Genomic DNA, 225,978 nt, shown 5'->3' on the forward strand with positions numbered 1-225,978 from the left:
TGAGATTCCAGCTTGTCCTTGCTCTCTCCCAGTTTTACATCCAGCTTCCTTTCCACCCCGCCTGCCCTGTGGGCTTCAAGCTCCAGCTACAGATGCAAAGGCAACAGCCTTATAAAGCACGTTTAACCAGCTCCCACAGTGTGTAAAGTCAAAGCCCTGTAACAGATCCCTAGAGAGAGAGGTAGACAGACAATAGATGAATGGATAGGTAGCTGACGGAGGGATGGATGGGTACGTAGGTAGGCAGGTAGGTAGGTAGATGGATAGATAAATAGATAATAGGTGGATAGACAGAAAGAAAACTTTCCTTCTAGTGCCATAGGCTTCCAATTGAACCTCAACTCATACAAAAGGCATCAGAGACATAACTAAAATTACAGGAGGAAAATTATTATAGAGGTGTGTCATATGGTTTAAATGTTAGGCTAACATCCTGGATTTTGTGATGTTTGTGGCATTTGCTGCCATTTTCAAAAATGCAATTTGTTGTGATTTCTTTTTTCACTTCAAGTAGGTATCTTCTGTCATTGTCATTCTGTAAAATTGTATATTTTAAGCTTCACAAAACCAGAATCCTCTCCTGCTTCTCTAGAGAATGTGCTCCACCAAAAAGAGGCAGTAAACGAAGAAGAGGAAGAGAGAGGATCCAGGAAACAGGAGGTCCAACATCAGACGGGGCAAAGGTAATTTGGAGGATGATGGTTCAGGGAAGTCCCAGGGTGGGACCAAGCAGCAGGCCCAGCGAGCAGGCAGCCTGCATGGGAGCAGAAGGAAGGACGGCATCAGAGGCGTGTCTCTAAGGAAAGAAAAAACTGATCAAATATCCCAGTTTTAAGAATAAGCTGAGACAAAATGCATATTTCTGCAGTAAGGTTTGCAATACAGTAATAGAAACAAAGAAAATAAACAAATGAAAAAATAAAAAACTAAGGTAATTATCATCTCCAGGGAGAACAAAAGGTTCTACAAGAAAAGAAATAAAAGCATAATTAATTACAAGAACCAGCTGTGAATAATGTTTGGGTAATTATCATAATGTAAACACTGAACGTTGATTTAAGCAAAAATTATAATTTAATCACACTGGAAGGATAGAGGGAGGAGGGTAAAAGAGAGAGAGTGTGAGAGCTAATTCTTCAACTTCCATAGAAAGTCAATAAGTAATATATAAAATTGAAAAAATAACAGAAAAGCATGTTTTTTTTAATATAATGAGAAATATTGGAAGGAATAGCTGAAAAAGGTGAAAGGTTTTGCCTTAGGGAACTGAAATCAAGAGTAAAAACAGGACTTTTTTTCATTATAAGCCTTAGAGAATTATTTTATTAAAATAATAAATAATTTTTAATCATAGAAAAAGATACATTAGATGTATACTTTTTAAAAAGTAGGAGTTGCAATATTAACATCAAAAAATAAATTCAAAGCAATCCACATAACAAAAACCAAGGAGACCGTTTCGTAGTAATAGATGGTATAATCCATCAAGAAGATGTAGTAGGCATAAACACAAATCTACTAATACAGCTTTGACAGAGTAAAAGGAACACACAAGTCTTAAATCAAAGTGGGAGATTTCTGACTCATCTCTCAGGAAAGCAGATCAGATAGACAGAAGTAAGGATATGGATAGTTTGATAATAATTAAGTAGCTGATGTGAAAAGTTACCTAAAATATTTTACTCAATAATTGGAAAGTACATATTTTCTTCAAGAACATATTAAGTTTTCTGCCAAATTAAAAATATTTATGTATAGCACAGGGAAATATACACAAAATGTTATGATAAATCACAGAGAAAAAAATGTGACAATGAGTGTGTATATGTCCATGAATGACTGAAAAGTTGTGCTGAACACTGGAATTTGACACAACATTGTAAAATGATTATAAATCAATAAAAAATGTTAAAAAAATTATAAGATAAAGCAAAAAAAAAAATATTTACGCCACAGAAGAAATCAATAAACCTCCAAAAACCAGAAACCATACATGATACCTTCACAAACTACAAAAATGAAACTAGGATTTAAAATAAAAAAGTCAAATGAAACAACAGCAGCAACTACCACAAAACCATCTGCCTGACAAATTTTTAAAAATACACAGGAGAGCTCTCGTAGTAAAGGGGAAATTCAAATTGGAATTACAAACTTATTTTTTACCATGGTCAAATATACATAACATAAAATTTCAACCAATTTTAAGTGTACAATTCAGTGGCATTAAGTTCATTCACACTGTTGTAAACCATCACCACTGTCCACCTCCAGAAGCTTTTTTCATAAGCCCATACTGAAACACAAACTTTTTATAAGAACAAAAACATGACATAGAAAACTCATGGGATTTATCTAAAACAATGTGCAGAGGATCTATAACCTTCAGTGAATTTATTCAAAAGCAAAAAGGTTTCTAAAAATTAATCTTTAATTCAAGGAGCTAGAAAAAAACCAATAAACGTAGAAAAAATTGGTGAAAATAAAAACCAGAAATTAGTGAACTAGACAAAAAAAGTAGCAGAGATGATTAACAGAAACAAAAGTTTTTTTTTTTTTAAGTTTATAGCTTGGGAATCTAATTTGTAAAAAGGAGACATAAATGAACAACATTAGGAGCAAAAATGAAGACATGATCATGTGGATAAATAAATATAAGAATTGGCTATAAAAATAACATTAAAAATATCTACCTAGAAAATCCCAAGGAATCTACAAACAATTCTTAGAATAATAAATGAGTTCAACAAATTGCAGAATATAAGACTGACACATAGATAATCACATTTTTATATACTAATAATGAACAAGTGCAAAACAAAATTAAAAACATAATACCTTTTACCCCAGAGAAAATGAAATACCTATGTATACATTTAGTAAAATATGTACAGAATCTGCATGCTTACAATTTCAAAATGCTCACGTAAGAATAAGAAAAGATAACCTAAATAAATGAAGAGACATATTATGTTCATGGATTAAAAGACTTGACATAGTGAAGATGTCTATAAGTTTAACACAATTCCTATAAAAATTCCAGCAAGGCTTTTTTTTTTTTAACACAGACAAGCTTATTCTAAAAATTTTATGGAAAGGAACAGCCCCTTAGAATAGCTAAAACAATCTTGACAAGGGAAAGTAAAATGGGAGAAATCATGCTACTTGATATTAAGTCCTACTGTACAGCTACACTAATCAGTAGGGTATCAGTCACTGGAGGGATAGACACATAGATCAATAGATGAGAACAGAGAACCTCGAAATAGACCCTTTCCAACATGCCCAGCTGGTTTTTAACAAAGGTGCAAAAGAAATTCACTGGAGGAGGGGTAGCCTTTTCAACAAAGGGTGTTGGAGCAATTGGATAGTCACAGGCAATGGGTTCTCTACCTAATCCTCACAATTTATACAAAAATTAACTTAAAAAGGATCATAGATGTAAATGTAAAACCTATCATTGTAAAACTTTCGGAAAAAAATTAAAATCTTCAGGATCTAGGGCTAGGCAGAGTTCTTCAACTTGAGAGCAAAAGCATGTTTCATAAAAAGGAAAAATTGCTAAATTTGAACTCCTCAAACTTAAAAATGTTTGCTGTATGAAAAGCTCTGTTAAGAGGGTGAAAGAAACAAGCTACAGTATGGGAGAAAATATTTGCAGACCGCATATCCAACAGAGGACTAGTATCTGTACTGTATAAAGAACTTTCAAAATTCAACAGTAAAACCCCCTGAACTATCCAGTTAGAAGATGGGCACAAGACATGAACAGACATTTCACTGAAAAGAATATGCACATGGCATGTAAACACATAAAAAATGTTCAACATCATTAGCCACTAGGGAAACGCAAACTAAAGCCACACAATGCGGTATCACCACACACACATCAGAATGACTGAAGCAGAAAACAGTGACGACACCAAATGCCAGTCAGGATGCAGGAAAACTGGACCGCTCGCTGCAGCAGGAAGAATAACGGCCTTCCAAGGACATATACACGCTAATCCCCCAAACCTGTGCATATGTTAGGTTACATGGCAAAGGGGAATTAAGGCTGCAGATAGAATTAAAATAGCTAATCAGCTGACTTTAAAATGGGGAGATTATCCTGGATTATCTGGGTGGACTCAATGTGATCACAAGGATCCTGAAAAGTAGAAGAAGGACACAGAAAAAAGACCCAGAAAGAGGTATGGGTGACAGAGGTAGGAGCAGAGAATCAGAAAAACCATATATGACCCACATATATGGTCACCTAACCAAGGACAAAGGTGCCAAGGCCCTACAGTGGGGGAAAGATCATCTTTTCCATACAAGATATAGGGCCAACTGGCTATCCACATAGAAAAGTATGAATCTTGAACCCACCTTACTCCATACACAAAAAGAATTTCCAGATGGCTTGTAGATCTAAATGCAAAAGGCAAAAAATAATGCTTTTTGAAGAAAACACAGGAGAATATTTTCATGATCTTGGGACAGGCAAAGATTTTTTAAACATGGTCCCCAAAAGTTCTAATCATAGAAAAAAATCACTAAACTGGAATACATTAAAAGTCAGAGCAGCTTTTCATTTTAAAAAAAAAAAGTGAAGAGTGAAAAGAGAAGCCCCAGAGAAGAAGACATTTTAAGTACAAAGGATTTCTATCCGGAATATATAAAGAGCTCTATGAATCCATAAGAAAAGGATAAACCAGCCAACAGAAGAATGAGTAAAAGACACTTTACATCAGAGAATATCCAAATGGACAATAAACAGCAGTGTTCAACTTATTAATCATCAGCAAGATGCCAATTGTCACCACAGTGCAATGTTGCTACACACCCAACAGAATGTCTAAAACTGAAAGCAGACAGTGCTGAGTGTTGATAACTCATTGCTGGGTTCAGCTGGTTCAAGGGTCAGTTGGTACCTACTGGAAACTATTTAGCAGTATCTTACCAAAGCTAAGCATAAGCACACTCTATTGCCTTACAGTGCCACTCCTACAAAAATGTATTAATTCCCCCCAAAAATATACAGGAATATTTACAACACCATTATTTCTAATAGCCCCAAGCTGGACACAGCATCCATCAACAGTAGTATGAATAAATAAATTGTGCATGCTATACGTCAGTAAAAATCTAACTGAGAAAGAGTACAACTTAACGACATTGATTCAAATATACACAATGTGAAATAAGCAAAATACAAGGAAAATTGGATAAATCCACAATTATAAAAGGAGATTTTAATACACCTTTTCCAGAAATTAATAGAGCAAGCTGATCAAAAATTGATGAGGAAATAGAAGATGTAAACAGTAAAATGAACAAATGTGATGTAATGAACGTATAATCATGAACCCAACAATTCAATGATAAACATTCTTTTACAAAAATTAACTACATACTATTCCTCAGAGCAAGTTGTAATAATCAAATAACCAACATCGTACAGTCTATAGTCTCTGAATATAATACAACTGAATAAGTATCAAAAACAAAGCAAAAGTGGCAGGAAAAAAATACATACATTTGGAAATTTAAAAGCACATGACTAAATAATTCATGAGTCAAAGAACAAATCTCATGGAAATAAAATATTTAAAACTAAATGACAATGCAAACACTATCAAAACTTGGAAGATGTTAAAGTGGCACTTAGGGGGACCTTAATAGCTATAAACACATATATTAAAATGGAGAAAGTTTAAAAATTAATGAATTAAGAATGGAACTCAAAAGGTAAACACCAAGAGTTGTACTGGTCTGAGTCAGAGGGAACCTGTGCCATGAGTCCCTGCAGCGCTGCTCAGGGAGAAGATTATGATGTTAGTACCAACAGGATCCTGGGCAGCTTCACAAAAGAGTTCGGTACTCCACTGTCGTGAGAAAGCAGCAAAAGACCTTTGTGAGAGGCCCCAGTGGGAGCTGAGCCCTGCCTGCGGACCTCCCAGACTTCACCCTAGCAACCACCACCGTCAGCCAGGCTGGCCCTGGACCACGAGCCAGCTCTCCATACAGTGAGTATGGAGTAAGACTGCCTGATTTACAGTCAGCTCCTTGCCCTGGGAGCACCCAGTTGGAGTAGCACAGTGTGCTCCCCTGTCTGACTTGCCCCAGGTGACATTTGTTCTTACAATATCCTGGGACAGCGTAGCTCAAGGTGAGGGGGAGTAGAGCTCTAGACCCCTGGTGGGGTGTGGATGGTGGAGATAATAACACCCTTCACATGCACTGGGGAAGACTGGACTGAGCCAGATGGAAGCTCCCTGAGCTGGGGTGGGGTTAATGACACTGCTTGTATTTCCATACAGATACGTGCTGTTTACAAATGAATGCAAAAATGGTCTGAAAGGATACATGCTACCCCAGCTAGAGTGGTTATCACCAGGGAGAGCTCTGGGATTGCAGGGGGTGGTCAAGGGGAGTTTGGGTTAATCAGTATTTAATTATTTTAGGACAAGAATGCATTCATAGGTCACTCATGTAATGTCATAAAAATTCTTTTAGAAAGAGACTGGAAGGAATATAAAATGTTAATTATGGTTTTCATTGGATGGGGGTATTATAAGTGATAAGTTATTTTTCCATATACTTTTGTATTTTTCAAATTTCTATTGAAGCCACCAGTAGAACATCCTGTGTTGATGGAAATGTTCTGTCTTTGCTGCCCAAAACACGGTAGCCACGAGCAGTGTTTGGCTATTGAGCACTTGAAATGTGGCTGAGGAACTGAATTTTTCATTTAATTTAATCTTAATTCATTAAAATTTAAATCTAAATAACCGCATGTGTCTAGCAGCTGCTGTATTGGACAGTGCAGTTCTGTAATGAATACATATTACTTTGTTGCTTTATTGCTAAGGGTTATGTCCCCATTTTTAAAACTCGAGGTATAACAAATACAATAAAGTGTACACATCTTGAGTTTATAGCTTGATGAAATTCAACATATGCACACACCCATGAAACCACCGCCCACATCCAGATATGGAACATTTCTCAGAACACTCTTTTGATCACTCCCACTCCTAGTCAGTGCCTTCCAACACTGTTCTGTCTTCTTCCACCAAGAATTAGTTCGGCCTGTACTTGAGCTTCATGTAAATGAAATCAAGCATTATATATTCTTCTTTCACTCAACGTCGTGACATCTGTGCTGTTGTATGTCGTTGCAGCTTTGTTCTTTCTCGTGGTGTGTGGTATTCCACTGTGTGAATATGACACAGTTTCTGCTCCCCTACCTCATTCTGCTCTTGGTGGAATTTTGAGTTGTTTCCAATTTGGGGCTATTACAAATAAAGCCACTATGAACATTTTTGCACTTGCGTGCACCATAAGACTCATTTGTCTTTTGATGGATGTAAGTGTTTGTTTATACTGGGTATATGCCCAAGAGTGAAATTGCTGAATCACAAGCTACATGTATCTTTACCTTCTTTAGTGTATTGTCAAAGATTTTCCCAAAGTGGCTATAACTATTCACATTTAATCCTGCATAACTCTTATCATGGGGGGATGTTATTTTGAGAAATAAGAGAGACAGCAAGTGAAATCCTTTTTCTAGATAAATTCCATAGTTAGCAGCAAATTTAGCAATACTATATAAAATATATCATCCCTCACTTAAACTGATTTTTATAGAGGCATGGGAGGAAGTTTGGCTTGGTGGCTAAGAGCTCTAGGAATCAGATAACTGAAGTTCAGACTTCAACCCTGCAAATCACAGTGGTGTGACCTTCAGCAAATGACTAACCCCTTCTGTTCTTTGGTCTCTTTGCTGTAAATGGGAATAATATCACCTCACAGGATAATTAAAAGGGTTAAGAAAATAATGTGTTTAAATTCCATAGCATGTGCTTCAAATATGGTAAGAGTTCAATAAATGTTAGCTACTACAGGTATTGTTAATATTTTTGTTAACCTGAGGTGACCAGTAGCATTTTTAGCCAGTCTAAATATATGATAAGCCACTTTTATTACAAAGTATTGATAATTAATTCACCATTCCCATTCTTGCCCCATTTCAACACTGATCAATTCTTATGAAGTTCCTCTCTGATCTCTATGATTGTGGCAGTTTTTCTCTCAAATGGTTGGATGCCTTGAATGGCTTTTAGACTCAATTTAAGGACCAGTTGCTAGAGTGTTGCTAAGAGAAAATGCATCTAATTTGCCAAAACCAAATTAACTCGTAATCCACAGGGGGAAATGTTTAAGCAGTAAACAGTTGATAAAAATATAAACACTTTTATTCTCCTCATTCCATGTGGACTTAAATTTAATTATTAAACCTACATTCACATGTCCAGACAAAGGATAGGCAATTAGCACAATTTAAAAAAATCATACCATCTTCAAATTACCTAAATTACTTATTCAACCAAGGGATGATACAAAGTCTTTCCAACTAATTTAACACAACAAGTCTACCCATCATGGGGTCTTTGGGTGGCTTTTTTTTTTTTTAATCCATATCAAGTCTCATTAGGAACACTAGTCATATTTTGAACTAAACGCTACTATTGTAAGACATTTTATAATTCAATCTCTTTTATATGCCAGTCACAGCAGATCTTTAATTTTCAATATAATGTTATTCTCCATTGAGTCCTAAGGCAAAATCTTGTCATTGAACACATATGCACAGGTGGGTGTGTTGCAAATACAATCAATTAATTGACTTATTACAACTGAAATGGCTCTGCCTGCCTGCTCCAATCTCCAGTTTTCCAGAACTGCTCTTGTCAATATCTTTATGTTGGAGTTTTTACAAGATAAAGGTATTTGTTAGATCAGACTTGACAATTTAAGGCCTCTACATAAGGCCTTTCTTATATCCTAGTATCTAGGCTTGGCTTTTTCAGCAGAGAATGAACCAAATCCCTGAAAAGACAAGGTCTCCCAGTTTCTCTTGCTCAGTGCTCTTGCAGTCATGGTTCGTTCTCTGCGGATGATGCCTCCTGGTGTGCAGACAGAAGGTCCCTCTTTCCCTGGGGTGTCTCATAACTGGGGCTCTGATATTAACAAATCTGGGGCAAGGCAGTCACAGCAAGAGACCCCCCTTTCCTTTATGTACCAAAATGCATCACCCTGAGAACCTGGAAGGAAAACCAAGATTAGCATCACCACCAGGGAATAGCAGTCCAAACATTTACTGACTCAAGTCATCTTTAGAGACGTTAGCTTTAGTTGTGGTTGTAATTTAGATGCCACGGGTGGAGGGCTGCATTCCAGACACAAGATCAGGGAGCAGAGGACGCCACACCAGCTGCTTCTTCCTCACAGAAGCCCTGTCTTCCTTTGTCCTTTGATATTAATGGACTTTCTCTAATGATCTTCAAGATGGTTCTCATTCCAGCTGGATCTTTAGGAGATACTAGGGAGCAGGTGGAGGCACTCCTTTCAAATCACCTTTCTGCAGACAGTTTTCTGATCTGATTCAAGGCCACATCCTGGGCATCTGGTTTCTGTAGCTCAAAGAATTACTGTCCTTGATAAATTGCTCTGAGTTCCAAGGCTGTTGCTGTCATATTGCATTCTCTGACCATTTTCCAGGTCCCCCCAGTGCACATTTAGACACACACACACTCCTCAACCCATCAGACTCCATTCTCATCCAAATAAGTTTTATGATAAAATACACTAGAGAGAGCTAGCTAGCCCAGCACCTGGAGCATACAGTAGAACCTCAAAAAATGCACATTGAATGAAAAGCTTTGGAATCCTGGAGTGAGGAATGCAAGTAGGGCTCAAACCTCCACACTTCCACAGGGTCTCACAGAGCACATGTCAATGGCAGTCAGGCCTGAGGGTGGACTGAGGGGGAGACACATTTGAAACTGCTCCACAGCTGGGTCCTTGGTGGGAGGGAGGGAATAGTGGGTCCCCGTCTCACACAGCCATCTGATGGGGACAGTCTAGAAAAGAATTAAACCTCAAACTGGTGGAGTTGAATTAGCAAGTCTTCAGGGTCTCTTGCAACGCTGGGATTTTATGAGATTTCTTGAGCAAGAAATAAGAGGCAGAAAGAAAAAGAGAACAGAGAGGAGAGAGGAGGAGGGAATGAAAGAAACAGGAAGGAAGGACGGAGGCTGGGGACCATGTCCCAGACATTCAGACAGGAGCTGGAGAGATCCTGAGGGGGCTGCTATCTCAGTGGGCAGTCTGCAGAGGGTCACCACATCCTGGTCCTCCACCTCCAGCACCACCCATTCCTCTCCCTTTGGGCTAAGACTTTGGACCTGGGCTTGTCCAGGGAGCATGAGGCCTAGCTGAGCGGTGTGTGTTCATCTATTAGGAAGCTTGGCCCAGGACAAAGAAGGGGCCATGCTCTCAGTAACTCTGCACATTCCCCTGCGGGCAGTCAGGATCCTAGGGGTCTCCAGGAGGGTTCACCATCCTTGGCAAGGATGGGGGTGGGGGACAAGAAGGAACCCTTCTCCCCAGCCCCTCCCATGGTGAGAGTATTGGGTGGGACCAACACTGATACGCACTCACAGGCCCAGCCAGACCTGTGCTCAAAGCAATCATGTGGGTGGATTCCTGAACCAATCACAGACACTGGGCCGGCCCCAGCCCCTGCTCAAAGGCAGCATTTGCGGATAGAATAACGCAGTCTTCTTCCTGAAAGAGTGTATTTCTGAGCTATGGCCCTGATGATGGTGGGGTGGGTTGCAGTGGCAAGGTTTGGGCTGTGGCCCTCAGGCGGGAATTTTTCTCAGAGACAGTTTTGCTGGTCTGGGAAGAGAACCTGAGCTCCGGCCCTGGGAAGTGTCCCAGCCAACACTTCTGCCAGGAGACAGACTAGGGTAGGATGCTGGCTGTCTGGACTTGGCCTGGTCCGCAGGCTGGCCTGGTTCAATTAGGAAGACCTGAAATCCACAGAGAAAGTGAAGGATGAGAAGAGATTGGAAGCAGGAAGAAGGGAGAGTAGGGATAGAATCTTCAGCTGCCCCCTCATTTCTATTCCTTTCCTCTTCTGCTTCCCTTCCTGGCCACACCCTATCCCATGGGGGGACTCAGCTGAAACACAACCAGCCCAGACTGAGCACTTTGGGCTGGACAGGAGCATCCACTCCCATCCCTCTGTCTCTCCAGTTCCCCACTCAAGAAGCTTCATTTCTAGGACTATTAGATGAGTGTGCTTCCAACCCCGATTGTACATGTGCACCCACCTCAGCCCACGCCAAGTCTCACATACCTTGCCGGTTGTCCATGCCTCAGTCACTGAGCGTCACCCCCAGCACAAGCGTGCGCGCGCGCACACACACACACACACTCACACACACGGCTCCTGGGATTAAGATGCCAGCTTGTTCTGTAGAATCAACCTTGCCAGGTTTCCCCCTTTGCTGCCCTCCATCATTTGCTTGCTCTGCTTGCTCTGTAGTTTGTTGCTTGTGATTTCTCTTGTGCAAGCCGCAGCAGTCTTGCGCCTATGAATTCCCCCACTGGCTTCTTAGAGGGCCAAGGTTGGTATTGCGACTCAGAAACTAGGCAGTCCTCACACACAGAGCCACACCCCATCATAGCCTCAACCCAAGGAGGATTGTGCACACACAACACACACACACAACACACTCATGCACTCAGGAGCTCCCCCCAGTTCAGTCTGCCCCCTTGCAAGTCCTCCTCACTCACTTCCAGCCTCCCCCATCCCACTTGGTTTCCCTCCTCCATCCAGGGTTAAAGGCACCAAGAGCAGTCACCAGGTGTAAACACCTGGCAAAATCACAGGACAAACACGAAATCACACAAAGGATCTCAACAGGGGGATCCGAGGGCCTCCTGCCTTCCGCGGTTTCTTCCTGCATCCCCCAGGCTTCCTCCCTCTGTCCCCTGACAAAGAGTCACCAAGCCCAGTTCAAATTGATTGTTTTATTGACTGTTTACATACAGACGCCTTTAGAAAAGGGCGCGGGCTCCAGGGGGCTATTCCGCCCCGGGCCGCACTTGTGCTGCGCTTCGCGGACAGGGCTGGTCCCAGCGCCCCCACCCCACCCCACCCCCACCCCCGACGGTTTTCTGCAAGAACAAAAAAAGACCCCCGCCCGAGTGGCCGCGCCGCGTCCCTCTCCCTCCCTCCTTCCCCGCCCTCCCCGCCCTCCTCCCCATACTACACTTGACACACTTTTACGGGACACAGATTTTTCTCCTACAGAGCACGCTCGTCTAGGACTACAGCTGGGCAAATACTACTCTCGCGGAAGGAGGGGCCGGGCGGGGAGGCGCGAGGACCCAGGGCCTTTCTCCATACGGATCCTGCCGCTCGGTCACGGGCAGGCTTTGTGCGAACCAGGGCCCAAGCCCTCACGAGACACCAGGTCTGGGAGGCCACAGCTGGCTTCCTGCGCCCCCGGCGCTTCTCGAGCTGAGGTCTGGGCCCGTGCACCCCCGGGAGCGGAGCTGTCGAGTGCACCGATCTCCAGAAACTCCGACCCACCCACCACGAAACTGGCCTGGGACTGAGGCTGCGCCCTCCGCGGGAGAGGCCCGCGGTTCCGCAGCGCTTAAAGTTAGGAGAGGGGGCGAGAGAAGACGGATTCCCGCCCCCATTCACACACACACGCGCGCGCGCACACACACACACACACACGTTTTCCCAGAGGCTAGGAAGGGAGTGTTAGCACCAGACCCAGAGTGTGCTGTCTTTGAAAACAACGAAAATATGAAAATCAGAGCGCGGAGCTGAAAGGCGCTGCAAGCATCCGGCTCGGCTCCAGCTGTTTAGAAGCAGAGTGCGGATGGGGGGACAGAAGTGTTTGGTTCCCAATCAGAAGGGGGCTTTGAATCTAAAAACTGGGGAGTTGCCACTGAATCCTGGCTTCTGGGACGCGCACCCCGGAAAGGGCTGAATAAGGTGTCGAGGCAGGACCCCACAGCGCTCCACGCTAGAGACATCTGCTGGGGGTCCCGGGCTGATCCTCGAGCCACAGCGCTACCATCAGATGTTTCCAACGTCTTCTCTCATTTTCTCTGCTCTCGAGACCACGATGGGGCGGGCAGCGGGGCGATTGCGCAGATAATTGCGGTAGGAATGGAGAGGCTTGGGTTTAGCCTCACGGTCAGCGGGTGGTGTCTTACATAGGGAGGGAGGAGCGGGGAAGCTGTGCTTGCCGTGGAGGCGAATTCAACCCACAAAGTCAATGACCATTGTGGGTGGGACTGATGAAATCATCCCACTCCCCACTAGAAGTCCCCAGTAGTCAAGATTAGAGGGTGGTAGAGGGCGGAGTAAGTGAAGAGAGGGGTGCATAAATCCTGCCAGCAGTAGGCTTCTGCTCCCAGGCGCCCGAGGTGGGGATGGGAATGGGCGGCCGGGCAGATTGGGAGTTCAGCCCGCTGTCTGCCTATAGTTGCCGTTAATCTCCTGGGCGATGTCGACAGCTTCGGCACCCAGGGGCAGCCGATCACTGTACTCGGAGCCCGCCTCGAACTCCTCTTGGTTGGCCTTAGACTGGGACTCCACCAGCGAGCAGGCCGCCAGGCTCTCCTCTCTCTGCAGGTCCCCACCTGGGTCCCCCTGCTCCACGTCTTCGTCAAGGCCCTCCCCGGGGACCTCCTCTGGCTCCTCGCCGCCCGCCTCGCCGCCTGCCTGGTAGCTTTTCTCGGACTCGAGGTAGGAGGCACGCGGGTCGAAGTCGGCGGCGATGCGCTTCTCCATGGGATCCGGGGCCTGCGGCCTCAGGATAAGACGGTAGGGCTTGCCCGGGTGTTTGGCCAGCAGATGGCAGCAGGCGGCGCCCAGCAGGGGCACGGTGGCCAGCACCAGGAGGAACACGCTCACCGCCACGATAACTAGCAATGAGGGCAACTCCTTCTTGGTGGCGAACACCACTTGCACGTGGCAAGCCTCGCCTGCCAGCGCCAGGCACACGGAGTAGTTAGTGCCGGGCCGCAGGCCGCGGAACCAGTAGGCGTTGACGCCCTCCTCTACGCGCGACCACTGCACGGCTGCGCCGCCCCCGGCCGGGCACAGATAGAGCAGGCGCACTGGCCGCCGCCCTGGCCGCCCGGCTTCTGCAGCCCCGCCGGGCCCGGGGCCCCAGCGCGCCGCCAGCGGCGTCAGCTGCACCCGCGCCTCGCGCTCCGCCACGTCCAGCGCGATGACGCCCAGCTCGAAGACGTGCGGCTTGAGCTCCGCGCTCTGGTTGAACGCGTGATTGGACACGTACCGCGAGGGGTCCCCGTGGCCACAGCGTTGCTCCTCCACCCCGTCCGCAGAGACCTGGTCTTCGGCCTCCTCTCCCTCACCTGCCTCCTCCTCGTCTTCTGGCCCCGCCTCAGCCTCTCCGAGGGCACTAACCCGGGCCAGGCCTTGGCCTTTGATTTTGCCCTCAGGCTTGGAAGGTAGGACACTGTTGCCTCGGCCTTTGGCTGTGGACTTACGTTCAGAAGTTGGGGCCTGCCCGTTAGGGTCTCCCCCTGCGCCAGAAGCGTGTTTTGGGGGCCCGGCAGCTGCCACTGCCACACGTAGTGAAGTGGAGTTGGCACCCAGCTCGTTGTGGGCACGGCATGTGTAGACACCTGCCTCCTTGGAGCTCAGGAGGGGCACCAACAAGGAGCCGTTTGTGAGGGCCAGGAAGCGCGGGGTGGCTGGGGGCGCGGGCCAAGCCGGTGCTGGAGTCGGGGTTGGGGCCTCTGTCTGCGTGGGCCCGTCCCCTTCTCCTTCCTCCCCCCTGTCTTCTGCCCCGTCCCCGTCATCCTCCCCGCTCAGGACCGGCGGCACTAAGACTATGGTGCCACCCGGGATCTGAAGTTGCCACTGCAGGCGGGGTGTGGGGTGTCCTTCGGCGACGCAGTGTAGCATGAGCGCCAGGCCGGCGCGAAGGGGGCTGCCTGGCGCCTCAGGCGGCGGCTCGACACTCAGATGCACACTGGGCGGTGCACAGGATAGGGCGGGCAGGCGGTGCACCGGCACCCCCTGCAGCGCGGGAGGCGAGGCGCACGCGATGGAGTCGGGCTCGGGTAACGAGACCCGGGTGCTCGCGGCCCAGGCCTGCAGCCACACAAGGCTGCAACTGCAGTGGAAGGGGTTGTGATAGAGTTGAAGATGTGACAGCGCGCTCAGCGCGTCGAAGGTGCCGGGAGCCAATGTACGAAGCCGGTTGTTGTTGATGCGCAGGGAGCGCAGGTCGGGCAGCGCACCGAGTGCGTCTCGGGGCAACGACCCCAAGCGGTTGTGGTTCATCTTGAGTAGCTGTAGTGCGCTCAGGTTACGCAGATCGCTCCATGGGAAGCTGGATATGAGGTTGTGGCTTAGGTCGAGGTTCTTGAGCTGGCTCAGCACAGCCAGCGAGCCTGGCTCCACAGTGCGCACTTCATTGTGCGCCAGCCACAGCGACGTGACCTGCGTGACGTCGGCGAAGGCCCCGCGCCGCAGCACAGTGATTTTGTTCGCCGACAGGCTAAGCGTGGTCACGTTGGCCGGCAGTCCTTCGGGCACCTCTCGCAGCTCCTTGTAGGCGCAGTCGGCGAACTGATGCGCGTACTTGTCCACGCAGGCGCACGGCTCTGGGCACGCTCCGGCCACTCCTAGCAGCGCCCAGGCCAGCCACAGTGCTCGCAAGGGCACCATCGTGGATCCTGCAGGTGGAAGCCAGGGGAAGAGGGAAGAAGGTGACTCACCGAGCCCCATCCCTCCCCTATCAAGCTCTGCCTCCGTAAACCCGTCTAGGGCAGGTCCCAGGGCTCCGGCAGCTTTCTCCTTTGTGCCCAGGAGGTCTCTGAGGCACGAGTTGGAGCTCAGTAAAAGTCTCGGGATTCAATGTGTGCTCCCTCTTACGTCCCTGACTTCTTTTTCCAGCCGCCTCCTACCTCCTGTTTTTTTCTTTACCTGTCGGGTCACCCTGAGGCTGGCCCCTCCGCAGGCTGGGCTGCTCGCGGGTCTGCCTTGGGCTTTGCACTGACCCCTGCCTATGTTTCTAAGCTTTCGTTTAACTCAGTGAAAGGAATAAACAGAAAGGGCATTTTTGTCCATGACCGCCTGTCCTCCTTTGAACTCTTTGTCCCACACACAGCACTTGCACACACGCCCATATAGGCGCACAATACAAACACACACCCAGGCACCGCCATCAAACTGCCAACTTCTGCAGGCATTTAGAGGTTCACAACACATTTCGTAGACAAACAAACACAAAGACACCGTGACAGACCCAAGGACGCAATGTATCCTGGAGACCTCATTGTTCTCTCAATCGAACACAGCATTTGTACAGCGATCTCCATCATGGGGCAAAGCGCTTTTCTGTTCATTGTGAGAAATGACAGACACCAGGACACAAGTCCTCACACAGACCAACCCACATACAGGGACACTTGAGTATACACTTGAGTATCCTCCAAAACTGAAATCTCAGAGGATCAGCAAATGCTGAGAACTTGGGGCAGGTGCTAAGAGGCTTGGGATGGGAAACGAACTTGTCAGGCCCCCTCTGGCTTCAGCTCCTGGGAGGGGAAAACTGACGGCTTGCTCGCTTAACCTTCCATCTGAGGAAGGAGGTCCTCCTCCAAGCAGGGGCCAGGAGCAATGGAGGGAGCTCACTCAAGATTCTCCCTCCCCTTCCTACCTTTGCAGGCTCCCATGGGGGCAGGGGAAGTTCCCAGCCGTGGTTCAAGGGGGCTGCCACTAGCTAATCAAGCAGGAGAAGATTCAAGATCTTGCCCCTTTTCAGCAGCACACAATGCTTGAGCTCCCCACCCCTCCCCCAAAAGCTTCAAATCCCAAGCCACACAAATGCACTTACACACAGATTCCCTGCTCCCACCTAGGGCTTATGGCAAGTTTGCCACAGCACCTCCCACACTCTGGTCCTTAGGAACCCACGTTCCTCACTCCTCCGTGCTCTGGAGGGAGACCCGCCTCCTCTTCTCTCCCCTGTCTCAGGGCCGGAGGTGTCTGGCACCCTAGGCAGGACCTACCCTTACCTGGGTCAGGGTTGTGAGGTGGTCTCTGCGCCTTACCCACTGCTCGCCGACTCCGTGCGCTGCCCTGGGGCTGCAACCTTTTCTCCAGACCTGATGTTGCGGAGCCAGGACGACAGCCCAAGGGCGCTTTCCACATCTGTTGCTGCGACTGTGGGGAAGACAGAGGGAGGGACAGAGAAAGGGACAGGTAAGTTTTGGACTTTCCTGGCCCTGAGGTCCCACTTCAGTTTTTTGTTTCTCGTCTATTCCTCCCACCTCTCACTGGCTGCCGATTGAAGAGTCCTTTCGCGCGCTCCCGGGCTCGGCAGGGACGCGCACAGCCTCTCCCACCACCCGCACCATCTACATTTGTTAAAGCCATAGAGACTCTCCCAGTGGCCGAGAGACGTTGGTCACAAAGGGATGCCCCCACACCCACCGCCCTTGGCTCGGCTCTTCCCAGTTCACCACACTCCTATAATCCATGCCCCCCCCACATTTACACATCCGTAGACCTTGTCACTATCTCTAATCACACCGCCCCCCACTCAAACACGTTGGCACAGACACAGACCCTCACACCCTCCACACAGTCCACATGTTAGAATGACCCATCATCATGTAACAATGTGTTCACACACATTTTCAAATGCACACCTTCACCCGGAACACTCACCATTCCCCCCCTCCTAAACGCAAGCACATTCATGCGCACTCACCCTCACGCGCGGGTCCCGCCAGGGCCCGTGAGCTTTGCTGTTAATTGAATGCGAACCGCTTTTACACCCCGCAACACGTGAGACAAACCATCTTTGAGGAATTTGGGGGGAAGGAAAGGCGCACGATGAAGGGGGGAAGGCGTGCCTTTGCCTTTAAACTCTTTTTGCAAAGGCAGGCGGTGGCGCAGACAGACCTCGAGCGGGACCGGCGGAGCTGCGCGCAGCCGGGCTCGCGCGGACCCTTCCTTCCCGCACCACCCACCCCCTGCTAGCCGCCTCCTCCCCGAAGCCACATTCAACACTATGCATAATTGATAGTGTTAGCAAAGAGCCTCACCCTCCCTGCTATTTTTGCCTGGATCTGGGCAGCTAGGAGCCCTGATCTCCCCCGCACCCCCCCCCCCCGTCCAACCCGAAGACGAGAAAGCACCGCCCTGCAGGGTGCGCGGGGAATCAACGCTCCCCTCCCCAGCCCACCATCGACCCTGCCAAGTCTCTTCAGCTTTACTCTGTACGTCTCGTCTTTTGTGGCTAAACCAGCGCTTGAAGCCCACCGCCCAGCGCGCCGGCCGGTGCGTACTGCCGGATGGGGCCGGGAGAGTGGTTACCAGCCTCCGCTCCCAGGAAGCCGTCCTGATCTTGCTCTCAGGTCTTGCCAGCTAAGAGGCGAGTGGGGCTCCGGGGCTGCAGGAGACAGCGGCACGGAAAGGAATGGTTACAAAACGTCTGCTCCTTTTGAGCACTGTGGGCTGGGGACTTAAGGCTTGAGCATCTCTACCCGCCACCCCCGCCTCCGCCTCCGCCAACATCTTTACAGCCTAACAAGCAAACACACCGTCAATCCCACACCCTACCCCTCAAAGTCTCCGAGGCCCGGTGTCGCCCCGCTGTCTCACACCCTCACACAACAGCCGGCCCCAGCAGACTCGACTGTCTGCTGTTCCCAACTCTTGTTCCCTGTCTAGGAGAAATCCCAATATTTCTTTCAGCAACAAGGAGGTGGAGGCGCGGGAATGTTGAGGCATTTGTATAAAACTCGATTTCTGTCCCCCCACGGTGCCCATGGCAGCCCTGGAGACAGAGTTGCTGACCAGAGTCGGGAAAGGGGTGCAGGCTCCGGGAAATACGCACAGTCCCTGCCTTCCCCGGTTTTTCCGTGCACACTGAGTTCTCCGGGAGCACGTGGCCCCCCTGCCCTCACCCTGGACTAAGCGGTCTCTGAAGGTGGGTCGGTGGCTCGGGTTTGGGGCCTCTGAGATCAATCTTCCAATTTGAGCGTTGAGCATTTTAATGAGCTGGGAAGGTTTGGGGGGGGGAGACGGGTGAGGAGCGCTGCATCTAAAGAGACCACCCGACTACGGGTTCCGAGGATCCTTTGTAAATTAAATATGAAAAGATGCGCGCGTGCACTTGACATCCTTCCCTCTCTCCTATTCCTGCGGTTGCTTAGCGGTCTGGGACCTGCGCATCTCTCTCAACTCAGAATTCAGAACCCAGAACTTCACTCCGCCTGCCTGGGCCTATAGTCCCCACAGAAGCCCCGGGGAAAGGGCGCGGGGACTCCGGAGACGGAAGACATCTTTGAGCAGGGAGGAGGAGTGAGAGGACCTTTACCCTGCAGTGGGGGCAGCGGGAGCAGGTCCCTAGTCCAGGAGTGAGTCCGGGTGGTTTCGGTCTGGCTGGGCCGGGCTATGGCGCGGCCGGCTGGCCTGGCACAGCCTCTTTGTCTGCGGAGCAAGGGGGCGTTCTGGGCGTGTTGTCTGCGTCCTGGGAATCCTGAGGGGCGGTTCCAGGAGGCTTGTCGAGGAAGAGGGGCCTGGGGAGGCGGGGGCCCAGCAACGAGGTTGGAGGGTGGGTCCTGGGTTGGGGGTGGGGGGTCCTGGAGACTCCCTGGCGCAGGGAGGGGCTCCCGGCATAAAGGCAGGGACCGAGGTTCCAGCTTTGAGGCGCGTGCTTGAGGACCCTCCACCCAAGTTTCACCTCTTTTTTGGTTCTTTTTGCCTTCTGCTAGAAGGTGGACGGAGAGGCAGGGGATAACTTGGAAGGGTTGAGGGACTGGAAGACAGAGGCTGGGGAACAGAAGGAAAAATGAGCTTGCTCACTCTTCGCAGAGGAACTTCCCTGGACCGTAGGGACCCTCCCTACCCGCGTCCTGGGAACCTCCGGGGCCCACGGGCCAAGAAAGACCCCTTTCCCTCGCTCTTTTGCTGAGGGTGCAGAAGCCGGGGGGATTCTGCAGGGAGACAGGGCTCCAGGAGCCTGGAGGGCGCTAAGGGCGCAGTGACCACCTAAGCGAGGGCGCCGACTCCCGCGGACCCCCGCGGCTCCCCCCACTGTCCAGCAAGTGCTTTTGTTCCCCGAGCTTGCCCTGGGGGAAAGACAAGCCTTACCACCGCCTTGGACCTTGAAGAGGTCAGTGCCCGCCCTGGCAGGGCTGGAGCCCGCGTCGCCCTAGGCAGAGTCCTCCGAGGCCTGAGATGGGAACTAGGACTCCAGGATCAGCCTCCGAGCTCAACTAGAAGACTGAGCGCATCTAGACCGGCGCCACCAGGCGCGCAGGAGCCGCTCTAATGTCTGTGATGTTAATAACGATACAGTTACTGAAGGGCTGGGGAATCGGGAGCGAAGGTACCACCCCGCCGCCGCCCACGTCTTTGATGGTTAAAGAAACAGACATCTTATCAGGTGTGTGGAAGTAGATGTGGGGAGAGGAGGGATGCAAGGTTCCAAGACGCCAACGTGGAGAGCCCAGATTTGAAATCTGCAGAATATATGCCGAGGCTCAATGACTAGGCTTGTGGGGGTGGGGGGCGATCCTAGACAGACCCAGGGCGAAGAGCTAGAGTTCCGGGCACCTTTTTGTGGCTCGACCTCTAACTTCGACCTAGCTGACCCGGACGGTCGCGAGCGTAGAGCGGGTTGAAACCCACTGGATCCCCACACTAGCTCTCCGCGTTCTGTGCGTTCAAGTCTCGGGCCCAGGCCTGGTCCGCGCGCGCCCCCTGCTGGAAATCGGCTGCCCGGCTCAGAGGCCCGGGGTAACGGCTGGGTTACACTCGGCCAGCCAGGGCGGAGGCATGCGCTGCCCACAGCTCTGTATCCCGCGGCGCAACGTTCCCAAGTGGGGGACGCTAAACCAAGGTTCCGAAGCTTTCCTTCCCATGCCCACCCAGCGTACGTACCAGGAATCTGCAACCTCCTCACCCCTGCCCAACACAGGCACAGTCCCCGCTTCTCACCCCATTGTGTTTTCAACGCCCAGGGCACAACAGCCACCCTCCGGATGCTCCTTGAGCTAATAGTCCCTGACATGAATCAATGAGTTTGGTTCTGCTGGGAAGAAACCGTCCTGTACTCCTCTTCCACCCTCCTTCAACCTTCCCCTGTGCTGCGTGAGCGCTGTCTGTTTGAGTCCTGCACCCCAGCCGTAGAAAGCAATCCTTAAGTCCAACTTTGCCAGGGACCTATAAAATGTTCTTCAGGCTTTAAGAACGAAAATAGAAAACTGCGAAGTTGGAAGTAATAGACGTTTGACTAAACGTTTAGGACATGTAACATTGCTTTGTGCAATGTTCAGTTGGAACTGCATTCAGAGCTGTACATGTGCTTGTATTTAATGTGAGAGGTAGGTGATTTAATGAATGAGGGAGGGCCTCTGAGAGTAAGAAAGCCAGGGCCTAGAAGGACATCACATATCCCCAGCATAGCAGCTGGCTCAGGAGACCCTCCCCACCTGTCCTCTAGCCAGAATCTCCTAAACATACAGCTTCCCACCTTTCAGCTTCCGCAGTCCCTGTTTATAACCCCCATCGCCCAATTTCCATCTCTCTTTTCCCTCATACACACTCTACGTAGTGGTTAGGAGGAAATGTTCTAGCATCAGACTCCACCATGTATTCTCTGTATGACCTTGGCTAAGTTACTTAACTTCTGTGCCTGGGGTGGGGGAGGGGAAGGGTATAAATAAGAATACTTATTTTATTGGGTTGCTGTGAGGCTTATGTGAGTCAATGCATGCAAAGCATCTAGTAACTGGCACTTGGGTAGGTAGTGCTCAGGAAAGAGCTTTATTTTTTTCAACGATAGCTAGAACTAGCCACCATCATTACCTTGCAGCATTGGGTACAGGAATGATGAGCTGTTTGCTCTCCCTACATGCTTGTGTCCTGCTCTCCAGCAGGGGAAAGACCTTGGCACTTCCCCCAAATGTCTCTCTTCACGCCCCCCTGCACCCCTCCCCCACCGCGGCATGGGTGACAACCAGAATTACTACGATTATTTGTAAAGACTTCTAGTCTCAGATACGTAAGCCCGGATTCTGATGTTTGTGGCTGTCACCAGTTCGCCTGTGTGGAAAGAGACCTGCAGCTGCAGGCTTGGAGGAAGGTTTTTAATTAAAATCACAATCTGTTTAAGTATTTATTGGGCTCTGTGACTTTAATTATTTTCTAGGGAAAAACAGAAAAATCCACATTTGCATATGGGGCGACTGTTGATTTCAGAGGAAAGTAGCAACCTGTGGCAGTTGGCTGGAGGCAACTGGGAGGAATTTCCTGAATGGTTCAAATGAAGCTCGACATTATTAATAAGATGGGATCCAGTCCACGACCTTCCTCCCAGGGCTTTCATGAAATTAGCTTAACTTGCTGGCAAGGCGCTTTATTGCCATCAAAATTAACGACAGCACTTCCAGTGGCATTTCACGTAATTATCTGGGTCTGTGTTTTACTGAAGATGGGGAACTCCGCCTCAAGGAGGCGACATTCCTACCTGGGAGGAGCACCCTGCTTAGGTGCTCTACCCAGCCCTGGCAGAGCTGGTTCCCCTAGAGGGGGAGTTCTGGGCAGCTGTGGCAGGGGGAAGCAGGGGAGGGGAGGGCAGGGAATCATTCATGATGCTTCCATCCACAGATAACAAAATTCCATCTCAAAGTGTTTTAAACTATTAAGTGTATCAGCTCACATGGTCACAGGCCGGAAGCTGGTCTGGCTTCAGGGCTGGTTGATTCAGTAGCTCAATAACATCAGCAGGCCCAGGTTTTTTCTGTTTCTCTCCTCTGCCATCCCTAACAGGGCTTCAGCTTGAGACTCATTTCTGTCAGTGTCATTAGAGGGCTTTGGCAGCAGCTGGGGTAACATGCATATCAGTAACAGAGTAGTGGAATAGAGAGACTGGATTCCCTTTCCAGAAGCCATTGCCTCTCCTTAGGTCTTATTGACACATATTGGCTTAGGACTCCCCATCTTTGAGTGAATCACTGGCAAAGGGGATGGAATTGATTGGCTTAGAGTAATTTTCTAGCCCGGAAATGGATGTTGAGAAGTCAATCCCAAGATCCGCTCCAAGCAAGAAATCCCCTTTTTAAAAATGTGTATGTATGTATTTATTTATTTATTTATTTATTTATTTATTTATTTATTTATTTATTTATTTATTTTTCGGTATATATGTACAGAAAAATAGTACACAGTCGAATTATAATATCTGGTGTACAGCACAGTGATTCATTTATACATATATATTTCTATACATCTATATATATTCCTTCTTTTTTAAAAATTGAAGTATATTTGATTTACAATGTTGTGTTAGTTTCTGGCATACAGCAAAGCAATTTAGTTATACATATATATTCTTTTTCATATTCCTTTCCATTATGTTTATTACAGGACATTGAGTATAGTTAGTTCCCTGCGCTCCACAGTAAGGCCTTGTTGCCTGTCTATTTTATATATAATAGTTCTTTGCTAATCCCAAATGCCTAATTTATAAGAAAACCCCTTTAAATAGAAGTTGGGGAATTTCATGATCAGAGTAATCTAACATTGTGTCCAAATGAATTGAGAGTGACATAATTATAATGAGCCATTGCAGATATCCCTTACCTGGAAACTAGACCAGTCTAGGTCCACGGTCTGTGACCAGGGTAACGGCTCAGTCTGTGACCAGGATCAGGGAGCTCTCTTGGGTAGGTGTACAAACCAGAGGATTCTCTGCTTTCATAGAATTCTTAAAAGGATAAAAATCTGTTCTTGGAAATGCCTGTGCTGGGACCCAGAGCTATTTTGGGAGCAGTGGAAGTTTCAGTTGTTAGCTGGATATTTATGAACAGGAGATGTTTCTGAATTCAAAGATGTTCCTACAAGACTTCACATCCTGAACATGTCATCCAGTCCCATGGCAGAGGGGAGATGCACTTTACTGGCAAGTTGGAAAGGAGGAGGAAGAATTCTACTGGTCTTAAGAATGTGGAGGCAGCACAAAGGTGCCAACTTCACAGATTTTCTGTGTGATTTTCAGCAATTCCTTGTCCTCTCTCACTCTAAGTCTCCACTCTTGTGAAGGTAGAAGAAGGGCTAGGTGTGCTCTGAGGCCCTTCCAGGGCCACGGTCCTGGGCTGCTGTGGCTTGAGAAGCAGTTTTGCAGGTTGAATTGTGCCCTCTAGGGGGCGTCTGCCAGAGCTTCCTGCAAGAGGATGTCTTCAGAGAGTCTGGGAACCACTGCTTGCCTTCCTCCACATGCCCCCTGGGCAGTTTCTTTGTTTTCCCTCCCACCACACTGCCCCCAGCAGAGTCCACAAGGGCGGGGCCCGGGGGAATCTCCAACTTCTTCTCCATCCCTCAGACTCAAAACCCCTGGAGGGGCACCCAGGGTCTTTGCATCCATGGTCCCCATCAAGGCCCATGGGGCACAGCGCAGCACAGACTAAACTGAGTTTCCTCCCAGGAATCTTCAGTCTCTCGCTATCAACAGGCTCTTCATTTGTTTTTGGTTATGGTTTCCCAGAAGCAGAGCTCAGACAAGGATTCACGCACCAGTGATCCATTAAGGAAACGCCTCAGCAGAAATCAGCAAGGGAGAGGGAGGGGAGGAAGCCAAGCCAGGGTGGGCTGTCAGGCAGTCTCAGCCTGATCCCAGGACGCTCCAGGCATAATCATACCTCAAAGTTTGTCCCGATTTAGGGAGAGGATCTTGGCTTCCAAAGACGAAAGGGAGTCAGACATTCGCTAGGGGCTGCCCCTGGGGTTGGAAACTTCCAGGCACTTCCCTCTCTGTGCCTACAGACAACCAGCTCCCGTGGCCGCAAGGCAGGCCTGGGAAGAGTTGCAGGTGTGAGCTGTCAGAGGTAAAGCACACGGAAGCAGAGGGATGGGCATGCAGAAACAGGCTGCTATCTCATTCATTCCACACATAGTGACTGAGTCTCCCCCATGTTGCCAGGTGCCCTGCTTGGCCTGGGTGCAGCTGTGAACCAGGCAGATGCTATCTCCGCTCTAAGATAGCTTACAGGCTCCTGCACCTCCCAGCGTGTTCAGAGCTCCTGTGTACATGAACCCTGGGGCTTCTGGAAGGCTAGTGTCCCTCGGACAGGCTCCATCTGCTCCATCAGGTCATCTGGGGCCAAAGCTGGAAAGATTCTTTAAGGCCTGCACCTGCTGTAGACGAAGGCCCGACAGGGAGCTGTCCAGAGTCACAGAGCATCAGAGCTGAGGACTGGAGGTCCTCTCTCCCTTCCCCTTAGCTTTACTGGAGAGAAGATAGGCCAAGAGAGAGGCCACAGAGCAATGGGGCTGGGAAATGCCCTCAGCATGCAGCTTCTGTGAGACACCCTTCCAGGGCCGTCTGGTCAAGGACAGGCCCAGCCTGGTGGCCATCGCTGACCTCACTGGTTAGGAAACTGTTGAGACTCTCAGGAGATGAGGCCTCTCTGATGGCAGAGGGCAGCTGTTTCTGGGTAGGACATCTGTCCCCACTTCAGGTCTCTTGTATTAGCCCCCTGGAGTCCCCCTCCAGGGCTCATGGACATCAGAAGCAGAGCCGCGCCTGTATCTGGAAGAGACTGAGGTTATGCCCTGGACTGGAGTAGCCTTGATAGCAGCATGCTGACACCCAGCCAGGCGGCTGGCTGGGGCAGAGGTTTCGGGGAAGGAGAGCCCTCCTGTCAGGTGGGTCTTGGCCCGATGCAGAGGCGCCTCCAATCTGCACCCAGGCAAGTGCAGTTCCAATGGCCACATCTTGGTGACAACCAGATAGAGTTCAGTGTGAGGGAGTCGGGAGCAGAAGGTCAGGGGCTGGGGTGGGGGCTGTATCTGCTATTCTGCTGACTTTCTGTGGGACTTCTGGAAAAGCCTCTCTCCCTTCGTGGTTCCAGTTTCCGCTCCTGTGCCTCGGGGCTGGTCATCCCCCCCCCCCAACCTGCCTCAGCTGGGACAGTAGTCCTCATTTGTCACATTTTCACTTCTCAGACTTGTCTCTACCAAATCCAAATTGAGGGTAAGCCCTCTGCCCAGCCCCCTCCCAGGAGAGACAGCACCCATCCCCCGCCATGTGCATTTCTCTGAAACGTTCTCTTTGAAGTTCCCCAAACAGGCTTTCCTGCTGCTGGTGCAGCCAGTGTGGGCAGGCTGGGAAGGGTGAACCGGCACAGCGCCTGCGACGCCTCAGCCTGTCTCCCTGAGCCCTTATCTCCAGACCCAGCTGGAAACTTGATGTATTTATTTGCTTCTCCCAGGACCTCCTCTGTCCAACCCACATCTTTGTTGGCACTGTGAGAAAGAGACCTTCCTGCAGATGACCGTGTTGGAGCCAGGCGGGGGCCGAGGGGGAGGGGACCATAGTGAACCCCTCCAGCCTGCAGCCTGCAAGGTGACCCTGCTGGGGTAGGGGAGACAGTGGAGGAGGCTTGGAGAGATGGGGACAGAGGTACTGGGAGAAGGAACTGGGGATGGCAGAGTTGCCCACATCCTAAATAGATTGGAACCAGAAGCGAGAGGAAGGGAGGGAGGGGGAATGGGGAGAGAGGAGACAAGGCAGAGAGGAGGGGAGTAGCTGCAGTGCTTTCTGGGAGTTAGCACAGCGCCTTATCCTCTGCAGTGTCGAGGTATAGAGTTATTTTTTATTGAGGGTTGCCAATTCACAAACTCTAGTGCTTTATGTATCTCATTTAATCCTTACAATTTTCTATGTAGGAATTCTCACCCCCAATTTGCATATGAGGCCACAGAGGCCAAGTAGTTAGTTCGAGGTCACACAGCAAAGCTGGGATTTGAAACAGGTTCCTCCAAAGCCCATGTCTTAACCGCCACACAGCACCCTTACCCCCACCCAAGCACGCTGGACAAGTGCACCACCATGGGCCCAGCCTCCCCCACCCTCTCCTCCTCCTTGGTTGGTCTGATTTACCCTAGAATCAGTGCACCGTGGAGTCAGCTGCAGCTTTATGGCCGTGGACCTCCAGGAGACAGTCTGCCCTCGGATAAATCTGCCCCAGGCCCTCTGCCGTCTGCACAAAGAACTCAGCTTTAGACAATCGGACAAGCAGTGTTAGATTTTGCAATATCTCGTATCACACTTGTTTGGCTGCAGAGCTTTGTGGAAAATTTCTGTGGTTAGCTAGCTAGCTTTTGCAATCTGCTTGGCTATCAAGTTTGGGATATTTATAATATTTATAAACTGACTTTAGCACAGTCCAGGCAGTTGGTCTTTAAAGAATTCTTCTGGGCTGAGTTTGAGGAAGTTCCCTGAGCCAAGAATGAAGGAATTTTGTCCTCAGTTGGCACCAAATGCATTTTGTAAGGGGTGGTGGGGTAGGGACTTTCAAACTTTCTGTTTTATTTGTTTGTTGAGGAGGGAGTCAGTTGAAATTCTAGACCCTTCTCTCAGTAGAGTCTCCACAGGCATCTGCTTTATTAAGGTCCAAAAGGTTTGGGGCTGACACCTCGACTCTGAGACAAAAGTGAATGGTGGTGCTGTCCCTGCGCCTCCCTAGCCTCAGGCTCAGCCCCAGGGAGGCGTGACCCCTCAGCCTGTCCCCACCGCACCCCACCTGTGAACTGAGCCACTGGAGGGGCTAACACCCGCCATGACACTTCTTCCTTGCAATGTGACAGGGGATGGGGCCTCACCCCAAATCATGCTTTCTCAACAGAGACAGTATTGCCCCACAGAGCATGAAAATTGGCTCAGGGTGGATGGAGCGCTAACAGTCTGAGTTATTCCAATGGTTTCTGACCCTCCAAAGAGCCACAGTACATAAATAGATACACAGTACACCTGTGTAAGTAAGAAGTAAAACCATCTCTATCTGCAGATGACATGAGCTTGTTTGTACATGGAAAATCCTAAGAAATCACAGTATTAAAATTTCATTGGTGGAGTCATGACTAGGAAAAAATTTGTCTATAAAGGCTCCCTAGGAGGGCAATAATGGACAAAAAATTTCAAGAAGCACTGCCCTAAAAGAAAGAAGGAGGATAAGTTCAAGCTCTGGGACCAGAAGGCTGGGGTGTGAGTTTTCTGGGCCTGCATTTTGCATTATGTGAGGTCAAGAGACCAGGAGGGCACAGGAAGGAGAGAGTAGAACCCCGCCCCCAACCCCTGCCCCAAATACATGGCAACGCACCCAGCGGTGTGGGCCACAGAGGGCTCCAGTGCAGACACAGGCTCCCTGTGGGGCAAATCCGCACTTTGCCACATTCAAGTTTAATGACCTGGAGCAAGTACTCAACCTTCCTGCCCGCCCCCCAGCCGGAGTCCACCGTGGAATGAGGATGAAGGTGTAACCACATAGGGTGGTTGGGGAGATTAAATGAGGTTAACTGTGCTGAATGAGGAAAGACTGTCCAGCATGTGGTTATCTTCAGTCATGTTAGCTGGGAGCTTTATTTGTTCTGGAGGCTCTTACTCCTGGATGGGATGGGTCATTGTGCCCCCATGCCCCCGGGCTCCGGAGGGGTGAACCCCGTGAGCTTCCCATGAGCTCTGGCTGAACCACTGCTGGGTGATTCTGGAAGAGTATGCTCGGGATGGTGAGACGGCTGCACTTGGGGTTCCATATTAGGGGGTCCTCCTCAGAAGTTCCTGTCCATCTGTCCACAGTTTTATGGAGTTTTCTGTTGCTAAAGTGACACTTGTAGCCTGAAGTGTGATTAACTCCATTCCTAATTAAATTTCTAACTCAATTCCTACCCTCAGTCACCAAATGTGACCCTAAATTTGATATAACCCCAGATCTAACCTTAAGCCTCACCCAGACTCCTAACCTCCCCCGCCCCGCCCCATCTTACTCCAGTTCTAACCTGGGCCCTAACCTTAGCTCTAACCCTCACTAGTGACCCTCAATCGAATGCCACTGGTAACCCAGTGTTTTCCAAAATTAAGTCACCCACTTCCAAAGTCACAAGTTTTGTCATACTTGTGTTCCTTCTGAGCTTGTAGTTACTTCGTATTTGTCCTTAAATTAGACCTTTAAAGAATCCCGTTTTAGCATCATTCTGAGCAACGAAATTCCAGAAATCACGGTGTTGATATGCAGCCTGTATTTTCTTTAAAATAAATACAAAACGGTTAATATGTTAAAAATGTTTCAACGTGCACCATCTACCTAAAGATACCTCCCATAGCGCCAGAAGGATGCGTGGCACTTTGGAAAAGAGTGCCGCTACCGAGTCTTAACCCCACACACCGCCATTCCCCACCCACTGTTGGAGCCCCTTCACCGCCAGGCCCGGTGGGCTGCAGCGCCCTCTGCTGGCGAACCTGGGAGCCGCTCCAGCTCAACCGCCCTTCCTTCTGGGCGGGGTCCTCAAGGTGCACCTCTCTCTGACCGGACGTTTGATGTCTGTAGCTGTGTAGTTCCCTTAATTGTGACGAGTGAAGAAAGGTGAGAAAGGACCCCTTACCCTGGGTATAGGGGCCGGGCCCCCCGGGGTGTGGGGTGGAGACAAGCCTGAGGTCGGAGGAGGTGGGAACAGGGCGGGGGCGGGGCCTGCGGGGAAGTGCGGGGCGAGGGGGCCAGCCTTGAGTTCACGAGTTGTCAGGGTTGGGACTGCGGGTCAGAGTGAGGGTGGGAGTAAGGGTGGAGGCGGGGGCGGCCAGGGCTGGATGAGGGGAGGGCACTGGGCAGGGGAACAGCAGGGCCAGGCGCTGGAGCAGCAGCTGGGTGTTGTGCAGGCAGAAGGAAGAGCAAGGTTGAGGTTAAAGCATATTCTCAAGTTACCTTCCTGGAGGTGTCAGTGAGCTCTTGGGCCTCAGAAGGGGGCCCCAGAGTCACCTGAGGGCTGGCAGGGCTGAGCTGGGCTGCCACTGGATGGCTGTTCTCTGCTCCAGGCCTGTGTGGCTGAAACTTCCCACCTGGGTGTTTCGGGGACACAGCCTCCTACTGCTCAGCCGCTCCAAGGTAGACTCCCAGCTCTCCTCCCTGGCTCCCTGGGACCCAGGAACCCCCCCCCCCACACACACACAGTTGACATCTTGTTCCTTATTCCCCTGAAGATAAGCCCAACTCCTTTGTTTGCTAAGATCCAACATCTGTTTATTTTCCTGTAAGTTATAAAGCACTAACACTGTCATCTTCATTGTCTGTAAAATAAGGTCTCACATTTGTGTGGTTCTTCATACATTAAAAGGCTATTTTCACAAACATTTCTCATTGGTTCACATAAGATCCTAAGAGGTAAAAATGATCCATATTAACCCCCTTTTCAGTCGAAGCCTGAGCGTTAGTGATTTTGATCCATCAGACCAGAGTCAGAGGTTACTAAGTGAGGACTGAAACTCAGTGTCCTGACTTCTGGCCCAGCAAGCTTGTGGTTAATTGACATGGATAAACCTGAGACAGAATTCAAAGATGAAGCACAGGAGACATATATGGGTTTGTCATTAGAGACTAAAACTCCAGGACTGGGACTTGGGCATCTGGGACATGCAGCGGGGGCTAAGGGTGGTGGCACTGATCAAATCACATTACCTGGCTCTCCACCCAGGCCAGGGTTCAAGAGGGGAACTTATTCCCACACTGCCCGTGCCAAGGGAACCTCTGCAGGTACCAATGAGAATTCCATCTGTGACACCCAGGGTACAAGATTACCCAGCCGGGGTTAGAGGTAAGGTTCCTACAGACCCTGGTCTCTGGTCCCTGACTCCCTCTAGGAGGTAATTCTTGAAGCTGTGCTTCTTTCCCTTTGGGGATGATCCCAGGCAGGCCCACCTTGTTCTCCCCACTCAGAGTTGGGGTTCACATCCTTGAGGCCCTCAGCACTGAGCAACGAGGGGCTCTCAGCTCTGCCAAGTCCTGAAGACTCCCACAGAGAACAGCTGTGCCAGCAGGTGCCCGCTGTCCAAGAGGCCGCTCCGTGGCGCCTGGGGTGGGCCAAGCCGAGTTTGTGATTGGCGCATCAAGCTTTGAAGATTCACATCTTTATTAAAGGCTGCGACAGTGAAGAGAGGGCAGAACAGCCCTTTGCTGTACAGCCTGGGATCAACTCCATATGAAGATAGCAAGCATTGTGGGGCTGGGCTTGGAGCTGGAAGTCAGCGGGCACTGCTCATTCCTGGGGCGGGGGTGCTGAGGGGAAGATGCTGTGAGGAGAAGCCCAAGCGCTGCCCTGCTGCTGCCTAGATGGTCATCACATCCAAGCTGGGGCTCCAGACTCTTCCTCCCCTCGCCCTCCAGCCTGCTTTTGACGAACTTCAGCACCAGCGCCTGCTTTAAATCAGAATCTTATTTTAAATGCGTCAGAGTTCACTGTGAGAGCCAGCACTCCCCCGTCCCATCGAGTGTCTCCAGGGCACCCACTGGAGGGGCAGACTTCACCCGCGTCCATGCCGAGGCCATGGAGGCGGGAGGCCTGGGAGGCGTCTGGGAAGCATCCCAGGATCAGGGAGCCACGGGAGAGCGATGCGAGGGGGAGAGGGAAAGGGACACTGGTTCGGCCAGTCAGATGAGACCCGCCTGCCCTGCCTGAGTTCTGCTGCTGACCTCTAGTGTGGCCACAGAGTTGGAGACCTTAGCTTAGGGCTGGGACCAGGGGTTCAAGGATGAAAACCTCCATGACCACGGCCTCAGAGGCCTGCTGTTCTTCCTAAAACCCCAGAATGTCAAAGCTGGGCGACAGTGCTGGGACCAACCAGCCCATTTTACAGGTGGGGATGTGGAGGCTCAGGAAGGGGCCCTTTCCTAGATTCCACTCAGTGCACAGTCAGGGCCAGGGCCAGAACTCTCTCTGCTGCTCCTCGGAGGAGAAGCGGTCTATCAGAGCAATGGTTCTGAAATTTGGTGGGCATCAGTCATCTGGGGAACCTGATAAAACAGCTTGCTGGGCCCTGCCCCCGAGACTCTGATGCTGTGGGTCTGGACTCCAGAGAAAGCAGCGCTGGGTTTGAGGACACTCCTCAGCGGGGCTGGGGAGGGGGAGCGGGGCCGTGCTGAGAGGGGTTGGTGCCTGAGGACCAAAGGCAAAGTCTTGACTAAGGGGAGGCGTCTTTGCGGCCAGGAGGGAGGCAGGCTTGGAAGGGTCAGAAAGTGGAAGCAGGGACAGGAAATGGAGCAGCAGCCCCTGTCTCCAATGACAGGAGGCCCTTTGGGGATGAAAATGCTCCAAAGGGGAGGTGAACAGAGCCGGTCTCCAGGCAAGCAGAGGCTGGGAGAACCCAAATCCACAAGGGACGGTTTGGTTTGAAAGGCACTTTGATACCCATAGGGCTGCAGTCATTGCAGGCAGTGTCTGTGAGAGCTGTCAGCAGGTCCCCTGGGGCCGTGGCGGGGGTGGGGGTTGTCGGGGAAGAGCAGCAAGGACTTGGGTGGGAGTGGTGAGTCAGGCGGCTGGGGCACAATGGGGGCAACTTCAAGAACTCAGCGCCATGCCGCCTTCACTGGGGGCCTCCCTAGTTCTGGCTCCTGGAGGCGAGGGGCCTGGGGTCTGGTGAGCTCACTCATAGGCGCTCCCAGGGTCTGTATGGGGATCTGGTGGCCCCTGGCAGGTGGCTGCTTGGCCTTGAACTTTCTCTGTGGGATTTTTAGAGAAGGGGAATTTGGTCCCAGAGAAGAACTAATCCTGGACCAAACGACAAAGCACTGGGGACCTAGACCTGGGAATGCTGTGATGGGCAGGGCCTGGCCCAGGGACCCTGATCCTTCTCTGTCCCAACAGAGGCCAAGCCAGTCGTCCCCTCCTCTCAGCTCTCCTGGGGGGCCCTTTCTGCCAAGCTGCGGCCAGCAAGAAGGGTAGCGATGCCTTCTGACTGTGCCAAGGCCGGCTCCTCCAGCAGGCCTTCAAAGTAGGTGCCCAGAGCCTGCACATTGAGAACAGACTGGGTGAGGGGCAACGAGGGGGTCTGTGGGCTCAGGAAGTGGTTGTACTTCTTCAAGCCCCCCTGCGGGTCATGGCGGTGTGCGGTCAGCAGCTCCATGAAGCTGACCTTGTGGAGAGCCAGCAGGCGGGCCTGGGCCCGGGGCAGGAGGGCCGCCCGCACCAGGGGCTGCAGCGACGCGAAGCACTGCAGGCTGCTGAAGGGGTAGATGTGCGGGGCCAGCCGGGGGCCCGGAGACACCTCGAGGAGGCGGCACAGGTCACGCATGGCCAGCACGGCGGCCAGGGCACTGCGCTCATTCACGTTTCTCGCCAGGTAGGTCCTGGCCAGACTCTTGAGTTTGAAGCTGCTGGCCCCGGGCACGCACTCCTGGATGAGGGGCAGGGCGGCCAGGAAGCCCGAGATGGCCTTCTGAAACTCCGACAGCCTGTTCATGTCCTCCAGGGCCTGGAAGAAGCTGGGGAGGCTGGGCCCCCACAGCTGATAGCAGGCCAGTACGGGGCGGCGCAGGCCATCCAGGAAGCGCAGGAAGTGCTGCAGGCCCACCTCCAGGGAGACGGCCTTGGAGTAGATGCCGAAGGCCTCGGGCTGGATCAGCGCCCGGAACTGGCTTTCCTGGTTCACAGCCGCCAGCTGGCTAATCTTCTGGGCTGGGCGGGAGAGAAGGGCAACGTGAGGCCCCAGAGGCACTGGCAGGGGACACTGTCCAGGTGCAGGGGGTCATCTAGGGTTCCCGACCCACTGCCCAGAGGCCCCACCTTGGGGCCCGCTGGCAGGAACCCAGCATTAGCCTCAGGTGCGGCTCTGACCCTGGCTCTGATGGGGACAGGGTCAGAAGGGAGGGGGCTGCCCTCCAAGCGCCCCTTGCTCCCCTTTTGCTCTGCCACCTGCCCCAGTTCGCCGAACTCTTTCGCTCCAGGTCCCTCCTGTCTTCTGCCAGCCTCCACCCACCCACACTCGAGCTCCCTCACTGTTTCTGCCTAGGCCCCCTGGCCTCCAACCCCATCAGTCACTTAACTAAGCCATCAGCGCCCTGGGTCAGACAGCACACCTGCTCAGTCCACTCCACTCAGAGCGCGGCCCCGAATCGCCCAGCAAGGTCTGCAGATTGCTTCCCTGTCCACTGTAAACACCTGCTGCTCTGTCTGCCTGGGCTGGCCCCATGCTGCGTCCAGGCCACAGGGCAGGACCTGCCTTCTGCAGGACCAGGGCAACCACCGTGGAGCTGAGGGAGAAGGGGTCATATCTCTCTGTGGCCTGGGCTCTGTTGGCCTCCCTGTGGAACAAACAGGCTCTGTACTCAGCAGTGTGCAGTCCCAGCCTAAGACCATGCTTGGATTGTTGGTCTCATAGCAGCGAGTTTCACATTGCGTTTCGGCTTAGAAATGTGCTCCCTAAGAGAAGCGCTGGTCAGGAGGAACTCAGGGAGGCTCTCGTCCCACACCTCAGGCACTGATCAAAGCAAACATCCTCATTCAAACAACCAAGTTCAGACAGCTGGGAGGCCAGTGCTCGGCCGCACCCTCTGGCTGCAGCCACCGGCCAGAGCCCTAGGCTCTCCTGGGCTTGCAGGTGGCTCTGCCTGTGCTTATCTTGGGGACACAGGGACTAAGCTAGAAAGGGGTGGGGTGGCCACTGGAGAACCCACTTTCACTGTCAATCTTGAGGTCGAAGAAAACCAGGGGCCTGTCTTCTGCTTGAGACTCAGCAAGGCTTTTGTCCAGGACCCCGAGGGAGCTGGGCCCCTCCAGCTGGAGGTCACCAGACTCACTGCTGCTGTCGTCCAGCTCTTGGGAGGGCTGAAACACAGAAAACCAACAGGTCAGGGGTCTGGAGGGTGGGAGGGAGCTCAGTGGCCACGTGAGCACATGCCTGTGAGCAGGTGTGTGTGCACGAGTGTAAGTGTGCATGGGAACACAAGCACGTGGGTATGGTGGGGGCATCTGTGTGCACATGAGGGAGGACATGTTACTGGGAAAGGGAAGGTGGGCTTCCGAGCCAGTGCATGGACGGACGTGAGTGTGCACACGCAGGTGTGAGGGTGGTGCGTGTGAACCAGGGCATGTGCCTTAGTGAGTGAGTCGGATGAGATCACATGGGCAAGTGTGAGTGTGGGTGAAAGCACATGCGGAAATGAATGCAGGTGTATGTGTGTGTGTGCATCTGGGTGTACATGAGGGGCTGTGGACTTGGGGACCTGTGTTGGCACAGTGGGTGTGAAAGTGTGAGGCCACAGGGTGAGTGTGCGCACGGGCGAGCAGGGCTAGGTGTGGAGGTGCAGGGCCGGAGGTGTCTGCTCCTCGCTTCATCTCTCTGGGCAGACTCAAAAGAAACATGAACCTGGGACAGGGGGAAGCAGCCTCATCTAGAACCCCAGGTGTTCCCCTGGAAGATGTCAGATGCCTGGCTTTTCTTGTTCACCAAGCCAGCCGAGATCCCAGTGTCCTGCACAAAGGGGAGGGGTGGGCTGCTTGGCCTCAGAGGCCACATCTGGGGGACACACAGAACTTGGCTGTGAGAGCAGTGGCGAGAAGCCTCAGAACCTGGGGGCCCTCCATCATTTGGCATCCAGGAGCTGGCCGCTTAGGGAAGTCTGAGGCCAGGGCTCTTCTAGGCTGGACCCCTGAGGCTGTGTTCTCTCCAGCACCAAGGCAAGAACACAGTTTGAAAGACCTCCGAGGTGGGGGAAGGGCTCTGGCTCAGAGTTTCACCAGGAGCTGGGGCTGCAGTGGGAGGTGGAGCCTTTCATAATATACTGTTAATTGGTCATCATTTGTACACCTGCCAAAGCCAGATGTTCAGTCTTTGGTGGCCTGCTCAGAAGCTCCTGTGAATGCCACTGAGGACACTAACCAGATACCCGGAGGAAGGGCCATGGCCAGTGTCATGGGGCCGGCTGGGGGCACTGCTGGGACAAAGTCCAGAGCAGGCCTCGGGCCTTTCCCCCTTACGGCTGCCCCTGCTGGCTGATGGAGTCAGCCTCGGGGCCGACTGAGGCCTCGCTTAACTGCGGCCTCTGGCTGATGCCCCTGGCCTGGGACAGAATTAGCAAACTCTCTTGGGCACTCCCACTCTCCAGGTGAAACATTTGACCAAAACTTCAGCCAAGAGTAAAGTTTTACTAACCACAAATAAAAAGTGCTGGATTTTCCTGGGAGTGGCTGATTTTCACCTTATTTGCATTCTGTAGCCTCCTCCAGGCTCACCAACTTCCTCCTAGTCACTGATAGAGAAACAGACATTTGCTGTGAATCCATCTAGAGCTGCTTTTGCTGAGAGAAACCCGTGAGTTCTGGGACGTTATCCCTGAGGCTCTAATTTGTCAGAAGACTTTGTCAAAGGCCTTGCATCCTCGGTTGGGCCACGCATCAAAGCCTGCTTTGGCGTGTCGTGCTCTGAATCTGTCTCGCTGTCACTGCTCCTCTGCCTCCCTGGAAGGAGCCTTCTCCAGGTGTCTTCCTTGAAGTTGGCAGCAGGTGGATGGGAGGATCCAGCTGTGTTCTATCTCCAGTCTTCCAGGGCTGTTCTGTTCATGAGGCCGGGGTGCTCTCACACTGGGGCTGGTGGAAAGAGCTGGGCTCTCCTTGCTATGTCCTCCCCTGGGCCTCGGCTGAAGAGCCGTCCCCTCAGCCGAGTCCTCTTTGCCGCCCACCGACATGGCACCCTGGGCTTTCCCTTCTTCTGTCTCCTCTTCACTCCAAACGCAGCTGCAGAGGCGCCGGCAGCGGCCCCAAGCGCTTCCACCTGTCTTCCTTCTGGCAGCGTCCCTTTGGGCTGTAGGGCCAGAGTCTTCTCTTTGGACATTCTCTTCCAAGAGCTGAGCTCCCTGGAGGGGGGCACAGCTGCATCCTTGGGCCAACGCCCCCACCTTCATAGCAGAATCACTTATGAATGGTCATGAGAACTCATTTTTTAGAGCCCCCCATGGTCCCTGGGGTCATTTTCATGATAGTGATGGAATTGTCCTTGTCCTGAGTGTACTGGAGGCCCTGCTGACTCCCTCAGGTAAACGACGGCCCTTTTGGCTGAGCTTGCCAGGGGAGGGAAGGCTGGATCTTCCAGCCCTGACTCCCCTTCCTCCCAGATTCCTCTTCCCTTTGGAGATTTCCATAAAGAACAGCTACCCCTGGGGCTGGTCTTACTGGAATGCCTTCCACTGAACTCCACCCAGCAGTAAACGAAATTCCCCTTCGCTGCCTTAAATCCCAGCAACACAGCTGGGAAGTACTGACACGTTTCCGAAAGACTTTCCTAAGACCCAGAGTTAACAGAAGCAGCACACAGATGCCTTTCTGGCCCTGCTCACTAAGGGAAACCCTCATGTTCCACCCCCGACACCACCCTCTCTGACCTTACTCCACACTCAGGATGACGGAGGGGGCATCGAGAGGAATAGTGGTAGAAACCAGGAGCCAAGCTTCCAGGAGAGGGCCTTTTACTGGAAAAGGCTGTGATGTGCTGAGAAGGGAAAAGAATGGCGGCAGCGGGAGCAGGAGTGGGGACGAGACCAGAGCCCACGTGCGAGGACTGGAAAGTGAGAAGTCAGAAAACGCTCGGAGGGCCAGGGAATGGAAGATGACGAGGGCTGGAGGGACGGGCGGAGGATGTAGGGAGTGCGGCTCTGAGGTATGAGCTGGAGCCCCGTAATAGCCTTTGAAAGATGTGAGTAAATACCGGATACTTGGCTAGTGGACTGCTTCTTTGACCGCAAAGCTGTGCTCAGACTCAGCCACGGGGGACCCAGGGCTCTTTCAGGACACCCAGGCAACCAGGACACACACGCAGCTGGGCTCACGAGCGGTATTTCACCTATTTTCATCATAGTCAACTTAACAGATCAGCCGCATCCCAACTCAACAAGGCCGGTGCGGCAGCTGTATCAAGGGTGCTCGTAGGAAGCATGGGGGTGACATCCTATCACCTTCCAAAAGCCTAGGAAGTTCATCTGGGAAGATCCGGCGCCTCCTCTCCCCACTTGGATCATGTCCCGGCATGTCCACGTCACCTCTGTTCAAGGCTGATACACACACGAATGGGCATTTCTCTGACACAGATAAGCAACTGAATCCCCCAATTTAGTGCTTCTCTACTTTGGTTGTGCATGAGCAGCTGAAAAGAATCTTGCTGTCCAGGCTGCACCTCAGACCAAGTCAGTTAGAATCTCAGGGGGTGGGACTCAGGAATCTGTCCTTGGTAACCCACCCCCCTCCAACCAGTGATTCCAGTGTGCAGCCAGGGTTGAGAACGACTGCCCTAATTATGGATTCATTTCACGTTCGGGCATCAGCAAATCAGAGGGGCCAGACTCTTTGATATGCAGCATCATCACCCGAAGGTACCTATCCAGCGTCCGACGTAAATGCTATCAATGCAATCAAGAGTCCCCAGCTCCCGAGGAACTTTCTGATCACCTGAGCTTAAGCAACAGCTGGGATCAGTTTGGCAAGACACAAGCATGGCTGTATTTTGCAGACGCAGAACCCCAGCTCTTGCAACGTCTGAAGGCGCCAGAGATGCCTCACGTGTTATCTGTGAACTGAACCATCTCGTTAGCCAGCCTGTGGCCCCTCGGCAGGCTGCTGCCGCCCATCGCAGGGCACAGCTCCCAGCTTCTCAGCCGAGCAGCTGCTTCTTTTTCTGATACACACACTCACCAGTATCACGGCCCCTCCCCTGGATCAGCTGCTCTCACAGGCCTCCTTTCCACTGCCAGTCACCATGGCCACTTCTGCCAGGAGCTGTCCCCTCCCCCGGCTAGGCCCCCTCCTGCTTCCACTTGGTCCTGTTGCTGCCGGACACTGGGGCGAGTCATCTGTCGCAAGAGCAGGTGAGAACATCTACCTTTTCCTGCTCCAGGGCTACCACAGGGCACGAAGTGTTTTTTCAGGCACAGTCTGCAGCCCAGGTCTCCACTGTCAGACCTGGGCCTCGCCCCTCCACATGACTACTGTCCCACTGGCTCTCCAGCAGGGGCCAGCTCTCCTACAGAGCACCCCTGCTGCTCAAGCAGCCTCTCCCCGAGCCCTGCCCACCAGGCCAGGTCTGTGCCAGAGCCCCCACGTCTGGCTTCCAGCCACTGCACCCTGAGCGGGGGTCCTACACGGCCTGGGACACGCGGAAAACGTGGTGTCTTAGCAGGCCAGTATTCCACAAGTCTCACGCGCTGGCAGCTTGTGTAAAGGCCACAGAGGGGAGGACATGGTTGCCTCGGGCGCCCTGCAAATGTCACCCTGCGCCCTCCCTCTAAGGGACTCTGGGAACACCAGAGGTCTGGAAGGGGGCGTGGAAGGTGGGTGAGAGATGTACCTAATTAGGGAGGGTCTAACTTTCTTTTTAAATCTTTATTCCAGTAAGTATTGCACTCCTGAAATGGTTAATTTTAAAAACGTGGGTCTGAAGAACCCCTGCACAAAGGCAGTGACCCTCTGGCTCCTTCGCCTCCAGGCCTGGTCTCTAAAGGTGAGCAGCTGCTTCTAATCGTTTAACTCTTTGTAACCTGCAATGCGCTTCTCCCTCCTGAGTTGATCGACCTCCGAGGTCACCTAGTGGCTCCCTGACGCCCCTCCCCCAACACTGCCGATTTCCGTGCCTCCACCTGACTATCCTGATGTCCGGGCGGGACCAGTGACAGCCCAGTCCTGTCCTTCCCAGGCTTCTATTTCTACCCAGGGCCAATTTGTTTTATTTTTCTCAAGATCATGGGAGTGAAAGAAGTGCCCAGATTTCAGAGGAATTTAGAACATGGAAAGAAAAGACTCAAAAATTGATTGGCTGTGAAGAATAATAAAAAAGAGGGGGGCGTCCCAGGCAGCTCTCGGGTCTTGGCTCCTATAACTGGGCAGACTGCGGTTTACCAAGAAGGGAGAGAGCGGAGTTGATTCTATGGGGCATCCGAGTGGGCAAGTCGGGAGGCCACTGGCTGTGCTGGCCTGGCGGGCAGGAGGGAGCCCATGGTGAAGCCATGGGCTTGGCTAGATCACAGAGAGAATGTCCAGACTAAAGAGAAGAGGGCCCAGAACCTGAGCTGGACGAACAACACTTAAAAGAACAAAGAGACTTGAAGGGAGAGTGAGGAGGAGCAGCGAGTGAAGGAGGAGCCGTCCCGAAGCCGAGGGCCGCAGTCTTTCAGGGAGTCAGGACTGAAGGTGACCGCTGCACTTGGAGGCATGGGGGTGTCCCCTGGTGCTGGTGGCAGGGCTCACTGGCCTGGCGGGGAAGGGCAGGGGGGTGGGGTGAGGCAGGAGCGCCGAGGGGGTGAAGGCTGAAGGGTAAATGCGGGGCGGGAGTTGGCAAGATGGGAAAGACTTTCTTCAGGGTGCTGAGCTGCAGCTCAGAGGAAGCACCTGAAGATGCGGATGAGGACGGGGAGGTGGAGGGAGGCCCCCAAGGAGGCAGGAGGGCTGGGCCAGGAGGAGGGAGAGTGAATCCTCCAGGGAGGTGGCTGTCTTCATCACCCTAACAGAAGGGATGAGGGGGAAGGAGGAAGGATGTGATGGGGTCAGGTCAGTCTGTCATCAGAGTGAGATGTGGGCCACTCCACAGCACCTGTCCTACTGTCCTTCTAGGGCAGAAGGTGAAGTCACCTGCTGTGAGCGAGGGTAGGGATGAGGGACCAGCGCTAGGGAAGTGGAGGTGTGGGGAGCCGCTGTGGAGGAGGGGCATGCTGAGGCAGGAGTGCCAAGGAGCCCTAGACCGTCAGTTGAAGCTCTCTTCCTCCCCTTGACTTTTCTCCCACAGAAGCTGGCCTCCAGGTGGCAGTGCAGAGGAGCGACGCTACCAAATCTTCCAGAGCTGTCTTTGGAGGGTAGCTTACCCGAGGCCAGGGGCGGAGGGGAGGGGGTGAGGGGTGGGTGCTGAGACCCTCGTGGCTGAAATGGTGGACTCTGCTGGCTGCTGGGTGGAGGTTTAGGCAGGAGGAGCTGGAAGGGAGAGAGTGGAGGTCCTGAAAGTAAGTGACTGAGAGCTTGAGGAACAGGAGGAGGCTGTGGTCAAAGTGGAGTGGGCCAGCTGAGAGATGGAAAGTTCCCAGTGATGGTGAGGTCCAGGGGAGGGGGTGGAGGTGGGGTTGGTAGCTGCAGGGGAACAGGCTGAAGATCCCTGAAAGGTCAAGGAGAGGAGAGGCCAGGGTGGTGGATGCTGAAGTCACCCAGGAAGGCGGCCAGACTTGGGTGGGGAGAGGAACCCTAGAGGCAGGTGCCTGAGTCTCCCACAGCAGGGGGGTTGGGAGGATGTCTGACACGAGCTGGGTAAAGCAGGTTCAGCTGGAGAGCTGGAACCTCAAAGGCACAGAGGGCCTGGACCCCACCACTGATACTCACAAGATGGGGGAAAGAGGGATATGTTGTTCCACAAGTGAGCCAAGTGTTAGCGCAGGGAGGAGACAAAAACCACCTGCAGGGAAGGGCTAAGCCCAGCGGGGAATCTGATGGTTACGGAAGGAGGTTTGCAAGGGCGATCGTTCAACAAGTGTTTATTGAGCAGCCCACAACTGCCAGGGCCTGGGGTCGACACAGGCCCTGCCCTCGTCGGCTTACATCCTGGCAGAGACCCAGTGGAAAGGCATGGGGTCGGGACGGAGGCAGTGGGAGGTGCAAAGCATGAGAGAAGCTTCCTTTTCTTGGGCAAAGAGGCCCGAGGATGTGAGGAACGATGGCCTGAGTCTCAGCCACGCCCTCCTGGCTGGGGAGGATCTCAGTCTCTCTGCCCAGAGTTCCACGATGCCGTTCATCGCCTGGCTCACTCCCTGACCAGATGGACTGGACGCCTACTGTGTGCAGGGCCTTCAGGTGTGCGAGCTGGGCTGGGCTGGGCAGCAGGACGGAGGGGGCTTGGGGAGCAGGGAGCGGGTGCTGGCCTAGGAAGGTGACCAGGCTCAGGGTTCAGTGTGTGAGCCGGGTTGGGGCTGTAGAGGAGGGAGGCAGCTGGGGCTCTCAGAGGCTTGTCTCGGGGAGCCTGAGCTGGTGGGAGGCCTCTGCGGGGCGTGCGGCGCTGGGAGTGCGTTTGGAGGGACTTCCAGTGGCAGCTGGACTGGGGGTTTCTCCCTGGGAGCTCTGCCAGAATCCCCAGGGGAGATTCCTGCCCCAAGAGTTGGGGTTGTGCCTCTCCCTACACCCCGGCTGAGAGAGGCATCGAGCTGGGGAGTCAGAGAGGAGAAAGGAAGGGCGAAGAAGTTGTTGAGCCACTGGGTTACTTGGGGTAAGCCCCGGAGGGAGCGGCTGCGGGATCGCGCTGGCCCTCGCGCCCGGTGGGGCTGGCTGTTGGCCCTTTGGAGGCGGGCAGGAGACTCCTGGAGACTGGCAGGATGGCTGGCAGGCGCTGTGGCGGCAGGGGCGGAGGCTTGGACCGTGGTGGTGGGCGGACAAGTCCACATCGGGGTACAACACACTTTGGGGGGCTGGCGGAAGGCATGGTGAAGGCGCGTGGTTCTTTGTGCTCCGCGTGACAGCAGGTTGATCCCGCGGTGGACGGCAGCTGGCTCCTGGTGACCGGCGGGCTGGCTGGGATACTCGGCTTCGGGCTCGGCACCTTGCTGGGCGGGATGGTGGGGAGGCCAAGCCGGGGGGCGGCATGTGCCGTAGGGCAGGCGGGAGGCCCGGCAGGGGCGGGACAGTCGGCGAGCTCTCGGTGGGGGGTGCACTGGCGAGGAGGGTGGTGGCACCATGGTCTCCGTGCGCTTTCCAACACAGAACCTCAGACTGAGCGCTGGAAGGGACCTCAGGGGCCACCCAGTCCAACCTTCCACTCTATTCCGATCCCTTTTTCCCCTGAATGAGTGACAGCCCAGCCTCCATTAACAAACCTCCAGGGACAGGAGGGCCACAACCTATAAGGCCACTTGGTCCATGGTGGGATGGCTTTAGAGTCACAGCTTGCATGTCTGGACCCTGTCAGTGCTGCTCTGCGCCCTCACACCCCTGCACTGGCCCTCCCTAGCTGCAAGTAACCAAGGAGTGGGTTCTTGTCCACCCTCTTCTTTGAGGACTTAGGAGGGTGGAAAATGCATGAGGAAGCTCCAGACAGGGGCATTGGCTAGTCCAGAAAGGAGACAGGGCTCTAGAAGGAAGCCCTCTCTCCGCTTTTCAGAAGAGCACATATGGTCACTGAAGGCCCCTGCCCTGGGACGGAGGGAGGGCTGGTATCCTCTGGACAGCCTACAACTCATGCCTTGCTGGTAAATGCCCCTGCTGCAAGGGAAGTCTGAGAGTCACTTGCTGTGGCTGTGACCCCTGGGACCTGGAATGGGGGCAGGCAGGAGTCCTGGGCCAAATTTCCGGGCCACTCACCGAGTTTTCAGCATCTGAGTCTTCCGAGCTGCTGATCACCACGATGCGTTCCTCTGAAAGGGGGCAGGGGATTCAGTGTTAGGCCCTGACAGGGGTGCTCACCCAGGGGGCCCGGGGTGTTCTTCAGTGGGAATCCCTGAAGGCCGGTGGACTGGGCAGGTGGCATGTGCCCTGCAAGGGGGGCAGCGTGGACCTGCTTGTGTAGAGGGCCTATTCCAGGTGGCTTTCCATCACCGCCTGCTGTCCCTTGCCTGTGAGCACTTAATTCAGCTGTTGGCCCTGGATTCAGAGTCTGTTACCTGTAGGAGGGCGTGACAAGCACCACTTGGTTTGGAATCTTTCGCCATCCTAATGCAGTACACTGGTTTGTTCCAATTCTCAGCCTCATGAGATGAGATGTTTGAGTTAAAAGGTGCTTTATCTAGGTTAATCAAAACCTTTTGATTACCAACAGCATTTGTGAGTAAAGACTATCAGGGCTGAGTATGTAAGCAGGGTCAGGGCTCCGTCTGAGACCTAGAATGAAAATAAAGCTGGACCCTGGGTATAACAGATCCAGGAAGAACTGTCTTGAACATTCCAGAATTCTGTAGGTTGACCTCAACTCATGTAAAAGGACTCCCTGTAGCCATAAAAGGTATCCTGGACAAATGAGGTACCTTAGGTGGTTGGCCTTTGCAGAAAAATCTGGGAACTGCTGGGTGTGGACTTTACCCACATCCTCTCTGGGTACGTGCTAGGCACCTCACAGCAAACATTTCTTTGGGAGACCCGCCCTGTGCAGGGGCTGGGTTCTGTGAGTGTGTTAGGGGACGGAGCTAAGGAACTGGGGTCTTCAGCCCCTCATGCTCCCTCCCCACACTGGCATCCCAGCAAAGCACTTGGTAGACTATCCACTCTCACCCCCAGACAAACCTTGGGCTTTCCCTTTCCCATTTGGTGGGAGCTGAGGGCAAGACACACTAGGAATGCTACTGGCTTTGGGCTTCCTGAGTGGGGCCAGGATGCAGAAGAGGGCCCCACCCAGCCCCGAAGGACAGCCTATAGGCCTCAGCCCCTGCTGCCTACCCACCTCCCTACCTGCCTCCCCAGGGTCGCTGGTCGCATGGTTGCTGTCAGGCAGGAAGGTCTCATTTCTTATGACGGGGCTCTCGGGGGTGGGGGGCCCATCCAGGTGGGGCGGCGAGACGGCTGCGGAGGTGCTGGGCCTGGGCTGCTCGGGGGAGCTCCGAGCCAACCTTGCCTCCTTCTCCTCCTCAGACTCCATCTTGATAACCTTCCTGGGGTACTCGGTCTGGCAGGACTTCCTCTTCTGTGGTGTGGCTGTGTTGGAGACCTCCTGCGCAGTAGGGAGTCACAGGGTAGGGTCAGGGGCCTCCAAGGCACTGGGGTGGTGGGCGGCAGGGACCAGTGCACCCCCGTGCCCTTTGCTCCTGCCCTGCCCTCTGCTATCTGCCGTGCAGGTCATGCCTCTCTCTACACAGGATGCCCTCGCAGGTCGCCATGCACACTGGCCCTGCCTGCTGACCTCAGGCCTCTGCTAGCCTCTGCCTGCCCTGGGAGTGGCTCGTGCTCGGAGAGGGGCTTCGTGACGGGGAACCAGGAGCCGGGAGGGTGTAGAGTAGGTGCTGGTTGAGGACTGGATTCTTACTCCAGCTCCACCTCTCTCTGCCTGGTGGGATGTGGGCCCTCAGGAGGGGAGGTGGGGGCGGTGAGAGCCTTACCTCTCTGCAGGAGGGGTCCTTCATGGAGTAGGCGTACACTGGCACTGGGTGTGCCCCTGGCACCGGCTGTACTGCAGCCAATCCCGAGGCCTGCACCTGGGCCCTCTGCGCCTCCTCTGGCTGTGAAGTCAGGAAACAAGGGTAGTCAGAAATGATGGGCTACAGCAGGATGAGGGCCGGGACCTCAGCCTGGGGTCAGCCCAATCCCCAGGGCCTCACCCAGACACAGGTGCAGGCTGGCCGGCCCGAAGCTCAGAGCCCCTAGGGACCAGGAGTCCTCCCCACGGCCCCCATGACTTCACCCCTCTGTGAGCCTGAGGTGCTGGTGTCCAGGGACCACTTCAGTTCCTGTGCATCCTAACGGGGCTGGAAGGTGACCTCAGGGACCACACCACCCAATGACCCCTCCAGGCTCGCTTGATAATCAGGCCCGCCTAGACAAGTCCAGGGACAAAACAGTCGCTCCTAATGGAAGCAGCTCCTCTGCGGCTGCAGAGCTGTAGCAGGGAGGAAGTCTTCCCTGAGCTGATGCTGGCCTCCCTGCCACCTTCACTCTGCCTGGGGACTTAATTCCCCCTGGGTCAGAAGAGCAACTGCACACATAGGACAAATCACTCAGAACTCCCCGGGCCTCAGTCCCCTCTGTGAAATGGGAATAATAGTAACATCCCCGTCACAGGGTAATGTGGATGAAATGTGACTACAGGCAAAGTGTTTAGAAGAGCACCTGGCGCTTGGTGAGTGCCACTGATGATGCTGTCCTCTGTGCCAGGCAGTGCTAAGTGCCTGTCCCATAATGAAATGCAGGCGGATCCTCAGAAAGATCAACACAGAACTTCCATATGATCCAACAGTTTGAATTCTAGGTATATACCCAAAGGAACTGAAAACAGATGTTCCAACAAAACCTGGCATGTGAATATTCCAGCAGCACTCCTCACCAGAGCCAAAAGGTGGGAACCACCCAAAGGTCCACCCACTGATGAATGGATAAACTCAATGTGGGACTGCCACCCAGGGGACCGTTATTCAGCCATAAAAAGGAATGAAGTTTGGCACACACGACATGGAAGGACTTTGAACACATGAAAAGCAACCAGCCGTGAAAGGATACATACTGTATGATTCCATCTATGTGAAATATCCAGTTTCTAAACGCACAGAGAGCAGGTGGGTGGTTGCCAGGGGGTAGGAGAGACAGAAATGAGTGACTGCTTCTTGGGTATGGGGTTTCCTTTTGGGGTAATGAAAATATTCTGTCTCAGGGAAGGAAACTGAGGCACAGAGAGGGGAAGTGATGTCCTCAGGTCACGGACCCAATAAGGGCCTGGACTAGGGTGTGAATCCAGCAATATCAAAATGGAACTTCCTTTCCTGTCCCCATGGGCGCTCCCCTTTCTTTACTCACTGTCTCCTTCATGTCCCTCCACACCATCTTTCTCTATCCTGTGAAACTGAAGAGTAAGCCGGACCTCTTGCTGAAACCAAGTGGGTGATGCGGGAAGCGTCCCTCTGAAATGGGTGGCACAGACTCGGGGGCTCAGTCCAGAGGCCCTGGCCTGCCACTCCTGCCTCCCGTCCTGACCCCCTGGTGCCCCACACTCCGCACGCGCTCAGGGGATGACCATTCGTCAGGAGCCTATAGTCTGTCCACCCAGTGACGGAAAGGGATTCCGACACAGCTGGAGGAGGCACTTCGTCAAGCAGAGCTGCATCGGGAAAGCCAGGCACCGGGCAGGGAGAGGACGGGGCCAGGGACACGCTCTGTCCCTCCTGTGTGGTGGGAGCTGTGGGCAAGCTCTCTCTCACAGGGGGGACACCAGGGATTACCTGGCCAAGCCCGGGCTGGGAAGGGAGCAGAAGCCCAGCAAGATGGGGCACGTGCTGGAAATCGGGACCCCGAGGTGGGGCTCTTCTTGGTTTCAAGGGCTTTCATGTGAAATGTGGGCTCCCAAATCACTTGCTATGGTGGACTGACTTCTTTTTCTCCTCCCTCCTGGGCGGGAGGAGAGCTGTCTCTCTGGATGAGGGTGGACATGGTGTAGGGGGAAGGGATGGTCTCCCAGGGTCATCTTCTCCCAGGCTTCCAGAAGAAGCACACAATCTCCACTGCCAGTGTTTTTGAAACCACAGCCTGTGACCCATTAGTGGATCATGAAAGCAACGTCATGACTGGCATTTTTTGGTACGACATAGACTAGGATAGAATAGAAAGTATCAGAGTACCTCCCACGTTTATAAGCGTAATTTGTTTTGCAAAATTGTCTTAGCTACAGGTATGTGCGTGTGTGTATGCTGTAGGTTAGATGTAAAATATTTTTTATAGCGGGTGGTTGTCAAAAAAGTTCCAACCACCTCACACTCATTAAGATGGTCACGTTATTTTAAAAAAGCGTGAATTAGAATGTGGAGAAATTGGAGCCGCTGTGCACCGTCGCGGGGAGTGCAAATTGGTGCAGCCATTATGGATACTTGAATGGTAGTCCCTTAAAAACTAAAAACAGAATTACCATATGATCCAGCAATTCCAATTCTAGGCAAATTTTATATGTATTTGATCACCATTAAAAATTAAGGGGAAAAAAAAGGTTTAAAAAGATCCTAGTCTATTCTTCCTTGTGTGGCTCTGCAACTGCTGGTATGTAAGGGAACCTCTTCCCAAGTGGGCTGGGAACTCCCCGAAGGCAGGGTTGAGCTCTTCTCCACTTCTGTCCCATCCTCTCTGACCCCCACACCATGTTAATGAAGCGGGGAACACACATGAGGGCTCAGAAAAGAAAAAAAAACAATGATGACTGATTTATAGTTGTTCTACGACTTTAAATTTTTTTCATTTAAGTATTGTGATGTCATTGCAAAAAGAGCCTATGAGAAATAGAGGAGGGAAAATGCCCCAGCTGCTGTCCCACCCAAACACTCCCAGTTAAGCCTGGTGGTGTGTTTCTCACCCTCTTCGCCTAGGCACACAGTGGTGAGGGAAGTGAACTAGCAGTTTCAGGAGGGATGAGTGCTGGCCAGCTCCTAGCTCCAAAGGCAGGAACGTGGGTCTAAGAGTTGCCTTTCTCCTGGCACAGCTGATGGCCCGGACTTTCTCCTGGGACAGCCAGACCATGCCTGCCTCCCTCAAGTGGCCACACCTGTCCTTTGCGCTCACAGTGTGTGACCACTTCCATCCCCCAGTTCTATCTACCCCTGCCCCCAAGCCTACTACCAAAGTGAAAGCAAGAGACAGAGAGCAGTCTTCTGATGCTTCAAGTTCAAACTGCCTAGTACCTCGGGAGTGAGAGGTCACAAGGCAGAGACCTGGCAAAATGCCTTGAACTCATTCACACAAGCCAGTACAGGCTCTCTTGCTGTTCATTAAACAGCAACGAGCACCTGGAAGACAGCCAAGCTCTGTGGACCCAGGGCACTTTCCACTATCAGTCACATGATTTCTTTGGGGACATCATTCATTCTACAATATCAAAACACCTAAATATGCATCAACAAGGAATTGGCTATTAAAGCATGCTACATCCATTCAAGGTACCACTATGCAGATGCAAAAAGGTATTAGGAAGCTCCCAGCCTACTGATAGGGTAAGAATTCCTGAACACTATTGTGTATATTTGGTACTGTACCAAAAGAAAAAAAAAAAGGAAAGGAAAGCAAACATATATAATCATATTTGCTTGTAGTTACATAAAGAAGTTCTAGAAGGATATGTAAGAAATTAAGACAGATAGATATATGGGCATAAGAACTGGACACAGAGAGGACGAAGTGGGAGTGAGACATTATCACTTTTTTTGTTTTTACTTCCGACCATGTGATTGTATCACGTATCACCAGATTTTTACTTTTGTATATGTGTACAAGGTAATGCAGTACCCAAGGCAGTTAGAATTGGCTTCGAGTTCTGCCCCTAGCTTGCTGTATGGCCTCGGGTTAAGTCACACCCCTCTCTCTTCATCCTCCATGAGAGGAGGTGAGATTCCAAGCTCTCTCCTAGCTCTAAAACTCCCAGATCCTAAGTTCAGCCTCCTCCAAGAAGCCTCTCCTGATTGCCTCAGCCTGTAGCAATCTCTGTCTCCTACAGACCAGAGCAAAGCTGGGAAGGCTGACCGCCCTCACCATAAGACCTGCTTTCCATGGGGGACTAGTCAGTCCTGGGCCCAGATCCTTGACAGGCAGGCACACCTGGATGACCAGGATGGGGAGGAGCCCAGAGGCCACGTCCAGGAAGGAACTGAAGCAGCTTATCCTGGCGGAGAGCAGCCATGCATGCAAGCACTAAGGGGGCAAGTTAAAGGGATGCCAGTGCACTTGCACCTGGGAAGCACTCTACGGCAGAGCAGTCCAGAGATGGGGTGGCTGCCTCCAGAGTACGCAAGCTCCCTGTCCCTGGAGGTGTGTGCATGGAGCTGGACAGCCACGGGTCATGGTGCGGCAGAGGGAATGCCGACATTAGAGGGAGTGTGGGTTCCTCACAACCCTGAAAACTATGGTTCTTGGAGCTATGCTGGCCCTGAAATCACACTGATGGAAGAAGCCAGGCTGCTGTGATCAAGGTCTGACTCTTAGACCCATTCTGCATTCCTCTCCAAGAACCACATGTTGGGGAAGACGATGAGAACGTCCACATGTTGCCCCAGGGAAAGGCTCACATATCTGGAGTGGGGCACATGGAGAGGAGAGTCATCTGCCTCATCCATCAGGGCTGCTTAGCAATGACCACCTCCTTCCCCACCCGTCCATCCCTGGGTCTGACCTCTCCTGAACCTGTCAAGAGCTTACTTTGGCATTTAGGAGCCCGGAGCTAGCTGGCCAGCCCTTCCTTTGCTCCCTCCCACTGAAGGCTCCAGTCCAGCTCCACTGCCCTTCCCTCATGTGCCCTCTCTCTTCTGCTGCCTGCAGACACACAGACAGCAAGATTCAGTTTCCTTCCTGACATGGGGGAACTCCTAACTGCCTGACCTGCTGGACATACCGCCTCCCCTTCAGACCTCAAGCCCATCTCACCAGGTCAATGTCAAGAGGGTCTCTGGGAGAGCTGGCAGCTGCTGGGCTGGCTTTCTTCGATGGAGCTGCATCTGGAGAACACAGAGAAGGTCACAGGCAGGTCAAGGACATCCCTGGTGAGAAGCATCCTGGCTTGGGACAGTGACAGAGGGAAAATCCCTGTTGCTTTTCCTAGAGACCCATTCTCCCTGGGGCAGCTCCAGAGGAGCTATAGTTGGAAAGAAAGGTCCCTGACTGCAATGGGCATAAACTCGACCAGAAGGAAGAGAGGGGTGGCATTAGAGAGTGCTTGCCTTTGGCTCCACACCCCAAGCCCAGCTCTCTCCATCCCTGGGCTACTATCAAGGCGGACAATCCTAATGGCGTTACTGCTCAGACTTCTCTGCACGCAGTGAGAGCCCATGATATTCTTCTGACCTGCAGCTTGTTTTTATTAAGATTCAGATTGCAGAGCCAGGCATTGACTCATTCTCCAGCTGCGTCATGTGCCACAACCTTGTCTCCCAGTTGGACTGGACAACTCCAGGTCAGAAACTGGTCTGGTGTCTCCCCACTTCCCAAGAGCCCAATACCAGGCAGGACCCGCAAAGGTTGGCAGCTGGTCCAGATGGCAGGCCATCCTAGAGGCAAAAGATCTCTTCCACTGAGCCCTAGCATGGTTTTGGGTAAGCACCCCACCACCCCAGGGGTTCTTTTCATCCCCACCGTAACCTCATGTTCCAGCTGACTTCTCTGCTGTTGGACACAGGTGGTTTAAGAGAGCCTCCTGGAGTGGTTGGTCTCTCAGGGGCTAAAATGATATGGGGTCTGGTTTTCAGCTTTGTAGTTTCTTAAACTTCCCCAAAAGTTACAAGATTGCATCTAATCCATAGGGTCTTGTAAATCAGTCAAACGTGACCCTTCCAGGTGGCTGCCACCTTGTGTCAGTGCCTCCTCTCCCCCAGATTTATCCTGAGCCCTAAAACAGGATGTGATCAAACCTAAGAGACGTATAAAACACCCGTTTCCTTTTCTGTCACACCGAACTGATCTTTTCGACCCCGCCTTCCTCAAGGGACACAAGCCCTTAAATGGTAAACAGACCAGCCATGAGGGTGGCTTACCTGTGCCTTGGGTGATGCAAGAGACGAGGTCCTGTAGGCGCATCTTGAATTCGTCGAAGCTGTCGGTGCGCGTGGCGGCTTGCAGGTTCTGGGGCTCCTCCTGGCGCAGATGGTGGAGTGCCTTGCATAGGAAGCCATGCATGTCCAGCACCTCCTGGTCGGAGGCGTAGCGCTTCATCCTCTGCACCAGCACGCTGCCCGTGCGGATGCGCTGCAGCACAGCGTCCAGGCGGCCCAGCTGGCCTGCTATCTCCTCGTAGTTGCGCTGGTACCGCGCATTCACCCCGGCCAGCAGCTCCTGCTCCTGCGCCAGCACGTGCGCGACCACCTGCTGCACCCGCTGCCGGATCAGCTCCTCCGTGCAGCTGCGCACGCGGCCCAGCTGGCTGATTGCCGAGCGCATCTGCGCCTGCGCCGCGCCGAAGACGCTGTCCTGCTCCTGCAGCGCCTGCGTCATGGCGTCCAGCTCCTGCTGCCGCTGCTGGATCTCCGCGCTGATGTCGCACTTGAGCTCGCTGTGGCCCCGATCCAGGAGCGCGCAGGAGCAGCACAGCGGCTTGGAGCAGCCTCGGCAGTAGATGCTGTGGACACGCAAGGCGGGCCTGATTTAGGGCTCTCCCGCTTTTTTTCCCCTTTAAATGTTCGTTATTAAATTCCTCTTCAAAAATTACAAAACTCTGAATCATGGTATGTTTCTATGTTCGTGCTTTTCCCAGTTCAGTTTGTGGTTATGGTAATAATATCCAAACTACCAATAAAACATTGTAACATAAAAAGTTTCTTAAGTAACAACAGCCAGCCTCCACCCGTGAAACAATGCAAAGATGTACAAAAAGAAAGTTAATCATCTCTTCCCACGGCTTCTGAATTTCCTTTCACCGCTTCAAGGTGACCAGGTGAGCACCCTGGGTGCATCCTTCACACCTTCCTCTACTCAGACCACTACAGAAATACCCAGACTATGCAGCTGCTTGTGGGATTCTAAGGACTTGATACATTTCATCCCATTTAAGCTAGCAAGAGTTTCTTAGGCGAGAATTATTGTTATCCTCATTTCACAGATGAAGAAACTGAGGCATTCAGAGGTTAAATGATTGGCTCAAATATCTACAACAGTTTTGGGGGGGTTGATGCTCTATAAAAAAAAAAAAAAGAACATCGTGCTAAACCATTAGTTTGTAACGTCTTCCTCTAATTCAACTTCTCTTCAGGACACTCCTCTAGGTCTATCAGCATGGACTTAGGTATTCTATTTAATAGCTCCATTCCATTCCATAAGGACCACACTGATTCAGTTATTCTGTTAATGGACATTCCAGCAATGGACAATGCTTTATGTAACCTAATGCATGGACCCTTTTGTTTCTGTGAAATAGGTGACAAAATAATGGGATTGCTATTGCTAGATCAAAGAGTGTGTATATTTTTATTTACTTAATGTATTTTAGCCGGCAGACACTTCCATAGCGTTTACTCTGTGTCACTATTATAAGCATTTGAGAAGTATCAACTCATTTAACCCTCCTAATAATCCTATGGAGTAGGAATTATTATTATCCCCATTTTAAGGATGGGGAAACTGAATATGAGGTACAATAATTTGTCCAGGGTCACACACAATTAGTAAATGGTAGAGTTCCGATGTAAATTGTAGTAGGTGGAATAATGGCCCCCATCCAAGCCCTAATGCCGGGAACCTCAGTGTGTTACCTATACGGCAAAAAAGACTTTGTTGGTGTGATAAAATTAAGGATCTTGAGATGGGAAGATTATCCTGAATTATCTGGGTGGAGCCAGTGTAATCACAAGAGACCTTATAAAAGAAAGTGGGGGAGGTAGGAGAGTGAGAGAAGGAAGATGTGATGCTGGAAGCAGAGGTCAGAGTGACACTATCCTACAAGGAGGCTTTGAAGATGGAAGGGGATCATGGAACCCGCAATGCATGCAGCCTCTTGAAGCTGGAAAAGGCAAGGAGATGGATTCTCCTCAAGAGCCTGCAGAAGGAACAGAGCCCTCCTGACATCTTGATTTTATCTCAGTGAGACACATATCAGACTTCCGACCTCCAGAGCTACATAACAATAAATCTGTAATGGTTTAGGCCCCTAAATTTGTGGTAATTTGTTACAGCAGCCATAGGAAACTCATACAGAAACCTAAGCAGTCTGGCTTAGAGTCCATGCTCTGAAACGTGGCAGTGAAGCCTCTTCAAATGTTACCTGGAAAAGCATTAGTTACTTCCCTAGAAATTTGGCTGTAATTTACTCTTATCAGCCGTGATGATAAGTCAGCCCATCTGAGGCCAGGAGAAAGCATCTTAGCTGGGGTCACTTTGGCCTCAATTACTGAGATCAACGTGTCCCACAACTGCCAACAGAGAGCCTGCTGGCCAACGTAGTTCCAAAATCTTGGCACCAGGTACTGGTCCTCAGCTTTGCGGGCTTTCAACCTTTCCAAGTCACCCAAGGTGGTCAGGTCCCAGGTCTTAATCCTCCCACTCAAACACAGGAGACTTATTCCACGCTAGCAAAAGTTTTCTGCAGAGCCCAGCATGCGGGAAAGGGAAATGGGGGTTGCCACTCAGTCATGAGCCTTCAGCTCCTCCAGCCTTGGGAAATCTGACCTAAGTAACAGAGACCTATCCCCCAGAGGCTGGGCCAGTGCCTGAGGTAAGTGGCAGGTAGAGCAGAGGAAAAAGCTGGGCAGATGTGGGTCTGACCTCAGCTCTGTGCCTTTCCTTGGCAGGCCACTTAACCTCCCTGCACCTCAGTTTTCTTGTCTGTAAAACAGGGATAATTCCCATCTCATATGGGAATGCTGCAGAGGATCAAATGAGATTAAGTCTACATAAATGTTTTTAACAAAGAGTGATTATAATTGACAGAAATATTAGTGCTCACCAATGACATTATTAATGAGAAGTGCTAAGCAATTACGAAAAGAATGAGTAACTCTACAGAGGGCAATTTGGCAGTAGTCATCAAAATTTAAATATACTTATCCTTTGGCACAACACTCCCCCTTCTGGGTATCTATTCTGCAGCTCTAGCTCCACATACAAAGTAACATCTTCAATGTAACACAGTCCATCACAGCAAAGAATAGAAACAACCTTAGGGCCCATCACTAGGCAATGAGTTACATAAATGATGATGCACCTGTACAATGGAGTATTATGCAGCTGTGAAAATGGGAGGAAGTTCAGTATATGGAAAAATCTCCCTGGTAAAATAAGGATAATAGGAGTATTAGGAGGATTAAATGAATTTACATACATATATATGTATGTATATATATATATTTAGAATAATGACTAGTGTATAATAAGTGTTCATATTTATATTACAACATATATTTTAAGTAAAAAAATCAAAGTGCAGAAATATAGGCACAGGATGCTACCTTCTATGTCAGGATGGAGAAAAATAAGAACATATTCATATTAGACTGCATTTGAATAAAGAAACTGGAAAAGGGCACAAATTACTAAAAGCAGTTATGGGATGGGGCAGGGCAAAGTTGGAGCAAGACATTTCACTGTATGCCTTTTAGGTTGCTTTCATCTTTGAACCTTGTGAATGTGTTCCCTACGTTTTTAATTAAAGAACAGAATTCTATTAGATGTGGGCAGCTAGACAGTGTAAGAAATAAAGGGAGAAGCAGAACCAGTTGTCATTTTCCCTGCTTTGGATCCATAGGAGAGGGGCTGAGTCCGAAGTGGGCTTCCCTTCCTTAGAAAGTGCTCCACGCCTGGGAAGGGGGCTCCTTGGGCAGCCTGCCTGGAGGGACAGCAAGACTTGCTGGGTGGACCACAGTCTTTGCTGGGTCCTATTCTTAAGCGCCTTCTGCCCTAAATGGAGTCTCCCCAGGGAAACCAGCCCCCACTCCCCCTCTAGATGGAAGCAGACAATTGGCAGCAGGTCTCTGTGAGCTGGCTGGCCTGAATGAGACCCCCTGGGTCTCAAAGCCCCCAACTTTCTGTTAGACTGAGGGGCAGACCCTGAATCAGAATGACCCATCATGGGGCTGCCACCCAAGACCAGGAATGACATCCTTGGCCTAGGGTTCTGTCACCCTCACTGAGCACCCACTGTGTGCACTTGTGGGGGAGGCAGAGGTGAGGTGGACACCTGTCTACAAGGAGCTCCATGACAAGGACCCAGACTTAACAGAGACAGAGGGGTGCGGCTCTGGAAAGGAGCTCCTGGAACACTCAAAGGGATGAACTAAAACACCACAGAATCAATTAGAAGTTGCTTAGAAAAGTGGCTGGATTACATCAGAATTAAGAAAGTAGCTCAATTCTATCCCAGCAAAACAAGTGAAAAGAAATATGGAAAACTTTTCCATGTTTTCATTCACTACAGCAATTTTTTAAATGCTAAAAAAAAAAAAAAAACCCTAACCATAATCCTAATAAGACAATGTAGAACTTATATGGAGAAACGGATAAAAATCCACTGAAAAAGTCTAAAAAACAGAAAAGTGTAGCAAGGTCCTGACTGGAGAGACAAAATATTATAATAATAATTTTCCTCAACTTAATATAAAGGTTTAAAGCAACTTGAGTTGAATTACAAAATGAGATTTTGAAACTTAACCAACTGATTCTAAATTTCACATGAAGCGGTAAATACATCAAATAGCTAAGGAATTTTTTGAAAAATCAGTGTAAGGAAGGGGATTTTCTCTACCAGATAATAACATTATAGAACTACCATTATTAAAAGTGTGACACTAGTCTAACAGTCAAGAGAAAGATCAGCATAACAAACCACATAGTCCTAAAAGAGGCCCTGGCATCTATCAGAATGTAATATTTTATGTAATAAATCATCCCAGACTAATGGACCTTAAAGGAATTTTCAACAATTGGATCAGGAAAACTGGCTACAGGGGAAAAAAAAATCAGGTTAGAGCTTTGCTTCATACACTACACCAAGATAAACTTTTGATGAATCAGAGTTAAATGTGAAAAATACTACCATGGAGATATAATAGTTGAGTATTTACTCTCATGACAGTTAAGACCTTATAACCACTGAAGAAATGGAAAAAACCATACAATCAACAGATGCAGTGGCCTAAAAATTCAAAACTATCTGTTTTTTAAGAAAGACACTCATGACCTCCCAGTATAAGAAAAGCACACTTTGCAGCATTAAATATTGTCCATTCTGCTTTAGATGATTATCGGGGCAGCAGGAAGGAAAGGCAAAAGTCTATACTGATAGTAGTTACAGCTTCTCGTCCTCCCTCCCCCCGTTTTACTCATTTAGATTTTCCAAAAGTTTCCATAATCAATTCCAAACAAAGGAGTTGGACTTTAAATGGGGAGCAATGGGGCATCCTCAAAGAACATCTCATCTGGGAATTGCGACAAAGCTCTCGTCTCCCTTGTGTATTGTTTGGCTCATCCCTGTCCCTTATCTTGGTTCCCAAATCTGTCACATCAGTTCCCACTGCTGCTGCCTTTGTTCTTGCCTCACTGTTGGCTTCTCTCCTTTAGCACAGTCTCCTAACAGGCCTCCTTGCCTCTGGTCTCTCCAATCAGCCCTTCGCAGTGCCACTACATGGTATTTCTAAAACGTGATTATTGTCATATGCTGACGTGATTGCAACGATGCCCCTTGGAAGCACAGTCAGAATACTATCAAGTTCAAGAAATATTTCAAGTATCACTTAAGTTATATGTTAATGAAGCAGAGTCAAATTTTGGAACAAAGTTAGATCACTTGGCAAATTCCTTGAGGTTTATAATAATGAACTATAATTATATAATGTTGTATATTCATGACTATGAACACAATTTGGATTTACAAGCCAGTAAATGTTGCAAGACAATAAGACAAAGTTTATCTCATCAATAAGTACAGTGATTATCAAGGTATTTTATTTAAATCCAACCTAATTTCAAGAAATGAAATGGCAAAAGTGATGGAAATAGCCGAAAAAATCAATTAATTAAAGCCATGAATAAGAAAAATATTTGATCATCAAGGCAACAATAAATTAACGCCATAATTAGTTAAATATATGGTATAAAGAGGCAGCTCTTCTATTTAGTCGTACCAATCTCAAAACATCTCACCAACGCTAACAGCTTCGGCAGAACAAATCCAAATTGTAAAATACTCCAGAGCAGGAATTTGTTACAAAATTCAATGACTACAAAGTTAATCATTAAATGTTAATCGAATCTATAGACATAGAAAACAAGCAGTAACTCCTTATATGACACAATTTTGATATGCTCAAATACTTTTATAAAAATGTGTATAAAATGATTTTCAATGCAGCCTTGAGTGTATACTGTGGTTCTGTTGTTACTCATTCAATACTCGTTAAATACATAAGGTCCCCCCAAACGGTAGTAGTACTGTTAAGATTACTAATCAGAAAAAAATTAAATCATGAATTAAAAGTTGTAATAATAATGGTAATAGAGCAAGAGAAAACGAGGAGGGAAAGGCAGAGGAAGAAAGGAGAGAAGGAGTAATGTAAGAGCATTTCATTGAAATAAACAGAACTTTCAGGCTGAAGGAGCTCGCCAGGTTCCAGAATAATTTGGTATGAAATGCTCAACACCAAGACAACTTGGTTAAATTAATAAACTTCAAGAAAAATATCTTCAGGCATTAAGACAGAAAAAGCAAATAAATTTGGCCTCAGACCTCTCCTGGTGAACATCTGATGCTGGAAAGCAATGCAGCAAAGTCTACAAAGCTCCGAGGAAAGGGTGTGACCAAGTATATTATACCCAGCCAAGATGTCACACAAGTATAAGAGCAACTGATGGACATTCTTGACACCAAGAGAATCCAGGAATTCAGAACACAGAAGTCCTTCTTGAGAACAACTGCTGATTGACAACATCCATCCAACTAAGAGCTGAATCAAAACAAAGAGTCTGTGAAATGTGGCAACAGAATGAAAGGACCAGTGCTGTGCATTAGAGCCATTATGACTTGGAACCAAGGGAGTGGACCAGCCTGATCTTTCACAGCAAAGAGTTACTACTGTCCAAAACGGAGGTGTTTCCTTAAAAAGAAACTATAATGACTCCAGTCTCTGAATATCTTAGTAACATTTTTGCTCACTCCTAGAGAGGTCTTTTAGGAACTATTTTAAGATGAAGAAATATTTCTCTGAAGTTTAGCAAGTCCAATTTTACTTCAGTATCTTTTCTTCTGTCAAAGTCAAGGAAAATTAAATTTAACATTGCTTAAATAGCAAGCTTCCTTTGAATAATCTAATTCTAAGGGAAAATACACTCTTAAGTTCCAAATAAGCAACTTGTAGAATCCTTTTTTGCAACTCACTCAGTTGTTAATGAAGACTGCCTGCATGTGGAGGTTGGCAGACCAGGAAAGGTGACCAGACCGGTGTGCAGTCAGGAAACCCTGCATCCTGTTCTGGCCCTGGCTCGGACAAGGTCTCCTATTTGGGGATGAGCTCCCATTAACACTCTGGCCTCTCACCTCCTTCACACCATGGGAACAGCTCTCTCTTCCTCAATAATCTTATAGGAGGGTTTGGGAACTAAGATAACAGCACAGGAAACACATCTCAAAAAACCGTAAAGTGTTTTATTGTGTTAAGAAGAGGTTAAATGCAACCAGAAGACCCCATTCTCTGACCCATATTGAAAAAGGGAAAGTGTCCTATTGAAGGAGGCTGCCCAGGTGCCAGGGGGTCGGGGAGCTTCACTTGAGGCTGGCTTCAAACCTGTCCTCTGCACTCTGGTTTCTGCTCCAAGCATTCCACACACCTGGAAACTTTCCCCTTCTCTGCTTCTACTTGTAGTGGTTGCTGGACATTTTTCTCCCCAGCACACACAATGAAAAGGCTGGCAGCCACTGTGACCTCCAGGTCAGGCAGGCCATGGCAGTGTGAGACTCTGGCCTTCTCCCCACCCCTCCACCTCTGCATTCTTGCAGACCTCAACCCACCGGCCCCATGGCCTCAGCCTCCTAATGACGCTCCCTTTTCCCGGGTTCAGATTCTTTGCTTCAGTTTCCATTGGGTCATATACAGTATGGTGATAAATCTCAAATTCCTTATGGAATAGGGTGAAATATAAATAAGCATGCAGCCAAAAGAAAAAAACCTGGTCCCCCTGCTCCCAAACTCACCGACTGCAATCAAAGTGCCAGAGTGCAGAGAGAGAATCTGATTGTCCCACTCTCTGCCTTAACACCATCAGTCGGTTTCCACCAGAGCCCCCCATAGGTCCATTCACATTGTGTTCTGCAGGATATATTCACTGGTTAAACAGAGTAAACTGCATGAAAAATGGACAAGCTGAAAACGTTCTGTCCTGGAAATCGTGGGATAGAATCCTAACTCCTCCAACTCCCCTGTGTGTGACCCTCGCTCACCCTTCCAGCCCCTGCCCTCCTGTACAGCCTCTACTCCCAGTCCCGGAAATGCAGCACACTTGCTAGTGCCTCTGCCTTTGCGTGTGCGCCCCCCTTTCTGCTTCCTTCCACATCAGGCTAAGTGCGACACCCTCATGGAAGCCGCCTTCCCCAGCCAATCCAGGCTGGGCAGGTGGCCTTTTCTAGATCGCCTTTGTGCCTGCCTTTCTTCTTCCTTCTGCCCTTAAATAACTGACTGAGCATACACCAGATGCCAGCCCTGTGCCGGATGGGGATACTGGCAAGGGAAAACATGAGGGGACAAACGTAAGGGCAACTATTGGCACAGAGCGACACCAGTGAGCAGGCTTCCTCGAAGCACTTTGCAGCCTTGATTGGTTTTCTCAGGTATTTTTTTTTTAACCCATCCAAGCATAGTTGATTCAGCCTTGACTGTTAATTGCAGATCTGGCTCCTCCACCAGACTATGACTTCACGGAGGGCCAGGGTTGTACTGTTCATATTTATACCCTAGCACCTAGCACCATGGTCCCAGGGAGGACACTCCCAGGCTGAGTCCTAGGTTTCAAGCCACTGCTGATGCTGCTCCCAGTGTGAGCCCTAAGTCAGCTCACCGACAAAGGATGGAATGGTCATTACTGACTTGTAACTGAAGGAAGTCGTGGGTTGTTTATGACACTGAGATTTTGTGCAGAAGAAACGAGTTGAGTTTTTCTAGTAACCAGTTGTGACTGGTAAATTGTGAAACAATGTGAATTGTGACTGTGTGCATACGATTTTTAAGCAACATGGTTGGGTTTTTAAAGCCATCCATCATGCTCAAGGAAAAAGAATCCTGTCCTCTTGCTGGCTGGACCACCACGTCCATTGTACCTGGGGAGAAATCCACCCCGACCCCTACACTACAAGTGATCCCCTCTGTAAGCTACCAACATCGGGGGCTCTGGGAGGGGGGCCCTGTCCTCACCGCAGGGAGGGATTAGCCAATGGCGGTTTCTACAGTGGCTGCCAGCCCGTATCAGCTGCTAGAACTGTGCAGCCTAGATGTCCACATTTACATGTGTGCAGCCACCCAGAACCACAGGCCCTAAAAAGAGAATCAGCAGCCAAAATGGGGACCCACTGATTCTCAGCCCACACTGAAAAAAGGGTAATATAATACAAATCTTCTGAAAATTCTAAGTTTGTTTTTCAGGGAGCTTGAAGAACATACTTAGAGAAAATAAGAAGAGGCTGACAAATAGAGCATCCTGAGAAGACTGACCGTGTTTGGCAATTAGAAAAACATGATTGCTAGAGGGAAAAAAAAAAACCAAAACCCAAACTCAACATAGGTGATAAATAGTGGAAAGAAGCGTCTTACAAAACTGAGTTGGTGAATTAGAAAACCAATTCAAATATCTCTGAGGATCTGAAAGAAAAAACGCAAAGTAACAGAATTTATGAAAGAAAGATAAAAGATAGGTTTGGAGTTCCAATCGCCATATAACAATAGCTGTAAAAAGAAAAAATAAGCAAATGAATGGAAATCAATATACAAAAAAGTAGAAGACAATTTCTTACAGCTAAAGAAAGACTTGAATTTTTAGTTCAACAATGTCAGAATTATTGAAAAAAGAAAAGATATATAGCTTGATCATTTTCATGATAAAAACAAAACGATTAATTAGTAAAAAGGAAAACATTGGTATCAGTATGCTGTAAGACACCAAGAAGCTAGTGCTTTGAAAAGATCACTAAAATAACCACAAATATACAGCATTAGCAAGAAGAAAGGGAATACAGTGGTAAGTATAGAGGTTTTTTAATTATGAAAGATAATTCAGGGTGAACTAGAAAACTCTCCAGAAATCTGATTCAAGATCCAAAAACAAAGAAAAACAAAAACAAAAAAAACTACTTCCAAAAAATGCACCTGTCTCAAATAGTTTCTCAAGAAATTTCTGTAAGCTTGAACTGCTTCTATTCTTTAAACTGTTCCACAGCTAAGATAATAGAATTTTAATATTTATGGAGTGCTTAATATGCGCCAGACACTGCTAAGCAATTTATATATATTCTCATGTTCAAAAATGCTTACAAACTCATTGAAAGAGGTTAGTGTAAAATGGATAATAAAACTTGACAAGGAAATCATACATATTCATAAAAATTGATCACGTGTATAAATATAGATAATCATCTAAATAAAACAGTGCTAAGTGGAATCTAGCTATAAAGTAAAATACTAGTATATTATGACCAAAGTTTTTCCTCCTGGGAATAAAAAGATGGTTCAACATTAAGAAATCTATTGATACAATTCATCATAAGGGACACCCTTATGGTCCAAAAGAACACCTATTCCTGAGTTAAAAATAACAAAGTAACAGCAATGACAAAACTCTTAGTAAACCAGAAGTGGGAGGCAACTTTCTTAATGTGATTCTTAAGTTACCTAAGGAAGTCAATAATAAACATCATACTAAACAAGAAAACATAAGCTTTCTCATGAAAGATAGGTACAAGATAAAGCTGCCTTTTCTAGCCAGTTCTTCACATTATTCAATATTGTCCTGCTAGTCCTGGCCAATGAAACAAAGTTACAGAGAGGTAATATGTACAAATACTAGAGAGAGAAAAGTTTTTATTATTTGTAGGCGATATCACTGTTTACCTAGAAAATCCTGAAAATCAACTGAAAAGAATAAAAGGGCTCAATCAGTTGGATAGATATAATATAAAGATACATAAATTAAGAGCATTTGAATGTTAATGATAACCAGTTAGAAATTATAATGGAAAAAGATTCCAGTCACAATATTATTACATAGTATACATTTAACTATAATTTAAAAGTTCAAGATGTTTGTGAATAAAACTGTAAATTCCAAAAAATATAACCAGAGATGAGGCCAATTCTTCCAAGGTTAAATGCAATTTCAATCAAAATCTCAATGAGTATGTAAGTTCTGAAATGCACAAAATTGTAAGAGCAAAAGAAACTGCACAAATTGTAAAAGCAAAATTATTTTTGAAGAATGGGAATTTGTCCTTTCAAATATAAAGCTTAGAGAATTCCTTACAGCAGTAAGGATTGGTGTAGGAATAGTCAGATCATTGGTGCAGAACAGAGACTTACAAACATAATCGTAACTACCTGGACATTTAGTACAAGATTAAAAGGGCATTTCAGATCAAAGCAAGAGTGAATTATTCATAAACTACAAGGATATATTGTACAACACTGGGAATACAGCCAGTATTTTATAATAACTATAAAGGAGATATAACCTTTAAAAATTGTGAATCACTATACTGTATACCTGTAACATATAATATCGTACAGCAACTATTCTTCAATTTAAAAAATGGGAAAAACAAACAAACAAACAAAAAGTGGATTATTCAATAAAAGTTATTGAGAATTGGCTTTCCATTTGGAGAGAAATGTGAAGTGAGGGTTCCTACCTTATACCAGGCACAAAATTAAATCCATGGGATTAAAGATTTAACTATAAAAATAAATTATTAGAAGAGAATATAAGTAAATATTTTCAACATTGGCATGGGATAAAAATCTTTCCTAAGATGATCAAAGCCAGACACCATAAAGGAAGAGACTGACGGACTGAACTAAAGAAAACTAAAAACTTAAACACAACACCTCAATTAAAGGAAATGACAAAGGTGAACATAGGAAAAAATATCTGCACTATAACAAGCTCTTACAATTAAAGACTAATTCCTCAAAGCAAATAAACAAGCAAAGGACCTCAGCAGGCAGTTCACAAATGAAGAAGCACAACGACCAATAAACATATGAAAAGCCACCGAACCTCAACTTTAAAAAATCCAAATTCAAACAATAATAGCAGATGTCAAGGAACCTGGTAGCACAGGTGGTAAATCTCCAAGCAAGAAGCAAGCCACAGTCAGTTTAGCATGAAGGGAGCTCTGTCTGAGTGTGTCCCCAGTGGGCAAAGAATACATTCATTTTGCAAGCAGATCCTCAAGAATCGTATACAAGCAATCTACTTGGCGGGTTTCTTAGAGCTAAAGAAAGACTTGAATTTTTAGTTCATGTAGCTGGGGAGGGTATAGCTCAAGTGGTAAAGCACGTGCTTAGCATGCATGAGGTCCTGGGCATCCCCAGTCCCTCCTCTACAGCAAACAAATAAACCTAATTACCTCCTACCCCTCAAAAAAAGTAATAAAAAATAAAATAATTTTTTTTTAAAGTTCACATAGGTATGCTACCTCTTTGGTTGAAAGGGGGTAAAATAAGACCTTGTAAGATTATATACTCCTATCTGTGTATCTATTCACAAAGAAACTCTGGAAACATTCAAAACTAGTAACAATGGTTAACTGTGGATGGGGGGGTTGGGAGAAGTGGTGGGTATTAGACAGATTGAGGCAGAGTGGAATGGAGACTTTACCCTCTATAAATTGTCTGCAATTTTTGAACCATATAAATGTATTGTCTATCCAAAAAAAAGTAATTAAAATCCTATGCTGTTTAGTAAAAATAATTATAATTGGACTTCATTTTTTTAATAGACACTCCCAGATAGCATGGTGTTCTGGTTTTGACTTTTCAGATATAAACTAACCACCTGCATGTTATCCTAGAATCCAGCTTTACCAAGACTCCACATTAGTACTCATAGAAAATTCCACTGTAAGACTTTCTAAAGGGTAGTTTGGTAACATGTAACAAACTTTCATACCCCTTCTCCTAGCAAAGGCATTTCTAAAAATGTATCCTGAAGAAATGACTGGATATGGGTGCAAAGATGATTCTGCAGCATTATTTCTTGTAAGGGAAAATTGGAAACTTTGTCCATTCGCATGGGACAGCGGTCATCACTACTGATCCTGCTGATCTGTGGTCCACACTTTGTTACAAGACATTAGAAGATCCTCGTCCCACGTTCCTAGCTGTTGGACTTTGGATCTCTGCTCCCCACACCCTCTACCTCTCTCTTGGCTGCGCCACCCCACCCTGGGCCAGCCTGCTCACCTAGTCAGCGTGGGGCTGCGGTGATTCGGGTTGGAGCAGAAGATGTTGTTGGACTTGCGCGTGGCATCCAGGAACTCGCTCACCGACTGGCTGCGGAGCTCCGCCAGCGGCCGGGCCTCGTGCTTGAGGAACCACTGGTGCGCCTCGACGCACTTGACGCAGAGGAGCTGCTCGCACTCGAAGCACCAGAAGTCCGCCGGCTCCTTGCAGCGGGTGCAAAGTGCCTGCGCGTCCACGATCTGCCGGTACACCGACAGGCGCCGCTGCAGGCTCTCGAAGAAGACGTTGTCCAGGGCCTCGGCGTCAGCGCCTGGGGGCCAGGGCGCCTGGCAGATGGGGCACTGCCTGCCCGACTCCCCCAGGCATCCTGAACACAGCGTGTGCAGACAAGGGAGCAGCTTGGGGCACTTGGCTTCTGCCCGGCAGCCCTGGCAGTGCAAGAACTGGAACTCTTCCTCCGTGGCTTGCTGGGGGACCAGAAAGGGAGGTGAGGCCTGAAGTCCCAGGAGTCCCACCCAACGGTCTCCTGCCCCTGTGGCTGGAGGCTGAGAGTGGGACTTCCTAGTCCAAACCAGGCAGTCACTGGATGGTGCAATACCCAGGCTTATCAGTACCCCAATCCTCCATTCACTCAGGCCTTCCCGCCCTCACGCCGCAATTTATTCAATCTACTTATCACAGGACACAGTGCTACCAGGCCCTGAACTACAAGGATGTACAGGATACATCCCTGCCTTCAAGGAACTTAAGTTAAGGAAGGAGATTCATTAAGTGTTATGTCATATAACCTCATATAAAGTGCTTAATACAGTCTGGTGGTTCCTCAAAAAGTTAGACACAGAGTTACCATACGACCCAGCAATTCCCTCCTAGATATGCACCCCCAAAGAATGGAAAACAACGACCCAGATACTTGTACACCCGTTATTCTGGTCACCGCATCATTCATGATAGTGAAAGGGTGGAAGCAACCCAAGGGTCCATCAACAGATGACTGGATAAACAAAATGTGGTATATACTTACAATGGAATATTATTCAGCTTTAAGAAGGAAGGAAATTCTGATACATACTACAACATGAATGAAGCCTGAAGACATGCTAAGTAAAATAGGCCAAACACAAAGGGACAAATATTGTATGATGTCACTTATATGAAATATCTAGACCAGGCAAATTCAGAGACAGAAAGTAGATTACAGGTTACCAGGGGCTGGGGAAAGGCAGGCAATAGGGAGCTATTGTTTACAGGGTCCTGACTTTGGATGAAAAAATTCTGGAAATAGACGGTGGTGATGGCTACACAACACTGTGAATGCACTTAATGCCACTGAACTGTACACTCAGAAATGCTAAGAATGGTACATTTTATGTTACGTATATTTTATCACAGGAAAAAAAGTGCTTAATATAATACCTGGCACATGAGACCCATTCATAAATGTTAACTAGTATTGTTAATATTATTGCTAGGAGTAATAATGCAAATAATAAAAGTTACTGCTATATGGTGTTATTTGTACTTTCATAAAGGGCAATAAAAAAGCTCTAGATAACAGAGCAAGTGATCTAAGTAGTTCCTTTAGGGGGTGGGCTGGGGAGTTTGTGCAGGAGATGACTAGTAAACCCCCAATAAGCCCCTTGGGGATGGGGGTTGGGGGGATGAGGTGTTCCTAGGGGAGAAACCACAGTAACTATGAGACCTTAGCTAAGACACTTCCCCCCACCCCCGTTTCCCACTTTCTGATCTGGGAACTTGGGTTCTGGTTTTTCCACACCTGAGACATGCCCCGGGCTCCCAGGCCGGTGGAATAGGGCTCCTACCTCCATTCTCCCTAATAGTTGGTCCTTCATCTGAGGCAGGGGCTAAGAGGCAAGTTGCCAGCGTGGACGGAAAAGTCTGGTCCCGAGTGTCACTGACTCAGCGTCTTATCCCCCTACTCGTGGAGACTCGCAGCCCAAAGGAGCCCCCCTAACTCATCCTGGTCCCCTTTTCTACTTTCCGCGACCCTACCCCCCCCCCCCAAGAAGGTCAAGACCGTCTTGCCTGGTCTTCCCTCTTTGGGCCTCTCTTTAAGATATTTGGCCAAGTTATCCTGTCCCTCCCCCCAATCCCCCACCTCACCGCAGCAGATCAACAAAGCCCAAACCCCATTTCCCCAAAAGCAGTAGTACCTCTGTGGGGCTGGGGCTGGGGCTGGGCTGGTGGCCTTCGGAGGGGGACTCCGGGGGAGGCATGGTGGGGGCGTAGGGCAGTGCGGGGTCCTGCTGGGGCCCGGGAGATCCGGCGGGCGCAGGTTCCTGCTGCATGGAGTCCAGCTCAGTTTCGATTCTCGGTTTGGATCCCGGAAGGCGGGAGAAGCTGAACCAGAGAAGTGCGCCAGAGGGCTGAGCTCCCCGAGCAGTCCGAAAGGGGAGGTGCCGGCTCAGGGCGCGCCTCCCGAGAGGAAGTGAGACACCAGCTGGGGGCGGTCCTAGGGGCGGGGAGGCCGACTGTGGGATTTGAAGACGCGCCCAGAGCGGGGAGGAGAGGGGTACGAGCACAGCTGGAGGGGCCAGGGCTGACCGGGAGGAAGGCAGCCCTCGCCCGCGGCTTTGAAACAGTCATTCAGCTCACACTGGCGCAGCTTTGTGCCAGCCTTCGGCTGGGAGCCAGGGCCGCACGGATGAGCCACACGTGTCCCCTGTTTTGGAAGAACCCGAGATATAATGGAGGAGCAGGCCCCCAAACGGAGATTTTCACACCGTATTGAGACTGGCAGGAAAGGCAATCCCTTAGCTGGGACTTAAAGGAAAAGTGGGAATTCGCCAGGGATTCAGAGACGGGGGCGGGGGGGGTGCACTTTAAACAGAGAACAGCATGTGCAAAGGCATGGAGGTTTGAAACGGGGGTCTGTTTAGAAACTAGTTTTGGTTAGTTTTAGATTTAAGAGGGGACCCATGAGTAATGTTGGCCCAGGAATGAGCTGGGGCAAGATGGTAACTAAGGACATAAACCAGTACTGTAACAGCAGAAAGTCGGTGAGGGATTAGGAAACAAGGAACAACATGATCCACTGTGACAACCTAGGGGCAGGTGGCCTGCTTCAGGACAGTGGCTGTGGGATGCAAGGGAAGGACCTAAGTCAGAGACACTGGGAGGACAGTGAGTGGAGATGAGGGGAAAAGGATGATGTCTTGTGTGACAGTTGGAAAGGCTGGTGGATCGAGGCAGGAGGGAGTGAGGATGGGATGGGGAGAGGAGTGGGGAGAGGAGTGAGGAATCAGCAAGTTAGCTCTTGGCCAAAGGAGAAGCCCCAGCCCCCAGCTGGTGATGGGAGAAAGCACAACTTCAGGTGGCATCACTGGGCCGATGCCCCTGACTTCAGCCTTCAAAGCATCCTAACCATTGTGCTGACTCCCGTGTACCCATTCTGTGCTCAGTTCCAGCTTGGGACAGACTAGAGGGATGGTGACAGTGCCTGGTTCTTGTAAATCTTATAGTCTGTGGGGAGAGTGATGGGGGGAGAACTAACTTCCCAGGGACAGTGTGGAGCCAGGAGCCTAGCTGACCCTCCAGCTTGCTCAGTGTCCCCAGGGCTTTAGAATCAGGCCATCAAACTAGTAAAAGCCAAAGAGGGTAAGCAGCCATCTGCACAAGGGACCTGGAAGTGGGCTATGGCTGAGGGGCATGACGGGGCAGGCCCGGCATGTGTGAGACAAGGAAAGCTTTATTTCTTTGCCTGCTTTGGAAGACAGCCTGCCCAACACCTTGGAAAGTAATGCTTCTCAAAGTAAATCCACCATTTGGACTTGGGTTTTCTCATGCCATGGAGAAGCAAGTGACCTGTGGGTACCTGGATCAAGGGGGCGGCTGTTTCTGCCTCTGCAGGACCGAAGATCTCACCTTTGTGATGCTCTGGAGGGCTGCGCTGGGATAGCGCTGTGCAGTCGTCCCCTCCTCCTTCCTTACTCGGCCGTGCTCCCTGAGGTCTGCACATGAAGTTTCTTTTTATGCCCAAGTTCAGGCCCTCCTGCCCCACCTTGACCCACAGTGACCTGGCTATCCCTTCATTCAACCGATAAGCCCTGAAATCCACTCTGTGCCCGGCCCTGCTTGTTGGGCTCGGGGGGTGGGGGGTGGGGGGATACAAAGAGGAATAATTTGCCGATCATGCCTTGCAGGAACTCTAACTCTACATAAGGACAACCTCCCCCAAATCCCGTCCGTAGTTTGTGAGTTTGCGCTGAGAAGGCTGGTAGCATTTCCTTGATTCTGGAAAAGATTCTGCTCCTGAACAACCCCTTACAAAGTTCGACTTTCCTTCCTGCTCCTTTCCTAAGGCCTAGTGGGAGCCGGGCGTAGGAGGAGAGGACTGACGCGGGCTCCTCGGAAGGCAGACTACGGTCCCTCTCCCCACGGCGGGCCGCAGTTCGGTCCTCCGAGCGCAGGGGGCGCTGTGGGAGGGCGGGAGCCGGGCAGGGCCTGCCTCCTCCTCCTGCGCGCGAGCCTCCGCCGCGGGCCGCGCAGGCGAAACCGGAAGCGGCGGCCGGCAGGGGCGGGGCAGTGTAGTGGCCCGCTAGTCAGGCCCTGCGCCGCGCCGGGGCGCGGGGCTTGCCCCCTGACAAGAGCCATGCTCGGCAGGTCCGGGTACCGGGCGCTGCCGTTGGGGGACTTTGACCGTTTCCAGCAGTCGAGCTTCGGCTTCCTGGGCTCGCAGAAGGGCTGCTTGTCCCCGGAGCAGGGCGGCGTGGGGCCGGGGGCCGGTGAGTGGCCGCCCAGCACAGCGGACCCAGGGGGGACCGGCTGGCAGCCCGAGCCCGAACTGTCTGCCTCTCGGGAGCCAGCCGGTCTTGCACGCTCGCACCCTAAGAGGAGGGGCCGAGAGGGGACACGACGTGGAGAAGGGCCTGGATCAGCCGCTGGGATGCTGCTGCTCATCCGCCCTTCCTAGGGCTGCATCTTCCAGGAAGCCTCGCCTCACCTCGTTTCTCCTCAGCTTTTATCAGCCCAGAGGTTTCAAGTTTCCCTTCTGCCTAGGAAGGTCACCAGCACAAGGGCACTTGGCTGCAGAGAAATAGCAGAATCTTCACCCCAAGGGGCACTCTGGACACCCTGATCTTCGGCATCTCCCTGTTTCTTGGTTGAGATGCGCAGGCCAAAAAAGGCAGGCTCTCAAGTGCTTGTCTGCTCAGGCCCTGTCTTGCTCCAAAGCTTTGAGTGATTCCTTTGGCCCACAGACCAGATCCCACATGTCTCAGCCTGACAACCAAACCCCAGAGGATTTGGTCCCTCCCTGACCCTTCTGTAATGACAGCTGCCCCTATCCAAGGATTCCTTTCCTGCAGGGGCCACATGTGTCAGAACTAGGCTGAAAAGGAGACTTAGTAACCTGGGGCTTAGAGAGCCCAGAGGGTATGGGATTCCTGGAAGGGTGGAGCAGAGGATCCTGTCTGCTTCCTGTCCAGGACTGGAAGGGGACAGAAGGCAGAGAATAACCTCATTCCAGATTCTGGGGCTTTCTCAGCTTCCTGGGCTCCCATCCGGGGCACCTGGTTCACCAGGGGCCAGGACCTCTGGCTCAGATGAGTTTTCCTAGTTCCGTCTTCCTAGTTCCCCCTCTGCCACCTCCCACCTGAAGCTACTTCAGGTGAAGCATGCATTTGATGGTCCTGAGGGCATCAAAGTGGGGTAAAGAATTGTGAGCTAGGAAAGAACATCTTAGCTCTCACCTCTGGCTCCTGCTGATGAGCCATTGATGCTTTATCGCCTTAGGTTAAGGTATTATCTCTAAAAGGACTCCTTGAAAGCACATTTATGGGGCTGCTGGTAGGGGAAGTGTTATGGCAGCAGCGTTCAGTTCAACCCAGAGTGTATTTACATATGCTTAGGTGCTCCCAGTTCCTTGTGTGGGAGGCAATATAAATCAGACAAAAGGATTGACTCCTGCTCAGCCTAGTGAGGAGAGCATCACGTGATTAGTTTCTCCGCTCCACTGGCTGTTGCCTAGCAGAGAACAGGCCTTGTGAAGGTGGGACTTGGGACCGATTTGTTTTGATGTGTGGGAGGAAGGAAAAGTCCTTAAGTAGCCCCTTCCCAAAGATAAAGGAGTAGTGTTAGTCAAGACAAGTATTTGTTGGTCCTTAAGGCACTAAAGTAGGTGAAGAACTGTGAGCTGGGAAGGAACATCTTAGCCCTGAAAAGGATGGAGCCACTGCAAGGGGAGGTGGGCAGAAGGTACACCTGGCCGAGTTCACTCCACGTGCGGCTGTCCTGCCAGACCCGGCTGGTATTCCTTGACTGCCTCTGCTCTCTTGTCTCAGATGCACCTCAGAGCTGGTCCTCCTGCTTCTGCCACGGCCTTATCAGTTTCCTGGGTTTCTTGTTGCTGATGATCACCTTCCCCATTTCTGGCTGGTTTGCCCTAAAGGTAAGGCTGGCTGGGTCAGCCCCCCGGGGTGGTTGGGCCACGTTGAGAGCTTTGGCATTGGTGGGTGGATTCCTTATCCTCTGCCCCTCCCCCTAGATATTATCACACCTCTGTGAAATGGGCTGGGCAAGAATTGTTCATTCTCACCTTTCAGATGAAGAAATTGAGGCTCAGACTTGTCCAGAGTTATACTGGGAACCAGTAAGTGGTAGGAACATGTCTTCCCAAACTCCCAAGTCTGGGGGTCTGGGCACTGGCTTTAAGGTGCCCACAGATACCATTGCCAAATCTTCGTCCTTTTGGGTTAGGCTAAATTAGAAGTGAAAAACACTCGACTTGGCTCAGTAAGTGATGAATAATAGGAGTTCAGGCCTTGTTTTCAACAAAGGATGGTGCAGGTGGGAAAGTATGTGCTATAGCTGAGAATCGCACCTGACAGCTGCAGTGAAGCCTCCCTTTGTGTGGCCCCAAGCAACAGTCGGCTTCTGTAGAAAGCTTGGGGCTTGGTGTGGTCTGGAAGGGAGTCCTTAGTAGGTCCTAAATCCTAGTCCTAAAGCTGCTAGTGAAACAAATATCATGTGGCTTTAGGCAAGTCACTGCCTCTCTGGGCCTTCATTCCTAATTTGGACACATTTCCTTCTTTGAGGACTCCAGGAACCTAAAGTTGGCAAAGCCCTTTGCTCGGGTTGCTGTTAGAGCAGCCCAGCTTTTCCCTTAAGTATGACAAGGGCAGATGGTTTCCTGGTTTGAGTCATGTCAAGCTTCAGGCACACGGGTGAAAAGTTTTGCTGAGGATCAAGTCAATACAGTGAGGCAGGTGAGAGCATGACTTTTGGAGTCATTCAGAACTGCATTCATATCTTTCCTGTTTCACCTGGGGACTTTGTGATTTTTGAGCAAGTCACTTAACCTCTCAAAGCCGTGGTTTACTCATCTGAAAACAGAGCTCAGGATACCTGACACTGAGCAAGGCCAGGGGAGAGAACGAGGGAGGGACCTGGGCAGGTGTCATTGTCAGCATCAGCTCAGCGCTTTCAACCCTTTCCCTCGCTACCATGGACAGATCGTGCCCACCTATGAGCGCATGATCGTGTTTCGACTGGGCCGCATCCGCACCCCTCAAGGACCCGGCATGGTTCTGCTCCTGCCCTTCATTGACTCTTTTCAGAGGGTGGATCTGAGGACACGAGCCTTCAGTGTCCCTCCCTGCAAGGTGAGGGGCTTCTCGGCTCTCCTGGACAGAGGAGTGGGAGCTTGTGCAGGGTGCAGTGTGGGTGCCAGTACCTTGGCCAATGAGTAGTCATCAGGGGCGGGGCGTGGGAAAGACACCAGAAAACGGAGGAGGGAGGCTGGGAGGACACCCTTGCTCCATATACCTAACCTGGGGACAACATTTTGCTCTTAAGAGCTAGAGACCAGGCAGGCGGGCAGGTGGGTCAAGCTGGGTGCTCTCAGCGGGCCTGGCCTCCCTCTTTCACGGCCCCCCCAATAGCTGGCCTCTAAGGACGGGGCTGTGTTGTCCGTGGGGGCCGACGTCCAGTTCCGCATCTGGGACCCGGTGCTGTCAGTGATGACAGTGAAGGACCTGAACACAGCCACGCGCATGACGGCTCAGAACGCCATGACCAAGGCCCTGCTCAAGAGGCCTCTACGGGAGATCCAGATGGAGAAGCTCAAGATCAGCGACCAGCTCCTGGTAGGCAGCTCCGCACAGGGCAGAGTTGGGCGACCGGCAGCCGGCCCGGCGCTGCCTGCCAGGGCACTTTGAGCAAAGCACCAGATCACTCTGGGCCTCAGTTTACCTTATGTCCCAAGTGGGTGACAACTTTTGAAGAGCCTGTGGTCTGAGTGGGACTGTTAGTTGAGAGAGGGAGGATGGGCACAGACCATAGTGACCTTGGGCAAACCTGTCCCTGAGAGGAGACGGGGCTGGGACAGGGGAGTGGCCTGGCAGAAATTATGGGGCCTCCCCCCCCCCCCCCCCCCGATTGCCCTTGCCTTTATCCTCCACTGCTGTGCAGCTGTTACCATGACAACACCGCGCCTCAGAGGCACTGAGCATTCTCACGGGGGAAGCAGGTGGGTGAAAGGAGTAGGGCCCTCCTGGCCCAGTCACCCTCTGAGCAATTCCATGCTCCCCAGGACAGCATGTGCATTTTTGTGGTTTTGTGTTCTTTGTTCTGAACAGAACAAAAGGGACATGAGGACATTTGGACTTTTTTTACTGCCTCTTCTCCATGTGTGAGCAGTTATCTGCGCTGGAATTCACCTCAAATCCCTTCTGTGACTAGATGGGGTAGTAATGAACATACACGTGGCAGCGTGTCCCCAGCTCCCCACTCTCCCCGTGGTTGAAGTTTCCCCTCCTTCCCCTCAGCTCTGCTTTCCCCGGGGTTAGAGGACGGGAGGGGGCAGGGGCGGTGCCAGTTCTGGTGGTTCCAGTCCCTTCAAGAAGTAAGTCAACCAACTGGGTGAAGTTCTCAAGACTCTATTTGCGATGTAAGGGTTGCTCTCACGTGTGTAGCATTTTGTAGTTTAAAGAGTCCTCTTGCCCACCTCAGTGTACCTCAGCTTTACATTTTACTGCAAGAAGGCCAGTGTTACTGTTTTATTTTGGAGGAGGGACACTGAGGCTCAGAAGTTATTTGACTTGCCTCAGAGAGCCATGGTCACGGGCAGAGCTGGAATAGCTGCCCCACCCCCAGCCCGGTGCTCAGTCATATACAACTCTGATCACAAGCTGGGAACAAGTTTTATTCGTGAAACCACACTTCATTTAAATTTACCTTTAGGAAGAGAACACTGATCTCGGCCTCGCTGCACATTGCTTTAGTGCAGCAAAGCCAGGAGAGGCAGTTTGGGGAGTCAGTCCCACACCAGAGCGTTAGAGTCGTGTGGGGCCGTCCCCAGGCCGAGCTGGCTCCTGGTAAAGTGGGGTCAGCTCCTGGTTAAAATGGAACTTCAGGAGATCTAGCATGCTCCCTGGTTCAGGCAGACATTTCTCATTCTCACTCCCCCTTCTGCCTACTTCTCATCTGGAGAGGATTGCACACTCTCCACCTCTTGCTTGCTGGGCCCTCCTTGGCTGCTTACCCACTCATGCTCCAAGCCAGCCGCTTCACCCCTCACCACCCTGGCCCAGCCGCCCCCACTGCCACCCCTACACCCGCTTCACCACAGGCCTTGCCTCTTAATCCTCAGGAGAACACACTCTAGGACCAGAACTCTTTCAGCTTCCTCCAGCATCACCCCTTCAAACGCATTTACATCTGTGCTATTTGTCCTGCCTCTCTGGAAGCATCTGCTTCCTCTGAGGTTCCTTACTGCACCGGGCTCGGCTCCCTCCCTCTGTTCATCCTCCTCCTTGCCTTTCCGCATAGACACACGCTCTCCCTTTGCCCCAGTCCCTCTCTGACTCACCCCCTCCCCTGTTTCCTTCCTCCCCCCGTTTCCTTCCTCCCCTCCTGTCCTTAGTCTAGTCTCCTCTCCAGGGTCCTAAGACAGACTACACTGCCAACCTCATGGTGACCTCCCTCTGGCCCACACAGAGGGCACTTCTCAGTCCTTCCCTTCCTTCCTTCACCTGGTGGCAGCCTTGGACTCCCTGCACCCACCCTTCTCTTTCTCTCGGATCCTCTGCTTCCCCGGGCTTCCGTTATTCTACACACCTGGTTATTCTGTGTTCCCAGGTTTCTATCAATGGCCTCTTCTCATCTATGACCTTCCGGGATTGCTTATCCACCCAGGACTTTCTGCTACTGCTGGACACCAATTATTCAGAACAGTGATCCAGCCTGACTCTGTCCTATACCCTGAACTCACATATCCAACTGCCTATTGTCTCACAGACACCTCAAGCTTAATGTATTAAAGTCATCATCCCTTGCTACCCACCCCCAAACCTGTGCCTTCCTCTGTGTGTGCTCTCTGGGTGAACACCCACACTCCCGGTCCACGCAGGGACCCACGCTGGAAACCTGACTCCTTCGACTCCCCACCACCTCCCTGTCTCTGCACGTCCGGGTTCTGCTTCTCTAGTGTCCTGCAGCTTAGTGCTGTTTGTGGAGTTATGCCCCTCCCTTGGTGTAGCTTGGCTCGCAGCCGCCTCTCTGCCTGACACCAGATCTGCATCATTTCTGCCTGCAATTGGAAACATCCTACCTGGTCTCCATGCCTCCACCCTCTGCCGCTGCAATCCAGTGTCCACCCCACCAGCCAAGAGGATCTTTCCAACCAGTAAGACTGCTCTGTTGCTCTCCTGTTAAACTCCCCTCTGGGGCTCTTTGTGCCTCAGAACAAATCCAGGTGAGCGGGAGCAGCCGCCTCGGGCCTCGCTGGCCCCACCTCCCAGCCCAGGTGAGGTCCAGCTAGGTGGAACTCTGGTTACTAATGCCAGTTCCCCAGGCATTCCTGCTTCTCTCTGGGCTTTTGCACATGCTGTTCCCATTGCCTGGGAGGGTCTTCCTTCCCTTTATGCCACTTCACCTGGATAGCTCCTCCTCCTCCCGGCCTCACTCTCTCCTCCCTGCTCCTCACTCTCCCGGACCTCCAGGTCGGTCAGGCCCTCTCCTGACTGCTCACTACCAACTGCCTACCACTAGGTTGTAATTGCCCCCATCCAGGCTGGGAGCTTCTCAAGGGCAGGCCTGGCACCTCATGTGCCTCATGTCCCCGTGTGGCCATACCAGCCCACCTAAAGAAGGTGTCTGGAATGATTTGTTGAATGAGTTCCATTTCTCCCCACACTGTCTTCCAGCTGGAGATCAACGATGTGACCAGGGCCTGGGGGCTGGAGGTGGACCGCGTGGAGCTGGCGGTGGAGGCCGTGCTCCAGCTGCCCCAGGACAGCCCGACTGGGCCCAACCTGGACAGCACCCTGCAGCAGCTGGCCCTCCACTTCCTGGGAGGAGGCACGTCCTCAGCGGCAGGAGGTGCCCCGCGCCCCGGGCCAGGTGAGGGGCCTCAAGGAAAGGGTGAAGGTGCTCTCCAGGGCGCTCAGCTTGGTGTCCAGCGCAGGCTCAGCTTTGCTGCTTGCTCCCTTAACCAGGCACCTTGTGCAGTGCGCGCCCTGCCCAGCTGTTCAGCCCACTCTGATTTTAGAGCTGACTAGCGCTGAGGTGGTGAGAAGAGTCCAGGTGTCTGAGTGTGTGGAGTCCTTTGGGAGCCTCCGTGGGAGGAAGTGGCAGCATCCAGAAAAGAGTTTTGGGTTCAAGGCTGGAGGAGCTTAGAATGGGGTTTGGGTCATGGCTGAAAACTCTGTGGCAGCTTCTTAGCAGACGAGGAAGCTGAACACAGGTCTGAAGGGGATACGAGGGAACTGCTGTAAAGGTACAGAGAACAAGGTGATCCTGACCTTGGCAGCACATTGACCTTCTCTCTGCCTCCCCCCCCATCCTGTTGGCCACCCCCAGCAGATACCTTGGAGATGGTGAGTGAGGTTGAGCCGCCTGCCCCTCATGGTGCCGGGCCCAGCCCCAAGCAGCCCGTGGCCGAGGGGCTGCTGACCGCTCTGAAGCCTTTCCTGTCTGAGGCCCTGGTCAGCCAGGTCGGGGCCTGCTACCAGTTCAATGTCGTCCTGCCCAGTGGCACCCAGAGCATCTACTTCCTGGACCTCACCACAGGTGCATCTGCCCTCCCTGCCCTCTCCTTCCCACCCAGGCTGCTCGTGGGCTCCCACCCACCGTGGTCCCTTTTCAGACTGGGCCCTGTTCCCGTTAATAGTTGAGGGTGAACCCATAGCAGTCAGAAGCTCAGACACAATGTGCAGACAGTGACTCTCTAGGCCTCCGTCTCCCTGCCCTGTCCTCGTCAGCAGCACAGCTCAGGTGGCCACGCCTCCTATACCAAGAGCTGCTGCTCGTGCCACGTCTGTGCTCGGCGCTTTTTGTGCACCTGCTTCTCATCAGGAGCCTGTAATTTAGGGATTGTCATCATCCCTGTTTCACCAATTGGAAACTGAGGCTCTGAGTGATCACACAGCCAATGGGACTTGAAGCCAGGGTACTAGAATCTGAGCTCTTAGCCACTATTTTCCACCTGTCCCAGTGAGTCATGCTAACCCTCCCTGCCCCCGCCCCCAGCACAGCTGTCCCCCTACTAATGCTCAGTTTTCTCTCCCCCTACAGGGCAAGGGAGGGTGGGACACGGGGTCCCTGATGGTATCCCTGACGTGGTGGTGGAGGTGGCCGAGGCAGACCTGCGGGCCCTGTTGTGCAGGGAGCTGCGGCCCCTGGGCGCTTACATGAGCGGGCGGCTGAAGGTGAAGGGCGACCTGGCCGTGGCCATGAAGCTGGAGGCTGTCCTCAGGGCCTTGAAGTAGCAAGCTTGGCTGACTGGCCATAGCCCAGCCCTGAGCCTGGTACCGAGCCAGGGGGCGCATCTTGGAGGAGGAGGCATTGGCACTACACCTTGGATTACTGAGGCCCTGAGAAGTTTCAGGCTCAGCGGGGGCCAGTGAGTGGGGGCTGGGAGAGGCCGAGTCAGGCGGCCGTGCCCTTCTCACCCACAGTGGTTCTCTGGACAAGCCTTTGCCCACCCTGGTCCTCTGCCCAGGGCCCAGCCTGAGCTGGGTACACAGCACGATGACAGGAGAGCCAGACCTGTTCTGCTCTGCTGGCCACCTGACTGGAGAGGCAGGGCCAACAGAAACAGCCTGACAGCAGCCGGTTTGGAACCAGTGTGAGGGAGCAATGCATGTGGCTCAAGCTCAGAGCTCAGGGTGGGAGGGAGTAGGGAGGGCTGGAGAGGCAGCCACCTAGAAGAGGTCCCTGTAGTGGGAGGGCTCTGGCAGTCGGGCTGGGCCCACCTTGCTGATTGCAGTCCAGGCCCAGGCTAGTGGGGGGGGTGGGAGTGGGGAAGAGTAGGGCCTGGCCCTCCCCTGGTCCTGCTCCTGAAGGGATCTTGAGCCTTCTGCCAGCTCTTTCTTGCATGCCTGGCGGGCTGGGCCGCAGGGCAGCATGAGGAGAGCCCTGCCATTCCTGTGCATCCTACTGGAGGTTTGAAAACATCAAATAAATGTGGTGTTTACAACTTACTGGAGAGAAGTGGGTTGTGAGGGTGGGTAAGGGTTCCCAAGGTGAAGCCCTGCTGCCAGGCTGGGGCCCCAGCCCCGAAGGTTGACAAGCCCTGACACAAGCCTTGAATCACCCACAGTTCCCCTTCCTGCCAAAGGTCTTGAAGCCCCTGGGATAGGAGCAGGGCGCACTGTTCCTCTTTGTAGTCAGGGGAGAGGTTTGCCAGGAAAGAGTAGGTGTGGGTGTGACAGAGCTGGTCTGGTAAACGTTAACCTGGTGAGGGGCAGGGCGGGGCTCCTGTCACTTTCAGGAGAGGAGTCAGGCCGGGGTCAGCTGTCCCTCCTGTTACACCTCAGGTCACTGTTTCCCCGCTGTTCCCGCCCAAACCCCAGGCGCCCTAGAGAAGGGGGCCTTAGATGTTGAAAGTTCTAAGAAATGAATCTCACTTCCTGGAGAGGCTTGTGAAAAAAAAAAACCCTGGAATATGAGCCTCCTCTTTGAGGAACAGCTTCTGGCTTGTCCTCTGGCACCAGGCCTTCCCCCTCAGGGCCTCCCCAGCTGCCTTGGCACTGGGCTCTACCCAGTTTGCCCTTTTGTTCCTGCCAGTGTCGGCCTTGTCCCTTTTCTCGTAGGTCCTCATAGCGTGGACCAAACCGCAGTTGGGTTCAGCTTTCAGCCCCAGGGCCCTTCCCTGGAGGCCAGAACCGCAGGCTGCTGCCCCCGCTCTGTCCCTTTCTCCACTTCCCTGGAGCCGCCCAGCCAGGGCTGCCTGTTCGGAAGCCTTCCCTCCAGTCCCGCGGGTCACACTCCCACAGCCCATGAGCCCTAGTGGGACGTGGTCTCCTGTGCTCTCACCTGGGCTCCCCCTCTAATTTGGGACTGTCATCGTGCCCATTTCCCACTGTCTGTGTCACTGTTCTTGCAGAAGTGCCTGTCCTTCCTGCTGGACCGTGAGCTTCCTGCCTGAGCCATTCACAGCTCTTCCCTCTGCTGCTGCAGAACGCAGTGCCCCAGGTGTCAGAGGGGGAGCCCCAGGCATCTTCCTCCTGAAGGCTTAAGGGAAACCGAAACTCACGTTCTCTCTTTGGTTCAGAGGGTCTGTGTAACCAGGGGAAACTGAAACTTCTAGATGTCTGTGTGGGTGGAGAGCAGGGCCTGCCACCAGCCCGGCAGCCTTTAATACCCTCATCCTGTTGGGAGCTCATTGTTTGGTGAGGCCAGCCCTCCAGGAAAGGGAGCCCACAGGTTCAAGGCCTCTGAACAGACCTTGCAGTCCACAGCGGGTGACAAGGGGACAACCAGGCCCGGGTGTAGGGAGGGAGGGAACAAGTGTTGATCAGAGGAGGTGATGCCAAGACCGGCAGCTGTGGGGATGAGAGGAGGAGATGGGGGAAGGGCACTGGGCGGAGAGGAAAGCCCCTGCGAGGGCGAGGGCGGGCGAGGGCGAGGGCGAGGGCGAGGGCGAGGGCGAGGGCGAGGGCGCACAGGAAGAGGCAGCCCGGCCCCAGTCTGGGGAACTGGAACCTGAAGTCTGAGTGGGCCTGTGCAGGGGTTTGCGGGGAGGGGATGAGCAGTAGGTGTTACTGGGTGCCAGGTGTGCCCTGCACTGCTCTAGACACTGCGTTTTTCCCTCGAGGTAACCTGATGAATGATGATAATGAAAATAGTTACCACACGCTATGTTGGTATATAATATATAATGGATTATTCTGATGTCATTTTTAAAATAAGTCATTTTGAATAGGTCGTACAGTCACATGGTTGGAACGTTTTAAAAGATGAGAAAAGCATGCTGTGAAAAGTGCCCCTCATCCCCCTGACTCCGCGTAGTTCCACCCTTGCTTCAAACAGGAACCCCTGGTATTAGTTTCTTGATTATTCTTCCAGACGTTGGGTTTTTTAAAAAAATACATTTACAAGAAAATTAAATATTATTTTCTGGGGCTTTTTTGTTTTTTGTTTTTTTCTTTTTTACACAAATGACAACACAGTGTTGATTTGTTCGCTTCCCATTACACTTGGGAATCTTTCCAGGTTAGCACACCTAGACTTCCCCCGTTCAGTTTTGTAGTTACATAGGATTCCACTGTGTGCATGTATCATAATTAATTTAACATGGCTCGCGTTGATGGACGTTTAGATTATGTTTTTCTATTTCGAACAGCGTTGCAGTAATAACCTTTCACATATGCTATTTCAGCTGTGGTTGAAGTTCACCTGTGGGATAAAGTCCTAGAAGAGAAATTTCTAGGTCAAAGTATTTAATTTAATGAATATTGTCCAAATGCCTTCTTTGGAGGTTATTCCAATTTATACTCGCATCATCAGTGATTGAGAGTCTGTTTTTCCTCATAGCCATGCGAACACAGCATGTTACTAAACTTCTGGATTTTTTGACAGTCTGGTAAGTGAAAAATTATATCTCAGTATAGCTTTTTTTAATTGCTCAGTTGTTTATTGCTTTTTTATTTTTAAATGTTTTTAAATGTATTTTATAAAAATTTTTTGTGAGTGGGCGAGGGTAATTAGGTTTATTTATCTTTAACAGAGGTACTGGGGATTGAACCCAGGACCTCGTGCATCCTAAGCATGCGCTCTACGACTTAAGCTATACCCTCCCCGCCTATTGCTTTTTAAGACTTGGATTTTTGGTCCCACTAAAAGCACAAGGTTTTTGCTGTCTTCCTCCAGCATTTACTTTTTTTAAACGTATAATTTAATGTAATAAAATGCACCCACTTTAAACGTGCTTGATGTGTTTTGACAAATGTGAACACCGTGTAACCACCAGCCCCACCACAATCAGGATACAGAACGTTTCCATCAACTCACATGGTTCCCTGTGTCCCTTCCATGTCAGTCCTCACTGCCCGTCTGCCCCTAACCCATTCCTCCCGCCCCCGGCCCAGGTCTCCACTTTCTGTAACTGTTGATTACATTTCACTTTCCTCGAATTTCATACAATGAAGCCAGACCATGTGGACCCTTTCCTGTCTCGCCTCTTTCTCTCCCTGGAGTGTTTTTGGGAGCCATCTGTGTTACTGTGTGTGTCTGTAGTTTGTTCCTTTGTATTGGTAGTGCTACTCTCTTTATGGATAGATGCACAATTTATTCCGCCGTTGATGGATATTTGAGCAGTTTTCAGTTTTGATTATCGAAGCTCTGAACATCTGTCTGTGCACGAGTCTTTTATGGACGTACGTTTTCATTTGGGTAAATACTTAGGAGTAGAATTTATGGGTCAAGAAGCTGCCAAACCAATTCCAGAGCAGCTGTGCCGGCAGCACTTGGTGGCGTCGATCTTTCCCAGCAAGCGTGACGGGTGCTTTTGAGCCTCTCTTCACGTGCCCACTGGGCACGTCTTCTTTTGTCAAGTGTCTGGTCAAACAGTTTTTTCTCCACTTAAAAAATGGCTTATTTATCTCATTGGCATAGTAGTGGTATTAGCTTTAAGAGTTATTAGTATCTCCTGGTTACACGTCTTTTAGCAGATGAGTGTATTTGTTATATGTGCCCCCAGTCTGTAGCTTACCTTTCTAACTTAATGCTTTAACTTGAAAAGCAACAGCTTTTAACTTTGATGAAGTCCAGTCTGTGATTTTTTGATGGTTAGGGTTTCATCTTGGAAAGCTCTACTCATCTTAAGGTCTTGAAAAATTTCCCCCATGTCCTTTTCTAAAAGTTTATAGATTCAGCTCTTACTTTTAGGCCTGTGATCCATTTTGACTTACTTTTGGTGTATGGTATGAAATAAAAGGTTGAGATGTCCTCCCTCCATGGGTATTCAGTTGTTCTAGAACTTCTCGTTGAAAAGATGTATTTTCCCTATTGAATCACCTCAAAACTTTCCAATTTTCATTTCTCTCATTTTGACTGAAGTTGAACAGTTTATAAGACGTCGAAGAGCCGTCGTGCTTCCTTACCTGTGAACTGTTACTTCGTCTACTTTGTCCACTTTTCTAGTGTTGGTTGTTCCTGGTTTTATTTTGACATCTGGGAGCTCTTTAAATATTAGGGAGAGGAGATGTTTTTTGATGTGAATCGTACCTTGTTTTACCCCATTTACTTGTGTTTTGACTTTGCTTACGATATTTTTCCAGGAAATTTAACAAATGTGTTTGAATTGATATATATCTGATCTTATGGCTTTTAGATTTTTAATTTCCATTCTGAGATCATAAGGGAATTCCAGATACTCCCATCATTGTGCTTTTTACATGTAGCTGTTTGAGCCACTTGGGATCTAAATGAGCATAAAATACAGCTCCATGTTTCTTTCAACACCGTGTATTTCTGCTTGTCTTGGGGCCTCTCTCTGGGCTTTCTGTTCTGTTCCGTTGGACTACTGTTTGTCCGTGTACTGGGGCCACATGGTTTTCATTATTAAGACTCTATGAAATGTTTAGTATCTGTAAGATTCTTTTCAGTGCTTGAGAACTTCTTCCTGCCTATTCTTGCTGTTTTTCAAATAAACTTTAGAATTACCCAGTCTAGTTAAAAAAATTTGTATCTATTGGGATCACGTTAACAGTGTGAAGTAATGCAGAAAATTGCAACCCTTATGATACTGAGTCTTCTGATCCGTGAACGTGGCTTGTTTTTGTGTCTTTTCTTCTGTTCAGAAGTTTTACAGTGTTCTTCGTATTGGTCTTGAACATTTCTTATTAAGTTTATTCCCAGGCACTTTATCTTTTCTGATACTCCTATAAGTGGGGTCTTTCCTTTCATTACATTATCCGACCAGAATGCAATGTACTGCTCTGTAGGAATTCTGTACCTTACTAACTTAATTCTTCCCTTACTATTTTTATTCAGAGGGCTTCATCCTCAATATACAATCACCTGCAAATGTTGATAACGTCGCCTCCTTATTTCAGTGCTTTAAAATGCTTTCTCTTGTGTGGTTGCATTGGCTAGCATGGAGGTGGGTATTTTGAAGATGGAAGCCAGAGGGTGTGATGCTGATTCGAAAGACCTAGTAGGGAGGGTGAGAGGGAGATTCTAGAGGAAGAGAAGGGAATAGGTCCCTGAGCCCTGATGGAGGAGGGAGTAGCTGTGGACAAAAAGAGTGACATCTCACCCTGGAGAAAAAGGGTGGAAGTGAGGGTGGAGGCAAAATCCACCCAGCACACCCTGCGCAGCCTAGCACACGGGGTGCAGTGGGGTGGGGGGCGCGGCTCCGGGATCGCCATTAACTGTAACAGTTTCAAGGAAAAGAAGTGCTGCTGGTAAAATCATAGTCCTCGGGTCACTCACACAGGACTTCCTGGGTTAGCCCCTTGGTGGAGCCTCCAAGCCAAAACCATGACGTGAGAGTGAAGGCGGGGGTGCCTGGGGAGATCTGGGTATCAGATGAATGGAAGCTGGAAGGAGAAAGTTTCTGGCTTCTCCTGGTGAGTGGTTCTTGATTCCCATCCTAGGCCAAGTGGAGTCCAGCTCCCCAGCCCGGACAGCAAGTCTTTTAGTGATGACCTCAGGCCAGCATCCTCAAGGCTGACAAGGAGAAGCTGGGAGTGCGAGGTGAGCCTCCAGGGCCAGGCAGGGACAGTCCTGGAGAACTGCAGGGCGCAGAGCTGGAAGGGAGCTAGAAATGATCCATCCACAGGTGGAAAGACTGAGGCCCAGAGAAAACCTTCCCAGAGGGATTTGTGGGAGGGCTGGGCCCCAAACCTTTGTCTCATGGCCTCTCAGCCCATGACTCTGACATTGCACACTGGGGACTCTAGGGCAGTGGGATTGGCTTAGAATAAACGTCTCAAGATCCTGGGGCTTTGTGTTGCTCTGCTGAGCCCGACTCCACTGTACCAGGGTATGTGTGGACGGAGCAGGGGTGGACAGAGGCACATTCTCCATCTGCTGCCCCAGGTTCTCTGCCTCTCAGTCAGGAGACAGCCTGGAGAGAGAGAGGAGGGGAGAGGGAGGGAGGGGAAAGGAACCCGCCCACCACAGCCGTCTGCTGGGAATGTCTTCTGCTGGACTGTGGCTCCTGTGTGCTTTCATTGCCTTTCCGTGTGTCAGGCACCGGCAGGTTTTTACCATGGACTTGTTGAATAAGATGAAGGAGCATTAGATTTGCTGAGGCGGATGGAGGTAGAGAGAGACAGACGGAGGACAGAGGGAGAGGAATGGGGTGGGGAGAGAGGAGAGGCAGAGAGATGGAGAGAGGATACAGAACAGCAGGGAGACAGGCACAGCGAGGGAGTAGGAGCCAAACCCCTGCGCCTGCCACAGGGGTGCAAACAGAGCCCCGAGGGACACCCCAAGGGGCAGAGTCGCCCCCAGGAGCAGCAGATGCTGTGAGGAGGGCTCCCAGGGGCCTCCTGCGGTGCCTTGTCCTCCTGGTCTGAATCCCCTCTCCCTGAACAGGGGCCATAGAAGCCCAGTCACGGGCTTGTGGCACTATCTTGTGGCGATTTGGGGGATAGCTGGCTTTCTCCTTCCAGATGCGCTCTCAGGGCTGGGAAGCATTTTAGGGGGCAGTGGGGTTCCCTCCCTGCAGAGAAGTGAAGAGCAGAACCAGCACCTTGCCTGGGGTTCCCATACTCATTCACACGTGCTCACATCCCTGCATCCTCCCTGGCCAGGGCTGGGCAGAGCGGCGATGGGGAGCTGCGCAGGGAGGGAAGTGGGGAGCAGGAAGGTGAGGATTTGGCCAGGAGAACTGGGGGAGGTTGACTAGCACAATTGGGAAACTGTAGACCCTGGATTTAAATCTGTGAAATGGGGCTAATTATGCCCAAGGCCATTTTAAGACCTTCCTAGGATGAGATGCTGTTAGTTTTGGAGGTTCCTCCCCAAATCAATTATTAAAATGCACAGAATTGCTGCATTAAATATAACATATTACTGTAAAATAATATGAAGTGGTTTTTGTAGGTTTATCTTGGAGATTATTTGGCTAAGAGTAATTCATTCACAGTGTAATTATCTGCAAGTTTGCAGCACTCTGTGGGCATTCATTTGCATTCTGGAAGTACTCTGAGAGTTTAAGAATGAATCTACAAATTAATCAAATATAATGAACCTCTTATGAACACTGCATTTAATAATTAAAGAAGGTGACACAGTTAATGACATAAATGAACCACTGACAACATTTTGTAGATATTTGATTAAACATTTATTAATTCGGGTTATTCTATAGTTTTTGCATTTTGGAGCCAGACTTTTCTCAGGTTTTAAACATTTATCTAGGTTCCTGAGACGCTAACAGACTCTGGGCCCTGTGTCCCTTGGGACCACCTTACCTGAACAGTAAGTGGCCCTGATAACACCTACTCTGTAAGGGGGCTATGAGGGATACAAGTGGGATGACATATGAAGGCATTTAGCACAGTGCCCAGAGCCCCAGGCACCCAACAAGTAGTTGATGTTATCAAATACTTCTGCACACACTCATAATCACGTATTTAATCATTCGTTCTAAAACGCTGTATGGGGCACTCACTCTGCTAGACGAGGCGACATCACACGTGCTGAGTCGTGGGCAACAAAGAGACCCAGGTGCCTGTCCTTGTGGAGCTGACGTTCTAGTTGGGAGAGACAGACATAAAGAAGAGGCACTAAACATAGGAAAGTCATGCAGTACATTAGAAGGCTATCAGTGCCTTGGGAGAGGGCCTGCCGTGTTCAGGAACAGCAAGGAGGCCAGTGTGGCTGGAGTGAGAGCAGGGAATAGTGGGGGCTGAGGCTGGAGTTGACAATGGAGCCAGTTCACGTGGAGTCTTGGAGCCACTGTAAGGACTCTGTGCCGTGGGCCGCCACTGGAGAGTTCTAGGAGAGGACGGCAAGGGACTGCATGTACAAGGGGACAAGGCCAGACCACCTGTAAAAATAGAGCTCTGATTCTTAACCCACAGCAGCCTGCCCGGGACACCGACCCCTTATCTACAGCAGCCAGCTCAGGAGCCGCCTGCTGGAAGTCAGACTTGCAGGAAGCCAGCCTGCTACCTCGAGTGACACTCCAGGAAGCTAAAGGGTGACTTCCATAGCAATCAGCCCCAAATGGTCAGGACTCAATTAATAACTGGCAGCTTCACAATTTTTGTCCCTGCTTCCATCTTGGGACCGGGCAGAGAAAGCCAGATATGCTGCTGCCCCCCCCCCCCCCACTTTCCCAGGAGGAAGATTGGAGGCAAAGCAGGAGGAGTGGATGAGGGAAGAGACCCCCTTGTTGGCACAGACGTGCAAAAGTTGATTGGCTTCTGCTGGCAGGCGGGCTCACAACATCATGTACTTTCCAAAGGCAGTTCTCTCACAGCCACCGGAGGAGAGGGGTATGGGATGAGGCACAGTAGACTGGTCCCAGGGCTGCTGGAGGAGAGGCAGGAACTAGATCCACTGCTTCTGCGATCTTGGGACATCTAAGGATAAAAGTCAACACCCTGACTTGCCCCTGTGGGAGCAGCAGGAAACGTTCTCCTGTCCAATACCTGCCAGAGATACCAGGCGAGAGTCGGGAACACCGAGAAGGCCGACTCTCTCAGTCCCAGGTGCACAGGCTCGGGAGGGGGAGCCAGGAGGACCGAGAAACAGCAGCAGCAGTCTACCACTTGGGGGCGAGCAAGAGCCTGCAGAGGGACCCGCTCCTTGGTGGAGGCCTGCACCAACCCCCGAAAGCCAACAGCAAGAAAACCCCTCTGGAACCCGAGGTAATCTACAAGAAACCCATTTTAAATATAAAGACCTGGGTAGGTTAGAAGTAAAAAGGAAAAAAGACATGCACTAAGGCAAAGCTTAAGTGTCTATATTAACATAAGACAAAGTAGACTATGGGACAGAGAACATTTTCAGGGATCCAGAGGGACAACACACAATGAACAAGAGGTCAAGCTCGTCAAGAGGAACGACAGCCTCGAAGTGCACACACTGGAGAGCTGCACTTCATGACACAGACACGTGTAACTGGGAGGAGCCGAAAGGAGAGCTAGGCAAGTCCACTTCCCTTCCAATATTCGACAGAATGAGTGAATAGACGGAAAATCAGCCTGGACATGGATAGCTCGAACAGCACTATTGACCAGCTCACCCTGATTGGCATTTATAGGAAACCCCACCCCACCAGAGCAGGATACACATTCTTTTCAAGGTGTATGGAACTGCACCAAGATACACCATATGCTGAGCCGAGAAACAAATCTCAACAAATTAAAAATAATTAAAATCACGCAAGTATGTTCTCCCATCATAATAAAATTAAACTATAAATCAATAACTGAAAGATATCTGGAAAATCTCCAAATAGTTGAAAATTAAACACACACTTCTAACTCATGATTCAAAGAAAAACCATGAGAATCATTAGAAATATTTTAATTAAATGAAAGTGAAACCACAACATACCAAAATTTGTGGGACACAATTTAAAGCAGGGCAGAGGGAAATTATAGCATCACGTGTTTATATTAGAAAATAGAAGAGAGTATTTTTATGACCTTGTTTAGGTAGAGATTTCTTAGATAAGATAAACAGTACAATCCACACAAGAAAAGACATGATTATATTGGCTTTCACCAAAATGAAAACCTTATGCTCCTCCAAATGAAAATACAAACCACAGACTGGGAGAAAATGTTTGCAAAACACGTGATCGATAAAGGAGTTGTATCCAGAATAGATAAAGAACTCTTCCAACTCAATAAGACAGATAAGCCAATTAAAAGTGGGCAAAGGATTTGAAAAGAAACTTCAGCAAACATGAGATATGATGGACAATCTGTATGTGAACAGATGCTTAACATTACTAACTTTGGGGAAATGAAAATTTAAACCACAATGAAATACCATTACACGCCTACTAGAATGACTTTAAAAAGAAAAAAGACATTACAAAGTGCTGGCAATAGCCATTTTGTGGAACAATAGCCACTCTGGAAGAGAGTTTGGCAGGTTTTTTGTACAGTTAAACATACACTTATCATATGACTCAAACCTCATTCCTAGGTATTTACCCAAGAAAAATGAAAATGTGTATCTACTCAAAGACCTAGGTGTGAATATTGACAGCAGTTTTCCGGCCCCAAACTGAAAACAACCCAAATGTATATCTTCTGATAAATGGAAAAACAAATTATGGTCCACGCAGTGGAATACAACTTAGCAATGCAAAGGAACTATAGATACACACAGCATGGGTGAATTTCAAAAGCCTTACGTTAACTGAAAGAAGATGGATACAAAAGGCCATTTATTATATGATTCCATTTATATGAGATTCTGGAAAAGGCAAAACTATGAGGACAGAAAGCAGACTAGTGGTTGCCAGGAAAGAGGACAGGGGTAGGAAATTACAAGTAAGCACAGGGGGACTTTTAAGGGTAATGGAAATATTTTACATCTTGATTGTCAGGGGTTTTCTGCGACTGCACATGCTTGTCAAAACTCATCAAAATGTATGCCTAAAATGGCTGAATTTCACTGGGTGCAGATTATTCCTTAATATATCTGAATTATATTTTAAAAGTGAAAGAGACAATGGCTGTAGTCAGAAATGAGATGGCCTTTTAGATCACATATCCTGGAAATAAGAGTCATGCGCCCTCTGGTGGCTCCCAGGGGGCAGTGACAGTCTTATTTCCTGCCTGAGAAGCTCCCGGGTTGCTGGGACTCCAGACAGAGGCTAAGCCCCGCTTCTGCCATGTCTTGTCTGCCATGGGTGCGCTGCCAGTTGGATCAAGTCCCTTGGGCCCAGGATTCTGTTGCCCAGGTCACTGCAGGCACCATCCCTGAGCTTTTGGAGGGTATGCATATTGATACAGCAAAGAGGGAATTCCACCAGGACTTGACTATTTAATCAGATGTTACCAAGCGCAGCAGGGAGAAAGACTGTAACTTATTTAAAAACAAACAGTTAAGAACTTCTCAAAAAGGAAAAGAAAGGACAAATGATCAACATAGCAGGTTATTCCAGCTGACCACAAGTTTCCAGCAATAATTCAAGCTGTAGCCTTTTTGTATTTCTGCAAGTTTTGCACACCTGCCCCATTTGATTCTGTCTGCTTCCTGAGAGGGGCACCTAGGACTGCACAAAGGAAGTGTGTGTACAGACTGTCTGGACACGGATATCAGGTCTGGTTTTCCCCCAGCACAGATCTGGGTAATGGGAAAGCATGCCAAACACTGGGTGTCGGACAATTGTGGGCAACGCTGACTCTATTAGGCAGCAAGATAATACAGGATTCCATTTGCTGGCCTTTGGTCCAGGGTTTTACACCCACTGGCAAGAGTGAAACTGGTCTGTGGTTATCATCCTGAAGGTGCGTGGGATAGGATGCCTATTTCTGTCAGATTTGGGTGTCGGGAGCTCAGTCAGATCAGTTTGGAAGCACAAAATCCATCCATCATTTCCCCCATAGGCTCTGAAAAAGTTTAAATAGAGACGTAGAAATAACCTGTTTTTCCAGTTTGAAAGAACTCATGCTAAAACTCTCTACATCTTGTGTCTTTTGTAGAGACAACTTATAAAATTTCTTTTGTGGTTACAGGTCTTTCACTCATTGAGTCAGTTTTGGCAATTAACAGGTATATCCCTAGAATGTTACTTCATGTTGCAACACTCTATAAGTATGGAGCTGTAGGTACTGTTCTCTTAGATTTCGAAAGTCATCTGCATCGCTGTGTTGATATTCCCTTTCTAACCTCATGTTATGTGTCATTGTTTTTCTTGACTAGACCAGTTGGTAGGTTGTCTATTTTCATTTGTCTCTACCTTCCCCTTCCCGTAAAGAACAATCTAAATATGAATTATACTACTTCAAGGAGGAATTACGCTTCTCTGCGTCCAGCCAGTTTTTGAGCTGCTGTTTCCAGGAGTCATGAATCCAGAGAGCTGCGGAGGAAGGAGATGAAGGTTTGAATAGCGCCCTGGCTGCGCTTCAAAGCACAGGCATGTGGCTTTTTGTCTGGTCTCAGATGCCTTTGAGGATCTGGTGGAAGCCACTCCCCTGTCTCCAGAAATGTGCCTGCGATTGGATCCCGACTCTCCTATTTACTAGCTGAGGGACCTGGGGCAAGTCACATGACCTCTCTATGCCTCAGCTTCCCCACTTGCAAAATGAGAATAATTACAGTGCCCCCCTCGCAAGGTCAGTGTGAGAAATGGGCAAACCTTTTACTCAGCATTTAGGGCTGAGCCTGGCGCATGCTGATTGCCGGCCCCCCTGCGCCCCCCTGCGCCCCCCCCCCCCGTCAAGCCCCCAGGAGGTCCTTGTGCTGTGCTTCCCCACCCCAAGGGCCAGATCTGAGGCCGCTTCTGTGAGCTGAGGCACACTGTGGGGTGATGGGAGGCTGCCCAAAAGAGGAAGAGGAAAGGAGTGAGGAGTTGGGGGGGGGTGGAAGCAGGCAGAGGAAGGAGGTGGGGACAGCTTGCCCCAGCCGAGGGGGATGGGGGCTGTGGCCGTGCTACACAGTGGCAGGGACAGCCTGCTGCTCCTGGTGGTGCCCTGAGGATGTATGAACCTTGAGGGACATGCTGTGTGGTGCCCTTGCGCCGCAGCTTTGCAGGAGGCTGAGACACCCACCCTCAGGTTCAGTCTCTGAGCCTGCGTGCAGTGACTGGAGGGAACCAAAGACCACAGAGCTTCTCTCTGATCTTCTGGACTTTTCGAGGCCTCCAGGGTGGGAGTGAAATGACTTAGGACATTGAATCTCCCACCTGGTAGCCAGGGGCTCAAAGCAGATTAAATTTGATTTAAAACAATTTTTTAAAAGAAGTGATTTTACATAGCCAGGGCATGTAGGAACCGAGCTCCATACCGGCTTCACCTGCCTTCCATGCTTTGAGCTTTGCTAAAGCTTTGTCAGGACTTTCTCATTCTTAGGGTGTTCCGCTGCAGCTTCCAGGGTGATGTGTCAGGCATGCCCTCGAGTCCTGGCTTCTGGCTGCTCTCCTGACTGGAACCCACGGGCTTCAGTGAGGTTTCCGAGGTGTGGCCAGTGCCTCTCATTCTGCCTGGCCGGCTGATGCCAACCCTACCAGCGGACTCTGCCTGCAGGACTCAATCTGGGGGATGGCAGGGGGTTTGTGGGGAGGTGTGCGGGGCTTCCCAGCAAATGTTGTGGGTGGGCGTGTGCCAGACGCAGCCCCAGTGAGGAGCAGCTGGGGAGGGCCCATCCCTGTGGGTGACCAGTGGGGCTCAGAGGCTATGGTGGGTGGCCAAGGGGGCCTTGGTATCGACCATGAAGGAGAGAAAGGAGAGATACCTGCTGGGAGCTGGGGGTAATCCCCCAGCCCCAGGCTAGAGGGGCACGTGTCGTTAATCTCACTCAGTCTGGAATCAGCAGGGCAAGCAGGAAGCTTCCTCAGGAGGCTGGCCCGAAGGGCAGGCGTCAGGTGTGGGGCCAGTGTGGATGCTGCAGAAGGCGGGAGAGGGACCCCCACCTCGGAGGGGAGGGGCGGGGCGCGCAGGCATTGCTGTGGACCGAGAGGGAACCTTTTCGCACCAGCCCCTCACCAACCAGGCAAGCCCCATAATGCGACTTCCAAGGAATAACCCTGTTTTGGTTCAGGCACAAAGGCGGTCTTCTCCTTCCCTCCTGCTCCTCCTGCTGTGGTCTCACTCATCCACAGCGTCCGGCCCTGCCAGGAGCACTGTGCCTCCCCACCAGCCTCCCTTGTGCACCTGCTGAAGCCTGTGGCCTCAGACAGGCTCCCATCCTGGGCTTCAGCTTTCTGACCTGGGAACTGGGGACTTTTGCTTCAACCCCCCAGGGTCCTTCTGACAGCCTGGAATTTGGTGACCGAGTCTGAGCCCTCCCTTACTCTCCTGGGGGCACCAGGGGTGGGGCTGCAATTAGAACAGCATGTCTGAGACTCTGTAGGTTCGGGTGCAGCAGAACCAGGGCAGGGCTGCCGTTCTCACCCTCGGCCAGAAAAGAGCTGAATCCAGCAAGACTCAGTGAGGGAAGGCAAGAGGGGCTGCAGCCACATTCCACTCCATCCTCTGCCTGGGCTGGTGAGCGGCCCAAGGGCTACAGTGGGCTGGGGCCAGGACCTTCTGGAAGCACAGCATGGCTCCAAGAAGCCCTCCCTCTCCACCCTTTGGGACCCTGAGGCGTGAATAGTGTGACGGCCATAACAGCTGCGGGCGTGCAGCGTTGGTGGTATAGTGGTGAGCATAGCTGCTTTCCATAACAGCTGCGGGCGCCCCTTCTCCTTGGAGGAGGTGCAGCAGGCTGGGGAGTCCACCGTGACCTGGGGGGTCCAACACCCTGCTGCTCGCCCAGGACCTGCACCTGCAGCAGCAGCTCAGTGGCTCTTTGTGTCAGCATGTGGGCCAGCCAGGAGAGCATTCCCCCTTTACTGATGGGAAAACTGAGGCCCAGAGGTATAGTATGCCTTGCCCAAAGCCACACAGCCATTGAGCAGGAGAACTGGCCCTGGGAACCCAGAACCCTGGTTCTTGGATCAAGTTTCTTTCCCTTTCTCACTAGTGTTACTCCCCAGGGAAGGAAGGGAGCTGGCAGGAGGCAGGTGGGTGCAGAGTATTCAGTATCCAGAGCTCGGGGTACCAATGCCAGGGTGGGAGCGAGAGGGCCACCTCCCACCCCACCCCCATCAGCCTCTGCCAAGTAAACTCTTCTTTCCCTTCCCAGGCAGACACCACCCCCCATTTGACAGCTCCACTGCTGCCCCAAGGGGCTATCACTAGGTATGAGTTCACGTTGAGGGGTGCACCCCCCATCCTGTTAGCAGGAACTGATTTTCTGGTGTGTGCTCTGCACCAGCATGGGCCCCACAATCAGTAGGCACTCAATATGTGAGTAAGGGAGCAAGTGGCTGGCGGAGTGGGTGACTGTGTGAGAGAGCAAGGGGGGTGGGAGAGTGTGGCTGCAGGGGGAATGGGGGTGGAGGATGAGATACCTGGGCCCCTCCCCTAGTGGGATGTGGGCCTCTTCCCTCGCAGCAGGCTTGGCCCCGAGATAAACCCTGCGGGGTTTCCACAGTGGATGTGGTGCCCTCTCGGTCAAGCTGTGGTCCTGCAGGGCTGTGGCTGCCCTTTCCGCATTCTGCTAGGGCGGGATGAAGCCCAAGGATGTCCTCTGAGCCCAAGCTAGCCCTGGCCAGCCTGACCAGCAGGCCACTTGCAGAACCACAGAGTAGAAAAACCTTGTTTTATTCAGCCCAGGCCTGGGCAATCTTGCTGTGGTGTGGCCAAAATATAAAAAATAAAAACCAACGACCGACAAAATAACGTTGTAGGGGAAAGTTAAGTACACAGTTGGGCCTGGCATCCGGAATCCCTGTGGTTTCAGCCCACGTTTGCTCCCTGAGGCGGGCAGGGAAGGATGCTCTCGGGGTCCAGCTGCCCCGGCCTGTGGGTGGTGGGGCTGGGCCCCCCGGCCGGGCTTGTCCTGGTGGGAGGCTGCCTGGGGAGCAGGGCCTGCTTTGGGAGGTGGGGAGGTTGGCCATCTGTACACCCTCCATGAGATCAGGACCTAAGGAAGGAAAGAGAGCAGGCTCAGGGGTAGCGCCCCGGCCCAACTCAGCAGGGCCCCCCAACTGCCTCCCCGGCAGAGCGCTTCCCTCCCACCACCCAGATCCCTCGTGGGGGGGCAGCCCAGGCCTCCACCTCCCTCAGTGCTCCGGGCTCTGGGGACGGGACCCCTCACCCCCAGCTCCAAGAAGAGGGGTTTCGTGGACTCCCCCCATGCCCTGCGTTCCAAATTGTTTTCTAGGCCATTAGCAGAGCTGCTACTGTCTGGAAATACTTTCTTGTTTTTTCTATCTCAATATTTTTGAAAAAAAGGCCTCTTTTTCCCTCTTAAGAAACATGATTGAAACCCACAGGCGTCAGTCCCGTGGCCTTTCTGGGAAGGCTCCGTCCGGCTTCCTGTGTGCTGGCCCAGCCGCCCGCCTGCGGTCAGGGTCGTGGAGACACGCTAATGAGACGCGAGCCTTTCCAAGCACTTATGTAAAGGGCTCGGAAGGAAGGGCCCCGGCGTTCCCTGCGGCCCGCAGGCCCCAGGAGGGGGGCTCGGGGCTGCTGCTCTGTCCGCCTCGCTGAGGGGCCCAGCCCACGATGCCGCCTGGGAAGTGGGGGGCTGTTTGCACCTTTCCCAGCAGCAGGACAGGAGGGGAGGCGGCTCCCGGCCTCCCTGCACCCCTTGCCCTCTTTGCTCTTGTCCGCCCTCCCCTCTCTTTCCCTAGTGCTTCTTCTCCGAAAACCTCTGCCGTTTAGGGGAGCCCTGGATTTTAAGTGAACAGAGATAGGCCCTGAGGAGTGAGGAGGTGCCGGAAACCCAGGCCTGCGAAAGGGCTCAGCTGCCAGGGATGGGGCGGGATTCTGTCGTTTCAAACACCCTGTGACTTGGATGATTCTGTTCTCACTCTGCTGATGAGGAAACCTCATCTCTGAACTGAGCCAGAGGCTACTGTTCCCACGGTGTGGTGGGGGCTGTGAAGTCAGCTTAGTGGTAGCAGCCAAGGGTGAAAGGGCCGTCTCTAAACACACACTGAGCCCTGACCCTGGCCACATGCTGAGCCCCAATCCTGGCCACATGCAGCCCGACCCTGGACACACACTGAGCCCTAATTCTGGTCACACACTGAGCCCTGACTCTGGTCCTAGGCTAAACCTCTCCTTCCTGTCGGCCATTCATAAGCATACATGTTTGGGGAAAGATGCGTTTCTGGGCCTTAGAATCTCTGCCATTTGTCCCCCCAGCTGATGGACTAAAGCTTTAGGAGACTACTCCATTTTTCTTTATTTTTGAAATGGAAAAGAGTTGTCTGACCTGATCAAACATTTAAAATTCACATGGAGTGGAGCAGGGTTTTTTAGTGAGTTTGTAAGCAGGGGGTCCCTCTGTAAAGTGCTTCATGTGGGGAATCAGGAGAGAGGCAGAGGACAGCTCAGGACCCTGCCCAGGAGCCACGTGCCAAAGGCGTGGGCCCAGAGTTTATCCACTCCCCCCACAACCGGGCCCAGGGGCCGATGACGGCTCATTCCAAGCAGAATCACTTCTAGTCTGGGACTGCTTAATTCAGTCCCCCTGATAAGGACACCAGTGGTCACACAGCCGCCATTCATGGAGCACCACTGAAGGGTTCCAGAACACACACAGACATCAGGCCTTTAAGTCCTCCTCATGAACCTGCGTGGGAAGTGCCTAAGAGATAAATAGCTCAGAGAGGTGAGGCGAGCTGCCCAACGTCACAGAGTGAGGGAGTCACAGAACCAGGACTGCAGAGCCCACGCGACTCCACCCAGCAAGCTGGTTTCCACCCGAGGAGGCCTGGGGCGCCGGCCCCACCGGCCCCGCTGCGAGCACGCAGCCTGTGGGGGGCACGCTCAAGGCCCCGCCGCTCGGCATGTGGGCCAGGCTCAGCTGCAGCTGTGTGCAGGGATCCTCGGTGTTCACCCGGCCCTGCCTGCTCCTCAGGTAGGGGAGGGGCCGGGGCGGGGAGGAGGGTGGGTGAGCACTTACTGGACGATTTTGCAGTTTGTCGTAGAAACGTAGCGACCCGTGTAGTGGATGTTACATCTCACCACATTGTTGGTGAAGTCCGACTCCAAAACAATGTACTTCGGGTTCACGTGCACCTGAAGGGGAAGAGGAACAGAGGGAGAAGGGGTCTGGTGGGGGGACTGTGCCTCCACAGGGAAGCTGGAGAGGCCGACAGGCCGACGCAGAGGAGACAGGGAGATGGAGAAAGACCAGGAGAGCGCAAGAGACACAGAGACAGAGATACACGGATGGAGAGGTGGGGGACATGCAGAGAGAGGGAGGAATGAAGAGACAGCTCTAGTCAAAGAAAACCTCATCGGAGCATCCTTATGGGAAGATGGGAAGCTCCCTCGGCCCCAGACCCCAGGCCAGGGGGACCCTGCATGGGGCATTCATGGTCAGAGAGGTTGAACCACTGCCCCAGGGAATGCAGCAGTGAGTGGGGGCTGAGCAAGGATCCTATGCCTGGCCTCCCTGACTCCGAGGCTCACACCCTTTCACCGTGCATGCCTGCTTAGGTGACCAGTTGAAGGCCTGTCTGATGCCAGGTGGCACCTCCTGCCCTGAAGCGTAAGGCACCCAACACTCACTGAAATGATGGCCCAAGCCTAACGTGTAAGAGGAGCTGTTGGGACACAAGGAAATCTTTTAAATGTTGGACTGATTGGAATAGGGGAGCTCCACTGGGGCAGACGACACCCAGCCTTATTTGCAGTACACTAAGAACAGGCGCAGTGGTGTTGCATCTAAGTTACATTCCTTAGGGGCAGGAACTGCGCATTACTCATGTGTCTTGAATCCTCAGTGCCTAGAGTTCAGAGGGGCCTTTGTAGGAGTTTGGTGAGTGGATGAACGAGAGAAGGAGAAGAATACTGTTGATAGCCCTGGCCCCGCGTGAGGCTGGGCAGAGGCCCCACCGAGCCCGCTGAGGGGATGGGGCTGCAACCAACTGCTTCCAGGTTGCTGTGCTCTGAACGCAGCCCCCCAGCAGCCCGTCTTCATGCTCCCAGTTAAAGCTCCCAGGCCCAAGCTCTCTGCTCTTCCCTTACTCTGGCGTGGAGCAGTGCGCCCCACCCTCACTTTGCACCTGCAAGGATGAGGCTGAGATTTGGCTTCCCTGGGGAAGGTCACTATGATCTGCCCCCGCCCAGCCTGCCTGGATGTACCACACTGGGCTGTGCATCCTTCACAGGCTTTTCTACTTGTTGCCCCCAAGGAGAGGGGCATTGGAGTGAGTGTACGTGGAGGAGGGGTTCAGGCCAGAAGGGACTACTGGTAACAGGAGCCCTTGACTTTTCAGGGGTCCTGTGAGGAGCTGGGGGTCTCTCTCAGGGAAGGGCAGTGTTCTCTGCAGGATGGTACAGAGCTTGCCCTGCCCACAGACAGGGGGATGGACCACATGGCTCTCCAAGTCCTCTGTCACTTAGGGAGGACAGAGTCACCACCTCCTCTAGCATCACCACATCTGGGCTGAAGATTCCTTGGTGTCTTTGTGGAAGAGGCTGTGTCTGTCTGAGGCGAAGACCCTCAGATGGGAGGTGTGGCCCCCCAGGAATGCCAGCAGCTGCTCAGCGGCTGGGGCGGAGGGAACATGCCCGGAGGGTGAAGCCCATCTCAGAGGCGGGGATGCTGAGCGTGAGCATCGGGTTGGAGGAGCGCCCGGACCAATGGCCCTACCTTGAGGATGTAGTTCCCGGGCTGCACATCAGTTATGTCAATCCACTGACAGTCGATGTCTGCGTTGTATGTGTCGTAGCAGCCCGGGCTCAGGCCCTAGGGAATGGGACAGGAGCAGAGGCTGGGTGCTGTGCGCCCCTCAGGGCCGCCCCGCACCCCCTGCTGCAGCACGGGGCCCTCCTTCCTCTGTGCTTCGTCCTGACCCTGGCCCAGGGTGGCTGCTCAGACACCCCTGGGAATGATGTAGGACGGGGCCTGGGGGCGGAGGGGGGTCCCCGAGGGGCCCCGTGATGGCCCGAGGATTGGCGCCACCCACACTACGGCGGAGCTGAGTGGCCGGGAGCCTTGGCACTGGACCATCTTCGGCTCGGCCCGGCCTCCGCACCCTTGGCCAGGGCTTCCCCGCAGCCTCCCGAGCCCCCGCCTGCCTCCCAGCCTGACCTGCGTGTGAGAGGTGCAGGCGTAGCGCTTGAGGTTGCCGAAGTCGCACGTGCTGTCCTCCAGGCAGAAGCTGGCCTTGTGGCCCTCAGCCACCTTCTTGCCTGTGGCCGCGTCCAGCAGGTCGTAGTGGCTGAACTCGTCCATGCTGTGGTAGTGTCTGGGGGTGGGAAGGGGGAGAGCAGGGTCGCCTGGCCCTCCCACCCCGTCCCCCTCCTGAGGCGGGTCTGGGTGACCCTGCTGTGACACCACTCCTGACCAGTCTGGGCTCCTTAGTCCCTGTGTCCCACAGGTGGCATCTCTGCTGTCCCCACTGAGCCAGTCACCCTAGGAGGGCTCCTCCTCAGGACCCCTCCCTCCCTCTTGGGCTCCCGCCCATACCACCTCCCCGTATTCTAGACATTTCCATCCTGTCAGAACCCGTCTTTCTCTGTCTCGTCTTTCAGTCCAGCTTTTGCTGAGACTCCTCTGAAAAGCTCTTCCCCGGTGATGGCTCCTGGGCAGAAAGTACCTCACGGGCCGCCCCACCAGGACCGCCCCTCCCGGGGTGCCCAAGGGGAGGGGAGCACAGGTCCCGGGCCCGGGGCGCCCACTCACTGGTGGCAGCTGTGCCACTCCCAGGTGTGCCGCGGCCGGTTCGGGAGGAAGTCTGCGGTGCCCTGGTTCTTCACGCGCTGGGGGAAGCGCAGCAGCACCCGCACATCGTAGTCTGTGGCTTCCGGGGCGTAGGCTGTGCTGTGGGGACGGGGGAGACCGGAGCGGGGTTGGGTGCCAGGCACACACACATCCAGCACGGAGAGCCTCACGGCTGCCCCTGACGGCGGCCAAGGCTCGGGCCTCTCCTCCCCTCCTTTCTGCCCCCACCGTGTGGCTGGCGGTCGCCGGGGGAGTCTTTCTAAAGCAGCATCTGGCCTGACGATGACCCTATGAGGGTCCCTGATGCCTGCAGCGCCTCTCAGCTGGGGACAGCTCCTGAAGGTGGGGGCACAGGTCGCAGGCAGTGCTTTTAGAGCTCACAGGCAGTCAAGTCTTTGGAGGGCTTTTTAAAAATGGCCATATCCAGGAGATTCTGACAAGTCTTCCTCTGGACAGAGCCCTAATTGTTGTCCAAAGTATGCCGTCTCGGGCGTGGGCTTAAGATACGGGTTCTGGCTCTTCAGTGTCAAAAGCCTCTTCACTTCCCTTGTCCTGTCTGCCCATCTGCCCCACACCCTGGGTTCCAGTTTCAAACACTGTTTCCCAAACAGACTTAACTTTCAGTAAACTATTCTTCTGACTGTGCTGTTCACTTGACCGAGAACTCACCCAGACTCCTAGACCCACCTCAGGTCCCCTCCTCCAGAAAGTCTGCCCTGATTGCCCCAGTTAGAGAAATCTTGACTGCCTGTGAGCTCTAACAGCACTGCCTGCGACCCCCTGCCCCGAGCTGGGTTCGTGTGATGAGGCCACCTCTCCCTGATTGTGTGGCTTCAGGGCTAGTGACCTGCCCTTCTTTGTTTGGGGAGTACAGGTTTGGAGCAGGTTGCCTGCTCACAACTCACTTGTGGATCCCAGCTGCCCACTGAGATGAGCCTTGTGAGGGGAGAAGGGAAAAGAGAGAGACACGCGGGGCGGCAGGGCGGGACGCGTGCGCACACCCCTTGGAGGAGCCTGGCTGGCTGGAGGCTCCTCCCTCTCCAGCTGACTGCTGACAGCTGTCTTGGCCAGCCTCAGGGGCACTTCCCTGGCACTCATTAAGGTCTGGGTCCTAAGGCCAGAGGCAGGAGGTAGCCCGTCATGGGGATTAGCTCTCTCTGAGAGGATGTCTGGACACCAGGCGGTGCAGGCTTCTGTCTGCCAGGATGTAAGGCCCTTGGCCTTGTCTGAGGGAGGCTTGGAATCTGTCTGTGTCTGTGTTGGAACACAACATCCTCCTTCCCTCTGTTCAGTTAAATCCTGCCCTTCTGTTCGGCTCAGCACACCGTGGGAAACCATCAGGGTCTGGGTTCTAGGCCCAGCTTGGCCACAGACTCCTGGGGAGACCTGGAGCCAGTCCCTTCCCTCATCTGGGTTCCGCCTGCTGTCTGTGAACTGGCACAGCCTGCAGCCCGCACTTCCGACGAGCTCCGAGGGCTCCAGGGCTTAGTTCTGCTGCGTTTTCTAGGTCTGATCCCACGCCCGGCCTCCGCTGATGCCTCGGTCCCGGCCAGCCGCTCCCTGCGCTGACCTCACACAGCTCCCGCCTGCCAACTGCCCCTTCTAGCTCTCCTCCCACTCCCTGTCTCTCGGTTCGGTCACTCAGCCATGGGTGGGCCACTCTCTCCAGCTAGACCAGGAGACCCACCCCCAGGGTGGGGCCCCAGCTGCCTCCTCCCCAGCCTGTCCAGGAGCTCAGGTGTGGGCACACAGGATGCTCCGTGAAGATGCGGTGACAGTTTGGTTTTGACTCAAACTCCTCACAACTCAGCCTCAGTGGACTGCGAGAGAGGCTGAGTCCCACCCCACTGGAGGGATCCTAGCAGGAGCAGCACCATGACGCCCACTTCCCAAGGATAAGACCTGAGTGGGCAGGCAGAGTGAGCGGAACTCATGTGTGGTCCCTGGGCTGGTGCCCGGCCGCTGTCTGTGGCCTGTCTGTAATGAGACGGGAACCTGCACCAGCATGTTAATCAGCTGCGTCGCTCGTCACACTGTCTGGTTCAGCTGACACTTCTTTTTTTTGAAGGAAGACTTTCTTGATGAAGGAAGCAGTGAGCTGAGTTACATTCTGGTGCAAGCTCCTTATCTTGCTACAGATAGGTAACAGTTTGTGGTCAGCTATTCTGAGTGGCAGTGAACTGGAGATTCCGTAAGTGAGAAAATGTTTTGGTTCCAAAGGGCTTCCCGGATACTAAAAAAGTGAAAGTAAATAGAGTTCAAATGTTAAAAAAAGAAAAAAGCAAATAATTAAGAAAAATAGGTGCTTTCAACACAGAGGGATGTCAACAAAAGAAGGCGGCCAACGTAATCTCTAACTAGTTCTTTTAGCACAGGAAGATGTCCCCAAAACATACATCTTTGAACAGAATATTCACTAAATTTAGAAGCCAGCTCTGTAAGAGGCAGAATCACCCAGGAATAACAGAGAGGTGGCTGTGCTCACCTCCCAGGTTTGAGTAAACTGGTGTCCTTCCCTTCTCTCTAGTGCCAACACATAACTGAGGCCTCACTGTCACCCATGCCCACCGCCGCTGCTGGACAGCCACACCTGTCCTCTGCGGAGATGGCTCCTTAATCCTGCCCTCTAACCTGAAGGCTTGCCCCCCGCATATGACTTTCCTGGGCTCCCCAGGAGGAATCTTCTGATGAGGCAGCTCAGATCAGAAGATTTTAGTTCCTCTCACTGACAGGGGAACACGTACCTTTGGGGCTGGTGTGAAGATGAAATGCCATTAAGTTCCTCATATGATGACATAGACAGAAATGCTGGATCACACACATTCCCTTCCCCACATGACCCCCTTGGGGCAGGCAAGGGCCACAGATGAAGAGGCCAGGGTCCTGAGAGGCTCAGGCACTTGGCCAGGGCCATGCAGCCCGCAGGCAGCCGGCCGGCTTGAGTACGGGTTCTGGATGGCTCTGGGGGGCTGTCTGCGCTTCGTCCTCAGTCCTTACCTGGCCAGACACTTCTCCTCTGCAGCACAGCGCAAGGAGTACAGGTGGGCTCTCTGGACGTAAGTGGATGCTTGCACATAGTTGGGATCTGGGACCAAGTCAGGGAGACCTGCAGTGGGCAGAGGGCGAGAAGGAGGCGTGCTTGGCATTGGAAAGGGTCAGGCCAGTCATGGTTAAGGCCCAGAGGCCTTCCCAACCCCAAATGCCCCTTGCCATTCTCCTTCCTCCTGGAACCCACGCTGTTGCCTCCTCCTGGAAGCCTCCCAGCCTGAGCTAGGTGTGTGATTTGAACCATTCTCCCTCACCTCATGTGTGGCGTCAGGGCATCAGGAGCAAGGGGCTCACCTCTGGAGCTCCATGCTGTGGGAGCCGCTGAGCCTCCTGAAAGAGCTGGGGCAGGAGCAAGATCTGAGCCCAGGGGTAATTTGGAGAGCAGAGAAGATACAAGGGTATTGTTGGCAGGGGGAGTAGCCTGAACAAGGGCCTGGAGGCAAGACTGAGTGAACCAAGTAATTCCTGGCTGAAACACTCTCCGTGTCCTTATTTCCTGGGCCTGTGGGCACCACCCCCAGACGCCCTCTGCTCCTCTCACCCCCGTAGCTGGTGTTCTGTGAACTGCCAAGAGCGAGCCCTGGGCTTCTGGTGTGAACTGGGCCCCAGAAGGCTCCGAGGCAGAGCCAGGTAAAGTGTGGCTGGCAGAAGTAGGGGTGGCCAGGACAGGAAGGGCTCACAGGCGGGGGAATACCTCCCCAGAGCAGGCTGCTGAGCCGGCAGGATTCTGGCCTGCACGCCCAGCCCTGCCTTCTCAGGGCTCCTTTCTTCCTGTCATTGGCCCCGAGACCTGACCCCACCTTCCCCTATCTGCAGCCTCTGGCCTCCAATCTGAGTAAGGTCTGGCTTCCTCCCCTGCAGGGCCTAGGGCCCAGTGCCCGAGGGAAGTCTGGGGTCTGCCCCCCCCCCCCCGGGACTGCTTGTACCCCAGGACTTGCTAGAGCCCGGGATCTGCTCATTCGCCTCCCCCCTCTCCATACATAACTTAGCCCTAGTGAGAGTTGTTAGGAATAAATAGAAACCAGACTCAGGTGTGCAGACCCCATCTGCATGAGAAATGGAGGAGAGACTTTGATGCTGGGAGTGTGGGAGTGGGGGTGTGTGGGGGGACTCCAGAGCCCTGGGCTCCATCCCAGCTCAGCCACTGACTTAAAGGGGAATGGGCCTGGGCCTCTATGTCCCCTCCTCTCTCAGGCTGCAGGGATTTTGGCAGATAAGTGATAAAATGAAGCTGTAAGTTTCTCTTAGCTTTGCAAGCCCTCTGCTCTTGGGGGGCAGGCAGTGGTGAGGGGGCTTGAGTCACACGGACAGGATTCCAGCCCCCTCTTCCCACTGCCAAAACCCTCTTGTCAGCTCACAGGCCCAGAAGATGAGGCAGAGGATGGGGCTCTGGCTTCTCAGCCTTCCACAGAGGTGTCTGCCTGCACGCCACCCCTCACAAACACATCCCTGGGGCTCCCAGACCCTACCCCTGCTCGCCCCGGGCCTGGGCCTCACGCAGGAGCCGCCAGCGTGACCTCACCTACTCGGAATGAAGAGGAAGCTCGAGCACAAGGGTGGGTGGGGATGAGGTGGCTCCTGGCTGATGGGGGCTGCTTGGCCAGCCCAGGCCCCATTACTCAAGGCCCCAGGAATGCCTGCAGTCACTTCCCAAGGGATCCTCAGGCCCTGATAGCAAGGGGCCACCTTGGTATCAAGCTGGTTCTCACTCTCTGGTCCCCAGAAGCTTGAGGGGGAGGGGGTGAAGAAGACAGGAATGGTCCCCTTTCCCATCATCTAAGAGCCTTTCCCTCAGCAACATATGGCGGTGGGTCAGCTGGGCCTGAAGCCTCAGCAGACCCAGCATTTGGCACCAGACGGGCTGCAACCCCCACCCCAGGCCCGGTTTCAATAAACACTGCACAGATGGCTCCACAAAGCTTTTCTGGCCCGACCCTTCCTCTTTAGGCCATTTCATGAGTTGACTTATGCAGTCCAAGGAAGCTGGAAGAGCCAGTTAAGAGGCCAAGGGTATTCAAGGCCAACAAGGGCTGGTGCCACTCTTGGCCTTTGATTGGGCCCCAACTATGACCACATACTGAGTCCTGATCCTGGTCACACACTGAGCCCTGATCCTGGTCCTGTACTGAGCCAAGGATGACCATCCTTTTCTTACTGTTGAGGAATCTCAGGTTCAGGCAGGTGCCTCCTGCTCCAGGAAGTCTTCCCTGATTGGCAGTGACATTCCAAGCTACACACACTTCTGTCTCACTACTAGATCTGTATTGATCTATAATTATATTTCATCATATCTACCTGTGTCTATTCCCCTCCAGACTATGCTCTCCCAGAAGGCAGGCCTTGGGTCCCAGTCACCCCGTCAGCAGGGTAGCTCCCCATGCTCCCAGGCTGACTGACTTCCCAGTCCTGTCAGCCTGTCAGGCAAGCTTCTTTAATGATTAGGGGCTTAATATTTTACTGTCCAATCATCCACGAGAGTTCATGTCACCCTGTCCCTTGCAAGACCCTGGAGCACACAGAGGTGCTGAAGGGAACAGAAGCTCAGAGAGGGCAATGAATTTGCCCACAGTCACATAGCAAGTCAGGATGGCCCCAAGAGGAGCTCCCAGGTCCCAGCCTCCTTCCAGGATACCACTTGCTATTCTTCTTCTTCTTTTTTTTTTTTTTTGCTGTTCTTCTTTTTATAAAAATGAGGTTTTGAAGTATAATCTATATATAGTCAAATGCACAGATTTTAGGCATATGGTTTGGTAAGTTTTAACAAATGTATACACGGTGTAACTACCACTACAATCAAACTATGGATTTTTTTCCGCCCTCCCTGAAAGTTCCCTCCTGCTCCTTCTCAGTAAATCCCCCTCCCACCTCCACCACCCCAGGTAACCGTTTATCTGCTTTTTAATCCCGGAACTTAAGTGGAATCACTCCAACCATTTTATGGTTCTTTTGTTCTACATCTCTGACCATCACAGGGGTCCTGTGATGTCCCTAACAGGCTCCCCTCGGCTGGAGCTCCACCTCTGTCACACCCTCACTTTTCTGGGGGAAGCGGCTGGAAAAGACAGCAGCCTGGAGATTTCGGGCTGGCCCCCCCCCACCCCTTTCAGGATCCCCTGCTGAGGTCCCTGGGAACAGCAGGCCCCCTCCCTCAGCTGGTATGTTTTTCCAGGAAGGAAAAATGCCTCCTTCTCCGCCTGCCTTCCCAGGAGGCATTCCATCAGCAGCCAGGCCCGCAGGCTTGGGCTGTCGGCCCCTCCACAGAGGCCTGGGCAAGCTGGCGGCTTCTGTGATGTTGGAAGGGGGATGAGGGCAGGCTTGAGTGGGGGCTTGTGGATGGAGGGGTAGGGGTGCTAGTCTGCTCTCCCCGGCTTGCGGGGTACAACGAGGCCTCTAGGCAGAGTGGCCAATGTTGGGTGAAGTCCAGTTACAACCAGACCCTGTGCTCACCTTCCCTTCCCAACATCCCAAGAAGTGTGCATTTTAAAGGAAGGCCCTGGAGACAGGGTAAGGGTTTCTGAGAAGGCAGGGAGAACCATCAGTCAAGGGACATAATTTTGTGGTGGGGGCTGGGATCTCTTATCTGGAGCACACAGAGTCATCAGCCCCTGGGCCTAGCACCAGAGACGTTAGAACGCAGGTTCCAATGGGAACTTTTTCCAGAGATGCCTGTTTTTATGAATGGAGAGAACTGAACATATCATCATTCTTTCAGAGCAAACTAACCATTATCACTGGTCTCTGTCAGGCTCCACTCATAATTAAATTTTTTTAACCATCACCCTCACCCTGACCCTCAGACATACCTTTGACATCTGTGTGTCTGTATAACATCTGCAGTGATTTGGAAGTGAGTATATATTCTTAAAGTATATAAATGACTTTGTCCTATAGAACTCATTTCATTTCTTGATTTTTCACTCTGTAAACTTTTAAGATCTGTCTAGTTCATTGTTGTCATTGTGAGATAGGGTTACACAGCGTGCCCCTTCCGTGGCTGATCCAGCCAGACTCCAGAGGCTGCACCCCTGGGGCCGTGGCCGACCACCCAAAGGCTAGGTGGATGGTCTTGCTCAGGTTACCTAAGGAAGCCTGGTCACTATCAGCCTCCTGCCTTCTGTGCCCAGGAGGTAGGCAGGAGCCTGACTTCTCGCCCTGCTCTGTCACAGACCTCTGTGGCTCTAGGCAGGCCTGGCCCCTCTCAAGGCCTCATGGCCTACATTTATGCAGATGGGTTATCCTCTACCTCACTCATGCCCTGGAGCCTGGGGCTGAGCCCCTGGGAGCGCTTCCCCAGAAGGTTCAGGCTGCACGGAACCTGGACCAGGATTGGGGTGAGGGGGCACTGAGTCAGGGCAGCAAATGCCCCTGGGGAGACGAAGCCAGGCTGCTTGGCTGGGGAGGGGTCAGGTGAGACTGAATCAGGTCCCGAGGCCATCTGCAGGCGGCCTCTGGTCTTGAGGAAGCCCTTCAGCCTTGGTGGCCTTCACCTCAGGGAGGTGAAGACACAGCACTCTGCTTTCCTGCTCTGCCCCCGGGCCTTCCTCTGCTGGGGATTCAGGGCCCCTTCACACTGCCTCTCGGGGGGCCGACATGCTTGGACCAGCCGGCCCCGTCCTCCTGCCCTACTCCCCGGGCTGGGCCTGGAGCTGCCGGCTGACCCACGTGCCAGGCCGTGGGAAGCTAAGCACTGTCCTCCCCTTCCCTGGCAGGGCTCAGCTGGGGCCTTCTTGTGGGAAAGACTCCAGCAGGCGACTTCACCATCCTGCCCAGCGCCCCGTTGTCCAGGTCCCTTTCGCCTTCTTCGGCTCGGTTTCCCCACGTGGATGGTGGGGAGATTAGACTAACTGTCCCTTGAGTGCAGGTTTGATGGCTCCATAAACATTTGGAGATTAAAATATTTTCAGGAGCTATTCAGTCCATTCCCCGGCTCGGGCAGGGGCCCAAGACCTCTCACAACCTCTGCAGACGATACTTCAGCAGCCAGGAAATTCTCCCACCATCTGACCTAAATCCTTCCTGCTTTAGGAGAAATCTGTTCCCTCCTGCTCCGCGGTTCCTGGAGGCTGCCCAGCTCCCAGGGTCTGAGGTTGCCTTCCCGTCGCTTGCCTACACTTCACCTGCTTTCTTTTTGGCTTCCCCTTTTTTGTGGGTTCCATACACCTTGTCTCCTGCAAAATCTTTCCTCCCCAGGCCTCCTGCTCACAGGAAGCAGAAGAAGGAAAGCGGCATGCAAAAGAGCCCTAATCTCTTGAGCCTGGGGCCGCAGGACAAACGAAGTCCAGCGGGAACGGTCAGCGGGTTGTGAAATACGTGCAGAGCGGGCTGCTTTGGCTCACGCCACCAGACGCCAGCAGAGCCCCTAGGTGGGGAAGCAGAAAGCGCAGAGAGCACGGCCTTGAATAAAGATGAGCCGGGAGGGCCTCCAGGGCAGGAGCTGGCAGCTCCGTGCCCTGTAAAATTATCATCTAATAACCAGGACATTAAATTGTCAGCGCAGGCCTGGCGGTGCCACACCTGCGTGATGGGCAGGCAGGCAAGTGGCTGCAGGATCCACTGTGGCCCCCCCATGAAGGGCAATCCTAGCCCAGGCAAAGGAGCTAGGATGGCCGTAAAGCCTGGCCCACAACCTTCAACGGCCCCCCACTGCTGCGGTTTCAAGCCGAGACTTCTCAGGGTGGCAGCTAAGGCCTTCTGTGGTCAGGCCTCAACCTGGCCTTCCAGATCTCTTCGCCTTAAGGGTCAGTAGGCAGACCCCTAGTACACCTAAACTTCTCTGCCCCTGACCTCTGACCCACAGTGCCCTTGTCCTGGAGCTCCCTGCTAAACACACACACACACATGTGCACATATGCACTCACTGAGGAATACAGTCTTTAGGACCCAAAGCCTACCTTGTTAGCCCCCCTCTGCCCCTACTGGTGCCCCTCCCTCATCCCTCTTCTGGCACACACCTGCTGCCCCCACCAGCTGGGACAGGCAGGCCGGGGCAGCAATGGCCTTGCTCCTCTGGGTGGCAGGACCTGACTCAGAGGAGGGGATCCGCGTTTGTTCCATTGAGCAAACTGCCCAGGAAGCAGCTGGGGCGGGGCTGGGAGGAGGCCACTGCTCATCTTTGGGGGAGTAAGCTACCCTTCCCTCTAGCCAAGCCTTCTGCCGCCTCCTTGCACACCTCACTCACTCACACTCTCCCCGGAACACAGCTGCCACCCTCCCACTCGACCCAGCCTGCAGGCCCGGCTTAGTGCCCCTGACGTCAGGGGCCTCTGCAGATCCTGCGGTGTCCTGGGTTTCCTCCCTGCCCCTCAGACCCTTCAGTCACCTGAGCTTTTGATCTTTCTTATAAAACCTGCTCAGCCCACAGCCTTTCCATCCCAGCTTATAGCAACTGCATCCTTTCGGCTGCACAGGCATAACCTTTTCTGTTCTGCCTGACCTCTCTTTCTTTTACACCCCACATCCAATCCATCTGGAAATCCCATCAGCTTTAGCTCCAAAACACATCCTGAATATGACTGCCCACCACCTCCGCTGTTACCTGCTGCCCAGCCACCATCATCTTGGCCTGGATCTCTGTACCAGCCCCCTTTTGACCCGACTGCCTACCTCCCCAGCATAGCAGTCAGGGACCCTGTTTAAATGTCACTGCTCAGCTTAAACCCTGCCGAAGCTCCCCAATGCATGGAGGGTAAAGGCTAAAGTCCTCACAGTGGCCTACAAGCCCTCCATGGCCTGGGCCCTGTTGCCTATTAAGCCCCTACTCCCCCGCCACACTGCTGTAACTACACTGGAGCACACTTGAGAACCACAGGGCCGCAGGGCCTTTGCCCTGGTTGTCCGCCTGTCTGGGATGCTCTTCTTGCTGACAGCTGCATGGCTCACCCATCTGCCTTCTTCAAGTCTTTGCTCAAACGTCCCCTGCATGAGGCCCACCCTGGTGGCCTTTGCAACCTCCCTCAACATTCCAGGTCTCCCTTACTTATCTCCATTCTCCCCACAGTACTTACCACCTTCTACTTTATTATGTTACCCCATTAAAATACAAGATCCACCAGGGCAAGGATTTTGTCTCTCTCTCTCTCTTTCACTAGTGAATACCCAAGCTAGACCAGCACCAGCACACAGTAAGGCGCTCAATGAGCGTTTGTTGAATGGCTGAATTTCCTCAGGAGAGGGTTATCTGCTCTCCTCAGCCAGACGAGAGCCCCTGGGGGCAGGGGAAGGTGGGACTGTCCTCTGCCTGCCACCCAGCTGCTGGCCCAGCAGGATTCAGGGCACAGTGTGTTCTGAGAGCCGGAGAGCCGGGCGAGATGGAAGCGGGCCTGACCCATGACATCCCGCCTGCCTGCTTTCTCGCTGTTGGCGGGGACCTCGGCGAGGACAGGGATGGGTCCAGGGCACCCCTGAATTTTCTGTACCCAGCTCAGAGCCTGGCCCCTGAGTGCCCTCAGCAAGCACGCGCACAGACACCGGCACCCCACGAAGGGCCTGCTGGCACTGCCTGTGCAAGCACAGCCTTCATTATCAGGCAGAGGCTGGGACTGACTCCAAAAGCCCTTTCTTTTGAAAAAGGATTAGCTTTGGGGTTGGAAAACCTGTGGTTCCCATTGGCCCACGAAGGGGAAGGAGGGTGGGTTGTCTCCTGAGATTTTGGTGGCAAAGGCCCCCTAGGCCTTGACTTTCCCATCTGAGTACCTTCCTGCTCTGGTATTCTGACACCCTCTCTCCATTTTCAGGTGATCCCGAAATGCCCGGTTTCTGGGTGCTCATCAGTAAGAGGGAGAGGGACCCAGGTGCAGCCCCCCCTGTAATCCCGAATCCAGACAAAAATGCCCCCTGGGTCCAGCTGCCTGTGGTGAGGCCGTGAGGTCAGGGCAGGGGAGCGACGAGACCCAGAGACCCAGCCTCTCCTTCCGGCCTCCCTTCTGAGCAGATCGCTGCCCCGCAGGAATGCTGGGCACAGAATTGGAAGCAGGTGTGGGCTGCCTGGGCGGACCACCCGCTCCTCCCCCCGCCGCTCCTTTCCTGCCGTTCCAGCCACTGCCCTGGGGAGTTTTCCATGTGTTCTTGGCTTGGACAGGAGTAGGGTGGACTTGGGCTGGGACTACTGGGGAGAGGTGCCCCTTTGAAGGTTAGCGGGCTTTGAGATGGGGGCTCCTGGGGTGAGGAGAGAGGGAGGGGAGGGGACAAAAAGTCAGAACCCCCCAGGCCAAGTGCAGCAGGAGCCACGTGCCTGCAAAGCCCTAAGGAGCCTCCACCCTGCTCTGCCACAACCCTGAAAGTCTCTGTGGGACCTGCAAACGCAAGGCAAAGACTCAACTTTTGGTGTCCTAGGGGTTTAGACCTGAGAGAAACAATGAACATGGAGACATGCCCTTCCCTGAGGGCCGGGAGTAGAGGGAAGGCTGGGGTGGTTCAGTGGGGGACAGAGTCAGCCTGGATCCAAGCCTGGCCACTGATGAACTCTGAGACCTTGGACGAGTTACTCGCCTCAGTGGCCTCCTCTGTAAAATGGGGATAATACCATTTACCTCACAAGCTTGTTGGGGGATTAAATGAGGAAATGAAAGTGAAATGTTTGGTATAGTGTCTGGGACATATTAAGGGTTCAATAAATACTAGTTGCTATTATGATTATTTGAGGTGGGAGCTAGCTCTTATTGCAGGAATGGTTCAGTCTGAGAGCAGGGGAGAGAGGACGTGGCCTTGCAACGGGATGACATGAGAGGAGACAGGAAGTCGGCCGGTGATGAGGCCGCCCCGGACACGACTTGTTTGTTCTGCCACTAGTGACCTTCGATTGCCAAACAGGGAAGTAGGAAGAGGACCCAGGTCCCTCTGTCTCCATAGCCGTCTGACCCTTTCCCACAGCTTCCTTGGCCTAAAGACCCCATTTTTTCCTGAAGGAGCAACTTGAGACAACTTCAGGGAAGGAAAGAGAGGTGCTGAGCTGTGATTCTGCCTACACCAGTCACCAGTTACGTGACCTTGGGCCAGTTGCTCCACCTCCGAGGGCCTCAGTTTCCTCATCTGCAAAATGGGGTAACAGTTATGATGAAGGACTTTAATTGTAAAGCTCCAAGAACAGTGAAAGGCACTGAGTGAACACTGTTTACCGTGTAAAGGTGTTTGTTAAACAAATGTTCTGGATTCTGGAGTGGGAATGACAAGGCTTCACGCTAGCACCACACTGGGCAAGTGCTCGTTGCTTCCAGAGCCAGGTGCCCTCACTGTTCCATCTCACTGTCGCAACTAGTGCCCAGACCATGGTACAAGTCAACTATGTGCTGCATGACCAAATGGATGCGCAAGGCAAAGCCTAATGCATGAAAATTTGGGGGGAAAATAATGTATGATGGTTAAGCACTCAGGATGGGGAGTCACGCAGACTCAAACCCTGGTTTCACTACTAAGAGACTGTGTGACAATCAGCCAGTGAGCCTGTCACTTTATCTACAAAATAGGACAAATAACAGCCCCTGGCTGGTGGGGTGGCTGTGGGAATTAAGGGAGATGACATATAAAGTGTCCAACCTATGCTCGCAGAATTATCCCCCCGCCCCAGGGCCAGTTGGGGGAACCGAGGCCCAGGCTCAAATCCTGCCCCGCCTGGCTCGCAGGTAGAGGGAAGGTCTTACTGGGTCAAACCAGGGCCAATGCAGAGATGACAGATTCAGTCTGAATTCTGGCTCAGCCGCACCAGCTGTGACACCTCCCTGGGTCTCAGTCTTCTCATCTGTACCAGAGGGTGACAAGCCCCACTACTCTAGGAGGCCGTGTCAGCGAAGTTGCACATTCAAGCCACTAAACTCAGCATGTGCTGGTCAGTAAGTGGCTGAGGTTGTTATTGTCCCCGCCTGGGGGTTCTAACTCTGGATGCTTGTCAGGGGGAGGTCTGCTCCGTCCTTCCTGGCATTTACTACAAGCTTTGTGGGAGTGGGTGGGTGTCCTGAGGCAAGGAGGCCGCCGAGGGGAGGGGGGCAGGCAGTGGGGGTGGCAGTGGGAGCAGGGCTACCCTCAGGGGCTCCCTCAGGACTCCTGGGTGCAGGGGGCTGGATGGAGAGTGGAGCATCCTACAACCCCTGTGTGGGACACAGAGAGATGGAACAGGAGCAGCAGGCCCTCATGGGGCTGTGGAGGCCTGAGAGAGGAAGCAGGGGAGGAGAGGAAGGAGGTGCCTCGGGTTCTGGAGCGGTAGGCTAAGGTGTTGAGATTGGTTCTGAAGCCCCTGGGAGCCACAGAAACTTCTTGAGCAGAAAAGTAACATGCTCAGCAGCGCAAGAGTGTATCTGCCCCATGTGTAGGGTGTGGACTGTAAAGGGAGAAGCTGGGGGCCAGTGACCAGGGAGGAGGCAGCCACAGCTCCCTCCTGGCCTCCCACTGGCTGTGTGAGGGCAGGGATGGAGGACTTATGCCAGGCAAGGCTGGCACAGCCACCACAGATGCCCTGGGAGGACAGCTGGGGTGGCCTGCTCCATGTGACCTTCACAGGGTTGCCAGAGCCAGTGAAGGGGGTTGGGGTGTAAGGGGGATGCCCTGTGAGAACTGTGGTCTTCTGGGGTTGGGAGTCATCTTAGGTGAATGGATACCATCAGCTCAGAGAAGCTGAAGCTGTGGGGGGCAGAAGTAGGGGTTAGGAGGCCAAGAAAAGAGGGCCTGGCCATGGCAAAGGGAGAGGCACAGCACAGGGGATGCCACCGGCCACCCTCCAGACCTCTGCACAGATTTGCTGTGACAGCCAGGCCAGGTGTATGACCCTCTCTGGGCCTCTGTTTCCCCGCCTTCCCTCCGGTTACATTTCAGAGACAATGAACAGCACTGCAGGAGTTCTTGGGCAGCCCCCACCCAGGAAGGGAGGAAAGAGGGTGCAGTAGAAGCCCAAGGAAGAAACCAGCCTCCCGACAGGCATTTGGAAACCGCCCAAACATGGAGGGACGTAGGCGGTGCGCACATGTGTTTGGTGTTGTGAGGACACATCCACGCCCACACACGCGCGGGCTGCCAGCGCCCAGCCTCAGACCCCTGGGTGTGCGGCCAGGAGGAATGAAGTCAGTCTCGGAGAATCCGCCCTGGACTCCCGCACCAGGCCTGGGGGTCTGATCTCAAGCACAGGGTTTGGCCTTCCTTGAACTGAGATTTTCCATGGTCCCAGCCTAGCAGGGTGGGAAGAGGAACAAATGATGGAGAAGGTACTGCTCCCTCTCTGGCCTCTCTGTGAGCTCCGAACAAGCCTGCACTCCGCCCCCCCAACACCATCCCCCCCATGACTAGGGAAGGGGCACCTGGAGGACGCAGTGCTTGGGTGCCTCCTCTTCTGGGAAGTCCTCTCTGAGCCCTAACCCTCTGACTGGGGAGGCTCTCCCCTGGGCTCCCCCAACCCATCTGCCACATGCCTGCTCCATCACAGCACTAAGGTGCCCCCTTTTCTATGCCTCCCCAGGGCAGGGCCTGGATTCAGCTTGGCATTTGGTATACTACCTTCAGGGGAGAAATGTCTTTAATCTCAAGTGAACCCTGGGGCTCAGAGGTAATGGCTAGAGGCCTTGCTAAGCACCAAGCAGCCCCATTCCAGATATGGCTTTGCCCTGGCCAGTCCCCCTCTGAACCTTTAGAACTTTTAGGCCAAAGAGGAGCCTTAGAAAACCCGCTGGCTTCAACGCTGAGTCCCAGGCCTAGCTCTGCCAGCAGGGCTATTTGAGGCCTCGGTTTTCTCCTCTGCCCAGAGTTAGACCGCTTCTGGCTGAGCCCCACTCTGCAGTCTTGCATTCTAAGAAAAGCTGCCACAAAAGTTCAGCCTGTAGATAAAATGTGCTCTCCTCCACGGAGCTCTAGGACTAGTTGGCGCACAGCTGTAACGTGCCCTGCTGCAGGGATGCAAGTCCTGGTGAGGTCCAGATGTGGGTGGGGCCACGGTGGCAGGAGGACACATCCGTCGTCACATCACAGAAGGGCCCTCCATCTAGCTCCTGTCCTGAGCTCCTGCATGTTCTCAACTGGGGTGCTACGCCTTGGATGTGAGGGAGTGAGTGCTACCAGTGGGGACACTCCTCTCCAGTAGCCCCTAGAGAGACAGGAGTCCCCGCCTCTCCACCCCAGAAGCAGCCTCTCACCCAAGGACAGTATGGCTGGAGACAAGGCAGTGCCCCCGTGCGGACACAGTCAGAGAAGCAAAGGCTGGGAGTGCAGTACCTGTGCCCCTGGGCCCCCGCAGTGCTCAGCCCTTACTGCTGGGCCCAGCACAGCAACCTTGGTGTGGAGCAGAGAATCAGGGCATTAACTGCAGCCTGAAAGAGGCAAGGCTGGCGTGGAATGCATACACACTGGGGGCTGAAAGGAAAACCTTGACCAAAGCTGACTTTGGACTTGCAGAGACAGGAGCAGGAAGAGGGGTTCTAGGACAGAGGTTAGGTCAGTGGCCGCTCAGCCCCGGCCGGACCACTAGTGGGCCCTTGCAAGGCAGCCCGTCTGCTAACGGCATGTGCGGAGGTGCCCGTCACAGGAAGGAAGGCTGCCCTTCTGCTGCGTCCTCGCGTGCAGGTGGCTGGGCTTTCCCAGGATTAGGTCGTATCTTCACCCCCACCCCGTCCACAGCTGCCTCCTGGGACTCTCCCCCAGGGCCAGGACTAGGGTGAACTGAGTGAAGAGAGTGAAGCACTGGCTTGGGGTGCAAAATTTAAGAGGGTGCCTAAAAACTCAGTAACTAAGAGAAGTAATATTTGAGGCAATATTTTTAAAAAATCAAAATTAATGCAAAAAAAATCTGACGAACAAAACATCAAAATTTCAAATGAGGGCTGACCAGTATTGACAGTTTTTCAGTTTGCCTCAGGCTCGCCTACACCTTGGCGTGGCAACATCACTGATTCTGTTTAGAAAGGGATGTGTACTTTTTTTTTTTTTTAATGGAGGTCCTGGGGATTGAATCCAGGATCTCTGGCATGCTAAGCACTGCCACTGAGCTATACCCACCTCCCCCACCCCCAATTCTATTTAAAATTTGGATATTTTGCTCATCTTTTCTTGCATTTTTAAATCTAAAAATGCATTACAATATTACATACCTCAGTTACTAAGGTTTTTTGGTGCCCAGGCCAGTGCCTCACTCGCCCTTCCAGTCCGGGCCTTGCAGTGTCCCCCTGAAGGAACTCTTGGTCTTCTAGTCTGGACTCCTGTCTGGGGCCAGAGCCTCTCTTTAACCTCCTGCTCATTCAGGCCAAGCTCACATATGCCCAGTGACCAGGAACCTGCCACACCCCCAGAGCCATCCCCTAAGGCATTTCTGACTCTGGTGCTCCTGATTCACCCTGCGTGGCTGGCAGAGGGGCACCTCCAAGAGTGGAGGACATGCCCTGATAGCAATGAAGGAGAGGTCGGGAGAGGGGCTCCTTTACTTTGTCCTTGGGTGACCCAAGCCGGGTCTGGAAGGTGCCTCCTTGCAAAGCCTTCCAGTCCCTCCACTCCCTAACCACCAAGCCTAGGTCAGAGCCCGGGCCTGCCTGGCCAAATCCTGGCACTGCTGTTGGGGCCTGGAGAGGGGAAGGCTGGGAGGTGGCAGCCCAGGGGCTGGGGCTGTCGATGGGGGCGGGGCGGGGCGGGGGGTCGTTCGTTGGCAGCTGTGAGCCGCCTTCCGTACAGCACGGAGGAGGGGCTGGGCTCGGGGACCTACTCACCTCGACCGTTCTGGTTGGGCCGGTACACGCTGCCCACACTGAGGCGGCCCTGCTGCGCGCCGCTGCGCTCCGAGCCCGGCGGGGGCGCGTCGGAGCTGCGCACCGGCAGGTAGGGGGGCTCCAGCACGCGGAAGGGGGGCTGCGGCTCCACGGCGCGCGGCGGGCTGTAGGCCTCGGGCGGCACGTTGCCGTAGGGCGGGTACCAGCCGAGGCGCGCGTCGCCGCCGGGCTGCGCGGCGTCGGGGCCCGGGTCGGGGTAGGCCTGCTCGAGGCCCGCGGTGCCCTCGTGGTACAGGCTGTGCGAGTAGCGGCGGTCCAGGCCGTCGGCGGGCTGCGGCGGCTGCGGCGCGTACGGCCTCTCCGGGGCCGGGTAGAAGCCCTGCGGCGGGTACTCGGGCTGCTCCTCGCCGCCGCCGCCGCCGTACTCCTCGTAGCGCGCCCGGGGCTGGTAGGGGTAGACGACCCCCGCCGAGGCCACGGCCGCGGCCGCGGCCCCGGCGCCCAGGCCGCCGCCCGGCGTGCGGTAGTACACGTAGCCCTGGTCGTAGGTCCGCGACGCGGGGTCGTAGGTCTCGTACTGGCTGACGAAGGGCGCCTGCGGGTAGGGGAACTGCTGCGGGAAGGAGGGCGGCTGGCGGTAGGTGGTGGCGAAGGCCGAGGCCGAGACCGAGGCCGAGGAGGCGGGGCCCCCGTGCCGTTGCTGGGAGACAGAGGTGCGGACCCGGGCCATGCCGGTGCTGTCCCCGACGGCCACCTCGCGCCAGTTGTCGGGCACCTGGCCGAAGCCGAAGGGGTGCCGCGCTTGGCCGCGCACTGTGTCCGAGCCGACGCGGCCGGGCAGGGGCAGGGACAGGGACGGGGCCTGCCGACGCCGGAGGCCCCCCTGGCTGCGCCGCTGCGGGGCCTGCGGGGCGCCCGCCAGGAGTACCCGGGAGTTGCCCTCAGAGCGCTGCGGCCCCGCCGGCACGTACTCTGAGCCCGAGTTGAGCAGGCTGTACACCTGCCCGTTGTTCTCCCACTGGATCAGCTGCCGCCAGCGCCCCTGGTCTGAGCCCTGCCCCGGCTGCGCCTGCTGCCCGTGCACCAGAACACAGAGGCAGGCGCCCCACACCAGGGCTCCCAGCTGCCAGCGGGCTCGGGCCAGAGACATGGTGGGTCCTCTGCAGAGGCCTGGTGGACCAGGAGGCTCTCAAGAGCGGCCCCCCTGTGCGTGCTTCTCTTCCCACGGCCTCGAGGACAGGACGGCTCCTTGCCTGCCCCAGCTCTAGCTTTGTCCATCCTGGCCTTGTCCCGAGCGGGACCGCTCCTCCGATGACAGCATTTCGAGGCCAAGGGGTCAGGGCAGGGCAGGGGCGGTGCCCAGGGCTGCAAGAGGCTCTCCGCAGGGCACCGGACAGGCAGGACCGCCTGGGGGCCTTACATGGCCAGCCCGGCACTGGCTGGCCGCTGGTCTGGCGCTTTCCCACTCTGAATGAATAAGCAACAGGCTGTGAGCATTGGGAGGTTTCGAGCAGCCTGGTCCGCCTGCTGGGGCCTCTTCCGCGGGGCCCTACGGCCCGCCGGCTTTTAGCTATGTGGTCTGTCCCCCAGCTGCTGGGCTCCCTCAGTCCCTGCAGCTCCCAGCCAAGCCGCAGACCTGCCTCTGAGGAAGGGAATGAAGTAGGGAGAAGGAGGGGGCCTCTGGGGACTCAGGCCTGTTGAGTGGGGCCTTGGCAGGCATAACAGGGCCGAAGTGTCCGCATCACTCTGGGCATTTGTCTCTACTTTGGACCCAGCATCCCTGGTCTCACCTTACTGGCTTCCTGTTTGGGCTTGAATAAGCCCCTGACTCCACTTCAACCTTTTCCCAGGACCCCTGGGCTCCTGTTCTCCAAAGCCACTGCTGAGACACTCTCCTTGTATCTCTCAGCTGAACCACCCTCTAACTCTGGACCTCAGGTGCACCTTAGTTCATTGGGCCTGAGTGCAAAGAAGACGGAGCTTCAGCTTTTTTCCCTCTTGGCACATGCCCGGGCCTTACTCCCCAGTCTGTAGAATGGGAGTATGCCCTGTACTGAATAGAACTTGTGAAATCATGGGAGAGAGATAAAGTTCCCACCCGTCATCTGCCCTGCATCTCTGGGTCAACATAGCCTAGTAATGACCCGAGTGTGCACATGGATAAAATGAAACCCAGGGGCTGTCTTTGATGTAGGAAAGGGAGGCACCGTGTGCTATAAGCATAGAGCAGCAGAAGGGAGGATTCAGGAGAATGAGCCTAGTCCATTTGCTGTGATTAAGTTGCTAGGTGATCTTGGGGAAGTCCTTTTCCCATTCTGATCCATTCACCACATTTGATCAATGGAGGATTAGACCAGATGGTCCCCAAGAGTGCTTTGGGACGTTATTTTCTCAGCAGTAATAGGAGGGGCCTCAGAAATTTGAACACTTTGGCATCCAAGAAATCACCCTCTGAATGCCTCCCTTGGGCTGCTTTCTCCCTTGGCCATGGGAACTGGAGGACAGAAATTCCCCTCTTGTGCTTGTACACCAAGGAGGAAGAACCTGCCCCTAATGTGGTCTCTCCAGATTCCCCTTCTACTTTGGAAACACCTGAAGCCCAGGTTGGGAGGAGAGAGCCAGAGTGGGAATTCTTCAGAGACCCTGGACCCCGCCCCCCATCCTTGCCAGCCAGCATTTGTTGCCCATCACACTCTGCTTCAGGGTGAGGCTTAGTTCAGGTGACTCAGGGCATCTGTCTACCCCCATAATCCAGCCAGCAGCCTTTCAACACTGGTCCCTCAGCTCCCTGGGGTGGGGCCTGATCTCAGACCCCTGGCAAGAAGCAACTGGTTTGGCTCAGGACAGGGAGCCAGGTGCTGAACGAGGCTTACTGAGGGCTGGCACCAGGAGGGTTAAACCTTCCGTCCCTCTGGCTTGCCCCCTGCAGTGCAGGCCTCAGCTGCTTGGAATCCCTGGGGTCCTGTAGGGCCCTCCCGCCAACCAGATGGGCAGCAGCGCCAGGAGAGGAGGAGGAGAAGTGGAAACAGGCCTCCTCGGGGCACCCCCAGGCGGGGAGGGGGAGGGAAGAGGAGGAACAGAGGGAGAACACAGCATGGCTGTGAGGTAGGGGAGCCGCACTGGCAGAATGGAGGAAGCAGGACCACTCCTCTCCAGCCAGGCAGGGGGCAGGGGCTACCTCAGGGCTTTGGAGCTGCAGGGAGATCAGGGCACAGGCCATCATGCTCAACTGGCCTCTGCCTGGGAGCCAGCTCTTGGTGTGAAACCCTACCCAGTGCTGGCTCCTGCTCCTCTTTCTTTTTTCTTAATAAGGTCGAATCAGTGTGAGTCAGAGGAGCCAAGTTTCCTGTTAGGCTCTGTTTGAATAAACTCTGTTCTGAACATAGCTTGGGCCTCTGCACGGACTCCCTGGGCCAGGCCTGGCCCTGCCAGCCTTCTCTGCTGAGGCTGGAGACCTGGGGTCCCCAGGATGACCGAGTCAGGGTCCTGGCCTGGCCCCCAGCTGCTCCCCAGGGAAGCCTGGTAAGCTCTTAGAGCTTCAGAGTCTCCATCTATAACTTAGGGGTAGTAATACCTTTCTCGTGGTATGTTTGGGAGGATGAAATAAGAGGATTATGGAAAGTACCCAGCACAGTGCCAGGCATGTGGCCACTATTTTTCCTTTCTTCTGGTGAAAGAAGGGAGGGGTTCATCTCCAAGGGTGTTCCCCCCAGTTTTCTCTGTTTCTTTTATATTTCTATCCTTCCTTGCACCTAGCCCAGGGCAAACCCCGGGGGTTCCCTCCTCTCCACTCCCTCCCTCTGCCTTCTTCTCCCTTCCAGTTTGTGTCTCCTGAAGTTGCTGACAAGGCCCCCTCAGCTCTGTGAGCCCAAAGGAGCCTGCCTGGTTCCTCCTCTCCACGCTGGAGGTCTCCTGGCATCCTTTGGCTGGAACCTGTAGGGGGGGGCCCGAGGGAGACCTGGGCAGGCTGCAAAGGGTGCAGAGCTGAGGTCAACTGAGGGCTTCGAGTCACTGGGCTAGGCTGGGCATGAGTTGTCTAGAGGTGAGGGGGTGGCAGGCAGCTCCTCTCTAGGCCCTGTCCCTATGGGCTGGGTTCACACCCACAGTTTTAAGACCTAGCCATGTGGTTGAGGCTTGTTGCCAGTCCCTGGCACTAGGAACCTTGGAAAGATTCTTGGAAGGCCACGGGCATAGGGCTGAAAGAGCTTGTAAGTAGTGTGTGACTTTATTAAGAACCTGCTGTGTACTCAACTCTGGGATGGACTGCTCTGTCTCTGGGCTTCCCAAGAGGCAGCCGGTGTCCTGTGACCCCTGATAGAACTCCAGGCTCTGGAAAATCCACGGGGGAGTGAGGAGACATCAGACTTGACTAGCAGCGGGCTTGGGGAGCAGAGAAAGGACAGAAGCAGAGGGATGCCTTACCACATTGCAGAGGAAAGGACCAGGAGGCCCACTGTGGGTTGGGGGGAAAGGATGAGGCAGGCTCTGGGTGCCCCTGCCCTCTGTCCCCCACATGGGGCAGGGCTGGGTCTCCCCCACCAACCATGATCACTGGCTGTTAAGCCAAGGCCCCTGCACCTGGGTGGGCAGCGCAGGACAGGCCATTGATGGGAGTTATGCTGAACAGGGGATGGAAGCCCCAGCCTGGCCAGTGCTGGACTGTGCGGGCCCAGCTGCTGCCTCTGGAAAGTGGGCTGGAGGAAGTGCTGAGTGAGGAGGCCTGGCGAGCTGGCACAGAATGTGCTGACTCTGCAGGGAGAGGACCACCGAGTGACCACTGCCAGCTGGGCCCTGCGCCCACCCCTCCCCCGCAGTCACATCTGGCGCAATGGTGGGGGAGACAGGGGGGCTTCAGTCCCTAGAGCCAAGGCAGCCGTGGAGGGGCCCACGGAGGGGGCTGGGGCCCTTTGGTTTGGAAGTGCCTCTCTTCAGGGCTGGAACTCTGGAGAAGCCCGGAAGTGGGGGAGGTGAGGTCAGAGCCTTTTTGAGGGACAAATCGAGTGGAGAGAGGGAAGGAACCCACCCTTCTCTGGGGCCCAAGGGAATTTGGTGGCTCTGGTCACCCTCCCAGCTCTCTGGGGCCCCTCCCCTGTGCCTCCCTGGGGAACTGGAAATACCAGCGCTGATATAACAGTCTGGGCTTTAAGGCAAAGCTCTGTGAGGCAGGAAGCCTCTTGGATCCCCTCGGCCACCAGCCCAGCCAGTTTCTCCCCTTCCTGACAGTCCCCCCCTCCGGAGAGGCCAGGCAGGCGTGGCTCTGCGGCCTGCTGAATGGTAACATTCCCTGTTCCCCGTACCGCCCCCCAGCCCCCGCCTTCCCAGGGTCCGGAGCTGGCAGAGGCAGGGAGGATCGTTACTACAGGAATGAGGAGAGGGGATCGCATCCCAGGGACCTTCCTCGGTGGAGGGATTTTGTTGAAGTTGTTGGCTGGGGCTTGCTGGGTGGGAGAGCCCCTTACATCAAGGTTGTGGGAGGCTCTCAGCCAGCATGTGGCAGGGAGAAGGAGGTAACAGAGTCCCTGCCCAGAGGAGAGAGCTGGTCAAAGCCAAGCAGGATGCCAGTCCTTTGGGCTGCAGCCCCGCAAACCCAGGACAGCTGGCAGGGAGACTGAGGCAGGAACCCTGAGGTTCTAATAGCAGCCTGGCGGAGCTGAGGGGAGGCTCTTTTCTCTCTCTGTCTCTCTGCTTTTGTTGTTCTGCCTCTGTTATCTTTAACTGTCATTTGGGTCTCTCTATATTTTTGTGTTTTCAATACCCTCATTGTCTCATTCATTCATTCATTCATTTTCTCTGTCTCCCTCCATTTCTGTGGCTTGCAGTCTCCACTCTCTGTTTCTGATCTTGCACATCCCTCTTACTCACTCCATCTTATCTGTGTCTCCCAATTATTCCTTCGTTTGTCCACTCATTCAGCCAGCATATTCCCTGGGTGCCTGCTGAATGCAGGCCCTGTGCTGGCTGTGGGGTCCCCAAAGAACTTGCGGTCTAGTGGGGGTGACACAAATAAACAGGCAAGAACATAGTGACTAGTCCCGAGTAGAGGTGAATCATTGTGCTAAGTCTGCATGATCTTTGAGTCACTCAAATATTTGTTGAATAAATGAATGAATGGTGAAATTCTTGGACTATTTTCTGTTGCAACATTCGTCTGCTTAGTATTGATTTGCAGGGTGCACTATATTTAGCATCTTTTCACATGTCCTGTTACATTTAGTGCCAGTGATCTTTAAAGTTGTCATTTGCATCAATATTTTAATACTTCCCTGATGTACCTAAGTGCTTCATTTTAAGCTGTCATATATTGACTTTTCCTTTATGATCTCAGACTCCATTGTTGTACGACCTTTGCCTTCACCAAGAATATATGTTTTCAATTAAATTTCCTGCCAAGATTTTATAATTTCATTCATATTTTTATTTAACTCTTTATTTTATCTTCATAAGTGTTGAGGGGTAAGAATATAACTTTAAAACAAGCCACTCTCCCAACATGAATCATAAATGAATCCATAAATGAATTGTTAGTGATCTGAAAGGCCCTTTTATCGTATACTTCATGTTTTTCTATTTGACTGGGCTTTCAATTCTGTTCCATTGTCTTATCAGGTCATTTTTACACTGATATTGCCCTGTGTTAATAATTGTGACTTTTAAATAAGGGTCATTAACTAAGAGTACAAGTCCTATTTATTTGTTTAAAAATTCTTCTTTCTTCTTGTCATTTGGATGAACTCTAGATTTTTTTTTTTTTTGGCCAAGTTAAACAGAAACAAAACAAAATATCCCTCTGGGAATTGGAATTGGATTAAATTGTTAGATTAATGTAGTGATAATTAACTTCTTTGCAACATGGAGTCTTTCCATTCAGGAATATGGTGTATCTTTCTATTATTAAGGTTTTTTTAACTGTTGTTCTTCAGTGAAGTTTGATAGGTGAGTATGTGTTTGATGCTTCTTTTCATGAAACATGACAATGGCATCAATGTCTGAAATGTTTCTCAGTGGTCCTTGCTAGTCATGCCCTTGTAGAGTCTCTGTCCTTTGTGTGTGGGCGGGACCTAGTGACTCACTTCTGATGAACAGAATGTGGCAAAAAGTGATGGGGTGTTACTTCAGAGACTAGGTTGTGGGAGACTGTGACTTCTGTCTTGCTGGAACTCTCTTTCTGTCACTTGCCTGCTCTAACGAAAGCAGCTGCCAAGTTGTGAGCTGCCTTATGGGAAGCCCGTGTGGCAAGGAGCTAAGGCCCTCAGTCCAACAACCATGTGAGTGAGCTTACCTGTTTGAACCTTCAGATGAGACCTCAACCTTGGCTAACTACTTAAGTGTTAGCTTTGTGAGAGATCCTGAGACAAGGAACTCAGCTAAGCCACACCCAGATTCCTGACCCACAGCAACTGTGAGATAGTAAATGTTGCTATTTTAAGCCACTAAGCTTTGGGGGTAATTTGTTCTGCAGCAATGGATAACTAATGCAGCATCTTTATTTATTTTTGCATAGTATTTTCTAACAAGTTATCAGGAAGTAGAGAAGATACTAACTTTTTTGTAGTTATTTTATAGCTGGCCACTTTATTAAACCCTTCGGGTAATTTTGTGGTTTTTTCCCCCTAGTGTTTCTAAGAAGACAATCACATTTGCAAATACTTATAATTTGTTCTCCTCTTGTTATGTTTTTCTAATTGCATTAACTAGAATCTTTAGAATAATGTTGGATAACAAGACAGTAGAAACTTTTGTCTTGTTCCCACATTTAATGAAAATGCTTCTTGCATTTCACTATTTTATTGTTAACTGTGGGTTTGAAAGCTAATATTTTTATCATGTGAAATAAGTATACTTCAATCTCTAGTTCACTGGAGCTTTTTAAAAGAAAATCAACAATGGATGTTGAAATTTACCAAACATCTTTTCAGTGTGTAAAATGATCTTCTCCATTGACCTTTTGCTGTGGTCAGTCAGTTTCCTGCAGTTTTGACATAGCATCGTCCATGCATTCTAGGAATGTTTGCTCACAGTGACTTCTTTTAATGGTTCTAGGAACTTTCACTATAAGCATCTTTGCCACAAATGTTTACATCACATAGCTAATTGGCTGTAAGGCAATTTCACCATAAAAGATAAAATAATGAAAAATAAAAGAGGGGCATTAAACAGGATAGAAACATGAAACATGAAAAATGAATAACAAAATTAAAAAGACTTTGTTACAAAATACAGGATACTTGAATACACCTAAAGTGTGTGCAGGTTCGTGGCGATCCCCTCACATCACTGACTTTTATTTTGTGGGCTGTACCCGTGTGCTTGTCTTCCAAGTCTGTCATTCACAGTATTTTGTACTTTTGCTTGTTGATTCGTCTCCTCCATCGGCATCGCACTTTTTCTTTCTTGCTAAAATGTCTTCCTTCATTAGGAGAGGTATCCGTTTCCAAATCCTAGGATGCGCAGTTGTACCTGAGCTCTGTGTTGAGCTGTGAAAGCTTCTATACTGTCCTTTGTTCTTGGCACGATGTCACAGGTCCACTGATAGTCGTTCCAGATTCTGTGGGAAAAGTGGGCTCAACTCAAGGCCCTTGAGGCCTCCTTCTCTTCCAGTGGAGTGTGTTTCAGAATAAGAAACCAACTCTTGAGACACATCGTTGTCATCTGTCAGTTCTGTGAAGCCATCTACAAGGTTGCTAACCGGAAGAAGTGCTAACACATTTCAGCCAGCGGAAACTAAACTGTCAGACCAAAAACTGTCAATCAGTTATTTTATCTTTCTCAGCAAAATTGACTTATGGTCAGTTAGTTATACAGCAAAATGTTTGTGGCAAAAAACATGCTTTCAGCAAAGGTTTCTGTGACAGAGATGGTTCCAGCGAAAGCACTGGATGCATTCTTTTAATAAGTTGTTGGACTTCAGTCTGGTTAAATTTTTATTAGGTCCTTACATCTATATAAAGGAGGCTAGTGTATGACTCATCCATTCATTCTGTTTTCCTGTGTGCCACTTGTCAGGTTTTAGTATTAGGGTTGTTACGGCTTTACAAAAAGAGTTGAGAAGTGCGTGAATCAGGGTCCTGGCAAGAAACTTTTCCCCAAGATGGTTTAAATAAAGAGACTTTAATGAAGGGACTCCGTACAGAAGTGTGGACAAGGTGAAGGGAACAAACAAGGGATGGCGAGGCCCCTAGGGACTAGCGTTAATGGGGAGGTGTCCCCATCCCCAGGGCTGCCGGGACGAGGGAGGAACCCAGGGAGAGCTGGCACCTTGGAGAACAGGTCCAGGCAAGAGCCAAGGTTGGGGACACTGCTGCCGCCCAGGAGGGCACTAAAACAGGGAGAGAGCAGGAGGAATACAGCAACCCTTACCACCTCCCACCCTCCAGTCTCCTGCCCCACCTCCTGTGATCAGAGCCCAGCCAGAAGCTGGAGGGTCAGGAGCCCCAGGGATGAATGCAGTTTGTGGAGGTCAGCCCCCTGGGGCCTGGGACGGGGGGGTGGGGAAGGATGTGGTTTCTGCTGTGGTTTCTATCTCGTGATGGGACTCAGGCGGATACATGCATAATTGTGTGTCTAACAGGTTTTAAATATTCACTTCCATGTCTTTATACAACAGCTCATCCCTACTGATTGTTTGTTTGCTGTGATTTTGCTTGTTTTGATTGGCTGCTGCTTGCTAAGAGTGCATCCCTGAGCATCTTCCTCCCACGGAAGGTAGACCCACACGTGGCATGTATCCTGAGTGGGGTGTGCAGGAAGCCTCTTTCTGTTGTCTTCCTGCATGAGTGCACCTTGCAGGCTGCTGGGATTTCAGGTCACAACTGTGAGCTCTCAAGTCTGCAGAAGAGCAGTTCCCAAAGTGCGCCCGCAGAGCGCGTCTCACCACGCAGCCCGTGGAGGAGGGTCTCGTCCTTAAGTAAACTCGGAAGCCCGTGCTTGCGTGTATCGCTGATCTCACAAGATGCACGGAGAATTGAAAAGCCCTGAGAAAGCCTCAGTCTAGGATCTTGTCTCGTTTGACTTCACTCTGCATTTCGTAGGTTGGTTTTACGACAGAAGCTTTCTTCTCCAGCATACGTACTTCCCAACGTTCCATGGAATTGCCCTTCCAAACATACATTTTTCAGAAATGTTGTAGGTGTTTCCCCATTTCCCCCTCTGCATGGGCGCTTACGGGTTACTTCTTCATCCTTACGATGGCCAAAACCCTGCATGGCATTTCTAAGTTTTTTCATTATTAATTTGACTTGGATAAAAAGGAACCTTTTAAATGTACAGGCTCAGGCTTCCCATCAGCTCGGGGCTACCACCCTCTCTCTTTATTTTTTTAATTCTTGCTTTTGTTCCATTTGTTTGGTTTCTTCTTTGGGCCTCGATGTCCAGTATGGTCTCTCCCTTTGCTTTTATCCCCTGGGGCTTTTCCTCCGCCTTCTCAGAGGACTTCTCGTGTCTGTCTCCACATTTACAGATTTCCTTTTCTGTAGTTTCAATTCCATTCTTTACCGTTGTGATGCAATTTTAAACACCCCTGCTGCCTCTTTAGTGTCGTTACAGCCTTCCGTCCCTCCTCCTATATGGTTTGCTTTTGATTTCTACCTGCCTCTCCGCCAACAAGCTTCTCATTTCATTCTTTCCGTCTTGTTTTTCCGACTCCCCTTTCTTAGAGTTCGCATTTCAATTAAATGAGCTGAGTACAAAGCAGATGTGTCTGAAAGTCATTTATGTGTCTGTGATAAATACGTTTCAAAGGAATTGTTTTCCTCTGCCCTTTTAGGGCCTCGGTTTCTCTCCTTCCTGATACAGAATCTTTTGAAAGCCTCTGTGTGTTTGCAGGCATATTTGTGTGCATGGGGGGGAAGTTTGCTTTTTGCTCCTCCTTAAAAAATTGAGTGTTTTGTGAAATCTTATTATTTCCCCCCAAACAAGAGGGGAAGAAATGGATTCTCTTTAGCTCACCAACTACCTGGATGTTTTTCCAACTGTCCTGTCATATTTTAGGCTGAAGGACTGGTTAATGCAAACTCATGTCACAGTTGGCTGTGAACACAAAGTGCCTGTGACATACGTGCCCCACTCAGCTCCAGAGTTGACCTGTGGGTCTTGCTGGCTGTAGGGTGTGTGTGTGCGCGCGTGCCCTGTTCTTTCTCCATTCAAGCAGAGCCTTCCAAGGGCTGTAACCAGCTCAGGGATCTAGCTGAGGGGAAGGAGTGGGAGTCGGTGGGGGCAGGCCCTGTGGGGACCCTTGCCTCTGCACCAGGGCCAGCTGTGTGCTGGGCAGCTCCTCTAGGTACTTGATGTAGCCGTGACAGGACTGTCGCCCACCCCGTGGTATCAGGGCGGAACTGATTCAGGGAGGAGATCCCCCCAATTACCTGCTCGGCCTGGCAACAACACGCACCCCAAGGCCTCCCTGTCAGCTCCTTCCGAACGCTGTTGACCCACTGCAGTGAAAGAGCTGCCAGGTGATGTGCTCTTTGCAAGCCCACTTCCCGCCCCTGCCCTCCAAGTTCAGAGGCAGTTGGCAAATGCTGCCAGGATCTCATCTACTTATCTCTCATGAGGGAACTTTTGCTTTCTCAGAAACTGGAGTTGTGAACCCGTCCTTGGGGTCTCCCTTGCGTCTGAGTCCTGCATCTTTTCCGCAGGTCCCCAGCATCCTGGCACAGGAACCTGCCTCCCCTGGCTTCCAGGCCAACTCAGGCTTTCTCTTCTTTTTTTTTTTTTTTTAAGTGAAAGCAATTCACATATATATTTATTTACTTGGGCTTCCCTTCCTTTTATATTCTTTTGATCAGTTCAGCTGGGCTCTTGGGGGGAGGCGAGCCCTGCACCAGCATAACAGGGTGCTGTGTGGGACTTGTCCTCCTGTTCTGGACGCAGCTAAGACCCCAGACTGAGTACAGAGGACACCGGGGCCCCTGTGTCCCTACATTCAGAGTTGCCAGTGAGTGACCAGGATCTCACAGCATCTCCCTTCTGGGAGGGCTTGCGGGGGGGCTGGACTGGCTCTTCCTGATCAGCACCACAGCTGCCCACAGGGACTGGAAGGGGAGCCGGGGTGGGGAGTCCTTTGCCGTATGGGGAGTGCAGTGCATGTGGCCGAGGCGACTCTCTCCCCTCCTGAGGGGAGGAGGAGGGTGCTTTTGCTCCCTAAAGACACAGGGAACCTCTTGCAAGGCAAGAGGAGCATGGCACCCCCAGGTGGGGCCTTCTTGCCCTGTGGACTCTGTGGCACAGCTCTGGGCTGCCTGAGTAGGGGAAGGGGAAATAAGAGCCAGATGGCGGGGTCGGGGGAGAGAGCACTGTGGGAGGTGGCTGGGCTCAAGCTGACAAGCTGGTGCCTCGCCCAGGAGGGCCTCGCTCTAAGGCTTCAAGGAATGCACAGGCCCTGGGGTGGGCGGGGTGGGGGTCAGGGAGTCAACTTTTAAGCAGAGGGTGGGTCGGAGTAGCCAGAGAGGCTGTGGCAGTCCAGTCAGGAGACAACAGGCAGGTGGGATTTGCCTCCACACCCCTCTCCTGGCCCCCCAGTTCCCAAGACCCCCCAGAGGGGAAGACAGATCCAGAGCCAGGTTCCCCTCCCTCAGGGCCACATAGCAGGGTCGCAGCTCTGCCAGAGCAGGGGTGGGGGTGACTGGAGGAGGGGAGCAGGAACGAGTCTTGATTGCTGAAACTAGGCTGTTCTAATGGATGGAAGTGGTCAGGGAGCTGGGTGGTGCAGCCCGGCTGTCACTAGGAGCCCTGCACCCACGGGAGAGGGGGCTTCGGCAGGACGGAGCTGGGAGGGCGGCTAGCTGTTAGGAAACAATTTCATGTTCATACTCCAACAAATTGAGACTCTGTAATAATAAACATGTTATACTTGAAAAGCTCTTTCTTAAAAGCAAAAGGGGAAAAAGCAGCTTTGGAAACTTTCAGGGGTAGGGAATGTATGAAAGTATGGGATGGGAGCGTCTGTGAGTGAAGATGGAGAGGGGCACCTTCAGCAGGGGACCAAGCGGGTCGAGGAGCACGTCCCTGGCTTTTTGCTTGCAAGTGACAGAAGCCCAACTCGTGCTGGCTTAAGCGGAAGTGGGGACTCATTGGAGGGATTCCAGCACATCTGAGTCCAAGTGAGAGTTCAATGGCTAAGCCAGAGGAGGGGTGGAGACGCAGGTGCACGAGTGACACCTGGAAGCAGCCTCTCCCAGCCCTCGTTTTTACTTCCTGCTGCAGGTCAGCCCTGTTCTTTCCTCTCCCTGTACACTGGTTTTGTCCAGAAGACAGAAAATATGGCCACTGACAGCTTCCAAGTGTTGTAATGTGGAGGTTCTGCCACGAGAGGGCACTGACTCTCAGGGGCTTCAAGTCTGAAAATACCAGAGGAGGGGCCTCCCTGGCCAGGTCGGGCCTGGACGGTCAGCCCGGCCGGGGAGGGCAGCTCTGCAGAGGAGCAGGGAAGGCGCAGCCCAGGAAGAAGAGGATGGGTGCTGTCAGGTAGCAGCAGCTGGTGTTCCTGGCAGGAATCTGACTGTCTGACACTGTGGCCACCCACCGTCCCCACCCACCGGGTTGCCACGCTGGCTGCGGAGGTTCTGATGACACTGTGCCCCTCACCGCTCGGGAAGCCCACGGCAAGGGAAATGAGCACAGAGATCACAGTAGCTGGTATGTGTCGTGCACTTACTATGTGCCAGGCCCCGGGCTGTGCTCTATGTGAATTTTCATTGAATCCTCGCAGCAGCTGTATTGTTTCCATCCATTCTAAGGATGAGGATGTGGAGAGGTTAGGAACCCAAGGTCACACAGCTAGTGAGGGCTGGTACTGGCCCTCTGTCCAGGTCTTTCTGGCTCCCAGTCCACGTTCCCTTTTTTTTTTTTTTTTTTTTTTTTTTTACCATCCAGCTCTCCTGCCTCTAAGAGAGAAGATCTGGGCTTTGGTGTTTCCAGAGAAAGTGGAAGAGTCTTCCTGGTCTGGGGTAAAGCCTGTCGTGTGGACTTTCAGGCATCATAGCCAGGGCCTGAGAAACCCCTGGGGCCTGGCTGTGTCACTGTGAAGTCCGCGGGAGGTCGTGATGCACATCTGAAGGGGTGACTGCTGTGAGCAGCTACTGCGGTTGGTGGAGGCGCTGCATAGCTGACCCTCCATTCTGGCGGCTTTGAGAGTAGAAGGGGCCCAGGCTCCACTCTTCGCTTCTCCCTCTGTCCCCCATCTTCCTTCTCTCCTCCCTTCTGGTTTTCCCTCTTCCAGCACTGGAGGGAGGAGAGTTCCCCTCCGTACCGGGCTGGCTGCTCAGGCTCTAGCTAGATCGGATGTGGGCTGCAGGCAGTGCCACCGTCAGCAGAGGGCGCCAAAGCCTCTTCACAACCCAGCGCCCAGGACCAGAGAGCAGAGAGGCAGAGGGGTGGGGGATTCTGCGTGTTCCTCTCCTGGTCCTCTTACTCAGTCAGCCCGTCCTCTGTGCGCTGCACCCTGAGCCAGCAGGTGTGCACATGCCGCCCCGTGAGTCTTTGTGTGTGTGTGTGTGTGTGTGTGTGGGCATAAGGACAGATACTCTGTCTATAACAAGCCAGATTTTACAGACCTCAGTAGCACTTTTTCTGGGCAGGCATTATAATTCTAGTTTCTGTCCTCCTTTGGGACAGGCCAAGAATGACTGCGTGGAGGGAGGGTGATGAACTGTTACCCAGGTCTCTGTCTGTGCCAGGTCTTGGCTCTTGGCTTAGAAGCTTTGCACTTGTGATCTTGGTTGACCATGCCAACAGTCATGCAAGCCAGGCAATATTAGTCCCATTATAAAATGAAGATGAGGTGGCTCAGGGAGGTTAAGTAACTTGCCTGAGGTCAAACAGCTTGGAAGTGGTGAAGATAAGATTTGAACCCTCATCTCTCTGAGTCCAAAGTCCATGCTGATTTCACACCTTCTAAAGGCTGCTCTCTCAAACTTGTGTTTTTCTTACATACAGAGCTCCCCGACCCCTTCAAAAATTGGTTTGAGAGCAGCCAGTGAAGTTCCAGGAGCAGCAGCTGGCTCCTGGTTGGAATGGCTGAGTAATGAATGTTGATGACAGTGATGGTTTCTGGGATTCAAGGAATAAGGGACTATATTTAGCTGTTTGCTGTGGGCTAGTTAGCTAATAGGGAGTGAGGACCCAGACTGGCTGGGAGGAGAGAGAGAGAGTGAGAGAGAATGAGGTGCCCAACTGCCTGGCCTGGCTCCTCGCGCGTGAGTCAGGTCCTTGTGGCCAGCTCTGCCTGGAACGATATCTGGTCAGCATCTCTTTATGAAGGGGAGTCCTGACTATATCAGGGCTGGTGGGACAGAGAACAGGGCTTGCAAAGGAGAATCTTCCAGGCCTTTCAGAATGCCTTCTCCGTATACACGAGCCATTCCAGCTTGGGGGTGATGGGGTCCATAGACCAGCATTTGGCACAGCTCAGATTCACAGAGCCGTGTCTCGGCACTGCAGCCACCTCCTGGACGGGCTGGGCTTAGGCCTGTGCCCTTGAGTAAGTGGCCTGAGCTGGCCCTCCTCCTGGGCCAGGACGTCCCTCTCCTTCCTCGCAAAGAGAAGCCGAGGCACATGCTCTGGGTGTGCATTGGGCTTGGTTCTCCCAAACAGCCTGCTTCCCAGAGGAACAGAGAGGTGAGTTCCTGCCTTCTCCTCACACGCCTGTGGTTCTGTGCCAGCCTGTCCCCCTTCTCCTCCCACTTTGTCCGCCCTCCTCACGTAACCAGTTGGGCTGGACCCTCATCCTTATCTTTAAACGGCCCCCCACCCCCATTTCACTCACTTAAGGAGCAAGGTGGAGTTTACTGACAGTTTGGGTGGAAAGACCTGGAAGAGGGTCTTACACACCAGTGCAACACTTGAGATGCTCTTTTGACATTTCTCTCCACGCTTCTCCCCACGTAGGTTGCGCTCTCAAATCTGCCTACCCAGATCCTTCAAGGCAGGCAGCGCAAAGGGCCACCAGGCCCCAGGGCTTAGCTGCTCAGAGAGGCGTGGACAGTCATAAATAAGAGTGCAAGCTTTCAGTGCAGAAGCAGCCCAGTGGCCTTTCGGGGACCCTGAGCCTGAGCGGCCGAGGCTGCAGCCCAGGAGACCTGCTTGCGCACCCCCACCCCCGCCACCCGGCAGGTGGCACATTGCTGGCTGCTTTCCTTGCTGGGCCTGGGTTTCTTTGTCGGAGTCTTCTTCCCTCCAGACCGCGCTGCCTTGAGGGGAGGCACAAGGACCCTGGGGACAGGCGCCGGCACGTCCAGGTGGACACCATGTGTCCACAATGGATTCTGCGCTGCCGCTGAAGGAGGCTCACAGCCAGGACCTGGAACAAATGCTGGAAATCCACAGGCGTGCTCAGAGTTCAGTACACCTGGAAGCCTTAGATGGCTGGGGATGGGGGCAGGTGAGGAAGAAAAAGAAGGCCTGGTCTGCGGCAGTTGCCAGCTTCCTTGGCATAAACACTACCCCCATGACCAATTACAAGCTCCCAGCATGATGCGCAGAATTGGGAAGAGATGTGCAAATTTGGTTTTTTGAGCTAGCACCAGCTGACACCACCTGGCAAGGGGAAGGGCATGAATCTGGGACCCTAACCTCAAGGATGTGCTGGCTTCAGTGGGGGAGAGCCACTGAGCAAACCCCGAAATCGGCACGTCCTTTCCACAGGTAGATTTAACAAGGGAGCAGAAAAAACTCAAGGGTGTGTTTATGAGGGAATTTCTTTCAGAAACAGTCAAATCACTTAGCAATTTAATTGCCTAAATACCTTTTACCTAATTTAAAAATCTCTCGTTCTGTGAGTAATTGGGCAATGCATTATTGAATTACTGAGGGATTTAGTGCCTAAATTGAAGAAGCAATCAAATATTTGCGTCTTTGAATCAAGGAGCTGATTGACACCTGAGGAGGTACCCACCGCGATGGCCGGTCTGGGGCGCGGGGACCCGGCCTCTCTCCCGAGCAGGTGGCCCCGTGCACCAGGAGCAGGCACCTCCTGGGCCCTCACTCCCCAGTTCTCAGCTCTGTCACTGGATCCTTCAGTTTCTGCCCTTGGCTCACTCCATTTCTGTCTTTCATCCTCTCCGTTTCCGCCTCTGTCTCCGTTTGCCTTCCTACCCTGTCCTCTTCCCTTCCTCTGTGATGTCTGTCTGTATTTGCTTTCTCTCTCTGTGTCTTTCTGTCTTTCTCGTCCCTCCTTGCTTCTTCTTTGTGGTCTCTTTGTTTCTCATGGAGTCTTTCACACACACACACATAGACACACACACACACACACACACACACCCCTTGGCCTTGACTTCCAGCCCCAGGCCCTCCCTTCTCTGGTTTCCCAGCTGCACGCTGGTCCCTGGCTCCTACCCGCATTCGTCTTGATGTCCCACAGCCTGCTTTACCTTCCTCCCTCAAGTTGACTCTGCCCTTAAGGGAAGATCAGAACCAGAGCTTGTTCTAGGAACCCACAAACACACTTGGGATCTCATTACACCTGGGAGCCATAGGTTGCCGGGGTGAGGACGGGGCAAAGGCAGTGGTGACTAAAGAAAACGAAGCCCTTGCTTCGCGGCATTTCCAGCGTCCATGGTGTAGATGCTCTCACCTGGCTGATCCAGGCTCCCAGCATGTCACTGAATGCGCAAGTGGGAAGAGATGCACGTTTGGTTCTTTCGAACCAATGCAAGCTGATTTGAGCATACTAGCAGGCAAGGGGAAAGGGATTCCTTCCTGCCTGCAGGGCCTGGGGGCTACTAAGCACAGAGCAGCCCACGGCAGCCTCCCCAGGGCAAGGTCTCGCTGGGCCTGATGGGGCTGGACTCTGGGCCAACGCCCCACTCCTTCCCGGCTGCTTCTTCCTTGGAGCTGCCTTCACAGCCTGCTCACCTTAGGGAGGGGCATGGAGCCTGAGGACCGACCTCCACAGTTGCCAAGGAAGGCTTCCAAGATGGGATGCCTGGGTTGAGCATAAGGCAGGGGTTCCGGGGAGGGAGGAAGGGCATTCCTGACAGAGGGCAGGAGCTGGAGCGCGCATGGGGGTGGAATCAGAGGGAATAAGAAAAGGAGAAGGGCCCGTGCACATAGCCTAGGACAGGGGCGCGCACCAGCGGAGGCGTCAGGGAGGAGACAGCTGTTCTGCGCGGGCCGGGCAGCCACGCCTAGAAAGATGAGGGACGTACAGAGTTAGCAAAAAGAGTGGGCAGGCATTCCTGGACCTCAAAGGCTTCCTAGCCTGCTTACCCCTTCCTGGTAACTGGGTATCACACGCCCTCGAGACTCGGGACCCACTGCCTCCAGAAGCAGTCCTGTCACAGGCAGACCCCTGCCCCCGTCCTCTGATGGGTCAGACTCCCTTGCGGGAATGGGTCACAAAGGACGCTTGGAAGCAGATGAGTGTCACACTGAGCCTCCACCATAAAGGAAGAAGGCTGCGTCGGTCCCTTGGTGTCACAGGCAGCCCCCCAAAGATACCCACGTACTAATCCCCAGACCTGTGAGTGTCACCCTACGTGGCAGCCGGGGCTTTGCAGATGTGATTAAGTGAGGGCTTTTGAGATGGAGGGATTATCCTGGATTATCAAGTGGGCCCCAAATGTAATCCCAAAGGTCCTTATGAGAGGAGGGAAGAGGTCAAGGGAGGAAGTAGGAAGTATGACAATGGAAGCGGAGGTTGGAGTGATGAGAGGACGGGGCCACCAGCCGGGGAATTCGGGCAGCCTCCAGAAGCTAGAGAAGAAGGAAATGAATTCTCCCCTGGAGCCTCTGGGAGAAACCAGCCCTGCAAACACCTTGACTTCAGTCCAGCGAGACTGGCTCCAGACTTCCGGCCTCCGGAGCGGGAAGGGAGTGAACGGCTGCCATCCTAAGCCACCGAGTGTGTGGTGCTGTGTTGCAGCAGCCCGAGCAAGTGAACGCAAACGGGAAGCAGGCTTGGTGGTAACGGTGTGCGTGCTCAGATGTGAGTGGGGCATGTCCTCGCCTGTAGGGAGTGAAGGAAGCAGAGGGGGCAGACCAGGCAGCCGAAGGGCTATGGGGTCACCGATGATTCCAGATGGCCCTGCAGAGCGGCCCTGGATGAGCCGAGAGAGCCCTATGACCCTCGCTGAGCAGTTCCTCGTGGGGGCTGCCCTGGGCAGGGGATGTGGCCCTGGAGGGACGGTGAGCCCACAGCAGGCCACGCTCTCCCTGGTCCTGAAGGGTTCCTACAGCGGTGGAGGGCGCATCTCTCTGTCTTCTTCCTTAGGTCTGCGGGCCTGGTGCGTGGACAGCTTTCTAACACCGGGACTTCCCCATCTACTCAGGAGCTCCATGGTGTGTCTGCATCTCTCCCTGAGAGAGAAATGGGTTTCTGTAACTGTCAGTAGGTGCTTGACATGCGCTGCCGGCTTCAATCCAAGGAGGAGCGCTAACTACCACCTGCGTTTTATGGATGAGCAGACGGGTACTCAGCCAGGTGAAGCGAGCACCTAAGGTCAGGGTCAGGGTGCTCCCTAGGTCTGCCTCGTGCATCTTCACTGCCCCGTGGCTTTGTCTCTCACCATCCACCATTTCCTTAGTAGCTGTGTCATCTTAAACAGGTCACTTAACCCCTTTTGGCCTCAGTCTTTTGGAAAATGAATTCTAGCCTCTGGTGTGCCTTCCTCCCAGGGATGTTTCCACTTGGGTCCCAGGAGACAAGGTGTCGCAGGGTCCGTGCCTGGGCCGTCCCCCTGCTGCTCTCACTCCCTGGGCCCAGCAAGTGTGCCCCCACCCCCACGCCTCCCCCTCAGCCGGTCCCCTGGTACCTCTGGGCCCCTGAGCAAAGGGGAAAGGTCTCATCTCTAGCTGCTCGTGGTTTTCAAGATTGACTTACCACCTGTGTAGTTGGCCTTAAAGCTAGGAATCCTGCAGGACCGCTGTAAATGGTCATGTGGTTTATGTGCTGGGGCCTGGCCAAGGAGGAGTTGGGGGTTGAAATCCAGCCCATGCAGGGCACCTCTCACCTGGCCCAAAGGCACCATCTACCAAGGGGCTACGTCTGCCCAGAGCGGGCAGCCTTTTGAAAGTCTTACAAAAGCCACGCATAAGCTGGCAGTGGGCTGGGGATGTGCTGGCTTTGCCGGAGCCCAGGGCTTGCGGCTCAGCCCTCAGACTCTGGAATCCAGAGTAGAGAAGGGGAGAGAGACACAAACCCCACCCAACTCACAGTTGCAGTCCCAGAAGCCACTGGAATCCCTCCGTGGGAGCTGCCCAGACCTCCCAGACACACGCAGAGGGAGCCCAGGGGCTCCTGGGTTGTCCACCTCGAAGCCTGCAGCCCACTTCTCTCTGCAGACCTCTGCACGGAGGCCCCCACCCCAGGCTGAGCTCCCTGGAGCACCAACCACAGAAGGTCCCAGTCCACATTTTTAACTGCCCTGGAGAGGTCACTTCCTTACTCACCTCTCCCTTCCCAGGCCCTTCTCCATGGGCTCCAGATTAACATGCCTCAAACCCAGACTTCCTTGCATTCCTTCCCTGGCTCAGAAACTTCCACGGTCCCACTGTATCCAGACTGGCATTCAGCACACATAAAATACACACACACACACAAACACACACACACACACACACACACACACACACACACACGCACCCTCCAAGGTCAACAGCTGCTCCTTTCTCTTCCCTGGTTTCCCTTTGGCTGTCATCTCCTGTCCCCAGATCCCACCTTCAGACCTTTGCCTCCTGGACCTCTTCCCTCACCCACTCTTTCACTTTCTAGACGGTAACTTCCCCTACGGGCTGCACAAAGCTCAGACGGGGCTGTGGGCCAGGCAAGAAGCTCGGTGCCTCGAGTGCCCTGAGGACTGGGTTGGAAGCAGGTGCTCAGTGGGGCCTCACCAGATGGCAGCTTCCTCTGCAATAGGGGCTCCCCGGGCAGGACTTGAGGGCCCACTGAGCTGTGAGCAGATTCCAGGTCCCCCAGAGGCTCCCAGGGCCCCCCACCTGGGAGGACCAAAGATGGAAAACTTGCAGCTCATGGGACCTCCTGGCACCCGTTGCTGCTGCAGGGTCCCCGGGAGGCCACCAGCCTGTGAGCCGGTCTGTCAGCACAGCCTTACTGAGCCTGGGCACCAGGAGGTGACATGTGTGAGTGACTGTCTGAACACACATTGCCCTACACAGGGGCCACTCACTAGCCACGTGTGGCTGCTGAGCACTTGAAGTGTGGCTCGTCCCAATTGCGATAAGTTGAAGTGTGTTATAATAACAGATAGTAATATTATGGTCATGTTGGGTTAGATAAATATTTTCATCTGTTTTTTACTTTTTGAATGTGGCTATTGAAATCTTAAAAAATGCGTTTGTGGGTCACATGATATTTCTGTTGGACATTGCTCGTCTTGGGTGTAGAAATCATAGGAGAAGTCCTCGGATGGTCGTTCACACCGTGAAACAGGTAATGTTTAGATCTGGGTTAGGGAAAACAGAGGCGGCTCCGACACATGGACCCCTGACCGTGGCAGGTGCTGAACTGGCCCGCTGCTGCCCCGCTGCCGGAGGGCGTGGCTGGTGCAGCTGCTCCCTGGTGCGTCCGCTGCCTCTGCTGGTGGGAACGGCAGCGTCCTGGGCGTCTGAGCGCACAGTGTGTGCGGATGCACAGTGTATCTGAGCGCACGGTGTGTGCGGGTGAAGACTCTGGGCCTGGGGAGGAGGCTGACAGGCAGATCCTCTCCAGGCGGCCCTCATTACCATTCTGAGAGGTGGCTCATCCAGATTCCCTTCTCCTTGGGTCACCCTGCGTGAAGGAGGCCATCATCTGGGCCGTTAGGGTGGTTATCGCCACTCACAGCAAATCACGCTGCACCACAGTGTGTGTGGGGAGTGGGGTGGTGGGGTGGTGGGGAAGGGATTCCCAGCCAAGAAAGGGGGTGTGGAGGGGGCTTGGTGCTCACTGCACCTGCCCACGGGGCTCTGGGGCTGTCAAGAGATGTTTCCAAGCTAATTGCTGGTTGCCAGCAAATCTGCAGCCAGAGTGAGAGCCACGAACAACAGCAGAGTCCCCCCTCTTCTCCCCTACCAGCCTTGCAAAGCAACTCTGGCCCAGGGGGCTTGGCTCCCCTGCCACCCCTCCACCCCAGCCAGAACACAGGGGTTGGAGAGGGACTGTGGGCAGGCCAGGTGCCTCCTCCCAGGGGCGGAGTCCTAGCTCACGGAAGAGGCACGCCCTCTGCAGGGCTAACATGCAGGTGCAGGTTCCACAGTAAGGAGGAAGTGGCTTATTCTGGAGGCTGTACCTTGGGGCTGTGGGAAGCCACTGTCCTGGAGAGGCCCTGTCTCCTGTGGCTACTGCTTCTTGGGTTAAAGAATAAACGATAATGGCGCACCTGACTCTGTCAGCGTCTGCCCAACAGCTGCCAGTTCTGTGAGTTAACATTTGCTGGGCTAAACACACTTATAGTCATCCGTGTTATAGTCTGTAAGGTAGGTCATTTTTATTCCTTATAGGTGAGAAAACAGAGGCTCAGGGAGGTTACGTATATTGTCCAGGGGCCACACAGCTGTTCCCTGGAGTCTGACTGCAGGGCCCCTGGACCAAACCAGGTCACTCTGCAGCCTGCTTGGGGTGTGGCCTCCCAGGAGGGCGACAGAGCAGACAGCTCTGGTGACCTTCCCTGTAGGGACTGAGGTGAGGTGAGGGTGATGGAGAAGTGGAGGGGATCTGGGCCCTGCTGTAGGAGTGATATCAGGCCATTTTTGAGGTCCCCTGACAAGATGTCTGTCAATCTCCCGAGCCCGGCTACATGTGCTGTGTCCGACGTCACCCCTGCTTCCCCAGCTCTCAGTAAGGCAGCTTCACTCCGCTGATCAGCCACCGGGCCTCTGTGGAAGGAGAGAACACTTGTTTTTCACGCTTCCTCCCATTTCACAGAGAAGGAAATTGAGGCCCAGTGGGGGCTGTGAGTTCCCCAACCACAGGTCACCCCAATGGCCACTTGCAGACCTCAGGCCCACCACCCTCACTGACGGGGACTGGGTGATGTAGCGGAGTCTTTGCCAAGGAAAGAGAAGTCAGGACTTGTCTCTGAGCTTTGTCTAGGTCTGTGGTTGGGGACCTTGCCCCCCCATCTCCGCAGACCTCGTGTCTCTTCCTCAGATTCCTTCTCTCCTTCCTCCTGCCTTTGTCCTGACAGGTTCTCTAACACCCTCGCCTGCTGAGCTAAGAGTTTTGAGATCCTGTCTTCACAGCTCTCCCTCATCACCTTCGCCTTTTCTGTCACTCCTCCGTTGTCCTCATCTTCTACTGGTCAAGACAGTGACCTGACCTTCGCCACGCCCGCCCCTCCTCCACTGCCGCAGTGACTTTCGCCCCCACCATCATCTTCACTGTCACCAGCATCACCTGCATCACTGTCCTCCTCCTCCTCTGCCCGCACCTCCTTGCTGCCATCCTTCCCACCGCGACCATCATCAGCGTCACCTCTGTCATCTCCATTTCAGCCACATCACCACACCCTGTATCACCTTTGCTCACTGTCACCACCACCACCACCACCACCATTACTTCCATCATATGCACCGCCCCCAGCACCATGGCTGCCATCTCCTCCAGACCCCTCTTCACCTGTCATCACCTCTGGTGCCAGGATCACTTCACCCTCCCCTCCACCTCTGTCACCTTCTCAGCTACTTCCATCCCTACCACTTCCATTATTGTCTCTCCCATCACCTCCGCCACCTCCACCACCCGTCACCACCACTCTCCCCTGAGAGATCAGGGCCTGGCTCTGAACCTGGGACGTGGGCAAGGAGCCTGTCGGAGGAGAACATTCTCCTGCCTGACAGACGCCCCCTCCCAGATTCCTCAGAGAAGACCATCGGCAAGCCAGGTTCAGAACGATCCCTCCCCTTGGCCCTTCCTCAGGGTGCTTCTGACAGGGGGCAGCTCAGCCTCCCTGTCAGCCATGCCTCTACCCGAAGAGACAGCTGCTGTCTGGTTGAGGGATGGAGGCCGTTACTCCGGGGCTGCCCTTGTTTGCATAATGACTGCATACATTTGCATTTCATTTGCTCCCAGCTTCTGAGACACTGTGGGTGTTTAGGTGCCGTTTGCATATCACTGCAGGTGAGGGTCAGGCCTTTGAGACTTGGGCACTTATTAATTCCCTAAAGAGATTCTTTTATGTGCCAGTTCAGAAGAGAACTTGGAATGCCGAATTCTAGAGTCATTCCGCTGAAGGGCTTGGAGGTAAGGAGGTGGGGAGGTCCAGGTAAGAGCCAGTGGGAAGAGGGCAGCCAGAGGCTTAGGTGTGGTCCAGGGTGGAGCCGATGGTGCGTGGCTGGCTGCAGAGACAAGCTCTGGACCTCACGGTCAGTTCAGGACTGTGCCCTGCACGGCCACGCCTGTCTTCTTCCGGCTGTCGTCTCTTTGCTGTGTGACCTTGGGCAAGTCCCCCCTATCCCCTGTGGAGGGAGGTGGTAAATGACTGAGCCCCCTCCATCCAGTGTCTGCTATGAGCGCAGGGGTTCACCTCCTGACTGCACACTGGAATCACCTGAGGAGCATTTTAAAAATACCAGCGCCCTGGCCCTACCCCCAGAGATTCCGATTTCATCGAGGGGCCCTGGGTATGACTTATTAAAAGCTCTCTGGGAATTCAATGTGCAGCCAAGAATCAAAGCTGCTGCTTGTGGCTCTGCCCTCCCACCCTCCCCTCAGCCTCCCGCGGCCTCCTACGAGCCAGCTCCCTCATTTCCAGGGGCTGCTACTCTTCCCCCCACAGTAGGCTCACCTGGTCCCGGGGGCTGGCAGACAGTTTGGAAGCTAGTGCTTTTGCTGGCGCCTCAGAAATAACCCCACTCCCCCGCCAGGCCACGTGGCTGATGGCCCCCGTCTCAGGGTAGCTCTTGGCACTGACTGGAAATGCCCTCCCATCGCGTCTTGGTCTCCGTCTAGGTCTTGCTGAATCTTATCTCCCTGCCTGGGGCTGGCCTGGAGAGGGGTCTGCAGGGGCCGGGATGGGGAGGGGGGCTGCTCCTCGTCCAGACTCGCACGTCCGGCTCATTCCAGCCTCCCAGGCTTTGCTGCCATTTCCATGCCTGGCAGAGAGGCCTGGCAGCCCCTCCTGGCTCCTGACTCTCCGCCCTGCACGCTGATTTCCTTGCAGCCTCAGAGCCCCAGCCCAGCCCCCATCCTAGAGAAGGAATGTCCAGGGCAGCCTGAATGCTGTCTCAAAACAAGCTGTAGTAAAAATGGCTGTAATTTGGCCTTCCTGAGTCTTCCTGGGGTCATAACAGGCGTATTGTGCATGGGGCAGGCCAAGGAGGTGGGACAGAGCCTCTGCGTGTGCCCCCAAGGAGTCCAGCCCTGGAACATTCAGCCCACCTGAGGGTCCTCAGTGGCCAGGGGAAGAGGTGGCCTGTGAGATGGGGGTCTTCCCGGCAGAGGACCGGACAGGAGACTGGTGGCACCTTGCAGGAGCTGTGGGCAGGCAGAGAGGTGAACCCGGGGAGCTGTCCCAGGACCAGTACCCGTGTGGTGGCAACAGCGGGAGCTCTGGGGTTCACCGTCAGCGTTCAGATTCCGACTTTGCCATCACTGGCAGAGTGTCCTGTGCCTCAGGTTCCTCACCAGTAGAAAGAGGGTGATGATGGCACGTCTTCTGAGTTTGAGGATTGTGGGGGGAGGAAGCCTATAAGAGGCTTAGCACCGGGCTTGGGACAGTGTCATTTCTCAGCAAGCGCAGCTACAGTTACTGAGGATGGGGGCCACTGTGCCCTCCTTCCTGACCTCCGGGAGCTTCGGCCCAGTCCTCACTGTCACGCTCGCATCCCCAAGGGGTCAGTGGGAGGGTGGGGTCAGGGGAAACCTGCTGCCTGGCCCTTTTGGGGTTGGGGCTGCAGCTCCACATTCTGGGGCCCGAGGCGTCTCATCGGGGTTGGTGGTGACGGCTGCAGGAGCGCCCAAGCTGGGGCAGCCCGTCCCGCACCAGGAGGTGGTTCAGGCCCCGGTGCTAATGAGCTCCGGACCCGCAGACCCTGGCCTGAGTCCACGCAGAGAGAAAAGGGTCAGAGGGCATGCTCAAGCCACATTCCCTCCCCAGCGGTGACAGGACTGAGCCAGTGGTCTGTGCAGGGGCAGAAGTGGCAGGACTTGGTGATGACTGAGGGGTGTGTGTGGGGTGAGGGGGGTGGCAAGGGCAGTAGGGGAGGAGGAGTAGACAGTTCCTTTGGTCTGAATGGAGCTGAATATCCTTTTTCTGGAAGGTAGACGAGACATCTGCAGTATAGTTACACCTCAGTCAGGTTGAACAACGAAACCACCAGGGATGCTCCGAGGCTGCAGCGTGGGTGGATGGAGCGTGTGCGCACATGCGCACACGTGTGTGTGGAGGCTGGAATGGGGGAGTGGCCTGGGAAACACATCCATGAGAAGCAGCAGCCTTGAGGATCAGTGCACAAGGACCACTTGTCACTTTGCCATGTTCAGCCAACACCGGTGGTCTGTCGATGGTCCCTAAGACGACCTTAGTTAGTTGAGAAAGAAACCTTTCATTCCCTATCTCACTATCTCCCCCGATTTTCTAGAACTTCTTTTGTAATTCCTTCACTTCCGTCTCAACCCCCTTCTTCCTCCCTTGTCCTCTGAGAGGCCAGTGCTCCCGCCTCAAGTGTGGTCACATCAATGGGGTTGAGCCCTGGGCAGTGGAGGCCCCTCCCACTCAGCCGCACCCACTGTGTCCATCCCCCTGGAGCAGTGGACAAAGGTCTGGGGCTCCAGCCCAGGACTGGGCTCTACTGGCCAGCTGGAAGGCGGGTGCCAACCCCACCTCCTTTATCCCTGAGTCAGAAACATAGACTCTGGGGCCCAGAGAACATGGGTCTTCGTACACGCCGCCTCCGCAAGGCTGTAGGTGGATGGACAGCCGCTTTCCTGTCTCCGGGAACAAAGGGTGGGCCAGGGGTCATTCAAGGTGGCAAGAGAAGGAGAAACGAATGACCTCCAGGAAAGAGGTTTAGAACAGGAGTGAAAGGAGGAGAGTGGGGTGAGGTCATAGAAGGGATATGGCCAATCCAGGCTTTCATATCAGCCTTAGGACCAAGTTTTGGAAAGCCTGGATAGGGCCTAGGTGCCTCCATTTACTTCCTGTCTATGCTCAGGACGACTATGACTCGTTTAAAAACACTACATTTAGGTCTTGCCCATGGGAACTGTGTACACACCAGTCTTCTGAGAACGAGTTTATCACTGTTTTCATCTCCAGCATGGCTGCTATCACCACCACCACCACCATCAGTATCCGTACAGAGATGGCCCGTGTGGACAGTTTCTCTTGACTAAATGGAAGTCAGCACTACCGTCACCACCATCACTGACACCTTCACCTCCACCGCTGCTGGAATCAGTATCACACCCGTGCCAGTAGTGCCACCACCGCCATCACCACCACACCCACCCCCACCGTCATCAGTGACATCTCACCGCTGGCACCAGCAACATCCCCAACAAAACTTGCATTGCCGCCTCTGCCCCCAACAGTGCCTCATCACTGACATCAGCAGTGCCCCCACCGCACCATCACTGACACCACTACCGCTGTCCTCACTGACGTCACTCCCACGCCATTCACCATCATTACCCACATCACAGCCATCGTCACCGCATCTCCGCCAATGTCACTGGCATCAGCACCACCGACACTAATTGCTGTTTCCTCTCCTAGAACCCGTTCCTTCCCTTTACAGCACAGAAGGGATTTGCAGGTTTACATTCGTTATGGTTCCCACTCGGCGGTGAGGGTCGTGGAAGCGAGGCTTGTGTCCCTCTTTCCCCACTGCGGAGTTCTCAGTGCCTGGACAGTGGGCAGCTCACAGTAAGGACTCAATAAATGTCTGTTGAATTAATAAGTTATTCAGGCCAGCGCAGTCTCTACACTGAAGGGAACTTCATCTCTAGGATTTGAATGCTTCCCAGGAATGTCCACACAGGACCTTACCAGAGAGAAAAATAACGCCGGGTGACGTAAGTGATGAGCTAGGCGAGGAGGAGCCTGTGTGGCCCCACGGTACGCGTGGCAGCGTGGCGGGAAGGTGCTGGTCCCAGCCCACCAGCTGGGAGCACAGCCGGTGGGCGTAGGGACGTCCAGCTCTTCCGAGACTTTCTTTTCCGCCCCTGTATCACCTGGAATTTATTTGATCCTGGATCCATTTGGTGTCAAGACTTAATCCAGTTCATCTCTCAGACCAACAGAGGTTTTCAAGTAGGCCGCAGGTTCCTTGGAGGAAATGATGACCTTCAAGGAGGGGCCTGAGGGGGACCACAGACAGGAGGGCTCTGGGCTTCCCCCTCCAAACTTCAGCTGTTGGGTTCCTGGTGCAGAGTTTGTAACAATAAGGCTCTGGTGATTTTAAAATCAGGTTTGAGAACCACTGTCCTAGAAGGCAAGTGCTTGAGTCTTTTAGTTTTGGAATAGATGTTTGGCATTGTGTGTGTGACCCAACCAAACATCATAAGCCAGCTAAGGCCACCAGGCCAGAGGAAGCGCTAGGAAATGCTCATCCGCTGTTCCTACGGACTGAGGCCCAGTTAGCACAGCAACACGTCTTTCACTCTGCTTCCTCGGTGAAATGAAAACACTTTTGTTCTCAGAGAACTGCGTTCTATGCAGGAACCCTCATTTAAATGAACGGTCTTGGGAACAGAAACGTGAGGAAGAACGCAGTTATGTGAATTCCCCCTCGTGCCTTCCTTCCCAGCAAACGCTGGCTCCTTTGCCCCTCAGGAAGGACCTCGGTGGGGGGCACGGGGCCCCACCCTTCGGTGTAACCCCCTCCAGCAGAGCACAGCAGCCGAGAGACTCAGAGCCAGGCCTGGACGGGAGGTTCTTACCTGAGCAAAAGGAGGTCAGACACTAACTGGGGACACAGTGCCTTTCCCGTGCTGGTCCCTGAGCATGACAGGGTGGGAGCAGGAGGAGAGAGAGGAGGATGGTGGTGCCTCCCTGCAGAGGGCCGGATCTGCAGCAAAACCGACAGATTCCTCCCGCTCTTCCATCAGCCCCCTCAGAAAAAGTGTAGCTGCTGGCCAGGGCTCTGTGTGTGTGTGTGTGTGCATGCACTTGTCAAGCAGCTATAGGGGCACCTGGCCAGCCTCTCTGTAGGTTCAGCCCCTCTGGCCAATCCCCATGTCTGTCCTCAGGGCACCTCTCAGGGCGTGAGCAGGCTGGGCAGGGGACGTCGGGCTGGGGCACAGTCTAAGGGAGCGGGTGGCTAGCGCCTCTGCTCCAGCGAGAGACTGGAGTCAGGGAAAAGATGGCATTCGCGGGAGAGATTAAGGCTGAAAAAGGGAGTTTGGCTTGAGGTGGCATTCCAGGCTGAGAATGAAGGCGCAGCTGTGAGGGGGCTTTGGAACCAGGAGGGGAGCCGCCGGCTCGCCGGGGGCTTGGGCTGTGTGCCCCCCGGGCTGCCGGGAGGCTCTGGAGAAACCACCTCCCCTGTGGCCGGTGTGCCGGGAGTGAGGGGAGCCGTGGGGGACAGGCCCAGGGAGTGCGCACGCCCGTTAGAGCGTTCACGTTCATGTCTGCAAAGTCCGTTACCCCCCTGACCGCCTGCTTCCCGGCGTGGAAGCCCCGCAGCCCCCTCCCGGCGCGCCCGCTCTCCGGCCCTCGCAGCCTCTCTTCCCGTCAGACAGTCCTGCGCCTGCCCTCACGCGCCCCCCGGGAACACACTGCCCACCGCCGACCGTGACTCCAGCAGGCTGTTTCCGCTGCAGCTGTATTACCTATGCCCTCACCCCAACGCCCCATCGGACTTGATCCTGACCTCACGGCGAAGCAGCACCTTCCTGCTGTCCGGTGAGGGCGTCTGTCCGCTGTGAGTGTCCTCAGAGAAGGAAATCCTTCAACGGCTGAGGAACCTGGGGGAGAGGAGGGTTCCGGCAGGTAGAGGAGGTCAGACATTGGTCTGTCACTCGTCTTCAGTTCATTCAGCCTTGAAGTTCTCCTGAGCCCCTGGGTGCCCAGCCCCGGGCCGGATCCGCCGGGATGGACACAGGGAATGAGGGACAGGGCCGTGTTCTCGGAAGCACAGTCTGCCTGGGGAGGCAGGGGGGCACGTGCGAACGGTGGGAAGACCATGTAGAACAACCCCCACGGGTTGGTGGTAGAGAATGTGGCACAAACTACGTCTCTGAAGTTGAGTACACCTGCATGGGCTGGGCTTGGGAGATCGGGGAAGACTTCTTGGAGGAGGAGGAGGAGAAGGAAGACAACTGGGGTAACTTACATCCTTTTGGATGAGCTCAGCATAAACTATGCAGGCAGCAGAGATCAGCTCGTCGGCGTCAAGGTCGATGAGGCTGTTGCAGGCCTGTGTTGGGGAAGGTGGGTCAGAAGCAGGTCTCCCTGGGCACAGTCTGGCACAGGCGGCGACCAGCCGCTTCAGGGGAACAAGGCCACTGCTCTTGGCGGTCTCTGGGGCCTCCTGATCTCTCCCCAGCCAGCCTGGCACAGTGCCTGAAACTTTACCATTGGAATTTTAAATTTTGGAAATGTGGTAAATGTGGTTTTCACACCGAGCTCTAGGGAGTCCTGAGGTTCCATGGAGTGTTTCATGGGCTTCTAGGGGACTTGCTTTATGATTGGAGTACCACATAAAATTTTTTTGAACAAAGACTTCAGTTGTTTTTTCAGAAATGTTGATAAACTCTAGGTCTTTTGTAACAGGAGGACCCTAAGGCCAAAGGGTTAACTGTCAGTCCGTCAAGTGTGACAGTTAAGAACCATTCAGGGCCTCAGTTTCCCCATATGCTTAACAGGGGTACCGATGAGGTGGTTATCAGCCCTCGGGGTCAGGCTTGTCATGAGGCTTAAACAAGCTGGTCTGTCAGAGCGCCTGGCACAGTGATCGGGGATGTCAGCTTTCATCACTATGCCTGTCCAGGGGCAGAGGGGGCACTGGAGCCCAGGGCTCTTCCTCAGGAATGGCGTGGGGGTGAGGAGCTGGTGGGGCGGGGCTGGACCCGAGGGTGCTCTCACCAGGAGGATGTCGTCGCCTGTCATGCTCTCCTGCAGCACCTGCTCCCTCACCATCTGCAGCATGCTGTAGGCCACCAGCACCTGGAAGTTCCTGCAGGGCTTCCCTGTCAGCAGTACCTGGAGGCAGCGGGGGAGCCTCAGCCGGGGACCGGGCCTGAGGCTGCAGACGCCCTAGGGGTGGGGAGGCTCCCACCACGCCCACGCCCCGTCAGCCTCAGCCCGAGGGGCCTGCTGCTGCTGCTGTGCTTGGCCCTGAAGTTGTTCATTCAACCTCTGGGGTTCTGGGCATTGTGCTTTCTGTCCGGGGACTCAGAGAAAAAGGCTTCAGGGAATTCGCGGGATAGAGGGAGGGAGGAGGGAGAGAGAACATGAGAGGGAAGCAGGGAAGAAGGGAGCAAGGCAGGGAGCGAGGAGAGAGAGAGAGAGAGAGAAGGGCAAGAGTGACTGGGTAGCTCGCTGTAGCGTTTGAGTGGAGCTTTGGCAAAGCAATGGTTGATGGGAAGTCAGCAATCCAGGGGTGTCACCAAAGGCCTGGGGGTGCGCATGGACTTGAGCACATGGAGACCAGCAGGCTAGGAGGGAAGGGTGAGGTGGGGAGGGTTGACTTGTGGGGCACTGAATGCCAGGCTGAGTGGTGGGTCGGGACCTCCAGGCAGTGGCGGCCACTGGGCAGGGCAGCGAGGGGAGGTTCATCTGCTGTGGCTGGGGACAAGGACTGCGGTGTGACCTGTCTTTGGGGGCCCCACCTTCTCCAGGAGTGAGGGCTCGGAAGCAGCAGCACTGGGGGGAGGGGAAGACAGAGGAAGAGGTGGCCGGGGGAGTGAGAGCAGCAGGAGGCCCTCGCACAGGCAGAGGGCAGGGAGGCTGCGTGTGGACCCCTCCTGCCTGCCCCGCCCTGAGAAGGTGCAGCGGTGGGAGCGGACGAACAGGTGGACCAGCTGCTGCCCGAGGTCTTCCGACAGGGCAGAAGCAGGGTCCCCCCTGAACTCCACCCAAAGCCAGCAATAAAGGGAGGCAAAGGAGAGGGCTCCCCTGCCACCTGCCCAAGGGGTGGGGCCTGCCCTCTGCCCCACGGGCGCACCTCACCTCCCAGAGCCTCCAGATGTCGTCGAAGGACTTGAAGGCACGTTGAAAGCAGAGACAGAACCAGGGGAAGAGGGACTGCACGGCCCCGGCACCCTTCCCTTCTGCGGGCAGAGGGGCGGGACACCAGTCAGGGGCCACGGTCGGGGGTGGAGGGGGCACGAGGTAAAGCAAAAGCCCTCCCGAGAGGCCGCACCGCAAAGCCGGTAAACGCGCTTGGGAAGTTTCTAAAAACCTGGCTGTCACTTTTCCACCTGCCCCTGCAGACTGTTTAGGGTGGATTTTTCAACTGTCCAGGCTCAACCCCATCAAGATGAACCCTCCTCCGGGGGCCTGCTCCCTCCCACATGATGGGCCGTGCTGCCCCGCCATGCCCGCCCTGGTTGTGGGCGGTGGCCAGCAGCAGACGGGGGGGGGGGGGGGGGGGGGGGGGGGGGCGCTCACTTAAGTGCTCGGCGAACACGGGGTCCAGGAAGCTGATCAGGTTGTTGAGCATGTCGAGGTTCTTGCCCACCCCGATGTTGATGACACAGCTGTGCTCCTGGGGAAGACGGAGGGGCGCCCTTGGAGAAGAGCCATCAGCTCCCCAGCTCTGGAGGCCTGGTGTGTGTCTGGCTCCAGGCTGGGCCCATGTCTCTGTATGAGTCTGGGTGTTAGCGGATGTCTGTCTGCAAACACGCACACATCATGTCTGTGTGCGACGTGCGTGTGGGTGTGGGTGTGTAGGGGGGATGCGGAGATGTCTCAGGTGTGGCTCAGTGCAGTGAGCCCAGTTATTCTTCCAGACACATACCATGGGCCTGAACCAGTAGGGACAAGGAAAGAGCAGAATGCATGTCGCTGCAGGGACAGAGAGAGGGATGGGGCTGGGTTCTGGGCAGCCTCTCACAGATCACAAGGAAAGCCTTTCCAGGAAGAGAGTTCCAGGGAACAGCACCTTCAGAAGCCCTCAACCTCACAGGGTGGGAATACGAGTCCCTGGTGGGCCTGGATGCGGGTCACGTGAAGGTAGCAGTGAGAGACAAGACTGAAGATGGAGGCCTTGAATGTCTGTCTGAGGTTATTGGATTTTATTCTGGAGGCCGTGGGGAGCCATGGAGGACTTGCGGGAGTAGAGCCATGCTTTGGGAGCGGAATGCCAGGAGAGGGTGCCCACACTGGGCCTTGCCAGACCTCTCAAGGTGTGACAAGAGCTGGACCCAGGGTATCATTATCCCCCTTCTTAGCTCCGACACTCATCACCTCCCACCCAGGACATGCCCCACTGGGGTTGGCATTGCCTTTCTCTAGGAAAGGCTCCTCTGGGACTCAGAGGGTTGTTTCAGGGCTGGAGGAAACAGCTGGGGCTGCCAGTGCCTGCTTAGCCTCAAGGGGTTGTTTGAGGAATGACGGGGTTCCCTCAGCCACGCCCAGCGCTCACCGTTTTCTGTAGGAAGAACTGGAAAAGCCAGAAGGTCTCATGGTCACGTTCTACCATCAGCTGGAAAAGCATCACCATCTCATGGAAGCCCTGCTGGTACTCTGGGGTGGAAGGAGGCCAGTGAGGAGGGGCTGGGAGGGAGAGGAGGAGCCTGGGCTTGGGGCGGGGCCGGTCCCAGGAGGGGACCGAGAAGACTGGGCAGTGGCGCACCTGCCTGGGTGTTGCAGACGTAACTCAGGAGGAGGATCTTCTCCAGCCTCTTCTTATCGATAAGGACGTTGCCCAGGGGGTCTTTGTCATAGAGTTTCTGGACGTCATGTGCTAGGTTGGGGGCAAAGGATGGGGAGGGGGTGGCACCAGATCACCTCCAGCAGAAGGTTCAAGGCTGAGTTTATTCCCCTCAACCCAAGAGGGTAGGACCCAGGACATCCTGGGAAGGGGGCTGTGAAAACATCAGCCCACCGGGCTGTACCCTCCCCACCACCTAAGCTGCCTGGGTGCTTTCCTGCCTCCAAATCTTCAACCAGGCTGTATCCTCTGGCCCACCCCTGTTCGATTCAAATCCAACCTAGCTCAAGGCCAGTGGGGAAGAGATGTAGACAAACCAGCAGGAGCGGTCTACACCCAGGGGTACACAGTGCTGGGCATCTAGGGACACCCGGTAGAGATGGGCAGGTGGACTAACCAAGGTTAGCCGACAAAATTCCCGACACATGTCAGGGCAGCTCCCAGGAACACGGGACCCACCCCACAGATGTGACCGAGGGTGGGCAGGGACTTCCAACCCTGCCCTCTGCCCAGCCCGCCCCTCCCCCGCACTGGGCTCACTGATGTTATTCCGAGTCCCTGTGAAGTTCCGGTGCAGGTTTTCCAGAAGGGGCTGGATCTTCTCGTACATCTGGCATAAGGCCTCGTAGTTCTTCCTGTGAGACCACAACTGAGGCTGAACGAGGCAGCCTCCCCCTCCACGCGAGTCGGGAGTCCCCCTTGCCTAGGCAAGTGCCCGCTACGTGTGACGCCTCCCGGCACCTCTGTCCCCACCTCCAACTGTCCTCTGATGTGCACCCTGGAGTGCAGCGTACAGACAGTTTAACCTCCTGGCTCGGCAGTCTGACCACTGCGCCTGAATCCTGGATCCACAACTTAAGAACTGGGTGTCTGCCACCAGGGTCAGGGCTTGGGGACGTCACCTTCCTCTCTAAGCCTCAGTTCCTCTCCTGTAGAACGGGGATGACACTGGCACCAAACTCATAAGTGGAGGGATTGGATGAGGCAGTGTTTTGTGCACATCGTTAGAACGAGCTGAGATGGTGTCATAGGCTGAGTGGTGACCCCACAAATATGTCCACACCCCACCTCCTGGAACCTGTGAATGTGACCTTATTTGGAGAAAGGGTCTTTGCAGATGTAATGGAGTTAAGGATCTTGAGATGAGATCATTCTGGATTACCCAGGAGGGCCCTAGATCCCCTGCTGCCCCGGATTACTCTCTGGCTGGCCCGTGTGTGAATCTTCTCCGCCTCGGGAAGGCTGCACAGGCCCTAGGGGTGGACGGCTGGGCTGGGCTGGGGGGCAGTGCAAGGAGCTGTTTGCGAGGAGCTGCTGGGACCAAGCCCACGCGGGCAGTGTGTGGACTGGTAAATGGGGCTGGGCCCGTCTAGGGGGGTGGGCTGGGTGAGGGGGCGGATGCCCGCCGGGTGCCAGCCCTGAGTCAGAGTGAGAAGTCAGTGTGCAGGACAGCCTGAACCTGCCAGGCTGGTGTGCGCCCGCCCTCCTGCACTGCCACCCACTCTCCCTGACAGGGTCTGGAACGTTCTACCTCCTTGTGCTGTCCACCGTGAGCCGCTCATCCTGGGAACTCTGCCACGAGTAGTAGCCGGTGAGGAACTTCCAGGCTTCTGTCCTCACCACGGGGTGCAGACCCTGGGGTGGGGGAGGGAGGTGAGAGGACAAGGGCCCCCCAGATGCCTGCCCAAAGGGCCCCTCCCCCATGCCATGCCCCCTGGGTCCAGGGTAAGGCCAAAGGTAGCTTGGGGCCTTACCCTTTCCAGGATGTTAACACAAATGAAGTCTCGTGACTTGGCCAAGTGACCGTTCTCATCAAAGAAGCCATCCCATTCCGTCTTGTCAATGGGTGGTTTTCTCTTCACCTGGCAAGGACAGTCACCTCAGCCCTCCGCTAGGAACCTTTGGCTTTTCTTTAAGTGTGATTTTTTAAATGATATACTCTGGATTTTGCAACGTGAATCAAAGTTCACAGCCCCTGACGCACTTCTGGAAATTTATCCTGAGGAAATTACTGAAAGTATATAGAAAAATGTTGTATGCGTGTTGATTTTCATCGCACACTGCTTACCAAAATGAAAAATGCTAGTGCTCTCTGAATTTTGTGCAGTAAGGGAATAGCTAAGTAAACTGTGGTTTATATGCTCAATGGAATATTGTAGGCATTTAAGTGGATGCTTACAAGGAATGAATAATAATCTGGGGAAATACAAATGTTAACTGGAAAAAGCAGGAAGCAAAATTGTGTGTTCAGTGTCTAGTCCCTCTGCACTGTGCTCTGAGCACGTCCGTCGTGTGCTGTGGAGCCTGCTCCTTGTGTTCTTTCGTAGTGATGAACCACTAGAGAAATTCTGTTAGAAAAAAGATTGAAAAAAAAAAAACCCACCTGAAAACAAAACAGTGATTCTCTTTGATGATAGGATTGTAATTTTTCCCTTTTTCTTGTATTTGCAAACTTTTCTATAATAATATATGCTGCTTTGATAATGGAAAAATGTAAAGTAAGCACTAACTAAACACATTCATGAGCTCCATGCTACCTTTCCCAGCAGAGTAAACCAGTGCCTCACAAGGGCTGGTTCACACAACATAAGGGGTGCGTGTGTGTTGGGGGAAGGTGAGTGCATTGCATGCAAAGTAATTAAAAATGCTCATAAAACAATAATTAGGAGTTGAATTCCTGTTGGAGTGGGAGCGGACTTCTAGAGGAATCTTGCACTGGAGAAAATACCGTGAAGCGCCAACTGCAGATGTGAAAGTGCTGATGGGCAGGGCTTGGCAGGTGACTGGACAAGTCTGATGTGTGTACTCCCAACTTCCCACTAGTGTAGACCTGAATGTGCACGTGTGTGACTCAAATTTAAATCTGCATACACGTCACCTGAGGATCTTCTTACACTGTGGATTCTGACTGAGGTCTGGGGTGGGGCCTGAGATGATGCATTTTTAACAAGGTCCCAGGGGATGGCTGATGCTGGCTCACTGCCCACATGTGTAGAAAGGTGTTAGAAGTAAAACAGCACTGGAAATTAAAAATTAGAGCCCACAGGCCCACATTTGGGATAATTTCCACTTACTCCATGTTCTGTAGGGACAGATTGAGCAATTTACCTTAATTACTCATACATGCTCCATCTTCTGAACCAAAATAGGTTACACGGGCCCAAGAAGGCACAAAAAATCTTGATGTTGGCCTTACCTTAGGAAGCAGGGTCTACCCCAACACTGCCACACCCCAGCTGCCCAGACACTGTCGTTAGAGCTGATCAGAACCCGGCTTCCGCCCCCCGACAGCCGTCACGTTCTCCCCACCTGCACTCAGTCAGAGGCTGCCACGCTCAGCAGGAAGTGGAGGGCAACAGGCAGGGCTGGGCCTTGTCCCGGGATCCTTACTCAGAAGGGAGATTGCATGGACTTTAGAAATGTATTTCCTTATGAATTTTAGTCAGTTGGTCAATTTCTACAATAAAGACACTTTGATTTTGTTGGGGATCTGATTAAACCTACAGATCAACTTGTGGGGAATTGATAACACTATTGAGTGTTCTGACCCCTGGACACAGAATATTTCTCCATTTATTTAGGTCTTTTAAAATTTCTCCCAGCAGCATTTTGTGGTGGTTTTTGATGTGTTTGTCATCTATTTTGTCAGATTTACCCCTAAGTATTTCATTTTTTGGATGCTATTGTACAAGGTGTTATTTTTAAACTGTTAACTTCTGACTGTTCATTGCTAGTGTGTACAGATGCAGTGGATTTTTAGGTATTGATCTTGTATCCCACAACCTTGCTAACCTCACTTATTAGTCCCAGGAGCCTTTTTTTCAGTAGATCCATGGGATTTGAATGTATAGGCCAAGGATCAGCAAACTATAACCCATGGACCAAATTTGGTTTCCAACCTGTTTTCTAAAATAAAGTTTTATTGGCACACAGCCATGCCCGTTCACTCACGTGTTGTCTGTGGCGGCTTTCATGCTTCAGTGGCAGAGTTAAGCACTCGCAACAGAGATGTCCGGCCCACAGAGACAAAATTACTTACTGTCTTGGCCTTTACAAAAAAAGTTTGCCAACCCTGAGATAGATGATCATGATTTGTGAATAAAGGCAGTTTCACTTCTTCTTTTCCAGGCTGGATGCCTTTTATTTCTTTTTCATGTTTTATGCACTGCCTCGAGCTTCAAGGGCAATGTTGAATAAAAGTGGTGAGAGCAGACATCTTTGCTTTGTTCCTAATCTTAGAGGAAAAGCATGCGGGTTTTCAGGATTCGGCAGGGTGTTAACTGTAGGCTTTTTGTAGATGCACTTTATCAGGTTGAGGAAGTTCCCTTCTATTCCTAGTTTGCTGAGGGTTTTTATCAGAAATGGATGTTGGAGTTTTTCAAATGATGTTCTGCATCTATTAAAATGATCATACGGTTTTTCCTTTTTTAGTTGGTTAATGTGGTAAATTATATTGAATTATTCTGAATGTTAAATCATTCCTTGGATAAACCCCACTGGTGATATATTATCCTTTTTATATATCATTGGATATTATTTGCTAAAATTTTATTTAAGATTTTTGCATCAATATTCATGAGAGATACTGGTCTATAATTTTGGTAATGTCTTTGATTTTGGTATCAGGGTAATGCTGGCTTTATAGAATAAGCAGAGATGTATTTTTGCTTTTTAATTTTTAAGAATAGTCTGTGTAGAATTGGTATTATTTCTTTTTTCAGAATTTGGTATAACTCACCACTGAAGCCATCTAGGCCTGGAGTGTTTTTTGTGGGAATATTTTTAACTACAAATTCAATTTTTTATTAGATTGAAGGAGGGTGTCAGAAGAAATTGTTTTATTTTTGACTTTTAAATGAGAGATTTAAAGGAACAGGACATTTTACTTCTATTCACTTTGAAAGATAAAAAAACAGGAAAGAACAAGGAATCAACAAAAGCATAAAGCATAAAAATGATAGAAACTCAAAGAAATCGATTATCAATGCATTAAATTCCCTTATTAGTTGTAAACACTTAAAAAGCACTCGATGGTACTCGAAGCACCTTATATTTACGGACTTGTTTGATCTGCACAGCCACCTGTGAGGTGGGTGGAGTTGTTCCGCTGTTTTACCTGTTAGGCAACCAGAGCCCTAGAGGGTTCATCAGTGTATCTGAAGTCACGCAGTAAATATCAGAGCTGAGATCTGAACCAGGCTGTTTGGTGCAAGAGCCAGGGTGATCAACCCTAGTGCCAGGCCACTAGGGAGTGTGAAAGACAAGGATGTTCGGCTTGAGTAAAAGATACACACAATACACACCCAACCTCAGCTGTTAACACGAGGTACACCTTAACGAGAAATGCCATAGGAAGACGAAAAAATAAATGACGAACAAAGATAGGAAAAAAGGGTCAAATACAATGAAAGGAGGCAGAGTCATCAAAGTAATTTGCACAGAAGACCATAATAAAAGACACGGCGTCAACACAATAAGGCAGAGATAATTAGGAACATCACAAAAGGCATCTGCCGAGTGCTCAGAGAATTTGCATTACTGAACCTCCACCTGCAACAGCTGGCCGTCTGCCTACTTCGCCATGGCTGAATTTGTTTATAGAAAGCCCTGACTTCTCCTTCCAGCAAACTCCTTTTCTCTTTGCCCACCACCTCCCTGTCTCTCACCAAACCCAAGCAAACTACAGGCCACCCACAAGAATATCTAAGACATTTGTTAGCAAGCCACGGACAAGCACCAAAACCCTGGCCACCTGCCGAGGGCTGACGGGAAGTCCCCTCGCTCTCTCCACCACTGCGACCACATCACCTGTCTACGCCAGACATCACAGAATCTGTGTCTGGGGTCCTTCAAAGTAATGGAGATCGTCAACTCAGTGGCCTCTCAAATCCATCTCCATTCTCTTGTATTCCTCCATTCCTTGCTCCACCAACCATTAACGCCCTGCCCACAGGCTGGGTGCAATGCCCTGTAATCCAGGAGGAGCCCTGGTGGTCTGGGTACTCTTCAGCCTTGCAGGAGCTCCTGTCCTCGTGTCCTGGGGAGGGCACAGCTAGCTAGAGCAGGTGCAGACCTCTCCCCTGACCTGTGTGGTTCGCTTAAGCGGGTTCAAGCTCTCCACCAGCAAACCTGGGGGAACCTTGTTCACCCTTCCCCCTGGAGAAGGGGCCAGAGGTGGGGGCCGTAAGTGGTTCGGTCGCTCTAACAGCTTCCTGCTGCTCGAGGCCTTGGCTAGAGGCATACGTCTCCCCACCCTTCTTCCCTCTCTGCATCGTTGGCTTTAAGGATTTTCTCCAGTATTTTTAGTAAAATAGGGAAGCCACTGGAGGATAAGGAAAACTTTCCACGAGGATTTTGATGCCATATTGCTCTGAATACTCATAGCAACAGAGCCCCCAAGAAAGCCTCAGTTCACCTGGGGGACAAGACATACTCCCAACAGTAACCATGTCAGTGGTTCTTACCAAGGGGAGAGGGGGTGGCCACGGTGGGCAGGCAGATTAAGGAGGCGGGGTGGGGGACGTGTGCAACTTGGAAGTTATTCAGGTGATTTTTACCAACCCAGGTGCGGGGTGTGTGTCCTCATATAGCATAGTTATCTTTAAACATGGCTTAAACCCATGGTTCTCTGTTACCTGCATGTGAGAATCAGCTGGAGGGTTGGTTAAACCACAGGTGGATGGGCCCCACCCCGGAGATTCTGGTTCAGAAGATCTGGGGCTCGAGAATCCGCATTTGTTACAAGTCCCCCGTTGACGCAGATGCTGCAGGTTCAGGCTGCACACTTGGGGAACCCCTGATTTAGCAGACGGACTCCGCAGCCCGGGTTTAAACACCGGCGCTGCCACGTGCCAGCTGCGGGGCTGCAGCCAGGTTGCTCAGTCCCTGTGCCTGAATCTTCTCATTTATGCTATGAAGACAGCAGCATCGTCTACCTCCCAGAGCTAGGATGAGGCTGACTATAAATAAAGCGTTCAGAACTGTCATTGTACATCGTAAATGCTATGTGACAGTTTGTTGTTTTATTATTGTCCTTCTCTGAGTTCAGAGAAATGAAGAGAGGTATAAAGAAAATTCAAATGAAGGCCTGGTGATAATCTGTAGTAAAGCAATAACATTTTAAAAAAGGCACGCCCTTTTGCATTTCTGCTTTTTTATGTATCACTCTCTAAATCACCATGATTAATGAGACTCGAGATTGGTTAAGGTCATTATAATTAGTTACTATGATTTTGAAAAATATACTGTGTGGAAAATTCTATGACAGAGGCTGAATTCAAATGAATTGTGTGTCTTATTAATGGGACGTGGAACCAGTACTAACAGAAGCATTACTGCCACCTGGTGGCAGTATACCAAAATTGTTGGTAAAAGCACAGCATCTTTAGGACTGAACTTGAAAACCCAGGACTCATTAAATTTAGAATGTCACATACAGCAAAAAATTAACTTAGAGAGAAGGGTGAAAAGGGACCTTGTTTTTCAGCCCTTTCGTTGGTGATGATGGTGAGACCAAGGTTTAACCTACCCTGTTCCACCTTCTAGGCCAGCCCAGGGGTCTAGTCCTCTCCACCCAACAGGGGAAAACGGCCTCAATGCAAACCAGAGTTTGGGGAGAGAGGGACTTGGGGCCCATGAAGCGCACCCACCAGGATGAAGGAGGCCGACTGCCTGGCGGAAAGGCTGTTTTCAGGAGAGAGGGTGGTCATGGCCCCCGCTGGCTGTCTTCAAAGCAGCCTCCGACCAGAGCCCTGAATGATGCTTTAGTTAAGCAGGGGAAGGTGATCTTCCCTTGGGGGGATGAGTTGCATTCCCAGGAGGAACTGGGCCTCTTCTGACCTCTCATGCTGGAACAGAGCCAGCCAGTGTGTGTCACAAAGCCCCCTGGAATCCGCATCACAGTGACCTGGGAACATGGGAGCACTCAGCTTTAGAGCTGAGACACACCCGAGAACCAAGGGGGACTAAACCTACCAGTCAGCCCGAAGAATCATAGTACTTAGAGGATGTGCAGTGGGGGTGGGGATCGGAGGACATGGAGACCAGTGCACTGGGCTGGTCAAGGAGGGCTCCCTGGGAGAGGTGGCCCTGAAGCCTTTCTCCCTATCTTTGGCTCTCCCTCCTCTGGGCTCACTTCAGTTGTTATCCTGCCAGACTAGTACCCAGACCTGGAGAACATCGAGAGCAGGAGCTTCAGATTCCTCGGGTGCCACTTCTGGAGACAGAATCAGAATGTCTGGGCTGGGGACCTGGGGAACTGTATTTTGAAAACCCTCCTTGGTGACTCAGATTAGGTATTTGGATGGTAGTTTCAAGGGGTACAGATCATTTTCATTTATCTTTGTAACCAGAGCACATAAGACAGCACCCAAGTGACCGAATGAATACTTTAACTGGAGAGTAAGTGAGGCTGTCTTAGACCTCATCCTTCTTTCCTCTCTGTACTTATGACAGGGCCTTCTATGCATGCCCCACCTGCCCGCCCGCCCTGAGCTCCTTAGGCCGGGGTCAGTGTCTGCCTTGTGCTTTCCCCGCTCAGTGCTGGCCCCCGCTCCTGGCCCTCGGTAGGTGCTCAGTGTCTGCTGAATGAATCTGAGGAGCTGGCTCCTCTCAGCCCCAGCACCACGGGTTCTCCACCTTAAGCATCACCTGCATTTCTCCTCAGGTCCCGGCCATTAAAGCCATCTGGCTCTGAAGCATCCTTAGTCATTAGGAGACGATAGTAATTAGACCAACCAAATTGGAATTAGGAGCTTGGAGCTGGAATCTGGACTCTGACCTCAAATGTGGATGTTCTCCCATTCCGAGCCATGGATCCCCCAGCCATGAAATCAGAATACAGTCAACCTCTGGCTTGCACATCCTTGTTAACATAACGAATCACAGTCCATACGGAAGTCTTCAGTGGACACAATTCACAGTCTCATTTACTGTTACTGTTCTGCTAGTTTGCAGCACTGTGGGAGGCCTTTTAAATCAAAACGCTTTATTCTCTTTATTCCATCCCAACCTAGGAAAGCGTGACAGCCTCTTCCCCTTGATCTGCTGCCTCTAGGTCTTTGTGGAGCAGGAGGTGGGGCGGCTTTGAAGGGGGGAGGGGTGGAATAGGGGTGGGCAGCCTGCTACTGCAGGGTACCTTCCTTCCGAGTCTAACAAAGCAGATGTCCGGAGCGGGAGGCATGGGGAGGGCATTACTCACCATTTGGGGTTATCTGTGCCTCTGTTCCTCCATATTAATGACATCAACAACTGCGAATTAACTATAATTTTTCCCTAAGAAGCTGAGGATCAGGCAGGGAGCTGGGAAATCTGAGTGCTAGATCCCACGTGGCTTCTAAAATGCACGTGATGGACATAGATCATCTACTGAACTTCTTTCACCTCTGGCTCCCTATCTGCACATTGTGGGTGATAATCCTTCCCCAAATTAGCCCGTGTGGTTTGGCCATATTACAAAAGCCTCATAGCAGCCACATGGAGGCTTAATACTCAAATGGGATAGCAGGACCCTGTGCTGAAGCAAGAAGGGTTTCTGATCCCTTTTTCTCATTTTTCTGATTCTTATAAAGGGTTTGCATGTGTCAGTCTCATTTTCTCCAGAGTGGAATGTCCTTACCTTGTCCATGTACTTGCCTAAGTGCCCAAGTTCTTTAGATTCTCCCGATTTCTTTTACACATTTCATCCTCCCTAATGGGAGCCATTTTCTGCTTTAAATTTCTATACGTGGGGATTCTTCAGGTCACAAGAATCCCAGGTTTTAAAACACTCTTCTTGGCATTGGAGTGTGGGCAAGGGTTGGAGAGATCTAGAATTTGCATCAAAGAAGTCCCAGCCCGTCTTTTCTCTGAGGCTCTGGCTGTCCCTTGGCCGCGGGGCTGCGGTGGGCAGGCAGGAGGGCAGGTTTGGAAGCCGGAGTTGCCGTGGGGTCTCCCCACCAGAGCCTATTGATCTAAGCCTTGCAACTCACTGCATGTTTATTTGCAGTTTGTAGCGCTGATCTGCGGTGCAGTTCTTCTGAGTTTCTTAAATGGAAGAAGTAGGCAAGGGAACCCCAGTGATACTGGAAACATGCCTCATCTCCTGTACGGAAATGGTGAGAGGTGAGACGTGCCTGGGAAAGACTCTCTCATCTCAGACTTACCGTGTCCGTGCGGTGAGAAGGCTCGTGGGCCTTGGTGCCAGAAAAACGCAGGTTCAAATACTGACCCTGCCACCCACCAGCCACGCGAGCTCGGTGTGCCTGGTGGGAAAGGCCACGTCGTGCACGCCGTCTTTCCACCCCGTCTCAGCCGTGTAGGGTGGGCCCTGGGCCTTGCCAGGAGATAGGGCGCCCTCACCGTCCGTGCTGGATGTGTCGCCTCGCCTCACGTGGGGACGTCTTCCCCCGTCCCAGGTTCAGCGTATGCTCTGTTGTTCTGCTTGAGCATGTGCGTCAGAGGGCGCCTGGCCAGTCCCACTGCCGTGTCTCTGCTCCGTGGGGAGGGAACAGGGTCTTTGTCCGGCCAAGGGGGACTGGTACCTAGTGCTGAAGCTGATCCTGCTCTGTCTCTTCTCCGTGTGAGTAAAGCGCTGTTTCCTCCAGTACCCGTGTGAGTCGTGCCTTTCTTGGTGACCCCCACACCTGTGAACCGCAGAGTGGGTTGACATCCTGGGATGGTGGAAGGCATCGCTGTAGTGTTTGCTCTCCTCCACACAGTGAGATTCTTCCCCTGGAGGTAGTAACAGGTGTCATTTGTTTGACACCATCTCTTACCTTTTCTAAGTTTCAGCATCCTGATATGTCCCAGGGCAGGGGACTAATAATGCCTCATGGACGGGAGGGTAAGGGAAGCAGCATGTGGAAAGAGCCCGGTGTGGGCTCCGAGCCCCAGCACCACCGTGAGTGTTACCAAGGCCCAGGACATGTCCATAAAAACCTCTATAAATTAGACTTGAGTCGAGGTGCTGCTGGCTTCCAGGAGGCTTGAAGGAACATCAGTGCAATAGTTCAAAGATCCTGTGGGCCAGACAGTTTCTGCTGCTCTGCCTTCCTCCGGGAGCCTGAGGGCCATGATTCCTATAAAAGCCAGTTGAGGCCAGTGTTAGAAACTGAGTGCACTCGCTCCCTTCATGTCAACGCGACGTGACACAGCTGTGGAATGCCATGCGTCAGGTCCCTGAACAACAGTTACCAGGTAGCCCCTTCAGAGGACTCCTGCCCGTGGCCGTCTGGTCTGGGGCATGCCAGTTCTTGGTATAAAGCACATGCATTCTGATTTTACTTCACTGCTAAGTGCCAACGATCTCTTATGCTGAAGTGGTTCTTTTCTCTTTGCCCCTCGGCGTGGGGAACAGGGATAGGTTTGGATTTTCGGCAGCGGGTTTTCTGCCCTCACCCCCACAGAGCGTGGTATTTCCGACGGTGCTGGAGACAGCTGCACGCCATGTGTGACTCGTGAGGGGGCAGAGGGATGGGGCTGGAGGTGGAGACAGCTGTCTTCAGAGCAGCCGCAGTCCCCTCAGCTGGTTGGAGTGCCCGGGTCATTGGCTGCACCTGGGCCATCTCCACTGTCTTGGGGAGCCCTGAAGTGCTCCCCACTTCCCTCCACTCAAGTGTGGATGACACCCGTGTCGCCTTCAACCCAGCTGCCGTGCGCGGCAGGAATACCCCTGAGGAGCAGCTCTGGGTGGGAGCCACACTGTCAGCAGAAGAGAGGCACTCAGTCCTGGGCGCAGAGGCCGAGTCCCCGCGAGCTCCCTCCTGCTCTGGAGGGGTGCTGCTCCTCGGGGTGGTCATCACGGTTCTCCCTGACTCCTGCCTGCGCCCGGGGGCGCCGCCAAGCACGCCAAGCACACTCAGATTCTCAGTGAGACCAGGCTGCGTCTTCCATGCTGCCCTGTCTACGGCTCATTCGGCCCCCCGAAGCCCCCTCTTGTCCCTGGACGTCCCGACCACAGCTGCCTTCCACAGGGCACCTGCTGTATTCCTCAGGGGAGGTGCTTTCCGTGTGCCAGCGCCGACCTTGACCGCCCTGGGAGGGCAACAGAAGCTCAGAGAGGTTACAGGTTACTGCTTGGGATTACCCAGCTGGTAAGTGGAGGAGCCAGGAACCTCCTCACTCTGCCTAGCTCTCCTCCCAGCCTGGCTGGCCCTGCGCCACACTGAGCTGCTCCCTTGTCCTGTTGGCAGAAGCGGGCGTCTCTGAGCCCCTCGCTGGCTCAGGGGCCCAGCGGGGAGGAGGGGGTTTGCTGCAACTCCTTGTCCAGACTCTAAACTAGTCATTCAGCCTAGAACCAGTGTGCGGTGATGGTTGGGGGAGGCAGTGGGAAAGTGGCACAGCCCAGCGTATAAGGAGGATGGAAAGAGTGAAATGGAGAGGAAAAAGGACAGGAATTCCAGCAAACTCCAGGGACTGCTAATGGAGAGAAATAATGCGGCTAATTACATCTCTGAAGGCTGTCTGTTCCAAAATGAATTTTTAATGAAAAAATAATGCATTTTCCCTGCGACTTAAATCCAAGAAGGAAGGGGATGCACAGTGCCTCCCGGCGTGGGCAAGAGCAGCTGTGTGTGCCCAGCGGTGCCTCTGACCGCTTCACCTGAGCCCCGTCCCTGCGCCCCTGTCCCTGGAGTGCCCGCAAAGCAGGCCTCCCGCAGGTGCCGCGAGAACAAGCCGCGGGAACCTCGCGCACGCTGGGCTCCAGGAACAGCAGCGCGGACCGAGGCCTGACTCGGTCTGACTCAGTCACTCCGCAGCAGGGGGCCTCCTCCAGGTGAGGACCTGCTGTGTCCTCTGCCCGCTCCCCCTCCATTCTCCCCGTCAGGGTTCATGGATCTTAAGTCCAGGGCTGTAAAGCTCCTCCTGTGAAATCAAGGCTTATCTGTGGTTTGGGGGGAAATGAGCCCCATTCCCGCCTCTTTCTGGGATAATCTACAGATCAGAATGGGGAGAGAGAGGCATGAGTTTTAGAGTCAAACAGACAGAAGCTCAGACCCCAGTCTTACAACCTCGTGCTGCGTGACCCAGAGCAAGTGAGTTAGTTTCCCAGGCTCAGTCTCCTCACCTGTGAAATGCGGAAACAGCTTGCACTTCACGGTACTGTTACGAGGTTAAATAACGTCTGTGAAGTGCTTAGCGCGGTGCCCAGCACAGCCTGAGTGGCGTCTGTGTTGTTCCTGTTGGCTACAGAGCACACCCAGTCTAACGTTGAACTTCCCTAGAAACTCTCTCCTGGGACCCCCCAGCCTCGGCCAACCCCTCGTATCTGGTGTGGCCACCTGGGCCCGGCATCAAGGGCCACAGGGACAGCTGGGATCCCTGAGCTTGCTGCTGACCCTTGACCTCAGATGGGCTGTTGGTCAAAGGCCCGGCTCGCCCTCCGGTGCAGGAGAGGCAGCAAGGCCAGAGCCAGCAGGAGGCAAAGGAGAAGGACCAGGATGCTCAAGGGCCCGCGGGAGCCCAGCCCTCCCTGCCCTCGGGCAGCCGGTTCCCTGGGTCATCATTCTTAGCCACACGCTCACCCCTCGGTGGGTTCACATCCCCTGTCACTCAACATTTTCTCTTCATGAAAACTCCAAAATGAAGCACAACACCCCTCAAATTCAGGAGTACACGGGCACCCCTAAATGCAGGGCCACATGCTTCGGTATTCAGTCTTCCATGTATTCAGACCCACGGAAACACAAACAGCCCTATCAGCGTGCACACAAACACACCTGTGATACACACCGCAGCATACGTATGCCCACATGTTTCCCAAAACATGGCGCAGGTCAACCCAGGGCACCTCACTTCTATGCCAGACTGGCCTTCTGAAGTGTGTATTACAAAGGACAGGCCTGAGTGCAGCGGGGCCCCAGGCCTGCAGTGATGGAGGGGGACACGCTGAGCTGGGCCTGGGCAGGTAAAGGAGGATGCACCGACACCCTCAGTCCTTGAGAAGGAGGTCCCGGTCCCTCCGGACGCCCGCCAGCTCCTCACTGAGCGGGGACACTGGAAATTTTCCTTTCCCACCTCATTCCCTGTTCTTTCCCTTTTCTGGAGCAAATCTATCCTCCAGACCCTGGGAGACTCTGAGGACGCTGGCTCTGCCCTAGTGAGCAGGTAGGTCCCTGATTGTTCTGGAGACCAGACCAGACCCAGGAAGCTTATTACTGAGTGGATGCCCCGAAGCAGCGTCAGCTCACGGGTCCTTCTGGGAGGAGCAGGACGCCTGTGGCCTCTGTACCTGTCTTTGAGGCCCGCTCTCCAGGGAGCAGAACATGAGTAGAGGATCTTAATTCCTCTGTGTCTAAACTGTCACTTGTCCAGCTGGGGAGGGCCGCACCCACGTGTGGTAACCAGCATTCAGGGCAGAAGAGGTTTCCCAGCCCCAGTCTGGTGTGACTATAAACATGCAACATGAGGGGCAGAAGGTCCTGGGACGTGCTTCCTCCTCCCCTGCCCTGTGCCCCGTTCTCTCTTCCCGCAGCCTTCTGGGGGCAGAGCCTGCCAGCATCCCTGCCCTCTGTGGTCCTTAAGCAAGCTGGGACAGCGCTGTCATGGGAATTGTTCCTGCCTCTCATGGGCAGTGCCCGCAGACTCAGGATGCTGCTCTGCTGGCACAGATGGGATTAAACAGGAAAACAGTTGGCCGTCGGGGTTATCGGGAGGCAATTCTTCTGCCACAGGATCTGAGAAAGATGATTTTACAGTCTGAACCCACATAGAACCCTGACCTGGGAACAGGCTGGTCTTGTTTTAAACCGAGCCCTGAAAAGCATTGATAGCAACTCTACTTCATACGTAGAGAAAGGAAGCTCCAGAGTGGGGCAGGAGCTTGCTCAAGGTCACACAGCAAATCAAAGGCAGGCCTGTAAGTAGAAGCCAGTCTCCTGCCTCCTGTCTTCGTATCTTTAGATCTCAGCACAACGTGATGTTTTAAATCCAGGCTTTGAAGAAAAGAAGGGGGTGCCCAGGTGAGGAGGGACGCTCGTGGGAATTTAATGAAGGAGTCGAGGAGGCTCTTACTGGGGCACGGCGTTCTGTTTCATTCTCCTCCCTTCCGAGGTCTGGCCAGGGGAAGGCCAGAAAGGGCCAGGCTCTGCTCACCTGTCTCATCCTGGAGGTGGGGAGGAGCAGAGGGGAGGCGGCAGGCCCGGGCACTGCCTTCCCTGGTGGTGCCACCGCGCACAGAGGCTGAGATAAGAAGGAGGGTTGATCTCTCTGCCGCTTCAGAGAGAATAGAAACAATCCCTGTCACGGCTGTTGATCAAAGTCTCTGCAGAGGATCTTCTCTGTGCCCTCCCGTTTCCCACTGCAGGCCCGTGGTGGCAGCGGCCCCACACCTCGTCACGCTGAGGCCTTCCTCTAAGTCTCCCTGCAAACTGGAGAGACGCCTTCCCAGCCAGGGTCCCGCAGCAGCTGCCAGGAGCCAGGGTCCCGGCTCCCCATTCAGCCTTTTCTCCAGGCAGCTCAGCCCAAGGTCACGGCCCCGTTTATGGGAACTGATACTATTCTTGTGTAGATGAGAAATAGAGGCAAGGTGAGGTGAAGTGACCTCCCCAGAGCCACAAGCTGGCTAGCCCCTGGGAACCCCTCATTCTTCCGGGGTTACGGGCACTCGCCCCCTCTGATGGCGGGGCACGCTCCTGCCTCGGAAGCTGCCTGTTCGCCCTGCGTGGGTGGATGCCAGACAGAGGCTGTGAGAATGACCTCTGTGAAGAAGGAAGGCTGGGCCCTGCTTCTGAAATGTCTCATCTTAGTTCTTTAATGTTTTTTCTTCACCAAGCCTTTTCTTTATCCTGTCTGGGACTCCAAAGACATGAATGTTAGAATCTCTGATATTAGCCCACGAGCCCCCAAAACTTTTATTCATTTTTCCCTTTTTTTTTCAATTTTTCAGATTAGATAATTCCTACTAATTTATTTTCAAATTCGCTGGCTTTTTCCTCTTCATCTTCATTTTGCTCTTGAGCCTATAGAGTGAATTCTTTTATTTCAGTTATTGAATTTTCAGTTATAAAATTTCCATTTGGTCCTTTTTTATAGTTTTCATTTCTTTTCTGAAAGTTTCTGTTTTTCCATTCATTTCAAGATAATCCTTCCTTACTTCATGGACTGTAGTTAGACTGCTGTCCTAGGTGACGTGTGTGTTATGTGATGGCACAGTCTCCGTGTGATGATCCCTCATCTGGACCACCTTGGGCCAGCATCTGCTAATTGTCTTTTCCTTTGAGAGTAGTTGAAGTCTTCCTGGTTCCTTGCATGTGGAGTAATTTGGGGCATTCTGAATATCATGGAATATTGTGTGATCAATCCTATTCGTTTCAGACCGCAAGTCCTGACCTGCCTTCTGCTTTGGGTCAGTTCTGTGCATTCACAGCTCCAGAGTGAGTCCAGGGCTTCATACAAGATTTAAGGGAGTTCCTTCTCCAGCTTTGCATGATTGCCCTCACATTCTCAGGCTCCCAGAAGTCCTCTTCCTGGTCCTTGGGCTAGAAACTTGGGGGTTTAGCCTCCCCATATTATCACACACTTCCCCTGACTGTGTTCACCTTCACGGTGAAGCAGCAAGATAAAAGAGAAACCGTTAACAGAATTTCCGCCACACTCCCCACCAGGGCCCCTTTTCTCAGTTCCTCGGGCCAGAGAGAAGGATTTTCTCTCAGAGTGTCATCCTGCACCCTCAGCCCTGCAGGAGTGCCGGTCTTCCCCTGCAGCACACCCTAGATGGTAAAAGAGGAAAATGGAGACTCTCCGCACACCCTGCTGCCAGGTCCCTGGCAGCAAAGAGAGGGGTTCTCGGGAGGTCTTTCTGCTTGTGCCCGCTGCACAGTCTGGGACTCGGGCTCTCCGGAGTCTAGGCTGGGGCACGGTGGAGGGAAAGCTGCCCAGGCACCTCACTTCCATATCGGTCATTCTTTGAGTGTTCACTTCCTTCCCCAGCCCGCCATCTAGTATTTATTTTTTGGAGTCCTTAGCCGGTGCTGTACGTATCTGTCCCAGGGTTTTCGTTTGTAATCAGTGGGGGAGGGAGGGTGAAGCATGCTTACTGCAGCTGAGCTGTAACCAGAAGCCCATAGACATGTAATTTTAAGGTGAAAGGTACGGGAGAATTTGACTAATTCTGCAAGCAGTATTGCAGTGTTTAAGAGAATGTGAAAGTCACTGTATTTATAAATTTAATTTATTAGACTTACAACAGTTTTTCCAGTACATGATGCAAAGGTTTTGTTTATTCAATTAGACATTTAAGTTACTTAGGAAAATCAAGTATATTAAACGTTCAAAGGTAGTTGAAATTGTTTAAGCAAATTTAATTAAGTTGTAAATGGCACTGATTGTTTAAGTGAGTTTAGTTTTTTCAACTTGAGTTAATCAAACTTTAATTGAAGAAAAAGTGAAGGTCTTGTTCTTATTTTATTACATTTATAAATAGAACAATAAGATCAGTAAGTGGAACTTAATCCTGAAGAAAGCTGCATTTTTAAATGTGTGTCCTTAATAAACTGAATATTCATTTTTAAAAGGTAACTATAAATAGCATTTTTGTGTGCATAACCCCCACCCCCAACACACCAAAAAAGCTTCACTGATGTGGGCTCACCTCCTCCAGAGACGGTCATGTCACTCTCAGACGACTCCCACTGTTGGAAAGATGTCTTTCTTTCCACCTGAAATCCTTGGGTAGTCTAGACTGCACAAGCTTCTAGAGATAGGCTGGAAAGTTACTTTACTCCTTGGAGACTCAGTTTTCTTAGCTACACAATGGAACTGAAAAGAACCTACCTCAAAGGTTTGTTTTGAAGATTCAATAAGATGATGCTTGTAAAGTGCGTGTGTGTGTGGATGTGGACGTAAAGTGCTTAGCATGGAAAGTGTGACCGTCGGGGCAGAAGCAGACAGAAGTTGCTGCTGTTATGCTCACGAGTGGCTCCCCGAGGGGCCAGGCCCTGGCACTGGGAGAGGCAATGCGAAAACCAAACTGAAGCAGGGGCTGGCAGTAGGACCCCCATGCCTGTCCTGCCTGCACGGCTGTTCCCGCCCTGGTCCAGCCGCTCCTGACAGTGCAGGCAGTTGTCGTGTGCCAGGTGGTGGCTGAAGGCTGCAGAGAGACCACGTTCAGACCCCTGCTCTGCTTCCCTCCTAGGTGGTTTGGAGAAGTTGCCAGACTCCCCAGGCCTCTGCCCCTTCACCACCGCCCTCCCCATGGCATGGAGCTGGGGATGAGGAACTCCCTGGGGGATCTGAGCTGTAAACCAGGCGCTGTGCAGTGTCAGCACGATGCCCAGCACGCGGCAGGCTTGTGCGCACACAGTGCTTTTTCTGCATCTCCAGGATGTAAGTTTTATTCCAAAGTGGATTCCTTTGCCTCTGGTAATCCAGTTGTCTACACTGACCCAGGTTATCTGGTTAGCTTGTCTACGCTGACTCAGCTGAGGAGCAGGAGGGCCAGGTTCTAGCCCTGGGCCTTGACACTTAGGCCAAACTCCTTCTCCTCCCTGGGACTCAGTTTTCCCATCTCTAGATTAGGTGTGACAACCCCCCTTCTTCCCACCCTGGGCCCACACGGCTTAAGTGGCCTGTGGGTGTCGAGAGCTTAGTTCTGAGGGGGGTTGCCCTGACAGACCTAGGGGGTCTGTGGACAGAGCAGAATTTTCTGGTGCCTTTTCACCCTGACAGCAAGTTGGACACCCTGTGCTTCCGAGGGCTGCTTAACTGGCCTCCCTCTGGCCAGGGCTGAGGGCAGAAACAGGACGTCTGTCCCTTGCGGGCTTGTGTTCTGGGCACACATTCATCAGCCCAGTGCTCACTCCTTCAGGTCGAAACCAGAAGGGGCCGTCCTGGCATCAGTGCCATCCTGCCTCTGCTCCAACTCCCCTGCAGCCCCTGGTGGCTCCTCTGCTGCTGGACTTCGATGCCAGGGGTCTGTTTCTCAGCATGGGCACAGGCGGCCTCCTATGGAGTTTTGTTTGCCTGCCTTTGTGACCCATGCTCCCTGCAGCAGCAGGTCCTTCATGGTCAACTCAAACCCTTCCCTTCCTCCAGGAAGCCCTCCTGGCTCTGCCAGCTCACTCCATCTCTCCCTTCCTGGAGAGTCTGAGCCCCACACTTCAGCTCCCACTCACACTGTCTCCTCCCTGGCCTCTCACTGTTCTTTTGGTGTCTCTGTCACCTCATGAACACCCTGGGTGGGAGCTTCAGCAGGGAAGGCCCAGAGCACCTCCTTCTCTACCTCCTTGATAGCCCTGCCCTGGGATGGTGACTCCTGGCTGGTTGGGGGCACATTAAGTGGGGCGTCAGGTGAGGGGCCAGGTCCTGGCTGTGCTCCTCAAAGCATAGGCTGCAAAGAGCGACATGAGCCCCCACAATGAGGCCCAAAGCTCACTGGCCCACTCTCTGGTCTCAATAATGAAAACATCTCCTGTGTGCTGAGGGCCTCATGGATTCAGAGGGTTTTCTCATCCCTGCAGCCATTTGGCCAGAGTGGGCTTGATTAACCCTTACCCACAAAGGAAATGTTCAGGTACCCAGGTATCTAAAAGAAGAGTTGAACTTCCCCAGGGCACAGAGGTACCAAGGCATTTACCCCGGCTAGAGCCTCGGGTTTCAACTTCCAGCAGCTTAATCTCTGTCTCTGGCTTTCACGGAGGTGAGGTGGGAGGTGGTGTGGGAACAGTGAGTGAGCTTTTACCTGCAGCCTTTCCGTGCTTCCTTCAAGCCTCCCCTGCTGGAGGGGGTGCAGACAAGGACGGAGGCAGAGCAGAGGAGCAAAGCTGGAGACTGCGTCAGGTCAGCGCCCATCCCCTGCATGCACGGTGTCTGAAAGCCCTGGGGGCGGGGTGGGTGTGAGTGTGGGCCTGGCGGCCCTCCACCCTGCAGCCCCCGCCCTGGCCACAGAGACCCTGTGAACTCCTGTCCCATGCTCCTTCCTGGTGTCCCAGGGAGACACACGATCTGAGCATCTCTGGAGCTTCCAAAATGAGCCTGGGGGTGAGGCTGGAGAAAGCAACGATGTTGGCTAGGGGCTACAATCTAGCTCAGAGGCCCTGGCCTCCCTTCCTGCCCTGTAGCCCACGAAGCTTTGCTCCCTAAGCGTGCACCAGGCTGGCTCTGTGGTTTCTGAGGTCTCTCATCCTTGTTTTTCGTAAGCTAGAGTGGGAAGGGCCTCTCTGTGTGATTTTTCCCTGGCCCATTTTCTTCCTTTCTGCTCTTTCCACCTGACTTTAGTGGGGAAAATACAGCCCGTCAGCATTCCTTCCTACTGACCCAGCGGAAGCTGCCAGACAGGAGTGCACACGTGCGTGTGTCTGTGTGTGTATAGCCGGAGGATGGGCCAGGCCTCCCTCCTCAGACGGACAGGGGCCCAGCCTTGTCCAGCAGAGCCTGCAGGAGAGGCAGCTCCCAGCACCTCGCCATCCCCCCTGGCAGGTCCAGGAAATGGGGGCCCTACTGACTGCTCAGGGGCGATCGCAGCCCCGCAGGTTAGTGACTGTGACAGAGGAAGAGCCGCAGTAGAGTTACAGGCAGACAGGTGGGCTGGGGAGGGGCGGAGAGGAGGGAAGCCTCCGTGCTTATGCCTCACATCACCCCCGAGAAGTTCAGGGCGCCTGTGAGGCTGCGTGTCCAGAGAGGTTTCCCGGGTACGACCTGACCTTGAAAGGCAAACAGGACTCAAAGAGAACAAGACAGAGACAGTCATCCCGGGAGGAGAGAACAGGCTGGGCAGAGACGCAGAACATGTGTGAGGCCTCATAGAACCCCAGGGGGCTGGCAGGAGGGGCAGAGGGAAATGCTGAAGGACGGGGGCTCTGTTCTGACTCCCTGTTTACCAGCCCACCGTGGGCGCCACTGTGGACGAGCCCGCCCCTCCCGAGGCCGGCTCCTTAGCCTTTGTCGCTGTGTCGTCTCAACAATGCTTTGCAACAACCTCCCTGAATTCAGTGGCTTGAAATAATAAGCATTTAACTTACTAGTCTGTGGGCCAGCAGTTTGGGCTGGGCTCTGCTAGGTGGTTCTCTGGGTCTCATCTGGGCTCACTGCCGTCTCGGGAAGCTGGCTGGCTGCTGGCTCACCTAAGCTAGCCTTGGCTGGAGCGACTAAGATGGCTTGGCTCTGCTCCACATGTCTCTCATCCTCCAGCAGGCTAGCTCGGGCATGTTCTCGCGGCGATGGCAGAGCACAAGGAGGTGGGCTCTGATGTAAAAGCCCATTTCAAGTCTTCTGGCATCGCACCGGCCAAGGCAAGTCCCATGGCTTGGCCCAGGGTCGAGGGGCAGGGTATAGGGTTGGGAAGAGCAATGCAGATTCACGAGGTAAAGGGCGTGGCCATAGGGAGGGTGAGGCACTGGGGCCATGAATGTGATCCACCAGAGTCATTCTCTGCCCAGCCGTGCTTAGCAGAGAACACCCCCATCCCTGCTTAGGCAAAGAGCAAGCCTGCAGGACCTGGCTCAAATCCCGCCTTCTCGGGGAACCCTCCTTGACGACTTAGCCCTCAACTTAGCTCAATTTCTTGGTCCTGTGAGGGCTCAGGTAGTCGTGTGTGTGTGTGTGTGTGTGTGTCAACCTCAACCAGATGGCAGGAACTGGTGAGCACCTGGCCTGTTTATCTTCCCACTGTGCTGGGCTGTGGAGCACAGAGGTGAATCAGACACACCCCCCCCCAGGAGGCCCAGTTTTCTGAAGGAGACACTCCTGCCAACAGTGACAACCCAGCATGACAAGGACCAGGACACAAAGACCACAGGGCACCAAGGAAAGTCCAGGAGCAGCACTGTCTTTCTGAAGAGAGTGAAGCCTGAACAGAGGCTGAGTAGGGGAGTGGGGAGAATCCATCCTCTGCAGAGGGGATGGCACGGGCGAAGGCCTGGTAGTGAGAGCAGGTGGGCACGTTGGGGAAATGGCCATGGCTGCATGAGGCTGAACCCAGGAGGATGTGTTGGGGAGAGTGGGGAGGAGCCTGGAGAGGTTGACAGGGGCCATGTCACTGCGCCTTGGGTGTCAGTGCGGGATGAGGGAGGCAATGAAGCTGAACTCAAAAGCCGGCTCTGGAGTGGATGGGGCAGACCAGAGGCCAGAAGATCACGTGTGACAACAGTCCAGCGGGGAGATGAGGAAAGTCTGATCTGGACAGAGGTAGTGGAACCAAAGAGGAGGGAGTGGATTAGAGAGGTTGTTTAGACTTTAAGGACTTGGTTACCTGTAAGATGTGGCCCCGAAGACAGAAACATCTTGAGTCTAGCATTCAGGGGTTGGAGCCGAGGGCATGGGGTCCCCTGAGGTCTCAGGGTCAGTAGGGCTGGCTCTGGGAGACTGTCCACTGGTTGGAAGTCAGTGAGGCATAGACTAGGGCAGCTCAGGAGCCAGGGTCCCCCATAGGCGAGGGTGCTAGACTCTTGGGCTGCACACAGGTTTCAAGGCCCTGACTCTGCACAGCACCTGCCCAAGGCCCCCAGCCTCCCCCTCGAGCAGCTTGGCACAGCTCGTTCTCCCCCGCCTACTTCTTCTTCATCTGGCACATCCTGACATGACAGCACTGCTGACAGCGAGCAGAGGGATCTCGAAAAAGCCTCTGAAGAAAGGAAGCATCAAAGCCTCTTCCCAGACCTGTGCTCTCTCCCCACCTCCAAGCCAGCTTCACACACCCATCTCGTGCCACGGCCTGAGGGGGGCTGGCTGATTACTGAGTCGCAGGTCCCCTCCTTGGGGGGCTTCAAAGCAGCCCTGGCCTGCCAGCCTCCTGTTTCCCGTCAGGAGTGGAGGTCTCTGTCCCGCTGGCCACCTGGGCGCCTTCTCGCCTGACCTCTGGCTGACATCGGCCCACACAGCTTCCCTTCCTCCCCCTGGGATCCTCTCGCTCCTGGGCTGCCTCTGAGAATCTGTCACTAGCTGTGTCCCTCTGGCCCAGAGCCAGGGCTTCTCCACTCCGCCAGGGCCCGAGTCTGGCTCAGGGTGCAGGTGGCCCAGCTTGTCCTTTATGAAGGGTTGGGCCCAGCTCTCAAACAGCTGCTAGGGGCAGTGAGGCCCCAGGATTTTAAGAATTCCCCAGGGAAGGACCGTGCCCTGTGGAAGTCTTTTCTTTCCTTCTTTTATTTACAGGCAGCAGCCGGGTTTTGGAACAAGCCCTGGCTCAGAGTCAGGAGACCTGGGTTCCTATAAGTTGACTTTGGGAAACCTCTTTGGGATTCCGTTCCTTCAGCTCTAGAACGCGGCTGATAAGCCCAGGAGGCTGGTCTGTAAATCGAAGAAGGTGATACATCTGAACATGCCTAACAGTACCTGGCACACAACGGGTGCTAATTTTAAAAAAATCACTAATTCAGTAATGCACATGAGACGTTACCAGGTGCCCCCTGTTCCTGGTATGTGGGGAAGCCCCAGGAGGGAAGGTCCTTGAGGGGAAGGACCTCGAAGAGTTCACAGGTGTGTCCTATTAAATGTCCCTGCCCCACACCCTATGTCAAAGAAGACAGGTTAGGACATATCCAGCCAGCAGGTACCAGGGTGGAGAGCTCAGTGCTGAGGGCACAGGTCAAGCTTCCAGGGCTGTGGAAGCTGGGCCAGGAGACAGTGGTGTGGGCTGAGTGATCAGGAAGGAGGGAAGTGAGCTGGGCCTAGCATTTTGAAAGATAGGGAGGATGGAGACAAGACACCCTCCTAAACCCAGTGTAGTGCTGGCCAGGGGCCCTTCAGGGGGCCCTCTCCCCTGGAGAGAGGAGTCTTTGGTCTACGAATCCTGGATCTCTTGATTGACAAGGGGCACGTCTATTGGTCTGACTAAGGGATACCAAACAGTCCTGCACTGCAGGCCCTGGACCAGGTCCCGCTGGGCCCAGGATGGTGGGGTAGCATGGCCTCTGGCTTCTTGGGCATCATGGAGCATGTGCCGCCACAGACCCACCTGGGAAACGCCAGCACTTTTGCTGCTGAACGAGAACCCAGAGGAGGAGAAGTCCTGGGGTACAGAAACTGCGTGTGGACCAAGGGGTGGCTGGAATGTGAATCTTCTTGGCCTTCAGAAGCAAGCCCTGGAGTTCCTGGGCAGGGGGAGCAGGGAGCAGAGAGCGGTGGGAAGAACCAGAGAAAGGCAGAGCACACCCAGGGCTCCTCTAGGGCAGGGGCCTGTACATTGCTTCTTCCCCAGAGCACAGCCTGGCACAGTGGAGGTGGGAGTGTGTGTCAAGTTGGTTTGATAAGAGATGTAAAGTGAGATACAGTCACAGAGACGGGGAGACAGACAGACAGAGAAGCAGAGAGATGAAAAGACACGCAGCGTCAGATAGAAAAACCTGGGGAGATAATGGAAATGGAGAAAGGAGAGAGGGGAGAAATAAAACAGAGCAGAGATGGAGAAGGAGGGAGAGAGAAGATAGTGTCTTCACCAAGTCCCAAAATAGCAGCTGCTGGTGCCAGCAGCCTGCCCTGAGATGGCCCCTTAATTGGGGCTGAATTCAGCATTCTCTGAGCCCAGCGCAAGTGTCTCTGAGGACGGCATGTGCTGGGCCAAGGTTGACAGAAAAGACCCAGCTGGAGCTGGAATGTACACGGGGTGTGTGGCTTCCTGTCCCAGGCTCCCACGCCCCCTCCAGCTCCCGCCATGCACACACAGCTCACTCACAGGATGCCGCTCTGAAAAGGTGGCTCAGCTCTGGGGAGGTCAGGGCCTCTCCTGCTTGCCTGGGGAGTGGGAAAGGGATTGGGCTGAAGGAGCAGGGAGCTGGTGGAGGGGAGCGGATGCTCACTGCGTTTGGGGAAGAGGCAGTGGTTGGAAAGTTGGATACTTGGTGCTGTTATTTTAGGGACGAGTTGCACTTTCACAAAATGATCTTAACAGGCTGATTTGTCTGCTCACGTCCTCTCTTCCTGAAGCCAGCACCCACTTGTGGGGCTCAAGCAGCCGCAATTTCAGGTGCCACCCCCTCTCCAACCCATTCTCCTATTGCTTAGGAAGAAGGGCTGGTCCTGTGTCTTGAGCAGAGCCTCTGCTCCAGCCAGGTTTAAAAGGAGGTCTGGCTGGACTCCATTTCCCCTTAGGATAAGATGAAAATGCCTGCTATGAAGAATTTTTGTTGGATGCCAAAAATTTTCCAACAGCATGAAAATCAAGACTAGCATATAGGGAGACTTGAGCTGATTGACTGACCATCACCCCCCTCCCTGCTCCATCGCCTAGAAAATTTGAAACTTCTCTTGTCCTCTTATACCACATCTGTGCTTGTGATGTTCAATAGTAGGTTAAGTAAAAAGTATTCACTGACAATTATGTGGAAAGTTCCCCAGACCCAAAAGAAGGAGGAAGGGAATTAATATTTGTCGAGCACATGTTTACATGCCAGGCACTGTGCTAAACAGTTTTCCTTATGTTGCAACATTTAATCCTCATAACAGGCCTGTGATGTTTTTATTATCATTTCTGCTTCCAGATATGGGAATAGTGGCTGAAGAGATTAGGTAATTTGCCCAGGTTCACCTAGCTGATTAGTGGAAGAGCTGGGGCTCAAACTCTGAACTTGTCTTCAAAGCCCATTTTACTACGCCAGGCCACCCAGAGACTATCAGGAAAGGCTTACTTCTGAAAGCAAGCCCAAGGACTGTTGTAGAAAGTTGAGTGAGCAGTCTTTAGGCGACAGGGGAAGACCTGATACGCAAGGCAGCTGTGCTCTGCTTTGGTGGCCTGGGTCCAAGCAGGCAGATGGTGGGCAGAGGTGGCAGCAGGAAGCCTAATCCCACGGGGCCAAGACTTTAGGTTGGGCTCACCTGGAAGTGGACCCTGAGATGATTAGTATGCAGAACGTTTACTGGGGAGCAGTCTCAGGCCCAGTGCTTGCAGGGAAGGGAAGGGAGCAGGATTGTGCAGAGAGAGGTTAGGCTGCAGCACAGTCTCAGTGAAGGCCTCAGCTGATCCTGCAGGAGCTCTGCAGCTGGGATGGCCCTTCAGAGTTGTCTCGAGTTGGGGTGAGGGAGCTGGGCCCTTATACCCTGTCACTGACCAGTCATTGGGTGTTGAATGCCCTGGGAAGGGGATGTGACCTTGGACAAGGACACTTTCTTCAGCTGAAGCAATTCCCATAGAGCGTGGACAGAGGAGAGCTGTCAAAGAACCATCTTCCAGCGTCTATGAGAACAAGTGCTGTAAGGGCCACCTGGGCGGTGCAGCTCAGCATTCATGACAAGGTTCCTCAGTGACACCAGACGACGAGGTGCTGGGGAAGACAGCCAGGCATAATTACAGACCATGGATGAGGGTTTCCTGGAGGCAAGGATCTTACAGATTATTGGAGAAAGAGAAGGAAGCTGGGCTGAGGAGTTCTGGAAGGCAACTTGAAGTCTGAATATGTCTCCTCTACTTACTGTGCCAACAATGCCAGACAGAAATGGTGCCAAGGATGGGATTCTGGAAGGAAAATTTAAACTGAGGACAGAGTCATCCCCTGGCTTACATCATCCAGAAAGACCCTGAGTGCCTAGCCCTGTGTGGAGCTTCAATGAGTGGGAGGATGAGGAGAGCAGAAGAGACAAGTAAAGGACAAATTGTTCCTGTTTCAAGGAGCTCGCATTCTGGCGGTGGGGGAGGGGGTGTGGTGTGTATCTTCATACGTGGGAGCAGGCAGAGAGCAGCACACGGTGTGCTCCCAGGCTGCCTTGGTTGGTTCTGCCAGATTTGGGGGTAAATTAATTCAGAGAAGGGAGCCAGCAAGGTGGGAAAGTCAAGGAGAGAGCCTCAGAGCAGAAGACACTTAGGATGCACCTTGAATAATGGAGAGGAGTCAGGCTCAGGCAGGGATCTGCGCTCCTGGAATGTCCTCTTACTCTCCTGCTCTGTGACCCTGGGGGAAGGGGGTCAGCATTCATCCAGGGCTGGTCCATCCCCAGATTAAGCGATGACCCAGAGAAGCACCCAGTCCTTTCTCTTGCCTTGGTTATAAACCCTCTGCGCTGTCCCAGGCACCCTGGATCTGTCCGTGGTGCTGAATCTCAGGGGGTTTGTCCAAGATTGCAGCGTTTCAGTTTTTCCTTCCGCAAGAAAGCAGCAAGATGAGCCTCTTCACAGAGGGTTTGTGCTTGGGGGCTACAGTCAACACCAGGAGATCTGCCTCTGGATACCCAGGCCCCAACTCCCTTCACTGGGCAGAGCAGGACAGGATAAGTAGAGCTGTCCAGTCTGATGGCCGGAGCACAGGGGCTGCCACATCCTTGGTGTCTGTGAGCAGAGCATAATGTGGGCAATTTAAAGGTGCGCCCTCAAGGGAGCTCCTTTTTTGGTAACGAAGCTATTTTGTATCTTGGTTGTAGTGGTGTAATACAGATTTATAAATGTGATAAACTTACAGAACTCTACATATACACATACCAAAAAAAATGAGTCCATGCAGAAACTGGTAGAAGCTGAGTAAGGTTTGTAGTCTAATTAATTGTATTGTGCTAATGTCAGTTTCTTAGTTTTGAAATCACTGTAGTTGTCCCCACATTCCCCCATACCATTTGGGGAACTGAGTGATGAGTACTTAGGGCCTTTTTATACTGTTCTTGCAGCTTCTTGAAGTCTACAGTCATTTCAAACCTTAAAAATAAAAAAATCTAGTGGCTAGGCCTTCTTTAGAGCCTCTTATCACCGCCTCTTCTTCACTCATCGTATCCTTTGGGGGCTCAGCTCAAGTTTTTTCTTCTCCGGGAAGCTTCCTGATTCCTCATGCCAACTTCTGGGTCCCTGTAGCACTTGGCGCTGTGAGCTCATGGCCAGGTCTCTGTCCTATGTGGTGTATGTGTCTTTTTTGCCTCCCCAACCATACTGAGTTCCCTGAGGGCGAGGATTGTATCTTCTGGGTCTTTCATCTCCTTCTCAGATCCTGAGGACACACAACTGGCACTCAGTTATTACTTGGTGACAGACTGATAAATGTCTGCTTTCCACAAGACCCAGGCTTTCCCAAGCCCTTAACTGCCTCCTTCCTTCCACAAGTCCTGTTAATTCCAGCTTCGTGGCAGCCTGTCTCCAACAAACATGTGAGGAAGTGAGAGAACATTGAACTTGGAGCCACAAGAGCTGCTGCATCATAACCACTGACTGGGTATCCACATCACGACAGTGGTTAACATGCGTTGTATCTGATTTAGTCTTCATAGCAGCCCTGCAGATAGGGAGCTGCACCCTCATTTTACACATGAGGACAGACACACTATAGGAAGAGGCAGAAGTAATGGAACTGAAGACCAAGTTCTGCGTCTCAGCTTTGCCACCTACAAATCATGTAAACTTGAGCCAGTTGATTACCCTTCCTGATCTTCAGTTTCCTCACCCATAAAATGGGAAGAATAATACCTACATCACAGGGATTTTGTGAGAGGAAATGAAATAACCTTCATAGCGTTTGTTATTTGGATTTCTCAAAGGCAGGCCCAGGCCTGAGACGTGGTGGGTGCTCACTATGTGTTGTTGAAGTAGTTAGTGAAGACATAATGATTGAAAGAATGAACAAATGCTTTTAATGTGCTCCCTCAGCTTTGAGCACAGGGTAGGAACTCTCTAAATGTTAGTTCCTTCCTATTTTCCTCTTCATTCCACACCAGCCCTCTCTGGCATGAATTCCCATCCAAACAATGCCGGCATGGTAGACAAGCTGCCAGTCCCTTCTGGTTCCAAAGGAAGGAAAATTTGCCCCTTGCAGTTTGGGGAGTTTGGGAATGGGAAAGATACATGTTTGGGCTGGTGCTCCCTCTGCCCCTAAACTCATTCTCAGGGCTGGAGCAAGGCTGTGCAAACCAGTAACCTGGGAGGTGGCAGTGCAGGGCTCTTTTTCAAGGTGCCTGGAGAGAGAGCTCCAAGGCTGGGGCCCGCAGCTCCAATGTTCTCCCACAAAGTAACCCCATACCAAGGGGTCAGGGGTCCCAGGGAGGATTGTGGGACACCCACCTCCGGGGAAAAGGCAGTAGGAACTTAGAGCATCTGTGTGCCTGTCCCTCGCCCAGAATCTTGGAATCCAAGCTTGTGAAGAATCCTGTATATCATTAACACAAGCATCAGAAGGTTGATTCCTTGGACCAAGGAACTGGTCCAAGGCTTGAAGCCCCTAAAGGCGGGGGACTTACTACTTCCTGAGTGTGGCCATTCACTGCTCGCCCTGGTGGGAAGGGAAAGGAAGACCATTCCTGCATTTCTGGAATCCAGGGATGCCTGAGCCAAACTGAGAGAGCAGTGGCTGCATAGCTGAAGGCTCCATGGCCTGTGACACCTGGGACACAGTCTTGCATTTGCCTGGATGGTTCAAGCCGATAGGTACCTCTGTCCCCTTGGGGAGAGGTAAAGCAGCTACAGAATTCACACTAAAGTGTAAATGATTGATAGGCTAAGTTCTTCCCTGTCTGATCAATGCCTGGCCTGCTGGCCCCAACACAGAACTCTGAGCAGCCATTCCATGCAGTTCTTGCCTCCAGGGCTGTTTGACCAGATGGGTGGACAGCACATCCCTAATGTTCCCTTTCCCCTTGGCCCTAACATCCCACCTCCCTTTTGGCCCCAGGAGTCCACTTTGATATAGGATTTTTGGGTTTAATCCATATGTCCCTGGTTTGACATAATTCCCTTCATTCTGGCCCAGTTGTGTAGGCTCCACTCTTTCCGCCTGTTCCTAATTTCAAGAATTCTTGACACTTTTAAGGCCCTTCCCACAAATCATCCCCCATGGTTGAACATGCATGGGTTAACAACCCCATTTTAAAGATAAGGGTGTCCAAAACAGGGACACAAACAAGCACGGTCTTTCTCTTTGGTTTTGGAAAACAAGAAAGGACATACAGCCCTATCCACGTGGCTTGACATGTGTCCTCTTCCTCCCTCCTGCCTCAGGACCCAGCCCCGAGCCAGGTGCTGTCGGGGAGGTGGGAGTCTCCCCCACCCGCAAGGAGCTCGGGGCTCTGGAGGGCAGATCAGCTTCACACAGGGGTTTGTTTTCTGTGACTTCCCTGACAAATTACTGCAAGTTTGGTGGGGTAAAACAACATAAATTCATTTCTCACAGTGCTGGGGGAGGGGTCAGAAGCCTGGCACAGGTGTCCCTGGCTAAAATCGAAGTGCTAGCCGGGCTGCATTCCCTTCCAGAGGCTCTGGGGAGAGTCCGTTTCCTTGCCTTCTCCAGCGTGGAGAGGCTGCCTGCCTTCCTTGACTCATGGACTCTTCCTCCATCTTCAAAGCCAGAAGTGCCGGTCGTGTCTTTCTAATATAGAACTCCAACATTGACTCACCTGCCTCCTACTTCTGCTTTTAAGGATCATTGTGATTATGTGGGGCCAACCCAGATCATCTGGGATAACCTCCCTATTTTAAGGTCAGCTGATTAACAAACTTAACTCCTTCTGCAACTTTAATTCCGCCTTGCCATTTAATGTACCATCGTCTCAGGTTCCAGGGATTAGGACGTAGGCCTCTCTGGGGGGCCGAGAAGAGTATTCTGCCTCTCGCACAAGTAAAGAGGCTGTAGTACACCCAGCACCTACCGGGGGCTCAGGCTCCCACGCGGAGCTGGAGGCCTGGGCTCTCATTTTGGCTTGCCCCCGACGGGTGTGTGGCCTCGGACAGGTCCTTTCTCCCTTAGGCCTCAGCATCTCGTTCTGTATTCGAAAAGGGTGAAGTGGATAATGGCTGTGTTAACTAGTGTGAAGCTGGGCTCTGAAACATGCACACCCAACAATAATCCAGTGACTTAAAAAAAAACAACCCACAGTCCAGTGATGAATATTCCAGGTGAACAGAGGCTGTGCTCCGTGTGGTCACTCAGGGATTGAGGTTCTTTGTCACACCCTGGGGCCTTGCTGCTCAAAGTGCTGTCCCTGGACCAACGCGTCCGCATCACTTTGGAGCTTTTTCAGAAATGCACATTCTTCGTTTCTACCCCCAGAGTTGCTGAACCGGAAACTCTCGTGGCAGGCCCAGCAGTCTGCGATCATCCTCGTGCACTCTAAACTTAAGAACCACTGCTCCAGGGCGTCGTACTTATCTGCTGGGTTGCCGCTGGGTCACAGGCACGCCTGAGTCCGGGCTCATGGGAAGGGAGGTTGGCCAAGCACACCTCCACGGCTTCATGGCCCAGGCCTGGAGGTGGTACAAACCACACCCACCGTTGGTGAGAATTTGGTCCCCTGACTGCACTTAGTTGCACAGGGGGTTGGGAGATGTAGTCCCTCGCTGAGCAGCCAGATGGATGGCTACAACTCTGTCATTATGGAAAAAGAGGAGGATGGACTTTGGCATATAACGAGCAATCCCCGCTGTAATTCCTTAGGTCCCTTCTATCTCACAGGCACAATGATTCCTTCCATCTATCCAGGCCACAGGCCTCATCCAGTAAGCTAAATGCACCCAGAGATGTGTCCTTCTCTATTCCGACTCATCCATAGCCTCAGTTACCTGGACATCCTGATGGCAATCACAATGCCAAGGTCATTTTCCAATTTGGAATGAGAGTGAGCCGGGGGAGAGAAGAGAGAATGGCTTTCTAATGTCTTGGCCTGCCTAAGTTTGAATAGACAAAAGTTAGGGTTGAGGGACCACGTTTAGGATATTGGACATACTTACTTAGATTTGCACCCTTGGAATCCATAAAATACTGGAGGTTTCCAAGGTACCCTAAGGACAGCAGGCTGTAGAACACATTGGCTGCTGCTCCTCCTCCACCAGTATCGTCAGCGCCAATATTTATTGAGTGATCACCATGTCCCAATCCCTGAGCTGTATGCTTAATGAGAAAGTGTCACCAATCGCTGAAAACTCAGGAAATGCTCAGAGCTTTAGGTGGGAAAAATGGGGAAACAGCCGTCCATCCTCCCCTCACCCCCCACCTCTGTTACAGAAGCTTCTTAAGACAAAGTGAGAGATTCCTTCTTCATACTGGGCACAGCCGAGGGACAGAGGACAGAGATCCTGCCTCCCCTTGTGTTCAGAAGCCCAGGGAGCGCGTCTCCCGGTTCTCCCCCCTCAGGCACATTGAGCTCCTCCGTTCAGGTCTCCTGGCCGTGCGCGAGTGTCCTGGACGTTCGCTCTGATGGCCTGTGTTTTCTCGTCTCTCTGGCCAGTGCCGGCTGAGCTTCCTGCAGAAGCGCCATCCTGAGCCAAGCTGTCCTGAGCTTGGCGCCGGGCCACGACTCCTGCAGAGGAACTCTGAAGAACGTGCCTGCATTTTCTGTGGCTGTCGGGGAAGACGCTGCCCTCTGTGCAGCTCAATGTACCCTAAGTAATGGCTCCCATGATAAATTCCACTTAGAATTTAGTGCCAGGGATGTGTTTATGTCTCCTGAAAAACTGGCCTTTTGTTCTGGCAGGGAGAACACTATATCCTTTTGGTTCCACTTGGGTCTGAGCTGCCGGGAACCTTGGAGCTCAATTTAATGATTTATGGCAACAACCTCAATATTTTCAGCATAGGATGTAGTTCTTGCTTCTTTTCCCATTCAACAGAGCTTCTCAAAGAGAGGGCTATAGATGCCTGGAACACAATCAACTTGCTAAAGTGCAGCTTACTGGTCTGATCTCAGACCTACTGGAGCAGCATCCTGGCAAGGCACGGGGTGGGCGGGAGACGTCTGTGCATCCCAAGGCAATGCTTATGCAAACTGATTCAAACTCACCGCTATGAGTCATGTTGCTCTTGTATCTCGAGCATCCTCTGGTGAAGGTATGCTCTCCTCCAAACCACTTCAAAATGTGCTTGGATGCAGGAGGATTCTGAATGAGAAATAAAGCCTGAAGTGGAATACTATGCAGCTGTGAAAATGCATGAAGGGGCTTATTAAGAAATAAAACGATCAAGATATGTCATTAGGTGCAAAACGAAAGGAGCAGAATAGCACAGATAGGATACTAACTTTTATGAAAAATAGAGGAGAAGCATGAATACATATTTGGTTTTGTTTATAATAAGCCTAAAGAAATACTGGAAGACTTCATAAGAAATTAATAGCAGTTTGTGCGGGGGTGGGAGGGTAGGAACTGGTTGGATCTTAGATAGAAATGAAAGGAAACCTTTTATTGTATTTTTTAATATTTTTTCAATTCTGAACTATGTGAAGATACTTTGATTCAAAAAAAATTCTAAATGATCACAAGGTGCTTCTGTGACACAACCCATGTTACCTGTTGTATTAAGACGTGTTTGGAGCCGCAGAGTTTCTTCTGTGTGAATGCTCACCTCTCACAGCTCCATCCCAGGTCAGTCTCTCCTCTGAAAGGGCCCTGGAGCGCACAGCTTTGGACAAAACCAGCTACGCCCTCAGAAGAGTACGAAGTGGAGTAAGGAGATTACACTATGGTTCCCAGCTTCTAAGAACGTTCCATGCTCAGTGCCCAGGTTGAGGAATGCCTCCCATCATATTTTCCTGTCCAAGGGGGGTCTCTTGCTAAGACAGGTTCCAAGGCCATTAAATGTCAACAAGACCAATCAGAATTTGGGGCTCGAGGCTTTGGATTCTGACCATGGTTTGTCAGCACAGGGACAGTTTGTGGTCTGGAAACATGCGGTTTGAAACAAGGAGTTTGCGGGAAGCAGGATGCAAAGTTCGAGGCCGGCATACATCAGATGAGAGTGAAGAGAGACAGAGACAGAGAAGAAGAGAGCAGAGGGAAGAAGAGGGGCAGAAACCAGCAGCGAAGCCCCAGCACCGCCCCTGCCCCCTGGAAAGAGCAGCTCCCTTTGGGGCACCCCCAGGTGAGGGGTGATTAAGCATTATCCTCGAGCCGCAGCCTCGGTCCTCAACTCCGGCTTCTCTCCGGAAGCCTGGAAGCCCACCTTCTGCCAGGCTTTGCCTTAAATGAGCTGAGGCCTCCAGGACACGGTTGCTGACCCAGTTTTCGAGAGGGGAGAAGCGTCAGTGAGCTCATCCTGTCAGGGCCCTTCATTCACAGAGACAGTGAGGGTGTGGAGAGTGACTTCTCTAAGGTACACAGCTTGGACCTAGAGTCGCCATTGCTCCCCTGGAGCCACCAGGGGTGATGGGGTGGGGTTCCCCTGGAGCGCCCACGTCCTCAGGGGATCCGGCAGGCAAATCAGGAGCGGGGCCTGACCTCCTCTTCGTCATACAGCTGAGACGCTGGGCGTCTGTTCTCCCAGGTCAGAGGCAGGGGCCGCCGCCAGGGGAGCGGTTGTGCCATGGGGTTGGGGGAGATAACAGGGAAAACACCTCCCCAGAAGGGCTGCGTGTAGGCAGACACACGCGTCTTGGATCATTGGGATGGCGAGTCAGGGAGACGGAGATGTTTTAGGAAGACTGTCCTTAAGAGAGAGAGTGGCATGAATTATGGCTTCACACCCCCCAGTAAGTCCCAGTCTGGTAGTTCAGTGTTCCAGCTGGAGGCACAAATGCCGGGTCTCTGAAGGATGGACGGATGGTGTGCTTGAAATGATGGAGCGCTCCCTCCGCGTCTCTCCAGTCTCTGGGATGCTGCTGCCCTGTTTTATGCTCGGTATCTATAAAAAGGACGTGTCCTGTGATGAAAGATGGTCGGGGGATGGCAGGAACGACCTGCCTCCATTACATCTTTTCTGGCAACAGGACTGCGGGGGCGGCCTTGGGGCCAGAGGAGCTCATGGTCCAGCTCCTGGAGGAAGGAGAGTGCGTGGGGCACAGGCCTCCTCTCCCACCACGTGCGTCTCACCCCGTGTGGCCATCCAAGCATTGTGACATCCACCTCCATGGGGCCTGACTGACTCCCACTCTCCCAACTCTGACCTGCAGGAAGCCCTCTGGAACTTGCTACACACCGAGCCCCCTTCCCTCTGTTCTCTTCCCAAATGCCATCTGTGCAGACTCCTCATTTGACAGTAAAGCCATTCTTGTTCCCACAGCTCTTGGAGCGGTCAGGTTGTCCAGGCCCCTGTGTCCACGTCTGTCCAGGAGGGAAGTAGGTGTCCTTGGGAAAAGAAGATGATGTCACATTTACACCAATGTTTAGCCACCTCATCTCCAGGAAGTTCATCCTTGTATCCAACCCAAGCCTCTCTTGGTGTAGCTGAAGCCCAGTTTGCTCACTGTCCTCCTCAAGGCTTGGTGCCATCCTCAAGCTCCTTCCCTTGCCTCCTCTTTGCCCGCTGTGCGGCCAGGATGGGGTCATCTTGTGACCTCACTTTAAACCTCAGAGCCTGGGGAACAGCTTTTATCATCCCCACCGGTTGGTTCCATCTGTCTTAATTACATTTTCGATTTTGTCACTTACCGTCACTTCTGATTTCCTTCAGCGCCTGAGCGTGGCCACGAGGACCTGGGTGGGTGGGCGGTGGTGAGGGGGTTCCTGCCCTTCCTGGCCACTCCGCGGTTCCTGGCTCCGTCACTCAGGACTAGCAAATCGCTGGCACCTGCCCCGGGGCTCACTGCAGAGCAGCATGAATAAATTGCCACCCTCACCCTCCACCCCAACTAAACAGCCTTGGCTGTGGCCCAAGGCTCTGATCCAGGACACCCCTGCTGCCAGCTCCTCCAGCCAGCTGCCTGCCCGCCTGCCCGCCTGCCGCCTGCCGCCTGCCTGTGGGTTTCAGGGTGACCTGGGGCTTGTCTCCAAAGCACTGCAGGAAGCTGTGAGGGCACCAGACTGCCCTGGGCTGGGCACCTGCTCAGCTGGCCTCTTGCCTGGCTCCAGCTCTTTCTGAACTTGTTGTGAGAAGCGAGGCAGCTCGCTTTACCCTGCACCTGTTTACCCTCTTCTCCCAGAGGGCATAATGGGTCTAAACCACAAGTTTGGGGAAAGAGGAAAGAGAGGGCCTAGAAGAAAAAGGGTTTTGAAGGCTAAATATGATATAGATGAAGAAATTACACTTGCACTCTGATAACCTTTAATTATGCTGTATTATCCAGGAAGCTAATGAAATTGTGCTCAGACACAGGGAGTCAGTAGTTCAACACTCTGTCCCCATCAAAGCCTGAGTCCAGACTCTGGTCTCCGACTGAGCTCTGCCCCTGGTCCCAGACTGAGCTGTGGTCCTTGTCACACCCTGGCCCCAGGCTGAGCCCAGCCCCAGTCACAGATTGATCCCTGTTCCAGTCTAATTTCTGATCCTGGCCCTGGGCTACCCTTCCACCCTGGACAGTCTGGCCCGGTCTCTAAACAAGCCCTGACCCTGGCTGGCTGAGGCCCATCCCCGCATCCTAAACACACACTCTTCCTAAAGGTGGGTGAAGAGAGAATGGCTGGTTGGATGTGGCACAGCCCCAGTGCCTGGCACGCAGGTTCTCGTGACTGTCTTTTTCCCCAGGCTGCAGGCCTAACAGAGGCACCCCTGTTTGAAGGGTGAATGCTGTGTGCCTTCCTGAGGAGGAGCCAAAGGGTGGGGAGGCTGCAAGCCAGAACCAGTTACCACTTCGTAACGAGCCCGTTGCTTGAGTGCGTCCATCCCCATCCTGTCTTCAGAGTCTTGAAGCTAACGTCTCGGAGACACAGGTCCCTCCCTTTGGAGGGGTGCCTAGACCCTTGCCAAGACATCTCCTTGGCCCCCATCTGGTCTCCATTCTGCTGCAGGTGGAAAGCCTGACCCCCTGTTTAACTGTGGCACCACGCCTCTCTCCTTCTGCCCCTCGAGCTCTCAGGCAGGCTCACCGCTCGGAGTGGCTCTGGGGAAGGGGGAGAAAAGTGGCCTCCACCAGAAAGCCTTTCTCTTCCTCTCCATCTCCAGCTCTATCTCCTCCGAGAAGTCTTCTGCAACCCCTCATTTCCTCTGAGTGCCCCTCAACTTCCCTCAGCAAAGCTTCCACGGCCCACGCTGGGCACCAGCCACCCAGAGCCCTGAATGCTGTTTTGTCGGTCAATGGCATATGAACTGATACTCCAGGAACGTCAACACCACACATTCTGGAAGCGATACCTCTGAGGCCTCATTTACACTTCGTGGTGCTGTGTCAGGACCCAGGCTTGGCTGCTGAAACGGTGACTTAAACAAGGTGGAAGTTCATCTCTCAGCCATGCAAATGTCCCATCGCCCATGGCATTTCTGTGACCTCTGTTGCGATTCTCTGCCATCCTAGGAAGTTGCCTTCTCCATCATGTCCTTATCCCAGCCACCAGGAATGGTGAGAGTGAATGTTGCCAGCATTCAGCGGCTCCCCTCCCCCCTCCGTTATGCTTTCACTTTATCACAGAGCCTGGAAGCCTTGATACCACATTTCTCAGACTCTTTCACGACTAGGATTCAGGTTGTGACTTGTTCCAAGCCATGAGCTTCACCCATGTGCAATCTGGAAGGCAGAAAGAAGGCTGAGGCCATTTCCTCCTAGGCAGTGGACATGGCTGGCTTGTAGCCTCTGGCCCATGGGAGGCTCAGCAGTGGCTGGATCTACAGTGCACTCTCTGGCCACCTTGCCTCTGTGGGTGACTGTGACATTGCAGTGGTTTCCTGGAGTGTCCTGACTTCTCTTTTGTAGCTGCCACGATGTGACCAGGAATCCTGGCAGCCTCCCCCAGCCTCCATGGAGGAGTGAGTTGACCTCTCCCTGGGCCCCCACTCCTCCAGTCTTACCTCCAGCTCATCCCTAGCCCCAGTGGGTTGTGCTGGTCTGTCCGTGGGTCTGCCTCTCCCAAAAGATGAGGTAGAGTCTGGGTTGACAAGGACCTCGTCTGATTCATCTCTGAATTCCCAGAGTCCAGCACTGCTTGCTCAAACCCTATCCTCCATTCACATACAACCCCACCCTTCCCAAACGTGCAGTACTTTCTTCCGCCCTGGGCTCTTCAAAAATTGTACCCTTTCACCTGGCACATCTTTTCCATACTCCTCCCTTGACTCTTATAAGCCAAGACCCCGGGTACCATCTCCTCCAAGAAGCTTTTCCCTAACTCCCAAAGATGGACCGAGTACCTCCTCGAGGCTCCTGCAGCCTCTAAGGTCCCCTCTACTCCCTCCCTGCTCAGAGTGGTCAGGGACCAGCGGGGTCAACATCGCTGGGAGCTTCTTGAAAATGCAGAGTCTCCGGACTCACCTCGGACCTCCTGAGGCAGAACGAGCAGTTTAACAACATTGCCAGGTGATTCCTGCGCACATTCAGGCTGGGAAAGCGCCGCTCCCGCCCTGCGGGTTACACAGATTAGGACCCTCTGCCTGGGGTCTCCGTGTCCTACCAGACTGCGAGCTTGTTCTGAGGGTAAGAAATGTTTCTTATTCTTTTTATCCCCTCCTTCCGTCCCCAGCAGGGTTGCCAGATTTAGCAAATAAAAATACAGGACACTCAGGAAATTTGAATTTCAGATGAACGATGAATAATTTTTTAGTACAAATACGTCCCATATGATATTGGGGGCATAGCCACCCTACAGAATGATTCGGGTTTTTTTATCAGAAATTCAAATTTAATTGGGCATCCTATATTTTACCTGGAACCCTATTCCAACCCCTGCTCAGTGCTTTGACCTGCACAAAAATCCATGTTTGCTGAACGGAGGCTTGAAGGATGTGTGACTGTGCGTCGCATCTATGAACCCAGGGAAGCTTGCCTGCCAATCTACTTCCCAGGGTTGCTGCTAAAATAAAACTAGTGGAAATGCTTCAGAAACGCTAAAGCTGTGTACAAATGCGGCTTGTTATTACAGTCATCATCACCACTGCCGTCACCCAAACGGCCCCACATACGTCTGAGCTAGGCTCTGTGAGCATTTGTGTGTGTCAGTAATTCTTTCATATTGCTCAGATCAATCTGGATTTAGCACATTAGGGCAGATGACATTATGCTGTAATCATGGTGTTACTGTTATTGCTGTCACTGTTGCTATTATTATTACAGTAAGCCACTTCATGGATCGCTGTGATTATTGTCCCTGCAGAAAATTTTATGTTCTTGCCATTGACTTCATTGTAACAATGATATGTGAGACCTTCCCCAGGGCTCTGAATGGCAGGTGCCTGGAAGCCCTGCCTCTGTCTTGGGAGCGGGAATGTGCCGGCCTTGACTCCTTCAGGGGAAACAGAGAGACAAGATTAGTTTCTGAGTCACAGTCGAGGTCAGCAGTTTCCACAGTGGGGTCCTTGGACCAGCAGCGTTGGCATCGCCTGGTAGCTTGTTAGAAGCAAATGCTTGGACTCCACTCGAGACCTCTTGAATCAGAGGCTCTGAGGGTGGGGACTAGGAATCTGGGCCTTCCAGGGGATCTGATGCACCTAAATGTGAGGATCACTGATCTAGGTGGATGTGCGGGAACCTGGAGCTCTCAGGTCCCTGCCAACACTGTGACTGTAATTTTACTGTGTTCCTGTGATCTAGGAAGATAGGGGCCAAAGGAGCAGGAGGTGGAGCTTGGGCACTGGGAGAGGGGATAATAGTGGCTGACCTGGTATCAGGCCCCATGGCCAGGGCCCTCCTTCTATTCACAGTCTTCCCAGGGAAAAAGTGAATTTCCACAAGTGGGATAGGGGAAGGTGGAGTGCTCCAAGCAGGGGAATTGTTGTGTGCAAAGGCCCTGAGGCTTGGCAGCAAGGGGAAAGTTGAGGAGAGAATGGGTTTCCAGGTTTGCTGGAATCTGTGATATTAGTGGAGATGGTTTAGAGAGCCAGAGCATGGTGGCCCTTGGATGCCACAGGACCCTTCAGATTTCATCCAGTTGATTTTTGAAGGCCTCTGACGGTTTCTGAACAGGAGGGGATCATTGGCAGGGCTGTGCTTGTACAGAATGGAGAGGGTGAGACAAGAAGCTGAGAGCACAGCAAGGAGGCTTCCGTCAGGGCTGACTCTTAGCAGCCACGCAGGCAGGCCCTGAGGTTGCACAATGTGCCACCTGTGGTCCTGGCTCCAAGAGTCAAGTTGGTATCCTTGTTTCTCCACAAAGCTGTCACTTTTTAACTAACAGCATTAAAAAAGTAAAAACAAAACAAAACAAAACTGTCCTGGCTGGTTGGACTTTGTAGCTCTCGCTGACTAGGGAGCTGGGATCTGTGACAGTGACAGCCATGACAGCTCCGGCACCCGCTGGCGGGCGTTCGGTCCCGAGCTTCTGGGCAGGGGCTTTGATCTGGCTGCAGCTGTTGCCGTGGATATTTGTGAGGGTTGGTTTTTTCTGGGGGGGAGGTTGGATGGGAATAGGGACCCACGGAGGGCATGATGGAAGAGGGACTCTTGCCCTGGCCCCTCCTTGCCTGCCTGCCTGTGGGGAGGAAGGTGTCCTTGGATGTGATCTCATTAAGGTCTGGAGAAGGAGGAAGCAGGGTGGGATAGGGCTTGGGGGTGAAGGAGGAGGAAGGAACAAATATTTATACCACTCCTATTCCCCATTTCTCTCTGTCTTCCCTCTGCCCCTGCCCTGCCGCAAGGGACAATGGAGGGGGTCTCTCCTCTTCCTTCGAGGAGCACCAGGAAATACCATGCTTCGTGGCCCCCTTGTGGGCTAGCCACTTTGGGAGTACAGCCACATGTGGCTTTCTCGTAAAAGGTGTTGGCCGTAGAGGCAGCAGTGTGGTCCCCTCCTGTAGCTCCAAAGGAAGTAGGCGTCACTAAGAGGGTCTCTAGCAGGAAAGAAAGGACATGGCACCCTCCCAGTTGGTAGGAGAAAATACTCATTCCTGAGGACAATGGAGACCCCACGGAGACTCCTAATATCAGTGTATGTGTGTCGGGGGGGGTCTCTGCATAGGGCTGGTCCTTAGATGGCAAGGAGGGCAATTGCCAGGAAGGTGGCTCCATTGCACCCCTAGGCTGAGGAGACAAGAACTAGATGTGCAAATTCTCTAGAATAATGTTGGCACCTGATAAATGCTTATTAACAAATTAATGTTCCATAAATTGGCTTGAGTGGTCACTGTGACCCAGGTTCTTTTGTGACCCTATGGAGCCTTCCCTCCAACCCCTTAGAGACAGAGCCATTGATGCCTACAGGTCATGGAATGTTTCTCCTCTGCTTTCCATGGAGATCTGGTCTCACCCTCTAATGAGGGATCCCCAGGGTTGCTCCACATATCCACTTCCTAAAGCCAAGAATTTAGATCTGGGGCTCTTTAAGACGTTGTAACTGACTCCCATCCACGTAGTAGAGATGAGAAACGGATCCCCTGGTGGAAATTTACTGATCCCAAATCACGAAGGGAGTCAGGGACACAGCTAGCACTAGAATCTGGGTTGTCTGACTTTCCCACTAGCACTTGCTCCGCTGAGTCACGGTGTCAATCTTCAGTGCCATTTCCAGAGGGGTCTAGGGAGGGTTTGCCTAAAAGAATGCCCTGACATCATGGGGCCAATACTCCAGGGTTTCAGATCTACCTGTCCCTCCATCCTCCTGACAAAGGCCCTCAGGAAGGCTATTCGCATCCCTCTGAGTGGTTCGGGCTCTTGAATTACATTGCCCTTATCTTTAGGGCAGTTGCTGGGGTTAGTGATTACATCCTGGGCAGCATGGTTAAGGGCACAGAGTCTGGAGCCAGACTGACTGAATTCATGTTCCTGTTTTGCACTTAATACCTATGTTGACTTGGGCAAGTCTCTCAACCTCTCTGAGTCTCAGTTTTATTATCCCAAAATAGGAGTGCTACCAATACCTACCTCACAGGGTTGCTATGAGGATGAAATGAATTTCTTTTTGTAAAGGACTTAGAACTGTGTCTGGCACCCTGTGAGAACTAGACGAAAGCTGAAGGTAATAAAGTACTGTAGTGGTTTGGGTTCCCTAGAAGCTGCACCCAAGACAGAGATTCAGGCACCTGGGACTCACTGAGGGATCCTTGCAGGAGAAAGGGGAGGAGGGGAGGAAGACAGAAGAATATGGAGAAGACTTAAGTAAGGATTTGGTCTCAGCTGGGGTCTGGCTGCTCCGCTTTGGAACAGCAACTGCTCCATAGAAGCAGCCTCACCCTGAGGCAAGGGCAGGGGTTATGGAGAAGAGATGTAACTTTTTGCCTATTATCATTCAGTCCTTGCCTATGGGATGCTGTTAGTGCAGGGAGAGTGGAACCTCCCAGAAGAGGTGAATTCTACTTGCCAAAGACAATTCTAGAGAAGAAGGAGACTGTGAGCCATTAGCAGCTAACATTTGCAGCAGCTGGGCGATGGATGTGTCAGCCCAGCAAAAAGAATCTGGGCAGGGCACCAACAGTGCTAGCTTACAGCACTGGGACCAGACCCCTCAAATCCCCCTTTGCCCACTGAAGGGAGGATGCTGTCCTTGGTCCTGGTCCTTCCCTTCCAGTACTTCCAGCAGGGCTAGGCTTCCTCTCCTACTCCACCTCCAGCAAGGAATCAAAACTCTCATTAAGAGATAGAGAAATTCAAGGGCATTCCCAACCCCTGCACCACTTTATCAGCTCCCACCAGCCCCCTCCTAGCAGAGGGCTCTCCCAAGGACCCCGGAGCTCAGGAGGTTCTGACTCCTGGCACTCAGACAGGGTCCAACCTTCTGATGATATCTTAGCCCCAGCCCCTTCCCCGACCCCCAGGTCCCTGTGGTGGGGACTTAGCCGTGCAGGAATTTCTATCACACCATGAGCACCTTGGAGGAAAATCGGCAAAATTAATTGGAAATTAAAGTCACCAAATGAACACTGAATTAAGAAACCGTTAACTCCAAATGACTGCTGGGAGGGAGCGGAAGTTAATTACAAAGGCCGCCTGGCTATTTTGCGTGTTTTCAGCATCACAGTTATCATCTTAGATCCTGACGTCTGAGTCTGATTAACATTCTGTGGCCGTCAGTATTGCTTTTGGTAAGACACGTGGCCCTCCCCAGGTATCCATGACCAGCTCTGGCACTGAGGAAGCCTCCCCACTGCCCGAGACAGGGCCTCCCCACAGACTCCCTGCTTGATGCACAGCAGCCTCTTCCCACAGCTGCCCCCTGCCTCAGCGTCCTCTAAGGGAAGTCGTTGCCAGTGGTGTCCCTGGGCGCCCTTGCCCACACATTATCATTGCATAATGGGCACCACCATCCACCTCATTAGGCTCTGCTGGGGATCAGGATTAAATGAGATAAAATGGAAGAAGCACATGGTTTATTAGCCAAGAGGGCTGTGGGAGAGAGTTGGGGGGAGGGGGAAGCTAACTGCTTGCAAGAGAACCTCCCAGATGTACTGCCCTGAAAGGCAACTCTGGGTCAACTGTCCTCTCTCCCTGGGAACAGTCTACCACAATAGGTATGACTATAGGTTGGAAGCTCCACAAAGGCAAGGGATTTTGTTGTTTTGTTCACAGTCCTATCTCCGGAGCCTAGGTCTTGCCTAGAACAATAAATATTTATTGAATGAATGAGTGAACTGGAACCCCCAAGAAACCTTCACTTGCTCATTTGCTGAGGGAAAGGAGCTGTTTGCAATGGCCATCCGACTGCTGGGAGCCAGGGTATCTCAACTGAAGGATGTGGTTGAGGCCATTACGATCTGTCACTGGTTCTGTGGCAAAGCTGGTCCCCTTCTAGCTCATCTTGCATCCCTATTTCCCTCCCCCACTCTCTATATTATCTCCCAGAGTAATTTTTCTAAAACCTATGTCTAATCATGCCCCTCCCCAGCTCGGTACTTTTCAATGACTCTTTGCTGCCTGCAGAGTAAACTGTTAACGACATGGCATTGGAAACCCCTGGAGATATTTAGTCCCCAGAGCTTCCCTTCCAGAATGTTGCTCCTCCAGGAAGCCCTTTCCAACCACTGTGAACCTGTGTTCTCTCTTCTGTGACCTTTGTCTTAAATTTAGCACACAACCAGACATTTTCTAATATTTTGACTCTATATTTAGTGCCCTATGAGTGATTTTTTTCCCTCTCCATATTGATTATAATCTGCTTGAGCAAATGGATTAGTATATTCTTGGGCCTCCCACAGAAAATGCAGGAAAGGGCCAAGAACACAGAGGTCTCATTGTGAAGGACACTGGTTGCTCAGTCAGTGCATTCATCAGCTTCCCCTCCTTGCACTCCCCCACCACATTCTCGTACCACAGCTTTTGGCATATCTCTGCTTGGTAATTCTCACACTGTCTTGTAAGCACTGATTTTCTCATCTGGCCTTGTCCCCTGGGCTGTGGGATCTTAGAGAATGAGGGATGAATGCCCTTTATCCCTGAATTCCCAGCATCTGGCACAGTGCCTGACACCCTCAGTAAACAAGAAATGATTAAAATGACCCTTCCCTGGCTCTGTTTTCTTATCCTGCTCTTGGACAGAGCCTTACCTATGCATTCCATAGCATCCCTTTCATCTCTTACTCATTTATCCATTTGCTTGTTCAGCAACTCTTTATTAAACGTCAACTATGTGTCAGGTACGAGTTTAGATACTGGAGACAGCGATGAAAAGACACGCAGTTTAGACATCCTCATTTCTCTATCGTACAATGAGTACCTTGAGGTTGGGAACATGCCTGGTCACCTCCATGGTTCCATTACTTAGCATAGGGCTTGTCCCATAAAGTGTTCACCGAGTGTCCACTGAATTAATCAGTAGTGCATCTAATTGGCTTCATTCCCCTTTTAAGCCTGTGGTCTCTTGTTCATTCTATGAGATTTTAGAGGGACTAGAATTGCCATAAGGCTGGAGCCACACAAAAGGCCAGCTCATTGGGAAGACGATTTCGTTCAACAAGCATTTCCTAAAAATATCCCTACCCTCAAGAAGCCCACAGTCCAAAGGAGAAGACAAAGATAAGCACAGAGAGATAACCTTGTGAGGTAAGTGCAAGGTCAGAGGGACAGTGGGACACTGGTACAGGAGTGGTACTAGCGCAGATGAGGGGATGCTTTCTTTTTCCCTGGAGGTGGGGAGCGGGCTTCCTGGAGAAGGGGGTTCTTGATCTGGGCAGTCAATCAAAAGTGTGCCATGAAGACAAAGCGGGAAAAGCAGAGGGAATGGAATATGCAAAGACACAGTGAAGGCCTAGGACGTTTGGGGAATTTCTGGTGGAAGCTCAACAATGCTAGAGCTTATGAGATAAAAGAGAGGGTGGAGGGGCAGGCAAGACGGAGGCTATGTTGTAGCCTAAAGCCTAAGAAGCACAGGCTTTATCGTGTAAGCTGGGAGAGACTCAGACGTTATAGCCTCTGAAAAGACAGCAGAGAAAGGGAAAATGAAAATCCATACGGGAGAAATAATATGAACCCAGCAGGTGGGGTGAGATGTTTGCCTATAGGCCTTGCCTGGCCAGCGTCCACTCACCCTTCACCCTGTGGGTAGGAGCATTTTCCTCTGTGGAACAGCCCTCTGCCTGTCTGAGTTCATCTATCCAGTGGGGTTACCTACCCAACATCCACCCACCACATAGCCCAAGCCTGGCCAATCACAATATTCCACTCCTCTGGCCAGTGATTGGCTCAGAGGTGATCATGTGATCCCACCTGAGCCACTGAGACTCAGTTCTGGGCTCTTTTTTGAGAATGGAGGGGATGTCTCTTCTGCTGAGGATGTTGAGAGGATGTGAGGAGCTGAAGCTGTTTGCAGCCCTTTGCTAGGGCTGAATGAAGCCAGTTTTGAGGAACACAGAACCAAAAGATTATGTGCCACTCAGTTCTGGTGGAATCATCTGACTGCTGGAAGCAGTAAGCTGTATTTTTGGACTTTTCAGAGAAATTTTTTAAATTAGGCTAATTTGGATTAGGCTTCTGTTATTTCTAACTAAGAAAGTCCTAACACTGAGAAAGGTTAAAAAGAAGCATGAGTTTCTTAGGGGTAAATATGAGATTCACTGCTGGCATTGTCTAAACTAAAGGCTTGGCTCAGGGAAGGTAAGCAGAAGGCTGTGTGTCTAAGATGAATGAGTATGGGAAACACCTGTGGGAAGAAGTGAAAGAACACCACTGAGTTAGTATTTGAGAACAGTAGTTTGAATTTAAAGAGATGAGATTATATCTAGGACTCATACAGGTAGGGAAGCCTGTTTATCAAGGAATGGAGGGAGCTAGGGAAAGACCCCATCCTGAGTTAGGGAGGAAAAATAGGGATAAATGGAATCATCAATAATACAAGATTGTGCACAGAACAAAAATCTTATGCCCTAAAGTGAATAAACTAGAGCAGGGGCTGGCAACTTATTTCCTATAAAGGGCCAGTTTATTGTAGAGCAAAAGCAGCCATAGACGATAAGTAAAAAAGTGAACATAGCTATGTTCCAATAAAACTTTATTTATAAAAACAGATGGCGAGCCATATTTGGCTGTGAGTCATAGTTTGCTGACTCTTGAACTAAAGAATATAGACTGTTTAGTGCTATAAACAGAGCCATGTGAAGCATGTGTCTGGAACTCAAAAATCATTTTCAGTTTATCCCTACCTTGCCTGCCATAGATGAATTCTTCAGTTTTGTAACAAGGGTGATGCTAGGGTGAACTGTCATTCCCATAAAGCCCTCTACATCTTGTTTTAAAGATTCAGCCTTGAAGCTAAATAGAGATGGGCAGCAGGTTGTGGGAAGCAGCAGCCAGTACCAAGGACAGTGCCACTCCTTGGAGGGCAAGGTTGGTTTGGGAGCCCCCTGTTTCCATACAGGTAGAAAAGGCCTTTGATCAGGGGCCAACAAGGACATCCTTGCATCTCCTATTATGAGGTGGGGGAGAAGAAAATGGCCTGGAGATCCCAAGAAGTGTCCTTAGAATCTGGGTGCTTGACTCCACAGGCTAACCCCGGGACCATGTAACCAGTGAGAATGAATCTTTTTCCCTAAATGATAAGCCACAATTTCATGTTAATATGCCTAGGTGGTGTGAATAAAAAGGGTGCCTGGAAGGGATCTTGGAAAGTCACTTTAGCTCATGCTGTCTCCTCTTCCTCACCTGTCAAGTGGAAATAATAATCACTTCCCTGCCTTCCTGCAGGGTCATTATGATTATCAAATGAGACAGTGGGCAGAAAAGTACTGTGAGCAACAGAAAGTACAGATGGGAGCTTAGTCCAGATGTCCAGCTCACTCTCTGACCTGCCATGACTCTCATCTCTTTTCTTTCTTATCATTAAAAAAAAATTGCTTTTTCTTTCCAAGTGATGTAGAGAAAAAAAGCCAAACTAGTTTCAGCCTTACTGCCTGTGGTAAGCATTGCTGGCTTACCTCACATCCACCCCACCTACCAGTCATTTTTCCCATGAACAGAGCTTAAGCTGTGTTCAGAGGCAACCTCCTCTAGAAGGTGGTGGGTTTCATTAAGGCAGTCATAGTGGCCCCATTTCTATTGCCAACTGTTGTTTAGGAATGGATATTTGAACAGTTCTGGCCAATGAGATGTGAGAGGAAGACTGCTGGGAGGTATGGATAATGAACCCATATTGATTTTCTTTTTTTAATTAAAGGGAACACTTGGAAGGACTGATCTCTCTCAGAATAAGAGTGAAGCCAGTAGTGGAAAAGCAGAGCCAGAGCTGGCCCTGGAGCCCCTAAGCCCACCGCCCACATTTGGGCCTCTTGTTCTGTGAGATACTAAAATTTCTTATTGTTTGGTCCTGTTGGGCCAGAGGTTTCTCTTACCTACAGCCAAAGGCGTCCTCACTAGCAATCACTGCTCATGAGGAGACAGCCAAGGAACGCTGGATGCTCACGGGTACACACCTCCTCCTAGAGCCTCTCTCTCCCCCCACAGTTCCCCCTCACCTTCTTTTCAGGGCATCATCTGGAAACAAAACTGACAAGCTATATGCTCCCTAGGCCTGTGTTCATCTTTAATTAATTCTTGGAGGCATAATGCTGGAACCACGGGGAAGAGGGTTGGCTGTAAGAAGTGTGGTCCCATTTCCCGACCTCCCCTAGACCTAAAGAATTTCCCCCGCCACTCACATGCCTCTCTGCTCAGTGCTCGGGGACAGAGCATTTTTTAGGGAAATATTTACTCTGCCTTGGACCAAGAATGGAAGAAGGAACTTTGTGGCTCTTGGTGTTTGTGCTTGAGAAGATCCGGGAGTTAAGGCTCATTCCTTTGGGTCACAGAGCCAGGTCTGGGCCCTTAGAGTTTATCTCAGAGCTGGGGTCTGGGAGGGTTTGTCTGAGATGGACAGCTAAAGTCATTTCCAGAGTAAAGAAGCAACTAATTATGACTTAGTCCCTCTTGGCTCCACCAGGCATCAGCTCTCCTTGAACCCAAGACTTTCAGAGCCAATGGATGCTCAAAAGCATAGAGGGTGTGGCTGAGTTAGGGGTAGGGGTATGACATGAGAGGAGCCATGGGGAAGCCCAGGACTTCCAAATAAGATGAACTAGATCAGGTGATCAGGGGTCCAGGCTGAGTCAGCAGAAGCATAAGGTGAGATGCCTGTTCTCAGGATAACCGTCACACCGTCCCCCCAGCCCCCACCCCACCCAACAGCTCAGGTTCCACCTCCGGGACCTGCAGTGACTGAGAGATGCATCCAGCTCAGAGATGTTTTCTTTTCATCTAATAAGGAACCAAAAGAAAAGAAAAGAAAAGAAAAAAAGGATGTGGGAAGAGAGTGTTTAAGATGCCCTCAGCTAGGAACTGCAGCCGTCCTTTCATGGTGGCTGTTAAAAGTCTGGGCACACACAGGGCCTGCCTCCTAAGGCTCAGCCTGGGAGGAGGCAGCGAGCTGAGTGGGCAGGCCAGGTGCAAGCTTGCCCGAGGGACCCTGCCACCAGCCCTCACTCGGGCCCAGCTTCCCCTTCCCTGACCTCCAGGCCCACAGCCCCGGGTTCCCATTTTGGCCCCCGTTCTCATTAGCCCAGCTCCCCTCTCCACAGCCTGGGGCACTGGAAGGAGCCCTCAGCCGAGGTCAGGAGAGCAGCCCTGCCGGGATCTGCTGCATGGCTCTAGACAAACCCCTCCCCTCCTGATCCCGGGCTCCTGTCCTGGTGGGGGAGGGGGGAGGGGGGAGGTAGAAGTATCCATCTCTAGGGGCCTTAGGGTATTAACTGGATCCTGTTTTTTCTCTTTGTCTCCTCTGTGCGCGTCTGGACATGCCTCAGGGTGCCCGCTCCTCAGAGCTTCACCTAAGGAAGGTCTCTGCCTCCCTGAGGTAGAGCCAGCGACCTGTGGCAATGAGCACACAACTGAGGAACCTGTCCTTGTGAGAGAGCATCCTTGAAAAAGTGACGTTTAAGCCAACATCCAAATGGTAAGTAGGATTAGCCAGGCGGAGAGGGAGCACAGCATGTGCAAAGGCCCAGGGGTGGGAAGGAGCTTGGAACCCTGGAATGAGAAAAAGAGCCAGTGAGACTGGACACGGCAGATTTGGAGGAGAAGGGGAGAAAGGGTCAGAGGAGGGAGCGTGGCAGGCGTGTGGGGTCTTGGAGAGGCCTCAAGACATTTGGACTTAACCTTGCCTGCTTCCTTCTATCCTCCCTCCAACTCGCTGTCTCTGCTCCCTTATGGCTTCTGCTCCTTGGTAATTTCAGCTGCACAGACCCAGCTCAGCCTCTCCGGAGGCCTCTGTCTCCTGGCTTTTCTTCTCTGTATCAGGTTTTGCTGTTAACAAGTACATGCTGTAGGAATCCCTTCCCCAGCAGCAGCATGGCCACCATTTCCTGGGCACAGCCTCGCTGCTCCCCACAACGACCCTGAGACCATGGTCTCCATTTTACAGAAGCCAAAACCAACATCAGAGAGGTGAGATCACACGCCCAAGAAAACTCAGCTGGCAAACGGCAGAGCCAGGATTGGGACCCACATGAGTCTGACACCAAACACCCCCCTGTTCCCTGCCACCCGCGTTGTTTCTCCTGATGCTAGGAGACTGCAGGCAGGGATGTGTGGGCATAGGGGCTCCATCGTGACAGGCTCCTCATGGGAGCCGACAGGCCCCGGGCTTCTGCAGGCTGGTCTGGCGCTCTGAGAGGTGAGCATCTTCCCACAATGCGGGTGGACAGTGGGCAGAACCTGGACCCCCGGGAGCACCGAGGCAGGGCGTGGAGTCCTGGGGTGCTCGAAATGCCTGAGACCGTGGCATCTGCAGCCAGTCTGCCCGCCTGTCCTGAGGGCTCCATCTTTTCTGAGCCTGGGGTCCACTGTGGAACCAGGAGCCACTGGCATCTAAGGCCCTGCCATGAGGGTCCCCCAGCTGAACCGAAGACCCTCATAGATCTAGACAATACTTTATCCACAGGGCACCTCGGTACCGCGTGCCTGAGATCAGTCTTGTCGAGTGGATGGATTTCACCCCTTGATTGTGCTTGACGTGGCTGAAGCTAAATTAGTCTGTGTTTCCTTCAGCACATTCCTTCCAGGTCATTCTGTTCACTTTTCTCAACCCTCTTCAACTCCAGCTTCCCTCTGACAAACATGAAAACCTCACACTTGCTTTTTACTGATAGATGGCATTTCCCAGTGGATTCAGCGCTATCATAGTAGGCTGAGTAATAGCCCCCGAAGATATCAGGTCCTAATCCCTGGGACCTGTAAGATTTATCTGGAAAAGGGGTCTTCGTGGGTGTGATTAAGTTAAGGCTCTTGAGATGGGGAGAGTATCCCAGAGCAGCGGGGTGGGCCCCAGACACCATCACAAGTATCCTTAGAGGAGGGAGGTAGAGGGAGATTAGGAGTGATGCGACCACAGGCTGAGGGTGCCACAGCCTTCAGAGTTTGGAAAAGGCAAGGAATGGACTCTCCCCTAGAGCCCCCGGGGGAGTGCAGCTCTGCTGAATCCTTGATTTCAGCTCAGTGTTACTGATTTCAGACTTTTGACCTCCAGAACTGTGAGGGAGTAAATTTCTGTTGTTTTAAGCTCCCGGGTTTGGTACTTTGTTATGGCAGTCCCAACAGACTACTACAGTAATTTAAAACAAATCAGAGCTGCAGGGAACTACATAAACTATTTGCAAACCTGAAAAGTCACCCTGGATGTTATGACAGTCCCCTAGGCTGAGAGCTTGATGCTATTCAATGCACCCAGTTTACAGAGAAGAAAACTGACGGCCAGAGAAAGGCAAGGACTTGCCCAAGGTCACAAAAGTGCTTACTGGCAGAGACAGGACTGGAACCCAAGAACTCAGCTCTCAGTCCTCCTATGGCATTAGGAGCCCTTTATTCCCCTATCTGGGGAAGGAGAAGGGTCTAGAAAGGTCTGATGAATCAGAAAAGTGAGATTGAGGCCAGGCTGGAAAAAAACCTGAAACAGCACATCCTGGCGTTGGCAGCTTATCTGATAGATAAAAGGTGCAGATGTTCCAATATGTTTTCTCACTAAAAAGTAGTTTCCAGAGATGGTGAGAAGTGTCAGATCTGATTTATAAGGCCTTAAGGAAAGACTACATCTATAAACCCCTTGATGGAAATCAAAATTGGGCACCTATCAGTCAAGAGAAGCATCTGGTGGGGAAACAGTGCAGAAGGGAAGGACAAGAGGCCGGGCTAAGAAAGGGATGAGAGCCAGGGCCAGGGCCAGCGAGGGGGGTGGAGTGCCAGCCTCAGAACCCGCAAACTTCCCAGCTTTGCTGAAGACTAGCCCTTGCCATGAGCAGGAGACGTGGGCAGACGGAGCAGAACCCTAGCAGGTATACATGCTGCATGCACACGTGTGCTCAGAAGCATACACGGGACCCAGGCGTGTACACACACACACACACACACACACACGAGGGTTGGAGCCAAGCTTGGGCACCAGAAAGAGCTAGTCATAATTTGTCAGTTGCCCTTTGGGTTACACTTTAAGTCCGAAAGCCAAGTGGAAGCATGTGGCCATAATTTATCCCCCTGGCATCACAGCTCTAGCCTAGATCCCCAGCCACGTGGCCAAGAACCACACAGCTTCCTCTCTTAGCGGTCTCCTGCTGAGCTTACCAAGGGCCCCTGTCCCCTCCCTTATGTCACCCTGCTGGGTCCCCAGCATAGAAAACGGCAGATCCAAATCCTCATGAAGCATCCTCAGACTCAAATGCTCCAGGATTTAGGAAGCACTTTTTTTTTTCCTAACTACTTTTTAACCATTTTAAAAATTGAAGTTTAGTTAATTAAAGTAATTCAGTTTTCTAAATATATGTATGCATATATGCGTACATATATATAAATACTCTTTTGTCTAACTATTTTTAAGGGGAGAGACAAGTTTTCAGCTTAGAGGGAAGAGAGGGCTCAGTATAGCAGCTGACCTGGGAAACGGAGTCTCACAGGCCTGAGCCTCCAGGCACATTTCTCCATCTCAGAATGACCGTTGTCTTGGGGAGCAGAAGAAATATACCCAAGAAACCCAGCCCAGCAACCTGGGCCAGAGCAGAGTACAAGGCACACAGCAGAAGGTGAGGGCGCCCTGGACAGTGGGCCCCCTCGGCTTGGGGCAGGCAGCTGCCAACTCAGCACAGCCACTTGGGGTACAGGGACCAGACGGAGACTCGCTGGAACCCTGGGCAGAAGGACTGGGCACCAGGGAAAGGAATGATGGTTACCACGATTCTGTGCTGAGGTTTTGCTGTGCTGTTGCTGTTCTTCGAGAACCTCCCTAAATAGTCTGGAGGCAGGCCCAACACCAGGGGAAGACCAGGGAACAGTGTGCTGTGCCCGGCCCAGGCTGACGCATCCACTCAGAGAGGGAGCAGTCTCTTTCCCTGAGCAGGGACAAGCATAGCCTCCTGACAAGCAGGCCAGGCCGGCTGGACTCTGGCTCAGGTCTCGTCTTGCCCTGCTTCCTTACAAGCTTGTATGGAGACGGATCGGGTCAGGGCACGGGGGCTTGGCCCCAGCTTCTGTGGCTGGGGGTGGCACTTCTACACAGTCTAGTCTCCATTATGCTATGTCATGTGCTCACTGTCCACAGGTCTGTCTCCCTGCCAGGCTGAGACAGTTCTTCCCTGACCCCAACATTGCCCAGGCCCCACCTGGACCAGGGCCTGCCCAGGGAGCCCCCTTCTTGGGAGAGGTGAGGGGATGCCCATCAGGAGCCCCTGGGTTCTGCATGGAGACTTCAAAGGTCCCCTCTCCTCCAGACTCAGGGAGGCACTACCTTTTTTTAGGGCCCTCCTGGTGACAGAAGATGGAAACTGAATTTGAGCCAGTTAGGCACCAAGGGGATGGTACTGGGTCATGAAACCAAATGTTGGGGAAGGCTGGGGAGCCGCAAGCCCCGGGGAGACTGGCCGTGAGACTCCTGCAGCACAGGCTCCCTCTCTTGGCCTCTCCTCTCTGCTGGCTGGCGGTGCCAGCCCCCTTTTCTCATGCTAGACTTCTCTACAGCTGGAACCTTGCCCATGGGCAGCTCCAGGGTTCCCTCTGCCGAAAGCTCTCTGCAGAGAAGGAGGAGCTCTGTTTTGGGCTCTAAAATTTCAAATCCCAAGGAAGGGTGCTGCTTGGCCAGGCTTCTTTGGTCATGTACCTGGCCCTTTGGGTGGGAAGTGGGGTGGAAGGTGGGAGGTGGGAGGCTCTGTGATTGGCAGCTCCCCGAGAAGCAAGGAGAAGGGCTGGGCAGAAAAAGCACTGAGTCTTAGATCACCTACAACATTCTCTCCTCCTGTGAGCTGGCAGGAGTCAGAAGTAGGGGGCGGCATAGGTGGGAAAGGGTACAGGTGACATGCAGAGGCTCTCAGGTCTCTTACTTCCCTGTCGCCTATCAGATCGGCTCTCCAGCCCTCTCTTTGGCATTTAAGTCCATTACCAGCTCCTCCCCCACGACCCTGCCTCTCCAACTCCTCCTGCCCAAACCCTCCCTCCACTCAGATAGCTTCACTCACAGCAGAGCAGAGTGGTTACAAGCATGGTCTCTGGAACTAGACTGTCTGGGTTCAAATCACAGCCCTGCCACTTATTAGCTGTGTGGCTTTGGGCAAGTTACTTAACTTCTCTGTGCCTTAGTTGTAGTGAAGATTAAATAAATGCAGCCATGCAAAACCACTTGGAGCAATGCCTGGCACACAGTAAGCTGTCACAAAGTGTTAGCTATTACCCTGGCACCTCAGTTTGCACCGTCCCCCACCTAGGCTGCCCCTCTTCTTGTCCTAAGGTGCCGCTGTGGACACTCCTCATTTCAGAATCCCTGTGGCACTCAGGGTCGGGCATCTGTGGCAAAGATTCATCTTCCCAGTGGGTCCAGATTCCCTTCTTGTGGTGCCACTCTGTCCCCAGAGCACTAGCATGTCTAGGCACACTGGGGTGTCAGAAAATGCTTGGACTCCCTTCCCCCGCAGGACAGGCCAACAGTGGAAAGATGCTGTTAGCCACCGTAGAGACCAGCACGGATGGAGGCCATTAGAGCTAAGCAAGCGTGGCTCCTTCTCCCAGCTGCCGTCCCCCTGGAGGTCAGGAAGTCCCTGTACCTGTGACATCACACCTTCACCCATAAAAATAGCCAGCACATCTTAGCAGCCTGGGCACAGCCTGCTCTGGGAGGCGGCAGGTCAGCACCTGCTGGATGATGGATGACGCCCCTCCTTTCTGGCCCCAGAGCAGGGAAGACGTGCACCACTGGTGGAGGCCTCTGAGCCTGGGAGAGATGGGAGAGGCAGGAAGATGAATTCCAGGTTTTCCAAATTTAATTCTGGAAACTAAAGCCTGTCTGGGTCCCTGTACCTGATGCGAGGTCTTGCCCTGGCTCTGGAACTGGGTCTCTGGCCCTGCCCCTGCCTTTGTTCCTCTCGGTCCCTAGCCTGTCTTGGCTATAGGAGTACCTAGGGCTATGGGTGGCTGGGCAGGCAGAGGACAGCATGACAGAGGTTTAAGGAAGACAAACACAGATTAGTCAAGGTCTGTCAGGCCCAATTACATCTCCAAGGAGCCTGACAATGACATTATTTAGTCTTTGGGCCCTTCTGAAGCAGATACACTGGACTCCACTGCCTCCCAGAGGGCCTCCTTTGGGCTCTGGCCACAAAGAGGGCCTGGGTGCCCCTCCTGGCTCTTTGAGTGAGCCAGGACCAGAGTAAGTGCCTACCAGTCCTTCTGGGCTTGGCGAATGGCCGGGGGCAGGGAGGGGCATCCGCATGTCCTCCCATCCTGGGGGGATGCAGACAGTGGCAACTAGCAGGCTGGGGTCACTGTTGAGTCCAGGGCCCCCCAATCTTTCTGTTCCCCAGCATCTTGGAGGTTATAGGAAGCAGCAGTGGCTTGGAGAAGAGCCCCGCATGCCCTTGTGTATGTGAGTGTGTGTAGAAGCAGTGGCTTGTGACAATGGTCTGCGAGTGTCACATGCTCTGAGGTGTATGTGTAAGTGAGCTTGAAGATAGTGCTCAGAGGTGAGTGTAGAATAATGGGGATAGTGTGTGGTGGAAGGTGTCTGTGTGTGTGCCTGTGAGGGTGAAAGCTCAGGAGGCTTCCTGGAGGCAGAGACAGTGAAGGAGGCTCCTGGTGTACGAATCTGGACTAATCCCCTTTATCCTCATATCCCATTTCTATCCCTCCTGGCAAAGAGTGGGGCCAGATAATGCCAAACACCAAGTCTATTTAACCTGGGGCCTCATTACAGAATTATTTTTTCCATCAGAAGCCAGTTTGCTTTCCCAGAGCTCATGCTGGAGGGAGGGGGCTGAGGGGCCGGGAGCCATGGGAGACCAACTGGGGGCCCTATTTGGCAGGGAGAACCCTCTGTGAGCCTCCCTCACTCCCCAGAGGGCCGCCCACTTCTCTGCCTTTGCCTGTGTGTCGTTCCCTCTGCCTGGAACGTTCTCCTTTCCCCTCCCCCACATGAGGAACAACTGCTCTGCCATCAGGGATTGGTTACCTGCCACCTCCGAGAAGCCATCGGATTTCCCTCCCCTCGTCACGCCCCCCCCACCTCCGCACCCACATCTTGCACCACGTTGTCCCTACTCCTCTGATCTGTGAGTCTATACGTCTCCCCCAGCAAACTGGGGTTTCCTTGCAGAGAGGATTTTGTTCAGTTCTTTAACCCCAGCACAGTAGCTACTTTTTAAAAGTTAGCACATACTGGCCACCTACTCTGCGCCAGGCACTTTACAAAGAGAGCCTCTTTAATTCCTCAAAACAGCCTGAGCTGGGTTCCCTTCCTAGTGTGCCCCTTTCATACAGGACCCCGGGACTCGCCCTGTCTGGGAGAGGAGGTAGGCCTTGAAGCCATGCCTTTCTGACATCAGAGCCACCATCATGGCTGGCTCCCTGCAGACAGAAGTTCAGGACTCGAGGTCTGTGCTGGCCATGCCACTTAGCTCTTTGTCCCCTGAAGCCCTGACTTCTTTATCCATAAAATGCAAAGGCAGATGCCTCCAGCTTTAAAGCTCTATGCCAGTAGCAGGAAAGGCAACAATTGTGCAGCTTGTTTTAAAGATTATTCTCTGCTTTGTTTAATTACGCCCTTCTGCCCGTGGCCTCCGGAAGGCTGGCTGGGCGAGACAGGTTTGTTTCCTCCTGGCAGTTTGGAGCAGGGAACAGAGCCCAAAGCTGGGGTCTCAGACACTGGGGTTCAGCTCCTGCTCTGCGTGGTCTGCACTACCCAGCCCTGGGTCTGGTGTCTGAGGCCAGGGGGAGCCAGCTGAGCCAGATCAGAGCTGGCCTCTGGGGCTGCGAGCCGGGCCGCGTGGGCTCTGAGGGGCCTGACATCCTGAGTGGCCCTAAAACTCAGGCTGAGTCCTGCACAGATCGTCCCCAGCCCCTCCAGGGGAAGCAGAAACCTAAGTCCCCAGCTAGGCAAGCTGGACCGTGGGAGGCAGTGCCCACAGCGCTGGCTGCCTGAGTGCCCAGCTGTGCCCACACTGCCCCTGAGCACTCCCAGACAAGCCCGGCCACACCACACTGGCCAGGACAAAGGAGCCGTGGAAGAATGAATCAATGGGCCGGGGAGCCACTGCATCTGAATGCTTCCCCCAGGGCGTGAATCTCTCTTCCTGCCGCCCAGTCAGCCCGCCCTTTCCCTTGTTCTGTCTCTGCTCCCTCTCCCTTCCCTCGCCTCTTTTCTTTTTTCCCTCTCTCTCCTGCACAGCTGCCTCATAAGAACTCAAGACGGTACTCCACAGCCTTGAAGTGGAGGGAAGGCCGCAGGGTCCAAGTTGTGCTGTTTGTTCTCAATCAGAGAAGATTCTCGCTGGAGGTAACCCAACTCAGGCAACCTGAACCCCAATCTGCAGGGACCGTGACTTTCTCACCAGCCTTTGACCTCTGATTAAAATCTCAAACATAGCTGGGAGTTTGCTGAGTTGTGAAGTCACCCCCTACACACACACACACACACACACACACACATGCATGCATCACACCCACCTGATTAGGCCAGAGGCTGAGTGGATGGATGGATAGATGTTTAAGAGATGGAGAGGTGGGTGCCACCGTGGGTGGACAAACAAAGCTGGCTCAGCAAGTGAAGGCATGATGGGTAGGAGGCTGGGGGTGAATAGGCAAGCAGAAAGCTGGGGAGCAGAAAGGTGAACACAAGTGTTTTGCATTGGCCGTGTGTGGAGGTGCTGATGGGCACCGCTGGGGGCCAGGCTGATACCCGTGCAAGGTGGTTATGCCGCGCCAGCGCGTACATGGGAACCAAGCGATTACCTGGAAGTGCGTGACTGGTCAGCTTGGACAGCTTCCACACATCCAGGTGAGCTCCGAACAATCTCAGGTCAACAGGACCGGAGGGTGACAGTAAGTCAGTAAAGAGACCAAGGCCATAGAAAGGTGAGAGACTGGCCCAGAGCAGAGGTTGCAAGTTTTTTCTGTGAAGCATCAGGCCGCAGTTCAGGCTTGGCAGGTGGCGCAATCCAGCCACACCCACTCAGCGCTGTGGCTGCAGCGCAGAAGCAGCCACGGACCACGGGCAGCGAGTGAGTGGGCTGTGTTTCATTAAAACTTTATTTTGGAGGCATTGAAATTTGAATTTCATGTAATTTTCACATGTCACAAAAAAGAATTCTTTTGATTTTTAATCATTCAGAAATGTAAAATTCATTCTTAGCTCGTGTACAAAAACAGGCAGCGTTTGGCCCACAGGCTATAGTTTGCTGGCCCGTTGGGTAGAGGGTACCTGAGACAGATGAGGATCTGGGGTGGGGCAGCGGCATCAGGCAGTCAGACAGCAAATCACAGAGCACTCCCCCTGCCCCCCCCCCAGCTCTCTAATTCACGTTCTCCAAGGACTTCTGATCACCTTCTCTCGTAACTTGCTTCAGGCAGAGAAGACAGATCTGGGAGTTTCTGAGTGCCCAGACCCCTTAGAAGTTCTATTTCTCATTGTGAATTGCCAGCCCAGCATTTTTTATGAAATCTGACTTCTCATGTTACTTGCCTACTGGGAGAGGCTCTGTTCTGCCAAGGCAAACATCCGCTCCACTTGAGTAGCATTTCTGATTATAAATTAATAAATTGGCGTCAGGGTGTGTATATAAATATCAGTCCCGGTGAGCTCGGTAAATTCGCAGAGAGATGAATTGCCTCAGCACCCAGCTCCCCGAAGCAGATTCCTGTGGCTCCAAGGCTGGCGGCCAAGCCCTTGGTAATGCCACCTTGAGAAGCCTCCAGCTGCCACCCAGGCTGCTGGTCAGGAGCCTCTCCGTCCATCCTGCAAGTAGCTGGGCTGAATGGGGGGTGGGGGATGGTAGGTGGATACGTGAGTGGCTGGCTGGGTAGGATGAGTGGAGGCGTGGATGCTGCATGGGAGACTGGTGAGGGGAGGATGGGTGGATGTGTGGACAGAATCTATAGATTTCTGGGTTCAGGTACCCAGAAGGAGTGGCCCTAGTGGGTGACAAGGCAAGCCACAGACACCCCAAGAGGTAAAGATAGAGCCAAGAACTAACGTGTTAAGACCTGCCAGGTGCCAGCACTGGGTTTCCCTCTCCCCTTCCCACCTCTGCCCCTCTGCGTGTGCCCATGACCTTGTATTCCCAAGCTTGATCTTAACGGGCCTCGCTCAGGCCTTTTCTGGCTCATTTGCTAATTAAGAGACAATTCTCTTATGTTACCGGGGCTTTCAGGAGCTAGGGGTCTCCTCCCACATCCTCTCAGCTCCAGCTCTTGGTTTATTTATAGCAGGTGCACAATGTTTTTGCCCCAAACTTCGCTTGCAGAGACAGAGTCCATCTCAAGAGGATTTTACAATAATTTAAGCTTCTAAAATAGGTCCCCAGACCACTCGCTGGCCTTCTCCCCTACTTCCTACCTTCAAAGCGGTGCTGTATCCATCCCTACCTTTGGCCCATTATGGGTCAGACTCAGTTTCTCAGATCCCTTCCCATTCTCAGATCCACAGGTCCTTTCCTCTAGGAAGCCCTCCCTGATTGCTCCCAACTGAGCCCCATCTCCCACAGGAGGTTGCAAGTCTGCGCCTGAACTTCAAGTCACACAGAGACCCTCTGTGTGGGCTGTGGTTTCCGTGTATGTGTGTGTGTTGGAGGGCCCTCCCCTTGGAGCTGAGCTGGGATGAGCCCCCACAGGTGCTCCGCTGCAACCAACACAGGCCGCAGCGCCATCTTAAATGAGGAGCCGTTTAATTTTCCCAGAGAAGCTTCCCTCGGTGGACACGCTAAGGATGCACTAAGGGAGCATAGCTGGCCGTTGGAGGAGGGAACCGCCAGGAAGTAAACACAGAGCCCAGCTATTATTACGTGTTTTGTTGTTAATGTATTCCCTTCCTGGCTTCTCATAGGCTCCAAGATGACTAAATAAACCCAGGACTTGACTCCCCGCTCCCCAAAACTCCATCTTCAGCAAGGGAGAGCTCAGTCTGCGGCATAAATTAGCAGAAGCTGGAGTGTAAAAATATGATTCTGTGAACAAACAAAAGCCTCCAGTCATGAGACCAGCGGCGGCTGAGCTGTTCCCACTGCCGTCAGCTCTGTTTCCAAGCAATTAAAGGCAGAGGGAGAAGAGACCGGCAGGGCTCCCCCCGCGGGCTGGGGGGAGGCGGCGGCAGGGCAGACCCCAGGCTCCTGCAGCTGACGCCAGGGTGCTCTGGCAGTCAGGAGGCCTGGTCTGTCTGGCATCAGCCTCTGGGGACCTTGAGGCATGGTTTTTGCCTCTTGGCCTCAGTTTCTTCATCTTTAAAATGAGCATAATAATTCCTGGTGGCTTTCTTACAGATATGTCATGAGGAGCAGACAAGATAAAAGGTGAGGAAGGATTTGAGGAAAGATAAAAAAGTACGTGAGGAGCGATTGATTGCTGGGGCTTGGGGCAAGCCAAGGGGTTGCCAGGGAGGGTGCGGCCCACCTGAGACCTCTCTTCTAATTCACAATCTCTGCCCACACCCATTCTAGAGATGTTGAAAGTGAGGCTCAAGGAGTTTGGGTCTGGCCCATGGTCCCTTTCTGGAAATCAAGCCATGTCTGCCAGACATAGAAGCAGATGGCCCCACTGCTCCCCTTGTAGTTGAAGTGTTGTTTGGTAGACCAGAAGCAGATCGCCAGGGCCAGTGTGAGTCGTGGGGTGAGCTGGTGTGGCGAGAGTGTGCACCACCTGGGCCTCGTTCACCTGGCCTGATCGCCATGAGACCCTGGGCAGCCCGAAGCACGGCACCTGCCAGGTCAGTTTAGACTAAAATACCCTCATCAGAGCCCAAGGGCATCAGTTCTCCGGCTTCTTGCAGTAAGATTCTGGCCACTCAGATCTAAAAGAACCCGTAATGAACAAGGACACAGGAGACCCTGGGATGGCAAAACATGGTCCCTGTCCCCAAAGGGCTCCGGACTGGTGCTGGTGACAGACTCCCAGGCAACCTTCATGACCAGGGTTGGATGGCACTTCCCCTACCCAAACTACCGCTCAGGGACTCTGGAGATGCTGGAGGACAGGGCCAGCATTCACTGTGCACAGACTCAGGGCCGCGTGCCTGTCCCGCTCTCTCAGGCCAGTCCTCCCGCCCGGCTTCACGGAGCCTCCTCTCTGAGCCAGGCACACAGCAGGGAAGAAACAGACACCTCTGCCCTCTTGGAGCTTATAATCGGGTGAGTCCAGACAAATGTTACACAAAATGAAGGATAGGATGGTGGCAGGTGCGATGGAGAAAAATAAAGCCGGAAAAGAGGTTATGGCTTACAATTAAGGGGTCTAATTTAATCCTTAAAATATCCCTCACTTGACAGTTGAGGAAACTGAGACTCTGAAAGGGTAAGTAACTTAAGGTGAGACAGTGAGGACATGGGGAGCTAGGATTTGAATCAGAATGTTCTGATGGGGGTCGGGGGCGGTGCTCTGCTCTAAATTACCAGGCAACCATGATGCCAAATGACCCCACAGCAGACAGAAAGCAAACCGGTTGGAGGCTGCAGCAAGGAAGCCAACAGATCGAGGATTTCTGTTTATTCTATGCAATCAGGAGGACTTCTCATAGAAGGTGGAAGCACCCGAGGCTGGAAGGGAGAAGTCCCTGGGCCCTGCATCAGAGGCTGCGTTGAGCCTGGGGGAGGGTGCCGGCGCAGGCAGGGGCTGCCTCGGTTTCCCTGCCGGGCAGCCTTCCCTTTGCCTGGACAACCAACCAGATTCTCTAGCCAACCTCTGCCTTGCGGAGCCGACTTGGCTTGAGAGGCAGGCAGAGATGGGAATCCCTGCTGGTACCAGTCTATGGCAGACCCTTAGCCAGCCTGAGGCCGTTGCCTGCATACAGCAGAGGGACCCCTAGCCCTGAGCTCTGGGCAGCAGGCTGCTGGGCCCGCAGAAAGACTGCTGGGGGAAGTTCGGCTGAGAAAATGTAGAGTGAGGGAATTGATTTTTTTTTCAGCTACACAGTCGTGAACATAAACTGGAAGATACATCTCTTCCTTTACGGGAGACAATCAAACACACGATACAAGTTTATGGAGGGAATGTGTCTTTCTTACACAGGATATTTCCCCCCAGACGCTTGGCAGCCTGAAACCACTTCATTCCAGAGGTAAGTAATCAAGTGGCAGAGGCAAGGCGGGCAGGAGGAGCGCCCAGGGTTTTATGAGCCAGAGGCCTTAGTCAGTTAGGGATGGCTCTCCCTCCACTTCCCGCTCCCTGAGACCCAGTGCAGTCTGCGCTGAGCCCAGGGGCCCAGAGTCAACCTTCAGCAGCCAAGAGCAAGGCTGGGTCATCACCACACTGATTCTCTCAGTGCAGCTTCCCTGGGCAGCCCCTCTGTGCCAGGCCCTGTGCTGGGAGCCGACGACGGACAGACCAGGCCCAATCCGCACCGCTGAGAAGCCCGCCAGCAGAGAAGGAATGTGTGGGCAACTGATGCTGACCAAGAGCAGAATGAATTCGGAGTACATAGATCTCTTGTCCTTCCCCTCCTCCTTCCCCTTGTCCCCACTCCAGGGCACCCAGCTAGGCTCCTACCAGGAACTGCTCCATAAAGCTTGTCCTCTGGATCACTGACTCAGGGCCTTCTGTGGCAGCAGCAGTGCCCAGAATTTGGTGGCTCCAAACCAAACACACCGAACAGTTCCAGCTTAGCCACACTGAAGGGTGGACAGTTCTCTGACAGTTGAGCGCCCACCTCAAGCACCTGCTGCCTGTCTTTCCACTTTCTTTCTAAAGCCATCGGAGCCTGCTGGGCTCATAAGCAAGGGTGGTCCAGGAGCACAGAGGGATGAACTCCCCTCTGGGGCACCCCACCACCACCCAATGGGGGATGGGAGCCAGTGGGTAACCATTCCAGCCTTCCATCTCTTAGGCAAACAGTTCTGGAGGTCCCAGGGGAGTAGAGACCCCCCCCAACCCTTGCCAACATTGGCTTCTCTGCTAGTGCTCCTTTATGTCAGTTTTTCTGCCTCCTCTCTCTCCCCCTCCCCCTCTCTCCCCACCCCCTCCCTGCTTCCTGAGACCCCCTCCCAGATACACCACAGGCACCCAAGTCCTGGTTTCAAGTTTGCTTTCAAAGGAACTCAAGCTAAAGAAGCCTTTCCGACTCCCACTTCCATGCTCCCGGACACACTCTCTCTGGCCTGCCAAGCCCCTCTAGGATTGCTCCGGACAGATAGAGCCTCATGACAAAGGAGCAGAGCCCAGTCTCAGCGGGGGGAGTGCGGACAATGGGCCCCCTCCCAGCAGCTGTCCCTGCCTCCTCTCCAGCCTGACCACAGATAGTGAGGCTGGGGGCCCGATGGACGCAGAGTGGGGCTCAGCTCCACCACCGCCATCCATGTGACCTTGGACGGGTCAATTCACCTCCCCGAGCCCCGTCTTGCCTGTCTGTCGAGTAAAGGCAATAACAGCGTGTTGAAGACCTGTGAGAACTGAGTGAGATCGTGCGAAGCAGGAAGCACGATCCGGGCGGAAAAACGTGAGCCACTGTTTGTACGAACTTGGCCTCCCTAAACAGACCCGATTCCTTGAAGGTGAGGGCCTTCTTTGTTTTCTCCTGTCTCCCCCACAGCACCAGCGTGGAGCTGGTGCTCAGGAGGCTGTCACTGAAAACTCCCTGGATGGGTGGAGCGGGGATGGGCCCCGGGCCTGGCTCCTCTCAGACCCGCCATGCCGAGGGGCTGGGGGATGGTGCCAACTCTGAACGTGCCCTGGACAGCCCAGAGCTGGCCTGGCCCCCTGCCCGGGGCCAGGGGGAGGACAGGTGGCTTCCCAGCCTGGGAATGGAGAGGCGGTGGCCAGAACCCAGGAGGTGTGGCGCTAGCTGGCACAGCCATCCCCGCCCTCCTGAAAAATCCAGGATGACAAGGCTGGGGGCTTCCATCAGCCCTGAACTCTCTTTGAGTAAAGGGGAAAAAATTGGCTTCCACTCTGAGCCCGACTGCATTCGACATCTGGCAGCTCAAAGTGGAGTGACTCATGCAATCCTGAGATACAAGGAAGTGGGGGCAGGAGCGGGGGAGAAGGAGGAGGAGAGAACCGCGCAGAGGGAGGGAGGGCAGGCAGGCCATGCGGTGCGGCCCCAGACAAAAGAATCAGCATCCAGGGTGGAGAGCAAAGGCTGTTCCCATGCCCAGGTGGCCAAGGATGAGCTGTCCACTCTGTTCTGCTCACCCATCTCTGGGCCTGGTGTCAGGACCTCTGGCACCAGGCCCTGCTAACTTAAAGAGACGCAGATTCGAACCAGCACCCCCAGCAGGATGTGGAGTGATGCTACAGGTAGTGAGCAGCTTGTCCCTGGAGGCATGGGAGAGAAGCTGGATGAGCCCTGGTAGGGGTGTGTTAAAGCCTCGGGCCTAATTACCACATGTGCTTGTCTGAAGCTGAGATGATCCGTGAAGGACAGGGTAGGAGGCTGGTCTGGAGGGTGAATGAAGTCACGGAAGTTAAGGGGCACCTAAATCTTGTGCCTAAAGCCTGGTCGTCCCACTAGAGGAGCAGCAGCCATCTCTCCGCCATGCAGGTGACGAGGGCAGGCAGAATGGAGTGCAGGGGCCCTGCTTTGGCTTCCCTGGAGGCCAGCTTGGTAGACTTCCTTCCAGGATGCTTGCTCTTGGATGGGTTGGCGGGTGGGGGTGGGGGTGGGGGAAGGATTCAAGAGCAGCCTGTCATGGGCACATCACCTTGGGGAGCTCAGGACATGAAAGGGGAGGAGCACAGGCCTATGGAAGGACAGAGGAAGAAATCCCAATTTCACACGGTCCCCTTAATTTCATCAGAACGGACTCAGGCTGAGAGTCACTCCGGAAGAATGAGGTTGGCAGGTAGGGGTGATCTTGGGAGAATTCTTGGAGGAAGGAGAGCCTGGAGCTAGTTCAACCTCAGATAAAGGTCAAATACAAAGGAAATTTGGAGAGAGAAAGGAGAGGGCTCTGAGCAAAGGTGTGGACCGGGAAAGAATCTGGCCTGCGAGGGGCGGAAGCAGACGGCCAGGGACCAGGAGGTCAGCCTCTGCCCTTTCTAGGCCTTCATTTATGCCTCTCTCGATAAACTGTCTTTTCAGGGTTCTTCCTGGATGGTTGGAAACATCAGACAATATTTCCGGCTGGCTGTTCTCCTGGGAGGGCCACACACCAGCAGAGGGAGGTGGGGAGGCCAGTGTGCTGCCCTTCCCTGCCCGGACCTCCTAGTTACCACCAGCGCAAGGGGTATTGGGCCGTCTGATCTGCAGAGGCCCTTCTAGACTAAGGATTCTCAGTCTGTGGGCCAAAGTTAGGCCGAAGCAGAGGTCACCCCTGGCGGACTTATTGGCATGACTGTCAGCATCTCCCTTTGCCTCAGCCAGACCAGTTCAATTTGACACTGGTCTGTGGGTCCTCAGCAGCCCTCCCCTACCAAGTCAGGGATTCCCTTTCTCTCCAGGAATGCCCCACAAGTCACCCTCACCCCAGGCCTTGCCTCCAGCTGTTCCCCCTCCTCGTAATGCCTTTGCTCTTCATCTCTGAGCAAACTACACATCCTGGGGGGGCCAGCGGCAAACCCGCATCGTCTCCATTCGGTCAGCCTTCTGAGAGGGCAGAGGCTGTGCAGGGCCCTGCACTGGGAGCAGGTCAGGGGTGGGGTCTGCTCAGCGTGTGCCGCGATCAGTACCCCGCCCACAGGTACCTTGCCCTCTGTGCTGGAGGGGCTTTCTTCCTGGCCTGTCGCATCCCGCCCTGCTGTTTCCTATTTGCCTCTCAGGAGAGCACAGTGTGGGCCTTAGGGGCATGGGCTCAGCGGTAAGACCCCTTGGCTTGTGTGCAAGCTCCCCACCCGTATTGAGATGATCATGGGCAAGTTAGGGGAGCCTCCCTGCACCTCAGTGTCCTCATCTGTAAAGTGGGCATAGGATAGTACCTACTCCATAGAGTTCTCATGAGCAGTAAATAGATAATCTATGTAAAGCGCCAAGCATTGCCCCCAGCATATCATAGGGGTTCAACGTTACCCAGGTGCAATGTTCAAACAGTGCTGTTGTGAGGACCCCAGCCCCTCTCCCCACTGGCCCCTGGGCTTCCCAAGGGCAGGGCTTTGGAGGCACGTGAAGGTACAGAATGTGTGGTTGAGGACCACATCATGAATGTGTGTTTGATTGTTTCATCAATCCCTTGAGCCCCATGGACTCCCAGGGAAGCCTAAAGGGAAGGGACCAGGACAGGTCAGTGTTGATGTATGGAGTGTGGAGCTTGGGGCATCCTGGAGGAGTTCCTGGGCATTTGGGGTGCCTGGTAAGCCCTGGGGTGGGGGCTACTGCTAAGGGCGAAGCAGCTTTGGCCACACTGGCCTCATTCAGCATCAAGGAGACTGAGGGAATGACATCAAGTGACAGGTGGCCCTGTCTCCTCCACAGGCTCCAGAGCTTCTTGGGTCCTCAGCTGGATCGGAACCCCAGGCCACTGCATCTGCCTGACTGCAGACCTAGACTGGAGGTGGAGAATTCGGGATGCTGCCGGGGAGGAGGCCTGGCCAGGGAGATCTGGGAACCACACTACAGGGGAGACTTTGACCTGGAGAAAGGGTACTCCTAAAACAGGTATTCTGTCTTGGTCTGTTTCCTTCCTGAGATCCCCCAGTGCCCAGAATGGGGCCCGCATGTGGTAGCTGCTCAGGAAGCCTCTGTTGAATGACTGAGTGAATGAACCAGTGAGTGAATCGGGGCGGAGTTGGGTCACTAGACAGAGCTTGCCTAGGGGATCCTTCCCAACTCTCTAAAGAAGTCCATCCTCCCTAGTGCTCCCACCGCTCTAGCCCCTGCCCCTGCCCCTGCCCCAGCCGCGACCCCTAGCCCAGCCCTTCTTCAGCCCACTGCAGCCGGTCTCCGCTCCCACCCCACCCAGCCCCTACCCCTGCCTGGCAGCCCCAAGCAGGCTTCCAGGCAAGCCCAGGGATGGAAGCCAACTTGCAGGCTTTCTGTTGTCATTAGCTGTCAGGTCTCAGGTAATAGCTCCTGAAGAGGACCAGCTGCCTTCGCTGAAGAGTTTGCACATGCAGCCCTGGGGGTGGGGGCAGGCAAGCAGAGATGCAGGCAGACCTGGAAGCCCAGGCCCTTCCCTGGACGCCCCCCTCTCCCCCAACACAAGCTGGGCAATCTCTCCGGCACTCTAGCTCCTCCTGCAGGACAGGCTGCAGAGGCCCACGCTGTCCAGCCCTGATCCGCTCCTGGCCTGGAGCTCCTCCGCCCAGCCATACCCCTATCTGGTCCAGGCTACTCCTGGGAAAGGGGAAAGGCAGATGGGGAAACTGAGGCTCCGATCAGGCAAATGCCTTACTCCAGATCAAACGTCGAGCTGCCTGTGGAGCAGGGGGCCCAGAGCTCCTGTCTCACCGTCCGAGTGGATGAGGTATAGGCGGCTGGGCAGCATGAACCAGTGAGTCTAGCCAAGGATACAGCTGGCGCCAACAGCCCCTGCGGGTCACAGTGTTGGTCCCTGGAGGTCAAGGGGCCAGCGTGGGAGACGGGGCTGCCCCTCCCTCCGACAGTAAGGAGGTCCCGCCACTCAGAGGGAGCCCCAGGGAATCTCACTCCCCAAAACTCCCGGAGTCAAAGGTGCTAATTGCTTCCAACCAGGGTGACCAACTCATCACCAGTTGCCTGAGGCTCTCCGGGTTTTCGCTTGGCAAGAGCTAAAACCCGGGAAGTCCCTCCGTTTCAGACAAAGCGGGACAGTTGGTCAGCCCGCTTCCACGCTGCTCTGTGTCCACCCTCCCCGCTCCCTGACTAGTCGCCTGCGCCTCCTGGGCCTGCGCCTCCCTGGAAACCGCCCTAGTCTCCTGGGAGGGCCCCCAGAGACCTTCCACCCCAGAAAGCTCCCGCTCCGGGGCCCACTCCAATAGAAGGCTCTAACTGGCCAGATGGAGTCTGCCGCACTGTGCTGTCAGGACCCTCTACAGCCGTAATGAGAGACTGACAAATGGGACTTCTCATCTCACCCTGCCCACAGGCAGGCCGATGTGCAGGGCCCTGCCAACGAGGCGGCAGGCCCGGGGCCCGAGGCCGAGCGGCTCTGCCGCGCCATCCTCAGATAACTGGCGGGAGCGCCCAGCCAGGCTCAGGCTGCCCTCCGGCCCCCTCCTCTGCTGGCTCAGTGCCCGGTCCAGCAGGGGCCGACCATCAATAATTGGGTCACCCCCACTCCCATCCCCACCATCACACTTCCACCAGTGATAGCATTTCAGCTGCAATTAAGAATTTCAAGTTGCAATTAAAAATTAATTGGAAACCGTGGGTTGTTTGTGTCTCTCTGACCTCCGTCACCTGGCTGGGGGCGGGGTGTGAAGGAGGGAAGGGCAGGTGAGCGGAGGAGGGCATTTCAGAGCAGTTAGCCGAAGGAGCAGGGGGCTCCTAAGTTGCACGGGAGCAGATTTCTCCTGGAGGCTGAATGGAATGACATCAGCCAGTCGGCCTGGAAGGCCACGGTCCCTGAGTTCTCTGAGAGCACAGAGCACGGGGTCTGTGGATGGGAGAAGAGAGAGAGGAGTGGAAGAAACGCACGTAAAGGGACAGGTGGCAGAGCCAGGCCTGCAGGTAAAGGTCGGGGTGTCCTGAGTTCATGGTTGCTTCCTCAAGTCCTCAGCTTGAGGGCAAGGAATTGGTAGGTCAGCTTCCTGAGAGCCCCACAGAGAGGCACCAGGTGCAGGGTGAGAAGTATGGAGACGTGAAACGGCGCACGTGCTTTCTGGCCCCGGGTCCCACTGGCCAGACCCTAGGGTGAGGTTCTGCCCGGTGTTCTCAGGCGGAGATGCTGAATTCACATTCCTTGGTCTCCCAGCAGGGCTGGGTCTGACTGTGCTGCCTGTACCTTCAGATGAGGGGATTCCTCCTGCCAGTTCCCTGTGGACCCAGAGGTCAAGGTTCCCTTAGCATTAAGTATTCTCTTAGTCGCTGTCTTCAGGTCACCTCTGTCCCCTCTGCATCTCTCTTTCTCAAGGCCTGCTACCCTCAGCTGGCCCTTTCAGGGCCAGGGTTCCCTCTTCCTCCAGAAACCCCCCTCAGACTCCTACAGGCCGCCGCCTCCTGAGATCCAGAGCACCTCCTGGCTGTGGCCCTCCATGGCCCCAGACTTTATCCCGTCTGTGCTGTTGGGAAGCCAGGCTGTGAGAGTCTGTCTTCCCCTAGGACTTGACAAGGGCGAGTTCTGGGTTCTCTTCTCTTCCACGATGCAGAAATTTGATCTAACAGCACTAGAAGCAAAAGGCTGTCAGTGAAGCAGATTGCAGATGCCAGGCCATGGGTGTGCAACCCAGAGGCCCAGACATAGTGAGCTGCAGTGACTGAAAGCTGGGGTGGTGGACCAAGGAGATGGTTGAGCTCCTTACTTAGAGAATGTCTATGACTGCTTCTCCCCCACTGAAACTGTGCGAGAGAGTGTGTGTGTGCGCATACGTGTCCATGCCTGCTTGCACATGTATGTGCCTGTGGAGGGGGGCCCCATCTTTTACCATATTCTCCAGAGGGGCCAGTGTATTAGTTAGGATTCGCGTTCAGGTGTTAGTAACAGAAACAGTGGCTTCAGTAAATTAAAGGTTTATTCTCTCAAAAGAGAAGCCTGGATTTAAGCAGTCCAAGGTAGTGTGGCAGCTCCATGATGATCAAGGATCTGGGTTCCTTCTGTCTTGTTCTATCCTTAGCATACAGCATTCATCCTTGAGGGTCCGCAGTGGCTACTTGAGCTCCAACCATCAAATCCACATTCCACACAAACAGCAGAAATCAGGAGGATAGTGTAAAGGGGCATGTGTCATCTGTCTGTCTTCCTCTGAAAGAATATTTCCAAAAGCCCACACTACAACTGCTTATATATCATTGGTGACCTCTGGCTGCAAGGGAGTCTGAGAAATGTAGTCTTCCAGCTGAGCATCTTGCTACCTGGAATAAAACTGAGCTTCTATTACTAAGAAAAAAGGGAAAGAATGAGTATTTGGAATGCAATAAGTGAGCCATACCATATCCAGCAGCCCCAAGACCTCGAGTGTAGCTGCTATGGGCCAAGATGTTATCTCTTTCAAGAAGGAGAGGGACTCCACACAGTCCCAGGTCCACCCCTCAGCCACCACCTCCCTGCCCATAGAGACTGGGAGGTCAAAGGTAACCTGAGCAGGTGCTCGGCCAAGCTGCCACTTAACTGGAGTTTATGGCTATGCAGGAGACAGTAGGAGGACTGGCCAGGTGAGGCCTGGGTCTTGAGATGGGGACAGGTCAGGGACTTACTGAATTATTTCATTCTTGCATTTGCTGTTTCATTTTGCATCTTAATTGTAGGCCTCCAAATTACTCTTCTAGGAGGTGGCAGGCACCATGGCTGCCCCTCTTCCTCAGCTCTTTTCTAATGAAACGCCTTTTCCTGCCTCCAGTTCCTGCCAGGAGAGGCGCAGGATGCTGCCCAGAGCCTGCAATCACCCTGCTGTTCTAATTAGGAAAGAGGTTTCTTCTGAGGCTGTCCATAGCGAGGCTGGTCATTAGGGAGCAAACTCACTGCCTGCTCTTTCAAAACTGACTTGGATACCGTGGAAAGGACCGCCTTGACCAGTGCTGTTTGGAATCTCACTAACAAACTTGTTTTGAGCACTTAAGACACTCCCTGCCTCATCCCCCTCCCCCAATACAAGTCATTACAAATGTGATAGGGGTTTTGAAGGAGAATGCAGGATGGAAGGGGACCAGCCGTAACCTGAAGGGTCGACCAGTAGGAGAGATGGAGGAGGAGCCCTCAGCCCCTCTCCTGGGGGTCTGGGCTAGGGAGAGACAGGGCTCAGGCCCATGGGACAGTAGTGGAAGCACACTCATTCATCCGGTGTTTACTGAGCACCTGCTGTATCTCAGGCTCAGTTCTAGGCCTGGGGATGCCTCGGTGAATAAACAAAGGCCTGCCCTTATGGAGATGACAATCCAGCTGGCAGGGGCAGACAGTAAACAACTGAGCAATTAAACACAAGTGCTATAGACAAATAAAGCAGGCCAAGGAAATATGGAGGGATGGGGGCCAGGGAGGTTGGTGTTTGCTGCTGGCTGGTCAGGAACTGTGCCATTGAGATGAGATGGAAAAGCAGTCATGGAGTAAGCCTTCAGGATCATCTAGGCCTACGGGCTATAATAAGCAGAAGAAACAGCACATGCAAGGGCCCAGAGGTGGGGGTGTGCCCAGCATTTGTTGAGAAGCAGCAAGGAGGCCAGTGTGGCAGGAACAGAATGAGGGAAGAGAAGAGGAACAGGAGAAGCAGTCAGGTTGGTAAAGGGAGGCAGGTCACCAAGGGCCTTACAGGCCACAGGGAGGATGCAGAGTGCTGAGCGTGCTGCAGTGTGGGGAGCAGGCTGGGGAGGCCAAGGGCAGGAGCAGGGAGACTGGCTGGGAAAATATTACAATAATCACGGGAGGTAGTGAGTGTTTTGAACAAAACTGTCAGGTACATTTGATTTAAAAAAAACCACCTCAAAACAGTCTAAGCATGAAGAAAGGAACTGACTGGCTCATATGAAGGAATAAGTTTCAGGTGTGGTTGAATCAGCTGAGGTCATCAGGAGTCCATATGCTGTTCTCTGTGCCACCTCCCCTTGTGGTGGCAAACAGTCCCCAGCAGTTCCCAGTTTACATTCTATCAACTTAGCAATTGCAGTGGAAGGCACCTTTCTCTCAAGGGTTCCACCAAAAGTCCCAGAGCTTTGGCCCAGGATGGATCATGTGACCACCATTTGTGACTCTGGTTAGGCCTGGGTGATGTGCTCATTCTTAGAACCATGGGGATGAGGTCAACCCCACCCTGACCTCATAGAGTGAAATGAAAGAAGGGAAGTTGCATGAAAAGAAGATGGTTATAGTTTCTGGAAGAAGAGGGGAACTGATGCTGGGAGAGCAAAAACAACAGGTTTATTTTGCATGGCATATGCAGAACAGAGCCAGGCTGGTGTGTAGCTATTAGCAGATGAAAGGGAAGGAAAGAAAAAGAGAGGGACGGAGGGAGGAAGATTCAGACTTATGAGGACTCATTCCAGGGGGTGATTAAAGAGAGAAGGGCCATCAAGGAGGGCTTCCTGGAAGAGGAGGGACTGATTCAGAGGCAGGAAAAGGCCTTGCATTTGGGTAGGGAAGGGCCAGACTGATCCATTACATGGGCAGGCACAGACCCTGGTGGCCTAACTGCAGCAAGAAGATGCTGAGTAGCAAAGGGTGAGTCTGCCTGTGCCTACCCCATGCCCTTGGAACATGTCCCACCAACGGCCTCCCTGGCCACCTTTCTATTTGTGGAGCAGTCATCATGCCCCATGTTAGACACGGATGCTGTTCCAAATGGATTATGGCAAATGATTTAATGGCCCGCATTAGCACTCCCTGGCTCCCACGTGGGGGCCCCGGAGCATCTCCTCTCAAATCAGCCCTGGCAGAAGCTTTTCTGAAGGAGCTGCTGCCTAAATCACTACAATACACAGCCTGCTAGGACATGAAGTGGTCCCCAAAGTATTGTTCCTGCCCCCGGTGGGGGCACAAAAACCCAATGGGTGTGGGAAGAAAGCGATAGAACTTCTATTCTTTAATCATATCCTTTTAAAATTACCATTTTGTATCTGTTTTATAACATACAGAATACATTGGCACAGAAATGCATACATATAATTTACAAATGAATTAATGTCTATATATACGGAGGTGTCCTTAAATTTGTTAGAGAAATGAGCTGTCAAAAACGTTTGGGGTCTACCAAAGTGCAAATATAATAGTTATCAATTATACGGAACTTACCAGTTTCTAGATCTGTGTGCAGTGCTCACTTAGTCCTCACGGCAACCCGTATTTACAGATGAAGAAACTGGAGCACAGAGAGGTTAAGTAACTTGCTTCAGGCTACTCAGCCTGGAAGATGCAGGGCTGGGATTGTTTCCAGTGGTCTTGCTGGGAGTCCATGATGCTTTTTTTGATAAAACTGGGGTCCTGGGGGCAGGAAGAAGGGATCTGGGATTACTTAGTGTATCCTTTGGTTCTGACAAGACAGCCTCTAAGGCACCCAGGATCAGTGGCCCAGGTCCCAGAGGAGCCCCACGCCCCAGCTTGCTCCTGCCTCTCGTAGCTCCGTCTTGCCAGCCCATCTGTGCCATCCGCATTGCCCCCCTGGATTTCAGCCCATTTGTTCTCCTTTTTCCCTCCTGGAAGATGGAGAGCAGACATGGATGGGGCAAGGAGGGCTGGCTGGTGGTTGGAATTCTGTCCTCTCATCCAAATGGAGGAGAAGAGGGGAAAGAGGAAGCCAAAAAGAATGAAAGAATCCTGGAGTCTCGTGATGAAGGAGCTGAGAAGTGGGCCAGGGGGCTGCTGGGAAAGAGAGAAAGCTTGTGGAACCCAGGCAGCAAGTGGGAGAGGGCACATGGGTGGGAGCCTAGCAAGTTGCCACTCAGAAGCCTGGGGTCCCCAGCCCAGCTCTGGTGCGGAAAGGGCCGGGACTGCAGGGCTGCTCTGTCCCCAGAGAGCACAGGCTGCAGCCAAGCGGAGTTCCCGAGGCCTCAGAGAAAAGTCGAGGTCAGTCGTCAAAGGAGTGTGACTCCTGCCCCCAAACCTTCCCTACCCCAAGCCTGCCTGCCTCCAGCTAAGTTCTCCAGGACTCAATGGCTCTTTCGGCTAGGGATGAGCACATGGGCTGCTCCTTTGACTTTCTGACCCTATTCTGAATCAGGAAGGGGCCAGCTGTAAAGTGGTGAGCCCCAATTTTTGATAATCTGGTACAATGGTGTGGACGTGTATGTGTGTAGAAGTGTGTGTGACAGAAGCTAACATTTCCAGATACTCACATGTGCCAGGCTCAGAGCCAGTGGCTTTGCATCTCATTTATATGTGTCCTTAGCCTCATTTACAGGTGAGCAACTCAAGGTTTAGAGGCCAGGGCGCAGCCCGCCTGACTCCGTAGCCCCTTCCCCTGACACTGCTCCCAGCAGGCCGTCCCAGGGACCCTAGAACATTGCTCTAAGGAGGTTCAAGTCCTGGAATCAGCTTCCGACAGCAGTCCCGGGCCGAACTCTGAACATGGTCACACAGTGAACAGACCGCCCCCCAAACCTGGTCACCCTCTGAGCCCTGCTGGATGCCCACATTCAGAATAACGGCCCGTATTTGTTGAGCAGCTCATTGCGGATGGGCCCCTGGGAGCTACAGGCAGATCACAGCCTCCTCGGGAAGGGTGTGGGACGTTCTTGCCACGTGAGATGCTGCAGGGATGCTGGGAGTTTGGTTGGGGGCTCAGGACCAGAGGGGCTCTTCCAGCCCTCAAGCTCTGGATCTTGGAAGACAGGCCCTGGGAGGCCCGCCAGGCAGGCAGCTGACAGGAAGGATGACCAGGTTGGGGCAGAGCTGCCCGGAGTTTGAGGCTTTGGGGATGGCGGTGGCTGGCACAGCAGGGGCACAAACGGGGAGAAAGTGTCTGTCTGTCCAACTGACTCACGAGCCCTGCCAGCTGGGAGCTTAGCCTAGTCAGTCTGGGAGAGGAGGGTCCCAGGAGCCCTCCCCAGGAGCACCAGGCAGGTCTCGCAGAGAGAGATGCCCTCCTGGTCTCCCCACAGGGAGTGGCCTTTACGACTCTGGGCTAAGCCAAGTGCATTTCCCAGGCTTCTAGCTGGCCTGAGCCTTCCAAACATGACCCTAGTCCCTCTCCAGCACATGCTCGGATGCTCCCGGGTCCTCCAGCAGCTCCTAGAAGGAGGAGCAGGCAGGAATACCACTTCCTGTTTTCTGGATGAGGTTTCTTGGGTCCGAAGAAGGAAAGGACCCATTCAAAGCCCCGCCCCACTTTTGTAGGAAGTTTTCTGATGCCTCTGACCCTCCTAGAGCGCTCCACCCTCATCCCACAAGCGCCAAAGGCCCAGGGCTTCTCCCTTCACAAGTCCGTGTTCTTCACAACCACGCGGGCCCAGCTGTTGGCGTAAGCGGTGGAATGAATGAGTGAACTAACATGTTCATCACCGGGTGGCTGGCTTGCTGCGTGGATAAGGTCTGTGTCCACATCACAGACCCTCCAAAAGGCTTCCTCCCCTTCACCGGGCGGGGGCGGGGGGTCCAGCTTCATTTCCCCTCTGGCCCTCCCCGCAGAGAGCAGCTCACCCCCGCTGTTGGCCGGCGGGGTTGTTAAACTCCACTGCGGCCCTGGGCAAGTCGCTTGCTTCTCTGTACAGCTCCCTTGTGGGAAATTAGGACAGCAGAGGTGCCCACCTCCCAGATTTGCTGCAAGGGCTACCACTTCTGGTGGTGCATGCGAAGCAGCCTGTGGGTGAATGGGTCCAGCAAAGCACCTGGTACAACGTCTGGCCTTGGAAGATGGTCAGTTCAGCAGAATCCCAGTCCCTGCCCTCTGCCTACCACCTTCTCTATGGCCTAGTTGGCAAGATGTGGGGTGGGGTGTCCTTGCCTGGCCAAGGGACCCCTAACCCCCAATCCCTTATTCCCACTGAATCCTTAGACACCCTCCCCCAGCTCCCTGCCAGCTCGTTCCAGCCATTTTTCCACTGTCTCCCCCTGCTCCCCGCCTTTGCTCTTGTACTTGTTGGTTTAATGTGCACAATACAATTAGGCAAAATGGCTTTCCCATCAAATCCCCAGCAACTTCCCTCTCCCCACCTCACCCAAGCATCACCAGGCCCTGTTCACTCCCTCCCTCAGGGACCGTGGAGTTTAATTTCAGGAAATAATTCCCTGAATAACTCTCCTCTACGGAGCTTCACACATACCGCAGAGAACTCTTGGAAGCTGAGACGGGGTTTTTGTTGGACAGGAAGCCCCAGGAATCAGAGTCAGAGCCCAGTGAGACAGGGAGTCCATAGTTAAGACACTTCTACTGTGTAGCTCACAGTCTTCAAAGGGTTTTCTCCAAAAGAATCTAAAACCAGAACTTGGAGGCAGAAAGTTGGAGGGCAGGAGAGACAGCAGGGCAAGAGGAACAGCTGACATTAGGCTTGTTCTCAAGGTCCCCGCAGTGGAGGGGGCTCCCTTCTGCCTTGACCTCTGAGACGTACTCAGACCATCTCCATAACTGTCTGCCTGACAGGCAGGAGCTGGAGCAGTGACCTGCTGGCTCCCGCCCCCACTGGCTGAGAGTTGTCTGGGGATGTCAGCTCCCCTGTACTTGCAGCTGCATTTGTTCACGGGTCAAGCAGTCTTCCTGACATTGCACAAAGCTCTGAGGTAGAAAGTGAACCATCTCGGGGTGTCCTCTAGCAGGGACACAGCCAGCGTGGAGTGAGCCGGAGCTTACCCGGAACCATTCCCTGCAGCTGTGGCTGAAACCAGAAATGAGCAGAGAAGATGTGCTGGGCACAGAGGGATGGGAAGTGCTAGGCAGTGGCATCCTGCTTAGATTTAAGTGGCTTCCTTTGGTTGGAGGCCCTGCAAGAGCAGAGCTGACAGCCTTCCTCAATTGGAATCACCTCACGCACTCATTCATTCATTCTACAAACATTTCTGGAGGCATACTGAGTACTAGGCCCTGTGCTGGGTGCTGGAGTCACGGAGATGAATTGGGCACAAAGCTTTCCCTCACGGACTTAGATGAGGGGAGGAGGCAAAACCAAACCTAAGCAACACCACAGAGGTTTGGGAAAGTGGGAGCACAGAGGAGGGAGTTAGCCTGGAGGAGTCAGGGCTTCACTGGGGAGGTGGTATCTGAAATTGGGCCTTAAAGGACAAGTAAGAGGTCATCAAGCTGAAAAGTAGGCAAGGATTGTCTAGGTCTAGAGCCTGTCCACAGCACACCCCATAGTCAGCAAATCATCTTTCAGAACTCCACGTCAACCCCTTTGAGAATGTCTGCCCAGCTCTCTCTGTCTCTCCACCCCAGCATGGCCTGGGCCGGAAACTCAGATTCATCACTGGAGGAGGCTCCCTCTTAGACCTGAGCCACTGTCTCTGGATCCCTTTTGGAACCTGGGTCCTGCCTAAGTTTGCATCTCCCAGAGCCTGGATCTCAGCCTGTGCCTACCTTCACCCCCAACACCTATCAGGCCTCCCTGATGCCACCCTCTGGTTCACAGGGTCTCCAAGGCCACCAGCCCCATGAACCTAGTGGGGAGGCAAAAGAGTCCTGGGGTACACACACCTGGGTTTGGATCCTGGCACCACAGTTGCGAGGTCAGGGCCAAAGTGCCACTTTCTGTGAGCTCATTTCCATGGGCTGCAGGTGAGGGTTACAGGGGAGAACAGAGAGGCCCCTAAGCACCTTGGGCAAAGGAGGGGTGGGGCAAAGGCAGGCATTATCCTTGAATGAATTATCATTTACTTGCATAGGATTGGGAGGGGGCAATTGTCCCACTCGTGCATCCTGAGCTGTAGAACCTACCCAGCTGCCAGGGGACTTGCTGGGTGCAGGGCTGGACCCTAGAGCTGGGTGCTAGGAGGCTAGGCTGGAAAGGACCCTAGAGTCCCTGCCTCTGTCCCCCAGGGCCCAGGCTTGGAGTGGGCTTCCTACTGTCGACAGTTTCCCCTTCAAGCTATTTCCAAATTCTCCCATATTAGCATGAGAATGGGGCGCCGGCTGGGATTGGAGGGTTCAAAGATATTTGCATTCTAAAGAGTTCCCTCTGTTCCCGCCAAGCCCTCGCTATCCGAGCTGGGAGGCTGGGCTGGGATCCAGAGGCCACTGCGGGTGGGCGGGTGGGCGAGGGGAGAGAGGCGCCGCCGGAGGGAGCCTCCCCCTGCCCGCCGCCGGCCTCTCCCCGGCTGGAAGGGCCCCGCAGACCCAGCGCAAGCTGTTCTCCCCTCCCCCTCCCTTGGAGTGGGCCTCAGTTGTGTGTGGGAAGCCTTTTAGTCTGAGAAACCACGTTCCTTACAATAAGTGCTTTTGATTTGTTTTTGGCCTCAACCTTTTATTTCTTTGACATTTTCAATCCTGTACCATTAACAAGAGGAGTTTGAGGTTTGTACGCTTAGCACAAGGGAGCCTGGAATTTTTTTTAAGTTGAAAAACACTGCCCAATGGGATTAATCATAGTAACCGTAATAATAGCCAACAGTCATGAGCGTCTACTCCTCGCCAGGCATTATGTTAGCCAGTTTACATGCATTATCCTTTTTAACCCTCCTGACCGCCCTGTGTTACAATCCCCATTTTAGAGACGATTCCACTGAGGCTCAACGAGTAAAGTGACTTGCCTAGGATCATAAAACTGCTCAGGGACAGAATAGACCGCTCTACCAGCAGCCCCCCAGTCCTCCGACTACCTCTCTGGAAA

General features: G+C 52.8%; 5 protein-coding genes and 2 long non-coding RNA genes across 44 annotated transcripts; 3 read left to right on the forward strand and 4 right to left on the reverse strand.

The window, feature by feature from the left end:
* Positions 1-12,108: 12,108 nt before the first annotated feature.
* On the reverse strand, positions 12,109-29,312 carry ISLR2 (immunoglobulin superfamily containing leucine rich repeat 2). 4 transcript variants are annotated; one of them, XM_072951022.1, is made up of 5 exons: positions 29,160-29,312; positions 28,816-28,945; positions 26,805-26,904; positions 16,924-17,071; positions 12,109-15,579 (listed from the first exon to the last, which is right to left on the reverse strand). In XM_072951022.1, exons 4-5 carry the CDS (start codon positions 17,057-17,059, stop codon positions 13,328-13,330), a joined length of 2,388 nt encoding a protein of 795 aa, XP_072807123.1. In that variant the 5' UTR covers positions 17,060-17,071; positions 26,805-26,904; positions 28,816-28,945; positions 29,160-29,312; the 3' UTR covers positions 12,109-13,327. The 4 variants fall into 4 exon arrangements, with proteins under 4 accessions (XP_072807123.1, XP_072807124.1, XP_072807125.1 ...); XM_072951023.1 differs by lacking the exon at positions 29,160-29,312 and having other exon boundaries at positions 28,816-29,040; XM_072951024.1 differs by lacking the exons at positions 26,805-26,904; positions 28,816-28,945; positions 29,160-29,312 and adding an exon at positions 18,230-18,272.
* Positions 29,313-29,900: 588 nt separating this feature from the next.
* On the reverse strand, positions 29,901-66,654 carry PML (PML nuclear body scaffold). Of its 10 annotated transcripts, none has more exons than XM_015247517.3 (9): positions 66,387-66,654; positions 64,213-64,679; positions 50,827-51,407; positions 49,724-49,794; positions 44,719-44,838; positions 44,075-44,333; positions 42,995-43,047; positions 34,360-34,510; positions 29,901-33,361 (listed from the first exon to the last, which is right to left on the reverse strand). In XM_015247517.3, the coding sequence occupies exons 1-9, from the start codon at positions 66,519-66,521 to the stop codon at positions 32,577-32,579; spliced, it is 2,622 nt and encodes an 873-aa protein (XP_015103003.2). In that variant the 5' UTR covers positions 66,522-66,654; the 3' UTR covers positions 29,901-32,576. The 10 variants fall into 10 exon arrangements, with proteins under 10 accessions (XP_015103003.2, XP_072807128.1, XP_072807131.1 ...); XM_072951027.1 differs by having other exon boundaries at positions 33,215-33,356; positions 66,387-66,652; XM_072951030.1 differs by lacking the exon at positions 29,901-33,361 and having other exon boundaries at positions 34,374-34,510; positions 44,067-44,333; positions 66,387-66,651.
* Positions 66,655-68,707: 2,053 nt separating this feature from the next.
* STOML1 (stomatin like 1) lies at positions 68,708-86,348 on the forward strand. Of its 13 annotated transcripts, none has more exons than XM_072951036.1 (9): positions 68,711-68,957; positions 70,515-70,621; positions 71,685-71,834; positions 72,114-72,317; positions 75,378-75,573; positions 76,033-76,242; positions 79,990-80,038; positions 83,055-83,154; positions 86,121-86,348. In XM_072951036.1, exons 1-9 carry the CDS (start codon positions 68,825-68,827, stop codon positions 86,331-86,333), a joined length of 1,362 nt encoding a protein of 453 aa, XP_072807137.1. In that variant the 5' UTR covers positions 68,711-68,824; the 3' UTR covers positions 86,334-86,348. The 13 variants fall into 13 exon arrangements, with proteins under 13 accessions (XP_072807143.1, XP_072807137.1, XP_072807138.1 ...); XM_072951037.1 differs by lacking the exon at positions 86,121-86,348 and adding an exon at positions 85,494-85,626; XM_072951038.1 differs by lacking the exon at positions 86,121-86,348 and adding an exon at positions 84,829-84,888 and having other exon boundaries at positions 68,712-68,957.
* Positions 86,349-92,731: 6,383 nt separating this feature from the next.
* LOXL1 (lysyl oxidase like 1) lies at positions 92,732-116,029 on the reverse strand. The gene is made up of 7 exons (XM_015247544.3): positions 114,549-116,029; positions 100,831-100,939; positions 97,795-97,932; positions 97,201-97,357; positions 96,760-96,855; positions 95,062-95,177; positions 92,732-93,069 (listed from the first exon to the last, which is right to left on the reverse strand). Exons 1-7 carry the CDS (start codon positions 115,696-115,698, stop codon positions 93,063-93,065), a joined length of 1,773 nt encoding a protein of 590 aa, XP_015103030.3. The 5' UTR covers positions 115,699-116,029; the 3' UTR covers positions 92,732-93,062.
* LOC140689772 (uncharacterized) lies at positions 114,527-210,696 on the forward strand. Of its 2 annotated transcripts, none has more exons than XR_012064875.1 (4): positions 114,527-114,657; positions 197,090-197,238; positions 209,802-209,850; positions 210,055-210,696. It is a non-coding gene; the product is annotated as an uncharacterized lncRNA (long non-coding RNA). The 2 variants fall into 2 exon arrangements; XR_012064876.1 differs by lacking the exon at positions 114,527-114,657 and adding an exon at positions 195,426-195,716.
* TBC1D21 (TBC1 domain family member 21) lies at positions 136,942-157,022 on the reverse strand. Of its 9 annotated transcripts, none has more exons than XR_012064867.1 (14): positions 155,948-156,147; positions 150,053-150,160; positions 149,830-149,933; positions 148,839-148,933; positions 148,221-148,331; positions 148,011-148,111; positions 147,035-147,131; positions 146,594-146,694; positions 145,508-145,624; positions 144,756-144,839; positions 144,294-144,387; positions 143,362-143,419; positions 139,858-139,953; positions 136,942-137,354 (listed from the first exon to the last, which is right to left on the reverse strand). XR_012064867.1 is itself a non-coding variant. In XM_072951046.1 (11 exons), exons 1-11 carry the CDS (start codon positions 156,951-156,953, stop codon positions 144,355-144,357), a joined length of 957 nt encoding a protein of 318 aa, XP_072807147.1. In that variant the 5' UTR covers positions 156,954-157,022; the 3' UTR covers positions 144,227-144,354. The 9 variants fall into 9 exon arrangements, 2 of the variants coding, with proteins under 2 accessions (XP_072807147.1, XP_072807146.1); XR_012064868.1 differs by lacking the exons at positions 136,942-137,354; positions 139,858-139,953 and adding exons at positions 142,364-142,463; positions 142,654-142,747; XR_012064865.1 differs by lacking the exon at positions 143,362-143,419.
* An 81-nt stretch (positions 210,697-210,777) lies between the features above and the next one.
* On the forward strand, positions 210,778-216,009 carry LOC107034483 (uncharacterized). Of its 5 annotated transcripts, XR_012064874.1 has the most exons (4): positions 210,778-211,279; positions 212,809-212,891; positions 214,135-214,317; positions 215,353-216,009. It is a non-coding gene; the product is annotated as an uncharacterized lncRNA (long non-coding RNA). The 5 variants fall into 5 exon arrangements; XR_012064871.1 differs by having other exon boundaries at positions 212,809-214,317; XR_012064872.1 differs by lacking the exon at positions 210,778-211,279 and adding an exon at positions 211,383-212,024 and having other exon boundaries at positions 212,809-214,317.
* The last annotated feature ends 9,969 nt before the right edge of the window (positions 216,010-225,978 follow it).

Source organism: Vicugna pacos, chromosome 27 (assembly GCF_048564905.1).
Source record: "Vicugna pacos chromosome 27, VicPac4, whole genome shotgun sequence".
Lineage (NCBI taxonomy): Eukaryota > Metazoa > Chordata > Mammalia > Artiodactyla > Camelidae > Vicugna > Vicugna pacos.

Excerpts from the sequence above, each read along its gene's own strand:
- ISLR2 (XM_072951022.1), bottom strand. The coding sequence starts at position 17,059 with ATGTGGAAAGCGCCCTTGGGCTGTCGTCCTGGCTCCGCAACATCAGGT. Across the intron at positions 15,580-16,923 it reads ACCTCACAACCCTGACCCAG|GATCCACGATGGTGCCCTTG; the intron begins GTAAGGGTAGGT and ends TTCCACCTGCAG.
- PML (XM_015247517.3), bottom strand. The coding sequence starts at position 66,521 with ATGCAGCAGGAACCTGCGCCCGCCGGATCTCCCGGGCCCCAGCAGGAC. Across the intron at positions 34,511-42,994 it reads ACTCAGATGCTGAAAACTCG|CCCTCCCAAGAGCTGGACGA; the intron begins GTGAGTGGCCCG and ends TCTGTGTTTCAG. Across the intron at positions 33,362-34,359 it reads CCTCAAGATTGACAGTGAAA|CCCAGAAGATTAGCCAGCTG; the intron begins GTGGGTTCTCCA and ends TCTCCCGCCCAG.
- STOML1 (XM_072951034.1), top strand. The coding sequence starts at position 68,825 with ATGCTCGGCAGGTCCGGGTACCGGGCGCTGCCGTTGGGGGACTTTGAC. Across the intron at positions 71,835-72,113 it reads TCAGTGTCCCTCCCTGCAAG|CTGGCCTCTAAGGACGGGGC; the intron begins GTGAGGGGCTTC and ends CCCCCCCAATAG. Across the intron at positions 76,243-79,989 it reads CTTCCTGGACCTCACCACAG|CCATGCGAACACAGCATGTT; the intron begins GTGCATCTGCCC and ends TTTTCCTCATAG.
- LOXL1 (XM_015247544.3), bottom strand. The coding sequence starts at position 115,698 with ATGTCTCTGGCCCGAGCCCGCTGGCAGCTGGGAGCCCTGGTGTGGGGC. Across the intron at positions 97,933-100,830 it reads GAGGAGAAGTGTCTGGCCAG|CACAGCCTACGCCCCGGAAG; the intron begins GTAAGGACTGAG and ends CCGTCCCCACAG. Across the intron at positions 97,358-97,794 it reads GAGTGGCACAGCTGCCACCA|ACACTACCACAGCATGGACG; the intron begins GTGAGTGGGCGC and ends TCCCACCCCCAG.
- TBC1D21 (XM_072951045.1), bottom strand. The coding sequence starts at position 156,007 with ATGACCACCCTCTCTCCTGAAAACAGCCTTTCCGCCAGGCAGTCGGCC. Across the intron at positions 150,161-155,947 it reads AGTCGGCCTCCTTCATCCTG|GTGAAGAGAAAACCACCCAT; the intron begins GTGGGTGCGCTT and ends TGTCCTTGCCAG. Across the intron at positions 148,934-149,829 it reads ACGGTGGACAGCACAAGGAG|GAAGAACTACGAGGCCTTAT; the intron begins GTAGAACGTTCC and ends GTGGTCTCACAG.